Genomic DNA, 226,618 nt, shown 5'->3' on the forward strand with positions numbered 1-226,618 from the left:
CATTTGTATAAATTAAGTAGTCATAAAAAGGTGATCGTCTACTTTAGTTTCAATGATTACGAGTATATTACGTTACCAAAATTGGTTACGTTTTTACCACATTCGTAATAAAACATGTTCATACGTTTCGAAAACATTTACGTTCTCTTTACGATCACTATCATTCATACACAATTTCGATTGTGAGTAATATTTCAAATAAAATGTTCATACAATTTAAGAGCATCTAAATTACATTGAGAATGGCATCGTAAATAATATAAACGTATCTTACAGTTGTAAAACTTACGCGTTTAGAATTGAAATTGGAATGTTAATATTCTTGCCTGTGAATGGCCGCTTGCTCATTTGCCACTTTAAAATATATTAAAAAAAAACATTGGCACATGGATTTAGAAATTGTATGTTTGCACACTACAATTGACAACGCTATATGCATAAAATTTTTCCCTGAAAACTATCAAACTTGTTGGTCTTTCCCGAATTATTTAAAACCATGGTATCTTTTGTTATAACGTTTAATTATTACCAATTGTATATAAATTATTAACTTGATAAATGATGGAAACATTTTAAATCTATATTAACTAAAAGCTATCTCTTTACCTTTAAAGTTTTGTTACCGATTTAATTTCAATCATTGACAGAGATTCAATTCCAGGATTATAATCGTGTAACTAACTCCGAATTGAAATGTTCCCAGACAAGTTACTTAGCTAATTAATAACGTATTCAAAGTATATGTTCATAAACAACATACAAACTAGATAAATTTAACCCTTTTTGAATAGACAATTTTTTTTTTAATTTTCTTATATAAAAATTAAAAAGGTATTCCAGACAGATTTATTTAATAATATTCAATCATAATATAACATAGTTTTATTAGTCTTGAGAAAGAATATATGGAGCGTTTCATTTGGGGAAGATGTACTTGTTTGGTTGCAAGATCCCTCCTTAAGTTTTAATGCCATGCTCGACTAAATACAAAAATCCCCGCTTCACCACTCCTACTATTAAGATGGTGGAGCAAATTTATACAGTTGACATGCCTGTAATGACCGAATAGAAGACTCGCATCGACGATTCAACGTAGCGCTACACGAGTCTCACGACGTAACCGTACGATATTAGTTTCCACGATTTACGTTGCCTAGTGTACGAAGGGTTTTATTAGATCTAAGAGATGTAACTCTTTTGCTCGGATGAGCCGACTTCTGCACAGCAAACCGTGCGAACTTAAGAGTTGTTTTAAAGTTTGGATGGCACTGTACTTCAGAAGAGTTGCATATATAAACAATCGTATAATTAAATAAGTTATATCGATTATTCATATCTGTGGGGATTATTTAAAATATTCCATAATAATATCAACGTTATCTGACGTCAGTTTTAATATCGAACTGCACGTGCAATTAATCATTTTAATAACTACTTGAAAATGTAATAATCTAGGTTAATTAATTCTACTAGGTACCTTTTATATCGATTCAATTAAGACAAAATAAAATCGATTCTTAAAAAAATGAAATTAATAAATTTGAAAATGAAATCTGAGCAATGAAATTGGTTAATCAGCATTTTTTTTATATTTAGAACAGCAAGTTGTATTGTAACCGAAGTATTAATTAATGTTTAAAAATTTAAACCTAAGTTCGAGCTTACAAATCACTTAAAATGGATGTTTTTAAACTGTTAAAAGATCTTGAAAATTTTTGAATGTTGCAAAAAAGAACCTCTTGAGTTGTATTAATGAAGGAAAATTAAAATTTCCTATAAAACCCCTTTAATAATTTTTCGTTCATTATCCCGCAAGTGCTCAAAAGGATCGGTTTATTTTCTTGTTTTTTAATAGAAACTTTGTTTCATTAAAGATGAGAAAAAGCAAGAGAACTGTTTAGTAAAATTTGTTAAATAACGAATAATAAACTGGTTGTCTATTAATGAAGTAAACCTAAGCCGAAAGACTGGAATAAAAACGTAATTATATAAATTACCAATGGAAACCAACACTACCATTATCATCATCAGCTCACTATCCCCACCAAAGGGCTTTAAGCCTACCCTAAGTTAAGGGTGACTAGGCCATAGTCAACCACGATGGCCTAGTGCACGTTGGTTGCATCACGATGTTTTCCTTCACTGTAAGAACGTCGGATAAATGTACATATGTAAATTGATACTCGAAAAACACATCGGTACATAGAGAGATTCGAACCCAGGACCTGCAGATTGCAAGTCAAGTGCTTAACATCTGAGCCACCAACGCTCTTATTCAACACTACCATTTATAATATATAGTCTAGGTTCGTTTATATTTAGCGAATACAATACAAATTCGATTGAAACGGCAATCACAAACATTGCAATGAAACCGCATTGAAATTGTAAACGTATTTGAATCTGTTTGTTGATATTATCGAAACGTGATTGTGATAATTAAGCTTTGTCATACGTAAATCTAATTTAGATCCAAATAAAATTATTTCATATTGATAAATCAGAGATACCATGTAACTACAATAAGGACAACTATTTGAATTTTCTAAACCGGTCTAGCCATTTTAAATTATCGCAAGATAGGGGAAAACCATTTGATTTTTTTTTTACATATCCAATAAGTTAATAAAATCCGGACGCAATTTCATGTTGTCTTCTAGTTAAAAATTTTTATGTTTAACAATTTCGATAAATTTGACGCTTATCCTGTGACATGAGAGTTTGTTTCTAGGTTGTGTGAGCACAAGTGATGAAAGCTTTTGAAATCGTTTGAGTTATTAATGTCTACCTCCAGCTATCTTACTAATATTATAAACTAGCTTTTACCCGCGACTCCGTCCGCGCGGAATAAAAAATAGAAAATGGGGTAAAAATTATCCTATTTCCGTTTCCTGGTTCTAAGCTACCTGCCCACCAATTTTCAGTCAAATCGATTCAGCCGTTCTTGAGTTATAAATAGTGTAACTAACACGACTTTCTTTTATATATATACTAGCTTTTACCCGCGACTCCGTCCGCGCGGAATAAAAAATAGAAAACGGGGTAAAAATTATCCTATGTCCTTTTCCTGGTTCTAAGCTACCTGCCCACCAATTTTCAGTCAAATCGATTCAGCCGTTCTTGAGTTATAAATAGTGTAACTAACACGACTTTCTTTTATATATATAGATAGATATCTGATATTTTATCGAATTGTAAAATACCTAAGTAGGTTAACCGTTTTCACTACCGAAAAATTCGTACAGAAAATAATCATCTATTTTTTTTTACTTTTATAAGGCATATATATAAAGTAATTTATGACTCCTTAAACGCAGAAAAAATAATGTTTTGTACGTCTTTGCAAAGAGAATGATAGAGATTACAATATCTTATTGTACCAGTGTATTAACAAAGAGATTCTAATAGTTAGATGGATGGATATTTGACACCGGTTCTTGATGAAAATTTACACCGATATACAACATATCCCGGAAGAACAAATAGGCTACTAATTACGTTTTTTTTAATTCCGTGCGGGCGTGGTCGCGGGCGACAGCTAGTAATAGATAAAATTCTGCGTTGAAATTATTTTACTGTTCATAGAATTATTAAACGGTTTTCCCAACGCATTTTGATTTATATAATTTTTAATTTATCTGACTGATAATTTATTTAATCTTTATAATTGTAACAAAGTATTTATGTAATATCGAAAAAACATTTCCTACATATGATGTAGTACATACGTATTTACTTTGCTGGTAACGAAACAATAATTTTTAAAAGTTTTGTCTGTACTTTTTACGAGTTATCTTCGGAACGGCTGGGCCGATATTGACGGGACTTTGTCTGGAAATTAGCTGCCACCTGGTGCACGCGGGCATAATTCTGCTAATAAAATTCCGCGTGGACAAGGTCGTAGGCAATTGCTAGTTATTAATAAATAAGAAGATTCATTTCAATTTATAGTTATCTAAAAAATGGAGTGGATAAGAATTTTGCTTAATTGCTCAACATAATTATAACCATATTTTAGTATTAACTTCTATATTTATACGATCCAGATAGTATGACAGTGTTTATATATCTATATATATAAAACAAAGTCGTGTTAGTTACCCTACTCATAACTCAAGAACGGCTGAATCGATTTGACTGAAAATTGGTGGGCAGGTAGCTTAGAACCACGAAAAGGACATAGGATAATTCTTACCCCGTTTTCTATTTTTTATTCCGCGCGGACGGAGTCGCGGGTAAAAGCTAGTTTTATAAATAAAGCAAACTAAATCAATCCAATCGTACCACGAATCTATCAGTTTTATCATCAGTCAAATCCATAATTTAAAATGATCGATTTTTCCGGCTTTATCGACGCAGAATTATCAACACTGACCATTGCTCTTTACTGATTCTATTTTTGTAGTTTTCTTCAAGGTGACGTCGAAATGTACATATTGTGTCATTATAGTCGGTTTTTTTATTCATTCCATTTGCCTGCCTATTTTTATCTTAAAGTGTTTGTCTTTTAAATTTGTTTATGGCATTTGTAGTAATTTAATTGAGAGTTGTAATTCGAACGTAATAACGTAAGAGCTGGCTTCCATTGGCGCTACACATATACAAGAATATTGCAGTCATATATGTATTTGTATATTCTGGTAAAAAATGGGTTCCGAGTTGTTAGTTCCTAGCTTGACTTAGTTTTTTCTGACTTATGAGACTTTTTCTTTATCGCCCTATATATTCACTAACTTTCTTGGCAGAGGATAATCTTTGTTCTTTATGATCAAAGAAAACAGTAAAACGTTTTGTCCATTGTTTCTTTATATTTATTATGAAAGAAAGAAGGTTCGTTTTTTTGTGCCGAAAATTTTCTTTTCGTATCACAAACAGAATACGTAAAAAGTTTAGTTACAGTATGTTACAGCTTAATCGAACTCAATCAAATGAAATAAATATTAAATCGACTTTCATACTATTTTATTGCTCCACTCATATGGGAGTGATGTTTTTTGTGACAATTTACGTCTGTCAGTTCCATTGTGACACGAATACTTAACGGTTTTAGTAATTTTGAATACGCATGTGACATGAAGTGTCTTTAGGTAATTTAGGTGCAGTCATTGTCGATAATTGTTTGGATTGATTTATTTTTCTTAAATAAGGAAACCATTTGAATATGTTATAGTATTTATGTTTCGACAGTAGGAATATACAGTATGATTTTTTCTTTAGCAATAAAATCAATCTACATTTTAAGTACATAAAATTTTTCTTAGCTGCAAGCGGTTTAAAAATAAAGTAAAGATTCGAAAAAAATCATTTTAAAATCACACAGAGTAAAGAGAACTTTATTAAGAATCGTGCAGCGTTTTCCAATATTTAACCAGACGGAGTTTATCCCTCGGGCTCTCTCAGTTTAAACAACAGGAATCCTAAGTCCACAATTGGTGTACAACTGCATAAGAGATGCTCGTATTTCTTTAATAACGTACGTGTTTTGAAAATTCATATCTTGAAGCAAGATTAGATTAAGCGTTATTAAAAATATTTTTTATATTATTAATAAAGTAAAAAAAACTATCTTGTTTAATTTTTCTTATTTGTATTCTTTCCTCGTATCCTTGCACTGTTTTTTTGTCACTTTTTTTTGCATTAATAGGTTATTCGTGTTGTTGTATTATAAGTCTTTGCGCTTCACTATACGCGACGATTGTGGGTCTACGAATAACATGTATCGTAGCGAAATATCGTAAACATGTACATGTATAGTGAACATTCAAAAAGTGCTGTGGTTCAATCAGCGAAATTAAATTGGAAACCAAAGAGAAACTTGTCCGTTGCTAGTTGATGTACATTTCTAAGACTTCTCTATTACATTAGAGTAATTTAATTAACTAATGTGTAGAGTTGTATTGCATTTGTATGGGGACCGTTTTTTTTAATTCATTATTCTCGATGTTTTAAATTTTGACGAACCACCACCGTTTTAAGACCGTATTTCCAATATTTAGTTATCTAAATAAAAAATATGCTAATTTTACTTTTTTAAATTCTTTTACTAACAATTTTAATTTGAAACTTTGTTGTTTTTAGTTACCTTTTAAAGTCATCCTATAAAGTACTTAATACTTTCATGTAAGTTGTCAAAAATAATACTATTTACAAAGTAATTAAAACTTTTCAAAGAGTCACTTAATAAAACAGACATTAAAAAAATTGATAAACAGAAAACAAACAAATTAAATAATAACATAACGTTTGTTTTTACTTTTTGTTTCCTACATTTCGTTTCTAATGAAAAGCGTCTAGAAAAGTTAGTTTGTTATAAATTTAATTGGTGTTGCACTTTCTGTTCCAACATTGTTACGTGCATTCTATAAAAATAACCTACAGATCGTTAAAAATATTATCTAAAACTTATTTAAAATGTAAACAAAGAATTTAAGTTAGTTTTTCTTATAATTCACAAAAAGATTCTGAATAAATCTATGGTGCCAAAGTCGACAATCTCTCTGTTTTACCCGAACAAAATTTTTGTGTTAAGCTTCACAAACAATTTTTACTTTATTTACTCAAATTATTTTCTTTGTTCCAGGTTCTAGTGAAATATAAAAGCGCGCGTGAGTGTTGTGAATTAAATATTGTGTTAAAAATGAGGTAATTTAGTGTTGTAGCAATTTAACAAATAGTGTTGTGCTAATATCGATGAAATGAAGTGTCGATAAAATGGGTGTTCTGTTGATTATATTCGTGCTAGTGTGTTCGGGTTACGCGCAAAATTGTCGCGAGGAAGAACCACGGGAGAGGAAATGTGAAAACGTTTGTAGCGATGATGGAATTTGTAAGATAAGGGCGGCTTTGTTGTTGCCAAAGAATACAACGTTCGATGCGTCGTTACCAGTTGTAAGTATTTGTGTTTTATCTATTGTTATAGAGGTATATTTTAGATGTTGTTTTGTCTATGCCAACTGATTAATGTGGTCTCAATTTTCGTAAATAAGATAAAGCTAGGATTTTCAAAATAATAAATTGCTATTTTCCGTTTTGTCTTGTCTTTTGTATTTCTGGCAGAGTATGTTAATATTATTCAATTATGATAATACACTTGTGGTATATTTTATTTATGTTTTGATGATATTGACTACAAGCAACTTATAGAAAAAAATAGTAAATACTTTTTCTACTTTTTCTTTTGTTATTTAGGTGGAGCCAGTATTCGAGCTGGCGATGCAGCATGATGTAGTCCGCAACGCGTTCCCACCCTGGGTGCAGTTTGAGTGGCGGCGCTATGACGTCAGCGACTGCGACGCCGCATACGCCGTCATCACCGCCATTGATGCATACAACGACTGCTCACATGTCTTCTTTGGACCCTCCTGTGATTTCGCTTTAGGTAAGTTTAAAAGATCACAATATATACAATAGCTAAACTCACGTACAGATAAGACAATTACAATTACAATTTTATTGGTAATATATAAATTACAGGTCATACAAGTCAAAGCTATAATATCTATTTTATAAAACAAAATCTCACTACTCAAATATTTTGAATAACGATGAGCACACAATTAATATATAGGTTTTAGGTTCCATCAATATAACCCGCTGCATACCTTCAGTTTCACGAAGCGTGACGCGACCACGAAACCAGCCCAATAACCATCCTGAAAAAAACCCAATTTGTCTAAAAGTGAAACCAATCGTATAATATTTATTGCCCATATTGTTGCTCTATTTTATACCCGTAAAAAACATTACCCTCCTGTGAGCTAGTTCAAAATATCCTTTTACTAAAGTAGACTTAAGTATAAACAAATAGACTTAAGAACAAGTTAAGACTTGTATGTTAAGTGCACAACATAACTTGATATTTTTCACGAAATCAACACACACTTGCGTCTGAACATTCTGAACGTTTACTAAAACTGAAAAAGTGCAGGATAAATAATGTTTGTAATGTTTCCGTCGTTGTCGCTACTCGAATCAATTTATTGTGGGTAGGGTAAGCAGCTGTAGTTTTTCTTATAAATTACTCCGAATTTTTTAATTTGCTTTAGTTAATTTCTAATATAATTAATTAAAATATGTGAAGTTGTTTTCAAGTATTCAATTTTATATGAAACAACAACTGCAGAAGTAAAATAACAAAGTCCAGTGAAATAAAAAAGTAATATGACATTCAACAGTTTTTCAACTGTTTTGAAGAGAGTTTTCGTATATTAATAACTAAATATAAATAACTAGTTATATTATAACTAGCGACCCGCCCCGGCTTCGCACGGGTGCAATGCAAAAATGGTTATGCTGGGTTATCCCTAAGAGATAGACATATACCATCGCGGACTTTTTTGTTGAACTTTTTAAGGTGAACAATACTGTAGTACATTATTTTGGTCTATCTCGTAGGGTTCAGCCAGCGTTTGCAATATAAGCGCAAAAAAACGTGCTTATTTACGACATCACATTAGAAACCTTTAAATTTATCAGTGTTTCTCTACTATATTATGCATTTATTATACATACAAACCTTCCTTAAGAATCACTCTATCTATTAAAAAAAACCGCGTCAAAATCCGTTGCGTAGTTTTAAAGATCTAAGCATATATACGGACATACAGCGAAAGCGACTTTGTTTTATACTATGTATTGATAATTTATATATTAATAACTAGCTGTCGCCCGCGACTCCATCCTGTGCCGAATTACATCAAGATCCGTTGACCAGTTCCCGAGATACCTTCAAACAAACATTCATCCATCTATCCATCCATCTAAACATTCGCATTTATAATATTACTAAGATATACCTGTTACTTCGTTTAGTTTAATTGATATTACATGAAATAGCTGCCGTTACGAATAAAAAATAAATATTGAACATATTATTAATATGAAGAATATTTAATTTTTCGTCGGACGATTCAAAGCACATATCGTCTTAGAAAATAACATCAAAGGTATCCCTCAGGGACCATCAAAGACATTCCTATGATAATCTATACATAGATTCATATTTATACAGACTGTTAGAAAAATGACGGGAATAAATAGATGATTTTATTAATGGGTATCTAATTATGAAACGACGGCCCTTATGTATATATTCATAACTCAAAAAAAAACAATTTTAAAATGGCAGTTTTAATCTACATAAATGACAGAAGTTCCCTATTTTAAGACTGATTCCTTATAGTACTAGTTAAATTTGGTGGTATATAAATATTTTTAAAGTACAAACAGTTATTATTTACACGTCACAATTTTCTATTATTGAAGCTCAAATCTTCGAAATTTCGTTAGCTTACGGAAAATTAATTTTGCGATATATTTAATATACTTAAAATTAAGAATGAAATATGCTTAACATATTAAACAGTATGTTTTATTTTTTGTATTCGTTTCACAGATATTTTCCAATATACAAAGTAATATAACGCAACGTGCTGTTCTTATAAACTCTGTGGGAGTAATAAAGTTTTATCGTCATAAGCTTTTTTCTTGTAATAAAGTTGTAGCGTAGCCTTTTGCTTCCTGCACCGTGTAATATAAAAGAAAATTTCAGACGGATTAACTCGAAGGACCTTAATAAAAGTAATTGTGATATAGGAGCGGATGCGGAAATCAAAGCTTGTTACCGATCGAAGGTATGTGCTTTGTTTTCCCCCTGACGTAACAATATGAAACATATTACATTCTTTCTGAAAAAAACTGAAATAAAACCGTATTCTTATTTCAGTTTTTTCAGATAAAATGTAACTATTCTAACTACTTAATTTATGTAAATAATGTCACCTTTTAACTATTTTATTTTCTTTTCCTATATATATTACATTTTTTTATATTATTTTAGTGGAAAATATAATATGCATATTTATTTAAATTATTACGTCTTTTCGACATGCGTTTTCTTTAGTTAATATCTTTTCGAGCGACGCCTGCAGCAAACTATTAGCAACATAATATTACAGGAGCCAAGTTGTTAATTAATTTTCCGTGCAAAAGAAAATGAATAATTTTGTACCCCAATATAAAGGTTGTAGAGACAGGTCTTATAGTAAGAATGTTACTGTTGTTTTGAATTATGAATATGGTATATACAGCGAAGAACACTCACCGTAACAAACTTTGAACTTAAAACAGGTCCCTTGAGATATACGCAACACAAACAGTAGATTAGCTAAGTACTAACCTCTTTTATAATAAAACTAAATATAATATAACTAATTAACAGTACGTGTCTAATTTATACGTCCTATTAAAACAGTTGAAGTTAAAGTAGAGAGTTACATTATAGTATGTTTTAAAGATGAACAGAGAACGAAATTTTTAACTTTGAGTAAAAATGTGTTCTTATCTGTCTTGTTGAAAATTGCGGTAAATTTTATCTGGACAGCGAATCGAATTTTCTCGAGAGCAAACGATGTCCCGATGCTATTTTTACTGAACTAAAAATGCAACTATTGAGTAAAACATTTTTGTAAAATTTGAGTGAGGTTAATAAAATAAATTATCAACTTAATTGAAATATATTATTAACTAGCTTTTACCCGCGACTCCGTCCGCGCGGAATAAAAAAAATGCACACAAGATAAAAAAGTTCCTATGTCCGTCTCCTACTTCTAAGCTACCTCCCCATCAATTTTCAGCTAAATCAGTTCGACTGATCTTGAGTTATAAATAGTGTAACTAACACGACTTTCTTTTATATATATAAGATAGATATATGATCTGTTGAAGATATTATTAATTTTATAAAATCTGTAGCTAATATATTTTAGACAAAAAAAAGATATATATTTTGGTGCTAATATATATGCGCTCGTGTTTTAGCACAAAAATATATAAAACACCAAACATATAAACAAAACACCCAACACTACTGCCCTTCTAATTTCCTGCCTTACCAACCGTCGTCCATTTGGAATCGTATCAAGTGACAGCTGTATCAAAAAGAGGGAAAATATTCGAACGTACATAAACATCTTTATTTCAATAGCAATGAAAGTTAGTACTTTTTTATGTATGTCCGTTTCATTGTGTCCTTTTGTAACTTAAATCATTTGACAGATTTTGTAATATGTCATTCAGAAATCTTCTAGACTATTTTTTTTTATTAGTAGTTAAGTCAGAAGTCATCTAATGGCGGAGAGAAGCACTGCTATTGCGGTTAGTTCGTTAAAAAATGTATAAAACCTACTAAGGCATAAAATATGAAATAAAAGCACATGTCCTATACAGTACAACAAGGTTATTGTCTATCCAATAAAAATCATTTTATTAAATATGAAATCTATTACATCATTTGTTACTACTATCTTGAATTTCCACTGCAGCTGTACGAAACATCTCTTTCACTCTTTTTGGAAACAAAAGAACAACAATATATTTTGGTTCAGTGGTTTTGGCAATGGAAACTGACGGTTACTATGCGATAGACATGTTTGTATAATTAATTGCTTATAGAATATTGGCATACCTTGAGATTGTTTATACGCTTAATACGGAATTATGTATCCATTATTCCTTACTCTGTTTAACATTGAAACATACGTGGTATTGTCTAAGATTATTATAAAATAACCTTTATTTCCTGCAAATTTAAGCTTAATTTCCGTTGATTAGAATATTAATTTACTGTATTGGGCACATTATACCTCTACAATGAACGAATAAACGACCGCCGCTTTAATATCTATTATGTGTTTTAGGATAATGTAATTGTTAGTTCTCCGACAAAATGTGTATAATAAAATAAAGCAGAAATTTTACAAAACAGAACTTTAGACATTTTTATGTATTCGTATATATAACGAAATTTCGGATATTTTTCATCGAGTCAAAAACCAAAAAAAATATGGAATTATCGGTTACGATTATTTACGAAGGAGCCATCGGTATATTACATGCATGTACCAAATGTTATCGAATTTTGTGTTTACTAGTGTTGATTTTAAAACGTTAAATTTATAACAAATTTAAATACTATATTTGTAATATGTTACCTCAATTTAAGAGAACATGTGTGCGTATAATTTATATCAAAGTTATGAAGTTGTGAACTGTAGATGTGTAATTTGTTAGTCGGAGCGTCGTCACTCACGAGGCCAAATTAATAACGGCACGAGTCAAAGATGACATCCGAATCACATACAATTAAGTTGAACGTATCCTTGTTACAACTAACTTAGATTGAGTTTGTCACGCGTTTGTATAATTTAACACAACGAATAATTGGAATATCGTACAATTTATATAATGTTTTATTTTTGTATATAATAATACGTATAACATTTATGAAAATAAGTTGTAAAACATGTTACTGGTAAAACTTTTGCCCGATCGCTTAATGTCCTAGAATTGTGAGTAAACATAAAGATATACAGGTATATACAAAATAATGACAATTTATTTATTTTATATAATTTACATTTTATTTTACATATTTTTATATTTTACAAACTTTATTCTACCTAATACTTTATCCGTGGCTCTAGAAATATTGTAACTAGTATGTTAAATGATGTGAAGAGAGAAATGCAAGAGTCCCAAGTCAAGCACTGGGTCGAAGAGGTGCGAGCCCTAGGAGAATAAAGAGTTTTATTGTTGAAGACCAAAGCCTGCTTTGTGTCGTTTCGCTACGTTAATTAAAAAAATCATCAAAAAAAAAAGTAAATTCTTGATATATTTTGTTTGAATATAAGTTTCAAACGATATCATATTTATAACGTTATAAATAGTCACGAATCAAATAATCTTTTATGTGCCAACATCATGATTGTAATAAAAGTACAATATTGAAGTGAGGGTTTCGCATATAAAAAGTTAAGTAGGAATAAACGTGTTGATAAGTGTTAATAATCATATTATAAGGAAATGTTATGTTTGTTTTGGTTTCTATCTTTTTTACATAGAAGTTTGAAATTTTTATATCTATCTAGTGTGCCAGTGCCTTTAGTGTATTGAAGACTATTTAAATAGTGTATGTACTTTTTGTAGTGTCTGGTAAAATGTTCGACGCCGCTTATTTTTCATTATAAGGAATAACTATTGCATAAGTACAACTATCCGTGAGTTTTACTGCCGAAATACACAAATATAAAGGTGATTAAAATATTTTATCAAGTTAGTCACAATACTTTTTTAAATACTGATGTTAAGGAATAATAGAATATGTTTTGTTTTTACAAAGCTTAGAAATAGCAAAGATATTTCTACTAGGGGCTAACTAAAACATTATTAGCTACTTACAGTCAGCTGCGTAAAAAATGTGAACATTTACAAAGCTTCAAAGCTCGTGTACTTAGAATTTAAAATTTTATAAGCACGGATGGTTCCGACATACATGTTATTCACTGAATATATGTTTTCGTATTTTGATAACTGCATGTCTATAGAAGTATCTAAAGCCTTATAAATGTATACTTATGCAGCTGAATGTACATGTTACCCAATGACGTAATAGCTTTAACATAATTGTAACGGCCGGACAACTAATTTGGATAATTAACATCGTTAGTGCTAATTAAGCTAAGTGAGTGATTAAATGTTTACAATTTCTTCACATAAAATGTGCGAACAATAAATTAAGTGACTAAAGTCACGAAACTGATGTAGTAAGCTTGTTCACTGTTTTTTTTTAGGACAAACTTCTCTGGCGTCTTCAGAACATCCTCCCATAGTTTGATCAAATTCTGTTCTGTGGAATGCGTACGTGGTTTTAGGAATTAATTTATGTTTAATTACGTTATTTATACTTAAGGTTAATAAAACAGCTAGGGTTATTAAAACATTGTATATTCGATGTTAGCAGGTTTGTTTGCATAGTATAATATGTATGTAAATCAATGTATCGTATTATTTCTACTTCACTACATTTTCTGCTTGAATGAAGATTACCTTTTCTGAAGTTGGAATATACGTACGGAATTGGAATACATTTTTTTAGTAAAACAGAGTACATGATAAAAGTTTAAGTTTAAATGAAACATTCTTTCAAATAAAAAAGAAGAAAAATAAAGAACATTCGAGACTGAATTATCTTAAACTGATACGTAAAATAATAATTTAAAATTCTTCACCTTTTGAAGGCGCCTCTTCATCGTTTAAGGTTGGCCAGAAACTGCCAATTTTGTATATTAAAATTTAGTCGGTTTTATTAATTAATGTGTTACATTTGCTAGAGAAATTAACGCAGCATGTTCCGTGCGGTTAATATACGAAGCTATAAATTTAATATCTAGTAATAAAACGTTTTTTGCTTGAAGTTTAGATGAAAATTACATTATATTATTCTTTAAAAGTCCTAGCCTTCAAGAGGTGAGAGTACGGCCTCAAATGCCGGTAACGCATCTGCAGTTCCTCTAATATTGCTGATTATAATCACCTCGGTGTTCTGTCGCTCGTATGCCCCTTTCTCTTTAAAAATACTGATTGTTTATTAGATATCTGTCTGGTACGTTTAAATATTACATGGTTAAAAAATTATCCCTAATTTGCATATTGATACGTTTTTCTGCTTATTATATACCAAGTGTTAAGTGCTTCATCGCTTCTTGAGGCCGTAAAAACTAATAATTTTGTAAAATATTTCATTTAAAACATACAAACACTTTTAAATCGACGAAGAAGCAACAAAATTTTGTTCGACAAAGCTTTTAGTCTTGAAAAAAAAAATATATTCAGCGAACTATTTCAAAGTAGATGTGCTGGGAAAGACTCGTATTAAAAGTTTGCTGCTCTTTATACAAAATATTAAGTTTAATTTAATAATATATTTATTCGCTTCGTTGGTTAATTTTGAAAGAATATTCCTTTACTTAACGTCTATTTGTTTATTCATGCAAAATAAATAGATGTTTAATTAAATCAGATAAAATGTTGTGAAATAATTGTAATTCAGTTGCTAGAATGCCACCATTGAAGTAGTTGAAGCGTTATAGCGTTATGCTTAGTTCCACTTTCATAGCTGCCCCATTAGCTCAAGTTAGCTAAGTACACATAATTAAACATAAAAAATCATAAAAAGGCATGACGAAATAAAAATGTAATAAACGACATTTTAACATGACTTTACTGATATCACCGTGGATAAACGCTGAGTGCGCAAACCGCCTGACGCAGGATAACGAGCAGCTCCACTCCCCGTCTTATACAACTAACGAATAATACATAAAACCATTTAGAACATCGTATGTAGATTATCGGCTGAAAAGTTTTAAGATAAGCTATATTAAAATAAGTTACAGATTTGGCTAAGACTTATTGCTTAGGGTCACCTAAAATGTCATGTCAATAAGAAGAAATAGTTCTCTTGTAAATACGTTACTTTAACCGCTACGACTTAGGGTCCTTCAAGAAGCGAGCGTATCACTATCTCAAAGGCCGGCAACGCATCTGCGATTCCTCTGGTATTGCAGATGTCCATGGGCGTCGATGAACACCTTGGTGTTCCCGCTGCTCGTTTGCACCCTTCTCTTATAAAAAAAACATTGTTTCTGCTTAAGATCTTTGCAAGGTTTTTTTGATGATGAGTGAAAAAAAAAATAGATTGATTTGAAGATTTTTTTTGTGTTTGTAACCATTTTATAATCTTTGAGGAAATTTGCTTTAATATTTTACGTATTTTGATACTCCTGTTGATGTTTTTTTTCTATCTTAATGAAATGTTCAAGAAGCTCAGACATTTAAAAGTCTAATTTTTCAAAAGATTTTCTCTCATAGCTATGAATAATGCACGAACGTAAACATGTTTTCGTAGCCGTGAAGAAAACATTTACTTTTACTTAAGAAGACAAAGTATTATGTAAACATTGTTATATTGATCTTGAATTAATGTAATTTATTAATATTTGTGATAAATATAAAAATAAAAAATTGAATAACTTCGATACCATGAAATTATACCATTTTTATAATCAAAGTTTGTATTATTAACAATTTCAATTAATGAAGATTATTAAAGGTGTATGTTACTTCTTATTATCTTACTAATATTATAAATGCGAAAGTTTTATGTAAGGATGAATGTTTGTTAGAAGGTATCTTCAGAATGGCTTAACGGATCTGGATAAAATTAGGCATAGATGTAGACATAACACACGTATGATGCCTGAAATGAGTACGGTTCACGGCGGATACAATTGATTCTCATATTTACTCGATAAGTCTACAACGGTCAACAAATCTCATTGATATTTGACACATATAGAACATAGTCTCTATGATACTTTTCATTTATGCTTTTTTTTTTCAATTATGCGTAGACGAAGTCGCAGGTAAAAGCTATAATAGCATAAAGGTAAAATTTTCATAAATTAGTTACCAACTAGTGTAGTACTTTTAAAGTATAAATGTGACTTTAATGTCTCAAAGCTTTTATGCTCGTAAATAAAAGCTTGGACTATATTTCAAATCAAAATTATCCAGATTTAATTCCATATGCTGAGTTAAGTTTACTCTTTTTGCACTTGAAGTGTTTTAATATGCATATTGCTGAGTAAGTTAGGCAATAAACGTTATACCGACATTTCATAAAGCTTTCAACGAGCTTTGCAATTAAATTAAATGCTGAATTATATATATTTTAAAGTTTTCTTAGGTGGTAAATGAGCACCTGATTTCGTTTAAATAGCAAAGCGATCGTTGTCCATTGACTTCAGCTATATATTCATGGCTTCAGCCATATATTTCAGCAATTGTCGATGTGTCCCCTATCTTAAATGGACAGTGGAGGGGACGGATGCATACAAAAGGATATTTCTTTTACCTATACGCCCTATCCCCCACCAAGACTAATTCCTTTACCGACCTTTTCGTTATAGAAAAGGGTAAGGAAGGGAAGAATACTCGAATGTGACTTCGGAAAAACATATTGTTATCTGTTTCTTTTACATGAAAGTACGTCATTTTATTTTATTCTATGGTATAAATAAAATAATCTACGTTAAATTACACACAGTGTAAGACAAAAAAAAACATTAAGGGTAAAAAAATGTACTAACATTTACGAATACGATCAGTCCTTGGATTTTAGAAGCTTTTCTGAGTTATTTATCAACTGTTGCCGATATCTGCCGAGATTTGATTTACGTTTCCTTTTAAGATAACATGTTTCCGGATCAAATTATTTATGTGAATTATTACATTATGGTTGACAACTATAACCCGATAATCCACATAAATAATTTGATAAAAAAGTTGGAATATGAGTAACATATTAGCTGTCGCCCGCGACTTAATTAAATAAATAAAAAACAAATTAAGAAGTAGTCTATGTGTTCTTCCAGACTATCAAATTTCATCAAGATCCGTTGAGCCGTTCCGGAGATACCTTTTAACAAACAAACATCCATCCACCCATCCGTCCACCCATCTATACTTATGTATTTATAATATTAGTGTTATATAGGTATACATTTATGTTATTTAACTTATACACACTTTGTAGTTAAAAATCTATTTTTAATAGATTGTTACGTAAAAAGCTTTGCTACGTTTCTTGTTACAAACAAACAGTTTGTCTTCTAAAACTGCTGGTATCAAAATGTAGAAAATAGTTAGCAGGAAATTCGAAAAAAGAGTACAGAGATAAACAAAAGTGTTTTTAACTCAATGTGAAAATTATTGATTATACAAAAGATTGGTAACATACATTTTTACTAAATAAATCCATCATTAAAAATGTTGTTTTAAATACTCTTTTACTCTTACGAGTGGTTCACTTCTTGCAATATTATCCACGTCTGTTCTCTGCGGCGATGACAAGCGAACTAATCCTTTTATATTTCTAGATCGATCGAGTGTTTTCTTGTAGGAAGTAAATATTATTTCCGTGTTCATTCTCTAAGAATCTATCGATTTTCCACTTTCCTAGTTTCATTATGGAGCAAAAGTTGCTCACTCGTCCGAAAAAAAAAAAATCTAGCAAACAATTCCGTTATTTATATGTCTTCATTTTGTGACATTAAATTTCGATAAGATATCTTTCCACCTTTATTTAGGTGATGGTAAATATATGAAAACTTTAAAAAGTTAAATAAATAAATTAATATAAAACTATAAGTTAATAATAGTTTTTGGTGTTTCGTAAATGGGAACTCAACGTAAATTTCATCAGACGTACTGTTTGCTGATTCTGTTGACATTAGATCGTACTTACTTACCCTAAATCACACATTTACCCTTCTACGTGAGTAGTAATTTTAGGGATATAAGCATTTTCGCTTTTAAGTGAAAATTCCAAACACAGCGTGTCAATATTCATTTATATTTATACCTTTGCTTAAAAGGATGAGAAGAAAAGGGAAAGTGAATTTGACAGAGTATGAGAATGCATACGAAGAGGTAATATCCTGTTTCTGTGTATGCTCCGTCGATTAAAGGTAGGCAACGCATCGTGGTGGGTGACGGTTCCTTTGCTGTTTCGGCGAATTCTGGTAACGGCTCTCTCATTGCCACCTTATACTCTCTACTCTATACTCTCAACAGGGAATAACATTGATTTATATTTTAGTGAAGCTAAATTGTTTTATACAGATTTAATTTTTCGTATTTATTGATTTATATACTTTTTGTTTTCGACATCTTTAAGACCTTTGAATACATAATTAATTTAGTTCGTAAATTTTTAATACGAAATCTATTTGTATTTTCAAGATATTTCTATTTCAAAGAAAAGTAGAGGGTTTTTCAAAGATATAGAATTACTATTATAATCATGTAATTTAAAATCTTTAAGAAAATCTGATGCTTTAGATTAAAAATTGTTTTTGGAGTTTATTTTTAAGTCTTCTATAAGCTATTAATTATAAAGTTCAGCAAAAACTGATAATTATGTAAGATTATGTCTCACTCAGAGTCCTACATAGTAAAACACTATTAATCTTAGTGAGTGAACAACTTTGTGTGGGGTAGTAATAATAGAAAATAAATAGTAATAATTCTAGTAACTTTAAGCGGAGTAGTAATTCTAGGAAGTGGTGTAATTTATATAAAAAAAATTCTTACTCTTATGAATAAACAAATTTTCATTTATTTACAGTAATGTTGGATTGTACAATAATGTTCAATTATTCAAATGTATTCGACGCGCTTACAAAGTACAATCGTAAAATTATGGCGCCTGAATATAAATAAAATTGAATGAAGAACAAATCACGTGTGCAAAGTACAGGAAATGTTTTTTCTTTCAGTACAAAAAATAGCTTACATTAAAACGTTTATTTATTTAAAAAAAATCATTTAATTCAGACCATTATAAGTCCATACATTGTTAGTAAAATAATACTTATAACTATGTTAGTATAGTTAAGATTAAAAATTAAATTAAATTAAAAGTGAAAATTAACAAAATTATTAAATCATTAAAAATTAAAATTAACAAACTTAATAAAACATCTAATTCATAAATCAATTATGAAATAATTGAATTATTTCATAATTCAATTTAACTTTACGATGCCAAGGCAGAAACAACGTAATCTATGCGCGGTTCCTTCTGGTATTTTAAATATTTGCAATAAAATACTAAAATCGAAACACAATAAAATATTTAAAAGAAGTTTTATGTGAAATTTTTGACTTTTTTTATATCAAAACAAAATACCGACTATTTTAGTCCACTCAACTCTTACACCTTCCTACCGAGGAGTGAGGTTTAAGTTAGGGGTGACTAAGCCTTACTCAACCAAGCTAACCCATAGCGGATTGATTTTCATGCACATGTTTTAACTTCTTCGCAGATATGTGCCATTTCCATCACGATGTTGTCTTTAACTGTATGAACATACGAAGTTGTAAAATTAAAAAAAAGATTTTTTATATTAAAAATAACCAGTTCATTTATTTCACAGCATCCGTGGCTCGGATTACGAAGTTCCTGGGCAACACTGGTATACCTCTTGTGACGACTGGCGGTCTCACGTTCGATTTCGTCCAGCCGAAACAGAACTGCCACCACGAGTACTACATGATGGTGCGCTCCGGACCCCTCGGCTTCAAGGACATGGCGTACTTTATCATTGACATCATGAGACAGTTAGTATCTAAATATATTTTGTTGAATAATCACCTTTATAAATGTAAGTACAGGTCAGATTTTTTAAAACATTGGCAGTATATTTTGGTTACATGTATAAAAAGTAAGTATTTTTATTTAATAGTTTAATACATTGGTTTTTGGACGACTATAGACTAAGTATCATCAAAAACAATAGGTGAGTAAGAAAAACTATAAATCATTTAACGTTTTAAGAAAGTTTATATTTATGATTTAACATTTTTTGGTTCATCTTAATAATTCAAATTAAATAATTATGTTCAGAAAATTCAAAATATAGCTATTTAAAATTTAAATATAACAAAGTAATAAATTTCCGAATTTTATTTTGCTAAATTTTTAGTTCTAACCGTCCTATGATTTGTGAAGCAATACTTAGGTTAGAATAATCACGTCTTATTGGTACTCTCTAAAATACATTTACCAAACAACATCTGTACTAAAGCATCAACATCAACAAAAGTTATCGCAATAGTCTGTACCAACAATCAGGCATTATCAATTAAAATATTATTTATCAAGTTTAATGATAACCTTAATTTTCAATTCAAGAGTTTCGGATTTAATTGACCTTACTTACGCCTCACATTATTAATCACGTTGTTTCGTTCATTTATTATTCAGTATTACTAAACGTAAACTTGGGTCCAATATGAGCTTTAAAAATTATGTTATAATTAAAATTCATTATATGAACTCCAAACTGAAGAAAACAAAATGTTTTTTTATTTTATAAATATGAACAATAAAGTAAAAATCCCTTCAATTTAGAATTGAAATATCTGCGTATCAATTCTGAAACATATTGACAGGAAATGAAGTCTTTCATTTTAATTAAATCTCGCTTTCAATTAAGCTTCGGAATAGAACAAATGAACTTGAAGTTACCACGATACACCATTTCCTGATTCACTTAACCATCAACATGGTAATGTGAAAGACTTAGTTTAATTATAAAATTTTAATGCTTCTCTTAGATATTGCTGAATTTTTTTTGCAATATACATAACATCTATATATATAAAAGAAAGTCGTGTTAGTTACACTATTTGTAACTCAAGATCAGTCGAACTGATTTAGCTAAAAATTGATGGGGAGGTAGCTTAGAACTAGGAGACGGACATAGGAACTTTTTTATCTTGTGTGCTTTTTTTTATTCCGCGCGGACGAAGTCGCGGGTAAAAGCTAGTTCTATATAAATTCATGTACACTACGACACATTGGTTGTACATTGTATGTTAAAAAAGCTTATATTTGCAAAAATGTGAAACTTATTTCACTAATTTTATGCATATTACTTTGGCTTTGAAATGCTTTCGTAGAAATTTTGCATTATGTTGATTCTGTTGACACGACTACGGAAATATAGCGTACTTTTTTATTTAGTTCGTTACTGATGTTAGTGTGACCAGATAAACGATGATAAAAATGGACACAAATAAAATTTAATCAAGTTAACGCTCCAATATCCAATATAATCAATTCTATTTCAAGTGAACTGGAGGTGAATAAAAAAGTATTTGTTGAAACAGATGAAGAGGCTTTCGACGTTATCTGTATTTGTTTAGCGGAGTGGATGTGACGTATAGGAGATAGTGCATTTGGTGTACGCAAATAGAAGGGCCCCGAAATTGAATTGGTACCTGTCCAAAAGTGTTTACGTTAAGTGGTTTTGATGACAGTGACATTTATAATATGAAAATTAATAGATTATGAAATTGTATAAGAATTATATAATCGATGTCTGGACTTATAAAAAGTTGTAATTGAGATATAAGCAGCTAGTCCATTTTTAAACATACTAGGATTTTAATGATTTATTAGCATACATGTTAGTACGAGTATTAGAAATGGCTCTGTATTAATACTCATTAGATATTTTAATGCTGGGAATTTAGTTAGTTTTGTACTTACGAATAGTCAGTTGGTACCGGTTTTATGAAAAAAAAAATAGATTCATCTTGCTATCAAAACTTTTGGTTTTCGAATATAATTAATAACTGAATATTTATAATGTGAAAACAGGAATTATAATATAAATTTAAATTAAATGTGTGAATATGCACGATTCTAGCACAGAGTGATTTTGCACTAACACGCTTCTTGTTTCTGCGCCATCTAGTTACGACTGGAGACAACTACTGCTCATCAACGAACCGGAGGCACAAGTACACGTCGCAGGAAAATCGACTTGCCTGCTCATGATGAAAACGTTTGCGAATTATTTAAAGAAAGAAGACATCATTTACACACCGTGGGATACCACGTCGGATGGCGGCCTCAATTACACAGAAAATCTCAAGTTCTACCTCGGCTACAAGTACACGAGTGAGTACATTTATGTTTTAGTTTATAATGTACACTGCGATGTTAAGGTAAGTCAATTGTGTGCAACGATTTGTTATACAGTAAATAAGGATTAAGTTACTAGTAACTAAAGCACGTTTTAGGTACCTTTTCCCATTTGTGTTACTTGTGTTCATGTTAACTTTCAGATTGGAATCGTAGTGAACGTTATTTTCCATAGATGGCAGGTTTTCCATTTCTTTTGTTGACTATGCTAGATAAATAAAGTGTTTTTTAATATTACATTAAACAAATAATTTAAATGTATATTTAATTAAAAATTAATATTTTAGTATTTACCTTATGAATTTTCAACAAATACATAGATGGCTCTTTTACATATTGAAGATTTTTAATTTACAACACCGTTCATAGATGGCGCTATAAATAGCATAAAAAGTTATTTGAATATTTCTACAGATTTGGCTGGCGCCGAGCAATTATCCTATACGAAACACCCGCGTACAAATCAATTGTCGGGGCTAGTGGTGGTTTCCTAATGGCTAGTACTATTCACGAGTACATGCTGTTTGAAGGAATCTCGGTATTCGGAAGGGAAATGCAACCTCAACAAACTTATGAGGACTTGTTACTCCAAAATGTCGGAAATAATTTCGCCAGTGAGTCAATTCACTTTTTACACGAGTGTCGTTCACACGTTTGGTTTTTCTAAAATAATTTTCACTAAATTGGAATTTTTTTGGAGTTGTTTTGGAGTTTTTGCATATTTTCAATCGAATAACAAGGGCTGCTAACTTTTTGTCGATTTTATTTTGAATTCATTCTTTTTTATTGAACCGTGACATATATTCTATTTATTAAAACTACTGTATTAAAACTTATCTTTAATTATATGGTATTTTTAAATTACAATAGTTAAATAATTACAGTCATGTATAAATATTTAATATTTCATGCTATTACATAAAAATGAGAACTTTTTTTTAATATGTAATTAAAAATAAATATAAAGGTTTACAAAGCTAGCATCCCTGCGATTTTATCTCAACATGTATGAGATTTTTATAGCCTATATAGTTTTATCACGAAAATTTATGCACGTTTGGATTTTATGAGTAGCACCAGCACAGTTTGATAGTTTTATAATTACATTAAGATTGTTTCAAGGATCAAGCTGAGGGCTTAGTGCTATCGACTCTAAAAAAGGGGATTAAAGAGCATTGCTGTGTATACTAGTGATTGTTTCGAATGCTTTCATTGTCTTATTCGATAGGGCAGAATAACGTTCGAGATTTAGTTGTAGGTTTATTGTAAAAACATTCGCTTTATAAATAGAGAAACTGTTACAAGCAACTTGTTCCATTCCTTTATTTCTGATAGTAAATGAAGTTTCTTATTAAGATTCTTTCGAGAACGAGATTAATTTATAAAAGGTTGGAGCTAATTTTTATATCTGTCAAATGTATTTATAAACGTCCTTTTCTATTAATCCATTTACTTATTTTCTGTCAAAATTCAGCATATTATTTCTTCTACTTAAATTATCTGAACAATTGATTTTTTGAACGGTTATTTATGTGTTTTTTATTTTGTGAAAGCTAGTAAGTTGAGTAACAGGCTATTCACTCTTCGCTTGAGCTACCCATCGTAATTGGACGGTAATATTACTAGCAAGTTTACGTATCCAATGACCGGAGGTTGAGATCGTAGACGTAACGATCTTGTTACACCATTTACTCGCTCAATAGTCTTGTGTTTAACCATTGGTTAACGGTAATTAGTTTGTGGTTGAACCTTAATTGCGGCTTAGATTTTGGTCATCCATTAATTTGAATTCAAACGGGCTGTAATCTTGAACGATATGTGGTTATGAGTTTGTTTACTCAAAAGGTATTTAGGTTCAGATCTACTTGTAAACCTTATATATATATATATATATATTATACAATCATAAAAGACATACAAACATAACTGTCTATAAATACGTATTTATTCTAGGTAGTTGATACTGCGCACTATAAAATCCATTGTATTAGTTGTTTATAACTTTTTAGCTGGTAATAGCTTAGGCGATTGAGGTATGTCAGGACCGCGCTAACCTTCTGGGTTACGGGAGTGAGCTGTGTCGTTGTTGAAAGATAATAGCATTTTATTTATTTTTAATAATGACATGTAGTAAGATGCAAACTTGAAAAAAAATCTAAAAGCTGTAATAAAAACCTGTCTATAACTGTGATCCTTCAGAGGCTTTGCGACGCATTACAAGCGCGAATGCTCCGGAGGTCGTTGGCTGTAACGTCGCGGCTAAAGACCGGGGATCTTTGATAGCTTTCAGTTCGTTCCAAGAATAATATTGTAAGGAATAAAGTCGACGGCATTTTCATTCCATTTTGTAAATTTCACAAACTCTTCTCATAAACGTACCAGGAATCCATTGAGCTTTATATTTCCTATTTCCGTAAGTTTTCTTTGCTAAAATACTGGTAAAGAACAGATAGTCGTCTCTGTCATTCATTGCTCTGTTCTTATCATACTCACAAGGGGTCGATGAACAAGGTTTTATAAACTTTATTGTTTTGGCTTAACTTCTACGGCCGGTCGCCTGCCTTTTGGCCTCTACATGGGAGAAAAATTTAAATTAAATCTTTAAAAAAAACTTTGCAATTATTTATATTAAAATATTCGTCTCTTTTATTGTATCTGAAAAAAAAAATAGCAAAAAGTGCAGTGGGCCAGCAGGTATATAATTGTGACAATCTCCATTGTATTGTTATTGACAAAATATGATATAATATAAAATTTACCCTTTCCCCTTTCCCCTATTTCAACAAAAATCACGTACTAATTTCGACAAAATTGACTATGATGATAACGGTATGAAGGCGATTCTCAAAACTATTTGTACTCGGCCCACAAGTGTCTGGTGTTGGTGGAATTTAACGTTTGATTCTGTTAATAATATAGTTTATTTTACTAAAATAACTATTATATTGTACGAGTATGTACTGATTCCAGAAATAAAAACATTCGAAATTCATTAAGTCGTTTATATCGACGGATCCTAAGTATAAGGGCCAAAATAACAAATTAATAATTTTAGCTTAGTTTAGTTAACAACAGTAATAAACAAAATACTCATTTACAAGTGTGAATATTATTTTTTGCTGAAGTAAAAGTGCCTAAGCGGCTATATTTACCGATATGGTTGAAACTTTGAGAATCTCTCCTGCAAAGTTATCAATTTTCACATTGGCCCTTATTCGTAGAAGCCATCGATATAAAAACTAACTTGGACCAACGCCAAACTCGTGTCCTGTTACCAAAAAACATAACATTCTGGTTGAGATTTGATTGTCCTTAAGATTAGGTTGTTGATATCTTCAGTTAATCGCCTATTGAGATTTAATCTCCAACCTAAATTATATTTACTCACCGTGGGTTTCTCAGACTAAAATCTCCCTAAATATGTTTATAACTTGATTTTAAATAACAGATAAACAACTGAAGGAATTGGAATATTATTTTCGTAATCATTTCTATTTAAAACTCTCTTATAAATTCAGTGAAATCCGAAAGCATAGTTAGTCAAAAACTGAAATGTTGATCGTTCCACGTAAATAAAACTGGTTTTCAATTATATTTTTTGTTAACCTTTTAGGAATTTGACATTTTCACTTAAGTATTCATAAGTCGATATATTAATTCTCTTTTAGAAGACTGGGAGAATTTCCAGCGAGCTTTTAACCAATAAATGACATAAGTAATTAAATTTCCACCCTCTCTATAAAATAATTAACACAGGTGCTTGAATATTGATGTAAAAATTATGAATTTTCTGTATACGAGTTGCATTTTATATAACCAAACACTGGATAGTTCAATTATTTTCTTACTCAGTTAAAACAAAAAAAAAAAACAGATTTTTTAAAATTTTCTTACATAAATATGTGAAAAAACCATATGAACACAAAATGTTTGCATATTGTTCACGATAGACAGCGTGACTATGACTAAGCATATTTAGCTGAATGAATGGATCTCGCTGAAGTTTGGCATAGATGTAGAACGTAATCTGGGAGAATATAGTTAAAGTTTTTTTTAATTTCGTGCAGACGGAGACGTGGGCAAAAGATGGTATCTAATAAGGCGTTAGTTCTACCATTAGGCTATAATAAACATAACAGTAAATTTATTTACACGGAATAAAATTTTTATGAAACAACACGTAAGAATAGAAATTGTACGGTAATAAAATTTTGCTTTGTGTATTGTATATTTCGTGGCTGCCAGAATACATCATATAAATTCGGTTAACATCGCTAGGCGAATAACAGCAGCAACACTACGTAAATTTTTCGCATCATAAACGCCTCACGCTTGTCCTCCCTTAGTTGTTGATTTAAAATCATTTTATAATAAAAACACAAAGATGGTTGTAGAAAAACAATTAACGGCAGAATGGATTTAAATTTAATATAAGAATCAACGTACAAATTAAAAATTCAAAGAACTCTTTCTAATTTTGAAAGTGGTTAAATCTTTCCAAGCTTAATACCTTTTCTTCCATATACAAAGAAGTCGAACCGTACAAAATTATATTTTCAATTTGTTTGTATATAATATTGTAGTTTTTCGAAGTTGCATATTCGATGCATTTCATACAGTTCTTTGAGCACGAGTCTTTTGAATTGCAGATTTATTGCTTCTTTCAAATATCATGCATATTGAGAATATTGCTTCTTCCGATATGGGACAATAAAAAGAATTTCTGAAGAAGATGTTGCTTTCTTCTCCTATTTTGTTATTTGTTGATTAAAGAGATATAAAATAGTCTAAATAATGAAAGTGTCAATAAGAGATAAGTTGGTTACTGAATTATGACAGCTTTTGGGAATCGCTTTTTTATTTAGTTACTAACTGTCGCCAGCGACTCTGTCCGCGAAAAATTGAAAAAAATAACATTATAAGTAGCCTATGTGTTCTTCCAGACTATTTTCTACATCAGTGCCAAATTTCATCAAGATTCGTTGAGCCGTTCCGGAGATACCTTCAAATAATCAACCATCCATTCATCTAAACATTCGCATTTATAATATTAGTAAGAAGTAAGATTTTGTTTGCACTAAATTCCTTATTGCTCACTCATAATAATCATTATCGACATTTAGCTGTCGTGTCGTGTTTATAGGTAGCGGATAATCCCTGAAGGGATGATAGAATGACTTTCTTAATCTTAATGGATTTCGTATTATTGAAATACTTAAGTTCATATTTCTTTTTTGTTGAAATTTGTGCTGGAATTCATTATTGGAAACATTAATCGCAAATTAGCGTCAAAGCATCGAAGCACAAAGCGTTGGCGGCTGTAGGTTCTGGGTTCGAACCTCGCCATGTACCAAAGTTTTTTTTTTCGATTTACATATATACTTTCTTACGGTAAAGAAAAATTTTTCTACAAACGCACGCGTTAAAACTGAATGTCTGTAGCGGGCTTCATGATATTTTCTTGTCAATCATTTCTGTGTCAAGAATAATTCCGACATAAGATCGTCTAAGTCGGAAAGAAAATACAAGTATTCAAATTTCTACTTACATTTACAACTAGTTTTTTAAATTGATCTATTGGCGTTCATACAAAATACAAATACATAATATGTCACCTGCTGTTGTTAAATTATTAATGAGACAGTGTAAAATATTTGAAAAATAACCTTTCCTTAGTTCAAGTTTTTTTTTTGTATCCTAACAAGATAAAACCTACTACGATATTTGTGAGTAAATTCAGTTAAGCCAGACATCTCAGGCATCGAACTGTACTAGACTAAGCTCTTGAATTCAGGACAAAGGAATTTTTTCTAGCTTTCTTGCAAGAAAAGTTTAAAGTGATTAACTTTTCGGGAGAGCTCTCTTACTTGATTCCAATTAACATTAATGAGACCTAAAACCTAAAATCGTAAAAGTGAATGAAGATTGACCAGAAAAAAGAAAAAAGAAAAAAAAACATTGCTCTGCCGTTGGAGTTTAGATAAAAAAATGTTAGATACTCTGTTTTTTTTTTAAAGAATATTGAACTTACCAAACATTGTTGAAAATTAATATATTTATTTTTTTATAAAAAAAATTCTTACACGAAAGACACGTAGTGCTTGTCTACTTTAGCACGTGATAAAATTTATAATTCTAATGTTCTATGAACTCTGTGTTTTTTTGTACTACGAAACAGGTTATAAATATAGTTCAAGAGTTTTAGTCATTTTGAACTAATTACTGAGAGTTTAATAACTAATTTTGACGAGAATCTTCGATTTATACTTTTAATTTATTATATAAGATATAAATCTTTACACTCCTTACTTTAATGTTGTAATCCGATATCATCGGTTTTTACAATGTTTCCAAATTTTGTTTGTGCTGTTACATGTACTTAAGTCTTGTAAACTTTTATGTTGGACTCATAAATGAGATAATATCTCGATTAAAATCATCTACCTCGAATGAAATTTCTTGGCTACATGCTTTTTATTATATAAATTGTATCAAAAAATAATATGTTTTTCTTCGGTCGCAGCAGTTATTGTAGGTTTCCGATTCAAATCTCAGAAGGTGTGTTCAATGTTTGTACAATGACACAACTTGCTACTATCGGAATATTCATATCTTTTTTACCTGTTCGAAAGGAAAACTCCCACGGCAAATGTTTTGATTGGTTCATTTCAAGATTATATAAGCTAACATCACATTTACCTTTTACCTAGCTGATAGCTACGGTTTGAATGTTTCCTTCAACCGAAAATATTTAAATATGATCCCAAAAAATTTTTACGAAATTATGAAATGTCTGCTACAATATAATCACGCAGACACTGAAAACTCGAGAAATTTGTCAAAGTTTGTAACAAATTTCAGACCGCGTATATTCTTCGACACGCCAACAGATTGCCAAATTGAATGTCTCGTAAGTTTCATGGCACGCGTGATAAAATTATCTTTACGCAATACGCTTTTAAGTTTTTAAACATAATAGTAAAAAAGTCATAGATGACTCACATTTTAAATAAAACAAAAAACAGGAATACTTATCCTTAAACGGACAGAGTAGAAAATGTTAAAAAATATGTTTTTTCCCTCATAATCCAAGCTCATCAATTCCATCTCCCTTTCCTCTTTTTCCTTATAAGAAAAGGGTGGGCTAATCAACCTCCGACAACACACGCAACAAACGAAATAATAGTAACATAATAATGAGGCTCGGTTTAAACTCGGCAAAATAACCCCATTGTTGTTATCCATTAAAATAAATTGTACAAACATCTCTCTGCGACCCAATTATCGCCAAGTATAATTTTACTCTGCAAATTATTATTGGATATTGCATTTTGTACAAAGGATTTTTATTTTTTATTTTATTGTATTATTAGTTGCATTGGTTAAAGCTTTTTCAAAGAATCTAGAAAACAATTTAGCCGAAGTTGTTTTTATAATTAATCTCGTTACAATATTATGTGCTAAATAATTAAACTAAAATAAATAAATAAACTGTTCAGTCTGCAATTATTCTGGTTAAAATTAATTTAGAATTGACAAAAAAAAAAAACATAGCATTAGAAATCTTTTCTTATCTTTTTTACGAGTGTTTCTGCAGGTGATTTTTTTTTATATGTCATAAGGTGGCAAACGAGCAAACGGTCACCTGGATTCGCCGAAATAGCGAGACGAACGTTGCCCATAGACATCCGCAAATGCAGATGCGTTGCCTACCTTTAATCAACGGAGAAGAGGACGCACAGAAAGAGGATATTTCTCCTTCCTATACGTCCCCTCTTCCGCCAAATCCTCTTCCCATTCCAATCCTTTCCTAATAAGAAAAGAGTGGGAAGGGAAAGAGGACTAAAATTAGGCCTCCGGTACTACACTCATCAGACGAAACGCGGAATTGCTTCCACTTCACGCCTGTCTTCTGTGTGGTCGTGGTATTTCACCGGTCGACCCGACCAATTCTTGCACACAACAAATATTGTTGTTGCGGGATCTACCACTGTTGAAGAATGATTACTTGGAAAAATCATGACTAACAATGCACGTTTTTGTCTGATTTTACATACTGAAATGTAATTAGGTTCGTATTCGTTGGATTAACATATAAAATTAAACGATTCAGTTGGATGTTACCGAGCTTAATAAAAAATTAAGCTAGGTAACATCTGCGGATCCTTTAGCGTTGCTGATGTTCATAGACGTCGGTGACTTCTTTTTGTGTGTTGTGCCACGTCTCGTTTGAACCCTTACTATGATTGTGTGATAAATTACAATAATTATTTTGATCAACATGTTATTTATACAGATGTTAGCGTTTATAAAGAAAATCATCTTTCCCAAATTTTGCAAAACAAATTATTCTTGCTAATGTAAATGTCAATCTCATCGCCAACTTCGAGATTTATCAAAGTTGTAGGTGATAATAAATCTGTTTTGGTGGTGAATTTTCCGAACGTTGTATATCGGCTCGACTTCACAAGTAATTGCGAACTTAAATGGCGTACCAGAACTTTCACGGTCGAAGATAATAAGATTTCAAAGTAATGCAGTGAATTGAAGCGTTAAATTTACAAACGCTTGTATATTAATTTAATGACTAGCTGTTGCCCGCGAATCCATTCGCGCGGAGTTAAAAAAAAACATAATAAGTAGCCTAGCATTCTTCCAGATTATGTTCTACATCTGTGCTTAATTTCATCACGATTCGTTGAGCCGTTTCGCCGATACCTTCAAACAAACGTCCGTCCATCAATCCTTCCATCCATCCATCCATCTAAACTTTCACATTTATAATATCTGAGAAGATATTCAAAGATACTCTTATTATTTCAGTGAATAATTTTACTTCCGTATCATTACGTTAAGTTGAAGCGACCGGCCGCCTCATTAAAATGAGGGTCGAAGAAAGTTTGGCTACATTTTGATATTTCAACTAAGAGAAAAATATATCGTCTAAATGTACTGCAGTAGATAATTTTACAAAAAAATCTCCGTAGCGATTTTGTTGCATCAAATTCAGTACATTGCATTTATGTTCAATTATTAATTGTATGATTAATAATAATGTTTAAAGTGATTAAGCTTTCGTGAGACATTATTATTATTTAATAAAAAAAGCAACACTCACGTACACTTCAGTGCTCCCGACACCGGATGAAATATACATGAGTGTACCTGTTGGGATGGATGGATGTTTGTTATAAGGTATCTCCAAAACGGCTAAAGGGATCTCGCTAAAATTTGGCATAGATGTAGAACATATTCTGAAAGAATACATAGGCTAGTAAAAAGTTATTTCTTAATTCCGCGCGGACAGAGTGGTGGGCGAAAGCTAGTACATTTTAAATATGAACCAAAGTGTCAAAAAACCAAACGATCAAATAATATGACAGACGCGAAAAGTTTGCCCAAAAGTTAGATCGTTTCTAAGGCGCTTAAAAATGTGTTTATCTTTGTTTACGTTTTGAACCAGTAAACCAGCAAACAATCGGATTGTTACAAAACCATATTGTAATTTGAGGACGTCTACGACGACTTAATAAATGGTATCGTAGCATAGTCATTTCGGCAAAAAATTATTTTTAATTCATTAATTTTATAAATCATTAGTCTAGAGTACTGTTGACTGGGCTTTATTTATCACCAGTTTTCTCATACATTCGTATAAGCATATTTCGTCTTTTGTGAAATTTGTAAATGAAGCTTTTACGAATGTTTCACTTCTAAAGAGGGAACACTTAATTACACGTTCATCAACAATTTGATTAATGGTAAGAGTTTTTTTTTTATTTAATGATAGATTCTTTGGAAACTAATCTTCAAATAAGAAAATATTAATTTCCTATAAGCTATTCAATCTAATTTCATAGGTATGATATAAATCTTATCTATCTTCTATATGTATAAAAGAAAGTCGTGTTAGTTACAGTATTTATAACTCCAGATCGGTCGAACTGATTTAGCTGGAAATTGATGGGGAGGTAGAACCAGGAAACGGACATAGGAACTTTTTTTATCTTGTGTCCATTTTTTTATTCCGCGCGGACGAAGTCGCGGGTAAAAGCTAGTTAATAATAAAAATGCGAAATTTTGGATGGATGGATGTTTGTTAACACGTAACTATAGAGCAGCTGAACTGCTAACTCCCATGATAACAAACGCAACCATCCCCCGTATAAGGATAACGCAATTATTGTTCTTCGAAATCCATTCGACTGATTAGTTTGTTAGTCCCAGCGTGGTGTCAATTACAGCTTGATATGAATTGCATGCGACACCCATGGAGATTCTCTACGTGTTGTCTAAACGACGTATTCCATTCCATAATACAAATAAATCTAATGGTACCTTCATTATACATAAGAAATTAATTGCCATGGGTCCTCACTGCCAAGTGAATAATAAAATTATATAAGTAAAATTCACGGTTTTCGCATTTTTTCTTCACCTGTGCTATAAGATGTTGCTTCACCCTACCCTGTAAGCTTCGTTCCCTTGCGAGTGTCGAAAATTTGCGGCATAAAAGGCTGTATCTTTTGACAGCGTTGGATTAGAAGGTTGTGTTTTTCCTTTCGAGGTAACAATATTGCTTGTCAATGAGTGTTTCAACGAAGGAAATAAGGTAAAAGGCCATGACGTCATAGTCATGGTTGCTATCCCTATTAGATGTTACTAGCTGACATGAGTCATATTTTAAACTAAAAAAACACATTGAAATACAGAAATACAGATAGTATACAACACTCCAATATCATTAAATTAAGCGCCATAATTTTATTTACTTTAAAAGATGAGATAGAATATACTGTACCAAAAACCAATTATGATTCCCATTGTTATAAATACAAAAGTTAAGATGTTTTGTACAGACAAAAGTCCACTATATTTCAAGAGGCAATACTTGCATTTTCATTCGATCTTCGTACAAAGAAGAGTATCATTGAACCTCGAGAATAAGAACCTTTGTTCAAAATGTTAAATTATATATGTATTCGTGAAGAGACTACAAAACCTCTTTGATATTCGTTCAACTGCACGTAAGTGAAATAAGTCATGGAGTTGTAAATATTGTGCGCTTCTAGTGTGAGCATTATACCTATATATGTTTTACGTGAAGTATATGATATTTAAATATGTATAATATGTAAATATGTATGTTCCATTATTGAGTCATGATCTGAAGGATGAAAACTGGTGCACAGAACCTACGTGAGTGGGCTAAGCACAGGGAGATGGTGTACATAGAATTATAAAGCCAACAGTATAAACGGCTAGGCCGATTTTAAAGTAATCTATTTTTTCGACTTTTACTTGAATAAATTCAATAGACTTTTTTGGTTTTATTATTGGTATTTTTCGTTATAGAATACGTAGATCTCTGTCTGTGTCTTTTAATCGACGTCACTCGACCAAGTACTTGACCGACGACCCGACCCACAACTCAGCAATTTACCCGATCAACTCCTCCATCGACTTTTAGAGTTTGACAAATTAGGCGGTATTATACTAGCAAACACATTTTACAGTTATCATTTAAATTTAGAAGCCGTTGCGTAAAACTCATAAATAAACCGGTCACAAAATGTCAGACAGCTATTTTTTTTCTATATAAAATGTACGATAGTTAATATTTAACCTTATAAATTAATTTAAATTTTAAATGATACTAGTATATTTTCGGGTTAATACTTATGCAAAACATTGGAGGTTATAAAACATTCATGATTCTTCCTTTGTCAATTTTTAAGTAGGTGAAGAATGTACTTCATAGGAACTTGTCGTTTTAGTTTGACTTAGGGTTAAAAATTATAATTTAATTTTCTAGGTTAAGTTTTTTCATGCAGTAATTAATTTTTATTTAAAATTATTTTGTTTAATCAATAAAATGTATTGTAACTGTTAGTACAGTTAGGATTCGAAGTGATCACTGTTAACAATTAAGCTACTGGCGCTTAAAATTTTAATTTGATTGAAATACATTTATCATTACATTATCTCATGTATATTAAAAGTACGGTTATAAAAAATAAATCTAAAAATATCAATTTAAATAATTGTCAATTTCACAGAACGCCCATCTTGTGTAAGAAAAGCAATAAAAATTCCAATCAGGGAAATCACTTTATTGGATAGAATCGATTACATATGTATCTATGTATGTACTTACTTAATTTGTTTAATTAACTATTATCTGAATATCCGATAACGATCTGTGAAATGCTATAATTTTTATGTATTTTGTTTTTTTTTTTCAATATTACTTTACTACTCGTTATGGAAATAAATTTAAAATATTTATTTAGTATTTTTTATTTTACATTTAATGAAATTATTGTAGTCCTATCTTGTTAAAAAGCAGTAAATTTCAAAAGATACCTTAATTGTACCTGAGATTAAAAGCACATGAAATTTAATGGATTTTACAAAATGTTTTTGACCATGATATATTTGTATTTGATAATATGCTCGTAATTTTGGATGACGATAACCACAACTTTAAAAAAAACCCTTTACAACTTGTAAAATGTTATGTTAAAAAACATATCAGATAAAAGCGAATGAAATTAATTTTATTAAAAACTTAAACTAACGATCGAAAACAATTTGCATATCATTTTAGAATATTACAACTACTCACACGGGCGCTGATTCATGCGCATCGTAACACCCATCCTTTCGCTGAACACGAAGTATGCCTCATAATTAATGCGATGACGCCTTTGATAGTAAAAGACAGGAGTTTTAATGTAGGGGCAAATCTTTTTGAATTGAAATTATGTAGCTACGTTAAAGCAAAGACGCACTCACAAGATCGCCCTGTTGTCCACAGAAATTATAATTGCTGCGGCGCACGTAGTATTTTATATGGTCTGAGTGCTGGTATTTAATTAGTTAGTCCCAATTTTATGTGCCTGTTTGGGTACTCCGTTGCGAAAGAAATCGTCGAAGTAACCCGTCTGTTAAAGTAAGGTAATCAACAAAGACAGTAACGCGTCGATACTGCCTTGGGGTTATTGCCCTCTCATTTTAAGTACGGAGGCTTGTGCCAAGAATTGCAGCTGAAAATCATGAGTTTTGAATCAATATAAATAGATATGGGTGCTGATTAATCCGTCTTGTTTCTTTTAATTATGTTAAAAATTAATCTGATATATTCGTATTAAGGAACTGTGTTATAACAAAAAAAACATAATTTGCATAATCAAAATGTTTTAATCCCATTCTATAGGGTCGGATCATTCTAAAATGCAATGCGTTAGATGGATTTAAAAGAAGTTTTCATTCCTTGGTGTTTTATTAAACGCTAAAATTTTTAAATCCGCCATTCGTGACGCTTTTACATTAAATCTTTTAAGTGCTCTCCGAGAATCGAGGAGTTCCTTAAAACAACAACTTATAACAATTCTCTTTGTTGAATTATAAAAGGAACATAAATCCCTTTGTTCGATTAACGTAAAGACGTTTTTCGTAAAAAAATTGAATAATGGTCCAATAACTGAAAAAGAAATTGTTATTTTCGAAGTCCATTCATTGGAAATCTACATCGTTAACTAAAATATCGTAATATTATATGTGGACATCGTCATAGAACCTTTATCGGTCAACTGTTCCATGTGCAAATATAACCGTTGTTTACTACTACCAAAACAAACAAATAAACTAATATAGACATTGAGACATTGAGTTTTTGTACATAAATTTCGACAACCTACGCTTAATTCGATTGTAATTTTTATTGTAGCGATTGGTGTCATTTAAATCGTTGTACTTAATATAACTGAATGTTGCGGAGACTGAATAATTATGCACAGTGAATTATATTATGAACTAGCTTTTACCCGCGACTCCGTCCGCGCGGAATAAAAAATAGAAAACGGGGTAAAAACTATCCTATGTCCTTTTCCTGGTTCTAAGCTACCTGCCCACCAATTTTCAGTCAAATCGATTCAGCCGTTCTTGAGTTATAAATAGTGTAACTAACACGACTTTCTTTTATATATATAGACTAGCTTTTACCCGCGACTCCGTCCGCGCGGAATAAAAAAAATAGAAAACGGGGTAAAAATTATCCTATGTCCGTTTCCTGGTTCTAAGCTGCCTGCCCACCAATTTTCAGTCAAATCGATTCAGCCGTTCTTGAGTTATAAATGGTGTAACTAACACGACTTTGTTTTATATATATAGATAAGATATAATATAAAAAATAAAGATAAAAATGTGAATAAAATGATGTAAAAACAAAACGTCAAAAACTGAACGATGACAAAAAGAAAAATATTTTATAAATATGTCCAAAAAAGCTGAAGGAAAAGGGCTGGATGCAACCCCGAGGCCACAACACACTCCCTGGGGTTGAAAGAATCTTCAACAATTGATGATGATGGAGTTGGGAGGTGGAACACGGCCTCGCAGGCGCCCAATGTCGACGCCAATGCCGAGGCCAGGTCCACTGATGATTTTGGACACGGGTCTCGCAGGCGCCTTATGCCGACGTCAATGCCGATCCCCGTGCCCGTGAAGACAGCTGATGCGAATCAGGCTCGAAGGACCAATGAATGTTGCTAAGACTGAATAATTATGCACAGTGAATTTTACTATAAATATAATATAAAAAGACACAAGATAAAAATGTGATTAAAATGATATAAAACAAAACGTCAAAAACTGAATGATGTCAAAAAGAAAAATATTTTATGAATATGTCCAAAAAAGCTGAAGGAAAAAGGCTGATGCAACCCTAAGGCCGCAACAATTACAATTACTGCTTTCATTATTAATTAGCCAGATTTAAATCTAAATTTATTCAAAATAATAAATAAAATTATTTCTTTGAAAAATGTAAATACTTCCGCTTTATTTTTTTTTTATTTCTTAAGTATATAAGTTTATCAAGATCGACAGCTGTTAAACCTGCGTTGATTCGGTGCCAAAAAGCTTATAGTTGCCTGACCACTGTCATTAAATGAAACAAGAAACCCAATTACTGGTAATAAGACATTTAACGTAGATCTGAGATCTTATCTACCAGTTATGTTTATATGCATTTAAAACGGAGGTCCCTTTTTAAACAAACAGTGGTATTATAAGTTGTAAAAATACTCAAGTAAAATAAAAATAATATTAACTATATTATATTAATATAAGAAGCAAAAACTTTGTACTCCATCATTATCAGCTCTCTATACATTACCACAGAGGGGATCAGAGCCTACCGTAAGTTAGAGGTTAATAGGCCATAGTCAACCACGATAGACCAGTAAGGGGTGGTTGACTTCACACATATCTTTTTTTAATTTTTTAATTTCTTCGCAGAAATGGGCAGGTTTCATCACAATGTTTTCCTTCACAGTAAGATTTGTTTTCCAATTATCGGGGTATTTAGCAAAATAATTTTTAGAGTTCACATATGTATAATGTTCCGAACATACTTACCAATTTTCAGCACAATGCGAATGATTGTAGATTCACTAGCTTAATATTGTTTATTTTTGACTTATCAGCAAAAATAGAATGCAGCAAAAATGTATATATATCAAATCAAAGTATAACAAAACAACGCAAATTTCTATACACATTTTGACGCTATCTCAATACAATTTTCTTTGTCTATATCTTAAACACCGCAAATGGAGTCGAAACTGATAGTGCAAGCAATAAATGCCGAGAAGAAAATGTAGCGAACAACAAAGCCGTGACGAAAGAAAACTACTTTAACAAACAATAAACGCGAGACTATTGATATATGATGTTCGTGGAAACCATTTCTAAAGGACAGTGAATAGATGCTGGAACATTGCCAGATGTACGGCACATCATTTACAATAATATCGAACCCCTAGAACAGAGGTTTCATTATTACATCGATTTCTATGATAATTCATAGAATATTCAGATCAGTGTTTGTCAAATATTTCATGACACGACCCCGTTATTATTACTTAGATTAGATCCAATACAAAGACTGGGACCCCTCTGGGGGCTGCAATCCACAGGTTGAAAACAACTGATGTATGTACTTAAATGTATAATATCTGAGTAACTAGATTTTTCACAGATATTGTAGCATAACTCTATAAAATATTTCTTAATATTAGGCACTGTACAGCTTCGGAAAAGGTTTTTTAAATCACAAATAAGAGAAGGCATTTTATTACTATAAACAATAAATTGTATAAGTTTTTTTTTTAATTATTTTGTGTTGTGTTTTGTCTATTTTTTTCTATGTTTAATTAACAATAGATTTGATAAATGTTTGCAAGAGGTGTTCTCTTTACAATGGAATTCCAATACAGTTTATGACTTATCATTGTTTCAAATATATTTATAGATATTATAACTTCTCTGATCACAATTGTTATTTTATCAGCTAAAATGAACAATACAGTAATAACAATGACAATCCAATTACGACTAACCTTGTTAACGAGCTTAATATTTCTGCGAAACAAAATTAAAACATATTCCATTGAATTAGAGTTCATTATCTAATAAAGTGTTTAAATGCTAACGGTGGTAGTATTTCGGGGTTAGTTAGTAATATATGTACACTTTCTTAGTTATAGGGACGTTATTAGCGAATTACGATTTCAAATGGGCCAACTATATATTCCGACCCACCAGCTCTTAGTGACCGTACTTATTTTTAAGGTAACCATTGAAGCTAATCGATTTATTTTTTTCATTGATAAAATTGTGTGTCGAATTTAATCATCTGATTCGGATAAAAGTACGTAAATTTTACCAGTAGGCAATTTTTTTAAGTAGTAAGTGATTTAATTTTTTTAATACAAAATCTTCTCCTTCCCATTCCTTTCTATAAGGAAAGAATGGGAAGCGGAGGTGGATTTGGTAGAGCAGGGGAAGCACGGATGGGAAATATCCTTTTTCAATGCGCACCCTCCTCTGTCGATTAACCATCGGTATAAAATGTAAGGTATACAACGCATCTGCAAATGCGGATGTATAGGAGCAATTGCTATTTTAGTGAATTCAGGTTGCCGCTTGCTCATTTGTCACCTTATACTATAAATAATAATAATAATAATAAGACTGATTCTTACTTAAATCATTTGATAAAATCAAGATTTCTTGAAAACAAAATAAGTTTTAATTATTGAATGCAGCAGTTATTTGGACAAATTAAAACCAATTAAACCAAGCCGTCGAAGTTATGACAGATGTGACAGGTGCATCGCAAAAAATACACACTTAATTAAATCCGTACCACGCCATAAAACCAGCTACAGTAGATATTTCATAATTATTCATATTTTTTAATTATTCGTGTGATAATTAATAACAAGATATGACTTTGAACTTGCAAAAGTAAATGAAATATGATCACTCACATCCTCCTTGAAATATCAGAAGCATCGATATGTATCATACAAGTATCACGTCGTAATCCACAGCAAAACATAACAGTTGTCAAACAAAATTATATTCAAACAAGGATATCAAGAATAGCGTCGCTCTATGTTGGTTCTGTTGGTTCTCAATTTGTATAAAACCTACTTAGTCTTAGAAAACGACATGACAGCTACAGTACAAAGACTCAGATTAAGAATACAAAGAGGATCTTGTGACATTTTTAGAAGTTGACAGAGGGGAGCTAGTGAGTTGGCATAGATTAGTTTGACTTATGCCCACAGGGTCAGATATCATTGTCGGTCTATACATTAGAAATCTATGATTGTATTTTTGTATCCTTTACATTGCAAAATGACTAGACACATTTCCATGAAATTTTGTAATTAATATAAATTTATCTCGAGTGAAAACTTTCGGGTTCACGACTCAATATTTGAATTTGAGTAATTTCAATCTCTCAAACTGTTATGTCCGTTGTTATGCGGGTTTGCCGGACTAAAATATACTAAAATACTCAACTTCTAAAAATATAGTGAATTATACAATTTAATTCTTACTTTTTCTTCAAAATCAGCAGATTATAAGAAAATAAGTAACTAAAATTTGACATTTATTTAATGGTCATAAAATATGTGTCCATTTTATGTAAGTTCTAGGCTTGTGTAGGATATGTCACAATTATATACCAATGGCGGAATTCGAAACCTTGACCACGTGGCCGATAGTCTATAACTTTAACCATTACTGTGGATTTAGTAATAAAAATAAACACTATATTGGCCATCCACACTTGAGAAATACTTAGATTAATTCGTTATTAAATGAATCTTATGCTTACTGCATTAAGTCGATAATCCAAACAAAAGCTGTTTTAACTTTGAAGTCGAGACATATTAGAAATAATGTCGAAATTTCATCACAATCAGATGTTTTTCCTACTGCCAAAAAAAAAAAGAAAACAAATAAAAAAAAACTTTTCTTTGTTGACTTAAGTAGGAATTGATTTATTTTTTATGCTTGTATTCCGAGATGATTGTTAAGCTTTTTGGTATAAATTAAGATAAACGAGGACAAAGAAGGCCTGTTATTTCATTAGTCGGCGCCACTACGTCCAGAACGACTATTATTTATTTAACTAACTATTTGAACAACGGGCAAAATTATTTTATGTCATTTGCAATTTAAGGACCTTACCATAAAAAACTTAGGCAGTGTTTCAAATACTTTTCAGTTTAAACCATACGTCAACCTTTTTACACCTTAATTCTCGCGCCCGACGGGGCATGGACTTTTGACAAATCATAACCATTGAAACATTATTATGCGTAGGTTTGCGAAATGCGATCTTTACAAATAAATAATGAAGTACTTATACCGAAAGCATTGTGGTATACATATTTATGGTGAAACATATCACCACATTGACGTTAATAATATCAATCAGCAGCATTCAAAGGGTTAGAAATACATGTTCACTAAACGGTATCTAACGGTATTTTTTGGAATAATACAGTAAGTATCTATCTAACAAATTGAAACATGAAATAAGCTTTATTTTAATATTTTACTGCATTTTGATATAAAAATAATATTCAGTTTGAAATGTTTTGTTTTCGTAACTAGCGATGGGTTGATTTAAAAAAAAATATGCATAAGGGAAACAATGTTTTTTGTGTTGCGAAAGATTTTAGTCATGTAAATTTTTCGTTGTTATTGTTGTTTAAAATAATTGGAAAAAATGTATAACATCTCTAATGGAATGATCAATAGGAGTTTCTTTTGTCAATGAAACCCTGATACAAACTGAAGTGATTCGCTTTTAAGATCGTTAAAAAATTACCAAAATAATAGTAAATTTAATTTTTATTTTAAAGAATATTAACAAATTTTTTTTTTCATAATATTGCCTGGCTACTTCACATTTCTGTTTAACGTCTAATATTAACAACTAGCTTTGGTTCATATGAATCTTTCGTTGGAAGTGTGTTATTAAATTTAACATTAATTCTACTCGACTTTAGTTTTGAAATTGTTTTCGAATTACGATGAGCTAAATTAACGTAAGTTATGAGAGTGTCAATATATTTGCTAACAGGTAATTTAATTTCATATATTAGGTAGAAATATAACGTATAAAGTTTATGCTAAAGTGTGAAATCAGAAAATGTCATAGCAATATGATGGGAGCAAGGGTTAATATGTACGTGTGATACAAAGGAAGCCATTTAATCAACTAAAAGCGTGGGACGAAACACGACTAGTTACATATTGTTATTTGGTACTCATAGTTAGAACATTTTAATTTTAATTATTAAACTCTGCGTGGTTTTACGATTTCGCTGAACATACCGCATTTCGTTACGGCGGATTTATTTTATTTTAATTTTACTATTGTATACAAATCCATATAGACAGCAACATAAAATAAAAAAAGTATAAAACCCGCAACGCAACGGTGAACAGCAAACAATAAACATTAATGTGTGGATTGGTGTTTGCCTGTTTTTGTTTAGTGTTTGCTTGTTTTGTTTGGTGTTCGCTGTGTGTGCCAGTGATCAGCGACTCCGCAGTTTTTGTATACAAATCAAACGATGTTCGACAAACGTGGACGTTTGACAAAAAAGATGTCTGTTTGTGTTTGGTGTATGGCACGTGTTGAAAATGAAACTGCGTGTGTGGAATTTCAACTTTTAATTTTCGAAGTGCGCTGGGAAGAAGAGAGCGATTCGCACAGTCATCGCCTTATATACCCCGTCATCGAAGCACAGGATTGGCCTGCCAATCGTACTGCAATTGGTGGTCAATGTATGACGATTGATTGACAGACCAATCGTTGCATCGATGACGAGGTGCTGATGTTCGGTTCAACGTCACGCGCTGAAAGCAGGTTTCTAGGGCTGCGACAGATGTCATGGCCGCAACATGCCCCCGGCCTTGGAAGCACCTGCTTCCAAAGAAGACGTAGTGAGGTCATCTAGCAGTGGGCAGATTTTGGAGAAGGCACGTCGCGTCACTCCCGAAGCCGTCCGGATGTCTGCCACCCTGGAGACGCCGTCCTTCCCTGGATAGGTCGCTTCGATGCGACCCAAGGCCCATCTGAGTGGAGGAGTGTTGTCGTCCTTTATTACGACTAGTGTGTTGGGTTGAAGTGAACTCTGGTTGTGCCTCCATTTGTTCCTGGTTTGTAGTTCCGAAATATATTCTTTCGCCCATCGCGTCCAAAATTGTTGTCGGATCTGCTCGAGTCGTTGATATCTGTTAAGTTTTAGCGCAGGCGTGTCGTTGAAGTCCTCGCTGGCGGGCGCTGTGAGAGGTCGACCAACTAGGAAATGAGCGGGACTTAAGGGGAGGTAGTCAGTTGGGTCTGTGGACAGAGGACTTAAAGGGCGGGAATTCAGGATGGCTTCGATTTGCGCTAGTACTGTGCTGAATTCCTCAAAGGTAAGATGCGCCTTGCCGAGTGACCGCACCAGATGATGTTTACAAGATTTTACTCCAGCCTCCCAAAGGCCACCAAAGTGGGGTGAATATGGCGGAATGAATTTAAATTTAATGTTATTGGAAGTTGCGTAATCTATTATGTGCGAAGAACAATTATTTATAAATTTACTGAATTCGGTCATTAGTCCTACGAAATTCCTACCGTTGTCTGAAAGGATCTCGGCAGGTTTGCCGCGACGTGCGATAAATCTTTTCAGTGCTAGGAGATACGCATCTGTGGAGAGGTCGCCGACTAGTTCTAGATGAACAGCTCTGGTAACAAAACAAACAAACAAACAAATGTAACATTTTACAAGTTTAGAGCCCCTGCCTTTACGGTTTAGAATGAGAAACGGTCCGGCGTAATCAACTCCGCATCGATAAAAAGGAAAAGCTAGCGTTATTCGTTCCTCAGGCAAGTCGCCCATAATGGGCGTAATAGTTTTGCCTCTAAACCGCCTACAGGTGACGCAACTATGAACAATTTGTCTTGCCAGGCTTCTACCCCCGAGCGGCCAGTACGTCTCACGCACGGTGTAAAGGAGTGCTTGTGGGCCAGCGTGTCTTAACTGCTTGTGCTCGTGCCTAAACAATAACAATGAGAACAAATGTTTACTTGAAATTAATATCGGATGTTTTTTGTCAAAGGAAAATTCACGTGAATTAGTTAAACGCCCACCAACTCGTAGGACTCCTTGATTATCAATAAATAAATTTAATTTAGCCAAATTATGTTTACCCTTTAATTGTTTGTCGTTGCTGATTATATTGTATTCCGAAGGAAAGGATTCTAATTGCGAAAAGCGTACTAACATTGTATCTGCCCGCCTTAATTCGTCGACAGATACGTTGCCTGTCATACGGCTGCGCTTATGGCGCGTATTGTGAATAAAACGCAATACATACGCAGCGGCGCGTCTCATGCGGTTGTGTAAAGAAAATCTATGAAAAGGAAATAGCGAATTAGGAAAACTCGTCTCGACTATCAAAGAATGTGCGGGTTTCGGTCTTAACTCAGGTAAACCTTCCGTTAGAATTTGAGGCTCTGACGTGCCGTCTACCGTGGTGCTATCGAATTCTACATCACGAAGAAATGTTGGTCCGTGCCACCAATTTGTGCAGGAGGGCAGATCCTCCAACCTAACTCCTCGCGAAACCATGTCGGCTGGGTTTTCCTTACTCCGTACGTGTCGCCATAATGATTCCTTCGTTAAGTCATGGATTTCGGCTACCCTATTTTGGACAAACGGTTTTAAGGCGTTAGGCGCCATGCGTAACCAGCCTAGCACTATAGTAGAATCGCACCAGAATATGACCTTGCTTATATGGCAACGAAGCGAGTCACGTACCTTTTCGCACAGTCTAGCCCCTAGTAAGGCACCGCATAACTCTAGTCTCGGAATGCTCACGGATTTGAGAGGCGCCACCTTGCTTTTGGAGCACAGCAAGTTACAAGCGACCGTGGAGTCGGCGTTGACCGTCCGCACGAACACGCAAGCGCCGTACGCCGACTCTGACGCATCTGAAAACACATGTAATTCCACATAAATAGGGTTGTCACCAATAGCATGCCGTGGTATACGTAACGTCCGCAGTGTAGGCAGCGCGCTTACGAAAGCCTGCCATGTGTGCCTGATGTCGCTGGGCACCTCGTCGTCCCAGTCGATTTGCAGCAACCACAGGCGCTGCAGTAACACCTTGACGGTTATGGTCACGCAGCTTAATAATCCTAATGGATCAAAAATTTGAGATATAATAGACATGATGTAACGTTTTGTTATTTTTTGTGACGTGTTATTAAATTGTGTATCGAAATAAAATGTATCGCGAATATTGCACCATCCGAGACCTAACGTCTTTGCGTTGACGTTTTCTTCTAAATGAAATGGTTTTGAAGTTAAGTGTGAAGTCTTTGAATCTAAAAATTCCGCATTATTACAATCAAAATTAAATAACCATTTACGTAATGGAAAACATCCCGAGTGAAGTACTTCCGTTATATGTTCGCAAATTTGTAATAACTGAAATTTGTCGTCGTGACCCGTTATCATGTCATCCACGTAAAAATCCTCCATAATAATACGCTTTACATCGGGGTCTGCACTGTCAATTAAATTCCTGATTAAACTAGACGATTCGTTACAAACAGCTTTCAAATTAAATAAAGATTTTACGTGATTAAATATTAATAACTTATGATTATCGTAACGATTTAAAAGCAGATCCCACGCGACTTCATAATTGTTACTAGAAAATTCTAAAGAATCAATAACTATTTCGGCACTACCCTTTAGGGACGATTTTAAATAATGAAATTTCTGAATATTACTTATATCGCGTGAGTTATGTACTAGTGATAAAAACGTGTCACGGAACTCCAACCACTGGTCATATTGGCCGTTAAAGGTGGGCATGACGATCGTCGGTAGCTTAATGTTGGAGTTGTGGACTTTGGACGCATTCTCATTTTTGACCGCATCGTTTCGAATAAAACTTTGGGCTTGCGCGAGCGTTTTGTAATAAATGTTTTCGAACATTTCGCGTTGTTCGAGCTGCCCGTCTAGATCTACGTCAGTAGCCGACTCCTCTATCTGCGTCTGAACTATATTGAAATCGGCAAATAAATTATTAGCACTTTGAATGCGTAAATTCAAGTCAATTAATTGAACGTCCGTTAAATCGTTTGCACATAACGATTGAATGAGATTAGCGAATTTAGTTAATCTACCTTTCAAGACACCACGTTTTCGCACGAGTTGATTTAATGTGAGATCTTCCGTGCTTTTGTAAGGGGATCTATCTCGAGATAAGGAAGCTAATTCCGCATTCAATTCGACACCCGCTTTGATAGCCATTGTGTGGAGTACTCACGATGTTGCTGGTGCGGTACTGATGCGGTGCTGGCTGCGGCACGCTGTACTGTTGGCTGCGGCACGCTGTACTGTTGGCTGCGGTCTCGACGACGACTCGCATGAACCATAAATTGCGCTTCTTCTTCTTTCTTCAGTATTGACTGTAGCTCTCCGGTTCGAATGGACCAATGTTGAAAATGAAACTGCGTGTGTGGAATTTCAACTTTTAATTTTCGAAGTGCGCTGGGAAGAAGAGAGCGATTCGCACAGTCATCGCCTTATATACCCCGTCATCGAAGCACAGGATTGGCCTGCCAATCGTACTGCAATTGGTGGTCAATGTATGACGATTGATTGACAGACCAATCGTTGCATCGATGACGAGGTGCTGATGTTCGGTTCAACGTCACGCGCTGAAAGCAGGTTTCTAGGGCTGCGACAGATGTCATGGCCGCAACAGCACGTGTTTGATGATTGTGACTATTTGTAGGAAACGCTAAGCGTCTGGAGCAGCCATAATATGTAACATATACATAATTGTGTGTAAATATACAATGAAGTAAGTATATGAATTAATCTAGATTTATGAAAAAAATATCAGCAAAAACAAAATAAGTACATTACCCTCTAGCGTGAAATGAGTTTGACGCTTCATTTATGCAGTGAAATGTTCATGATGTTGAATATTTTTTAATCAACATGTGAATAAATAAATAAAATATGTTTACGAACTAAACGAGATATGAACTATAAATAAACATTAAGACGATTGAAGTAGTTGCTATTAAATAATTAAAACTGACAAAAAAAAATCGTCAACGCTAAAGTAAGAGCGTAAAGAATTGTCTACCTCGTCTTCTTTTTTCTCGCACAATTCGATATCACTTAAATACATGGATTCGGTCAGACACTCGGTCTTTTTACGGGACATACAATTGCCTAGTGTCGGTTTTCAGATGTAGAATTCAGTTTTAGAATATTTTAGTATTACATTCGAGACTCTAGTTATATGTTATCCATTTTCTTTTGTTGCCAAATGACGCTGTATATTATACTGCGATTTTTATTATTCTAAGATGTAGCAACGCACGCCTTACTCGATTGATAAATATTGAATTCTATAGAAGCCTTCTCCATATTAAGTTGTTACAGTCATTATCACTATTTGTTTATTACAAATTCAGACTCTCACAAGTTAATTAATATATTTTTAAATTAAAATCTGACATGAGCATGTCAATTAAATAGGTACATAACACACAAATTAATTTAATTGTTCTTAATTTGACCAAGTTTTGTTCCGTGTATTCAATATAAAAATTACATCTCAAAGCAATATCTTTTCATCCTGTTCGAATAAATCTTTACAGTGTTACCTACTTCATTGGTAGAGTAATACCTCAATAGCATTTACTTCCGCAAATTGTCTTACGGTGATGTAACTGCAAAAACATTTTTACTTAGAATTCACGTTGCACTTAAAATTGGTTAAAATATCGAGAAATTAACGAACACATTTGAATGTCCTTAAAACGGCAGTACAGTTGGACAAAAAAAATATTTTAAATATAAAGAACACGCTTGCTTTTTATTTTTAGTTAATTTAAACACAAAACTAATGTTGACCTGTTAACATTACTCGCTGTATTTATTCCTCAAGTCGTAACGGAAATACTATTAATCTCATATAATATTCAATACTGTTACTTTTTTATTTTTAAACGTGGCTATATTCTGTTGGCAATTAAAGAAAAGGCAACGAAAGAAATATATAGGGATGTACAATATAAGACAACAAACGATTGACCGAAAACATAATGATTTATCATATAAAAAAAGTATTTTCAGCCAAGAAATCTATAGTCTTGTTTCTTTTTCGGACATCTTGTTTATATCTGATTTATATTTTATAATTAGAGAATATAATGATAAATATGACACGCCTATCCGGAGAAGTAAATATGCGAAAAGAATGACAAAAAACTATTCAAAATCAAATAAAAATCTCGTATATTTGTCTTTCATCTTTTCTTTATGGTAATATATTCAAAATGCCGTATTTATGTATTTTCTGAATTGTTCTTGTATTTAAAATACAGTCAAACGTGAAATTTATAAAGCTTAAAAATAAATGCGGTACAAAGGAGATTAGGAGATATTTGAGATTGAAGTGCTTGATAGGAGGCAGAAGGGAATGTTACAATTAAAGGAATTTTATTTGAAAATAAAACTTTTACAATGTAACTTGATCCTTTCATGAAATACTCTATTTTATTACCTTGAAATTAATTTTTTTTCGAGCTTCTTGTTAATTGATTAAAGTTAATTTAAGAGTCGTCAACTAATTTTATGTATTAGCCCTTCACACAAAGTAACATTGTATGGTTGCGACGCGAGAATCGCGTTGCGCGCGCTCCGTGCACACAACGTTGAATCACCTACGCGAGTCGTCTATTCGGTCAGTACAGGCTTATGCCTGTCGACTAAATTTCAATTGTCTCCGCTCTCTGTATCGTATCTGTATTTGCTCCGCCATGTTGAAAATTGCAGCAACTTATCTCTCGACGATCTTGACAAACGGGTTGCGAGCGACTGTCTGTAGCGATGACAGATAGAATTGCCGGCGACGCGCGCTGTGTACGAACCTCTATGAGATTGCATTGCGTATGTCATTTAGTGACTCAAATCGCGGGTATTCGAAGATTTACGTTGCTTTGTGTACGAAGAGCCTAACTTCTCGAAACCTGGCGATTTTAGTCGCTTAGCTACTTATGCAATACAATGTCATTCGTTTTCCATGGTTGCAGACCAAATTTATACAGTTTTTTTTAATTCTTGTTAACCGTGTAGTCGCTATGATTCTACGGACCGAATAGACGACTCTCGTCGACGATTCAGCGTTATGCGTACGGATCGCTTCGAAGATTTATTTTTCCTTGTGTACGAAGACCCTTAAAAGATGTTGCAGAAACAGTGGTAGACGCCAGCAACAAAAGATATTGTCACCTTTCTCAACTTAAAAAAAAAGAAAACAAAATATTTCGGTTACATTTACTTTTAATTAAAACTTTCAATATTTCAGTTATTTCATTACATGTTTTTAAATACATAAATGGACTTTCTAAAATGTTTTACTATAAGATTAACCTTTTTTATGAAAAACAATTTGATATTACTGTTATTGTTTTTTTACAATGATACTTCATTATGTAAGACAGAGAAAATGAAACAAAAACTTTGTCTTTGATAATGAGAAATTCTGAAGCTGCCAGTTGTTTGACTTTGTCATGAATTTCATAATTAATTAACGTAGATTTAAAAGTGTTGAATATTTAATAGAAGTTAAAGTATACAAAGAAGCAAGTAAGAAAGTCGTATGGGAGAAGTGTGATGGCAAGACTAGATATGATAGTTTAAGAAAATCTAATTATTTCAAATAATTTTTGATTTTTTATTATCAAGTCAACTATACTCAACGTCAGATTTAACTTGTAGGTAGTTATATAAAGTAATATTTAACAAATTTCCTTCCTTCTCATATTTTTTTCATTATATTTGTTAAAGAATAAGTCGCTAAGGGATGGCTATTATGTTACGGGGTCTTACCTAATTCTGGAATCACTTTGACCTAATTATTGTACGTAGTTAACACTATGGTTGTTGTTGTTACTTCTTTATCACAATAGATAGTCCTTTTTTTCATTGTGAGATGCTGTATGCATACTCCGCGCCCCGGGGGGGGGAGGCGGTAGTGATGTGGGATTCTCTTCCGGATGGAAAGCATACCCACTAAACCCCTCTGTTATTCCTACGCATGGTGGGGAGGCCACGGGCATGCTTGCGCTTTCGTCCGTGATTCCGCCTGAACAATAGATAATCCCTTGATAGTAAATTTCAATTATTATGGCTACTGCTTTAATGAAAATGATGGCTTTGTGTAATTACCAAGGGATTATGATAGACGCTAACTTACATAATCTGATTAGATTTCACATAAGATCTCACAGAAACTGCGTATAGCTGCCATTAATTAGTATTTTTTTATGTTTTCACACCACAAGTACTCGTATATCTCTAAAAACATTAATGGTACATGTGTATAAAACATGTGTTCTGATCTTTTATGGCGGATACGACAATAGGCTGAAATCTAATTAAGTGCGTTAGAGAATGTCTAGAAATAGTAACAAGGCAAATGTTTGCCTGTGCCTGTGTCTCGTACGATGTAAACAAGTAAATAAAAATATATTTCAATTTGTTGCGATTGGGCTCTGTTTTAGTGAATTATTTATTAGGGACGTTTTAATTTTGTCCAACACGAAAAACAAAAGCCACACATACATAATAACTCAATAAGATAACCCGAGCTAAAGTAACAATGGAGTTCTTGGGTTCAGATTGTGATAGAAATCTACATTCACATATTCTTTTCATATTTTTTTTTATTTTTCATATTAGGGTAACAAAGGTATAATATAAATAATTAAATTATTTCACGCCGAATAATTATCGTCGGCAACGTTAAACGTGATTCGTATTTTAATATTTGCTATTAAATAATGTAAGTACTTCCAATTAAGATGTAAAATTATATAGAATAATAATAATAATAATTGTTAACGTTGTAATGCTGTCTATTTCGTGTATATCAGATTTTGTAATGGAAGATGAACGGAAAATAATACACTGGTCCACAGTGGGTTTGTTGCTTCATATATGAAAATGAACCCAAAATCATTTATGCACACAATTCATGAAACTATCAATGATTTTGTTAGATTTGCTCTGTTTTTTTTTAAATCTTAATTTTCATTTTGCATTACAAAAATCAAAAAACGAGAAATAAAATAACAGATATTTTTTTTTTTATATGAAAAGGTGGCAAACGAGCAAACGGTCACCTGAATTCAATAAAATATATTTATAATGTCAGAAGTATTTTGAGAAATTAGGATACATCGTAGTAAATAAAGAGGAAAACGTCAAAAAATTTAATATTTCCATGAAACGCCTTTTATGAGCTTTTCTTTTATAATTTTTCAGGGGACAATCTCTTATCAAAGACCAGCAGTAATCTGCCATCATGTGACAATCCCATCGACCCTGATATCTTTCCTCCATCACTTTTAGATCTTGGTGAAACCGCTCTCCCTGTTCCTCACTATAATTTCCTAAATTATCCGGAAATTCATATATATTTTTTTAAAGTTGCGCAGAAGTCTAATAATGACTGGAAAATTAAATTTTCTTTTTAATAAACCGATAATTGTTCAAAATATAAGATATGCAAAAATCATGAAAATACGAGCTCATTGAGAACTTTCATGAATATTTTCTTAATCTGGGCACTTAAAAACGTAAAAATGTGCGATGATATCCAGGACAACAAAAAAACTTTTTTTTTTGTAGAGCTGTGATATGTATCCATAGTAGTGAACACTTCAATAAACATTTGGCTTAAACATCAAGTTTGCCAACGATCATTTTTCGAACAGAATATTTGCTATTAAAAATTAAGGTACATAAATGAATACTAATGTAATGAGGCGCTATTATTAGCGTGATTTTCATGCAAATCGACTAAATTATTTAAAGCATTAGAGTATCTGGTTTTGAAGATGCTTTTGTTCGATCTGGTCGTCGGTTGACATTTAATAATACACTAGCGTACCTTCCTGGTTCAGCTCTCGCGTACTAAAATAGGTACTTTTTTTGTTAAAATGTTAATTCAACATAAGGTGTAATGATCATTACCATATTATTACAATTTACATAATACCTTAAGGTATTAATGTTCATTTAATCTTTCTTATCGACCCTGCCTGATAAAAATCGTTGTTTTATATTTGTCGGATATAGACGGACATAATTTTTATGGTTAACATATTTTTTGTGTTACATGTATAAAAATGTCACTAGTGGTCTCGATATCTTTAATTGAATTTTTATTTCATTTAAATATCGGAATCGCGTTTATAAAAGAGAAATTTAAATACAAAATTACATTCCATGAACAAATTTTTTCCTTGAACCTAGCGTATGGACTCATTTTCTTTGATAACAATTTTAACGTAACCGTTTCGATAATTTCGTACTTAATTAGTTTCGAGTTATTTGTACATCAATAACCTTGGATAAAATAGGGATTTTATTCATTCAAGTTAATTTACTTGGTCAAATGTAATACAAGTAAACGCAGTGTGATAAAAATTAGAACATTGCAATTTTGTATTCGATACTAAGACATACTTCTTACTAATGTTATGAGAAAGCTAAAATTTGCTATTACGTAACTCCAGAACGATTAAACGAATTAGGACGAAATTTGTATTAGAGATAGATTATAGTCTGGTATAGCACCTACGAACCCGCACTTGGCCAGCGTGGTTGACTATGGCCTAGTCACCCCTAACTTGGGGTAAGCTCCGAGCACCTCGGTGGGGACGTATAGTGAGCTGATGATGATGATGATGATAGCACCTACACCTGACTACAAATTGTTTTTTTTAATACGTCGTTTAAAACTTCTACCCGTTAGGGATACCCAGTCTTCGAATCGGATAACAAATGATATTGTTTTAAAATCCTACATCAAGACCTTTCTGTGCAATGTTCAAAGCATGACTTATTTTAATCGGCTTTAGTTGCTTTGCTTGACCTTTTAAACTATTCGCGGAAACATTACGTCTAGAGTGTCGGCTTACGTTTATTGTAATAGCAAATAAATCTTAACCTATTGACATTTACTTGATTATTGATATTTATTTGTATTATCGCATCTTTGAGATTATAAATATATGAACGAGAATATTCTATACTAATCTATTAAATAAGGCAAAATGATTAAATCACTTACTGTGGGTTTCTAATACCAAAATCTCTGTATTAAACAAATTGTCATGTCTGTCATAAACTTTGACAAAAAAATGTTTTGTAAGAGGAGGAGATGCCGAGGAAGGGACAGTATCCACTTTCAATGCGTCCCCTTCTCTATTGATTAAAGTTCGGCAACATCCGCGAACGCGGATGTTTTTGGGCAGCGGTCACTTCGCTATTTTGGCGGATTTTGGTGGTTTTTTTCACGTTTGCCACTATTAAAATATAGTCTGTATCGTTCGCTAGTTAAATCTGTTTTCTTTTAAATATATTAACGTACTATTGCAATATTGTTGTTCATTGTGTTGAAAATTTACATTTAAATGATTTAAAATAATACAACCTTGAAACGCTGAAAATTTGCTTGCTTTTAGGTGTTTTCGTTGAAAACCGAATATGGGCAAAAGTTAAAAGGTATTGTTAACCTGTTTTTCTAGTTGTTGCATTCAGATTTGTGTTTTCGGTCTTTGATTGTTCCTATTGTTAGATGGACATTGTGATTTATTTTAATATTTATTCTGATTTCTAAAATGTCTTTTTGCTATTTAGGTTCTAAATACAAGTAGACAAGAAAAAATAATTTAAGATATTATAATCCATAAGGATTATAATATCTTAAATTATTCTTTATATAAATTAATGTCCATGATTTAAACCAGATAAACTAATGAATTCCAAATCTAAGAGGAAATCTAAGATCAAGTTCTCAGATGACATATTCAATATTAACATAAATAAAAGAAGCCGGTATATAATTCTGAGCACAACAGAAATGCCACATGCGTTTTAATGTGCGCGCAGTCATTTATATAATCTAACCAACAGTGTAAGGCCCTTTGTACACAAGGCAACATAATTCTTCCAAACTAATTTACGGTTGTGTTGCAAGAACCGCGTTGCTCGCATTTTGTACACATAACGTTGAATCTTCGACGCGAGTCGTCTATTTGGTGAGTACAGGCATAGAGATCACATGTCAACTGTAAAGATTTGCACCGCCATCTTGAAAATTGCAGCGACTTTTCTCACAACGATCTTGACATCGCGCGCTGTGTACGAAACTCTATGACTCTGTATTGCGTAAGTCGCTTGGCGACTTAACTAGTCGGATTTCGAAGATTTACGTTGCTTCGCATACGAGGGGCCTTGTGCCTTGTGTAAATACACAATTAAAAAAAAAGGTGTACATAGTTTTCGCTTCGGGTATTAGTGTAATGATAATAGCTAAGAAAATAAACACAGACTGAAGACAATTTACAGAAATTTTAATATATAAACTGTCTTTAGAAAGTTTATGTTAAAGGTAACTTATTCAGACTTTGCATGATGGTTTTGACCTTATACAAATCACAAGCAAACCATAGCGAATGTGTGACAAAACTGTTTATTTATATCGATACTATGAAACTCGGTTTAAAAATAAAACAAAACAATTCGGTCTCGTTATGAAACAAATTCTAACATGAGTGGCCTGAATTACAGTGAGCCCAAACGAAGTTTAGTAACAATCATTGAATAGCTGAAGTTTGAAACGAGCCAGCCTACTCGAGTCAAAACTATCATATCAAAGTAACTCTTTACATTAAACAAAAGTCTATTGACTACGAAGAGAAGCGGATTTTGAGATAAATTTTACTTTCATCAGGTCCCTATAGAACCGTTCGTAAAACTTATCAATTTGAAAAACACTTTAGTCTTAACAAAAGGGTCCTATTTACATACCCGAGGTCAACTATTGGATTTATTGTTTTGGGATATCTGAGAGTTACTCCTATGTACTGTGAAATAGTTTAATATTATATTTAATTAGTTATTTAGATTTCTAAATATAAAGTTGATTGATTTGTATTAAAAAGTAGAAAAAGAAAACCGAATTATTTATGTGTTAGTATCAGATATTTATTGTAAAAAAATAATAATATCGTGACTTTCTGCTGACGAAATACATGTACAAAAAGAATATGCCAATTCTCATACGTTTAAAAAAAAGAGCAGGCTAGATAGGTACATTTATTTTTGATACTTGTCTTATTAAAAAAAGGATTTTATTTTCTTAAAACTAATTAAAACTCTAATATAGGTTGATTTCCAAGTTATAAAACCAGTTTTAAATTCCCAATGATTTTACAATATATTTCTAAACAGGCCGGTGTTATTTTTGGAGAATTTTTATTTTGAGATACCATTAAAACCGGTTACCTAAAGGTTATATTACATTAAATTAAATTTCGTTCTTTTCGCGAAAAACGAATGAGTCGTGTTACATTACTTTTAGCAAGGCTCAGTCGAGATCTGGCCGGGTACAAGTGTGCTCGCGTCGCACGCTCGTTTGCGCGGGAAATAACGCACACTCCGCGAATTGTGAATATTACCTTTATAAAAATTTATTAAAGTATGGTTAGATTATTTTAAAAATACCACTGTGCTGTGTGTGTATAAAGTTGTTCCACGCGCTTGTGTATTTTTTTATTATGTTTGTATTAATTAAAATTTCAAGCGAACACAATTTTTTGTGACGTTTTGAAATATTATAATTAATTCTAAGGTTATAAGAGCGATGATCGTTGTTTCTTTTTAATTTTTGTTGTAAAGTTAAGGAGAATAACTTACGCTGTTTAAGCAGGAAATTATCCTTGTACATAATTATCGAGTATTTTTTGAGTTTTTAGAATTCTGGCTTGTATTTGACTTGCAAAACCACGCTACAGGTAAAATCTTGTCATATTATTATTATGGTTTTTGATTGGATAACAGAAAAAAATCCCAACTTCCTGGTGCCGTAAACGTCGTAGATCTATTATTAGATTCCCCAGACACTAAATCATTACAACATCGGGATATGCATCTTTTAAGATTTTGGCATTAGATATAGAAGATTGAAATAGGTATCTCGTAAAGAATAAAATACGTCGGAAGCAATATAATTTCAAGAATTCTCGACAAAAACAGGGGGACCAACATTGATCAATCGTCTTAATCAAATATACTATGTTAAGCCAGTGTCTCCGTCTGCGCGAAATTAAAATAAATATAAATAGTCTATGTGTTCTTCCAGATTATGTTCTACATCTGCGCCGAATTTTATCAGGATCCGTTCAGTCGTTCCAGAGGTACCTTCAAACAAACATACATCCAAACATTCGCATTTATAATATTAGTAAGATGAATGAATAAAAGATGAATTTATGAAAAGCCGAAAATTAATCTTCAAGTAATGTGGTAGATCCCGCGACAAAAATATTTGATGTGTGCACGAATAGGCCGGCTTTCTTGGTGAAATACCACGACCACACAGAAAACAGGCGTCAAGTGGAAGCAATTCCGCGTTTCGTCTGATGAATGTGGTGCCGGATGCCTAATTTTAGTCCTCTTTCCCTTCACACCCTTTTCGTACAAGAAAGGGGAAGTGGATTTGGCAAAAGAGGGGACGAATAGGAAGGGGAAATATCCACTTTCTTTGTTTTTGTGTGTAGGCAACGCATCTGCATTTGCGGATGTCTATTGGCAACGTTCGCCTCGCTATTTTGGCAAATTTAGGTGGCCGTTTGCTCTTTTGCCACCTTAAAATATAAAAAAAAAGTTGTTCTGAAAGTAAAATATTCCTTTTTTGAAATATTGTTTGATATATAACAGACTTGGAAATAAAACTCTAGATACATAGAAATGGTATTATTATACAACTATCAATTTTATTTAGTAGTTTCTGTTCCAATAAAATAAGAATAAATTAAATTTTTCGAAATCTCCATAATATTTAACGACGCAAATTTTTGATTCTCAAATAGTTTACCGTTTTAAAACGATTTAAAATAATGAATAGGTTAACATGTTTGAGAAATAAACATATATTACTAACCGTGTATTTCTAAAACCAAAATCTCCGTTTAAAAATATTGTTATCCAGTTTTATCAAAGGTAATGACAAGGATGACAGTATTTTTATACAGAGATCTTGGACTCGGAAACCCACGGATAATCATGAAAGTTAATTAACAATGTTGCGAGAAAAATAAGTCATGTCGTCCAAGTTGCATATAATCGACTTGATAATATAATGTTGGCTATTTCAATTTTTTTTTTCAAAAAGTTATTATTGGTTTAGTTTTGAAATAGCTTTATTGTATTATTGTAGATTTTGTTCGCAAATACTTCCACGATGTAATAAATAAAAATTCTTAGTAAGTATGCTCTATTTTAGCTAGTAATCTAAGTCTGTGCTAAAATTTTTTCAGTGCCATTTTTTTATAAGAAAAGGTGGCAAACGGGCAGCGAGAACTCCGAGGTGATCATCATACCTTGAGAGAAACTTTGACAGTGGTAGATCCCGCAACAACAATATTTGTTGGGTGCACGAATGGGCCGGATCGACGGGTGAAATACCACGACCACACAGAAGACAGGCGTGAAATGGAAGCAATTTCGCCTTTCGTTTGATGCGTGTGGTGCCGGAGACCTAATTTTAGTCCATGTTCCCAGGAGAGGACGCATAGGAAGAAGATATATCCTCTATGAAATGGAAGATATATCTCTAAGATATGTCGATTAAAGGTAGGCAACGCATCTGCGATTGCGGATGTCTATGGGCAGCGGTCGCTTCGCTATTTAGGCGTATTCTGGTAACCGTTTTCTCGTTTGCCAACTTATGATGTTTTGACAGCCTTTGAAAAGGTTATACACCCGCTTCTTGGAGAACCCTTAGTCGTACCGGTTATACGGAACATTCCACAAGGCGGTTGTTTAACAGTTTTGTAGTAAACGAACCAAAAACATCTATCCATCTAAACTTTCGCATTTATAATATTAGTAAGATTTTTACTCACAGATTATTTTACTTAACGAGTTAAATAATAATAGATGGTTTAAAATATAACCTCTCTGTACTTGGCATACGTTCTTCTTCAAAATAATTCTGCTTTTGAATTTAGAAACTTTTGTTCTGGGTTCATTTAAAAGAAACTAGTCTATTTTTAAATTAAATTTATTACATACTTCAAGATAGTTAACAATAAAATATAGCTACTTTCCATTGATTCCATATCATGTATATATTCGTGACTATTATCATATTCTGAAGGTTGTTACTTAAGATTCAAACATACAATGTGTAAAGTAACTTGTACTTCTATTGTTTAAAAAAATTGAATTAGCTAACGTTAACGATAATAATAGTTCAGTTGAGTTATAGCATAATTTAATTTTGAATCTAGTTTTGATTTTTTTGTCATTACATTCATGTCACTGGCCTTTACCCGCATGTCGTCCGCGTGGGATTAAAAAATTATAGTTATAAATATGGCCCATGTTACTCCGTGTTAATATTGCTTTCTAATGGAAAAAGAATTTTCAAATCGATCAAGTAGTTTTTGAGTTTTTAATCTTTCTTCTATAATACTAATATAAACTTTAGATTAGTATGTTTCTTATAAGAATGTGCACTAACCCACGTCATATTATGACGACATAAGTTTTAAACTTACGTAGGAAAATAGGTAGCGTCAGTAAAACAGATTAAAATAATATTTTATTAAAATCACTTTATGTCTTTTTTCTTAAAAATCTTTAATTTTCCTTTTTGAAACGTCTAGTATCACACGTAAATACGTGTTATTTGAAATAGTAGAGCCTACTATCATTGTTGCAAGATAAAATAAAGAACAAAAAATATATTCGCATATATTAATACGTGAAACGAAATCTTTGTACCCCTTTTTTTAAGTAAATTGCGCGAATAATGACCGCAAAATTGCTGAAAGCTATTTATTTATTTGTGATTGAATTTCGAGCATTGGGCGAATACTAATTTCACTGTGTTCAATTATCAGTCATATTATATTGCATATAGTAGGCATCATATTTCATATTATTTATGAACGGTACCCGACTTAAATGTGAGCAGCCTTGTACGTGACTATCGTTGGTAATATTTTGATTACTGTCCAGAGTTATGTTATTGTTCCAAATTCAAATATGGTAATTTTAAATAATGAGATTTTAAAACTTTCTCATAAGAAATATGACTTATAAATAGGCTTGAAAATTGATTGGTTTACGATGAAACTTTAATAGGGAAATGCAAAATTATATTATTTATATTTTTTACTTTACGTGATATTAATACGCTTTAGCTTTCATATTGTATACAGGAGCCTTTATAAAAGTTACTCTATTTATGAGTAGTTGATATTGTTTTTTTTTGAACTCTTTACTATTATTTAGAAGAGGTCTGAGGCTGAATGGATGGATGAATCCATAATTAACATTCTTGCTTAAATTTTAATACTATGTGATAGACTTAATTCAACTCGAATAAATTAAGTTCGAGATTATTCATTTTATCGTAACAAGCCAAATCATTAATATGCTACCGCAATTAATTTGGTGAAATAAATAATATTTAAATCACTGAAGAGCTTTGATTCTATTAGCGAATTTTCGGCAATGTTTAGAAGTTTAAAATGTGTTTGTAATCCACCAATCACGGCGGTCCGTGTAGATGAATTTAATTAACAATTTTAAGGGTATTTATGTAGCGAGGAATTCTTTGATGTTTTTTGTTGATAAATGGATGCATATTACCATTAAATTAAAAATTATAAACGTTTTATTACAGATTATTTGTCTTTTTAAATATACTTTTACATACTTTTTGATAAAGTAGTAAAAAATAGTGAAAAAATAATAAAAACTTGAGAGGTTTCAAGGGACACCCGGATGGAACGAAGTTCCTTTCAATTAATTAGTGAAGGAACCAATGTTTATTCTATGCATAAAAAACTTAAGTCTTCACAAGAAGTACATTTTATTTCTATGAATTTTCGTTATATATTGTCACGTCGTTGCCATGGTGATATAGCAAAAAGTGTCGTGACAACTTTTCGTATGAATTTTTTCCGTCTAGCCCCCTTTCACAACGCGCGATAAGAAACTTCGTTCCAATTCGTTCCGAAATCAGTTTAGTTCCTAAATTTATCTGTAATTTATCTATATCTTTATCATTTAATTAAATGCTCGCTGATCTCTTGCGTCGTAGACCAAGGCCCGTTTTGGGTCGCTGAGCCAGCGAAGTAAGCTCGGGATTAAAAAAATATTTAATTAGTAGCCTATGTCGCTTTCCAGACTATGTTCTATATTCAAATCAAATATCAGCGTGATTTGTTCAGCCTTTCTGGAGATACCTTCTAGCAAACCATCTAAACTTTCTCATTTGTTAGTAAGATTAACTGAAGATGATCCTTTTTTATATATTCGTGTATTCGATGTCATGCAATCGAAGCATCACATTTACCCTAGATACATATTTTGCATTCTAAACAAAATAAAAAAAATGATACGTCAAACGTTAAAAGGAAATTGAAATATAAGACATGAATGTTAGCATTTACATCTGAATAGTTGTAAGTATTTACATAATCGTGTATTATTTGCTAACGTAACTATTTTAGCATCGTTGTATTCATATAATTAAAATACACAATAACACATTTAGCATTTCATACATGTTTACTGTGTTTCGTGTCACGAACTAAATAATTTCGGATATGTTGAGGATGGTTAGTGTGTCCGTTTCATTAGTTTATTTGTGTAATGGCTCAGATCAATTTATTCATCTTCGTTTCAAACATACATTTATGCGACTATTTGCTTCGTGTAAAAAAGTTTTAAAAGATACCGGTATAATTAGTTTATTTAATTCAAAAAGAACTATTTAACGGTAAGTAGGTACTGATTTGAGCGCTATTTTACACATTATTTATAGCGCATATTCAAACACGTGTGATTCATTTGTAGATAATGTCACTAAACATAACTGCGTAGTTCGCAATGCACTTAATAGAACATGATTTAATTATCATAAATTTAAATGCTAAATCTAAGCATAGTTAATTAGCTAAATTTAAAATAAATTTGAATGCAAATCTGTCTTTCAAAAAGAAAAACAACTTTTAATATAATTCTTAAATAAAAACAATTCTTATTAATCAAATTGTTATTTATTCTTTTTTTCAAACGAGTAGCCCAGTTTTAATAAAATACCACTCTGAAGTGAGACAAAATCTTTTCACATGAAAACATTTGCCTTCTTTCCTGATTAATATCACGTCATGTTCAATCCGACCCAAAAATTTCGTAGTTACGAGGCCGTGATAAAGGGATGCCGTACTGCGACTATACGGCTTCCTACACGAGCTTAAATTAAAATGTTCATGCACCTTTTTTTAAGGAAAGGACCCAATTTTTTGTATGGGATTTAGAACAGTGAATAAAAATACATGGATGTATTCCTTACAATTTCTATATTACACAGATGATATAAGCAATTTAATGTTTTTAAAGAGAGTAAATTTGTCTATTTCTCATTATATTTCTTTTAAAACAAAAGACATATTATCATCAACAGCCTTTATTTGCCCACTGCTGGGCATAGGCCTTTCCCAATGCTTTCCGCAGTACGTGGTTCTCCACCTTCCACATCCAACAATTTCCCGCCGTGCGAACTATGTCGTCGGTCCACCTGCAATGAGGACGCCACACGCTCCTGGTTCCTACCGTGGCCTCGAAATAAAAAATAGACAAAATTATCATTCATTCTGAGATTATTATTATCATATCTTAAATGTATAGGAATTCAAAAAATAGTCTATTAATTAAAAAAACAGCAGACGAGCATATATCTTACTAATATTAAAAATGCAAAAGTTTAGATAAATTGATGGATGGATGGATGTTTTCTTGAAGGTATCTGCACAAAGGCTTAACGGATCTTGATGAAATTTGGCACAGATGTAGAACGTAGTCTGGAAGAACATATTGATTACATTTTAGGCGACAGCTAGTAGAAACGGCTACAATCGATGGCGAATGTTAAAATGGCTTTAACAGTGGTAGACGCCAGAAACAACAACATCAGTTGCACGAATTGGCCGGCTCGCCCGGTGTAATACCACGACCACACAGAAGACAGGCGTGAAGTGGAAGTAATTTCGCGTTTCGTCTGATGAGTGTGGTGCCGGAAGCCTAACTTTAGTCCTCTTTCCCTTCCCACCCTTCTCTTATAACGAAAGGATGGGAAGGGGATGTGGATTTGATAAAGTAGATGCATAGGAATTTTAAATATTCTCTTTTTGTGCGTTCCCTCCTTCGTTGATCTGCAATTGCGAATGTCTATGGGCAGCGGTCGCTTCGCCATTTCGGCGAATTCATGTGGCCGCTTGTTCGTTTGCCACTTTGTAATATAAAAAAATGGAAATACGTTATTAAACAAAAATACTGTTTTTCTTGAAAGAAAACATTTTGGTGTATGCGAGGAAATAAAAAGTATTGATGTAATTAAACCATAGAAAATATTAATTGTCTTTATCCGTGACCTAGGAGTCATGTGATTTTAATTGTGATTATAATTTTATACCGTGCGAGAACCCATTAGAATTATTCTTCACCTTGAAAATTATGGTCTTTTTCAGCCGACTTCAAAATCAGTTTAGTGCTATGTTCACATTTTTTTAAAAACAAAACACTACCGAGTTATTTTCAGACATTTTTATTATTATTGCAATGCGTATTCTTGTTGTCCAACATATATCGTAAATATCTTTTATAGTCTGTGCTAATGCAGTAAATGCAACATTTTCCGATCTTGGCAAGCTTTTCGGCACCAGTATTATTCGAATAATAATATACACTACATTAAAAAGTTTTTATCAACGGTCTAAAATATAAAACATAACGCAAATAACTAAAAGTATTCAAATCGAAGCGCAGTGGTGTTAATTACAATGGTGTTTTATGGTTTTTTATAGGTACAGAAATCTATATATATAAAAGAAAGTCGTGTTAGTTACACCATTTATAACTCAAGAACGGCTGAATCGATTTAGCTGAAAATTGGTGGGCAGGTAGCTTAGAACCAGGAAAAGGATATAGGATAATTTTTACCCCGTTTTCTTTTCTTTTTTTTTTTATTCCGCGCGGACGGAGACGCGGGTAAAAGCTAGTTATATATAAAAATATGAACCTTAACATCAATCTGTCCATTTCCTTAAGTAGTACTCTTCCACATACTTCTATCAGCCGGTCATACATGAATTCAATCCTTTCTTACGTATATACTTCCACACAATCCATCCATACTTTCTTCAGTCTGTCTCTACCGTTGTAGCCTGTAATACGGAAGAGTTTTTGATGGACGTAGTTAAACATTTGAGTAACAATAATTTCATTCCTACAATTTTATTGACTTTTAACCAGATATTATTCTTCAAATTAATATTTATTTTATATTGTACAAGATATCGTGGGTCATTAGACCTCTACTACGTTAACGTAGGAAAAGGGTAAGGAAATTATACTAGTATCATATACTCCTTAGTGAAAGCTGATTTCTTTAAAAGTAGTCGAAATTCGAGTAACCTTGTCCTCTGGGATTCATCCTTTCTGTAGATTTCTATAGTACAGTAGCATAAAAGTATAGTGTTCTCCATTTTATTCCCTTTAAATAAACAGGGATGACAAAATATTTCAATAAAAACCGACGATGGAAATTCACGGTAAGGAAAATGTAATCTTACTAATATTATAATTGAGAATGTTTAGATGGATGGAAGGATGTTTGTTAAGAGGTATCTCCAGAACGCCTCAACGGATCTCGCTGAAATTTGGCATTGTTATTAAACATATTCTGAAACAACACATAGGCTATTTAATAAGTTTTATTTCTATTCCGTGCGGACGGTGTGGCGGACGACAGCTAGTATGTAATATTTCAAATAAACTTCAGTGTAATGTTTATTGGATTCGAAGGTATTTTTTTTCTATTTGTTGCGAAATACCAATATTGTCTATTGGCTTCATTTAATTATGTTTTTCATTACTTATAATAAAATACGTATTAGCTTGTTAATTGTTCTTTGTTATGTGTTAACTATCGATAAATTTACAAATAAAACATCGTTGATGTTAAAAAATATTTATAAATTTAAAAAATTTTTACCATTTTCATATGAAATTCAATGTTTTATAGTTATTCAAGTTAGAAATATATAATGTATATGAATATGTTTAAAAAATGCATACTTTACTCAGATTTATTTTTTATTCAACTGTCAAAGAGTCGGATAAAAAATAAATCTTAGAAAAGTTTTAACATTTAGTCTTAGTTTTTCAATGGTTTTTAAAAAAGTCTTTCAGGTATCTCTTACTGAATCTTTACTAAGGTACGTTCTTAGAGACCGTCCAATTATTGTAATTACGTTTGTTTACCACATAAAATAGATACCAAATAAAATTAGGGCTTTGATAAAAGAAATGAAACGCTAATTATAAGAAAGACGGCAATATCTTATAACTTAAACAAGTATCAAGATTTGTTAGTGTAAAGAAGTAGCGTTTGTAAGTAAATAGGAAAACAAATTAACGATATCTTCTAACTTATTGTCAGGTAAAAGAAAAGCTTCCTACAAAATCTAATAACTGACAATATTTAAAATTAATCAAATTAAATGTAACAATGTTGTTTTCACATTTTAATCGGTTTATTTTTACATTTTCATACAATTATTCCTTAATTATCTTAATTAATTGCTTTTCTTGCAAAACAATTTTAACGAAGTCAATTCCTTGCAAAATAAACGTGATAAATTTCATGTTTCTTTTTTTTTGTAATAAGACATGACATTGACAACTTTTTCTATTATATAAAGTTATATGGTTGCCAACTGGTAGCCACCCGTCAAAATAATATTATAATTAGAAGTGTTTCACCATAATTTTTTGTAACCATAATTTCAAAAAAATTGTAGCATGTCGAAACCGGTCTATTCTGAATTTTTAAAAATGTAATTCATGCAATCCGCGGACAGGTTTCTTTTGACCAGAGCGTTCCGTTACATTTTAAAATTGTTCAAAAGTTGTTGTAGCGAAAGGTTTCGCCACATTCTGCTCGATATCGGTACTTGATTGGGCGTGTGGATAAAATTCCTTTCTCTCATTAATTGCTTCGTACGAGAAAAACTTGCGTCAATTTGATAGTAATTAAAATGCCTGTGCTAAATATCGATGGGATAGTTTTTGTTCAAAATATGTATCGGATATTGGACTAAAAAATTAATAATTTTGTTTGTAATGAATATGAAAGTAACATATGTATTTACTGTAGAGAAAATAAGAGATTTCTTTTAATGATGGTTTGATGGATGCATGAATATGGAATAAACGCATATTAGTATCGAAAATAAATATAGTAAAAAAATATCGCTTAACGAAAACCAAAATAAGAATCAATATTTTTCATAAGCTGATTGGTTAATAGATTTTCTACATTAGAGAAGACATAAAATAAAATATTTTAAAATAAAAGCTATTCTATTTCAATAACGAAGAATAGTCGGTCATTGTCAGGGCACTTAGGTCAGACAGTCGACACGAGAGACACAAGTGACTATAAAGACAAGATTTCTTTTACGATATAAGTGAATAAGCCGAGTTAGAATGTCGTACTGAATTAGGGTCCACGTAATTCCTGTGTCATAAACCCCAGCTATTATTCCCATTTCGTCATCGTTATATATTTAACAATATTATTTTAAGCTGACTCAAAATAATACTATATTTTTAGTATAACAATCCAAATCTTTTAACAAAGAGATTTCGGAAATACTTTTTAAACAGGGACAAGCTGGTAGCCGCGAGGTAACCATGAAGTATTTTTTTTTTTGTGTAGAAGGTGGCAAACTAACATATAGCTATGTGATTTCGCTAAAATAGGGAAGTGACCGTTACCCGTAGACATCTGTAACGAGTTAAAAGGAAACGATTATTGGTAGTAGATAATGCACCTTGAGATCGTATCTACGTGATCAGCCGAAATTGGAAACGCGACTAGCGTCTGGCCTTTTCCCATAATACTAAAATTTCATTGTTTTACTTAGATTGTTGTTTTTTTCAAAATAATAGCGTATTTAAATAGGTAAATTTTAACACTTTTCATTTAATATGCAAAAGATAATGCAATGTTTTGTGCATAAAATTACTCTTTAAGTTTGTTTATCCGCTGTTTGCAAAATTGAGCGTCCAATAACGGCCGTTACATAAGATATTACTATCGTATTATATAATATAAAGGTTTGTTACGTAATATATTACAATTTAATAACCTCTAGGAACTATCACTATTCTTACTAATATTATAAATTCGAAACTCAGAAAGATCGATTTAAGAATGTTGTTACAATGTGAGTCCAAAACGGCTGAAAGCATATATATGAAATTTATTAGAGATATACATTACAGTCTGCAATAGCATATGGGCAACTAACTCATAGTATAAAGGTAATTTTCTTGTAGTATAAAGGTGGTAAACTAGTAAATTCGCCAAAATAGCGAAGTGATTCTGTCCATAGACATTCTCATGAATGAATGAAATCGCCGGCAACAGCTATTAACTAATAATAAAAGAAATAGTTACTATCATTTATAGTTTTTGGTATGAGCCATTAAAACTGGATCGAAGTTACAGTTAGCTTGCATGAGTTAATTGTGTTTTTAACGATCTACATATTCTGAATGATAACCACATTATAATTTATAGCTTAGGTTTTGAAACGTTCATTCAGATAATTAAGTGTGCATGAGTCCCATAAAATTTTATTATCGAGTTGCGATTTGAAAGTTTGAGTATGTCAGCCGCTAATGAAATTATAGAAATTTTATGTTTCAAATACCAAATTACACACAGCCGAAGCAATTTTGAAAACATATTATTATCTATTATATTTAAAAAAAAGCGAGGGAAGAAGTATTTATGTACAGTCGCTACTTGCTTAGAAGGACATGGATACTTCGAATTTATTCATTTTCTGGGATATTGCACTTTATGCTGTAATGTTTTCTGATCATTCTACTGTCGTATTATATTTCAAAGTACTCTTTACAAGTTGATGTTTCTTGTATACATGTAATGCCTGGTAGGACAGTAGAGTTCAAATAACTAAGAATAAGAATAATAATAATAACTGCTGGTATACAACTAACATAATGTAAACACTAACTGGCACCAGTTCGCTCATACAGTTCATGTGAAGCGATGAACGTGTCCTACTGGCATAAAGTTAACCAGGAATAACGTAAATTTATTTAGGACAAAACTTTACATTTTATGACAATCATAATAGAAATAGTTCTTTAGAATAGTTGCTGTTAGTTTTCTGTTAAAATTGGCTCAACAGTTTTACAATTTATTGTAATTGTGGGAAAAGTAACTAATTTTATTTTCTCCTAATATACATCATCATCAGCTCACTATATGTCCCCACTAAGGGGCTCTGAGCCTACCCCAAGTAAGGGGTATCTAGGCCATAGTCAACCACGCTGGCCAAGTGCGGGTTGGTTGACTTCACACATATAATTGAATTTCTTCTCAGATATGTGCAAGTTGCATCACGATGTTTTCCTTCACCGTAAGAACGTCGGATAAATGTACATATGTAAATCGAAAATCGAAAAACACATTGGTACATGGCGGGATTCGAACCCAGGACCTTAATGCAATTCAAGTGCTTAACCCCTGAGCCACCGACGCTCTATAATATACCTATACAAACATGAGTACAATGCTCACGTACACTAAGTAACGTTTAAGATACAAATTATTATAATTTTATATATATATTTTTTAATTTAATATGTGATCGACATTCAAAGGAGTTCATTTTATCTCTAATGAATGTTTTTAAGGTATTTATAAAAATAATTCGCTGTAAGGAAACTTTATCCATATGCAAATAATGCACGAACCTGTCGCATGAGCTAAGTGACTTTATTTTTAAGATCATTAAAGTGCGGGTTCATTATTTTTAGGCACCCCAAAGTACTAAACAGTTAAAGGAATTCATATTTAATCGACTAAAAAATTGTTTACATATTTGTCTTTAATAATTAAATAAGTAAAAAAAATAATCAGTCGAATTGATAACCTCCTTCTTTTTGAAGTCGACTAAAAAAGGATAAATATTTCTCTGTACTGAAAATTAAAGAAAGGGTCTTTGTGCTCGCCTATATAATAAAAGAAAACTGTGTAAACTTAAAAGTCTGGATAGTCCCACTAATATTATAAATGCGAATGTTCAGATGGATGGATGGATGGATATTTGTTTGAAAGTATCTCTAGAAGCGCTTAACGGATTTCGACAAAATTTTATATAAATATAGCACATTGTCTAGAAGAACACATAGGCTACTTATTTTTTTTAATTCTGCGCGGACCTAGTTGCGGGGGACAAGTTATTCTTTTACATTTTACCTTTGGTTTCTGAGACCAATCTCTTTATAAAACATATCTTCATCCCTGTCACTATCTTGGACAAAATAGAGATAACAATTTTTTTTAACGGCGATTTTGGTCTTAGAAACCCTTTTTTATTAGCACTTCTCATCCCGGCATGCGGTTTATAGCGTGGCGATTACGATTGGCTGTAGAATAAAGTTTCTCTAAGCTTTAACTAATGTATCATTAAACGAAGACGTTTTGCCTATAAGATAAATGTTTCTGATTAACCAGTTAAGAGTTAAATTGTTTGAAACTTAACGAGTATTTGGAGTACTTTTTAATTGCTTCATGAAGACTGTAATATATTTTGTTTCTTACTGCCGCACGTACCTAGTTATGACTACATAAAATCTGCTAAGATTTCTTAAACAAAATCTACACTTATTTAATTATTGTTATAATTTGTCATATTCTTTATTTTTGCTTATTCATTAACTAAGTATTGCCCGCGACTCCGGTTAAGCTTAGTTAATAAAAGGCTGAATGTATATGACTATGTTCTATATACATGCATACAATACTATGTTCTATATCTATGCCAAATTTTAATAAAATATGTTGATCCGTTGCGGAGTTATTGGGTTAATATATGAACTAAATGTACATATATCACGAGGACCACACACATTTCTGGGATCAAGCCTATTTGTTCTTCCAGACTATACTCTACATCTCTGCTAAATTTCATCGAAGGATCTGCTGTTGAATCATTCTGGAGATATACCTATATCATATTCATCTAAAAGTTTTTTAATCTTTAAGGAAAACAATTAAAAGATTCATTCCTGTGACAATCCGTAGAAGATAAATCAATAGAAGCCGAATTCGATTTGTGTGACAAAATGTTATCTCTAAAACCAACATCAATTAGACATAATAATCAATTAGACATAATATTTATAATCTAGACAAGCGCACACTATTTGTTTTAAAAAAAACCGACTGACAGTACTCCTATGACCGCCAAGAGACCGCCACAAAGGATCATATACATACAAATACAAATAAAAATAATAAATAAATACATAAATAAATAAATAAATATATAAATATACATATATTATATGTAAGTTGTGTAAAAAATAACCCTCGTATCAATTAAAAACATATAATTTTTTTTAATGAATTTTTTAATGTGTTCCAAATGTGAACCCGTTTTCTAAAAAATATCTATTCCAAAAAATAAATTGCTTTCTTAATTAATGTGATATGGATGTCTCACAAACAAATTATGACCATAAACATGACGATTAACTACTTTTGAAGTATTTTTATGTGGCTTTTAATGTCTTAGTTAAAAATGTGTATATATTTACATAAAATTGCATATTTATTTAAGATTCCAAAAATACAGTAAAGAAAAAAATGCCTTTGTATGGACACATGAATTATTATATTATTTCGTAACAAATAATGTATATTATATATAATTGTTATACATTATATATTTTATATATAATATATATTATTATTTTTATATATACTAGCTTTTACCCGCGACTCCGTCCGCGCGGAATAAAAAAAATGCACACAAGATAAAAAAGTTCCTATGTCCGTCTCCTAGTTCTAAGCTACCTCCCCATCAATTTTCAACTAAATCAGTTCGACCGATCTTGAGTTATAAATAGTGTAACTAACAAGACTTTCTTTTATATATTCTTTTATATACATATTATAAATATAATAAGTAATGATGGCAAATGAGCAAGCGGCCACCTGAACTTACCGAAATAGCGAAATGACCGCTGCCCATTGACATCCGCGCTTGCAGATGAGAACTTTAATCGATGGAGGAGACTTGCACAGAAAGAGAAGCCCCCCGGACGTATACTCATCATACAAAATGTGCAATTACTTCCACTTGACAACTGTCTTCTGTGTAATCGTATTGCACCGGGCGTGTCAGTCAGCCAGTCAGCGTGTAAAAGATGTTGCTGGCGTCAACTATTGTTAAATGTAGGATTTTATGTTTTGTAGCAAATGAATGAATGTCGAGTTATATCACACATTAGCTATGATGTAAAAAATCATATTTGACTATGGATGAAACAGCAACAAAATACAAACCAGTAACCTAGATGGGTAGGCGCAGAGGACGGACTTCCAAATTCATACAGGAGAAAGACATACTTTACTTGAGTCGGTTAAGTACTGAGCTAACAAAAAGCAAAAGATAATATATTTCCACGCTCACTTTCAAGGCAGTATTTACCGAGAAAGTTATGATTCTCTCTGTCTACATCGATTTGGCCAGTTTTACAAGTCTCATTATTCTCAGGTCATTGAGTCGCTTCGTTAACAATGTTTTTATAGTGTTTGAAAACAAAATGTAGAACAATATTCTGCTCAAATATTATGAATAAACTTCATAGAAATAAAAAGGGTAGTTTAATATAAGTTGCCCATATACCAAAGTTTAAAAAACAATTTTAATTAACACTCCAAAAAAAATGTGTTATTGTCACTGTCATAATATATATAATAGGTATAAAGCGATGAAATTATGTGACCCGGTGGGCAGAAGTTACACTAAATTACAATACCACATTAGCACCTTTCTGTCAATGTTAAAAAATTGTCACAAGTTCGTCGTCGTATTGTAACATCTTGTTTTTATTTCATTTATGTTTAATTTCTCCAGATTAAGCAGTTTTAATATATTTTCTGACAGAACAAACCGCGATAGCAGCGCTCCTCTTACTGGGTAATATACGTTTGTCGGACTATAATATCTTTAAAGTGTCATTAGCTAGCTTTTGAAAAATCAAAACAGGTTTGGTTAATTGCTTTTGTGTAATTACAAAAGATCGTTGATTAAGACTTTAAATTTTTTGGCATAAGTTCTTACACAATTTTATTCAAACTGGGCCGCACATACGTATGAAACCTATTTTTTTTTCTATTAATCATTTAATAAAGATTTCATAAAATCGGTGTCAAAAATTGTGATACTTATCTTATATGTACTTCGAGAAATTTTGAGAACATGCCATGTTGTATTTAATATATTTGGTACATATATATTGTGCTTGGAGAAGGTGTCACAATGTCTTCTTTGTCATCGTCATCAAGCAAACACCGCCATCTAGTTTCAAATGTTCAATTCAAGTTTCAATTCATTGACGTGCTTATTCATTTTTTTTTTGGGGTAAAAAATCGAAATTAAAAATGGTGTTTTCAAAACAACTTTTGATTTAAACACGGGTTCTTATAACAAAGGAATGCGAGTACCTTACTAGTTTATCATTCCAAATATATTTTTTTCACAGTGATTTCTTTTGAAATATTCTTACACAAAGCGCCTTTTAATAAATCATAAACGAACCTTTTTTGTAGAGATCTTACTTGAGTGGTTTATCGTGTCGAAAAAACGCGAGCAGTTACAAATTTAGAAAATCGGCCTTTTGTTCAATTTAGCATTTTTACGGTAGCATTTAATATTTATTGTTCAATATGTAAAGAATTCAAATAAAGAAGCCGAGGAAAAAAGGAGAGGAAAACAAATTCTCGTTTTACGGTCCCCATATTTATGTACTAGCTGTCGCCCGTGACTACGTCCGCGCGGAATAAAAAAATACACAATAAATAGCCTATGTGTTCTTCCAGACTATGTTCTACATCTGTGCCGAATTTTATCAAAATCCTTTGAACCGTTCTGGAGATACCTTCAAACAAACATCCGTCTAACTAAACATTCGCATTTATAATATTAGCAAATTTTTTTTTAATTTGATGAAAATTAAGCTCTTCTTAATATCCTTTTAGAGAAAAGCATACACCTTTATTTATAAATTAAATGTCTACGGATAAGAGTTAACAGTAATGTAAAAACAAAACTCTATTTCCAATAGCGATTTATAGAGCTTCTATGAACGACTCTCCTATCTGACGTTCCATTACCTGAAATTGTTAATTGAAAATTGCACTTCCCTGTAGAACTGAGATTGCTTTCTTTATTTGTATTCCAACAATGCGATATCTTAATCGAGGCTCTGTTACCTTCTAATAATTTGACGATAGCAAAAAAAAAGTATTTGTATTTTTTTATTTACACTAATAAAAAATAGCATATTAGAACTTATTTAAAATATATTAGAATACTTAAATCTAATTTTAAATTATAATAAAAAACGTATTAAACTAAAAGGTGCTATATAGTTGATATTTTCGATAAACAAATCATTTCTTGCAATATTATTCTATATTCACAATATTTAACCATTTGACTCACAGTGAAAATAATTAATTCACTTGAGAACGATACAAAAATCATTTTTAATAATTTTTTTTCATATAAAAACAAAAATTTATTCAAGCACGTCTTTGGAGTGCTATTGTAATCTACATATCGGTTTAAATTTAGTTTATGTGAACTGAAATGTATTCAAAATGTTAATTAAATTTTTGTTATGTATAATTTGAGCATAAGCAAAAATAAATCGATATCAAATTCCCGTTATGGTCGTAAGGAGGTCTAACAGGTATTATTTTAATTTATAAATCACACTTGATAAACTATATAGAATATAATCTTACTAATATTACAAAAGCGAATGTTTAGATGAATGGATGGATGTTTGTTTAAAAGTATCTCCGGAACGGTTCAACGGATCGTGATGAAATTTGGTACAGAGTATAAAAAAGTCTGGAAGAACTCATAGGCTACTTACCAAGTTTTTTTTTCCGCGCGGACGGAGTTGCGGCGAGAGCTAGTATTAATATAAATTCAAAATTTACAACTATAATATTAGAATTTCTAATTCAGTTTTGACGTCAATATGTAAAAACACATAAGAAAAAATTTAAATACTAGAACTACATACATTACTAAACAATGCAGTTTACATATATAATCTATGCAAAAAAAAATAAATTCCTTGCCAATCTCATTAAATATTTTACGTGGGAGCGGGTTAAGTTTTTTTGCGCTGCGCTGTTAGGAATCTATAATATTCCGTTTGCTGCTAAAGAATTCGTTAAACGAAATTGTTACAAACATAAATGTTATTCACTTCAAAATTATCTTAATGAAAACAGCAATTTAACAAACAATGATTTAAATCTTATATTAATACTAGCTGTCGCCCACGACTCTGTCAGTGTGGAATTAAAAAAAAACATAATAAGGAGTCTACGTGTTCTTCCATACTATGATCTACGTCAATGCCAAATTACATAGAGATCTATTGAGCTGTTCTGGAGATATCTTCAAACAAACATCCATATACATCCACCTATCCATCCATCTAAACATTCGCATTTATAATATTATATTAGTAAGACAAAAAGACGCCTATGTGGTTTTAATATTTTTTTATTAGAGCCCCTTGCATAACCAAATCTCAACAATTAACTTATTAAATTCGAATACATCAAACAATACTGGCCTCTTCGTTATAAATTAGAGACTAGGAAAATACAAATTTTCATTTGCATTGCATTTGAATAAAATAGTAAAGATTCCCGTAAACCGTTCAAAACCGTTCATCTTAAATTCCGCGCAAGTTTGCGAAGTTTCATCGAGAACAAATAATGCATCGTTCTGGACCGGATATTCTGTATGAATACGGAACGTAAGTGAAGTAGTATATTTTAAAGAGTCAATATACTAGTTTCCAGGGAAAATTTACTTTCGGACCGACTTCTATCGAGATGAAATTACATGAGCTTAACTTCGTGAATGAAGCCATGTACTAAAGGTATAATGTAAATGTTTCAATTTTCAATGAGAAGCCAAGATGTTCATTATTTTTATTTCAATTACAAGCGGTCGCCAGCGACTCCGTAAGTGCAGAATTTATAGAAGTATTATATATATCTATCTATATACATAAAAGAAAGTCGTGTTAGTTACACTATTTATAACTCAAGAACGGCTGAATCGATTTGACTGAAAATTGGTGGGCAGGTTTACTTGCTAAAGATTAGATTTCCAACATAATTTAAACAACTCGTATATAATATAACAATATTTGGATATTTAATTTTAACTTTTCTAACGACGGACGGAAAAAAATATAGAAAGATTGAATGAAAAGTGATTATTATGTGTAATACTTGGTGATAGAATCTTTAAATCGGTGTATACGAGCTACTAGCAATCGCCCGCGATTTCGTCAGCGCGCAATAAAAAAAGTGGCGCATAATATGCCCACGTGCATCAGCTACCTTCCCGGCAAAGTCCCTTCAAAATCGGTCCATCCGTTCCGGAAATTACCCAAAATAAACGCGGCCTTGCGGACAGACATACAGAGAAGACAGATAAAAAAAATGATTCGTTAACGGCAAAGCAAATAAATAATGTGTACGAAGTATGTTTTTTTATTACATATAGACACACCAATTGTTTTAATGTACATATGTATATATAAGCAAATAACAATAAAGAAAAACCTAAATTATTTCTCTCGATGTTATTAGCGTAGGATATTGTTTTCAATGACTCGCTTCATCGATACTCATTGGCAATGTGGGCGACACTTGCTCGTAATCATGGCTTAAAAATAGACAAGTCATTATGTATGACTTCGTACATGCTATAAAAAGAATGAACGCCGCTTTAGGCACGTTACGTGAGTGTACTTTGTATGGAACATTGACTGTTTTAGAGTACAGAAACACAACTGGAATATAAATGGTATAAGATGATTTAATACTGTATTTAGTTATATAATGTCGTGTATTTTCGTTGAATTACATATAGAAATATCAAATAAAATCATTTAATCTAAGTACAGAAAACATTTAAAATAATAATATGCATGAAACCTTGATATTGTGACGCAAAGCAATCAAATCGATAGTTCAGAAAAAAATATTATTTAAAAAAGTTGTTGATATAATCTGTATTTTTCTAGCGACATTTGACAGATCAAAGACATTGAAGTGAACATTCTTATTAGAAATTTAAGTTTCAACAAGAAAAGGGACATAATTATAATGATATCAAACCTTAATATAAAGAAGAACGTGAATCTGTCTTTATAAATTTTATATAAAGCTTTACATACTTCAGTAATAACAAATACAAAAAAAAAAACATTCAAAGAATTTTTGTCTGAATTTATTTTTTACTTGGCTATGTTATTTATAACCGGACCCTTTTAAGGAAACGTTATGGAGGAAATTCCCATACATCGTCCAGCTATCGTCCACCTGCGCTATACTTGAGGCAGGTCGTAAAAATTTGTCCCTTCAGGTATATCGACCTATCTGACGAAAAGAGTTGCAACGTTTTATCAGTCTCAAAATGTATGTAACTGATTTCTTAGGGTAGGTCTTTATAACTGATACTTACTCGTATTTATCTTACGGCGGGTTGCGAACTGTTAATCGCGTGTATTTCCAATAGCTGGCTGGTTTACCTTAGCACAAGTTTCTTTGGTCACTGTCTACCTTCTCTTAGTGGCTATTTATAAATAAAAAAGTTATGAAATCTCATTTAAATATGGAATACTTAATAAAAATATTGCAATCGAGTTTATAATTGGAAACATAAACGAAATAAAAACAAGTTGTCACGAACGTATCAAGAATATTGAAAGGTTGAGTGGAATCGTTTGAATTTACTTTTCATAATTTTATTCGAAACAAAGTAACTCATGGGACAAATATCGATGCGGCTGTTGAACGTCTGTGCCCAATAATCAACGTCTAGCCATTTTGATTATGTTATCTATAATGCATGTATTTAAATCACTAAATATCTTTAACATGTTGTATATTTTAATGAAATGAATATAATTATAATCTTGAATGACGTTTGACATTTTCAAAAAAGCACTTAAAAGAAATGTGTCCTAAATTTTGAAAATAATATCTTTATTAGACCGTTGCTCAGATTATAATTTCGAAAATTATAAATTTAAAACACTTTTTTTGAGACATAAAAGTATGGAATAAAACATTTAATTCAATTTATTATCATAAGTGCTTTAATAAATTTTAAAGTTTTACATATTTATTAACTTTTATTCCATTTGTATTAATAAAAAGAAGTGATTTGTGTAGAGGAGTGATAATAACATACTTTGTTGACAGTTAACAAAAAAAAGTAGCATTTGACACCGACTTCTTGTGGTAGTCGAAGTATAAGAGGTATCTCATTCGAGACTATCTTCTATATCCGTGACAAATTTCAATAAGATGTGTTGAACCGTTGCGCAGTTATCCAGTAAATATGTCATTTAAACGTACACCACGAAAGCCTTCTAACAGTGGTAGATCCCGCAACAACAATATTTGTTGGGTACACGAATGGGCCGAGTCGACCGGTACAATACCACGACCACACTGAAAACAGACGTGAAGTGGAAGCAATTCTGCGTTTCGTCTGATGAGCGTGCGTGGCGGAGACCTAATTTTAGTCCACGCTTTCCCTCCACATTTCCCTCCACATCCTTTTCTTATAAGGAAAGAATGGGAAGGGGAAGTGGATTTGTTGCAGGAGGTTGGAGGTGCGTCTCCTCCTCTGTTGGTTAAAGGTAGGCAACGCATCTGTAGTTACGGATGTCTATGGGCAGGTGGTCGCTTTTTAAGCGAATTCCGATGACCGATTGCTCGTTTGCCACCTTATGATAAAAAAAAAACATATATATGTACATTTACGAGACATTATAACATCACAACTGTGCCAAATTCCATCCGTTAAGCCGTTCTGGATATATGTACTTTTTAACAAACATCCATCCATACATTCATGTCAACCAGAGGTCGCCAAAGTTGTCGATATAAAAAGAACCACGGTGGGCTATGCGACAAAAGCAGGGATCGATCTGTCCTAGCGGCTAGAATAAGGTTCGAATAAGTTATTGAGATTGTTTAATTATTATTAAGTTTAATAATTAACTTCAAAACCATATGGAAATATGTTTATAAAAAAAAAAAACGGAGAAAGTCATTAGTCGTAAAGTACCGTGAATCTAACTTTTATAAATATTTAAAATCATAAAATAAATGTACAAACACAGTATCTAATATATTTATTTTAATAGTAACAAACATTTTTTTTAAAACTAACTTTAAGGAGATCGATGGAGATTTCGATAAATTGTAAATAAGGGGGTCGATGATCAAAAAAGATTGGCGACCCCTGATATAAACATTCGAATTCATGTATCCTAGAAAGAAAGATAAGTGAGATGTAAAGTTAAACGATTTTACCAAATATAATCATCATCTTATTGACCTTGTCCCACTTACGTAGGGTCGGTGCACCAGGTTTCCGTCCTCCAAATTAATCTGTCTGCCGTCATCTCCATTGTCACCCCTTTCTTGATCATGTGATCTTTCACGCAATTCATCCACCTCTTCCTAGGCCTACATCTACCGGTGAACAGGGGTACTCCGTGTGGAGGGTCCACACTCATACTTATCATTCTCTTTGCCACATGTGGTTCTTTCCTCCTCATAACATACCCATACCACGCTAACCTTTTACTTCTCAATTTTCGTAATATCGGTGCGACTTTCATACTTCCTCTCTTATATTCATTTCGTGTCCTATCCACTCTTGTTACACCATACATCCATATTATTCACTACCAATTGTAGTCTTAATGACTGTTCCATAAAAAATGGTCTTGACAGACAGACGGCTGGACAACAAAGTGATCCTATAAGGGTTCCGTTTTTCCCAAAAACATTCTTCGTTGTACGCAATTTTTCTTACTTTCTTCTTAACATTTTTTTGTCACTTGAGTTCTCTTATATGCAATAATTTTCAATAATATGTATAATACCAACATTGTACAATATTCAAATATTGTTTTTATCAATACAGTATATAACAGCAACATATGTAAAAAAATCTTCATTATTTGTTTCACAGGTTATATGCTTATTTATTTTTGTGGATTTCCAACAGTAGAAACAGTTGTATAAAAATATTTATATGTACTCACTTAACGCGGAAATATTGCCACTTCATGCCGGTCATGGTGTTGCACCAAACGATGCATTAATGCAGCGGGTGAGGACTAAGATTCTACCACTGACAATGTTACACAAGCGTAGTTTTGTTGGCTAACACTGTGGATGCAAGCGTTGTTCCGTAACTACACACACAAACACACACACAACTCACGCCTGTAACCCAGAGGGGTAGGCAGAGATCACGGACCTTCATTTGGTGTGGCCAAACGAACCTCCGCAATCCACTTTTCGCCATTTCGTAAGACAGAACGTGACGGGTGGACAGCCGCGTCGCCGTCTTTTTCTCCCGGGAATACACACATATATTTGAAATTTCTTTTCGCTGATATTGCTGGTAGCATCACGATATTTCCTTCATCGTAAAATCGTCGGAAAAATGTACATATGTAAATCCAAAAATACATTGCTAAATAGGAACCTGTTCAAATTCTTCAAAAAATTTAATTGCTACATATATGCATAAGTCGTCTCGGTATTAAAAAATTAATTAAAGAAGTCTGTGAATTAGTATTCCTTCTTCATATTATTTCTTAATTAATTTTTTAATATCTATTCTACATATATAATCACATTTTTACAAAACGGTTCAATTTTATTCTCCTCATGTAAAAATATCGTCACAAATAGGATAACTTTAGAACTCCACTACACCGACACTAGTATTAATACATAATGTAACCCTTAACAATTCTTTTAACAATAGAATACTACGTTCATTTTCTTAGAGTAGGTTACCTAATTTTTTTAATAATTAAAATTAGAAGAGTATACGCTAAAAAAATCAAAATGAAATCTGAAAAACAACGATTGTTGAAAATTACATAAAATAGTCAACTTTGCCGGCCGATAACACGCTGCTAGGCCGCGAAGTGGGAACAGGCACTAAGGATCTGCAAATACAGATTAAGAAAAGAAAAACAAAACAAATGAAATGTACTCATTACAAGATTGAGTTGTGAAATATCCACATAATTTTGACATTTTCGAATACCTTCCAATTACGTAACGGACATTTTGTCGAGTTCATTTCCTCGCATATACAACCCTTAAAGGACGGTCTGATTACAAGAGTTGATTTAATCAACCCTCATTTATTTAGATAGAAAGAATCTGATGACGTTTCAGATGGTATGTATCACTTTTGCACTATTTTTTTCTTTTAATTACTTCTTCATCTCCTTTGTGGCATACATTTTAATATATTTTATATAATATTTATCATATTTTATAAGTTGTTTATTCTGTTCTATTTTTAAACTTAACAACAATTTCTTTCATATCATGATAAAAAAAATGTTAACTAGAAGCGAAGTTCTGGGGTAACTGCCGTGTAGCAAAACATTCCAAGGAATTCAGAACCTTTGCGTTTTTGTAGTTGGTAAAAACACTATTAATCTACTTGAATTTTCATTGCATTGTGTTAAGTATTATGATACTTAAACGGTCAAATATAATACATCAAACTCACAATCACAAGGAAGCCTCGTGTTTATTTGTTAACAGTTTCTGCGTCGCATGATAACAGTTCACACGACTCGAGCCAACTGTTCAACTGTAAACAGTATTATCGCGTTGAAACGATCACAAGTCGGTCTTGTTCGGCCAGAAATAATTTTTCAAATAATAGATTTATACGTGACGTTAAGACCTTTGTACATTAGAAATAAAATCTCGGCGATTTATTAACTAAAGAATATTAATATTGTTCATTTAAATTAAATGCTTGGACGTTTTTTTTTTAAGTTTTTAGTTTGGAGTGATGATTGAAACGTATTCAATATTCATTTGTTTTTATAAAATACGAAGAAACTAATTATTTCAAGCAATAATATATGAACTTAGGAATTTATAGGTTTAATGAACAATAATTTATTCAATTATGTAAAGTGTACTTATTTTATGAAAAGATAGAAGATCCTTGGAATTTATATGTATTGCTCCAGATAGTTGTAATTATTTGTACTAATTATCCAAAACGTGGCACGTGGCCTTGGACCACGACTAAAGCTAAATATTTCTTATTTTTATCAATGACACTAACTTCCCACTGGGCGTTTCCTTCATCCAGTGTACATACGCCTTGCCGTGACCTTCCCATAACCCCACCTCTTTAGTTCTGTATGACTATAATGTTAAAAATAGCGTGCAGCTGAATAAATCAGCAATTGTTTTACATCTTTCAACATTATCGTATCGTAATTTATGTGCATACGTCAGAGACAATTTGAATTCTTGGGCCATGCTTTAGAGTTAATGAGGTAGGTCCTCGTGTATTTTTTTATATTAACATGAGTATATTTCATCAAAAATTGAAGGACTAATAAAGTAGAGGGCAACATCTTTTGGTTTTCTGTAAGGTCGTAATAGTTAATTTGAAATTTAACAAATTACACACAACAAAATATTACATTAGTATTAACAAATACGTCAAAGGCAACGAAATCTTGTTTAGTTGTTTAATGTCAATGTTTAAATGGATGGATGGATTGATGGATGTTTGTTTGAAGGTATCTCCGAAACCGCTCAACGGATTTTGGTGAAACTTGGCACAGATGTAGAACATAGTCTGGAAGAACACATAGGCTGCTTATTACTTTTTTAACACCGCACGGTCGGAGTCGCAGGCGACAGCTAGTATTTTTATAAACTAACAAACAAATGATAATCAAAATCAACTTATTTACTTTTTTTGAAAACCTAAGTTAAAATTAATTTTACTTTTCTCCAAATAAATTAAGATAGACTTAAAAGAAAATATATCCGCCATTGATAAAGGTTTACATGGAAGAGAATGCACGCACGAACAAAGCTTTATCAGCAAACAACATTATGGGACTATTTAAGTTGGAGCTTGGTATCGGATTAAATTGTTGACGTGAGGCAACAAAGACAAAGTACCTTGAGACTTAGGAACAGTGTCATGCTTTAATGTATTGGAATATAAAGCACAAAACACACGTTGTATTCAACAGATTAGCTTCATTTTGAATATTGTGCTGCGATTGCTCACACAATTTGCAGCGACTGAGCGTGATATTTTAATCCCGAGCAAATTTTCATGTAGAGGCATTTGCAACCATAATTTTTTATCGTGCTTTGAAATATGTTAACGGTAATGGTCTTTATAATTGATTACAATATTGTTTTAGCTATATTTGAAATAAAATATAGAAATAAAAGTTTTTATGTTAGATAGGTATTGCGAGATAAATTATACATAATATTAAATTAAAGCAAATTTATTTAAATTAAATAAGTGTTAGGATATCATTATATTAATAGTAATGGGGTGGCTGGGGTGTGGGTTTCTCTTTATTTCTTTATTTTAAAAACGTGAAACTTTATATACAATAAATCTTATAGCTAATTATTCTAGGTTAAAAACTGTTTAAAACTCCACTATGTACAGTTTGTTAAAAACTCATAAATAGTAATCAAAGGTTAAAAAAAACAATATGTCATATTAAAGGCTAAACTGTTAAAAAACTTTTAAAACTATAAATTGAGGTTAGAACCTATAAATTTAATAATAAAAACTTGAGAGGTGTCAAGGGACACCCGGATGGAACGAAGTTCCTTTCTATTAATTAGTGAAGGAACCAAAGTTTATTCTATGAATAAAAAACTTAAGTCTTCACAAGAAGTACATTTTATTTCTATGAATTTTCGTTATATATTCTCACGTCGTTGCCATGGTGAAGTAGACGTTAAAAGTGTCGTGACAACTTTTCGTAAGAACTTTTTCCGTCTAGCCCCCTTTCACAACGCGCGATAAGGAACTTCGTTCCAATAAAGGTTAAAAAATAATTAAATAAAATTAATAAAAAGCTAAAATAGTTAAAACAATAAATTAAATAAATAAACTAAACCAGCACCTTATACCTATTAATGGTCGCGAGGGACTGTGGACGAGGGAGAATGGACTCTTTGCAAAATTCAATAAATATTTCTCTCTTGTCTTTATTTTTGATTAAAAAGCACAGTTAAAGTTACGACGACTAGTTGCACTAATTAAAGAAACTCAGACAGAATGCGAATTTATTAAAATGGATTTTCACTGTCGAAACTACTTCCTTATAAAAGTGTAGTAGTCACTCTTATTTTCATTATGTATATATTAATTTACAAACCTGTAACTCGAGTTTTTGTGTTGTGCGTATTTTTTGTTTAGTTAATTATGAAACGTTGGGTAGAATTAAAAATACGTAAATTATTTATTTTTCATTTATTTTTCATTTGATAAATTATATGAATATTATTAGTTTAAACTCAACACTAACATTTTTAACTATAAACCCTAACTTAAGTTTGGTCTTACTTCATACTAATGTTATAAATGCGAAACTTTAGATAAATAGATGGATGGATTGATGAACAAATAAATAGGTAATTTACGACTCAACGATATAACTATGCGAGCTGATAACCGCGAGCCAGTTGACGAGTGACCGAGCGACCAGCGAACCGTTAAAAAAGACCGCGCTTAACATCTCATACTGTCCCATGACTCACTGCTCGGAACGCATATCATGGTAGGTTAAAATTAAGCTGAGCTGCGAGTCAGTTTACTGATCTGCTTCACACATGAGAACCGTTAGCTGATCTTTAGTTTATCAATGTCAATTGAGTTACCCATGACTAATACATAAGTTACAATAAGAGTTTTATAACAAACAAGTGTTTAGAAAGCAAAAATTTTGTAGAGTCGTTAGAAGCAAATTATTCTTATAAATGTGTATAAAATTTTGATGGTTAATCATTTTTTAAATTTCCTTAGTAGTTTTTGTGTTACATACAAACAATCAATCAAATCAATCTAGGAATAATTAATTAAAATATGAATGCAAAAACAACATATTCATGTACGCTCAAAGCTAAAAAGTTTCTTATTAAAAATAGACTCTCTTGAAAATACTTCTACTAATACTTCAAATACTATACATTGATCTTGCTATAGTAAAATGTATAAATTATCCTTCTTTGTTATGTCACATTAATAAAAAATGCCATTAAAACGACAACTAACAACGCAGTAGGACTTGAACAATGATTACGTGATCACCAATTATTGTGTTATTTTAGGAACTCAGGCATGTTTATTAGAAGATAAACCGGTTCAACTTTACTCACTACTATTTTATTGATAATATAAAGAGAAAAGATTTGATTGTTTGCTTGCAGTGAATGGGCTCCGAAACTACTGAACCGATTTGAGAAATTCTTCCACTGTTAGGAAGCTATGCTATCGCCGGCTGACATAGGCAATATTTATTGTTATCTTTTATTTTAATTATTTTTAAGAAATGAGTAATGATAATATATATATACATTTTACTTTCTTTCGATATCAATTATTGTTAGTGGGTTTATTTTGGAAAGTTGGAGTAAACTCTCCAACTGATGGTACAAATATCGTCCCTTTGTTTACAACACAGCTCAAGTCGAAAATTGTCAGTGATAATAACTTATACATAATCGTTGCCACGAAGTACGAAAAAAAGTTGATTTTCTGAGACCAAAATCTTTCAAACCTTATTGTTATTTTGTGTCAAAGATAATCATAGTGATGACGATATGTTTTATACATACATTTTGGTCTCAGAAACCCATGGTAAGTTAATTAAGTTAAATTAAACTTATTCTAAATAAATAAAATATATTTATATGTATTTAATGCTTGTTGTGTTAACCTTGAAAATTAAAAAAAAAACGGATGAAATTTTGAAATTTACTTTGATACAATTATTTGAATATAAATTTGTATCATAAAAACCATTATGAACATTCTGATTTCGATTCAACTGAAATGAGTATTCTGAAAATTATTATCTTTCATATTCAAAGTAAATCCTCCAAAGTCGATTGTATTTCCCTAGACGCGACAATTCCAATCAAATTTTCTCGTAATGAACGAAGTTTATTGTTTTTCGCCGCGCAATATTGAAAATTAATCTTATATTTGCATGACATTTTGCTATGACAATGGTATTGCTTTTATAATAAACTTTTATATACTTAGAAAAAAAAATAGACGGGTAGACGGCTGGCTGTAAACATTTAGGCCAAAAATTTAAGGTTTATAAAATCATGTGCACCGATCCCACGTACGTGGTTTAAGGCCAGGAAGATGATATTTTGAACAAAGTAGCTCAGAACTACTACGGTAAAATTCGATATATTTCAGTAACTTTAACTTAAGGTATGTCATCAGTTCATAAACGTTTCCACCGAGGAGCTTGTCACTAGACTATATGTTGGGTAGGGCATGACTTCACACATATTTCGCAATTTCTTTGCAGACATGTGCAGGTTGCGTCACAATGTTTTTTCTTTAACGTAAGAACAATTTTCAAATTATTATTTTATTGTTTTTCCAAAACTTACCTTTTGGTTATACGCGCATGTAATATGCATGTAGCATATTATATGCGCGTATTAGCAGCTTAAAATTACAAGTGTTACAATTAATGGTGTGAATAGTTCGTTTTTTTAATGACTAAAGTAGCACTTGTTCACCAATTGGAAACACATTAGTATTATTCTAGATAACATTCCAGATGAGAGAAAATGCATAACACAAAACAACAAATGGTGAGAATTTAAAAAGAAAGTCGTGTTAGTTACACTATTTATAACTCAAGAACGGCTGAATCGATTTGACTGAAAATTGGTGGGCAGGTAGCTTAGAACCAGGAAACGGACATAGGTTAGTTTTTACCCCGTTTTCTATTTTTTATTCCGCGCGGACGGAGTCGCGGGTAAAAACTAGTATTTTATATTTTAAGTTCTTATTAATTTGAACGTGGGAACTGATGCGATATTTTTTATGTTTAAGGTTGCCAGACCGTGGAAAATTTCTATATTATCATTTTGTGACGTAGGTTATTCGACTTTAGGCTATTATTGAATTGTAAAAAAAATATTATGGTTACTTTTTAAGAAGTCATTTGTATTAGACTAAAGATATTTCGAAATACGCTTGTATAAATATAACTACATATTTTATTTGTATTTGTACAATTACGAGTCGTGGAATTTTATTGACCCTTGCATTGTTTTGTAGTTTTTATTTATTTTTATTGGGATAAATATAAATTTTATTAGTCTTTTTTGCTAGAATTCTATCTGATAATTTAAAAATCAGCCTCAAGTCTTAGATGTGATCGATTCCTAGCATTTGGCTGACTATTTTTTGTCTAATAACTTCATTTAGTAAATACGGTTATATTAAATATAATTAGTTGCGTATAAGTTTTTCAAAACGTCAACATTTTTGTTCTACGCAACTATCCTTATGACCCGAGTTGACTACTGAGCTTTTTTATTTCCATACCCGAACAATTCGGGTGTAAAGCCACAGTGTAAAAAACTCAGTACCGCAATATTTTTTGCGAACGTTACAAGTTTGTTGATCTTTACAGCTCATTTGTTATGTTACGTGGGAGTGCATGACTCGTTGTCTATTTTAAGATTTACTGTGGACATAGAGTTGCTTAAAGTAAAAGTTACTTTGTTATTCTGCGGTGGTTTATCTACTATGTTTATTGATATTATTATTGTTAATAGAATAAAGTAAATTAAAGATTGAACGTCAACAACTGATAGGAATTGTAATTAGTTAGAAGACATCCGAGTCTCCTATCTGAGATGCCAAGTTCGTGCGAAACTGGCGACATCTGTCCGAACTGATGAGTTGACAAACTTTGCGCAACATTGATATTGTCCGACAAGAAAATTGCTCGGAAATTCTGCTAACAAGAAATACCTATATAAAATTAAAAAGATTCATTCATACCACTTATGAAATTTAAAAGATTTTATAACGTAAATGTGAGCGATTGAGTTGGTATAGGTAATCCTAGACGTATTACTTATACTATCCAAATTCTTAGAGATTCAGAGATAGATTCAGATATTATGAAAAGATGGCAGTAAGAGCACCTAAAACCGACGAGCAGGTATGGAAGTTGATGAGGCGAGAAAGGATGTGTGAGGATCAAACGAGATCCGTAATCTCTTTCTACCTCTTTGGTAAGATTTATGTTGATGTTTACGTTAAGAAAATTGTATTCGATTTTGTTTTTGAATAGGCTATGGACAAACGTTTTTGCACTATAGTCAAAGATAGATCAGGATGGATTAGAAACGTATTTATAAAATGTTAAAATAAATAACATTTTTAAATGGAACTGTGGCATATAACGTTTGAGATTAACATTTATTACTTTATAATTAGCATTCTGCTGACGTTACAAACTAGACTCTAAATGTCACGTTATGAAATTGTGATAAGTTAATTAATTACTTTATATTTCATTTGCATTTAAATTTTAAATCAGCAAATAAAACAAAAAAACAACCCAAGTATTTTTTTACTTTATTGATTCGGTGTTATCGTTTTTTTAATTTTTTTTTTTAAGAATTTTAAGGCGTGAGTCCCTCGATTCGTATTTCTTCCCTTTGTGTCATGCATTCAGCCGGTGTATTTTTTTTACAATAGACAGACAAGGAAATCTGATTCCGTGGACGTGTAGAGCAAAATTATTATCACTAGCGCCCTTTCTATGCCCACGTAGGTTATACATATTTTCTGATATAACTAACTGCGACTAACGTTTTTGACTATATCATTGTTGTTTTATTTTTTAGTATATAACCATATTTGGAGAAGATGTAACAAAATTTCAAATAGCCTAAACGTACCATGCCATAAATAAAATGATACATGCAACATTGGTAGACGCCAGTAATAACAACATCTGTTTCACGAATTGGCCGGCTCGCCCGGTGAAATACCACGACCAAAAGGAAAACAGACCTGAAGTGGAAGCAATTCCGCATTTTGTCAAATGAGTGTGGTGCGGAGGTCTAATTTTACTCCTCTTTCCTTATACGCAAAGGATAGGAAGTGGAAGTGGATTTGACGGAATAGGAGATGCATAGGAGAGGGGAATATTCTGATGGCTTTTACCGTTCCTAATAAACTTAGTCTAAAAATAAACTCTGCACTTTCACAAATATTTATTAACTAACTTTCACCCTCGACTCCGTTCCCGCGGATTCAAAAAAAAAATTTTAATTAGCCTATGTGTTTCTACAGATTACGTTCTATATCCGTACCAAATTTCATCCAGATCCGTTCAGAAAAAAAAGGCGATAATTACATTTGGAATAGGTTAATGAATACCGTTATGTAACAAATTTTAATAGTTATAAAGTTATTTAAAACCGAATTCTATAAAATACTAGATTACTTAAATATCAAGGTTGTATTGAAACAAAAATATGTTTATGGAAATATATATAATATTTTATTAATTAATGAATTATGCAAATATTAGTTTTAAAACAACAAAACACGTATCACGGTTTGAACAGTAAAAGTATAAATGTTATGTAATATATATATATTTATAAAATTTTAGTGTTTATAAGTAATAAAGAAAAAAAAAGAAAAAATAGTATATTTTCGTGAACACTTTGTATTTGAGTCACTTATAAAATAAAAATAATTTTTGAAATTTCTGGCTATCTGTGCGCAAGTCCGTTTTTGTTTTGGGTAATCACCGAAATGGCTGAGCTGATTCTGTTGGGATTATGGCGGAAAAAAGTTTATGGATGGGTAAATAATACTAATGTATGTCCATGGGAGTCAATGATCACCTCAGTGTTCTCGCAGCGCGTTTGCCCCATGCTCTTATAAAAAAAAAAAACTTGAGAGAGAACGAAGTTCCTTTCAATTAATTAGTGAAGGAACCAATGTTTATTCTATGAATAAAACACTTAAGTCTTCACAAGAAGTACATTTTATTTCTATGAATTTTCGTTATATATTGTCATGTCGTTGCCATGGTGAAGTACCGCTCATTCGTCTATACCAAAAAGTGTCGTGACAACTTTTCGTAAGAATTTTTTCCGTTTAGCCCCCTTTCACAACGCGCGATAAGGAACTTCGTTCCAAAATGATATGCTGTTTTTTTTCATTCTGCACTGACGAAGTCGTAATTTGATTTCAAACACATCAAAGAATCTTGTAGCAAATCGCATAATCAGTATGCAATTTCGGATAATCTGTTACGACGATAAAAACTTGTTACTAAAAATATAAAGTCACGAGCTATTTATAGATCAGGTGTGTTCACGCGTCCAATTCATGGCCGCAGCAAACAAATCGACATTCGACATAGAAATAAAATTATGATCGTACACTTCCACATGCGAAAAATCCGAAAAAGAACAAAGTGCTGTCTCTTGTAGTTCAAAGAACATGAAAGGGATAAAAACATTATTTTTATATGGTTACATGGAGCTTGTAAACGTTTTTATATTAACCTATTGTTTCGTGTTTTTTTTGTACTGTTATTAGAAGTTACATATCGATAGACATAAAATGTTATTGATACTAAACTTATCTACAACTAACAGTGGTCCGCGACTCCGTTCTCCGATTGAAAAAAAAAATCTATTAATAAAGATAGCCTATGTTACCCTAGGTGTGTAGTTCCGTGACAGTAAAAGAATTTTTCAAATATGTTCCGTAATTTTGGTGTCTATTCAATGCAAACATGTAAACAATTAAATCTTTCCTCTTGATATTAGTAGTGCCGTGTTAATGTTACTAATCTTACTTCTTAGTAATTAATTTAGAACAGATGTAGAATATAGTTTGAAAGAACAGACTTCTTACTAAATTTTTTTTAATGCTGCACGAACAGAGTCACAGGCGACAGTTAGTGTATTATAACGTCGAGTTTCAACTGCAAAACTAATATAAAACAATACCCTAGTATTATTATTGTTACATTATTATTATATTCTGCATACATATTTCATTTATCTAATTACATATGCAGGACTTGAGCAGGTTAAAATATTACAAACTTCTTAAATTGTAAATTAAAACAGAACGTACAAGGTCAATTCAAGATCAGTGTCTTGTTTTTTCTTATCTTTAATATAACGATCCGCCGATCTAAGGATTACAATAACATTCGCAAAACCTGATCATTCTTCTTGACGACAGACAAATCATTTTTGTACATCCGTAACAATTTTCGTATCGATTATTGGGTTCGGCCATCCGTTTACTTGCTTGCGCGGTAATACTTCAATACAAACACGGTCGAATAGACATTACTTTAAATAATAATACTAATCCTATTGTTATTGCCACGTATATAATCAGATTAATTCATGCATTCAACGTTAACATCGTCGGAGTTACATTGCAAGGCCACAAACAATAATGTACATAATATACATGTACATTAATATATACTATATATCATAGTTACGCTATACTTGAATAGTAATGTTTAATAGTTATAATGGAATGCAGGATGTTGTATAATTTATATACATGTTTATTTATAAAACAATCACGCGTTACGAGAATGTTATGAAATACTTTTCGATATAAATGCAACAATAGCGTACTTTGATACAGACTCAAATATACGCATAAAATTATGTTACAGTATTACTACAAAATAAAATCTACCTACCTTTTTTATTTTATTATCCAAAAGGTGGCAACTGGCCACGAGAATTCGTCAAAATAACGAAGTGACCGTTGCCCTTAGGCATCTGCATTTGCAAACGCGTTGTATACTTTGAATCGACAACTAAGGTGATGTAAAAAGAGGACATTACCCCTTCCTGTGCTTCCTCTCGTCTGTGAAATAAATATCCCTCTCCTGTCCCTTCCTATAAGAAAAGTATAGAAAAGGGAAGAAAGGTAAAATTAGGCATCCGGCACGCACTCATCAGACGTAACGAGGAATTACTTCCACTTCACGACTGACTTCTGTTTGGTCGGGGTAATGCAAGGGGCGAACCGACCTATTTAGCAAAAGATGTTAACACTGTTTGTTTATTTTTAAACACTTAGCAGTAGTAGAATCTGCAGCAGCATAAGCTACTGCTCGAATCGCATGTCGCCCGGTGTCACGACAACAGAAAACGGGCATGCAGTGAAACTATTGCCGCATTTCTTCTATTGAGTGTGCGTTGCGAAAAAAAAATTTTTGTCCTCTTATTCTATCCTTTTCTTATCAGGAAAGGATGAGAAGTGGAAATAGATTTAGTGGGGTAGTGTACGCATAGGAAGGGGAAATATTTTTAATGTTTTAAAAACTTAAGTGGAATTTCTCTTCCGATCCAAGGTAGGCAACTCATCAAGTGGCAGCCTGCTTGTTTGCTATCTATACTAATGTTACTATTGAGGCAGAGTGGTTTGGACATGTTATGCAGAGGTATGATTGTTCATACAAACAAAAATGTAATGAGATTGAATGTTAATGGCTATAAAGGTAGAGGAAGACCAAAGAAAGTATGGATGGATTATGTGAAAGAAGGGGGTAAATTCAGTTATGAAGGCTGATAGAGATGTATGGAGGAGTAGTACATACTGTGCCAACCCTTCAAAGGAATAAGAGCAGGATGATGATTACAAAGAGAAAAGATTTGATTGTTTGTTTCTTTGTATTGAATAGGCTCTGAAACTACTGATTCAATTTGAAAAATTATTTCACTGTTGGGAAGCTACACTCACTATACCCGGGTGACATATTCTTTTTTAAATTCCGTGCGGATCTGGCCACTGGAAACTGCTAGTCGTATATGAAATTAAAACAAATGTATTTTCAGAAGATTGTTTTTGGACTTCAATTTGTAATTAATTTTATGTTTAACTTTCTACCAAAACCTTTAATTTTTTTTTTACTAAAATGTTTGCCCAGACTTGGTGTCTTAAGGCGACTACATTTAAGTAATGTACCAACTCAATTTAATTTTATTTGTAAGTATAAGAAAATGCTTTTATGATAATTAATTTTATCTTCAAGGGCAAAAGTCGTTATACCAAATGTCGTTTATTAATGGCTACTATTTTAATTTTAATGATGACATTATACCTCTATCTACTTTTTCTAATTTAATTTTGAAGCTGCTATCAGGTTACACATTAATCAATTTCGAATTGATGACTTTTTTTTCAAATTAATTAATTTAACGGTATAAGAATTTTTTAAACCTTAATTAAAATTTTGGAATACGTTTTTGGAATTTGTGATTCAATTAATTTTTTAATTATACGAAATAAATTAGCATTTTTAATTATGTTCGAACCAGGATATCAAGTTATTGGGATGTATATACATTTTTTAATTTTATTAAATTAAGAAAAATAGTACATACTGTGTCGACCCTCCACAGGATAAAGGACAAGGAGACGATGATGATGTATGTTCCTTGGAAATATTATATTTTTCACTTCCTGAGAAATTTATTAGTAGAAATGTATATAATAAGCAAAATGAATTATGTAAACACGCTCATTACTTCCAAGGTCAATTATTATAATGATAACACATTCAACGGCTCAATTGATGCAACTATTTATCAAGAGCAAGCATAAAAAAGACATGAAAATTAAAATTAAACATTGTGTCAATCGCATAAAGCACAATTTTATTTGCCGTAAAAATATTCTCTATTCCTAGCCCCGGTCTGTATGAACGGACCCTAACAGGAACGTGTTACACTAATTGTGGGTTTCGACTGCAGTGACACTTGTATTGACACATATTGTTGTTTCAATTTTTTCAATGCATATGACAGGGATGATGATATGTTTTTGTATAATTGTTTCAGCAGTGGAAATTCATGGCTAAACATAAACATTGCTGTAATTCAACACTATGTAAATAACGGAGATAGGAAACAAAGAGCATTCATGTTCAAATATTGTATGTTAGTATCTAGGAAACATATTTAATACATACATAGGATAAATACACTGCAACTACGACTTAACGAAGTAATCGACCTCTAGAAATATATACAACGGAGATCCATAGTATATTTTTAATTATTTTCTATGGAAGAAATGACATATCAAAACAGATCGATCCCTCTTAAAATGACAGATGAGGCTTTTTGATTGCTATTGCCATTTTTTATACAGCAGGTTAGGCAGAGATCACGGACCTGATACACCTCTCTCGCTTCTTCTACATTCATAAATTAAAATTTATGAAACTAAAAATGATTGGAGATTGATTATTAGGTTAGAAACCTTAGTCCAGTGTCTTAGAACCGTCGCTAATGATTGCTTTCTTTCATAAAAATAAAGTGTTTTTTATAGGTAAATACTTCGTTGAGTTATCATATTCAGAAAATGCTACATGCTAAATGGGCAAAGAAGTATTCAAAAGTTATCAGTGAACAAATAAAAACAAAATGTTATCACCACTTTTAAACCTGATCGCACACAATGGCATCGTTCTGACACTGTTCGTCAAAATTCCTTATCCTTGTATCCTGGAAAGAATTAAGTTTGAGATAATTTCTTTTTAATTCACCTTGACGTGCGCACGTCATATAACTACTTAAAATGATACTTAATACTCGAGAGTTGCCTGCAGCGATGTATAAATCTGATTACGTAAGATATTGAGAAAAACTTCCAACGATTATTGTCTTTTTTTTCTTCCATTCTGACGCCATAGAAACTAAAGGACTGAACCAATTTTGAAGTGTCATTCGTTTCGTATTTTTCCATGGTATGTCAGGGTCTACAGTAAGTCGGGTTTATTGGTTTTTTCAAAATTTAGAACCAGTTATTTTAATTGGTTCGTTTCGCAGATACTCGTTTTATGGTCTTAGAACCTCATAGTTTATACCTACTTAATTGGTTTTTGGATCCGAAAAAGTCCAATTTTAGTAGTTGCATTATTTATTTAACGTCTTATAAATCAAATGTTCTCGGTTCATAAAAATCACTTAATTGATTATAAAATCAAATAATATAAATTTAACTATAATAAAATGATCGTAAAATATTTCTAATTTTTAAAACATCACCGGTATGGAGATTTTTTTGGAAATAAAAAAGTGTTTGCGGTCTACAAGCGACTTGGTGTATTGATTTGTATGTATGCAATGTTCTGCTCATGGTATAAAATTTAATTACTTCCTTTACTAGCATTCTATTTTAGTTGGACCATTAATGCGGCTGTTGTTGAAATATGGTAATCTCAATTCTAATTATGTTGTCCGTGAATTATTTATAGCTCTATCGGGTTTTGACCAGATAAATTTTTAAGTTTTTTTTAAACTTTGAGATATAAGCAATTGAGACAGTTCAAGGTCAGTTGTTAGGTTTTATTAATAAGTTTTCAAAGTAGTTACTTTTGTAACTGTCTTCGTTTTTATTTTTTGTTTCTTGGCTATAATATATATACATATTATAAAAATCTCTAAATACAGAAAACAACGATCATCGCATTTATTAACTTATGTGTTAAATTTTTGGAACGTGTAGTTACTAAAAAGACTTGACGTGATTTAATAAAATGAGATAAGCCGCAGCAGTAAAATGTTAAAGAAGATCGTGGAAGCGATACTTCTTAAAAATACTTGTAGAATATTCAGAACAAGGAAGTTAGCAAGGAAGATATACGCAAGTCGTTCCAATTTCAAAAGAAGACGAAATGATGAAGATTCAATTAAAAAAGATGTTAATAGTGAGACGAAGCACAGTCAATATTTGGACAATACTCAAGCACACGAGGTTAAAAATCAAAAGAATAATTTTATAAAGAATGTGAAAATACCCAGGTTGCTATTCCTCTCAATTGTCTACATATGTCTTTTTAATGTTCTGACTTCGTGTGATGTTAATGTAAATACTGTAAATATAAAAGAAAACACAGACATTCGTATGTCGCCTATGAGTAATACATTTAACACTGAAAAATCAAAAATAAATCTTGGCCAATCGACGTCAAAAATCCATGAAAAGAATTTAAGAAAGGGCCGTGCTTCTTTGCAAGAAGAATCAGTAGAAGAGAAATCTGAAAAGTATGCCAATAGTGATGCACAAGATCTCGATAAATATTACAATTATTATAAAAATAAGGAAGAGTTTACAAATTCCTCAGAATATCCTAAAAATTTCTTATTATTTAATAATATTTATGACAACGTTCGTGCTATTGGTTATCCTCATGACTTAGCAAGTAGTCCGTATTTTGTAAAGAGGACAAATTTTAATTTAAGACCCGAAAGGCATCAATTTGATGAAAAGATAGTGAAACTCGGAGTACTGTTATCAGCAGACCCTACTCAAGTATTCTCGCTAGCTAAAGTTCTTCCAATAGTAGAAATGGCGGCAGTGGCAGTAACTAAAGAGGATGGACCATTACCAGGATGGAAAATTTTAGTAGATTATAGAGATACAAGATGTTCTTCTGTTGATGGACCTTTGGCAGCTTTTGAGTTTTACGTTAATGGTTCTGCTGGTAAGTAAAGCTCTTCATTAATTTTAGATTTTATTACTCTTATTTTCAATACCGAATTTCTGGTTTTAAAATGACGTATCTTTTTAGATGCATTTATTGGACCAGGGTGTGAATATGTGATAGCCCCAGTCGCTAGATACGCTGGTCCGTGGCGGATTCCAGTCCTAACTGCTGGCGGACAGGCCGAAGCATTTGGATACAAACAACCGAGCTACCAAACCCTCACAAGAATGATGGGCAGCTATACACAAGCGGGAGTAGCAATTAGAAAAGTTTTTGAGGTAATTAGAAAACGAATCCTAAAAATTTTGTTTACTAAATGTTGTATTGTGTTATTGGTGATTTATTTTTTGGTTAAAAATAAGTTTTTTTTACGTGTGTTGTGTTTTATTTTTATGAACGTTCTGGATTTTGGCTTGCTTATGGTTTCTTCACAAATTTATCGTAAAATTACTCGCCATTTTCATTTTATTTGAATTTTAAACAAAGACACCTATAATTCGTAAGCAAAGCATGGAAAACATGATATGCACAAAGTCTACTTACTGTATACATCTACATTTTTGTAACCATTATTTTTATAGTTTTTACAGTATTTTAAATTTTTTATTTTATTTTCAACCAGTTTGTATATTTTTAAACATAATATAATAAATTTAAATACATTTTCATACTTAGTTCAGTATTAAAATATTAAGATATCTTTGAACACCAAAAGAATCCTTATTTTATAATAATTTGAGTTTTTGTTTTGAAGTGTTGTATTTTTTTGTTCACCACTGCTTCTAGTCAGTATTCTATTTTGAATTCTATATAAAACTACTGCTTATAAAACTCGTTCTCTCATTTTGGAACTGATGGTTTTGATTCAATTTAGTACCTTTAAACTATTTTGGAAAACGATTATTTTTGGGATCTGGAATGAGGATGTCTCCAATAAACTATTCTTTAGTTACGACGCCCTTCTTGTCCGCTTATTTGCCATTGAAATTGTATAATTCAAGTTTCGTATCACTAGAAATTAATTCAATAGCAATAGTATTACTTTTTCGGTAATACGATTCTTTTAGTTACAATAGTAGCTGATATATAGTCAAATAAGTATAAGTGAACCGGTGAGAGATTCGCTGCTATCGCAGTTGCTTCTGTCAGAATGTATATAAAACTTACATACATCATATATAATACCGTTTGAGATAAGCTTGTTGGTGTATAGTATACATATCCTATTTACTGTTGGTTCCTAAAATAAAATTTTTATATAACACATCGTCATCCGAACAATATGTTTATAATGATTAGGCCTCAGAAACCCACGGTCAATCCAACATTATTTTAAGACGTCTTTTAATGATTTAAGCGAATAACATGTACACGAATGACCTCTGCCAGACAATGATAAAAAATTAGCAGTTATTTATGTATTTTAAATTATAAATTGTGATTTTTTCTATTGATTTTTTCTTTGTTTTCTAGAATTATATATGGACAAATAGAAAATTCTTTATTTCTTATTGTTGCAGGAATTTAACTGGCGTAAGCTGGGCATGCTCTATCACAACAATGACCCTGCATCAGGAAAGGGGAACAGTCCATGCTATCTGACTCTTAGCGCCGTGTTCTCCGTCCTGTTAAAGAAGAATTCCGGATCATCTATACCAAACATACCGTTCGATGAAACGGTGACAAATACGACAATCATAAAGGAATTGCTTACGAATCTCTCGTTAATGACGAGAAGTGAGTATGTGAGAAACATCTCAAACAAAAATACCTGTTTCATTTTTAACCTTTTTCTTTACAGATGATATCTCCATTTTTCTTTAACCAGTTAATCGTTTTTTTTTAAATTGTTGCCTTTTCGAAGAATTATAGCAACTTCTACAAGAACTTTTGAACTTGTTCGTAAATTAGTCCCTCTTTACATTCCAGCGAATTTTTCGTTACTGCAAAAATGTGTATCTACGAGTTCACTTTTACGCAATTAAAATTCTTTTGCAAAGTGGTTTTGTGAGAACAAATATTTATTTACATTTACAATGTTAATGTCGGAAAAAACATTTTTGGGACAGTGATACACTGTTCAGCGAAAACTTTTTCACAGCCACACTAAAAGACGTTAATTGGCTACTAGGAAGAGTCCCTGCGCTCTGTGTAGATTTCTCCTAATAAATATAAATAAGGTGGATCGTTTTAAGACTTGGGTGATCTTATTCTACTACTTACTCTACGATTAAAGACAATAAATAAAAAAATGCCATTTTTCAGTTGCTATACTGTACATCGGGGCCGTCGAAATGTCAAAGAACTCTATAATTTTTTTTTGAAAATTTTCTGGCGAGCCTTTTAGATTTTGATAACTTAGAAAATTTATTCAAATTTATGTATATTGATTATTTATGATCGTGAACAGTTAACATTAGTGATACTATTTTTTTTGAAATGACTCACATCTGTTTCGATATTATGTCTTGTAACTAACGTGCGCTATATAATGTCGCGTCAAATTCTAAACTCCGTGATTTCAATAGTGCTTTCTTCAATGGCGATCGTGTGATTTTGTGGACTACATAAATTTCAACATTTACAATAAACGCCATTTCTCCTCGGGATTTATAATTTCTAGTCGTTCATGTATCTACTGGTTTATTGCGTCTTTGGTATTATCTGTGGATTTCTAAATGAATTTCCTAATATTAGGTAATGGGTCTAATCTTACTAATTCTTTTAAACTTATAACAATCAATATTAAAAATAAGACAATCGCATCATTACGTTTCTTAAAATCTCTTGAAAAACACTATCTATCAAATATATCTTTGGATTAGCAACTTCATAATTTGTTGATTTATTGTCCTTCGTGGGTTCCAAGATGTTTTTGGTGTTAGCACGGCACATATGGTTATTTGAATTCCCAAAAAGCTTGTATTGAAATATATTGTCGTCACTTTTTTTCACAAAGAGTATGACATAGACGGCAATATATCGAGCTTGTGTTGTTATATAATTAAATCAATATTTTAACTTTTGTTGCAGTTGTTGTGGTCTGCGCAAACCCGAGCACAGTGAGAGAGATAATGCTAGCCGCCGATGAACTGAACATGGTGTCATCAGGAGAATACGTATTCTTCAACATAGAACTTTTTTCCAAGTAAATAATCATTTTATTTATTACATTAAAATAGACACATTAGCACTGGATTTCGCTAAAATAGCGAAGTGACTCTGCCCATAGACATTAGACATGTACAAGAGATGCATAGGACAGGACGTACATGAAGAGGATATTTCTTTTTTTTAAACCTCCCCGCTACCCCCAAATTCAATTCCCCTTCCATTGCATGTAATAGAGTATGGAAAGGGGAAGAGGATATATTTATAATTAAACATGATACTGATACTATAAGTGTTAATTATATAAATATCTTTCCTGTGTCTATCCATGAATTCCTGTTTTTTTTTTTTTTTCTATAATAACTAATTACAACTTTTATTAATTGAATCAATTTGTCAGCAGTCAAATTTAAATCTATTTTATTTCGAGTGAAAGTCAGACAGTAAATGAAACCTTGACATTTTGAATTTTTGAAAATTTTGAGGTCACATCAGTTTTTTCGCCAAAGCAAATCTTAATTTACATTAGTAAGATCAACATTTAAATTTATGTATATCACAAGTTGGGTTAGGTATGTATTTTTAAAAAGAAATGTTGTGATTTTTTTATAAGTTTACCTACTTAGTTAAAGCGTAACATTTAAATTTAAATACGAAATGCTTTAAAATAATTGAGTTTCTATTTCTATTGAAAACAAAATGACCCGTTTTATGTACCAACATTAAACTAATGCATACTTTTATACAGCTTAGCATCCGCATCATCAAAAGAACCATGGAAGATAGAAGGCGACACAGAAGAAAGGAACGAGCGAGCTCGACGGGCATACAGCGCGGTGTTGACGGTCACCAGCCCCGCGCCAGAGAAAAAAGAATACCTCGAGTTCTCTGATAAGGTCAGATAACCTACAAATAATCCGTTAGTGAGAAGTCACAAGGATGGCGCCACACGGCCGCGCCGTTACGACTTGATCAGACTTCCCAATTCAAATTCCTAAACGACAATTCCAAGGCTACGAAGTTTACTCGTTTTAACTATTCGCCAATCATTTGGCGTGGTGGCTATCTATGTGGCATCTTATTAACACAGAGGATAGTTATTACGGATTTCCATGTTGCGCAGTTTTTAAAAATGTCACATACAATTTAGGAGTAAGCGAATGCCAGTTGCCGCTGGTTAAACACGTGTCATATTATTATCCCTTATTTATTTGAGATTAAAGAAGCACAGCACAAATTTTATGATTTTGTAGACTAGTTTCAGCAGTTTGAAGACTAAGGATAGGATATCGAAGTGACACTGAAGTACCAGGAACGAACATAACAGAAATCCGTAATATTCATCACTCTGAAGCACAGTGTGGATGCATTTTTAGTTGTTTTATTTTCTTTTCTGTCATGTGTCGTATGTAAATAAACAATTTGTTTTATAGGTAAAGGATCTAGCGGCTACAAAGTATAATTACACATTTGGCAAAGGGGAGATGGTGTCTACATTCGTTGCAGCTTTCTACGACGCCGTGTTGCTCTACGCTCTTGCTCTCAACGATACTTTGAGCCAGTCCGCCGACCCGAGAGGTCAGCTAGATGGGTCGGCTGTTATTCGCAACATGTGGAATAGAACCTTTCAAGGTAAATATCGTTGGAACATTTAAAACATATTTATCCTAAGTCAAAGGTGAAATGAAAAGAAAGAGTTACTGGAGCCACTAAAAGAATGAAAAGAGAGTTTAAACATCAATAGGATATGAAGTTAGTCCAAATGCGTAGAGTCTATAATAGTATTTTAATATTACATTGAATAGAAAAATACTACTTGTTTTTGAAGAAACGTGTAAATTTATTTCTTTTTTCATCAAATATCTATCCTACAAAAAGATAGACGTGAAGGCCACGTGTTACGAAATGGTTCCTGTGGCGGAGGCCGAGCTAGAAAATACGCAATTTATGCACATATTTTTGTATAGTGTATTCAAAGTCTCTTATGCAAAACATGCTCTTGAATAAATGCATTCGTTGCACATCCTTTGAAGTTATTATACTATTTTTATTTTCTATGTACAAAAACATCACCTTATCTGAATGACTATTTGTAAGTTAATCGAGTATTTTGGTCAATATTATTTTATCCTCCAATAAGAGTCATCGTAGATTTAAAAAGAGCATCTAGCTCACAATATAAATCCTTGCAATTTACTCTTAAAGTCTTTAGCCATATCGTCTACTGTAACTGACACACAATTACCACAACTCTAACTCAAAAACTACTTAATACAGTCATAGAAGCGATCGATAAGTAGTTTTTGAGTTTTAGAGTTGTGGTAATAGTGTGTCAATTACAGAAATTAACTGTTTTTTGATTTTATGTTTCTTACAGTTCTTTTCTATTCTCTCTTTCTAATTTAATTATTTTCTAACTTTAGCCGTGTAAACGGAAATTCTAACTACCCAGGTAATTTTATAACGATGGAAGAAGTCATATAGTTTTTTTGAAAGATAATTAGATGTGTAGACATTAAAAGTATTAACGGCTGTTATATTTTATCAAAATGGACAGTTGCACACAAACTAGCCGTTGCGAAGTTATGTGCTACAAGAATTTCCGGATGTATTTCCAATCTGTGTATAAAAGAGGTGTCTTTCTGAAGGAAAACAGAGGATGAATATCATACCTATCATAACGAATGGTATTTTTGAGTTACGTTAACGTAGCGAAAAGTTATTCTTGCCAACTCTTGTAATGTTAATTTTACGTCTTATTTAGGTAGACGTAATAAAGTAATGTTAAAGTAATAAGTAAAATAGTAATTATTATCTCTTAAAGTAATTTTGTTTTAGGTATAACTGGGGAGGTTATAATTGATGCAAATGGCGATCGTGTGGCTTCATATTCACTACTGGACATGAACCCAAATACCAGTAAGTTTGAGGTAAGTGTACACTATTTTATTAATAGTTAAATTGCTACTTAGGAAAGAATCATGATATAAACGACACCACTATACCGTCCCAGTGATGAGCTCGGAGCCTACCCTAAGTTAGGGGTAGGTAGCTGGCCCAGTGCGGATTGACTTCACACCTATCTTTGAATTTCCTCTCAGTCATGTGCAGGTTGCATAAATTGTGCAGGTTGAATAAATGTCAAAAAATGGTGTGCGAATTTTATTATAATCGGTTAAGTGGTTTAGGAGTCCATTGAGGACAAACATTGTGACACGAGATTTATATATATTAAGATTTGTACCTTAACTTGGTAACAAGGGTATTACCCTTAGTAGGTATTACCCTTATTACCTATTAGTCCCTAAGCGACTGCACTTGCTCTGATTTATCTTTTGAAAGCAATATTAGGTTTTTGTACCATCTCCATCCAACCGTACATAATCCATCGAAAACGTAGACAAGCTCTTAGTAATTATGACGCTCTATTTTTTGTATATAAAAATAGAAAAAAGTATCTTAGTATAAAATCTGATCTCAAAATCTGATCTTACGTTTCATGAGATGACCGAAATAGATGAACGAAAAGAACTCGCTTTGTATGGTTTGTGACAGATCATTAATTGAATAAAATTATAGTTAATTACAAAATTACTTTGTATGTACTACGTGATATGCTTACATTCTCATTTGGTAATTATAACTATGTCCCGTTATACAGAATTCCTACCGCGGGCTTCCACTGGTTGAAAGCCTATACAAAACATACTGTAAATATATGCTGTCAACAAATGTATCATTTGTAAATGTGTATACATATACATTTTATATAAAATTGTAGGTATAGCTGGAACGTCTAGACCGATTTTGACCGGAAATTGACGGGAAGGTTTCACGTGGGAATATTAAAGTCTACTTTTTAATTCTGCTCGGACGATGTCGCTGCGACCTTAGTATAAACCAAGTAACAGTGGGAGATCCAGCTACAACAATATTTGTTGGGTGCACAAATGGGCTCCACCAGTGAAATACCACGACCACACAGAAGACAGGCGTGAAGTGGAAGCAATTCCGCGTTTAGTCTAATGAGTGGTGTCGTTGGCATAATTTTAGTCCTCTTTCCCTTCCCACCCTTTTATTACTATGAAAGGACGGGGGGGGGGGGGGGCGCATAGGAAGGGGAAATAGCGCCTTGCTGTGCGTCCCCTTCTCCATTGATTAAAGGTAGCCAACGCATCTGCATTTCGGTGAATTCAGGTGGCAGTTTGCTCGTTTGCCACTTTATGATATTAAACAAAAATACAGGTACCTAATATGTATATTTTTTACATAACAATAAGTATTTTATACAGACCTTTCGGCAGTGGAAACCCATGGTTGTAACTTCTTGTAACATAATATCTTAGTTGCAAGTTAAATCCATTCTTGTAAACAAGTGGGCATTTACCTCGACGGCCACTTTTACACTCGTGACACAGATTTCGAAACGGGTGAATGTTAGTCGTCATGTTCATTGAAACTGTTGCATAATTTTGTATAACTTCCAGTACTTCTTACGTTGCTAAAACCAGTGTACTAAAGTTACTACACTAAAAATAAAACTTGAATTAAATGACACTGATTCATTGACCTGATTGACAAAATTAATTAAAAAAATGCTTTATAAGGGGAATGATTTAAGTTGCATTTGAGATGTTTTTCTAAGTACATGCAGTACAAAATAAATTTAGAAGTAAAGTAAACATGTGCGTGCATAATTGTGTGTATTTCACACTATCGTAGCACTGACAAGTACATACATAACGAAAAATAATTCCAGTCTAGGTCGGTTTAAAAAACGGTGTCGCCAGCGACATCCAGTAGTTAAGATATAGGTACATAAATAAGCCGACATAATAAATCTAATTATAATATAATGTTAGTGTAACTTTGGATAAAATTTACTGCAATTTATTTAACATCTGCATGTGACGCGCGTAGAAATTTTATATCATATAGAACGACAAACTTATTTGACCCGGTGGGTATTAATGACAATACTTTAAATCATTAGCGCCACCCTGTTAATATTAAAAGGGTCATAATACTTGTAGTATTGTAGCAGTTTTGTTATGTTTTGTATTTTATGTCATTTTCTGTGTCTACGTAGTTTTTACATATTTACATATATTTACATAGAGAATTTTCTTTAATTTCCCATCCTTTCCTTATAAGGAAGGAAGGAAACTTGGATTTGACGGAGGAGGGGACGCATAGGAAGGGAAAATATTATCTTTCTGTGCGTCTCCTCCTACGTCAATTAAAGATAGGCAACGCGTCGGCGCTTGCGGTTTTCTTTGGGCAGCGGTCGCTACGCCATTTGGGCGAATTAAGGTGACCGCTTGCTCGTTTGCCACCTTATTAAAAATATACAAGACTTTCATAAAAAGAAAAAAAAAGTTTAAAAACGAAATGTTTAAGTTTAAAAACCTTTGGTTAGAAGAAAAATAATAAAGATTGGGCTCTACATATGCAGAGGTAGAAAAAGAATTTTAATTCTAAACTTTTTGAATTTTTTTGAGAAAGCAAAAGATCTCAAATACTTTTCCAGTAAAACTTACTCATGCACGTACGCCTTCCCAATAAACCAGTGTTCCACAAGTTAGCGTTGAATGTTATCTTTTAAATAATAGTTTTATTTATTGTATAATATAGCACTTACAATTTCATAATTAAAAAACAAGAGATGTAGGTCAGGATCGTGCAAAATGATCAGTATTTTTGTCATTATATAAATTTTAAATTTGTTCCAAAGTTAAATTGAATTAAAGGTATCTCAATGTCTCATGGTCAGTAGACCTTTCATTTTTTGCATTATTTTAAGGAACTTTGTTGTTTTCTGTAATAAGTATAATCAATATTGTTTTTTAATTAAAATTAATATTTTTTATTTATTATTCTGACACATTATTGAGTTTCTTTTAGTTCCTTATTATTTTATAAGTTTACAAGTTGTTGTTCACGATTTTTCGTGTATTTTTTCCTCTTCCTTCTATAATCTTGTTTTCTCTTATGACAACTAGAATTCATAGGTACCAATATGAGTTTCTATTATTGTTTTATCGCTGAAAGATTTCATATTTACATAACTTTTCTTTTAAAAAAGAATGCGCGGGATGACATTATTTTTTTACCTAAATATTTCTATAATACAGACCGATAATTATTGCATGTGAAATTAACATTTGTATAAGTAATGGTATAAGAACTTAAAAAACATAATCAAGGTCAATTCGGTGAAACGCTATGTAATGTATTTTTATTTTACAGAAAAAATATCATATCTTATTATGATTTATTTAAATAAAATATTGTCTACCTGTGTATGACAAATTGTATAGTTATTAAAAATCTGTTTAACAAGCAAAACAAGTGATTATTGGAGTGAAGTGAGTATAATTTTTCAAATAGGACCACCAACTGTGCTCTAGAAAGACAAATTAAATTCAACCCTTCCCTTACTTTATATCACATACGCAAGACAGTCTTAATAAAATTAATATAGTCTATCTGTTTTAAATCCCAAGAATATTATAGAAAATAAAATAAGAAATGAACTATGTAAAGTATCAATGGTAGAGGCCACAGTAACATATGTACAGGAAGGGGGAATATTCTCTTTCTGCGCGTCCTCTCCACTGTCGAAAAAAGGTAGGCATCAGTCAATGTCGATTTCTATGGCCAACATTTACTTGCCTATTTTGGATAAATACAAGTGGCAACGTTTTCGTTTTCCACATTTTACTGTAAAAAATATTGTGTTGATACTTTGGAAAGGTATCCTGAGGAAACCGAAAAAAATAATTGAAAAATAATCAAAAATATTTTTCTAATTTCATAAATTTAAATCGCATAGTGCTGGCAGAAATTATTTTAAAAAAGTGTTTGACTATGTGACGATTATTTAGAAACTTTGAAATTATTTTGACTTTGGTATTGCAAATCGAGTTGGGTTCTACTGCTTATTAATAGAACAAAAATTATAAATGTAAAACAATTTATTGTCTGTTAATAACATAAAATGCAAAATTATACACATATTTGCAACTGTAACAACTGTTAATTTAAAACCGTTTTACTAAATCGTGCTGTATTTGTATTTGCGAATATTTGGAATCCCGTAGGGGAATATTAGTCTAAAATTGAATTTGAACTCAATCACATATTGCGGTATTGGTTCCGACCAGTGTTGTGCTTTAGGCTAACATTGTAACACGTTTAGTAAAGGTAGATAGAGTACACGATAAAATTAAAGCTTCAAATGAAATATTACATCAATATTATTGAGATCACATTTCACGAATCGACAAAAAAAGAACACGAAAATTTTAGGTTTAAAAAAATATCAGTTTAGAAAACGTTTGTAAATCTTGAATTAATATTTGAGAGGAGAGACAAATTATCGCAACTTGTCTTTTTTTCCCAACAATTTCGCTTCTCTGTTAATTTCTTAAAGACAATGGATAGAATACTGAAAGTATATACCTACATACATGTTTTAAACACACAACTTACTAGTTGATGGTAGAGCCATGTCACTCCTCTTTTGACTTAATAATTTTAGTGATATATTATGTTATTATTCTTAAAATGTTATCTCTGCAGGTAGACATTTAACATATCAATAGACATTACGTTACGAAGCACATTCGTTCGAAAAGATGCATAACCGGTAAAGTTTAGTGTGGTGACATTTAGAAAGCAAAGGAAAGAAATATATCCGTTCTGTAACAAGTATTATATTTGAGTCACTTTGTTTGCAGGTCGTCGCAACTTACATAGCGGCAAATTCGTCTCTACAATTCATCGCAAACCGTCCGATTCACTGGGCCGGGGGCCGCACCACCCCACCGCCAGACACTCCCGAGTGTGGTTTTGACGGCTCCCTTTGCCCCGACAACTGTAAGTGGAATTATCACTTATTATATTAACCAGCAGAAGAGTACGACATATTTTAACCGTCATTTTAATGAAGGTTCAAAACGATCCTTGAATATTTTGTCTGAGTAATTTGAAGGAAATGTTTTTATTTGGTATTATTATTATTAAGTTAAAAGTAAAAGGATATTTTGTAAGTACAGTAGTTTTCAAATATCTTGACGGCTCTTAACTTCGCGCGAATCGCTGTGCAGAACACAATTTTAGGTGATGCTGAGGAGGGCTCTGCACAGCGCGCCGATATCCCTGGGCCGCCAAGATATTTGGAAAGAACTATTCCTGTGTGATCGTTGCATTCTGACCACCTGAAGCTGTAACGAGAGACCAATTTTCAAGGATGAGATATTATTCGATTTCTTAATAATGGCCTCTCCGTGTTTGTTACAAACAGCCACAGTTTGTCGAACATTCTCTCATTTGTGTAAAAAAAACTGCAGAGATTCCGATCACTGGCACAAATAGCGGCGAACACCAATCAAAACAGGCAAACACTAATTCACATGTTCATGTTTGTTGTGTGGTGATTGCTGTTCGCCGTTGTTTGGTAGACTCCGTAGCGGGCTTAAAGTGTAATGTAAACTTAGTCGGGCTTCTTCTTTTTTTAATTAAATTTAAATTAACTAATCATTACTTGGATTTAGATTCCATCTGCGTTGTCATCTACAAAAAAAAAAAACACTTAAATACAATATTCAGTGTTAAATAACGCAATTTGGCGAGTTGTTGCCAATCATATAATTGTATGTCCAAAAAATTAATATAACAAGTGTAAATTATTCATTGAATTACACGTTAATAATTAAAACAATTATTAACTTGTAAATACAAATAACCTACATAAATATAAATTGATCAAAGTAAAAAAAATACAAAGTCAAAAAATCGTGAGCTCTTTTGATTCAATTTTAATAACCATTAAAAAAATTAAGATGTGGTTTGGTGCAGGCAATTAATTAAATAAAATGTTACTTTTAAGAAAAAAAAATGCAAGTCCTTCGAAAAGCGCAATACTTTGATCCACTTACTTATTACAAAAAAATAAACTATTCAACAAAAGAATCATCGGTAAAATTGTCAAAACTTTTGATTCTCAATAATTTTAAAATAGCTTTCATGTCCTTCAATCTAATTTAATAAATCTGACTTGTACATTACTCAAAATGAAATACATATACAGTGAAAATATAGTACATCAAATATCTATTTTACAATATTAAAGTTACGATCTCAAAACAAGCTTATTTCAAACACGATGATTGCGATAAAACACGAACAACAACCCTTTGAAGTTTCTTGCTGTTGAATACTAAGATTATCTCACGCGAAATTACTATTAACATGTCTTCCCTTTATATATAAAGGGATTAAATGAAAACTTCAATAGGAATGCTATCCTATTTACTATTTCGTTTAAAATGTTTGTTTGGAATTTCCATAAAAGATGTATTAATTAAAGATATTAAATGGTAGAATAGTTTCACAGTAAATTTAATTCGGAAAATTACTAAAACCACAAACTTTTGTGACACATATTTATTTTTTATATTTTATTAGCTTTTACCCGCGACTCCGTCCGCGCGGGATAAAAAATAGAAAACGGGGTAAAAATTATCCTATGTCCGTTTCCTGGTTCTAAGCTACCTGCCCACCAATTTTCAGTCAAATCGATTCAGCCGTTCTTGAGTTATAAATAGTGTAACTAACACGACTTTCTTTTATATATATAGATAACCACTGAAATAAATTTTAAGAATTTTAAAAATGATATTAATTTGTCTGTACACTCTCCAAAGGTATTCCGATTCTGTATACCCAGTCATATTAAACTGAATGAAATTTGAAATGAAAGATTATAATCTCGTTCCTTTTATACTTGGAATGCTTTATTTTGGTTTCTAATTAAATGTGGTGACATTAAAACCGTTAAAGTGACAAGTGATAAATTTTAATCAAGATATCCTAAAGGTCTCTTTATAATTACTTTGCTTTTGGATTATCTTATAACATTAAGTATTTAGTAAGTAATTGGCTTTATTTTGCTTATGTTTATAACCAATTATTATAAAAATAGAAGACGATTTTAAATTTTGTTGTAAAAATCTTGATGGAAAATTTATCAACTATTTAAGGAAAGTGTGTCTTCTAAGTGATAATGACAAAGTCTTCATAAATTTTTTGACCATCGAAAATTAACCTTAACCATCCTAAATCGAATTACAAAAAAAAAAAAAAAAAACAACTAAAAGGAAACAACTTTATCATTATAAATTATTATTTATTAGAAGCATTTCATCTAAAATTGCATTACCAAAAAAATTTACGATTGAAAATAAAAATGTACTTTTTGACAACGTGTGTACATGCTAAACGAAAATACAACTTATTAAAGAGGCAAACCAACGCGTCAGCGTTTTTGTGAACCATATTACTACAGGCGCTTAATAAGTTGAAATTAAAAAACACGCACTGACTAGAGTATAGTTTCTTTTTTATCTACTAAGACAACGCAAAAAATTTAACCGCCCCAATACTACAATAACCTCTAGAAATATTTTCTTCCATCGTAGAAATCTCAAAATGGACTTAGGTCTAGCGGGCTTGGGACTCATACTACAAAGGGCTAATAAATATGTAGTAGTACGGCATTATCTGGGGAGTCTCTCAAAGGGAAACTAGATAAAATACTATACGTTGTATGTCACAGGCAAATCTTGTACTCCGCCCGTTTGTAATTTGCCAATCGTAAAGACTCAGCAAATTGCGTACCAAAAGAGGAGTTTATTTGTAAATTAACTTATAATTTCTGCAGCTAAGAAATATTTACATCGAATCGTGGGCACTGATGGCATTGGATTACCAATGTATTTACAAATTTTCAATTTGCTGGGGCAAATTGTTAATCGTGTGTGTTTATTTACAATATAAATTTCTTACATTATTTTTTGTTCCAGCTCTACCGGTATACGCAATTTTGAGTATAGTACTCAGTTCTGTTGTGGTGATCTTAGCAATTTTATCAGTATTTATTTATAGGTAAGTGTTGTAAAAACATAATCACTTTACAGATAAAAAGTATTTCAAATCTAATAACGAACTTTAAGTTACCAATTGTAGCTCTTTTATATGTACAATAAGAAAGTATCACGGTAGCGAAGTTATCATAAAACAGCGGAACTTTCATGCATTACCGGTGTTTAGAGCGTGAGATTGCCTAAGTTGTATCGGAAGAAAATATCGCTCGTAACAGATCATTTCACCAAGCAGTTTATCCAATCTACAGAATGATAATGATGATAGAATTTGTATTTTATATTACTTCTAAAGATTTTTGTACGAAATAAAACTACCTAATCACATCACTAGCTATAACTAATAGTAATGTGATTGAAATATAATATGCAAGAGCTACGCATTCACTAATTCACTTTAATTAACCAAAAAAAAAAATTATTAGTAGCCTATGCGTTCTTCCAGACTATTTTCCGTATCCATAGTAAATTTCATCCAGATCAGTTGAGCCGTTCTGGAGATACCTTCTAACAAACATCCAAACATTCGCATTTATAATATTAGTAAGACTAGAGAGAGAGAGAGAGAGAGAGAGAGAAAAAACGGAGTGCTTTAATCTTGATTTAATGCTTCTATTGTATGTTAGGCATTACAAGCTGGAAGCGGAGATAGCGATGATGACGTGGCGGGTGAGCTGGAGTGACGTGCTGCTGCCGGGCGGCAAGCTACGCGGCAGCATGCATTCGCTCGCACGAAGATACAGCTCGGGGGTGAGTTCATCTTACTTCACTATGAGCTAGCACATAGCTAGGGCCGTCATTTTTGGGGTCCGAGTGTGGCTGCCACCCCTAAAAGTAGTACGTCCATTAGCTGGTGCTACCCAGTGCCCGTGCCATCTGGGCGATCCCAGGTTAAAACGGCCCTGCACGTGACTTTGCAAGCATTTCTTGAAAGTTAAACAAGGCCAAATTCTAGTCTTCCCTCTCGTACTACCCTCGGATTTTGGATGATAGGATAAGGAAATGTCCTTTTAAGATTTATCGTCTCATCTGTTAAATAAAAGTACAAAGGTAATGCAACGCTACGGTAGATGGTACAAATTTTTTTTTAATTAATTTTAGATATTATAATTTTATTCCATGAATTAAAATAAATCAATTCGTTCAAGTTTAGATTATTTAATCTACTTAATTTATTAATTTATTTTATTTTATACGCTACTTATTAACGGTAACGCTTAGTTAGTTAGAAATTATGAGAATTTAACCGATGAATTAATTCATCAAAATCAAAGCGTTACAAATGCAATTTAAAACGCAAAAAAGTACTTAATTAAGTTATAAATTAAAGATTGACATCCTGCAAAGTTACTTTATGAAATACGTACTTTTTTCCTTTACATGTTTTTATAATAAACATGTTTTCATATGTTCCAATTCACAAAACAAAAATCGAATGTCAACACCGCGCCAAATGTATGTCAGTGGTCTCTGCCTACCCCTCTGTTGTTGGAGGAATATATGTTTCGTACATTGTTACCACAATAAAACCACAAGGTAACTTTTAGAAAGGTAAAGATGAAAATAAATAAACAACAAGCCAATTTGTTACGATTCCTCAATAACATCGATCTTTCGTACAAGTAGAGAAAAGAAGCATACGAAACGATCCCATGGGAATTATTTTAAATCTTACAAACACAAGTGACACTAGTAAACAGTATGTAGTACTGTACTTTAACATTGACTTTAAGACCACGCATACACGATAAGAGAAATGGAATCGATTTAATTATCAGTCTAAATATTATTCTTCATGATTTACATTCCCTAATACTTATATAATTTTGCTAGAAATGGATTAAAATCGCCGCCTTTTTTATGATGAAATATTTTAGTTGATATAAAATATATCTAGAAATAAATAAAATCAACACAATTGCAAATCATTACAATACGAGGTCTGCAGATTAGACCAAGATTTATTTTGAAATTTTAAAGTTTTGGTACTAAATATAATAAGCGTTTATATTTAAATTAGCTATCGCCCGAGGGTACGTCGGCTTGTAATTAATAAAAAAAAAACTTATTTAGCCTATGTGTTCTTCCAGACTATATTCTACATCTATGTTAAATTTCATCAAGATCCGTTGAGTCGTTCTGGAGATACCTTGTAACAAACATCCATCCATCCAAACATGCGCATTTATAATACTCGTATTAGTAAGATTTCAATTATTTCAGGAATTTAATTACGTTCCAATTCCAAGTAACTTTAAACTAATTAATTCATTGTTTCAGACGGCGTATTCCGACGAGGCTACGTCACTGGCCGGTGATAGACAAGTTTACGCCCCTTGCGGCTTCTATAAAGGGTGCAGGGTCGCAATAAAGAACGTCGATAAACAACGAATCGATCTCACAAGACCATTATTACTTGAACTCAAAAAGATGAAAGATCTGGAACACGACCACTTAGCGAGGTTCTACGGCGCCTGCGTGGATCCACCACATTGTTGCCTGCTCACCGAGTACTGTCCGAAGGGATCGTTGCAGGATATTTTGGAAAACGACACAATAAAACTTGATTGGATGTTCAAAGTCAGCTTAATGCACGATATTGTTCGGGTGCGTACAACGATGTTTACGATAGACTGACAGCCGTTTTATCGCGGATTTACCCTGTAAAAACATTCATTAGACGACATAGTAGGAACCCTTTCGTTATCTGTAAAACTTTTTTTGACAGTGGTGTAAGTTGCAATTAAAATCTTGTCAAAAAAAAAGTTAATGACGTCATTTTCTCTATATATGTACAGTATAGACGACGTATAATACTCACTTTTTTATCTATTCTTTTATTTGCAGGGAATGCACTATCTCCATGGCACTGATATAAGATCTCACGGCGCTTTGAAATCGAGCAATTGCGTTGTTGACTCTAGATTCGTTTTGAAAATAACTGATTTCGGTCTACACGCTCTGAGGACCGCCGAGAAAGATTTTAAGGCACACAGTTATTGGACCCGTAAGTAGATTTTATCTCATGTATATTAAAATTATTTTAATTATTTATTCTTTACATACTGTAGTCCTTAATTTTTTATTATCAAATAAAAAGTAGTTGGAACAAAAAATTTAAAATGGTGCCAAAAAGAAGCTACTTTTCTTTTAAATTCTCATCATTATGGATATCCACTATTGAAAAATTGGTACACATTATATACTGCTATTTTTTAAACAAAATCAAAGGGGTAAAAATAAATATACTTACAATATATGTTTTGGCAGTAGAAACGTACTGTTAAGAGTATCTTTTTTCCAACAGTAGAAGACCAATTGCCGATAATATTGATTCGGAATAATAATATCCATTTTTTTATGATTTATAAGGTTTACTATGGACCGCTCCGGAATTGTTGAGGATGTCGGAACCTCCTCCAGAGGGGACGCAAAAAGGCGACGTGTATTCCTTTGGCATTATTATGCATGAGATAGTTAACAGACAGGGGGCGTTCTGGCTAGGACCGGGCATTGACATGGCCCCTAAAGGTGAGATTATGAATTCACATGCCATTATTATGCCAAAACTAAATTAGCTTCTCTAACGTTGTGTTGTCGTTAGTATATGCTATTTTTGAAATATTTGGAGTAAATTTTTTGGTTTGTTTTTTAAGTCATTTTAATCAGACGCCATATTAAGTCGTACGAAAAATTTGAAAATAGATAATATTTATTATTGTCAATATCTTATACGTACTTGTAGCTGAACTTTGAACTAATACACAGCAGTAGATAAATACGTAATTTATCTACTGCTGTGTGCTATCTATCGTTAACACAACGATATTGTGTGACATAACCAGTAACTGTGTAACTTTAGATGAAAATGCGTGCCGGCTGGTAATTTGTGGTTTTGGGACGATTTGGTTTAGTAAATCCTGTAAATTAGCCACGCGCTACAAGCAGGATTGTTATCGAGCCTGGGATGAGGCATCAGCAGATAGGGATGTAAATACCAGCCAGTTAAAAACGAAGTATGAGTCTGCCTCCAGGTCCTTGTAGAGTGATTGTAGAGTCAACGTTCGGAAAGAGATTCGAATCGTCAACGACCGAGCTCTTACTGATCAGCTCGACACTCTGGCCTTGCGGGAGGGACGTTAACTCTCTCTGCATTTTCTACCGCATCTACCACGTAGAGTGCTTAAAAGAAATGTTTAGAACTATTCCTGTCGCTAAGTTTCATCACCGGAAAACACGACAGACCGCCAGATCCCATCCACACACTCTCTATGGCTGGCAATCCACAACCGTGCAGACTTCGCGAAGTTTTCTACCTCGCACAGCCGTTTTTTGGAATGGTTTGTTCTCGGCGGTATTTCCATACCGCTACGACTTAGGGTCCTTCAAGAAACGAGCGTATCACCATCTCAAAGTCTGGCAACGCATCTGCGGTTCTTCTGGTATTGCAGATGTTCGTCGGCGTCGATGAAAACCTTGGTGTTAGCGCTGCTCGTTTGCTCTTTATCATATAAAAATCGCAATTTTTTAAGTCGAATAACTGCCGCAATGTGTATGTATCTTATGGTATTTTTATGGTCACTAATTGTGACCTTTAATGAGGAATTAGAAAGAGAAATCAAATACGGGATCACTACACATAGAAGTGTTGACTCCGCACTACAAGTTAACTGCATTGGGGTACTTACTGTGAATTTTAATGGAATATACATTGTATTCACAGAGATCATAGAAACTGTGGTTGCCAGTGGTATTCGTCCAAACACGACCCATCATCGTTCATTCGAAGCGGACGAGGCAACGGAACTGATGCGACGATGTTGGGCGGAGGACCCCACAGAAAGGCCCGACTTTGGGCACTTGAAGGGGGCGATTCGACGGCTCAATAAGTAATATTTATGTACATACCACAGACTAACCTCCTTCAACTCCATTTCTAACATATTAAACTAAAATGCATGTTTATTAGACAACGATAAAGCCTATCAGTTATCTGTTTAGTTTCGAATTGCTGAAAATAAGCCACTTAATGTTTTTAATTTAAGACCAAAACAACTTTCATTGCTGGAAAAGTGCCTTATGGCTTAAAGGTTTTGCGATCCTTGTATGATACGACCCTTTCATTCAGCGATCAGATTATTTGTAAATTTTCTTACAGCTATTTTAAACATTATTCTATGTTTAACACTTCGGAACATGATTTTAATTTTCGATATTCTTTTACAGGTCTCAAGAAAGTAGTAATATATTAGATAATTTGTTATCACGTATGGAGCAATATGCCAATAATTTAGAAGCATTAGTTAGTGAAAGAACTCAAGATTATTTAGAAGAGAAGAAGAAATGCGAGGAACTTCTTTATCAATTATTACCTAAGTAAATAATTCCTATTTCCATATCTAATTCTCCTAATAGTTTACTATACTGTTGTCTCAAATACGATTTAGTTATAATCAATTTTAATGTGTGATTATTAATGATTGACTGAATTTTTGACGACATTCAGTTTTAATCTTTTATACTTTTTCATTGGGCCTTTATTAAATATTTCTTACAATGAAAAGATGCTCCAAAAACTAATATTCTCAAGGGGAATATAAAAAACCGTATTATCATATAAGGATATTACGAAGAACGTGAGTTTGTGGAATCCCTTTTTTATGAGTGAGCATTATTTCTAGGTCAGTGGCTTCGCAGCTCATAAATGGGCAATCAGTAGTCGCCGAGACGTTCGAGAGCGTTACCATATACTTTTCGGACATAGTCGGCTTCACCGCGTTATCTGCCTCCTCCACGCCTATGCAAGTTGTCGATCTCCTCAACGATCTCTATACGTGCTTCGATTCAATCGTTGAAAATTACGATGTCTATAAGGTAAATTTGATTTTCGTCAAATGTAAGTTTAACAAACAATTATCTTTTGATATATTATTATTATTATTCTACGTTACATTTATATAATAGTAGCTGTCAACTGAATCTTGGTCCACTAAGAACTACTACAAAAATGAGTTAGTTGAATATGTTGTGTTATTTATTCATCCAGATTCATTCAGTCGTTCTAGAGCTAGGTGGTAACATTCATACATCCCAACATTATGATTCTCATATGAGTCTGAAATAAGATGATTAAAAAGCTGAACCCAAACATGAGTTACCAAATTTAAATATGAATGAATAGTAACAAACTTCTGTCATCTTCAGAACTTTTAAAGAACTCCAATAAAAGAAAATTTGTGCATGAAATCAGAATATCTTAGTAAAAACAATGGTGAGACACCTTAAAATACCTCAAAGTTGTATTTGGTTGTACGAAATGTTAGATAGATTTAACCATCAACCACTTCACGTAATGAATTCAACAAGAGTACAGTATTCAACGACAAACAGAAAACGTTAAACAGGACAGTGACAATGCGACCTAGAACTAACTAATATTGATGAATGACAAAGGGTATGTTCCGAGAATATTAACATCACTTGGAGCTTTGTGAGTCAGTATTGCTGTCGCAACAAATGTCTCATATTAATTTAAGAAAAAGCGATAAACAAGTAACATGAAATTAAATACGGAACCCCAAAATCATTTATCGTAAATCGTAACAAGTTTTGGATTTCTTTGTTTGAAAGATAACGAAAACTCCGGTTCAATGTTTTTAAAAATATAGGGAGCGCAAAATGTTCTGAGTTCTTATTATTTTTACTCTTGTAAAAAAGAAAATTTTGATAATGGCCGAGTTTCGAAAACTGAGAGATCAATAGTACAATTAACTATTTCTTTAAAGGTGGAAACAATAGGTGATGCGTACATGGTGGTGTCCGGTCTTCCGGAACGTAACGGTACACGGCACGCCCGCGAGGTGGCGCGTATGGCCCTTGCATTGCTTGACGCCGTCAGACGCTTCCGGATAAGACACCGACCGCACGATCAGCTCAAACTTAGAATCGGTTTGCATTCTGGTAAGCATACTATTGCAATTTTCAATACGATTTACGTTCAACGAAATCTTATGGAACTATTTTAAATCCCGATGGCTCAAATTAAAAACCACGTAGTTGTAGCTTACATCCAAGTAAAATACAACTGGGTTTGCAATTACAAGTTATTAGAGATTTATAATTCTAAATCATTAAGTTCATACTAAAAAGTTTTGCATACAGGCATATCTGCTGGCAAAGAGGTCACATAGCATTGCCTTAAAAATTCTGAAATCTGATACCATAATTATAAAAAAAATTACCGTCATGTTTTTATTACCGACGTGTTCACATAACAGGTCCTTGCGTCGCCGGGGTAGTTGGTTTGAAAATGCCGCGGTACTGCTTGTTCGGTGACACAGTAAACACGGCGTCACGAATGGAGTCAAACGGAGAAGCTCTCAAGATACACGTGTCGCCGACTACGAAGGCTCTGTTGGACAGCTTCGGTACATTCCGTCTAGAGTGTAGAGGAGAAGTTGCTATGAAGGTATTAATTTCATTATTAATTTAAAATTTCAGGTTTACTATTATTTTCTGACTATTTAGGTAAACAGATAGGTATCTGCAACAGCATTCTATTGTAACATAATATTAAAAACTCTAATTTTTAGTTTTCTTTTTAGTTTATAATTTCTAGATTAGTCTACTGATAAACATTGACCATCAACAACGATTTTCTTCTTTACAGGGTAAAGGAGTTCTAGTCACGTATTGGTTGTTAGGCGAAATAATCGATCCGAATGCTCCTAAAGAAAAACCTCAAATAGCAAAGTTACAGCTGCAATCGAATGTTAGCGGATCATTGTCACATCTGACACCGTTCAAGCAACGATTAGACCACGGGTCGAGATCATCGAGTAGACGCGGCTCTGGCATATTTCAGCAGCAAAAAACGAATGATGTACATAAATTAGAAAAAGAAATTCAACCGTTCCTACAAGTTATTAAAATGCAAAGACAGCTGTCGGAGCCCACGGAAGCTGTAACAAATGGAGTCGAAGATCACTCTACAGAGACTGACAAGTTAAACCCTCCTAATTCAATAGCACTCAACGTCAGCACTCTCAATCACAATTCAGTCAATCAAAGTGGCCAACCCAAAGTGAAACTCAAGGAATGTCAAATTAATTCTATTGGGAATCACAAATCGAATAAGATAGGAAATAATAATTGGCTACCAAAAATATCTACAGCTAGTTCCTTTGATAGCGCTTCTAAAAAGAGTACGGAATGTTTGAAAGATTACAGCGGAGTACCGTTGTTGTCCAAGGCTGAAACTCCCAATGATTCAATCGTCTAGAAATTACTATAAGTATATTAATTTAAAAAGTAGTTTAATTAAAATCACTGTGTTGTGCTTAATTGATAATCAATGAGAGAATTGTTGTAATTTGTTGATGAGAATACCTTGACTTCTGGAACTTTCCTCTTCGGTTACAACGGACGGCCGTCCGCTGTAAGAACTTTTGGGCGAGTGACCCCGACACCCCGCACAGTGTGCAGGCGCATCCTCCCCGCACTTCAGACCCCTTCGCCGCATTAGTCGCATAATAATATAATCCTACCAGATTAAATTGGCGGCTCGGAGTATGGCGCGTTTGCAACTACTATTATTACTATTACTACTATTTAATATTAACATTAACATACTCCCCCCCATTGAAAGTTTAACTTTCAATAGTTTCTTGGGTTAATAATGGGCATATTTTCATTATAGCCCGTCGTAGAATTCCTTTTGTTGTTTGGACATCTACAACTCTGCAGACACCGTCAGCTCCGGGATGCAGTTGCTTAATGCGACCGACGATCCATTTCATAGGTGGCATGTTGTCTTCCTTGATAACGACGAGATCACCGACCTTATATTGTTTGTTGTGAGTTTGCCATTTGACTCTTCTTTGCAGCTCAGATAAGTATTCAGTACTCCAACGTTTCCAAAAATGTTGTCGCAATTGTTCTAGAAGCTGGTAGCGATTAAGAGTGATCCTCTCCGTCACAGGTGAGGGAAGCGACGTTAGCGATCGTCCAATCAGGAAGTGGCCTGGCGTAAGTGGATTTAGATCCGATGGATCAGCTGACAAAGGGGTCAAAGGACGCGAGTTTAAAATTGCCTCTATTTGGGAAAATAACGTAGATAATTCTTCAAATGTTAAATTGGTATTACCAGCAATTCTTTGTAAATGGAATTTTGCTGCTTTTACACCTGCCTCCCAAATACCACCAAAGTTCGGGGCATAAGGCGGGATGAACTTAAAGGTGATGCCTTCTTCCCGCGCAAATTCGCTAACTGACTGGTTACAGGCTTGGGTCATTCTGTTCAGTTCACCTTTTGCGCCTACAAAATTTTTGCCATTGTCGCAACAAATCAATTTGGGTTTTCCACGGCGTGAAATAAACCGACGGAGACAAAGTATAAAAGCATTGGTTGTTAAGTCACTAACGACCTCTAGGTGTATTGCCTTCGTTGAAAGACAAACGAATAAACATAAATAACATTTAGATGATTTAGCACCGCGACCTTTGCGATTTATGATTGAAAAGGGCCCTGCAAAGTCAGTACCACAGTTCTCAAATGGAGCAGCAGGAGTCACTCTAAATTGATGTAAGTTACCCATTATTTGTTGCAATGGTTTTGCTTTTAATTTTGTACAAGTTATACATTTGTTTACAGTAGTTTTAGCTAATACACGGCCACCTGTGGGCCAAAATTGTTCACGCACTGAACTTAATAATTGTTGGGGACCACAATGAAGTAGTCGGTTATGTTCATGCATGAAAAGAAGTTTGGTAAAATGATGATTGGAATTGATCAATATTGGATGAATCTGACTGTATGGACAATGAGATGCATTTTTAATACGTCCTCCGACACGGAGAACTCCTTCCTTATCTAAAAAAGGGTTAAGTGACACTATATTTGACTTACGATTTAATGAATTTGTATTTTTTAAAGTATGAATGTCGTTTGGAAAAGATTCTCTTTGGGACAATTTTGCTAAAATTATTAACGAATTTTGTACTTCATCGGTTGTAAGTTCACCAGTCTGACGTGCTGAAGGAATAACTTTACAATTTTTTATAAAACGAAACACATATGCAGTTACTCTTTGTAATTTAGACAATTTGGAATAATGTTGAAATGGTATTACACTTTGTTGAATTTGTACACTACATGCAACCTTTGTTTCAGGTAAATTTAATTCAAATTTAGTTGGAGGCCAATCAACTTCATCTTTGGATAGAAACTTGGGACCGTTCCACCAAAGTTCACTATTGCTGAGTACTTGAGTGCTAACTCCCCGAGATGATAAATCTGCAGGGTTCTCAGTAGTAGGGACGTGTCTCCAAGAGCAATCATTTTTTGTTAACTCACGTATTTCTTGAATTCGATTACAAACAAATAATTTTAACGTTTTAGGTTTAGTTTGTATCCACCCTAACACTATTGTTGAATCAGTCCAAAATACTGATTTATTTATTTTGACTCTAAGTGAATTATTGACTTTATTGTACAATCTAGCACCTAATAAAGCGCCCATCAATTCTAAACGAGGAATAGTTAGTTCTGGTTTTAAAGGAGCTACTCTAGCCTTTGCACAGAGTAAGTTTACTGAACAATTTCCGAATTTGTCTATGGATTTTAAATAAATACAGGCACTATATGCAACTTGAGATGCATCTGTAAAACAATGAACTTCTATAGAAATTGGAGATGGACATAAAACATGCCTTGGTATTTCAATATTAGCAATATTTCCAATATGTGATTCAAAATCAGTCCAAGCTTTGTTTATATCTACTGGAATCACTTCATCCCAGTCTAATTTTAGTTGCCAAAGGTTTTGAAGAATAATTTTGGGAATTATAGTGCAAGCTGAAAGTAAACCTAAAGGATCAAAGATTTTACAAGATTTGGATAAGATGTTTCTTTTAGTTATTTTTGTATTTACATCTTTACTTGTAGAAAATTGTAATATATCTTTGTCCGGAGACCAATTAAGACCTAATACGGTTGCCTGTTTAGAAAAATCTTTGGTTTCATATGTAATATTTAAATTATCAAAAATGTCTGGTGCATTTGTACGAAATTTTCGGAGAGGAAAACAAGCCTTATTTAATGTTTGGATAACACCTGTTATAATATGTTCTAATTGTACCTTTGAATCGGACCCAGTGTTCAAATCATCAACGTAGAAGTCATGCTTTAAAACTTCTGCTACTGCCAAATCAGAACACTCTTCACCGAGTTGCACTAAGCATCGGGTACTTAAGAAGGGTGCCGAAGCTGTCCCATAGGTCACTGTGTTTAGTTGTAATGTTTTTAAAGGCTGATTTTCCTCATCTCTCCAGAGAATAAGTTGAAGATGGCGCTGAGACTCATCAACAAGAATTTGGCGGTACATCTTTTCAATGTCTCCTGTAACAACGTAAGTATTTTGGCGAAAACGTAAAAGAATCGAAAGCAAATCATCTTGCACTACTGGTCCAACTAATTGTATATCATTAAATGATTTGCCGGATGTGGTTTTACAGGAGGCATCGAAGACCACTCTTAATTTTGTGCTTTCACTCTGTTCACGTATAACAGCGTGATGTGGTAAATAGTAACCGAATTTTGGACTTTGAATTTCTGTTAAATGACCTAACCTTTCATACTCATGAATAAAATCAGCATAGTCTTTTTTAACATCAGACAATTTGGTCAATTTTCTTTCTAAATTTATAAAACGCCTTTTAGCAATGGCATATGAATCACCTAAAGCATCTTCAGGTTTTTCAGATAAAGGAATTGTTACAGAGAATCTACCATTTGGTAATCTTCTAGTAGTTTGTATAAAATGAGATTCACATAATTCCTCATCTTTGGATAAAACATTAGAGTGGGAGGATATTTCTTCCATTTCCCAAAATTTGGCAAGAGATTGTCTAATCTCTTGAGAAAAGTTACACTTAACAGTAGCTGATAGTTGTGTTGAGCCGGTTGGACCAGCAACGAGCCAGCCCAACTTTGAACTTTGGAGAGTGGGTTTGTTTCGCCCCGTTTTAATTAGATTGGACTCAACGATATCCCAAAACACATCTGCACCTAACAGAATATGTATTTCAGAAGGACGGAAAAAGTTTGGATCAGCTAAAGTAATATTGGACGGTAAGTTAATTTTAGTTGTATCTACTTCTACACTAGGAAGAACACTAGTAATTTGTGGTATAATAAAACATGAAACATCTATAGTAAATGGGCTAGATCTAGACTTTATTGTGATATTACATGATTCAGAAACTTTGCTTACAGTATCATTAATACCAGAAATTAATATTTGGTTTTTATTAGAACATGATAAATTCATTTTATTTTTGGCACTTTCAGTGAGAAAAGATGATTGACTACCACTGTCAAGAAGAGCCTTGCCAAGGTAAGTTTTATTTGTTTTAGAATCAATGATTTCTACTTCAGCGGTACAAAGTAACACTTGATTTGATATCCTGGTAGATAATGAAACTGGAGTTGAAACAGAACTAGAAGTATTAGGATACTCATTGGATGAATTTGAAGGTAAGTTACTATTATTAATATTCGGTAAATTATTTTTTGTATTCTTACTATTTGGATTATTATTTGGATTATATCTATGTAACAATGAATTATGTTTTTTCTTACAAATTCTGCAAGGCCCCAATTTACATTGAGAATGATGATGACCTTGACGGAAACAATTTATACATAATTTAAACTTAGTAACTTCTTTAAATCTATCTTCTAGGGTCATCCCTTTGAATTTATCACATTCATAGAGAAGATGACTTTGTTTGCATAAAATACATGATTTATTATAAGCAACGCCAGAAGATGAACTTACAAACGACTTAGTATATTTATTTTCCTTTGGAATTTGTCTTTCAAGTTTGGTGACATCACCCTTAAATTGTACAGTTTCCAGAAAGTCTGCACGGTTCCTCAAGAATTGGAAAAAATCTTTGAGCGTGGGAGAAGTAGTTGACTCACCCCTACTTTCCTCCCATTTGCGAGCTGTGACACTATCTAATTTTGAAGTCATGATATAAATTACTAAAGTGTCCCAAGACTCAGTAGGCTCCTTTAAATTATTTAACGACTTTAAATTTTTTGAATATGTATCAATCATAAATCTTATAGCTTTGTAGGATTCTTTTGGTAAAGGTTCAAATTGAAATAAGGCCTTTAAATGATTGTTTACTAAAATTCTTTGGTTGTTGTACCGATCACAAAGAAGATCCCATGCTAACTTATAATTGTCTCCGGAAAACTCAATTGACTGTATTACAACAGCAGCGGCTCCCTTTAGAGAATTACGCAAGTAATGGAATTTATTTATTTGGGGAATCATATCTACTTGGTTAATAAGAGAATCAAAAGTGTCTCTAAATTCTAACCATTGTAAATAGTTTCCATCAAACACTGGTAAATTAATAGTCGGCAGTTTAATATTTAAATTGTTATGAACACAAGAACTCTGAACTGAGCCTTCATGGCTGCATGAACGATTAGCATTGGATGTACTATCTATAATCAACTGTGTTGTTGCAATTAGACTACAAAAGGAATTTTCTATTTTTTCTCTTTCTTTAATTTGAATTTCTAAATTATCATCGCTAAGTGTTTCTATTTTATTTTGAACATCATCAAACAAATCAAATAAATTTCTAAATCTTTCTAATCTTAATTGCAATTCCGAACACATAACCGCAGTAATTTTTTTTGGTTCTATGAGTTTCATTGGTTCCAAATAATTTTGATAAATAGTTATTCTTGCTCTTATTTTTGACCGACTTGAAATTAACGTTCTTAAATCTTCTGCCATTGTAATTTAAATATTTTGGAAACAATAATAAAAAAAGATAAAAGGTGAACAGAACGGAAATAAATAAAATTCCCAAACCGTGCTGGCCGCGCGTATATGTTACGCAGCGGCTCGACCTGCAACCAGCAGCAGCTCTGCAGCAGCTGCACCAGCGCAGCCCGAACTCCGGTGATTTTCAAAAGGCGGTGCGCAGGCAGCGAAGCCTGGAATTGTCCGTCAAATAAAATTTAAATTGAGTTGACCTTTGTGGACTTTAAAGGAATAGAGATCGACTAGCAAAAAAAATAGTTTGGTTACGCTTTACGACGAAATAAACAGCAATACAAAGTGCAATTAGTACGAATTATTTAGTATTCAAATAAGTAATATAAACTTTTAAATGGACTAATTGTTATTTGCTTTTGGAAAATGTGACATTTCGGAAATCAACTTACGAATTTGGAAATTAATTAATCGATTCGGCAATTTATGCACTTTAATTTATAAAAAAAAGGAAGGTAGAAAAATGCGTCGTAACAATGGAAAGTCTAGAAACTTCTTCTAAAATATTTTTTAATACGACGGTAGGAAAAAAATTACGTCTGATTAGAATATTCCAATACTACGATGTTACGATATTTTTTGCCTAAAGCAAGAAAATAAATTATCTGCTCAAATAAAACATTTGTTAAAACGCGTGTTAAAATTAAGAAAAAAGACCACTTCCCTTTATGGCTCGCGTCGTCGATGTTCCTTTGGCTGTTTGAATCGTCGTTACCGTTTCGTCCCTTCGCGATGTAAATTGATTTACTTTTGTTTGTCCATTGCGACGAAGGGGTCACTTTCTGCCGTCGATCACGTCGGGGTCACCATAAATGTTGATGAGAATACCTTGACTTCTGGAACTTTCCTCTTCGGTTACAACGGACGGCCGTCCGCTGTAAGAACTTTTGGGCGAGTGACCCCGACACCCCGCACAGTGTGCAGGCGCATCCTCCCCGCACTTCAGACCCCTTCGCCGCATTAGTCGCATAATAATATAATCCTACCAGATTAAATTGGCGGCTCGGAGTATGGCGCGTTTGCAACTACTATTATTACTATTACTACTATTTAATATTAACATTAACAAATTATAAAAATTGTTTCACCTATTTCGATGTTTCTTATGTATAAGGGCCAAAGTAACAAATTGATTATTTTTACTTTTTATGTTAAAAGCTACCTCTTAGTTTAGTGAACAACATGCACTAAACACAAATACACATTTACAGGTATAAACATATAGTTTTGTTTAAGTGAAGGGGCCTAAGTGGCATCTTTTCCTACAAGGTTGAAACTTTGAGAGCTTCTCCTGTAAAGTTGTCAATGTGCACGTTGGCCCTCGTTCATGGGAGCCGTCGATTTGTAAGGTGATAAATTGAGATGTATGAAATATTGGAGTCATTCCTTATAATTCTTTAGTATTTAGTATCTTGGTGTTGTCATGAAATGTTTGTTGTATTTTTATTTCGTCAAAAACTGAACATATATTTAATATTGTATTTATTAATTTAGAACTCGATGAGACTAGGATGTAAATATTAGAGAATTAAGCATTTATTTATTGTAAATATCGTATTAGATGTAATTTTATTGTGATCTTAGATGGTATGAAATGAGTTTTTAATTTAAACTATAAATGTTTCAGAAACGTTTTAGAAAATATAAAAGAATGAAATTATTACGTTTTTTTTATTTTTCCTTCAGTATGTGTTTGATATAAACCAATATATAATGACCCAGCAATTTGAGTCGTGCATTACGAGTATAACTATCGAGAAGTCAGTCTGAATATTTGGATGGATGTTTATTATAGGATAACTTCAGAATGGCAAAACGGATCTCAATTAAAATTTAGTACAGAGTTACATAACATGATCGCTTCCTTCTCTCAGCAATGAAACAAATGTTATTTTTAATTCTACGCGGGCAAAGACGTCCGTAACTGCTAATCGAATTTATAATAAACTAGCTGTCGCCTGCGACTCCGTCCGCACGATATTAAAAAAAAACTAAAAAGTAGCCTATGTGTTCTTCCAGACTAGCGTTGCCAGGCGTTCGGATAAAGCCGGACATAGGTAGGCTTTTTGATTGCGTGTCCGGCCAAAATAAACGGTTTTCCGACTTTTGTTAGGCTTTTTACATTTCCCAAACTAGAGTGTACCTATTAATACTGAGACAAAATCCTAATTAATATAGGGTGTCCGACTTTTCTATCCAAATGTACGGCCAAACTGGCTGGTCTGTCCGGCTGGTAGGTTTGGCGACCTGGCAACCCTATTCCAGACAATGTTCTTCATCTGTGCCAAATTTCATCAAGATCCGTTAAGCCGGTCCGGAGATACCTTCAAATAAATATCCATCCATCAAAACATTCGCATTTATAATATGTCGCAGTAAAAGGAATGTCAGTACAGAGATTTATTAAAGTGGAAATTTTTCTTTTTTTCTTAATAACTAACGATAATAATAACTTAATAAATAAGTTAATAATTCTTAATAAATAACTCGACCGGTTCAAGCAGGCTATCGAGCAAAATAAAACCGGTGATGTATAAAGTCTAGATTTTACACGCTATAAAACTGCTAAGATAGATATATCTTTGGGAAATTAAATAAATGGACATTATTGTATATATAAAAGTTATAAATTAGTAATTAAATTTTTATTCAATTGACGAATTCTTACATATAAAAATTAGCAATATCTAATACAGTCCTTGACTAAATTATTATTATTTTTGGGAATTGTTTTCATATGGAATTTAAATCTATCAATGTTTTCTTTTTTGTTTTTTATTTACATATTTGACTAGTAAACAATTTTATTCAATAAAAAAAAATTTGACCTTTACTTATAATAAGTTATGTGACATTGATTAATTTAAATGATTATTAAATCCTATATTAGGATAAAGGATTAATCCTAATATTAGGTACAGAAGAAATAGTATTCACTATTTTTCTGTACTTAATACTCGTAAATTTTTGCATGTTAATATTATATTAACAAATAGGCCGATGTTACACATCATAATAACTGCACCCTATTTTATGGCAAATAAATGAATTTTGAATTTTGAATCAAATCCATCTGTCATGTGACACTTGAAAATGCTCCTTACAGATTATTTGGTGACTTGACAAATCACAGTAGTCTAAACTATTACAACTTCCTTCGAGGTTTTATGGAACGCTTGTAAATATAGTCAAAATGAAATTGTTTGAAACTTTAGTCTTGTTGTTCTTTGTCTTGTATTATGATAGTCCATTGATAGCGCAGCACAGAATAATTTTAACATTTCACATACTTCCGTGAGTAAAATTTATTTTTGCATATCTCATAGCATACTGTGTGTTACAAATATTATGAGTGTGTGTCAACTGTGATGTGTCTTCTTCTCATTTATAGTCACGGGCTCGTCCGCTGTGGTTTATTAATTAGTTATTTTAAATGAGTTGCTTTTCATTTTAACAATTTTAGAAAATGAATTTAAGGTTTAATAAATTTGGACATTGTTTAACATTTCTTATTTTTGGTAAGTAATGTAATGTAATGACTTGTTTATAAACTTATTTCTGTGAAAATTAATAAATAGTAATAAATTGGGTTTTGGAAATTGTGTTCCTAAGAAATTATGTCACTAAGTTGGTCAATATCTTACTATCACAAACTTTTACTAATATAAATGCGAATGTTTAGATAGATGTTTGTTGTAAGGTGTTTTCAGTTTGGCTAAACAGATATCTAGATCTAGATGAAATTTCGGATAGCAGAGATATAGAACATCATCAGAAGACATTGGCTACTAATTAAGTGTAATGTAGTTAATAATAAGAACGTAAATAAATACATCATCGTACATCAGCGCACATATTTATGTTTTTGTAATAATTTACTATATTTATAGTTTCTAGCAGTAACGGTGAGGATGTCTCAAAGAATAAAACATCTCATAACACGCAGGTAAGTTTGTCTTCTAATGAAAAAATATCTTGTATAAACTATATACTCGTTTCTATTCTTACCACTTTTTTTAAATAGACAGAATATTAGTAGGGGAGGCGAAGCGGGAATTTTTGGATTTACTCGAGCGTGGTAGTTAAACATAGTAGGGGAATCTTGTACACAATCGAGTACTCTTATTAAAAATGAAACGCTTCATATAGAAACGCCGGTTGAAATATACATTATTGACGGTCGAGTTGGCGATTGTAGCTTTTATGGCGAACACAATTATATCTAAGGACTTACTATCCAAAGTTAAAAGTTGCGGAGACTGGTAGTTTTTAATAAATAAAATCGTACTTAGGTTAGTTATTTTCACTACTTTTGACGTAACTTTGACAGTTTTATTTTATAAGTGGTCAAAGATTTGTATTTTATACAGCCATAAGTCATGTACGCTACTAAAATAAATTAAAAAAATATAACAAAAAAAAAAAACTTATGAAATAGGCAGAATTTGATTCCCTAACAAAAGAAATTTGCAACGTCTCCGGCGCTATGGGATGAGCAGCCCCTCCGCCCTAGCGTAACAAGGCACGCGGGGGCTGCTCCCCCTCCGCGCCTCCGGCTTTTCATAAACACTCTAGGGGTAGGGCAGAAAGTACCACGTGGTGTCGGGGTTGACTGATTCGGTTCTGTGACTCATATCCAACCTTACAATACAAATTTACAAAGAATTTAATACCACAATGACGCCACGCAACTGAAAAACCGTTAATAGATAATGCCAAAGAGTATGTAAACATTTCGCTAGTATACTATGAAATGGTTACATACTCTTTGCTACTTCGTAGTTTTGCGTTCCGTGTCTTCAAAATTATGAAATAATTAAACAATATAAATGTCAGATTTTTATTATTTTTAATCAATTTAAGATACATTTCGCAATAAAAATTAAAATAAATAATACGTTTGGTTTAAAAAACTTTAATCGAATTAAATAGAGTATTTTTTTTAATTTATTTTGGTAGCATACATGACTTACGGCTGTATAAAATAAAAACCTTTGACTATTTATAAAATAAAACTGTCAAAGTTACATCAAAAGTAGTGAAAATAATTAACCTAAGTACGATTTTATTTAATAAAAACTCCTCTCTCCGCAACTTTAAACTTTGGATAGTAAGTCCTTAGATATAATTGTGTTCGCCATAAAAGCTACAATCGCCAACTCGACCGTCAATAACGTATATTTTAGCCGAAACGCCCTTTTAGGGTAGCCCATCAGGATTCAAATTAAAAAAATCTATTGTTAAAAATGGCCTAGCGCGTCAGTTGGAGATAGGGTATTTTAATTATATGCGGAAAACTCCACATTTCAAATATCTGTCAATTTGCATGGTACATAAGGAAATAGCAGAGTCCCAAAGTTTCAAGAGAAAAACGTCACCTTGATGACATTGTCGTGCGAGTTAAAATTTGAAATTTCACTAAATGTAATTAACTCACCTTGCCTCAATCTGACGCGCTTCAGTATTTTTGAAAACCATTTTTTTACTTAGTAATCTGATCGAAAGCGCTACTCTATATGGAGGGTACTCATAAGTACTAGGAGTACTCGATTGGATGCACGGTTCCCCCTTTATCTTTAACTACCACGATCGAATAAATCCAAAAATCCTTGCCTCGTCTCCCCTTCTATATGTTTTATTGTATATAAAATAAAATAATTTAAAAACAAGAAGATATCATTCTTGTCATCATCATCATTATCATCATTATTATTTCAATTAAGCTGAAAATAATCAAGAGAGTCCTGATCTAGAAGTGAACACAGATTAATTTAAATAAAATAGTAAGATTTCCTTTCCAATACTATAAATTTTAATGTTTAGATGGTTACGATTAAATTTGGTATAGATGTAGAACCGAACCGGATACGTTTGTTTCACATATTTACACTATTTAACTCTTCAACGGTTTAACATATTTTATTGAAATTTGACAAAGACATATAGTTCATAGTCTCGAGTCACAGATGAAACATATAACCCTTTTTTTAATTAACTAATGGTAATATCTTTCGTTTTATTTCTTACTTGGTTATTTCACTTTTTATAAATTCATATAAATGCACGTTTGGCAGTTGTTTAAAAATTATTGCTAAATTGTAATGTTGCAGTTTATTGATCCGCTAATAGAAGAACAAAGTGTTAAGTTATGGAATGCAACAACTGAAGAATTGGATAAGTTACAAGAAAAAAACAATGATTACTGCAAACCTATGTACTATTATACACCTGACTTCAGAGCAGAGGGACGTCGGGTTAGTGAAGTTAGTAAGTATCGATGGATATGCATTGATCAAATTATGATCTCTATCCCATTAATTGTATCTGATATTTTTAGAATGCTTGGAACATATTTGGAGAATACGATACGACATTGAAAAACGGTTAAGAGAATTCGTGTCATGTAAGTTGTTAATATAAGTACATTCGAGGGAAGGATGAAGATATTAAAATATTTTGTGCAATTTTTTTCGGGTAAATTAACCAGAGATGATGTACAAGGTCCTGATCGGGACATGGTCGGGCCCGTTGTCGTGGGAGGTGATGATGCCGAAGTTGGAGAGATTCCTCATATGGTAAGATTTAGTTAAATTTTATTAATACGAACACATTACAAACATACTACCCTGAGACAAGCTATAATCGATTTGGAGGCGGCTTAAGCTTTAAAACATTCAAGATTCACTTAGAGGCCTTCAAAGTTGTTTACTGGCGAAAATGGAACCTATAAAAATGTCTTTTTATTAATTACAGCAAAACAAAATAGAGCAATAGGAAATAAGTTAAATAAATGTTAAATAACATGTGAATTCAGTACTAGAGTTCCCGAAATCCTGCATACTACATCGGGTAATTCGCTTCGTCATTTAATGTTTTAGGGGGCTATTGGTTGGCTTGGCACTGGATATGTGATGTGGGTATTCAAATGTGGTGGAGTTCTTATCAGTGAAAAGTTTGTGCTTACCGCTGCCCATTGCTCGAGAGTGACTTCGCGTGATACCACTGTCACTAACATAACTCCTCAAGTAGTTCGATTTGGTACTGTCAATATTTTTGGCGTCGTAAGTATTGTTGGTATTTAAGCAAATATTTTGGTGAAAGGAGAATATGGACCTCTCGATGTTAAATGCGGATAAAATATATCAAAAATAGAATAGTCTGCCTTTCGGTATAAAAGAGATCCTTTCTTTCCATTAATCCAACTTTCCTAATATTCGTTAATTAAAAAAAAACTTTTTATAGAATGCTGTGTATTATATAACCATTTCAGGATAAAAATGGCGTTCCACCGCAAGATGTGCGTATTTCAAGATTTATCGTTCATGATAAATATCATGCTCCGAAAAGATACTATGATATCGCTCTGATAGAATTAATAAAAAATGTAGAGTTCACTAGAAATATCCATCCTGCATGTTTATGGACTAAGGAAAATGAAATTTCAGGCAAAGGTATAGTCGCAGGCTGGGGCGTAGTCGATACTGGTAAGCTCATAGAAATAAAGATATTTCTCTAATATTAATGAAAATAGAAGATTTGTAATTGCGCATTACTGGTTAAAACATTCTTTCAACATTAAAATAGTACTTTATCCCTAAACATCATAGGGTGTAGTCTAAAATTGTTTCAAACTTTAAATATCCACCCATGTATAGATGAAACAGATCGCTTGTATAATTTAAAATTTCTATTGATTGCGGACAAGACAATTTGTTAAGGAATACAGAAGTCATGCGTGAATTGTTCGCGACATGCGTGACAGGTCCGCGTTTCGTCTAATAAGTCAGCTTGGCTGAGGACTAATTACGTATTTAGTCCTCTTTCTCTTCCTACTCTTTGTTATAAAGGGATTTGAATTGGGAAGAGGAGGAGACTCGTAGGGAGGAGAAATATTCTTTCTTTAGGTCTCCTCCCTTGTCTATATAAAGGTAGGCAACGTGTCTGCAAATGCTGATGTTTTTTGGCAACGGTCACTGTAGCCGTTTGCTCTTTTGCCACCTTTTGCTATGAAAAAAATCTTTTTGCAGCGAGTCGTCGTACGTCATCCAAATTACAAGTAGCCGCAGTGGATATGGTGCCATCAGAGGAATGTAATAATACATTGAAAAGGAGACGCAACAGGAATTGGAGCCATGGCCTTGCTTCCCACCAGATATGTGCCGGCCACATGTCAGGTGGAATTGATGCTTGTCAGGTTTGTGGAGATTCCGCATATTCGCCTGTTAATTAGTTTATTATCAATATTTATTAATCACCGGAATATTATACCTTGTTTATTCTGTGTCTATTGTAGATCTTAGCAGAACTTTAGTCATTTGATTTTTGTATAGTGTTGTTAATTATTTCTTAAATAGATGTTCTTTGGTCGAGTGACCCCATGTAAAAAATGATAAAATAATAAAATACTCTTTGCAGGGAGATTCTGGAGGTCCATTGCACATTAAGCTTCAAATGCCAATAGATATACAATTTGAATGGGGTATGCATTACGTAGTTGGCGTGACGTCATTTGGTCATGGTTGCGCATTGGCCAACACTCCAAGCGTTTTTTCAAAAGTATCCCATTTTATTGATTGGATTGAAAATATTGTTTGGGAAAAAGAAGTTAATGTTACATTGAAAGAAAATGTCAAAAGTAAATGAAGAAATAGGAGCAGCAATAAGTCTATTACCAACCTATTTTAGGTTTTATTTGACACTTGTAAAAGGAAATTTATTCAGGTTTTATAATTTGTCTAGATTGTTCACTCCGCACTCTTTGAAGGTTCAAGTTTTTAATATCAATTTAAGTCTTTAATGTTAAAAATTTACTTTTTTGGTCCCAGTATATGCAGTATATCTATGAAAAATGATGCCTTTTTACCGCGAAGAAGAACACAATGAAGCAAAAAGAACACATTACTATGAAGCAAAGTGCTGTTAAAACATTTCAACAAAGCATCCGATCAGACCCATGTCACTCTTTCTCATAGGATTTGATTTACTAAAACGCTTTCTTTGCGGATATGATTAAAAATTCTGAGAAAGATTTTTAGAATGTCATGTCTTATATCACAATATATAAATTTTGATCTTAATAGTGTTTAACTTTCATTTTTGAAATACAGTTAAAGTTTTAGAGAAGAGCAGGAGCTTTATCTCATCACGTCGCGTTACGTTGAACGCCATTTTATCCTGCCTAGATTCCAAAAAATAAAATTTATTATATATTATATATTAAAAGTTATTTAACTGTATCAAAATGAAAATAACAATAATTATACAAAAATGAATTAACTTATATAGGACGGCTAAACCACTCATGTACGTATGTCCGGTGTCGGCACCGACTAGTTTCGAGCCCATCGGAGGCCCTTCATCAGGATGAGTGGGACTGGTATTGTTTGAGCTCAGTGAGCGACGAGCCGCGTCCGCGAAATAATACCAGTCCCACTCACGCTGATGAAGGGCCCCCGATGGGGTCGAAACTAGTCGGTGCCGACACCGGACTTATGTACGTGAGTGTTTTAGCCGTACTATATAAGTTAATGATAATGTATCACGAAAGTTTGAATAATTTAACAAATGAATTGTATTAAATTGGAATCGAGTGTAAGTAAAGTTTTGGACAAAGTTTCGACTTTCATTGTTAGAAGCAACTCTTGTAATCCAATTAATTGTTCCAAAGGAATATTTTATAAAGTAATATTAAATCAAATATTTTCGTCTTGAAACATTTTCAGCTTTCTTTTGCTACTAGAAACAATCCAAAAACATGTTTTCAATTAATGTATACACAAGCACTTCTCCATCAAAGGATTTTATTACTATGTTTATTAAAACATGAGTGACATTATAAATATAACAAAACCTTTTTTAACTTTACTAATAACAAAAAGAGGAAATATTAGTATATTGTATTTGCAATGAATAAGCTCAAAATATACTGGACTGATTTCAAATAATCTTTTACGATTAGAAAGTTACATTTTCACTAAGTAATATATTTATCGTTATTATTTTTTTTACTCCGCGCGGACGAATAACGAATAAAGAACTTCAATATTAAAATATCGTCGATTCATTTTACTTTGCCTTAAAATTTTCAGATACGTTTGTAATTTTAGAGCTGTTCCGTTCGTCGAAATTCATATTACGAAAGATAACCAGCCGAATAATGAAATTCGAATTGTGAAGCATTTAATTTCAATTTTGTGGTAATGTTCTTTTTTTGTTTTCAATGAAATTGTTTTCTTGAAATGTAATTTTCAAATATTATTACGTTAAATTGAAAATTCCATTTGGTCGAATGGAAAATTTCAATTCTTGATATTTTTTTAGCAATAAACAAAGGAAATTATCAAACATTTTAAGAAATATATATTTTTTTTTAAAGTAATTAAATTCAGATTACGTTGTGTACCACGTAAAGTAACAAAACATCCTATTTTTCTTTAAAGATAGTTGCATCAAAATCTATCTGGTTTATGAAAAAAAAAAAAAACGTACGTCTTATTGGCTTCTGAGACTTTATAAAACATATTGTTATCAAAGCTTTGTCATACAGGGATTTCGGTCTCAGAAACCAACGATTCCAAAAGAGTTAAAAATAATGAATTAAAATTTAATTCATCGCTTTCAAAGATATTAATGAATCGGAAGGAAGTAATTTAAGGACTGATTGGAATTCTAATTAATATTGTAAGAACGAGTGCTATTCACGAAAACCTAGAACTTATTTGAAAATTGACAATTTAACGGAATTATTCAGAAATGGGTCTGATGTTTTCAATTAATTTTAAGTCTATTAAATTTTAATTAAAATTCAATACTTGGTAGCTTATAGATGGTCCAATTTAATAAACCTTATTTATAAAGCTTTATAAAAACATCGATTAAAGTGATTGAATCGATTCGAACATCAATCATATGTTGATCATATTCAGTTATGAAGTTGCCACGTTTTTCGTATGATTTTTTTTTGTAACATCCTTAATATTTAAAAATAAAAAGAGTTCACTGACGCAACATTGTATCGACGTGCGACATTGACATGATTAAAATAAATATTTTATCTTCTAACTTCAGTTTTAACTTCGATAAAAAAAAATTAAGTTTTATTCCCGACGTTACAAGGTTACGTTGTTAGATTTTGATGAAGTGTCAAGTGTGATCTAGCAAAATGGCAAAATTAACAGGTATTATATTTCAATGAATTAACCTTCAAATTGCCAAAAAAGTCAATTTGTTTCGTAAAGGATAGTGTACTCTAGCATCACTTTGCACACCGGGTCAGATGCGTTTTACTTTGACGTAAAGACGATGTAACGAAATTTTCTTTAAAATATTAAATAGACAGACAACTAGGCAAAGGCTTTGCGTATCGTTAAAAGATTTTATATTAAAAGTTATTTAAATTTAAAAAGATTAAAGTCCTAAAATAAAAAATAAAAAACTTAAACATTGTTTCAATTGCATTTTAGCTTAATCACATAACAACTTTGTATCGCAAGTTGATATTATACATTACCAAAAACCATGATTATTGAAATATGATTATGCGTAGTACTTTTAAGCAGTTTTTTAGCCGACTTCAAAAAGAAGGAGGTTATCAATTCGACTGTATTTTATTTTTTTTATTTTTTTTATGTGTGTTACCGCGATACTCCGCCCCTGGTGGTCCGATTTTGATGAAAAATATTTTAATCGAAAGGAAGTGCTTGCAGGTGGGTCCCATTTTTTTGTTTTTTTTTTTTTTAAATAACTAGAAGACTAGTAGATTTTGAATATAGCTTCAAAATTTGTTGCGAAAATTAGGGACATTTTTGCTTTCAGCGCTTACGTAGGCTAAACTATAGGACCTACATAAAAATGATGTATGGCGAATTGTAGCTCTTTAAATGTGCTAAATAAAAGTCAGCGATAGCATATATCTATCTTTTATAGTTTTTTCACAATAACCATTTTTTTTGTGATATATAATCAAGATATCACCTGCGGTCAAAGGGTTTAATCACGTGTATAATTAAACAGTGTCTAGTTGTATTTTTTTTTGCTAATACAATAAATGTCCTTTAATTGTGGTCTCGATTTCAGTATTTGATATTTATTGACAATATCTACTGTTATAATATATTAACTTGTATGTAGAATGCGAAAAATATTATTTAATTTATCCGAGGTAAACATTTTTTATTGTAGTTTTGTGATTCTTACTCATCATTTTATGCGATGTTTTCGCAGTCGGAACTGAAGCATTTTATGTTTCTTACTTATGAGAAATTCTCCAAAAAATTAAAGAACATAAAACTGTTTTTGTTATTTGTAAGGAAATACCGCAAACGTAAGTAATAAAACGGGGAAAACTAGTTATAGTTATAGTTTTTTAGATACAGTAGCTATTAAATTTAGTTATTAATTTGAAATCTAGTAAAGAAACTATTGATGCCAGTATGAAATTTAATTTAATGTAAAAGTTATTTTTCGCCGTCTTTTCACAGTTGCTTGTTATGTATTAAGTTTATAAGTTGTTTGTTAAACTTAGATTAGATTCTCTAAGTTTATTTATTGAGAACTGATTCTTGAAATTAAATATCATCTATTTGGAAGTCAATCAACTGTTAAAAAAACGGTAACAGATTGATATGTGTAGTGAACACGGACTGATGTACGTCCCCGCTGCGCACATGTAAATTATCAAATATTTTATAACAATTTGAAATATAGCAATTATTTCTCAGTGATAGTGTAGCCTTCTAATAAAAAAAAAATATATTTTCAAATCAGATCAAAGTTTTAGAGTTTATTAGTCACATGCGAAAATACAATATTAAACGCAACCTGCACCCATTATCTTTTTCAAACCAGTACTTTATAATTTTATGAAGTTCATGAAATTATAGGTTAAGGAAAATTAATTTCTCGGCTTGTGTGGCAATTTTATAGACCAATGATTTCAACAAAACGAGGCAATTTGTAGAGCATTTACTGATTTAAATCGCATTATCCATAAAGTAAAACGAAAATACCATCTATAAAGATCCTCTTTTTGCTTTCGTAACCAATCTTACTAAAATTATAAATGCGAAAGTTTGGATAGATGGATGGATGAATGTTTGCTTGAATGTATCTCCAGAACGGCTCAACGGATCTTGATGAAATTTGACATATATGTAGAGCATAGTCTGGAAGAACACATAGGCTACTCGTAGTTTATTTAAATTCCACGCGGACGGAGTCGCGGGCGACAGCTAGGTTGAAAATAATTTTCTAAAGTTAGTATGAATTTAATAGCCTCTTCTCAAGATGGATGATCTGGTCAATGGTTACTTTAAATTATAAGAATAGCTAGATTTTTTTAAATTGAAAATAAAATAAATCTAAAATATTGTAATTCATTTATAATTGAAACGAGAATTATATCAATAGCGATTAAAACTTAAAAACTTAACAGTGCATGCATAATATCGTTCTAATTTAATCGTTTATTAACCAAACACCTATATAGACTTTTTCCACAATAATTCCTGCAGTATTAGTTCCACGTTCTATTCAATCACTTAGCATTGGGTATTTTGTATTGGAACAAAAATGATTTACAATCATATTTTAAAAGGTCTCAAAAAATTTGAAGATCCCAATCACCCGTTTTTGGGACCTAACATTTATGGTCTTAAAACATTTGGATTATTACACCATACTAATAAATATGCAAGAATGTTTTACAAAGCTTTACATTTATGTTCTTTCATATTCGTTATAACTCAAATTGTAGATATTTACTTCATGAGAAACGACTTCAACAAAGTACTGTTAAATATATCTATAACAGCTTTAAGTTTAATTGCTATATGCAAAACTATATCTTGCCTTTTTTTACAATCACGTCTACTTAAAGTAATCAATGCAATTAACGAAGAAGAAGCGGCACTTTCTTCATATGATACATTTGAAGAAAAACATATGAAGAATGATATAAATTATGCACGACTTATCACATATTTATATTGGTTAGTTATCTTGATAACTAGTGTTGTAACAATTATCGCTCCATTTTTAAAATATGCAACGACTTCATCGTATAGAGAGGAAATAAATAACGGTAATGAACCATATCCACAGATTTTGAGTTCATGGTTTCCTTTCGATAATAATAAGATGCCGGGATATTTTGTCGCAACACTAATTCATACGATCATGACAATACAAGGAGCTGGAGTTGTCGCGGTTTACGATGCGAACGCGGTTTCAATAATGATTTTTCTAAAAGGACATTTTATAATCTTACAAGAAAAATGTCGTCGAATTTTTGAAGCTAAGGATGGAAATTTAACAAAATCAGAAATTTTCATTAGGATTAAAGAGTGCCACAGACGTCATAATTATCTGCTGAGGTAAGTGTTTTATCTTTATAAGGATAGTTTGTAGAACTTAATAATGTTCCAATGCATGAAAATTAAAAGTTGCCGTGTAATGAAAAACAAGAATCAAGTTTTATTTCTATATTTTGCAAATTCACCGACAGTGAGGATAATTAGTCTTAGCTTAAATACATTTTTTTTATTACATTTTTTTACATTATAAGGTGGCAAACGAGCAAGCGGCCCCATGAATTCGCCGAAATGGTGAAGCGACTGCTACCCATAGACATTAGCAATTGCAGATGCGTTGCCTACCCTCAATCGACAAAGGAGGAGACGCACAAAAAGAGAATATTCAACCTTCCTATGCATCTCCTCCTCCATCAAATTCACCTCCCCTTCCCATCCTTTCCTTATAAGAAAAGGGTGGGAAGGGAAAGAGGACTAAAATTAGGCCCCCGGCACCAAACTAATGAACGTAACCAAATTAATAACTGCACATAAATAACTGCACTGAATGTTAAGTGGTGATTTAGTCAACACTGCAGGTAAGGATTAATTACTAAGAGCCTTCGTAATTTTTGAACGAAAATAGTTACAACTTATGCAACGCTTTGCTGCATTTTATTTGATATAGATCAAGCTACGGTTTCAAAAAAGTATATAGAGAACTTCGCAGTAACCATGATTGTTGTTCACGTTACATCTATTTGACTAAACTGGCTTCCTTTTGCCACACTTTTATATCAAGTCTAGCTATGGCCGCAACTCCGCCAAAGCGGAATTAAAAACAAACTTAGTAGCATATGTCTTCTTCCAGACTGTGTTTTACATCTACATCAAATTTCATCGAGATCAATGCAGTCATTCTGGAGATACCTTGTAACAAACATCCATCCATCCATTTATCAAACATTCGCATTTATAATATTAGTAATTTTGAACTTTGTATATGGTTTTTGTGTGGTAATCAATGTTTTTTCGTTCTTTCTTATGTTTTGTATTCTTTGTACAGATTGTATTCGACATTTAATTCAATGATATCGCCGGTTATGCAGTTATATGTTCTTGTGTGTTCTATAAACATTTGCTGCAGCGTGATACAGTTAAATCTGGTACGACATTTTGTTATTTCACGATTGAAATTTTTATCTCTGCTTATTTCTCTTCTCTTTTGTATTCATACCGTTAGTAATCGTAATTCGTTCATTAATATAGATAGTATTTACTTTTAGCAAACTTTTCATTGTTTCTTATGTTCCAGGAGAATGTGGCAACATCACAAAAAATATGGGTATTTGAATATGTTTCTGCTCTGGCAATACAACTCTTTTTATTGTGTTGGCATAGTAATGAAATAAAGGTGGAGGTAAATTTCTCATGAATCATACACTAAAAATATAATATTTCAATGAGCTTGTGAGTTAATGATGTAGAAAATAAAAATACACGACCTTTATGTGTATGAGTTGGTATTATTGGCTACAGTTCAGAAAATTGTTAAAAAATATCAAGTCAATAAGAAGACTACTTTTCTTTATACATCGAAGAATGTATGTTAGACGAGACTCTGAATAACAAAAGGCAAAAACACACAAAAAATCTATTTGGTTGTTTTACAAATACCATCAAAATATTTTGCGCGATGTATGCATACACCAAATAACTTCTATAACACAGATTCACATAAAGGAAAAGTTTACCTTTTCCGCATAAGAAGGTTTATCATAATCGTCAATCTTGGAACTTTGCTAACGATTGTCCCATGTTATGATAACAGCTTATTTGTGATCGTGGTATATGGCACTTTATTTAATCTGTCAATCTCTTAATCTTTCTTTTCTTTTCTTAATTTTTCTTTTTCTAATTAACTTAATTTCATATTTGAAAAAAGGAACGGGAAAGAACAGAGGCTCAAGCAGGAATCATTTTGAAGGGAATTTCGCTGAATTATAAATTTGTATGAGATTTGTGCAGCGCAATAAAAGGTCTTATTGGTTGTAAAAAATCACCGTACGTCGAATAGAAGTTTGTTCTCTTAAAATTCAGCGAGATATACACATATTATTATAAAATATATTATGTATAATATCAACAGCATTAGCGACTGATGAATCAAATAGTCAGTGCTCAGGACTATGAGAATGGAACCTCATGATTGCTTTATATGCAAGCAGTCTCCAAAATCATTCGAGATATATTAATTATTATTCTCATGGTTATGATTGCTTTATAGAGTGACCGAGCAGACCGTGGTGTGTATGAAAGCAACTGGTGGAAGGCTGACCCGAGTGAGCGCAAGCAACTCCTACTGTTGGCAGGGAAATTGGCCCCGACGTACATAATGAAAGCCGGCCCGTTCACTGAGCTCTCCATTTCAACATTCATCGATGTTAGTATCTCGTATTATATCAATAGGTGCATTAGAATATATTAAATTTGAGGATTTACGGTGAGTTTCTGAGACCGAAGTCTCCGTTTAAAACGTATGTTTATCTCTGTTTCGCCAAAGATAATGACAGGGATGACGATAGATTTTATATAGAGACTAGCTGTTGCCCGCGACTCCGTCCGCGCGCAGTTAAAAAAAACTTAATAGGGGTATGAAAAATAGATGTTGGCCGATTCTCAGACCTACTCAATATGCTCACAAAATTTCATGAGAATCGGTCAAGCCGTTTCGGAGGAGTACGGGAACGAACATTGTGACACGAGAATTTTATATATAAGATGTTGGTATCAGAAACCCACGGTTAGCGACCATATATTAGTTACAAGACATACATTACATACATTACACGATCGATGTTTAAAGATAATAATATCATTACATCATCACATTAGCTGTATTTAGAGTTGAAATTTATACCTTTAACTGAATAATAATCCAAGGAATCCTGACGAAGTTACGGAAGTATACGAATAGAATTACACCCTACTTCATACTATACTCCCGCTTGTAGGACAAAAAGTAAAACTTATTTTTAGTATGTATTTACTACAGTAATGTAATGTAATAAGAAATGTTTCCTTTTCAGATAATGAAGGGGACATACAGTTTTTACACCTTGTTTGCACATATCCAAGAAAAACGAGAGTAATGTAAAAATTACGCAAAATTTAACACAATTACAGAGACGTAGCTCACACTTTTATATATAATAATGTTTATTTTTCGTGTTTTTTTTTTTGGATCCTGTATACCTTTATTAGCGAAAGTCATTGTCCCGACGGATGACCTACATAAGCTTGAAACTCGAATAAGAGGAAAATTACCTATGAGCAAGAAGCATATTATCTCGATTCCTTGGACTCTTATGCATATTCAACTGCAATTTTTAATTTAAAATTTAGTAAAACACTTTTATTTTGACACAATAAAAGCAGCAAAACTTATTTCGTTTCTTTTGTGCATTGTTTCATTTATGTAACCAATGCCTCCGAGAAATAATAACATTACTTTCTTCAAGGATATTACCTAAAAGTGATTGATCTTCTGGATGAATGATCACTAACCGTAGGGATTACATCGAATATCCATTTCATCATTTGCCTACGACATAATGCCATACTGATTGTTAAATAGAACATTACGATGAATAAGAACCTCGCTTCAAATGTGAATTCAAAAATAAATCAATAGCATATCACATATTTATTTTAAAATCTGAAAGTGCTATAGTGATTAGTGCTTTATATAATTAGTTAGTCTAATTAATGATTACATGAAATAAATAAATTAATTAATTAGTTAACTAATTAATAATCTAATAATTAGTAGTTAGTCTCTACACAAACAATAAAACAAATGTAAACAAATCTACAAGCAGCTCAGATCATATTTAACAACGTGAATAAATAAAGTCATTCTATGTCTTAATAACACTAAATTATAATTATTACCTACATTAAATAAATACGTTAAAATTCAGCAATTTATATTTAGTTGTTTCTTTACCTGTTAATACCTTTATTAAAAGGGAGGCATAAAGTTTATTTAATTTATCGCTGGTAATAAATTGAGTTCCTAAGAATAACTTTACGAACAGCAATAATTTAGAGTAACATCTGTACGGTATTCTTACATAATTTATATTTATTGTGGTGAATTACCTACTTATGTCTTTTCTTCTAACTCATAATATTACGTACTTATTTCTATTACAAATTGAGGAGCGTCGAAACAAAAACAAACAACACACACCTTGTTTTTTTTTTTTTTTGTGGACAATTGTAAGAATATGTCAAGTTCATTGTTCACAACCAATTGGTATCTTAAAGTAAATTTTCAAAATGAAATTTATCGGTTTTTGTTCTTACACTCCTCAATTGTACCTAATCGTATTTTTAGGTTGAAAATTGATAAAAGTTATGAATTTTGTTACAACGCTAATGAATGTAAGATACTGTCAAAATGTCATCAAAAAACAAAAAAAAAACAACGAAATTTTTATATAGATTTTTACGCAGTGGAAACCAAAGGATTATAAATGCTCAATTGAAATCTACAATTATGTATCTGAAAATTGATTATAGTTTTAACATTTAGGATCTAAACACTAAAAAACTAAGACTGTGATATAATTAATTATTTTAGCTTAAACATTATTTTAACCCTTTTATGGTACGCTAAAGACATTACAAAAACTCTGGCGCCAAGTGGGAATTTTCGAAACATCGTGATTATTGAAACGATACGAAAATACGAAATGCGATATTAACAAATACCGGAACATACACGTATAAAAGAACATATCTTTATAACGTTTTCTTAATATCAATCAGCGGCATTTCTAATTTCTAACTCCATTTTTCGATTACAGTTAATTTTCTTTCTTGCTTAATAGAGTGTAATAGCTGTATGATCCTTTTAAAACCTGAAAACGAAAAAGTAAATTAACTTCATATATTATTAACAATAATTTCGTAATAAATCACAATTGTCTTCAATGGTTAATTTCATAAAATAAAAAAAACAACTGAATTGCACATTCATTTCTCACATGAATAAAAATCTATAAAGTAATATACTTACAGCAATAAAAGTAGGTACAGACAGAGAAGTGAAGGGGCCAGCAGTAAAAATTATATTCCTCCGAACTTTGCCCATGAGAAGTAAGACGTTGCGTTTTACGCGAGTATTTTGACACCACCAAGCGCTGGCGTACACACCTTCATCGACACTTAGACTCTAGAAAATGTATGAGAAAAAAAATATCTAGCCTATATTAGAACAAAATGACAGAGTAAACTAGAATGAAATTACCATTTTCTGAACATGAGATAAATAGTGGTCGGTGAATTCAATACAAAATAGCTAAACATTAATAAGGGAAGGTATAAAAGAAAGAATCACTAACATCACACGAGTCATCATCATTATAGTCAAGTTGGGAAAAGACTAAAGAAAGATGAACTTATTGCATGAAAGGTACATAGGTAATTGATTTGAGAGGGCGATGCTTTGATTACAAAAGACCCAGCACGAATATTTGCGACACACACCCTCGTGACGTTAACGATAAAATACGTGAACATATGTTGGTGTAATACAATTTAAATTTTATCGATGAAGTGCGAATATGTTCTCACGAATATTTGAGCTAGGTCCCCAGATTGGTCACGGAAGTAAGCTAACGCGTTTCCCGTGGCCCCGCCGTAACGCGTCAGAGGGCAGTCTGGTTTTAGTGGGTATTCCGGTCGCCTTCTGCGGCCGGCGAGTCCCACACTCCCTACGCCATTGCACAGCCCGGCGTAGGGGTGCGTAAATGCATTTCCAGACTATAAAAAAAAAAAAAAAGGTCCCCAGATTTACGACTTTCTGATACCTGCTACTTTGATACATTAATTGTCTAGTACAATAACAAAAGCTAGTTACCATGAGAGATACTTCATTACTGTGCCAACAGTAGATAAATAGTTGAGCAATTAAGGCTAACAAATACTCTGTTATACGAATTTGTTGCATGCTTGATGTACCACTCTGAAAAAATACTATTTTTGAATTTAACATTGTCTAGTTTTTAGAATCAGAAAAAATTAGACTACTTACCGCCCTAATTCTTGGGAAACAATGATCACTTCTTGTTACAATTAGTTAAAAAAGATTACATGTAAATTTATCAAAGGACATCACCCACGGTCCGAATTTGAATGTCTTTGAACGGATTAAATGTCTTATTATTATTATTATTATTTATATTCATTTATTCACTTATTATCTATATAATACATTTTATAAAAAAAATTAACAAAAAGTATTATATAAAAAATAGTATACCACCGGCTGCGGAATCCCATTACTCAAACAAGTGAGGGCTACAGAGACAGGAACCTCCTAACTATAATTTCAAATCGGCAACCTAATAAAATAACTACGATATTTTTGTAGAACTTAGTCACCTAAACATTTTTTATTTTGATACCAGTTTCAGCAAACTAGGGGGTGGTGTAAAAAATTGACAAGGGCGTGTTATCTGGAAGTTTCTATTGAAGATTAGTGCTTTGTTTATGATACCAAATGACCTAAATGTGTGCGATTTGAACTCGAATAAAACCGAAGGCAAAGGTCCCACACAGTTTTGGTGCTATAATAATGTTTTTGTAGAACAGGTCCTAAAAGGATATTGTCCTTACTTTTTTGGACGCCATTTAAAATATGGACTAAAAATGGGTAATTTTCATTTATTAAGTAAGAACTTACCGTAGTTAATTGAACCGCACTGGCACAAATCATTAGTGAACAGATGATCACATACAAAAACATTACGGGTGACAATAAGGAATTAAGGATCTTGGAATACCTAAAATAATACAGATAATTGTACATTTTAATTTTATTTTATGGATGGTTTTCATCTTACGTGGCTTATCTAATTTATGTTTGATGTCCAATTAAGTTAGAAATGTTAAAAAAATATTGAAAATAGATCTGGTTTAAAAGAAAATGATAATCAAATATTACATACACATAGAAAACGAACTATTTTTATAAACTCTACACTTTTCAACATCCAAACAAAAATGCTAAAATCTATTATGATGCATAATATCTATGAAATAATTAAAGAAAAATTTCCACTTACTTTACTAGATTTGAATGGTGTTCATGACATTTACGAATTTCATTAATATATTCATGTGAATCAACTCCACTACTCTCTTCAAATGCTCTCTCACAGTTTAACTTCAATAACTTAAGTTGACCAAAGAAAAAAGACATAAGAACAACAGCATTTGAATCGTAATTAGCAACAATACCACCTCCATAAAAACAAATAAGTGTTTGTTCCAAAATCATTGCTAAATACCCAATTCCACGTGTTTTATCAAACGGTACCCAAGAACTCATTATTTCAGGGTAACCTTTGGAACAATTATTATTCATTTGTTCACCATTAGTTGACGATATAAAACTGGCTACCGGAGCTATGATAACACCAAACACAGTAGCCGTTACCAAACACCAATAAACATATGTAACTTTTCTGGAGTATGCAATGTACTCTTTTATTGTTTTACAAGTGACTGTCTCATTTTTATTTATTTCATTATTTTCTAAAGACGAAACATAATCGAAGATATATTTCCAATGCTTCTGCCAAAGAACGAAAGTGCCAGCTTTGACAACGCAAACGGAACTAAGCATGGTTATTGATAAATTTCTTAACGCCGCTTCCAAATCAGATCTTATAATCCACAATTCAACGTACTGGCTAAATACAAATATAATTGCAGAAATATGAACTAGATTATAAATGAAACTAATAAAACCTCTTTTCGGTTGCCACATACCCCAAAGTTTTAAACCATAAAGTGTAGGCCCAAGAGAAGGATGATCCTTATCTTCTAGATTTTTCAAAATCTTGTTACCCATATTGATATGTATGTAAGTATTTATCGTCCGTCTTAGATGAAATTTCACTCAAAAAAGAAACATCAATTGAATTTCCTTCCGACAAAAACACGGAACTAATAAAATGACCCGGTTTTCATTTCCTTTTATTTCAATAAAGTTTTAAATTGTCAGAAAAGACAAAAATATATTTTAATATTATAATAATACTTTCTACTTGCAAGAGTAATTAAGACGTGGCTAAATAGTTGCTTTATATGTTCATCACCACAATGTATTAACATCACTTAGAATCACAATAAACAAAAACAAGGTCCTGTGGGAACTAAAATTTAAATAATTTAGTAAAACATGAATAGAGTAAAAATTTAACTATATACAACAATCTTGTGACAGACGGAAATGTAACCAAATATAGTTAACTTCAACGACACATAAACATAGGTGTGACATGGGCGGACAGTTGCCTGAATTGTATTGTGTAATAACATACAATATGAGGCGTTTTGCTTTATTTTGAAACTGAAATTGTTCGTACAAAATTGCAGGTTTCATTGACAACATCTTGATGGATACCGAGGAATTATTTTTCTTTACATTTTACTTTTATACTGTGACTTCATCAACTTGATATTAGAAAAAGTAAAAAAAATAAAATCACTCATTTAGTGTATTAATATTTAAAATTCCGTATTAAATTCAAACTAGATTCATTAAAAAACGCCCAAAGTTTTAAATAAGTTTTTTGCCCAGGTAATTTAATCAACTTTTATTTGTTTAGATTTTGAAATATTAATGTACACGGTATAGCAATAAAAATAATATTAACATTGATGCCATCTAAGAATTGATTGAAAACATCCTCACAACAAGTTTTTCAAGAAACTTCGTTTGTATGTTCAGTGAGCAAGTGTCACGTAAGTCACCCATCAGGTGTCGCTTAATAAAACAAATGTAGATAGATAGATGGCGTTGTACATGTAATACTTACGAGGGTATTATAAATTCTGAATCTTACTAATATAGTAAATGTGAATGTTTAGATGGATGGATGTTTGTTTGAAGGTATCTCCGGAACGCCTCAACGGATATTGCTGAAACTTGGCATAGATGTAGAACATAGTCTGGAAGAACACATAGGCTTACAGGCTATTGGAAAGTCGCGGGGTACAACTAGTTTTACAAAAAACGATATATAAATTAATGTGTGTTCATTCAATACATTGTGGTCTTCTGCAGTCTAGGACTTTTCCAAACATTAGGGTATGATTCTCTACGTATTCTCCAGATCAGCCCGCGGCTCCGTCAAATTTCATCGAGATCCGTTGAGCCGTTCTTGAGATACCTTGAAACAAACATCCAACGCGAATGTTAAGATGGATCATCCATAACATTAGTAAGATGTATATGTTTTGTATTCGTTATGCGTAAATAATAAAAAATAATCACATCTTTGTTGAAAACATACCTTTACAAGTTTTGACGCTGCACGATATTAAGCAGTATTTAACATCCCAGTTTCAATGCGTTCCATTGAACAAGTTTATCAGATTTAAAGTTAAATTTATTGCATTTGGAAAACCAACACAAAGTGGCTTTCATTTTGGTAGCTGTCGACAAAAGAACAAAGAGATTTAATAAATGTTGGAAATAAATTTTAAGTTTATTTTTTATAAGTATCAATTAAATCCGACTGGCCTTTTTTTTATTAATAACTCTTAACAATTGCTCGTCTTAAATAATTTTAACGTGAGGAATTTTCGTAGAGTACGAACCATGTTAACCATGTTAATTAGACAACCATATAAAGTTTCAGCGGAAATTTTCAAGGATTTAATTGCCAAAAATCATAGCTCACTGCCAATAAAATGATGTATATTAAATTCAACGGCCTTGTATTCCTAAACATATTTATTGTTGTCAGATCCAGGCATTGGTGACGAAATGATTCACTATTACTAAAATAAATGTATAGACCGGCACCGCATCTGCGATTCCTCTGGTATTGCAGATGTCGATGGGCGTCGATGAACACCTTGGTGTTCCCGCTGCTCGTTTGCCCCCTTCTCTTATAAAAAAAATGTGAATATTTTGTGTCAAACATTCATATAATAATGTCTCATCATCATTGTAGATAACAATATCTTAGTTTCTTCGAAGAGAGATGTTATGTAAGAATGATTCTGTATTAAAAAGCCGAGATTAGAGTACACACAATGTACATAGATCATGACCTCAATAATTACATAAAAATAGTTACTGCTTTTACAGAAAATATTCTTTTATCTTGACGTTAAATAAAAAGGTAACTTCCCACTTTGTAGGTCTTTTGAATCATTCAGAATATAATGTGTTAGCTTAAGATTATCCACTTAGTCGACAAAGGCTTGTATGTAGCAGGCAATTACGTCGCTTGACGTATATTGATGATAATGTATGCATGGATGCCAGGAATACAAAAAATATATAGAAGGCATTTAAAATAATAAACTTCATTGTAACATTATAATATACGGCTAGAGTCCGGACACAAGGCAAATTCATTAGAGCAAACAGTAACACCACGAATAAAAGGAATAAAAAAATGCACACAAGATAATAAAGTTCCTATGTCCGTCTCCTAGTTCTAAGCTATCTGCCCACCAATTTTCAGTCAAATCGATTCAGCCGTTCTTGAGTTATAAATGGTGTAACTAACACGACTTTCTTTTATATATATAGATATATATATATATATATATATATACATATATATGTATATATATATATATATATATATATATATATATATATATATATATATATATATATATATATATATATATATATATATATAATATATATATAGTATATATAATAGCTGTCGCCCGCGACTCCGTCCGCGCGCAGTTAAAAAAAAAAATAGAAATTAAAAATAGATGTTGGCCGATTCTCAGACCTACTGAATATGCTCACAAAATTTAATGAGAATCGGTCAAGCCGTTTCGGAGGAGTACGGTGACGAAAACTGTGACACGAGAATTTTATATATTAGATATATATAGATAGTATATAATTGTTATAGTTTAGTGGCTAATAAATCTTATCTCAAAAATTATTCGTGATAAAATAGAATAAAATATTTGTACGCACAATAAGTGAAAAACAAAATCAAATAGAACATCCTCAATTTATTTTCAACAACCAAAGGATGATTAGTCGAAAAAATTATGATAAAAAATGTGATTGCAATTTAATCGCGTATTTTACGTCATTACGTCTATCAATTAAATAAATTGATGAAAAGTATGACTATATAAATTATTATCCATTCATACCTGATAATTTTTGTTATGAAGTAAAACAATAATAAAAATTGCCATATCTATGAAACGGAGATTTTTTCCTACGCTTAGAACTGAAAATAATCAAACGCTACGGAGGAAGGAACACCGGAAATGGGCACATGCTTCACTAACCTGATACAAGCCGCTGGTGCATGCACTGACTCGACATACGACTACGTCATTGTTATACAACTATTCAAGTACGTAACAATTTATGTATAACTTACTAACTAGCATAGCAAAACGATATAAATTAAGAAAAAGAAACATTTTTTTGTAAGACAGAAATCCTATGGCGTTCTCAGATCTCACCAAAGTCAGCCAGTATCGGTATTCTCGGCGTTGACATATCGAGTGACGTTCAGTTTCGCGGTCACTTGGAAGACAAGGCCAAGCTGGCCTCCAAAAAGCTGGGTGTGCTCAGTAGGGCGAAGCAGTATTTCCAGCCGGGCCACCGCCTACAACTGTACAATGCGCAAGTTCGGCCCCACATGGAATACTTTTCGCACCTCTGGGCGGGAGCACCCCAATACCAGCTTCTTACAACGGAGAGCGACTCGAATCGTCAACGACCGAGCTCTTACCGATCGGCTTGATACTCTGGCCTTGCGGAGGGACGTCAGTTCCCTCTGCATTTTTTATCGTTTATACCACGGGGAGTGTTCCGAAGAACTGTTTGGAATGATTCCTGCCGCCGAGTTTCGTCATCGGACGACCCGACAGACCGCCAGGTACCATCCATACCATCTGGATGGCTGGCATTCCACAACAGTGCGGTTCTCGAGAAATTTCTTGCCGCGCACAGCCGCGTTGTGGAATGGTCTGTCCTCGGCGGTATTTCCAAACCACTGCGACTTAGGGTCCTTCAAGAAGCGAGCATATATCTTTCTTAAAGGCCGGCAACGCATCTGCAATTCTCCTAGTGTTGCGGATGTCCATGGGCGTCGATGATCACTTCGGTGTTCGCGCCGCTCGTTTGTCCCCTTCTCATATAAAAAAAAAACAAAGTTTCATGAAAATCCGATAAATTGTATAAGAATGCATAGATGATAAAGATAACATTACCATTCATATTTTTTAGTGAATGTAAATTCCATAATTACTTTTGCGCCCGAAAAAGACGATGCACAAATCTCAAACAAACTCTTCTATACGTAATTCAGTGAAATTCTCGTCAAAATGTTTCCTGTTCGAGCTATTGATTTATCGATAACTGATATTAAGTGTTTGCAGTCGGTACTATTGAAAACTTAACTATGGTGCTGACACTGTACAAACTCGATGCCAGTCCACCAGTCCGCTCCGTTCTGATGGTAATCGACGCTGCGAAAATAACTGATGTACAATATGTAAATGTCAACGTTCTTAAAGGCGAGCATCTGACTGACGAATACTTAAAGGTAATACTGTGGCAGAAACCGCCAACAACTATAGTTATTCAAAAGTTTAATGGAGTTGAAAAGTTTGTTGAATTACAAAACATACAGCAGATGTAGAATTTCACCAATGAAACGGAGAGACAGATTTTAAGATAACGAAAAGGGGCCATTGATAACAGACGAGTTTGACCTGTTTAATTTTTTTTTGCAGATGAATCCACAGCACTCTATACCAATGTTAAAAGATGGTGATTTTACTGTATGGGACAGGTTTGTTACGACTACTGATGTAATTTCTAAAAATTGTATTGTTTATTTTCATTTGTTGCATTGATCATAAAAAAACTCAATAATTGTCCAAATTGGTGTTATAATTTTTATACAAAAGTGTTCTTTCATATGGTACTCGTAATCTTTCATATTCTTTCAGTCACGCAATTTCTGTGTACTTATTGACAAAGTACACTGATGACGATATTCTTTATCCAATTGATCATAAAAAGAGAGCGTTGATTGATCAAAGGCTACATTTTGATAGTGGAGTACTTTTTGTAGCTTTGCGTGCCGCAGTCGTAAGTATTTACGTTACATTGTTTTCAACACACCTTTGCTTGGTTTTACAAAAAAAAAATACGGTATACCTCAGTGACGATTTTATTGTGAATAAGTCAAAGATTCAAATAAATCAAGTATTGTGGAAACAGCGCACATACGTAACATTTCCCCCCACGAACAATTTTAATGATAGCCGTGATTAACAAATAAATGCAATTCAAATTTGTGCATGCCAAAATTACTTAGTCTTGATTATATTTTGCTTAATGTTTTCACAAGAACAACATAATAAAGTCAACCCGGCACCCAACAGGAAAGGCAAGATTCAATAAACAAGTGATGCCATATATACCTATATAACACAACAACTGCTGAACTCAGCGATGTATAATAGAGTATTTTATAATTACACTTAATCTGACCTTAGGAAGAAGTTCCATACTTCGCATACCAAGATTTAAAGAAACTGAGAAAGAAAATTTATATTTCTTTTGTCGATTATTTTTGTCTTCCAGGACCCAGTGGTATATCAGGGAGAGAATTTTTACAGGAATAGCGCTTTGTTGAAGATAAAGACTGCTTATGACTTTGCTGATAAGTTTTTAACTAGCAAATGGCTTGTGGGCGACGAGATTACTTTGGCAGATATCTGTTGTGTTGCCAACATTAGTTCGCTTAATGAAATATTGCCTATTGATGCAGAATTGTAAGATTTATATTAACTTTTATGTTTTTCATCATAACGTATTTATTTTTCATAGTAAAAAATAGATTTTATTCTAAGGTATTCTTAAGACTGTTTTTGTCTAGCTTATTCGTCAAATTAATCTTACAGGTATCCGAATTTAGCTCAATGGTTGGAAAATTGTAAAGAGCAAGAATTCTATAAGAAAGGGAATAAACCAGGACTGGAAGAATTTAGTGCGTTGCTACACTCACGTCTCGTTTAGAAATGAACCATTGTTATTAGCTGAAAGTTGCGCTTTCTCAGATTATGAAATACCGAGATAAAACTTGTAGATGCATGTTTAAAAATAAACTCTTGCTGCGCTTTTTGATTTGTTTTAATCAAAACTTTTAAGTTATTTTAAAAACATTTTAGCCGTCAAAAAGAAGTGTATTTTTAATTCATTATAAAGTTTTACCAATGCAAACATAATAAGAGATTATAATGTTCGTAAGAAACGGGATTCTTACCACGATTAGGCTGTTTGAGCTCCCGATATTATATCCCGACACAGTGAGTGTAGTTTGTCGACAAACAAAAATAACATCGAGTGCGGACTTAATGTGCAGTGAGAACGCGGACAGTGGTAGTGGTCGCCGAATCAGGAAGAAGGTAGACCGATACGGCTATCTTTAACATTTTTTACACTACCGCACAACACCAGTCAACCCGTGAACATGGCGCATGCAACTGTGCCGAAATATCGGGAGCTCAAACAGCCTAATCGTGGTAAGAATCCCGTTTCTTACGAACATTATATTAGTAAAAACCACGAAAGTTTGAAGTTATATAATAAGAGATTTACTATTTATAATTAAAAAACATAATACTTTTCGTTTTAATACATCTGTTTGAGACAAAAGGCTCTTTTAATCCATGAATGTAATGAATCTATGCTTTCAGGATGTAGAATTACGTTCAAAGGAAAGAGGTCAGTGTTATAAAAGAGATCACGTCCGATGCAATTATGCAATTTGTGAAGATTGCCAAAAAGCTTTTAGAAATTCTTTTGCAGTATTCAATAAAGAGTTGTCTAGAAAATTCTCTTTAATTTCGAAGTAACAAAAGTGTTGTAAAGCATGGCACTATTGTGTTACTGTGACATTTAAGATTTAATTTTAAAGTAAGATAAGGTTAAATTATTTTAGTTATAGTGCAAGCCAACGATTTTCTTCCAAACTATTCCTTATTTACTTCTTTTTTCATCATCATCAGCTCACTATACGTCCCCACTGAGGAGCTCGGAGCCTATCCCAAGTTAGGGGTGACGCTGGCCATGTGCGGGTTGGTTAACTTCAAACATATCATTGAATTTCTTCTTAGATATGCGCAAATTGCATCACGATGTTTTCCTTCACCGTAAGAACGTCGTATAAATTGTACATATTATGTAAATCGAAAATCGAAAAACACATTGGTACATGACGGGATTCGAACCCAGGACCTGCAGATTGCAAGTCAAGTGCTTAACCCCTGAGCCACCGACGCCAACTTCTTTTTTACCCGACTGAAATTGGTATTGTTTTTCGTGAGTATATAAGTTAGTTTTATACAAAACCACATCCTGAACGACTTAACTGATTTTGCCTTGTGAGGTGTTATTTGATTCGTCTTCTTCCCCGATGTGTCGTATTGTATTATCATCGAAACAAAACACATAAAGTAGACGAAAAAGTTTAAATTAGTGAAAAACTAGTTCGAATCTCACTAACGGTAAAATTTTTACATTGCTAAATGATTTTTTGGATGTTTACGAGCATATTCTAAAATAAGAAAGTGTTACATAACTACTACATTACAGTTTATTTGGTTTGAATTAATCTATAAAATACAAGATAAATTTTAAAATCTTTGATAGAAAATGCTGATAACAGATGGCGTTACATCATGCTTTAGAGCCTATCAGTTGCTGTTTTTTTTTTTGTTGTTTTATTTTAAATTAAGCTTAGGTTATTTTAAGCGCATAAACCTTCTAAGACGTTATTAAGAACACTCTACCAAATTTTCTTCACAATCTTATTACTAATTTAAAAACACAACATAATTTTTTATTTTTAATTTAGTTACCATTGGATAATAATTTATTAGTTATTAGGCCTATTATTAGGTAATATTTTTATACTATTGTGAGAAATATTTAAATGTACCTAAACTTGGCACATGTTTATGCCGCATCTATACAGCTAATAAATCTTCATTCATAAAAAATGTCGTGGGACCGGTTTTATAGAGCAGCACTCAACGTACAGTGTCACATCTACAGCGGCATTACGCGCAATCGACTGTGTCCGTTCTACTAAACAATTTAAAAGGTATGTGTTCAAATTAAAGTTTAAAACATTATAATAATAATAACTGTGACTGTAACTGTGTAACGGAAAATAATATAAACACAGTAATAACTGTGTTTATATTATTTTCCAAACGTATTAATATTAGGTTTGTGTGATTAATAAATATTAAATTAAATTATATTAAAAGTATATGTAAAATTATAAAAATAGAATAGCTGTTCAGAATATACACCGATAATAATGTTCAATGTAGGTATTAGTGTAAATATGCGATTCAGTGTTCAATTCAAAAGTTTCAAATAACAGAATTTTATTAAATTTCAATTACATAATTTTTAAACAATTAGAAAATGAGTATTTTTATTGTTTGTTTCTGGTACACAAAAATAATTTTTTAATAAGTTCCCATAATGAAATTATATGTAGCAATATAATAACGGTATCTTTTAAGACACAAAAGATAGTTATATAATACCAAAATAATTACGGTATCTTTTAAGACACAAAAGATAGTTATATAATACCAAATGTATAATGTATCGAAATATATGAACGTTAATTTGTACTGTTGATTCTGAATAATCTATCTATCGATACGTTTCTGTGTGCGTTTATATAGAGATTTTAATGTGTGTGTTGTGATAATTATTATCTTTGTAAACGTAATTGATACCGTATCAAAGCAAAATATTTGAAAATTGACACACGTTTGTATTTTGGTGTATTATCGACATATTCAATATGAATAATAAAATGTACTTCTTCATAGTCTAGATCGAAAAGCAAGTAATTACCTTAAGTATTAAACTTATAATAGATTTTGTTTTATGTTTTCAGGAATTAAAATCATGGTTCTAAAGCTATACAAAATTGATGCAAGCCCGCCAGCAAGGGCCGCTATGATGACCATTGAAGCTGCAAATATTCCTAATGTAGAATTTGTCGACATTGATTTCTTTGGGAAAGAACATTTGAAAGACGAATACTTGCAGGTGAGTTTAGCAAAGGCACAAATAAAGTTTTATTGTCTATACGTGATATTAAAATAAAATTGTAATATTTCGTGCACGTGTATTTGCGTTAGTAAAAATAAACAAAATGTTGTCTGTCTGTCCGCAAGTCCGCGTTTGTTCCAGACAATCTCAGAAACGTAAGCAGGAGTAACAGGCTAATCATACTTCTTACTTATTATTATAAATACTAATGATTGGATGGATGTTTGTCCGATCTGGATGAAATATGGTATAGATATAAATGAAATTCTGGAAAACACATAAGCTACCTAAGAACCCGGTATTGTGTGCGGTTACCACGGGATCCGTATGGTTTATATATTAACTTCATATATCCGCAACGGTTCAACAAATTTTATTGCAATTATGCACAGATTTACAACATACTAAGCAGTAGCACATGATATACTTTTTACCCCATTTTTATTTTTTGATTCTGTGCGCGGCCAAAAACTAGTTTATTTATTATTTTACGCTGACGAAGTTGCGGGCAATAGCTAATCTATATATATCTATATATATATATAAAAGAAAGTCGTGTTAGTTACACTATTTATAACTCAAGATCGGCCGAACTGATTTAGCTGAAAATTTATGGGGAGGTAGTTTAGAACTAGGAAACGGACATAGGATAATTTTTACCCCGTTTTCTCTTTTTTATTCCGCGCGGACGGAGTCGCGGGTAAAAGCTAGTTTAAACTAAAACTGATGTACACTAAGTATGTTGGTATTATTGTGGGGTTTTGTGTTTAAATACTACAATAAAGTGATAACTCGGATGTTCGTTGACGGTCTAAAACACAAGGCGATATCTGTTAGTTCTAATACGGAATCTCGACGACGTCACTGAATTTATAAAAAAATATGACTAGCAATTTCAATATCGGTTATAAAGTTTTTTACATTAATGTCGGACATTTGTTTAGATTCTTTACATATATGTATGTAGATATGTAGACATTATATGTGCCGATTACGTAATTCAAGGTTAAAGTAGCGAACATACATACTCTAGCTATTGACTCTACAATTACCATAGCGTGTTGGTAACAATAAATTTAACACAATTCAAGTCTAGTCATGTTGTAGTCTTGTAAGACAATAATATTACATTTTCGCATTTCCGGGGCTAAGTTCCGCAATAATTTTTTTTTACCTGCGAATTGTGAAACCGCGATAAACAAAATCGCGAATACGAAGAGTTGACTGTACTATAAAATTATTCGGAACAAACTGCGACGTCATCCGCTTGGGCTTAAATGTTAAATCTCTCTTTTATACCCACGTTAACGTTCTTAGTCAGCAGAAAGACGTGTTGAACAAAATCATGTCATGTCATATTCTCAGGATCATTTCTGTTTGTGATTTTAACAGTATTACTCCATTGTTACTCCAAATAACTTAATTCCAAAAATATGATAAGATATAGTATACCATTATGCAAGCTGTAACAAGAACAACAATATCAGCAAGCAGTCGAAATGCTTTGTACATAATTGCTTATTGAAACTATCTATTTCGTTTCAGAAAAACCCACAACATACTGTGCCGACTTTGCAAGACGATGATTTTTATATTTGGGACAGGTAAAATATTTGTAGATCGACTTAAAATATATACTAGGAAAAAGTTGACAGAGAAACTACGCATTGAATTAAGAAGAAATAAATTACATTACATTTATTTAAACAAATATATTTAGAATGTGAAAAACAAATTAAGAGTTCAAGATACTGTGAAAATGAAGAGCTATATTAACTGATATTAAAATTTGATTTCAGTCACGCAATAGCTGTATATTTACTAACAAAATACAGCAAAAACACAACTCTTTACCCATCAGATCCTAAACAGCGCGCAATCATAGATCAGAGACTACATTTTGACAGCGGAATACTCTTCCCAAGCTTACGTGGAGCTATCGTGAGTAGAATATATATGCTAAGTCTTAAACAACTTAACCACACAATATTGTAGAAATCGTGAAATATTCTGAAAGAGCAATGGACTCTACATATAAGAAACACGAAATGCTTATCTGGCTGATTATTATTGCTGTCAGGTAGTTTTGTGGGTTAGTAAACTGGAATTGTAATTTAGTTTTGCTATCGTGATTATTATTTGAATGTACTTTAATTTGATTCTTACAGGGACCGGTAATTTACCAAGGTGAAAAAGCGATTAAACCAGAAGCATTCGAGAAAATCAAATCTGGTTACGATTTCTCAGAAAAGTTTCTGACCAAACGTTGGGTCGCTGGTGACGAGTTAACTTTAGCCGACATTTTCTTCATGGCTTCAATCAGCTCCTTAAACGAGATACTACCGATCGACGCTGCAACGTAAGTTTTCTTTGAATCTTCGAACTCTGATGCTAGGATAATTTTTTATTTTAATAAAGACACAATATTATAGGCATTTTCTATAATTAACGTATGTCATGTCAGTTATAATAAATTATCTAATACTTGAATACAATTCCCATTGTCTTTACCTGATATGGTCAACATTTGTACGCAATATAAACTGACAACGACCTTTTTCTTAGACACTAACAACACTTACAGAAGATCCCAACAATATAACAGTGGTAGACGCCAGCAACAACAATATCTGTTGCACGAATGGGCCGGATCGATCGAATGAAATACCACGACCACACAGAAGACAGTGGTGAAGGCAATTCCGCGTTTCGTCTGATGAGTGTGCGTGACAGAAGCCTAATTTTAGTCCACGTTCCCTTCCCCCTTTTCTTGTAAGAAAATGCTGGGATCGGGAATTGGATTTGGCGGAAGAGGTAACGCATAGAAAGGAAATATCCCCTTTGTGTGCGTCTACTCCTCTGTTGATTAAACGTAGACAACCCATCTACAATTGTGGATTTCCATGGGCAGTTGTTTCGCCATTTTGGCGAATTAAGGTGGCCGCTTGCTCGTTTGTTACCTTATAATATAAAAAAGGAGATTCTATTATACATACTAAGATCTACTTATTTTAAATCATAATTTCTTATTGTGACATAAAAGGAAAAATAAAACGTAACACATATAACATAATTTCGTAGAACGTAGTGTATTTTAATAGTTTCAGAGTTTATAATTAAAGTCTTTTTCCAGGTTCCCCAAACTCACTGCTTGGTTGAATCGCTGCAAAGAGCTGGACTATTACAAGAAAATGAATGAGCCGGGAACAGTACAACTAGGAGCTTTAGTTAAGAGTAAACTGGCTTGAATCACTGACATGTCTCTGGTTAATGGCCATAACCTCTTTAAAATATCTCCACTTCAATGCTATTAAATGATTTTCAATACATGTGTATGTTTTTTTGACATAGTTTTTTTTTTTTTTTTTTTATAAGAGAAGGGGGCAAACGAGCAGCGGGAACACCAAGGTGTTCATCGACGCCCATGGACAGTATTACTTAATCAAAGATAATTTATATTTCAAATAGAATGAACTCGGCTGCAATTAAATTAAGTAGATTTATTAATTAAATTAATTAATTAGATTATTCTCATTCTAAATTAATAGAATCAATCATTAATCAACCAAGAAAATAGAAAATAATGGGTTAAATAATAATTTATTTTTCACTTTTATCATTTAGAGAAAATTAATTACGACGACTGCAATTAGCGCGGCACTAAGGAATCAGTCTAAAGAATGAAGAAAAATTCCTCAACTACTTCCAAAGTAATTTAAGTCTTATTAAATTTCAAACTGTATTTCAGCTCTTATTATCACAAAAGAATAGAGAAGAAGTACAAATGCTATCCATTTTAGATATTTATTGTTTACTGTTGGGAAACATATGTACTATCAAAGTCGCTCGAGGTATGTATTGTACTCGTATACGATAATAATGTAGATTCGAAAATAACACTACAATCAAGACAACTGAGTCTATTTAAATATTTCTATATAATTATATAGAATCTATAAATATATATTATATTTCTAATAAATAAATTATAGTGGGAACAGTGCACATTCGAAACATAACCCTCCCACTACAAACAATTTTAATGATAGGCATCAGTAGCAAATGCACGACACATTCTGGAATGGTAAATTACGTAGTGGTTAACAAGTCTTGAATACATTTTGTTTCACATGTACAAATGGGAAAAGCAAGATTAAATATTAAAAACGGAAAAAAAGAATTAACACGCTTTTAATACAGCAATCCAAGTATCTAAAACTTTGCTAGTAATAAAATTATAACTACGTGTCGTACTCGTGGATGTGTATTGGTTTGTTAGAAAGACTAGACTATACTAAATTATTAGACATATTTAGACATTTCTAATCTGCCCAGATAAGGTTTAATGTTAGATTAGCTGTTACATAAAAAAAAAACATTTTTGTACATGTGATGCCTCAATTCTACATATCAGAGGTTTAGCACATAAAGAATTACTAAAATGAAATTGAAATTTCATAAGATTTTTATTTGTAACTAGCTTTTGCCCACAACTTCGTCCCCGCGAAATAAAAAAAAAAACTTATGAAGAACATGCGTTCTTCTAGACAGTGTTCTGCATCTGCACCAAATTTCGTCCAGATCCATGAAGCCATATTGGATATATACTGTAACAAAGAACTATCGAACATAACCCTTCACATTTATGAAATTACTAAGAAGTAAGAAAATAAAATTTTCGATATTTTATGTCCATACTTACAATTTATATGTTCAATTCTTTTTTCCATTATCTGCCTATCATGTAAGTCAATTAATAATTTGACTATCTGTATTGATACTAGAAGGAGTTTGTATGACTCACAAGGTAATGTGATACTCCACAGCGATGAGGTTTTACTTCAACTTCTTAGCACGTATAGCCGCGTTGTAAAATATTATGCCTCAGTGGTCATTTCAAACAGACTTAGGGACATTTATGAAAATAGCAGACATCCTTTAAACTCTGGAATTTCTCCGGCGTTGCTGATGTTCATAGGCGTCGGATCAATTAATATTAGACAATACACTGCTCGTTAGTCTTTTCTTATATTAAAGATTACATTAAGGAAAGTCATAGAACCGTTTACTACTGATGTTTAAAATATACTAGCTTTTGCCTACTATTTTGTCGGCACGGAATAAAAAAATACATACCGATATGTTCTTCCAGACTATGTTCTAAATTTTTGCCAAACTGCATCAAGATCTGTAAGCCGTTTATGAGATACGTAATAATAAAAATTCATCCATAATTTTTGCATTTATAATATGAGTAAGAAGTAAGATAAGACAACTTTATACGATAATAATCTGAATAACAGACTGTCATCGCATGATTTTAGTGATAATGTTCCTATGTGATTTAATAAGGCGTATCTAATGATTTTGCATGTTGAAATACGAATTATCATTCCAAAGATATAGGTAGTTACAAAATATTTCAAAAAGTTAGGCCCCTCGTACACAACGCAACGTAGAATCGTCGACCCTAGTCGTCTATTCAGTCAGTACGACAAAATGCCATCTGTTTAGATTTGTTCCGCCATCTTGAAAGTTGCAGCGACTTCTGTCATTTGGTTCGAGACAAACAGGTTGCGAGCGACTGGCAAGGCAATGACAGCTAAATGAGAGGACGACCCAAAGCCCGATGGTCAGGCGACATAATAAAAGTAGCGGGAAAATCCTGCTGGAAAACGGCCACAGATAGGAAAAATGGAGAAAAATTGAAGAGCCCTATACCCAATAGGGGTCATGACTGTTTCTTTTAATAAACTATATTGTTAACTTTAATTTAAGCAATTAATGCATCAAACTTCATGAAAATAAAGGCTAATTAATCAATCAAAATCGATTTACGCGATACAATGTCATAGAGGTTTGTAAACAGCGCCCGTCGCCGACATTTCTAGCTGTCATTACCAAAGAGTGGTAGTATATTGCAGTTATTTCATTGTTCCTTCTCTTAGTTTGACCTCATTTTGAAGCAGAAGATTAGTATAGTATGAGAAAGCTATGAGGAGAGAATTTAGAGAATACGACTAGGAGAAGAGATGGATGAGTATGAAAGGTGACATAAATTAAGACGGAAGTAACAATTGAAATGATGTAAGATAGATCGGTCTGGAAAACAAAGACCCGCTGTCTGCACGAGTATAACTCCTATTGCCACATTTTTTTTATTAAGCTTGTGCCTTGTACTTGTCATTGCTGGCGGGTTGGATTATTGGTGCAACGGTAGACGGTGAGTATATTATAATATTTATTTTGGTCTTATTGGGATTAATTTTGAGATTAAATTGCTGACACAACTAGGTCTAGAAGTTTTGTACTCCGTACATAGCGTCCCCCTGCGCCACAAAGATATGTCACTGTTTTCATTTGTCTGTCTGACGTGAATTTTCGTCAAGTCATGATTTTTACAATAATCTCATCGAAATACATATCTAGATAACGTACGATTGTTTTTTTCTATAAAAATCCGTGATCGGACAATTAACGTTCAATGATATATTGAAGGTGACATTACGTGCAATCACCTGTGTCCGTGCGAGTTAGCTATTTAAAGGTATGTTACTAGACATATTAAATTTATTGTATTACACCAAAAAATATAGTCGTAACGTCTTTATCGTTAATGACTATTTGAACGCCACTGAATGATGGTATGAACGTCAACGCCAACGTCAAAAATTTTTCTCATCACGTTGCTTCTGTTATAATTACTTTATCATTTATTATCCAAGATCGCATTTCGCAACCCTACGCATTATAATGATCGAATAGCCACAATTCGTTCACAATCCACGCTTGCGTCACGGTCACAGTACGTAGGATGGGACGGGCAAGGGGATTTGACGGTGGAGGGGATACATAGGAAGGGGAAATTCTGTCCTTCCCCTCCACTTTTGAAGAAAGACAGGCAATGCATCAGCAATTGCAGAAGTCCATGGGCAGCGCTCGCATCTATATCGGCGTATTTAGGTGGCCGCTTGCTCGTGTGCCAACTTATAATATAAACAAGTAAATATGAATAAACATTTATTTCTGAAGCCCTTAAAATTTGCCTTTCTTGGCACATGTAGGCCAAACCGTAAGAATGACATAAAATAGCGGTCGCTCATGACTCCGAATGCACAGAATTTTAATAAAAATAAAAAGTAGCCTATAATATTATGCCTGCGTGCATCACCTACGGCCTTGCGGACACAGGACACAGACAAAAAAATTGTTTTTAGTTATGAGCAACGCAATTACAAATACATTGTTTTTTTCTCTTGATATTACATATAGACACTCCAATTTTATTAATATATATTGATAATGCGAAAAGATTTGTATCTTTCACGGTTTTTTCACAATGATAAATTCCTCTTTTTGCTTTAGGAAAAGCAATTAAAATGGCATGTTATTTGCGGCGATATTTTTTTTGGTTTTAATATTAATCTTTATTCAAAATAATGTATCCGTTGTCAGTAGAATTTTACCTTGACTAAATTTGCTTCTTACTATATAAAATAAATCTAAAAAATAGTTTAGAATACGAGACAACATAACTAACAATGAACGTAAGCAAGCTCCCAAGCCGGGTACGTCCGATATTACAATGTTTTTAGATTTTCGTATATTCCCCTTCTAAACTATTAAGGTATATATTGTGAGATAGAGAATAAAAGGTACACATCCATAAAATGTGTTTCTTTACATTTTCTTTGCATCACTGTTCACCGGTGGCCTTAAATACCATTAAAAATAATTTTTATATATTGTTTTCTTAGTGCAAAGTTTCAAGTCTCTACGCTCTATTTAGAGCTGTCGGTGATACAATTTTGAGATCTATATTATTTAGATGTAGAACCCTTAAACCTCGGCAAACATATACCTAGACTGGTTTTAATAAGGCAACCTTATACGATTGGGTTTGGGATATTATTATCTACATTTTGATCATAACATCATCAGGAAACTCAATGAGGGTTTTTGGCTCGAAAAATTGACTTCAAAGATCAATTAAACTAGCTAACTATAGTTATGCCACGAGTACATACAGTTTGGCAATCATGTTACAATATGTACAAAAAACATGTGCAATATTAGGTTTTATGAGGAAACTCGATGAGCATAGGTCCTGAGCTTGATAAATTATGCAATTAGGAAAGCAGTGGAATTATATCTGAAATAATTTAATTATTTTAAATATTCTTTTGGAAAGTTTGTTCAAGATTAGACAACCTACATATCTTGTTTTCAGAATTTTAAATCATGGTTTTAAAACTATACAAATCAGACGCGAGCCCGCCAGTCCGTGCTGTCTTGATGACCATTGAAGCTGCCAACATTCCTAATGTAGAAATGATCGATGTTAATGTACTAGAAGGAGATCATCTAAAAGAAGAGTACTTAAAGGTATGTTATTACATTAATTAACATAATTTCTTTAGCATCATATTTTATCCATTTGGTTAAGATTAATAACCTAAAATTCGAGTTAAACATTCGAGTACTTCGTAAGTAATTCCTCGTTAAAACAATCGCTTCATTTTCAGATGAATCCGCAACACACTATACCGACTTTACAGGACGATGATTTTTACATTTGGGACAGGTATCAGCTTTACTAACCTATTCAAAAGTGTTTTAAAACACATAACATAATATAAATACTACTAGATTCAAAGAGAGAAACAAATTGAAAGAAGATCAAAGCTAGCATTTCATGTTCTATTAAGAAAAAATAAGTTTATGACGCATAACCTTTGCGAAGCAAAGATTGCAAGAGCCAAAAGCAAATGAAGCGAGAGGTACTGATAAATTTTAAATCAATACTTTATTTCAGCCATGCAATAGCTGTATATTTACTAACAAAATACAGTAATAACACAACACTTTATCCTTCGGACCCGAAACAGCGTGCGATTATAAACCAGAGACTACACTTTGATAGTGGAATTCTCTTCCCGAACCTACGAGCAGTTATCGTGAGTATAATCGCAGTTTCAATATTGAATAACATCAACTGTTTTACATCTCCAAGACCGAAATCAAATAAAACACTGAAGGCCTTAACAAAAAAAGCTTAAATATAGTTTTACCGTGGACTCTAGCACTCTTTTTTGTCAAACTTTAATTATTCAAACATTATAATGTAAATACGGACAAGACTAAAAAAATAAGTACAATGTAGCTAAGAATAAGCTTGGATTTGGAGATGATTTTTTGATATGTAATTAAAAAGAGAACCCGTAAAATCAAATCTAAACAAAAATAAAAGCAAGTTAATTATTATTAAACTAAATGGGCAGAAGTAATTATACCGTGGTAGATCGAGACCGATTACACCGAGATTTGTTGGGTACACAAGTGGGTCTGGTCGACCGGTGAAATACCACGTGAAGTAGAAGCAATTTGGCGTTTCGTCTGATGAGTGTGCGTGCCGGAGGATTGATTTTAGTTCAAGTTCCCTTCTCACCCTTTTCTGATAATTAAATGATGTAAAAGGAAAGTTCATTTGGCGGAGGAGGGGTCGTATATTAAGAGAAATATCCTCTTTTTGTACGTCCCCTCCTCCGTCGATTAAAGGTAGGCAACGCATCAGCAATTGCGGATTTCTATGGGTAGCGTTTGCTTTGCTACTTCACCGAATTCAGGTGATCAGACGCGTACGCGACGTGACGATATATATATAATCCGTTGTTTTTTATAGGAACCATTATTTTACAAAGGTGAAAAATCATTTAAACAAGAGTCATTAGATAAAATCAAATCTGGTTACGAATTCTCTGAAAAATTCCTGACAAAACGTTGGATCGCAGGAGATGAATTTACGTTAGCCGACATTTTCTTCTTGGCCTCTATTAGATCATCGATCGAGGTACAACCTATCGACTCCGAAGAGTAAGTTTTCTTTCTTTCCGTTTGTACAATAACAAACGTACACAATTGCTGGGTGAGAGGGGCGTAGTTTCATCCGAGGGAGTATTTAGTCTTAATGAATAATAGTATCTTTGTTCAATACATTTATTAATTACATAATCTCCAGATAAAAAAGCAATTAAAATAGTCAAAAAATTATTAACGTTGATGACTTTACAAGATTGCGCGGTGTAATTTAGTACTTTCAGGTTTATTAACAACAGTCTGTTTTCAGGTTTCCTAAACTCACTGATTGGTTGAATCGCTGCAAAGAGCTGGATTGTCACAAGAAAGTAAATGAGCCAGGATCAATTATTTTTAGGAATAGCATTCGGAGGTTGCTTGGTTAAATCATTGTATGTTTTAATTCCTTTCGACATTCAATCAGTTCGGAGATACTTATGATATTGAATAATGGTGTCAAGTTATTTTACTAAAAATTAAACTAACATCAAAAGTATTCTGGTAACATAAGTCAGAAAAAACGCATCAGAATAATGCTAAAAGTTAAGTAAGGTAAAAAATAATTACAAAAAGGTTTAGGTTTATTAGTATTACCTATTCTTTTTTATTTAGATTCGATTGTTTGTTTACATTGAATAAAACTACTGAACTGACTTGAAATATTCTTTCATTATTGGAAACCTACATTATCCCCGAATGTACGTACATATTTATTATTTATTTATACAGCGCGGACTAATAATTTAATAACGCGCCCTTTTCTAAATATCGGTTTTTTTAGTGTTTGTAATTACGTAGCAATAGTTTTGCTATTTTGGAAAATATGAATTCATAAGAGTACTGCTTAATTTGACGACAGTTATACTAAGTATATCAATTGATTTCGCTGTATTTTCAATTTCTTCATCAAGAGAAAAATAATTATACTGCGACTGCAATAAGCATAACAATTAGGTATCTGTCTTAAGAATGAATAACAAATTCTGAACCACTTTCTAAGTAAGTTAGTTTTCATTATAAATATATCTCTGTTTCACGTTTATCATTGCAAAAATTTGCGAGAAATTATTTGTAACGTACAGTATACCAAAACTCTTACTGTTGATGACGTTGCGAATATGTTCTCGCAACTAATAGACAAAACCCCTTTTAGACGTTACCATCCATGTCCGTTAACGATTCCGCCTTGTACCAATGCGTCTTTCGATTTACATTTATTCAACGAGCTTACTTAGTTAACCAACCCGCACTGGGCCAGCGCGGTTGACTATGGCGTAATAACCCCTAATTTAGGGTAGGCTCCGACCTCCTCAGTGGGGATGTATGACACAGGAAATTTAATTTTTCACACCTTTCATTTAAACATAATGAATGAGCTATGAAAAAGATAATAAAGATGGCATTTAATTGCAAATCCTGTTGAGCCCAAATTTCCATTCGACGTCATTAAGCTTACGATTAAAACCTTAAAAGCGACGAAAAATTTGCAGTTAAACGCTGAATTTGAATACGTCTGAATATAAGGTCGTTAGTGTGCCCGAGTATAACGGCTTCAAACCAAAAACCGTTTCACGTGATTCATGCCTCTTCCTGAAGCCTTAATTAAATATAGGATGTAGAAACCCTTTACGATCTCTTTATATTAATTTACTTACGGCATTCATTTTAAAATTATGCTCCCATAAAAGGAATATTTTTTTCACGTTAACACATATATCGCTTAACTGTGTGTTTAATTTAAAGCAGATAATAACTGTCATATTCACACTCGTTAAATAATAATTATAATTTTTTTCAGAATTCGAAAACCCTTGTCGGGGTAAAAATCTCCAAAAAGTTATAGTCAGATATGCTTTACAAAAATACAGCCAACGACATCGTTTCAACAATTTCGTTTATGTTATTTAAATATTAATTATTTCTATCAAAGCGGCGTCTTTTCTTGTGTTGACAGTAATTTAAAATGTAAATGACTACTCTGTACACTATTTACTATACTCGTTTCCAACATCAAAGTCTATGCTGTCTCTAGTCGCTTTGCAAACTGTGCTTTTGCGTTATTCGTTTGTTTAATCTGAAGTCTGTTAAAACAAATGAACATTGAACACATTCATTTACGCTAAAGATAAAAATATATAAATAAATTGGTCACGTGTCAACAATGTGCGGTCTACATTAGAAACACCAAATTACGGATTAATGAGTCTGCAAACAAAATTGAAATTAACAATATTAATTACAATTATCCAATACAACGTTATTCATAATGTAATTTTCCATGGTTCGCGAATGTAATAAAGAAGAAGCAATGCCAAGATATTTAATGCAACTTTTTTCTGACATGAATAAATTAAAAATGAATTACAAACACTACAAATTTAATCAACTCTACGACAAACGTCAAAGAATACTTTTAATATTGAATCATCACAATTTTTTCACCAAATGCGATAAAGTTATTTCTAAATTTAATTACAATGTGTTCGACGTATGTGCTTTTCTATCCAACAAACTCATACAGAAGTAAAACACAAAACCAAAGTTCTGATAATACTTTAAATTAACAAAGCGCACTGGGAAAATGGAATGTAAATCATAAAAGTAGTTCGCGCATAAATTCTCATCATTTTCTCAACAGATACCCATCTCAGACTGTTATTGTTTTTCTTTTAAACTAATAAAATGGAAGAACATTAATTTTCTCCTGCCAGTTTCCGGTCTTGTAATTTACTGCTTTCTTTCAGCGTAGGAAGAATTAAAATTTTTGATAAGAGGAGAACAACATTACCTATGATTAAGTTATTCGATGTTAATTTTATGTATGAAGAGTGAAACATTTTTAATACCTTTGTGTTCTAATTTTAATTAATAACTTTAGTAATATTACAACTATAACTATCTAATGTTGTGTAAAGCTAATAAAGCTAAAATAAAATCAAACGAATTTTCCTTTTATTTCATATAGTTAATTATAAAAATAAAATAATCTAAATAAACTATTAAAACAAAGTCTGATAAAAACACACGAATCTCGTATGATTGAAACAACTGAGATAACAAACTTAATATTAATGAGTCTGTTGCAGAATGTTTACAATTATTCCCGCCAGCGGCGCTGCGGTACTGCTCACAGAGAACAAGGGTTTGCCACACATTATTATAACTCACTTCGTTCTTCATACTGTGAGTTTTCAACGCCAAAATATTTATAATAATAATATATTGCACATAAATAAATTTACATTTACAAAGCTCCAGAATTTTGTACACACCTTTGATAAAAGAAATTGTATACTCCAATCCAGCAATAACATGTATTCAAGGTGGGAAGGTCATAAGTCAAGGCTTATAAAATTGGAGCTTTATAAATTTATGCAGATGACTCTATACAGGATGTGTCAGTGGTGGAAAAACTTTTACAGCTATATACATAAATTGTATTGGATTATACAAATTAAGGAAGAAACAATAACACGAATACAAAGTATTATAATTGGAAAACAAATTAGAAAAACGAATTCGTTCAGAAATGTACGAATATATATGTATAAAGTTTTACAAGTTGCGAAATTGTATGGCATTAATAATTCAAGCTTTTATATTATGACCGTGGTAAGTTATTACGCGAAAGGACTCGCTAAACTTTTTTTTTATAAACGAAAGACTTTTTAGTTGAAGGCCCTGAAAAATATCTATTCAAATCGACTGCGCAATTTTTCCAAACAAAACTCAAAACATTGTATAATTTTAATTTATTTATGAAGTTTTTCTTTTGTTTGGACTTCTGGGTTTTGTTTTTCCACTGGATATATAATTAAACTTTTAGCAAAATTTTACAACTTTTGTTAAATTATCAAGAGCCCTAATAATAATATTTAATTTAAATTAGAGCATTATTCATGGTATGCTTAATTTGTCACATTTCATTAATTTACAATTTCATTAATTAGTTTTGAAATTACCAAGAAGAGCTAAATTAGATTGGGTAAACTATAGGTTCATTTAATCTCTGAATTCATTAATTTTGTCCATTCCTTCCAAAAGTAGAGAGTTTTTGTTTATATAGACACAATAGAATATAAAAATACCTATTTTTAAATTTCACTACGCTTTTAAATTGCACTTGCAATCTGCAGGTCCAGGGTTCGAATCCCGCCATGTACCAATGTGTTTTTCGATTTTCGATTTACATATGTACATTTGTCCGACGTTCTTACGGTGAAGGAAAACATCGTGATGCAACCTGCACATATCTGAGAAGAAATTCAATGATATGTGTGAAGTCAACCAACCCGCACTGGGCCAGCGTGGTTGACTATGGCCTAGTCACCCCTAACTTGGGGTAGGCTCCGAGCCCCTCGGTGGGGACGTATAGTGAGCTGAGGATGATACGAGATCTGATAAATTGTGAATTTATTGCGCAATAACCATGTACTGGAAGGTAGTATTTGTTTTTTTTTCTAAACTCACTTTTTAAAATTCATTTCATTTAGTTGCTGAAAGTCATTGCTTATTTTAAAACAACAAAATTTAGAGAGAGCAGGTTTGTTTACAATTTGACTTGGTTCCAAAAACAAATTTAATTGGAGAGAGAGACTCATGTATTTTAGCAACGTGCAAGCCGCAAAACTAATCTGGTTTACAACTGGGAGGTAAGTGTTCCTTATGAATTTTTAAGCCGACAGCATTTTAGCGCTCACGCTTATAAAATATTAATTTATTCATCTTTTTTATTATTACTGATGCATCCCATTACATTTTATTGACAGTGGAATTATTTTTGTAACGACTGAAAATTATTTTTATCGGACTAAATTCGCCTTTTATTCTTTAAGTTTTATATAATGCTATATTTTTTTCATATAAAAAAATGGCTTTATTGCTTACCACCACTCTAGTTCCAGTATTACAGTTAAATTTTTTACTATTTAATTGAACATCTATCACCTTAATCCAATGGAAACTTGTCACCTTGTTTAATAAAATTGTCCTTTTTTTACTATCAGAATATCACATTAATTAATAACGTCTTTACTCACGAATGATCGTCCGGTGACGGCACCGACTAGTTTCGGAACCGTCGGAGGTCCATCTTTAGGCTGAGTATTTATTTTGGGTGGTTGGGAACCCCCGACGAGACCGAAACTAGTCAGTGCCGTCACCGGACGATCACACGTGAGTTAAGACGTTCTTAATTAATTTATTATTATGTCTCACAAAAAAAAATAACAAAAATATTATTTTTAAATTATTTTATTATAGCGTTTACTTTGTGTTATAAACAACAAACTAAAGCTTAACTTTATCTGAATAATGCCGTATAATAGTTGAAGTAATACGTGAAACTTAGTGTAATATGAGAGGTGCGCGCAGCGTAATGAGATAACTTGCACCTGTTGTTAATTTGATAACTTGTTCGGCAAATGTGGCTACGGTGCAGTTAGTTACGTGGCATGCTGCTTTTTGGTTAAGATTTTCAATTACGTGACAATTTATTAACTACTGTTGTATATAAATTTTAATATTATTTTCGTTCTAATGTCGGATAGTTTTTATTTATTGTTCGGGAAAATATCACCAACAATACGCAATCAAAGTTCTTTCTCAAGATTTTTCTCTTATTATTCCTTTATTAAATTGTGAATCATATATTTAGATAAATTGAGATTACTATAATAATAAAAAACATGAAACTTATGTCGTTATCAAGTAATCACGTTTAAAACTTCATTCGCAGTAATCAAAGAGGCTATGAATGCCCTAAAAACGACGAAAAACTTCGCAGTTAAAGGTCTTAATTTGAATGCGTTTCGCTTGAATGTAAAACTCGTTAGCGCAGTCTCGGACCAAAACAGTCTTTAATTGATCCATACTAGTACGTCCTTTAAGCTAAATTAAACCGAAAGAGTAAAAGCTTTGCTTGACACGTACTCGTAGTTAAATTTTTAAAGACATTCCACATTTACTTTAAATTCATGATGGAACCATTTTTTTGTGCTCAAATACACATAATATATTTGGATAGTGGTAGGGGGTACGTCTTTCGTAACTTTACGACTGGCGCATATTTTGCATGGATGGTATATGGATTTACGATTTATGTCACTATTTCCCTTTTATATTGCAATCAAAGCCGGTTTCAAATTAAGATCTTTAAACCTAATCGGATTAACAAGTAGGTAATCACATAAGCTGTGTAGAGGTGAATTCTATGAAGTCAATTCCCGCAAGTTGAGCACGAACTTGCGCTACAGTAACTAGGGCAAAACTTGTCGGCGCGCGTTGTAGCCTGCGACACCTCGAATCTTGTAATTCCACTAGTTATATTTACAGTCCAGAACGTTTATTTCCTACCCATTTCGGAGAAATACAATTTACCAAGGTATTATAGATGTGTCTGGTAAGTGGGAAGTTCATCCTTGTCCTTTGATCAAATATTATCAACTTACCTCACTATATCTGCGGAGAAATTCAAATACGTGTAAGAAGTCAACCAATCCGCAACAAGCCAGCGTGGTAGACAAAGTCCTAGTCAGTCCTAAATTAGGGTAAGTTCGAGTAACACAGTAGGGATTTATATTAATTTACGAAAATACTAACCAAATACCTACATGAATATAACCTTATAATATATCCGTATCTTAATAAAGTTTTGTGTGAATCCATAAACATAAAACGATGTTCCCTTAATGAGATAAGGAAGCTTTACTTATTGCTGATTAGAAGGTTCTTGGGCCAATCATTAAGAGTCAGCTTAACTGATATAATGAACTTGATTCCCGAAGTTGAGCTTGATTAAAAGCTGTATTAATTATACACGACTAAGCATGTTTGTTCCGGAACTCCGCTAGGCGTTAAGCTTAAGGCTTGCAGTCAAGTAGCTAATCAATACTAGGATACTGAACGAAACAACGCAATAAAAATATAGCAAAATACCGAGAATTTTATCATATTCTCTTATGGTTCTATTACTCTTATTTAACTAGCGACACTAGATAGAAAATAACCTTAATTGGATTGGTTTCCAAAATCGATTCAGTAATTTTTTGAGTTTATCTAGAACAATCAAATATTTTCACATTATATACTTTTATAGCTATTGTCCGCGACTCTATCGATGCGGAATTAAAAAAAAAACTTAATAAGTAGCCAATGTTCTTAGACTATATTCTACATCTTCTCCGGAGATACTTTCAAAAAACATCCATCTAAACTTTCGCATGTATATAATAAAAGTAAGATTTAATAAATAAGTTAAATTCGTACTATCATCAGCATAAGATCCCTTTTTTAAATATTATAAAATCACAAAATAAATGCTGTTTCCACTACTTATCTCTAAAATGAATGTTTTAAAAAATAATTTGATCATAAAATTATATTTTTACGCCAATTTAGAAACACATTAGGACACAACAATGCCAGCATCGTGACACGGCAAATTGAAATAATTTGTTAATTGTGTTTGTTTTACACAAAAGCAGACTTACACAAAGTGAAGTTAATTTATTAAGGAAGGCCTTTAGATAACAAATTTACACGTCGGAGAGACTGCGGGGCTCTGGAATAATTCGTCGACAAGTCGTGCAGTGTAAAGTTAACTAAATGTCATTTTCTTTGAGTCTTTACCATAACCTTGAGTATTCTGTTACTTGTATCACGTAATGTAGCCACTTTACAACTAAATTGGAATACCAAAAAAGCTTTTTTACTAATGACAAAGTTAACAAGACATCTTTTAAGTGCTACATATTTTCTCGTAAGTATTCGTCGTAAGTAAAAAATTATGCAGGACGCTTGTATTGGCCATCTAATAATTCTAGTATGGAAATAAGTTTATGTACAAAATATAGAAAGAAAGCCAAGAACTCTTCTTTTATTTGTAACTAGCTTTTACCCGCGACTCCGTCCGCGCGGAATAAAAAATAGAAAACGGGGTAAAAATTATCCTATGTCTGTTTTCTGCTTCTAAGCTACCTGCCCACCAATTTTCAGTCAAATCGATTCAGCCGTTCTTGAGTTATAAATAGTGTAACTAACACGACTTTCTTTTATATATACAGATTGCCTCTTTCTTCTATGTATATAATAATTTTATCCTTAAAAAATCTCTTTTGAATCCATTCAACGAATTGTTAACTATCATTTACTCATTCATTCTATTTGTACAAATGGCGACATGATTGCTAATGAAAAGTTTTATGAATTGATTTTAATTACCCCATTTGGTTTGCGCGGTCGTGATAGCTTATCTTTCATTACATATTTCGTTCATTGCTTCAAGTAAAACAAGATAAAATATCGGTACATAAGACTATAGAAGAATAAAGCTTCAGGCGTCTGATTCTATTTACTCAAGGAAAAGGGCAAATAGCAAAATCAAACATTTGATCAACATTTCAAATAATAATGGATTATAACAGATAGACAAACATTTTCGTTCTTTATACAATGAAATACTTATATATTTCTTATTTTTCTTGACAATTTTTTTTTCTACTCAAAGTGAAATCTTAGTTGGAATTTTCCCGTCCTAAAAAACTAATCTGTATGTTCAGAAATAGACGCCGATATGTGTCAATAACTGTTCATTCCACTTCGCTATAGAAATATGTTTTCATCTCTCTCACTTTTCTAGATAAAATAGGGATAGCAATATATTATTTTACGGGCGATTAATATTTTATTCGACGGTAAATATACCCATTTGAATTTGTTGTATCTGGTTATAATTAGATCGAACGTCCTCTATCCAGCGGCAAAACATTACAGTAATGAGATCCGATGTAATCACGTTATTGCTACATTGACAAATATAGGTGCTATTTCATACCACACACCATTTATTTAGGTTGTCATAAGTCAATGCTTTAAATGCTTTTATTAAAATTTAACATTTTACTTTTGTACATCGTTATGGTTGGTTTTGTATTTAACACTAATAGAATTATGTAGCGGCAAGTAAATATTAAATATTTGCGCCATGTTTTTTAAATATAAATATATGATAAATATCTAGATCAATCTAATAACAAACTATTCAGCGGACGGTAATTTCTCTAAAAAAAAAATGAAGCCGTGAAACTTTGATATATTTTGCAAATAAATAAAATTATTCCATTATATTGTATCACGGTTTACTTTATAAAAACTAAACCCATTAAAGTATTCTAAAAGATAATTTTGTTACAAATTAAAGTGAATACAAATCCCTGGTGTTACTTAAATATTCTTATCAAATAACGTTAACTTAGAAGTTGCTTATAACTTTAAAATATCCTGTTTCTCTGCATTTAATTAAAAGCTAACTTAATTAAAGTTGCTTCTTCTTAATTAAACATATGAAAACTTTAAACCCTATGGCAATTTTAGTTATCCAACCAAAGCTAATATTCATCCTGAATCCTACATAATATATAGAATGTCATCAAAATCATGCCGTTAAAGACGACTGCAATGCAACATGTTCGGAGAAAGAAATTGAAAGCTATAAATAACGGAAACATTTTTAAAGAAATCAATTAATTTCTAAATGAAGTTCACCGCAGCGTAGTGTTTGCTGCCAGAAGTAACGAGAGCAGTAAATCCGAACGACGTGAGATATTGCACGGATACGAACGATGCGTGATTGCTTATTGATGCAGAAATCGCACGTACTATTTACTCAGAGAGCGTATTTTTATAATTCAATTATCGGATTATAGTTTGATTGAAGTACATCATTGGTTCAACTATGTCTTGATTTTTAATTAAAAATTAACAATTGAGTTGCTAAATTATTTAATTAACAATCGACACATATCAATTTTAAAATTCTTGTCTATGCAAGTTGGCGTTTGTTGCGGGTCTCCGAAACGGCTGGATTGATTTTGACAGGACTTTAACGGGAAGGCAGTTTTTTAATTCTGCGCTAACAAAGTAGCGGATTAACGCTTGTCTAATATATAACTGACAATGATTTAGCGGTTAATATAGTACCTATGTTTTAAATAGTCTCGGAGGAGAATAAAAAGATCCCAATCACAGATAATAAGAAACACGAAGGATGACATACCGCATATTGCTTATATTCTTGCCTTCTAAATTGACCATAGAGTTTCTCTATTTGTTTCAAAAATGGAATGATGAATATAGACCAATTACACAGTACAGTATACACGGTAAAATATTTAAAGCTGATAAAATAGTCCTTTTCCATTAACTTAATACGGTTTTATAATTAACATTCTGCTCCGAACAATACAGCTATCAGCAAGTTAATTGTATTTAAATTGAAAACAAATGACATCACCAATGATTCACTATGGAAATTACTTTATAGAATTTTAAATGAGCGGGATGCGCTCCCGCGCTTTTATAAATTATGGCCTTCGATACTCCAGTTAGGTTTTACATTATGCAGGTATTACATGACTTGATTAATTGGGACCAAATAAAGTACAATTAATTTTTTATTTAAAATCACATCTCTTGTTTTTATTTTAAAGTAATTACTTAATTAAACTGTCCTTAAAAATCGTTTAGAGAATCAGTCGACTTTAGCCCCAAATAAGATTTATACAACTTAAATTGGAAATTATGTTCACCGGCGGCACGTGCTGCACAGACGCTGCAAATATTATACTGCGAATATGTATGACAGTGATGGTATAAATCATGGGACCATGGGAGACAAAAAGAGTTTAAGTTACCGATGAGTAGATGTATGTATAGTGAGGGTTTTTCAGGACAGTGCCAAATAAGTAATCAAAATATGTCTCTTCTACTTTGTACCTGTAATCTTTCAATCACTCTGGCACACAGCAATTTTATTATTCATAGAAATTATATAATCATTTTATGTATAGTTTTTCTCAGAATATCAATATAAATGTAGATTTTATTTTTTCTACATTTATATGAATTGTTTTACGTCAGAGAATGTTATTAGATCCATCTCATCGGATACGATATCCGCAAGTAGCACGAGACAGCTGTTGAGTCGTTTTGAGCCGAGTTGGATTCCCACAAGGGACATATGTTCCGGCTGTAGCGTCTGACACGCTTCGTAACAGCTTGCTTCATACAGCTTTACACAACTCTCATCTACGTGTAACTAAACTAAATATTTATTCTTGGAAAATCAATGTTTTCTCGTTATTGTAACAACTAAACTTGTAACAAAAATATTCGAAATATGGAAATTATATTGTTATGTGTATTTCTTTATCTGTTACTTTTGAATGTTTTCCTTTGAATTTCCATATATGGGCATTCCATATGATGTACGAATATCGGAGAAACCTAAAGTAAACGAGAAAACCTACTTTGTGACAGTTTTTAACAAATCTATAATATAAAGAAAATGACTTTGTTATTTGTTGTTGATTTTTTTATTATAAATCTCGGCTTTATTGTTAATCTGTGAACGTTGCAAAATATCAAAGCTTTAGTAGGACAAAACTCTGCTTAGAAAAAAGAAAGAAAGAAATTCAGTACTGGCGTATATTGTGGAGAAGTAAAACAGCACCATAATCTAGTGTTTTCTCTTCGTATTATTTAACTAACAAGCTAAATATATTTTTGACACGAACCATCATTTACATTTACTGGTATTTGTAAGAAAGTTAACGTAAATTTGTTTATTGATTATAGGGATCCTTTCTGTCGTTATTGGGACGCTAAATCGAGGGAATTGTGCGGCCCGTCTATTTATGCAAAGCAGGGTAGGACACCTTTTTGACCCCTTGTTCCGAGGTGGACCGTAAATTCTCGTTATATTGTGACTATCTTTAATGATATAAGCTACTTTGTTACGGGACACTGGATAAGTATACGTTAGACGTCTTTGAATCGGTTAACCTTATTAAATACGAGTACATGTCCTTTCTATTGTTCTTAGTGGACTTTTACATTGACATATTTTCGGAATCTTTAAAAAATAATTATATACGAGAAGATTGCGACATTTATTCATTTATAGCGGCCGTACGCGACTTCGTCAGAGCAGAAGAAAAATTACAATATGGCTACATGCATCACCTACCTTTCTGTCAAAATCCCGTCAAAATCGGTCCAACTGTTCCGGAGAAAACTCGAACTTGACTAGAACCTGCGGACAGAGAGACGAAACAATTAAAACTGTTTATTTGCAGTAAGTTTGCATTTTGTTCGATATTACATAGAGGCTCAGATCTTATTTTTGTGTAGATACTACCATGTTTTATAAAAAGCCAAGTTAAATTGTTTAGACTATTCTTAAGACATTATAATAAATTAATTAACAACGGCTTAACTCGCGTATGATCTTCTATCCGTTAACAATCACACCATAGACGTACATATGTTGCTCGTAAAGGTACTACAAAATGTTCTAGACGTTATATTGTAATCTCAATTCGACAGAGAGGAGTTCAGTTACATTGCCGACATTCCCGTTCACCAATACTTCCCGGTCACTGCACTGTAACGACTTGATTTACTACCGCACTCGAATAGTACGCATATTTCATTGACAACTACTATCTATATAATATATAACTGGTACATTAGAAATTCCATGAAATTACTTCGACTCACAAGAAAAAAAAAATCTCGTTGTTTGAAATCAGAATTAGTCTCTAATGCCAACAGTGATCGCCGGAACCTAAAAATTGTCAACTTTCAAAAAGCGAAACCAACGAAAATAAGTGCATATTGAATGAAGGAGAAATTGATAGACGGATACGAGCGATGTAAATTCATAATTTAAATTTAAATTTAAATTTAAATAATTTCTTAAATTTGTATTTATATTAATTAAAATTTAGTTTAATAAATGAACAGAGTAGTTTGTATTTACTGATTTCGGAGGTTCGTGGAAAAGTAAATTCCGTTAGACAAACTATATGCAGCTGATAATTTCCCTAAGGATTGAGAAGGTGTGTCGTCTCCCAACAATAATAATTGTTTGTCAACGAACAAATGTACACACTCTTTTGACCCGTAAAATATAGTTGTTTAATTAAGGATGAGGAGTAAAAATGCTTATGCTAAATATACTGCTGGATATTTTCTAAGACATCAATTACATTGACAAATAACTCGGTCCGAAAAATAACTCGTTGTTTTTCTTTAAATGGAAAGGGGGTCAACAATTGGCCTTTGAATCTAAGTAGTCACCATCATTTGTCTGGCTTTATCCCACTCTCGAAGGTCCGGCGCACAAGGTTTTATAAACCTGAATATTTTGAGTGGCGACAAGCATTTATGTAATAGGAGCCTAATTTAAGTAGTCACCTCCGCTTATTAATATAATATAGATGCACTGGCAAGGAAGGAATAAGCCCTTTGCGTAAGTCATATTGTCTTGGAAATACAAGTAGACAAGAGAATTCACAATTCGTCTGCAAGATAAATTTACGTGAAAAATTCGCGCTACTAGAATACCAAACATAAATATAGGGTGTGAAAAGAATTTGTAGCTCTATCGTATTGTCCGACAATGAAAGACAACGGCATGTATTGTTCTAAAAAATTCTTCGGAACACTTACCTTTGCAATAGCACTATAATATTTACTATACCTTTTTGTTAACAGGATTAAATTGCTATGTAACTAAAACTCATATTAAACAAGAGTTATTGTTTACGTGTAAGAGAATATTCCATATTTCCACTCTCTAATGGAATATCAAATGCACTGTAACACGTTACGGTATACAATTCACCTTATATATATCTCGTATATCGTTGAGCGCTAGAACATATCGTCTAGGTTTGATTGTTGAAGTACATAACAGTTAAAACAGATTTAAGTTAGAGAACGATACATCGACGATTTCAAATCTAACCCTTTATCACAAAAAATTAAGTTTTTAAATTTAAGCATTAATGGCTCCTAAGATAGAAGCACATAGCTGAACGAACGATTAAACTGCACTCGATTTCAAATTTTAATCTAACCTAATGTAAATGAAACTACTCCAACATAGGTACACCTCTAAAATATTTAATACAAAGGAAGCACTCACTGTCTAACGTTGCTTCAGTTAAGTCAGTTGAAGTCGCTTGGTTCACATACTTGCACATATGAAGTGACGTCTTAGTTCACATTCATTCACTTACACTTTACTACACTTGTGTCATATTGTACGATTATATAAACGTTTGTGAGCACTACGGTGACACGCACAATGCTCTCGCATAACTTAACACATCTTGGATATATTGAACTTTGATTAACATACTGGTTTAGTAATAAACTTGACCTCAGGAATTATCCATTCAAAACACTTAAGTTTTCTTATATGTAGTAAAAGTAGATTGACGGCAATCCCACCGGTTAACGGTCACAATAAACTACGTTCGGCGTTCAGAATAAACACAATGTTATACGACTTTTATATACTTTCACGTTTATCTATAGTGTCCGAAATACGATATAATACTGAAATGTCGAAGCCGAAGTACGATATCGTCACAAATGTTTCTAATTCAGTATTTAACCTACCACTTGTTCACGCATACTGTCTATGTATTAATGTTAAATCATTGTCCGACACTGTCACCTTTTTTATTGCTAAAGAGTAAAGTTTATATCCAAAAAAAATATGATCCAGCAGAATTATACAACAAAAAAATTTGTAGCTTTTTAATTATAATAAAACTAAGTTGATTACATTTATTCACGATATATTATTTCTCTCAAGTGAAATCGAATTACCTATCCCTTGCTCCTAAAGTATGGGTGTAGGTTTGGAAACATTCTAACAAACGGTCAATGTATAGCGCGCATAACGAAATTGTCTACAATTTTACCGTCTTGTAAAAGATGAATGCGATACAAGGTAGTCTTCAGTATAGCTTCAGCTTTCAGGCTGAGCGGTTGTCGGTTGAAGAAGAGCGATTTTTACCATTTAACTTTCAAATCTTTAACACGCGAAATTAAAACCTAATTAAAATAAGTTGTGTTAAAATGTGTTTTTATTGAAAAATTATGATTTATAAATATGAAGGTTCTATTTTACAGAATGTGTAATTTAGTGATGTTTTTAAACTTTTAAATAAATCATATTAAAAACCGTTTAAATGTTTAGTTTGGGAATTTTTTAAATCAGTGCTGGGTAAAGTAAGGTAAAGTAAATTATTTTAACTATTACCATAGTTATAATTTTTTTTTCTGTATAAAAAAGGAATAAAATTGTTTTTTATTTACTTTGACACGCCTTTGTATCTTATCTAGGGATACAATCTTAATGTAAAAAATTTCGCTATAATTTACAAAACTTTACAAAAATAAGTTCAGGTAAGCTTTAGTAAGGTTTTTGAATGGCACAAAACTATGAACTATACAGAGCATAATTTTTCATTGGTCTGATTATTATTATTATTAACAATATCTCAGTTCTCGCAAAAATGATGTCTTTAATTTAAAGTAATCTTACTTATATTATAAATGCGAATGTCAACGGATCTTGATGAAATTTAGCACATATGTAGAACATATTCTGAAAGAACACATACGTAGTTTTTTATTCTGCGTGGACGGAGTCGCGGCAAAAGCTAGTAATAAATGAGAATAATACTAATAATTTGGTTGTCGTAATAAAAATAAAATATACAAGGAAAAAACCATGAAAATCTTATACTTCATAACGAACATTAAAATCATGTTAGATATTAATGCTTGAAGTACTTGACGGAGTCCTACTTCGAAATAAAAAATATTCCTTCCTTTCCAGTCTCCAAATTAAATTAATAGAACGAAATTTTATATTTGAAGGAAATGAAATGTGTACATTTTGTACCCGGATTCTTTTATTAAATTCGGATTAAATCACCATTTTTGTGAATTGAATTTCAAAAAGTCGTCCGTATTTTTTATTGCATTTCTTTCTCTTTATCGCGTGTGTTTATTAAAAAATTATTTACTAAAAACCAGAGTTTTCACAAAATCGTAGAATTTGTGTATTGATTTTTTAAATTGAGAAATGAAGTCGTATAACAAATTGCGACTGTTTAGATGGATGGATGTTTTTTTGAAGGTATCTCCGGAACGGCTCAATGGATCTTGATTTGGCACAGATGTAGAACATAGATTAGAAGAACACATAGGCTACTTATTCCTTTTTTTAATTCCGCGCAACGGAGACGCGGGCGACAGCTAGTTTTGAATATTTGATATTTATGCTCTTTTTATTCTCAAATAAATCTATTGTAAATATACTTTCTTCCTTGACGTGTGCTAGCTATTTTAGTTTCGACGTATTATTTACTTTCATTTTCATTCTTTTCAAAATTGACTTAAATTATTGCTTTTGCCTTTTCTTTCCTTTACAATTAGAGCGATATATCCCTGAAGAAAATAAAACGTTGCTACACGAGCAAAACTTGATTGGTCGCTAATTCATATTAGAGTAATTAGAGTATATTCTTTTTACCTTTTCAAGGATTAGAATTTATTTAATTCATTCCCTGCCTAACCTATTAAACTACAACACTACTAATATCAATTTTCTTTTCCATTGAATAAAAAAAAAAAAAAATTCTTTGCGAACTACATAAATTATTACTTTCATAGTCCCATGGGTGACATATTTTAATTTGAACAATTCAATTTATTTACACCAAAAATTTTCTACTCCTGTTCTCGAAAACTCATGGTGAATATTATTTTCTCCTAGCTTGTAACATAACACGTACCACCACAGTCATCGATTAATAGTAATTAAAAAATTCACGTGGTGTAGATTCTTCACATATTAATTATGCTTTAGATGTCTCTCTATTCACCAATTAGAACTCTGACTGTAGAAGATATTGTTCCAGGTTGCAATGAAATCCATTAAATTGTTAACCTGGGTGTCCATCCCGACGTGTATGTCAATTAATCTTACTCACTGTCAAAGCTTGCAAAGGCATATGATTATTTGTCGGCTGTAGCGTTCTATGTTGCCGTCAAATAACTTCGTGTCTCTATTAACTTTACATACCTATATATAATATCAATGTATGTATATATGTCATCTAATATTTTGATGAGACATTGTTAGCTCTCTGCAGATATGCACAAAGGCTCCTCAAATGAAAAACTACAATTAAAGATCAAATTTTCGTTCTTAATGAATGCGTCATTGCAACACACGTCGGGTTTAAAAGCATAATTAAATAAAAATAATATAAAACGTTTGCCCTGTCTTAACTTTAGATAAGTGGTCGTTTATCTAAATCGGTTCAAATTTGCAACTCGGACGTCACTTAGCAACAAAGTTTGTGAAATCCCAGAAGTGTACGGTCTCGCGTTAAAGCCTTTGATAAAGTTACCACGCCGTTGTTCAAGATATCCCGAGGATATTATTCAATCTACCATCTGCATTTTTCTAAAAGGATGTAATAAAGATTTTTTTAAGAAAAAAGGCTTTACTGATCTAAACTGAAAATGTCCTCTCTGGTATAGGTCGGATAAAAATCTTTAACTTAAATTTGTTACCAATCCTCACATTTATAGATCGTTACTACTTGTTTAGTTGTTACATTAATTATAAACCCCAAATATTAATTGGATTTCAGCGCAATTTCACGTTTGGTAATAATCAAAATCAACGGTCTAACAACGTTTGTGAAGTAGGGAAATGCTTGTTAACAAACCGCTAAAGTGGTCGCAAATATAGCTCTTAATTTAAGAGAAACTTTGAAATTACTCTCAGGATTAATCAATCACTAATGCTTTCGTGTATAGATTTTGTAGCAAGAAACAAGACAGAATAGAAAAATATAGTCTTGTAATAATTTAATCTTTCATTAAAATTAAAAAAAGAAGTTATCATGAGTTCGACAAAGCAAATTTACATTATCTGTTATTTATCTTTATTATTTAACGCAGAAAATTGTCTATAAAGCTTTATTACATAAGATGTTTTCTGTTTTCTGAGCAAACACAAGTATTATATTGTACATTTTCTTTCATATGTCTTTATATATATATTTATTTCTTTCATCGATAATTATGATACATTGTTATCGTCCGGGCTACATTGACGATTATATCTGTTGGCGATGCGTGAAGATGTAGCAAAGCAGTTAAGGAATGTTATTTCAAATATTTTGATTGTTGGCCAGATACTTTCTTCCTTTCAAAATGGTCTCAACTATAATATCTTTCTGCGGCTTTTACCACTTTATTTTAACAACTTTGAAAACAAAAGCGTAATCATTTGACCATCATTCCCTTATATCTCCTAGGGTGAAAATAAAACACGAAATAGGAATATATACAGAGTAAATTGTGACAAACAAAATTTATATCATAAAACACACGCCATTCACCTTTCAAAGTCAAAGGACGTCGTAGCTGCTGTGAACATTTAAGATAGATTGACTCGTCCTCTGAAAGACTGAAAGTCAACGTCATACTGTTTAATCTTTCCACAAAATTGAAAAAGCGAGCGCAGCTGCAATAAAGTTTTCAGAGGACGAAAACGATATTTTTATAAACTTTTCATTAAATTTCCACATTTCACAAACAAAAGAAATTAATTTTGTTAGAAGGTATCTCCAAAATGGATCAACGGATCACGGACGTAGAGCATAGTCTGAAAGAAGTTATATGCTACATGTCAAGTTTTTTATTCTAATTGTGCAGATAGATTCGCGGGCGACAGCCTATTACAATACTAATAAAAGACCACAATAAACACACCATTCTTTTGGAGATGTTTTGCATTTCATTGATTAAACGTCATTTATCATTTTGATACAAGACTTTCTGGTATGTCCTTAATCGAGCTTAACGACGCTCCTGGGACAAGATGACATAGTGGATTTGCGCCTTCAACACAGCGAACAAGTCGAAAATTTCCTCTGTAATAAATCTTTAATGACCCAAAGGAATTCTACTAATTCCTGATTAAACATTTTTTTTCAGCATTCTAATAAAAATAATGCGTTACAGTGGAGGAAAATAACTGTATACGTTACAATCAAATATTTCAATATCTAAAGTGATATATTTTACGTTGTTTGGACGTACATATCGTTTTTTAGTCGACTTCAAAAAGAAGGAGGTTATCAATTCGACTTTTTTTATGTGTGTTACCCCGAAACTCCGCCCCTGGTGGTCCGATTTTGATGAAAAATATTTTAATCGAAAGGAAGTGCTTGCAGATGGGTCCCATTTTTTTTGACCTATAATTTTGAGTTTTGACATTTTAGTTTTTTTTTTTGTATAAATGTGATATTTTTAAAAACTTATAGGCATACAGACACAATTCATTTTAACTTAGATACATCGTGTCTTAATGCCTGTAAGTATTTACATTATATGACAACTTAATGATACAATAAAGATTATAAAATAAAAATATTTCACAATTTTTAAAAAATTTCTTACAATAAAACAACCTTAAACGTTGCCAAACAACATTAGTAGCTGTAGCGACAGCAGAATCGATCGATAATAGTCTCGAATTCTGAATTCTAATTATAATAAAGATAATATTCGTTAAAGTTGGTCGAGTCTTTGCTTTCTGGGAAAACATTTATCAAATTACAATCAAATTTTCATCAATTCATCTAATTAGAAATATAGAGTATCAAATTTTAAAGTCTACAAGTTACTTGTGGACAAGTCAATTAACTTTAGAAATAAAAATGAAAATGTCTAGTTTTCAGTCTTGACTATGATTATATTTTCTTGCCCTAACATTAATTTATATTGTTTTAGTTTGTTGGACTCAGATTAACGTTTTATCGACTTTATCTTTTTATTTATATTGAATAAGGTAGCGCTTGACCACGATCCCACCCGATGAAGTGATGATGTAGTCTAAAGATAATACGCGCTAGCTTTGTAATGCATATTCACTCTATTCTTGAAGGCCCCCACATCGTACTTGGACGGAAAAACTGACGCCGGCAACTTATTCCAATCCTTAGCAGTACGCACAGGGAACGATGATTCAAACATTTTCGTTCGAAGTCTCGGCACGTCTACGTATGTCTGAACGTCCGATGGTAGAATGGTGATGGTGAAATTATATCATGTAATTCCTGCGAACACTCCCCAAAATGCAGCCTGTAAAACAGTTACTATTATTTCCGTTAATTTGAAATTATAAAGTCTTAAAACTCTTTGTAACTACTGCAATTAAATTTAATCTCTCATTACATTACTGAATTTCAATGAAAAAAAAAGATTTAGTGCTTTTTAGGTAACATTGGCTTACGTTGAAAAATTTTGTAGTTTTTTCAAAAAGCAAAGATTGAGTTGAGTGTTGTTAGTTTAAATATCTGTGGTGAATTTAGTGAGAGGGTGGATTGAATTTCGACGACAGCCGTGGAATTGAATTGTTTCCGCATCTCTAAGCGACACTCTAGATACGCCGGATAACGAGATCCACGCCGTCGTCGCTTCTCTTTCAGAAAAAGCTGTTTGGTTTATATAAAATAGTATGAATTCGTTAAAAACTTGTTCAACTTTCATGTATTTCAAATTTTTCAGTATAACCCACTTTTTCTACTGTGTCGTTTATACGAAATATTTTATAAATTATATTTAAAAGTCGGTCACATATGGTACCTCTTTGAAATACTTATGTTGAGGACATCTACCTTAAATTGCGTAGTTCTGAATTCGACTTTTTCCCTTCTAAAGCGAAAATCCTTGAATATTTTTCGTGTATTCTTGAAATAAATGACGTCCAATTATTATCAGTTTTTATGTATAAAAAAATGTATAAATATACTTTCCCCAGCATTTTTATCATTTCGCACGTCAACATATTTATTATTAAGTTCATCTATTTTCATACACTTTAATAGGTTATGAAAAGTAAAATAAAGTATAAAATTTAAAATACATTTCAACTCTCTTATAAGAAGGAATTAAAGTGAAAATACTAACTGTTTTTCCGTGTTTCTTTGCGGCAGCGCCGATACCGATGGGAGAAAAAGTTATAAAAGTATTACGTAAAGTTCAGGTAAAATAAAAGTATAGAGATATTGCAGAATGAAATAAGTAGGTATGAAATATATTTTACTTCGTTCTTACCATTATAATGTTTTGAAGTCTCTACTTGAATGGTATATGTTTTTCTTTATTTGTACAAATGAAATAAAACAACACATAAACGTCGTAATGGACATGTTACATCTTCGTGTGACTTAGGCGATAAACGATAAACGATTTTATGCCCGAAACAAAAGAATTCTATTTACGTTTCGGACATAAAATCTTAAATCTCTTCAACAAAATATATATAAACATTTATATGAACAACTCACTTTAACCACTTTACCCATTAAAGCTTTATATTTCGTATTTAATAAACCGAGCATCCATTATATAACTAGTCTGTATTCTTCATTACAAGAATAAATTAAAAAATATTAAATATCCCAGAAGAGAGACTGTACTAAATCCTCAGCTAGCAATAAAATAGAGTCCATATATTTTTAGATGCAAACCATCATTGTAGTGAATTAACGGCGTCGGAACTTTTACGGTTACAATGAGCTCAATTTAATACTTTGCGCTGTATAATAAAAGCCAAATTCCTAGACCGAGGTCAGACGGGACGCGTAGCTCGTATCACAGCGGGCCATGCCTCGTCAAACGAATATTACAAAAGCTATCCTTTGACAATGAACATCGCTTTCGAATATGAAGTTTGATAATTCTACGGACAACTGTTCCGCATTGCAGAAACATTCGTATACAAACTTGTCTATTTCTCTCGCTAAAAAAAATGAATTACAACATTTTTTATAAAGTTACAGCAGCGGAGACTGTAAAATAAGGCACTGTAATAAAATAGCAGGTTAAGTATGCACTGTAAAATCTTATGAGAAAAATCCAAAAATAATTTCCCGTTTTTGTTTTTATGAAAATTGCAATTTAGTTTATATACGACCAAATACTTTCAGCATGTATATGCATAATTAAGCATGATAAAGCATGATTAAAGCATGATTTTATTTGTACAAAACGAGAAAATCATTTAAGACACAGTCATAAAACAAAAGAATACTACATAATCTTAAATACACAATGAAACCTTATTGAGGGACAAAAAATATTTGAGCCATTTATTATCTAAGAGTTAAGGAGTACCAATACTGAGTTACTTTCAGGAAAATTGAATTTCGATTGGATGGGCAGCGTTCGTATCGCTAATAGAAAAAAAAATCATGAAAAGGGCAAATAAAACTAACATTGGAAATGAATGATGACGAGAAGTGGATTCCAAAGATTGTTTTTATTAAGTATTTCAAAGATATCAAAAGAGGAAAAAAACTTCATTCTCAAACACTCAATATTTTTTTGCACAACTTAAGTTGGAATGTTTTTTGAAGATTTTAATGTAGCGTTTAATAAAGTATTCTTATTAAAAGACTGACAAGAGGATAATATTTTTTGCTCGTGTGTTACTTTCTTTTTATATCTGTGGGTTTGTATACACGTAGAACCAAAACGACTGAACGGATTTTGACGAGTGAGGTGTCATTGGAAGTCATCCCCTGAGTGTCATAGAGTATAATTTCATCGGCACAAAACACATATAGTGAACGTTTTAAATAAAATTATAAATCAGTGATAAAGTTCTAATCTCACTCGCCATAACTTTCTGTAGTTAAATTAGATCCTCAGTCAGTCGGTTTTTAAATTAGGTTATAACAATTGGTGAACGAGCAACAAACAAAAGCAAATCTGACTCTACTAAAAATAGTAATCTGCTGATAAACCGAAACAGCGCCCTAATGTCTCAGTTTTATTTAAGGATAATGAAAGGCAAAATATATTGTTTAACATACTCTGTATGCACATATTTTCCAGCTGTAGAAACTCACAGTACAGATGTAAATAATGTTCGAACAAGTTGTGACTACTATCAAAGGCAGATGTCACCTTCCGGTCGTTAGTTGAAAAGGGTCGTCTTGACTGTTATCGTTCTGAAGTTATTGTATTTGTTTGTCAATTGTCATTTTTATAAACACACATTTAACGAACGTTTCATATTATTTTATACATGTTTTGTTTACTATTTTTTATTATAAGAGAAGATATCAAACGAGCGTTGAGTTGTTGCATTTACATCTGAAAATAAAATTGGTTTAAAATTATTCTACAAGTTACTTAAGAATTTTAATTTAATTCCGAGGAATTCTTGATCTGTGCTAGAATTTGCCTTTTTACGAAGACTAATACCCAGTTAATCTATGTAACAAAATAGAAACTCATGTTGTTATATTGTTCGAAAACATATGATACTAGCTGTCTACCGCAACTCCGTCTGCTCCGAGGAAAAAAAATCATTAGTAGCCAATTATATTCTACATCTATATCATAAATTTCACCAAGACCTAGTCAGCCTTCTAACAAACATCCATCCATCTAAACTTTCGCATTTATAATATGAGTAGGATTGTTTAGAAACAAAACAGTAAACATCACACAAAATATATAGCTGTATGAATAAGTTAATTTATTACAACCGCGTAAAGCTTACGGGGAATTTCGAAGCAAGGATAACTTGGTAAGCCACTACATAAAGTTGAATTGCTTTGAAATAATTACTATTAATCATTTTTGTTTGAAAACTATCATGTTAAGGTAATATTACCCGTTTCGTAAATTATCTCTTAATAACTAACGTTGAAAATAAACGAGAGTCTAAGGGTCTGCGAATTTTTTCTCGCGGTTTCTTTAAACCGAATTTCTCGTTTGTGATCCGTCGGGAACGGACTATTACTCTCGCTTATAGAGGTTTCTCACTGATTCAGGTCTCACTTATCGAGGTTCGACTGTATTTAAATTTTCTGATAATAAAGGTAAATAATTAAAATGAGGATAATAAATAGGATATGGTAAATATCAAACAATGTAATTCACCCTTATTTAATGTACGTCACATGTACTTTTTCGCAAATCAAATGGAATTTCCTCAGTCCCTAAATTCATTACGCATAATGACGGAAGTCACAATATTCTGTAGTACCTAACGAAGTATTACTAGAAGAGAGTCGTATTTTGCCGCAATGAGGGTAAAAGGAAAACGGCAACGGAATCCAAACATTCCTTTACAAAACGTAAAGAATGGTTTGTCATGCAAAGCGAAGACCCCCCAAAGGGACCAATGTTCCATTTCTGATAAATAAACTCAAAAGGGTCGGGTTATTCTCTTGGGAAGTTAACTTGGTCATAGACGCTTGATGGAGCATAGACCTTTCCGCTAATGAAATACCATTGAAATTAAAATTGACTTTAAACCATCTGATAGCAAGTCTTAGGAGTGATAAGTGTTTATTGTTGGATATTTAGAGGGACAAGTAAACAACGCAAGTTAGGCATTTGAGGAAGCAAATGCAAATGCCATTAGGACTATGTTGGTCGGAAGGATAACTATCTAGATATTATAATTTACATAATTATATAATTTACATTTTATGTACTTACGCGAAATGAACTTTAAGATTCACTATGTATATGTGTATTAATTATACGCAGTTTTCATTATACCATAATTCTCTTCTTTCTTTTATTATTTAAGAAAGTGTTTGCTTCTCTTCATGATAGGTGAATATGTTGCTATTTAAAATTTCTCTTCTTTATGACCTCGTGTTTTTATTCTAGTCAATAAAGTTACTTTCTCTAGAGACTTCCCAAAATGACAACCTCAAAGTTTTCGACTTAATTTTCCTGCACGATAATTATACGAGGGATATAACATCCTCTTCAGTTCCGAGAACATGAATTTCAATATCACGCCACACAACTTTAATTATAGGTATCAAACAACTTTAATCAACAAAATCGTTGCTTCTAATTAATTTCTATTTAATCTAATTAAACAAAAAAATACATTAGGGTAATTGGTTTCGGTATTTGCCACGCCCGTGTTTCGCACATTTCGTGACCACGTTACGATGAATTCACGATGTCAATTAGAATGGTGCGTAATTAATTCTGACATGAAGTCTAATAGTCAACGAAAGAATAAAAATTAAGGTCATTCAGTAATGAGATGACAGGATAATTAATACTGTAACGTGTTAATCAGTCTTAATTTGAATAATTAATACTAAACAATTTGCTTGACATAAAAGACGCACAGAAAAAATCTCTCAAACAAGTTTAGAAATATTTCAATATTTTATACAAAAAACATGGTAAACTTGTAAAGTTATAATCGATATTAAACTTATTCGAGATTACGTGAATTGTATCGAAGTTATTGGGTATTTTTATTCAATTCGCTTAACGAACACCAATGTTAATAGAGTAACAAATATCTCGTTTTATAATTCAAAATATACTCAAAATTTGGTACAATATTCACGAGGTATTCCGTTCCATTTCTGTCCTAGTAGAAAATCAGATTTTAGACTCGCTGAAACTGTATGTAGATAATATTTGTCTTGTTAGATAGACATTCATTTAATTAACAAAAGCTTTTGTAATTCATTTATATCAAGCGTATGAGTGTATTTAAAATTTTGCTAATTTTACTTGAACATTTTATTAATAAAGACAGTGTATTTCAATTTTATTTAATGCCAGTGCCACGCCTGGCTTAACTCTAATATGCGAGAACAATGAAAAAAAAAAAATCTACCATAACGTTTCTAGACTATTACGCTATTTTCATTTACTAAAAAAAGACCTTAGTGAACTACATACATATTTATTTTTCGAATCATCACTCTTTAAAAAAAATTGTAAATTCGTTCAGCCTATTTCGAGTTTGTCGCGATTACAGACGCAGTAAGGTTTTTTTGTACGTAACGATGTCTAAGTATATAAAAATTAAATCTTGTACGTGTTTCAAAGATGGTTGAAATTAAACTATTCTCCTTTGTACGGTCTTGCTCTACTCATCGAACTATAGGCTAAGCTTGAAGTTTGTGTACGTGACTCAATCTACAAATCTATCAAACTTAACTTAAGGTAACTGATGTAGATTTGTTATGCGAAGACAGCTTTATTATATATGTCTAAATTTTAGATTAATGGGTTGTTGTAATCTTAAAAAGAAAAAAGAGCAACGTAAATAATAGCTTATGTCTCAAAATCCATTGGAACTGAAAACAAAAATCTAATACGAGATGACATATGTAATCTACATTAAAATAAAAAGACGATAGATTTGATTGTTTATTCGCATTGAATAGGCTTTAAAATTATTTAACCTTTTTGAGAAATTCGTTCACTGTTTGAAATATAAACAATCCACGGGTAATATTACTAATTTAGAACTACATTTCAAAAACTGCTATAGTCCAGTCATTTAAGCTTAAATTAGGTAAGAATCTCGGAATTCGAGATACCCAGCTGTAAGTCTGTAAATACTTGTATATTGACACCCTAAAATTTGTCTCAAAACCTACATATGGTAGGGTGTAAGCAACCATTAAATTTCAAGGTCAAAGGTCACAAAAATCGGTTTTTCGCGCTATTTTTGGAAATATCTCATTTCCTATGGGTTTTTTGCTATTTGTATTTCTTATCAATATTGTAGAATACAAAATTCTCTACAAATTTTGTTGAAGAATTTTTTTTATACGGTGAACCGTTTTCGAGATAGAGGGCGGAGAGCGCGCGGTCACAGCATCACTTCAGCCTCCGGTCGAAAACGCGCCATATAGTTGATGAACTATAAATAAATCAATTATTATAAATATTTGTCAATTTTTTATTAACTGTTATATTCTATTATTCTACTTTATCATTTTTTCCTAACTTATCCACTTTTTATTCAGTATTAATTTATTTAACAACACTTACCTGCCCATGTAATTGCAGAATTGTTAATGAAAATATAGGAATTATATGTCGGTCATATATGGTAGAGCATTGAGACAAGCTTGCCCATTACATTGGCCACAAGTTAAGAGCATTGCAAGCCCGCTTTCCTGCATCGGTATCGCGAACCACAGCCACTCTTGCAGTTGCAGAAAATTGTATTTAGCAAATCTTCTGGAGCAGATGGCAAAATTGTCATGATAGGCTCCAGAAAATCGTTTCGCATTGCCCAACCCCATACCTGGGGTTCGAAATCATGTCCTAACCAAGTTTGAACTTGATAATATACACGGTTGAAATGTTGATGAGCAGCTGCACTTGTTGGTGGAATATTTGAAAGCTGCACAGGTTTATTAAGTTTTGTAGACTTGACGTAATGCATGTAACGAAGATGATCGAGACTTTTCACAGATTTCGGAGCATTATAGACTGCCAATAAGGGTTGAGTTCCACTCTCTAATAATTTCTGGGCCGAACAATTTTCTTCCTCAAATGCTGCAGCTAGTTCATCCAAATTTGTCAGTAATTAATTAATTTGACAAATATTTATAATAATTGATTTATTTATAGTTCATCAACTATATGGCGCGTTTTCGACCGGAGGCTGAAGTGATGCTGTGACCGCGCGCTCTCCGCCCTCTATCTCGAAAACGGTTCACCGTATAAAAAAAATTCTTCAACAAAATTTGTAGAGAATTTTGTATTCTACAATATTGATAAGAAATACAAATAGCAAAAAACCCATAGGAAATGAGATATTTCCAAAAATAGCGCGAAAAACCGATTTTTGTGACCTTTGACCTTGAAATTTAATGGTTGCTTACACCCTACCATATGTAGGTTTTGAGACAACTTTTAGGGTGTCAATATCCAAATATTTACAGACTTACAGCTGGGTATCTCGAATTCCGAGGTGAACTTACTAAAATGACTGGACTACTAGTAAAATTATTGACATTTGAAAGATTTTCCTTTCTTTATCTTATCATCGGAGTGAATGAAATATTGAAGAGAAAATAAAATGATAAAACACAAAAAGAACTGTAAAACAAAGTGAAATATTTAATTTTATACAGGTTGTTACAAATTATCTGACATAGCATGTCTAGTGGTAGTATAGATAAGAGATAGTGATACTTAGTTATATTTGTTTCCCGCAGAGCCTGCTGCGCGGGTAGGATGCGGCGGTATGAACCGCGCTGTGGTACTAATGGCGGTGTTCACCACCACCATCGCCCCACAAATCAACATTACAGGTAAAAATCAAACTTAATCCACATGTAACATAGTCTAAAATTAATTGAAATATAAAAAAAATATATTTATGTACAAAGGATATGCATAATAAGGGAGTGAATACAGATATGACGTCTGATAGAGATTTATGGAAGATGCATGCGTAAAAGAACATTCTAAAATACCTACAATTTTAATAAATTTTATTATAGAAACATTTTAATTAACATGTTTTTGAATGAATTATATGAATTTAATATTATACCTTTGAAACAAAGAAGGCTCGAACTAAATAACGCCAGCAGTTTTGTAATAAACTTAATAAAATTGCAGTAAAAATAACTTATTTATTTAATCTATATGACTAATGATTGCAGCTACATAAGTTATCAGCTACGCGGCTACTACGTAGCTGCTACACCACGTAGCAATGTGATTAATAAGTTGCGGCACGTAGGTTTTAAAGAAATTCTGTAGTTAGTAGAATTCTATATTATTCTTTATAATTAATAATTTAACTTTGGTTTATTAGCGTTAATCTGTTGAAGATAACTTTAAATCGAACGACTGTTTAATTTATGAATTCGTGCTATAATGAATTTAAACAAGTTCACTAAAATAAAGAGCTCAGCTGTAATCTTAATTCAAAACTACTATGTCTGATATCTAGAGAAAGAATAAACTAGGAAAGAAATAGACTTGTTTAAAATACAATTTGTAGAAAATGTTGCAAATGTCACTTAAGTTTATATAGACTTTGTTTAAATTGTATTATAGAAGTTCCAGGTGTTGAGTTGTCAAGCGCTATCAAGAAAACTACAATGATTGTTCCGACGTCAGCGCACGTAATAAAGTCTATGGCAAACAAGACAAGACGACTGCCAACACGGAAGGGGAAAGGGGACTCGCCGATGTTGAATTACATCTTCGACTCCTACGCGACCAGTAACAAGCATTTCCATGACAAGTAAGAAATTGGTATTTCTACGTAACTCGTTGTTTTAGGTGACGAACAAATGACGCTCAAATACTATATGTGACATCTTGTTGCAAGTAATCGAGCTACGTCACGTAGTATTCCGTCGTTCAAATAAGACATATATTTGTTGATATCACACTTTTAAAATTTTGCAATTTATTACAATGTATCTTCTGTTTAGAGATAGACTTATTTTATGATCCCTCATATTCTCTCTGATAAAACAGTGATAAACATATGTCCGTTTAAAAGTTATTCAGCGTTGGGATACATACAGTGTTAATATTAAGCAGCAAATTTCAGTAGAATTTCCTTTTGTATTTTCAAGCAACGTTTAATGTAATTAATTTAATCCTTACGAAAAGTTGCCTGTTAACATAATTACAAAATAATCATACAAAATCTTGATTAGTCATTTGAATAAATTAAACTATCACACGTAATCACTTCGCAATAATGTTAACTTTTGATTCAAATCTTTTTTATAATTTTTTGATATAATTACATCGCGTTCTAAGGGAAATCAACCTTAGTGTAATTAACAACATTTCTCCCAACAGAATAGTCATCAAACCTTTCAAGATCGCTATCTTATTAACATAATATATAAAAATCTAATAGGTAATAAAGGATCTCTTTTATATTTTTTTTTATTAATTGTCGTCGTTTTAATAAAAAATTGAAGATATTTTATGACGGGAATAGAATGGATGGAAAGACGAACGAAGCTAAAATGTGGTAGGAAATAAGTAAAAAATAAAGAAAATCAACAACATTAAAACGAAGTTTTTAATACAAGCCGACCTCTACATAAATATAGTCTATATTACTCATTGCTAATGTAGCTTTCTAATAGGTAAATAATTTTCGAAATCTAGTAGTTTTTGAGTTTATTCGTTACACACAAAAATACATATCTTTTGCCTTTATAATATTGGTAAAGACAAACATACTAAAATAAAAAAAAGATTAAAAGATAAATGTTGTTCACTTCAATCTTTCCAAGCGTATTTCTATGACAGTGTCTGAATGCAACGAAATAAGGCGAATTTGTATTGTAACGAGTATCATTCAAGCATATTGCGCCGGATGTACGAATGCGCAAAAAGAAATAACACGAAAGTACATTTAAGAACTGGGGCAACAATTTATTTTCAACACTTGATCATCATTTAATTGTCTAAAGTTGTTATATAAAGCTTTTTGTTTTAAAAACTTACACAAGCAATATATAAATTGTAAGTTTTTTTTATAACGAATGACATAAGTAGCATAATGTTTTGAGTAGCTATTATTCATATGTGCTTTTTGTAATAACTATAGCTTAAAGTGCTTAACTTATTTTCATTTTCACATTCTGTACTTTTCGTGTGATGAACGGTTTATTATAATGATCTATTACTTTTACCGCGCGAAATTATAAAAAAAAAATTAATAGCCTATGTGTTGTTCCAGGCTATGTTCTTTATCTATGCCAAATTTTATCGAGATCCATGAAGCCGTTATGGAGATACCTTCAAACAACATCCATCCATCCATCTAAACATTCGTATTTATTATATTAGTAAGATGTAAAAAAAACACATAAAAGTATTGACATAACATGCACGGTAAGTATATACGCAACGGTCTATTTCTTGAGTTAAACAGTTAGTTAGATACAAATAGTATCTTTCGTGTGGGAGGCTCGTAAATTGTACAAACAGGTGTCATAAAATAACACCAGTACAAATGTACGACTTCCTATTTTAACAGTTCTTTCTCGTTGATATTACAAAAAGTATTATGGTTTTCAAATGTAAGTTTGACGAGGTATCTATACTTACTATTGTACTTCATAATACTTAAACATGAAACATTTGATTGTATGTTTGCATTGTTAAAGTTCAAAAACTACTGATTTAATTTGTTTTTTTTTTTTATTATTTAAGTTGAGAAGCTACATTATCACAGGGAAGGGCTGTATTTATTTCTAGATTTTTTTATTCCTTGCAGATAAAGTCACGGGTAACTGCTAGTAAATAAATGAAAAGAAAGTTACAAACCAATTTAAAAGTAACTAAAACACTCGACTAACTGCAATATTATTACTGTCATTACTTTATCGTGGTACACTATATCATTCTAGCAAAGAAAAACAAAATTAAATAATACTTAAGTGCTAGGTCTTTTTAATTTAAGAATTTCGCTTTGTCGCCAATGAAAAAGAAGAGAAAAAAAAAAAAACAAAATAAGAGCTATGAATCAAATTTAAAAGAGCTCTATTCCGAGACTACCAAGAAGAACAAAAAGAATTTTTAAAGCTGATAGGACGTTACACAGTCTTTGTAATACTGTGGCGAACCATTTATGCCTAGTATTCACAAAATAAGACGAAGAAGTGGCACATTATCTCTCTAACAAGAATATAAAAGCTAAAACTACTCCAGTAGTGGATATATCGTTACAAAGTGGGGTTACAAAGCACAATATTGGCACGATAATAGCGTCGAAGAGCCATAAACGGTTTAGAAACTTCTTACGACTTAAAGTTTCGAGTTCGTACTGCAAAGAAGTGTCAATTGCAAACTAACATAAGTGACAAAGAGACTTTGCTGTAAAGAAAATAAAATAAAGAAAACGGCAGCTAGCTGCCGCTGAAAACATAGCAATTTGCCACAATATATTCAAATTTGCATGTTATTCTCGTACGAATGTAAATTACATACGTATCAAAAATTACATCTCTCCCTATTTCTGTTTCGTTGTAGAAATTGTTGATTTTTTCTTATGTTCAGTTTATTTAAGTTTTAGTTACTTGAGATTAATTTTAAATATTTTATAATATTTTATGTTATATTTATATAAATACATAAAATATTATAACACTCCATGTTACATTAATTTTAAAATTTCTAGTTATTCATTTTGTACATTACATCGGTTCGGTTGCCTTTATCTCTTTTTAATTGAATTTTTATGCAATTTCATTACTTCCCTTTTAAATATTCGAAATATTTTTATGAATAAAACCAAAACTTATATAACCAAATATTTTTGTTGTTGATGTTCAATAGAATTATCCAATGAATATTTATAAATTCCGTAACTGATTCAACATGATTTTGGACCAAAAGCTTAAAACTTGATACATTTAAATTTTAAAAGTTTACGCGATTTTTAACATCGCATATCATAGTAGCATATTTTACATATGTCATGAAACTGGTATTAAAATATGGAAAATGGTAGACCAATGGTCTTGCATTTTGACATTACATTGATACAACACAAAACCTAAATATACGAATTCCAAAATACTCTATAAAAAGTTATCACCCTTTAAATTCTCTTAAAAAGAGTCAACAAATTGTTATCAAGAGTATAGACTTGATAGTCAGACTAAATCGAGTGTATATGATAGGAAGAGTTAAAAGTTTTGTTCTATTTAATATGTTTCACTAATCATGTTTATTGTTATTGATTATTGGTGTATTTTTGAAAGTTATTTCAAGTATGGCAACAATTAGTATTGTTTTTTTATAAGAGAAGGGGGCAAATGAACGGCCGAAACACCGAGGTGATCAACGACAATTTAATTTATAATTACATTTTTTTTAATAATTTAACTTTAATTACTTCTAATTAAGCAAAATCATTAAGGTTTACAAAACCTGGTACAGCGTCCCACATGAATGGAGAAGGAGATGATGAACATATTTTTTTTGTAAAGGTGTTTCGTCAGTGTTAACCAACAATAAGAACTGATTTATGTTTAACAGGTTCCGGGCGCCATCATTTGAAGGTGACGTAAGCTCTGAAGACACACTACTCGAAGCAGACACGGGTGCAACAGTTCTGTTTGATTGTCAAGTGTTATCTTTGAGAGATAAAACGGTAAGTATTAAACAAATATTAGTGTTTGACAAATATTAATTTGAATAAATCAACTATTGAAATAATAATGGACTTTTTACTTTCAATATCTTCATTTGTTAATAAAAAATTTCATCCAAAGTATCAGGTCCATCAAAATTTATTCCAATTCAATCAGTATTAAGTCATTCAATCGTTAAAAATCCAACTCATAGGTACCTTATATGTAACATAGTATATACATGTATACATAATCTAATATATAAAATTCTGGTGTCACAGTTTTCGTTCCTGTACTCCTCCGAAACGGCTTGACCGATTCTCATGAAATTTTGGGAGCATATTCAGTAGGTCTGAGAATCGGCCAACATCTATTTTTCATTTTTTTTTTTATCTGCGCGCGGACGTAGTCGCGGGCGACTGCTATTAAACAATAACTTTAAACTTAGATGTGCTAATACAATTATTTTTTTCAGGTATCCTGGATTAAAGTTTCCGAGAATGAAAATCTAGAATTACTTACATTAAATCTAGACACATACACAGCTGACAACAGGTATTCTTCATTTAAATACGTATATTGTAATTTTTATTGCACCTTTATGTAATAAATATGATATTAAGGGAATATTGCCTTGATATTGGAATTCCTGAGAGCATCGCCTGAAGCGAGACGGGAGGTGTAAATTAATATGAAGGTATTGTGTATACCGCTATGCGGTCCCGCTGATACGATTGTGGGGACAAAAGACTTGCTCGTGACTGTTAGATGAATGTGAACACAGTCTATAACATGGTAATTTAATTACAAAGCAAATTGTAAAGTTGTACGTCAATTGACAACTTTTTATTAATTACTTTTATTATAATTAAATATGTTAACCAATCTCTATATAACATGTTTAACACTAGAAAGACGGGGAAAAGGCCCAACTCACAAAGACCACAAAGGGTCATTTGACCCAGCATAGTTATATAGGGTCTTGATATGCAAATATTTGTAGTGAAATAAAAAAATTGTCGATGGAAAGTTTATTCTTTGTTCCAAATCTGATAATGTGTAATTTATATTAAAAATGAAATATTTATACATTAATAATATATGACAATTTTTGGTTGATTGCAACTGCTTCATTACCCTTTTCAAGATTTACACGACTCTTTAAGCTCACGGTAACGCTAATAACTCATATATCTTTTTGTTGAAAAGGTACCGCGTGGACGTTGCCGGTGAAACTTGGAGGCTATACCTATCAAACGCAAAAGAGCAGGATTCTGGTATCTACTGCTGTCACGTGTCAACGCATCCACCCATGTTAAAAAGATTCAAGTTGATTGTTCACAGTAAGTTTGAGTTTAAAATACACTCGCACATAACTTCTTATATCATTTTCCAAAAAGAATGATAGTGATAACAGTATGTTTTGTATAGATGTTTCGCCAATGAACACTCACGGTTAATGATACAATTTATAATGTGCATTGTTCCACAATTTTAACATTTTTATGGTACACTTGGTTCGAAACACTTGACACACTTGGTTCGAAAATTATAAAACCAATAATATTCCATATTTTTTAACATGTACTTTAAAATATTTTTTTTTCTACCTACTAGCTTGAAAGCACTTCTTTTTGCTAGTTAACCAACTTAACTGCAATACAAGTTTTGCAAGGATTAAGTTGATAATGATTTCAGCATTGTAATTTCTATGTGGTCATTTTGAATTATTATCCGAAAATACTCAAAATTTCACCATTTCTAATTTTATAGTATTACCGATGTAAATATAAACTACGAAATTATATTCATTAAAACACCAAAAGATTTATTATCCACAAATCATACTTATAAATATGACCTAGCCTAGTCGTTTCAGGTGAGGTTCTGAAGTTAAGAAAATTACTACCAATTCTAGTAACACTTTATTCAAATTAAGAGTTATAAATTTCGTCACTTTACATGGCTTATTAATTTCTTCTAGGAAGGACAAAACCATTTTATACTTTTACAACGCACATTTAGGCGGAAACATAAAAACTTTGTAATTATAGTGCCTCCCTGTAATTAAGACCTTCGTAACAACTCCTTAGTACTAATAACGTAGTAAACAGTCTTTAAGTCCTTGGTAGTAATAAGTCTTCAAAACCTTGATACAATTTACACTGCTACTGATGACACGTGAGGTCGGCACACGAGGTTTTATAAACCTTAAAATTTTGGCTTAATTTTTTTACGACCGGCCGCCTGCCTGTAACCAATCCTACTTGGGAATATCTTAAAATTAAATAGGTTCTTCTCTATATTCCTGACTCACTTCACTCCAATAGATGAGGTCGATCTGGACATTTGAAGGGTCGTTATATTTGCATTATGAAATGTTAGATTTTTAAAATTCTATACTTTATTCTTCACTCGAATACGCACTTAATTGAATTTCAATGTTTGATGTATACTCATATTTATTAGAAGCTTTCTAATGGATTATGAATTAATAAACCGTTTTGTAGTTTTTACATTTCTAGTAACTTTTTCATACTTTTCTCAGTTATTTCCACTCATACGGTAAGCCGCTATTAACTTTCATATCGATCGACGTCCGTGTAAAGCTTATTTCAATTAAGTTTTTGATACGAGCGTTTCAATGAACCCAAGAATAAATTAGCCGCAAAGGAAATTAGCGTTGTCGTATCATCGGATGTGACTTTGATTTTTTTTGTCATTTGCCATTTTATAAATTTAATTATAATATTGATTGCATGAAATTTTGCCAAAGCTTATAGTTCCAGGTATTTTGAGTAATGTACGTCTTACTAATCTTACTTATATTATAAATGCGAATGTTTGGATGGATGGACGGATGTTTGTTACAAGGTATCTCCTGAATGGCTCCATGGATCTCGATTAAATTTGGTATAGATATAGAACACAGTCTGGAAAAATAAATAGGCTTCTTCTTCTTCTTATTCGTACTCTTCATTACTGAAGGTCGTGCTCATCTTGAAGTGCCTTCACTGATGTGTCGACGAGCTGCTTCCACACCGCTCTGTCCGCAGCTTGTCTCATGGCGGTCGGAATGTTGAGCCCCAAAATTGTCTGGACTTGGTCAGACCAACGGATAGGCGATCGTCCCCTTGCTCTTTTACCCTCGACTTTCCCTACCACAACCAGTTTGTCCAGATTGTCTGGTTGTCTCCGGGCAATATGACCAAAGTAACTGAGGACTCGCCGGTAGCAGGTAGTGGATAGGCGAGTGCTAATCTTTAGTTGACGGAGAATGGATTTGTTGGTTCTTTTTGCTGTCCATGGTATGCGCAACATTCTCCGCCAACACCACATTTCAAAAGCATCGATTTTCTTTCGGTCGGCTGCTCGAATTGACCATGATTCTGATCCGTACAAAAATATAGAGAAGACTAAAGCACGCACTAGCCTGGTTTTAGTGGCGTTTGACACATTTCTGTTTTGCCATATCCGGGTCAGCTTGCTCATTGCTGCTTTAGCCATCTGTGTACGTCTTCGAATTTCCCCATCGCATCCGCCCTTGTTACTTATCAAAGACCCTAGGTACACGAATTCGTTTACGAACTCCAGACCTGAGAGTTCTCCTGTTCGTACAACCAGACCAGCTCTATCAACCACCATAATTTTCGTCTTGGACCTATTTATGGAAAGACCAACCATTTCGCTTGCGCGCTCCACTCTATGGATGAGTTCAGCCATCTCCCGTTCTGAAGAGGCAAAAAGCGTGGTGTCATCTGCGTATCTTAGGTTACTGATCTTATTACCTCCAACAGAAATACCTCCATTCCACTCTTCCAGCGCAGTCCTCATGATGTATTCGCCGTAGATGTTGAAAAGTAGAGGGGATAGGATACATCCCTGTCGGACACCTTTCCGTGGTTTAAAAGGTTCAGACACCACGTCATTGACCCTGACCATTGACTCCCCATTCTCATAGAGGGCTGCAATCAAAGCTGTCAAGTGCTCAGGGACACCCATTTCTTGGAGGATTCGCCATAGACAGTCCCATCTCACGCAGTCAAACGCCTTGGAGTAATCAATGAAGCACATAATCATTGGGACATTGAATTCACGGGTCTTCTCGATGAGCTGTCTGATGTTTACGATCTGCTCTCGAGTCCCCCGACCTTTGACAAAGCCCGCCTGCTCATGTGGTATTTGGCGCTGAAGATAAGATTGTAAACGTCCGTTAATTACGTGGAGCATAATTTTACTACCGTGAGATACGAGGGCCACTGTGCGGTAATTTCCGCATCTCTTTGTGGACCCTTTTTTGTGCAGTGGTATCAAAAGAGACTCCGTCCAGTCTTTGGGCCATTTTCCCGATCTCCAGATCTGATTACAGAGGTTTTCTAAGATCTTCACCCCTGTGTCCCCAAGGTTTTTTAACTCTTCAGCGAATATACTGTCTCTGCCGGCTGATTTGTTAGTTTTTATTCTCTTAAGAGCGTCTCTTATTTCAGATTCCAGTATATCGGGTTCCAGGTCTTCTTTCGGAGTTAGTATCTCAGACGATGCCCTCTCGTCTGTGTAGAGACTTTGGCAATATGATCGCCATCTTTCTACAACCTGGTCAATCTGCGTCAATAGCGTTCCCTTATCATCTTCGATCGCCCAGGTTTTAGGTCTAAACTCCCTTGTAATGCTTTTTACCCGTAGGAACAAATCTTTGGTATGCAGCGCTTGGGCATGATTCTCAATATCTTCGCAGATGGAGTTTAGATATTTGTTGTAGTCTCTACGACATAGGCGTTGAACCTTCGCGGACATGATCTTGTATTGCTCTTTGTCATGCACTTTTTTCATTAGTAGACCCTTTCTTTCTTCAATTGCCTTCCAAGTTTCTTCCGATATCCACTCTTTTTTCGGTTTACAGCGATCTTGGTTTTGTAGGTCTTTCCGTGTCATAAGAATTATTTCTTTGAAACTATTCCAATTCATGTCTGGGTCTCTGTTGTTATCGATCCTTATATTTGCGGCTCTGTTGTTAAAGGCTTCTACGAATGACTTTAGTATCTGGGGGGAAGGACGGCTGTAGTGTTTGGTTATTGTTCTCGGACACTTCTTCAGCTTGATGTGCATCTCCGCCACCAATAACTTATGATCGCTTCCGCAGTCAGCTCCTGGGTATGTCTTCACATTGCTTATACTGGACCTCCAGCGCTTAGCGATTGCGACATAATCTATTTGGTTTCTAGCTCGATCACCAGGCATGACCCAAGTATACAGACGCCTTGGATGATTTTGGAAACACGTGTTCATGATGGACAGGGAGTTCTCTGCACAAAATTGCAGCCACATCTCACCTCTGTCATTTCTGTCTCCAAGACCATATCTCCCAACAATTTCTCTTAGGTGCTCATCCCGTATTGTAGATCCAACCTTTGCATTTAGATCGCCCATCAAAAGTGTTATCTCTCTTCTGGGGAGGCTTCCAAGAGTGTCCTCCAGTATTCTGTAGAACTCTTGTATCTCAAGCTCCGACGAGCTGGCCGTTGGCGCATATACAACAACAATGTTAAGCCGACTAGGCCTTGTATTAACTTTCATGGTGATTATCCGATCACTGACTGGATTGTATCCTAAGACGGATCTCTTAATGTAAGGCGACACACAGATACCGACTCCATTCCTGCTTGCATCTTCGGGTCCCGAGAAATATAAAGTGTGGCCTGTTGGAGTGTCGTAGAAGCCAGATCCCCTTTTGTGTGTTTCCGTTATGCCGAGGACTTCTAATCGGTAATGTAGTTGTTCTTTACCTATAACATCCACTTTCCCTGGTTCCAGTATGCCTCTGACATTCCATGTCCCAACCCTAATCTTCTTGCGAAGCTGTAGGTTCTTGGTTTCTGATGATGTTAAGTATGAAGGTGCGGTGTTGTCACCAGTAGTATTCTGTACACACTGAGCCTGATGAGTCGCTCCAGTGGACCCAGTAGCATATTTCACACCATGTGACCTGGACTCAGCATGGCGCCGGGTGGTAGCCGGGTCGCATGCCGTCGCTCTCTCAGTATCCGACAAGTTCATGATGAGTATCGTGGGAAAATAGTGCAGTGGTTTCCCCTTGCCTTCTGCACCGCAGTGATGTTATTTTTAAAGCAGAAGCGCCCTGCTGCCAACGCTTTGCATCCGGATTGACGATATATTGGATCCGGACCCCCTGTCTCCCATCTGCTTGTCGACCTGTGGTCGACGTAACAGGGTTCGCCGCGAGTAGGCTGGGAGTGGAGTTGGCGGAGATAGGCTAAGTGACGCTTCTTGAATATAGGTCATGTATTGCGCATCATCCACCCTTGAACCCCAAACACCCCAATAGGCTACTAAGTTTTTTTTTTCAATTCCGCGTGGATGGATTTGCGGGCGACAGCTAGTTTTATAATAAAGCTAAAGAGTTTGGTTGATACAAGAACTATTGTTAAATTTTTTTTTTCTACTTGACATACTAATTATGTCGGTATGTTTGTTTAACTACTATTGAAGAAGACAACATTAGATGACGTCATATTATAACGTTCAAATGAGAACGTCAAATCTGCAATGTTATCTGTTTCAACTTTTTTATCACATCACAAGTATATATTTATTTTTCTATTAGCGTCTACGGTAGTATTTTTCAAACAGATTTGTTTTTCAGGACCAGAAATAAGAATGAGCAAAGAAGCTTTCTTAGAGAGCGGGGAAACATTATCTCTGAAGTGCACGGTTGTGCATCTGACGTCAGGGGAGGCGCCACCCGTCTTGCATTGGTACAGGGGCAATGTCACAGCACCCCTCGATGAGATACGAGGAGGCGTGCTTATTGAAACCGATCATCTCACTATGACTTCGCACTTACAGGTACTGTCGCGTTACTTATTATATGATTTGAATAAATAACGACCAAAAAAAAATAAAAAAATAAAAAAATGGGTTGCCCGTGGGTCCGAACCTGCTTCCTTTTTTTCGGCACGTTGGTAGTGGGTCGTAGGTTGCGCTGCAGATTCTTCCTAAACTCCACGCGGTGACGCGTCATTTGATTCCACCGCCATTTTATTATTGTTAATTATTAATTTCCCCTTTTTTTATATATACATGTATATTTTTATTTAAGTTGATCTCGGCCGAGATATTGACTCTTCGAGCCATTCAGGCAGTTTAAAACATTCCTGTATAAATTATGTAAACTTCCGAACTTGCACTGAAGTTTCAAAATTCTTGAGTCGTCCTTTCTATCCAGTGTAAAACGGATTATATCAAATTCTTCAATTACAACATACATATATGTTATGCTAACCACTATTTACTGGTTCAATTAGACAACAATTAATTATTAAACTGCAAATAAGTTGGTAGTTACAAAATTGTTGCCGCGCGTGCCGCGTGTTCACGCGAGCGAAAAAAAATGACATCTGACGGAAGTCTGTGTCACAGACTAAACCATCCAGAATGCACAGACAAACAATAAAAGTTTCCATAGATTGACTTGTTTACTTAAAATTAATTTTGAAACGATTAAATTAAAAAAAACATTTAAGTTAAAAATAAATAAATAAGTAACACATTACAATACCCCGCTCGCCACTCAAGGATTTTTCCCTTTTCAAGGAGAAAAATCCGAAAAAACATTGCATATAATGTGTCATTTAGATAATTTGAAATCTTTGATATGCCATGGCCCCAAAGGTTTTCCGTGCATATTCTCCAATTCATAAACTAAAGGCGATCTCTTTTTAGTAATACGGCATTTAAGAAATTTTGGAGCTAACTTTTTATTAAAATATTTATCTTTATCGCTCAAGTAGTAAGTGCGCTTAAACACTATGTCGCCTTCATTAAACTCGGTAAACCTTCTTCTCAAATTATAACGTTTAGAGTTTTGTTGATAATGATGCCATAGGGAAGCTTGAACTTTATCAAATATGTTAGCTAAATAACCAATATTTTCCGCATATATATCGCGAGGTAAGAACACAATTTCATTGCCGAGGTCATTGTCAATGTAGTGAGAACCACATGACACTAGTTCACGTCCATAAACAAGAAAGGAGGGAGTGTAACCAGTGACTTCGTTGACTGAGTTGTTCATTGCGTGCAAAACTTTAGGCAAGTGAACATCCCAAGAGCGCTGGTCTTCTTCTACAAAAGTTGACAAACAAGTAATAATTGTCTTATTGTAACGCTCTACTAAATTTACCTGAGGAGTATATTTAGGCGTTAGAAAAATGTTAGGAACATTGTACTTATTAAGAAAGTCATTCATTTCCCTACTAATAAATTGACTACCGTTATCCATATAAATAGTTTGTGGAACGCCGTGTATTAAAAATACTGAATCTTCTAAATGTTGAATTACTATTGCGGCGGTTGCTCTTTTAACTGGAAATGCTAGGCAATATTTAGAAAAACAACAGGTCACTACTAAAATATAAGAGTTTTGTTTCCTACTAACTGGCAAGGGTCCTATGAAATCAATTGATAAGACTTGAAAGGGTCTACTGCACTGTTTGGGGCGTCCCATTTCACCTAGAACGTTGTGATTTGGTGTTTTATAAGATAAGCATATGTCGCATTTGGAAATAAACCTAACAACGTCGCTATGCATACCAGGCCAAAAATATTGCAACGCTAATCTGTAATATGTTTTATGAATGCCTAAGTGGCCAGCAGTAGGTGCTGCATGATTTTCTTTAATAATGCTCTCTCGAAGTTCTTGTGGAACTACTTCCTTCCACGAAAACTCTGTTGTTAAAGGACATTTATTTTTAGAGCAACGAAATAGCTTATCATTTTTAACAAGAAAATTCTTAAATTTGCTAGGGTTACTAGTACATCCATTGTAAATATCTAGATACCAATTATCTTTAGATGTTAAATAAGATTTTGATGTTGAAATAGCTGATACGGGAAGAGCTCTGGACAATGCATCTGGTATAACATTGTCAGTGCCACGCCTATGTTTAACAATGAAATTAAAAGAAGATAATCTGACACCCCATCTTGCAAGCCTACCGGTAGGGTTAGTCAGGGACAAGAACCATTTCAATGCAGAGTGATCCGTATATACTATAAAAGGTTGGCCGTTTTCGAGATAACAACGCCAATGTTCCAAGGCCACTATGACAGCTAAGGTCTCGCGTTCTGTAATGCTATAATTCTTTTCCGGGGCATTAAGAGTTTTACTCATATAGGCTACAGGATGCTCTTTTCCGTCTACGGTTTGAGTTAACATTGCACCTATTCCGCAATTACTGGCATCAGTGTGAACTTGAAAGGGAAGATCATAATTAGGGCAACGCAAGACAGGTGCTGATACTAAACACTTCTTTAGTGTATTAAAAGATTTGTCTGCCTCTGAAGACCAATAAAATTTCGGAGCACCTTTGCGGTTGGATGTTAATTTATTGAGAGGCGTAGCAATTGTACTAAAATTTTGTACAAAACGTCTATACCACGTCGCTGTTCCTAAAAAGCGTTTAACATCTTTTTTTGAAGATGGAGTTGGATACTCCAGAATAGCCTTCACTTTTTCAGGATCTGTCCTGAGTCCTTGAGCATCTATTACATATCCTAAATATTTAAGACGACTTCTAAAAAATTGACTTTTCTCAAAGTTTATAGTTAAATTTGCCTCTTTTAATTTTTCTAGTACGCGTGATAGTAAGCAAACATGCTCATTGAACGTATTAGAAATGACAATAATGTCATCGAGGTATGCAAATACCTTAAGTTCAAAGGAGCCAAATAATAAATCCACTAGCCTCTGTTGCGTAGCTGGTGCATTTGTAAGACCAAATGCCATTCTTTTAAAACAGAATGTTCCTCGACCTGGAACATAGAACGCCGTTTTGTCACGATCGCGTTCGGATATCAAAATTTGCCAAAATGCTTTGGAAAGGTCAATACTAGTTATAAATTTAGCATCGCGCAAATTATCGAGAATTTCAGAAACATATGGCAAGGAGTAAGCGTCGCGTTTAGTTACTGAATTTAATTTACGGCTGTCTAAACAAATACGTGGTTGACCATTCTTTTTATTGACGATCAAAACGGGTGAAGACCACGAACTCTCGCAAGGCTGAATCACATCTAACGCGAGCATCTCGTCAACCTGTTCACATAAAATCTTTTGCTTAACGGGAGACATGCGGTAATAACGTTGGCGTATAGGTCGAGTTTCGCCTGTATCTATGTTATGACATACTAAAGATGTGCAACCTAACCCTTTACGTTCTGAAGAAATGTCTTTAAATTGTTCGATTAAATGATCAGTAATTAACCGTTGTGATTCATTCAGGTTCGAATAAGAATGTATGTGAGTTTGTTCAATGGTGGTATCTGTCCTATTTGCATTAATATTATCATGTTTTGTTTTATATTCAATCGCATTTATATATTTCGGACATATGTTAAATCGTTTCCAAAAATCGATGCCTAATATAAGAGAAGTTTCGACTTCAGGGACGACAAATGTTTTTAAATTAAATTCATTGCCTTCAAAATGAAATGGAATGTTAATATATCCTAAACAATTAAGTTTTTGTCCACCAGCCGCAGTTATTGTAATTTTTTCATCGGAACACATAGCAAATCCTTGATTAATTAATGTGTGATGTGCATTGTTTCCTAATAAAGTAACAGCTGAACCGGAATCTAGTAATCCCCAGATTTTAAAGTTTCCTATGAAGACAGGCAAATAAGGTCGCAAATCGTTATTTGGCTTATTATGCAGAATTGTAGCAACTGTATAACTATTAAAGAAGTTATTAATGAACTGTAACCAGTCCCTCCACTCTGTACTAAGTGAATAATTGATGGGCTTACTACAATTCTGCTTTATTAGTTTTTTGATGTAGACGGGTTTCCATTACAATCGGGACAAGTATAAAATGTATAGTTATCACGACCACATTTAAAACAAAATATTTTTCGTTCCCCAGTGCACTGTCTAATGTTGTGTGAATCAGATCGACAACGAGGGCAAAATTTAGGTTTCGTGTCTTTTTGTTGAATGGCATAAATGTGTTTATTATTTGTGGATGTGTTGTTTGGATTAAAAAAAATTCTTTTACTGTAGTTACTAGTATTATGTTTATAATTACCGTTAGTTTTAGTATAATTTTGAAATTTACCATTTGCAGAATTATGAAATTTGTTATTTTCTGTTGAAATATCATTGGGTTTGAAAGCAAATTCGGGGGCTAATGTCGATGAGGTTAGTTTAGGAGGGACATGATAATTCGCAAGACGTGACTTTATATTCTCATAATTTTTACATGCCGAATGCAAGGTCTCAATCGATTTAAGATTCGGTATTGCAATTAAAGCACTAGCATAACATGGCTTTATATTATGCATAATTATTTCTAACTTTTCTTCTTCTGAAAGCTTTTTGAACAGTCTGGAGAACATAGCGGCCATTATCGACAAATAAATAGTAATATTTTCTGTTTCGCCCTGTGTACGCGCCTTTATCTCATCCAGTAAACGATAATCATAATCCGGTATAACAAATACATCTTTTAATAAGTCGCGCAATACTTCCCAAGATGGCGCATTAGCTTTGACGCTTCGAAACCAGTGTAACGCGTCGCCGGTAAAAATTTCTGTACCGAAATCTAATATTTTAGAAGAAGGTATACCGCGAGCCGTTATAAATTCGTCCATGCGTTGGATAAACGACAGAACACATGATTTGCCATCAAATTTAATATTAGTTAAATCAGATAATTGAGATCGGTCACATGTAACAAGGAGGGGCGGAGCGGGCGGCGGGGCGTTTGTAACGCTCTCACTAAACTCTGACGTGCATTCGGTGACAGGCTTAAGTTGCTCTAAAGTTTTAAAACTTGTATTTAGTTTAAGCTTCAAACATTCTAAAATATCTGTAGATTTTTTATCTGTAGGGTCTAAACGTTGAATTCTGTGATATAAGTGACTAAGTAGATTTTTTGTGCGTTTGTATAAGTTTTTATCAAATTTACTTGACAAGGATTTTATATTCAAATCAACTTTTACAAAAGTTTCTTTTACGCCCTCCACATCCACATAAAATTCAAAACCAGATTCAATAATATCCTCCGAAGGCATTACGTTAACTAATTTTACTATTTGTCTGCGCAATTCTTGGACATTATCGCCCGGTGTACCACCTCTAATAGCCACCTCATAGCTTAATTCGCTTTTTTGTAAACACAAAAACTGAATATCATTATTCATGTTGTAAAAAGAAAAAAAAAAATTACCAATAAGTATCAATTAGAGTTAATATCCGGGGTGTATAATTAAAAATCAAACAAAACTAAACAAAATGTTGCAACTAAACATTAATAAAATTACTTATAAACTATAAAATATTTATCTACTATTTAAGCTACAAAATTACAACTAGAAGTGCTATAAATGTATATGTTACCAGGAGTGTATGAAGGCTAGTAGTTATATAAAATGACGGATTGCATACACTACCAACATGTTTTATATGAAATGAAATACAGACAGGAAAGCAATTATTATAAATTACAAAAAGCGGACATAAGAAATAAAATTATTGTATGATACTATGATTGTTATATAGTCTAATAATGATTTATAATGATTAGCAAATATTTTAAAAACAAGCTAGCAGGTACTAAAGCATATTTTATTTTATCTTATGTGATAATGAGATGAAAGGTAACTAAATGAAATACATGAATATAAATGCAGATAGAAAGAGAAAAAAAAAAAAAACTAAAATTATACAATAAGCAAACCAAAAAAATAAAAAAATAAAAATTTACAATACCTTATTTAGAAGAACCACGTTGGGCGCCAATGTCGCGTTACTTATTATATGATTTGAATAAATAACGACCAAAAAAAAATAAAAAAATAAAAAAATGGGTTGCCCGTGGGTCCGAACCTGCTTCCTTTTTTTCGGCACGTTGGTAGTGGGTCGTAGGTTGCGCTGCAGATTCTTCCTAAACTCCACGCGGTGACGCGTCATTTGATTCCACCGCCATTTTATTATTGTTAATTATTAATTTCCCCTTTTTTTATATATACATGTATATTTTTATTTAAGTTGATCTCGGCCGAGATATTGACTCTTCGAGCCATTCAGGCAGTTTAAAACATTCCTGTATAAATTATGTAAACTTCCGAACTTGCACTGAAGTTTCAAAATTCTTGAGTCGTCCTTTCTATCCAGTGTAAAACGGATTATATCAAATTCTTCAATTACAACATACATATATGTTATGCTAACCACTATTTACTGGTTCAATTAGACAACAATTAATTATTAAACTGCAAATAAGTTGGTAGTTACAAAATTGTTGCCGCGCGTGCCGCGTGTTCACGCGAGCGAAAAAAAATGACATCTGACGGAAGTCTGTGTCACAGACTAAACCATCCAGAATGCACAGACAAACAATAAAAGTTTCCATAGATTGACTTGTTTACTTAAAATTAATTTTGAAACGATTAAATTAAAAAAAACATTTAAGTTAAAAATAAATAAATAAGTAACACATTACAGTACACATGTGTCTAGTACACAATACTTATGATTTCATTATTTGCAATGTTAAATGCTTTTTTGATAATTTTACGCGATAAATTCCTTAAATAAATAAGCACGTTTTATCATCCATCCTATTCTATTTTAAATAGAGAATATTAAGGAATGTGTCAGTTAATTTGTTGTATGAAAGTCAATGTCAATGACAAATTTGACGTGCAGACGGTTCGAATATTTTACTCAAGTAAAAATCGAACAAGTCGCGAATAAAAGTTAAAAATAAATCACCATAACTTCCATAGTACACTATTATGTACGTAAATCCTAATATGAAAGCTTTTTAACTGGAAATCTGAGTGTACACGCTATATTTTCCAGCCAGTCACCAGAATGGTTATTTAATGAAGAATAACATGTAATAAAACCAGTGGAATTACATGCGTAAACAATGTTCTATCTCATTGAGCCGGAGGGTTACATCCCTTTACCTTTTTAAGCTGTTTTACCTTGTCATTTAATTTTTTTTCGCAATCATTCTCACAAAAATATTTTGTGTATTATTACATTAAAAAAGTTACTTTGGACTAAATGATTGGTCTATAGTTACTATTAAGCTAAAAATATGAACTTCAAAATAACGTCTTCGTCTTTAATATGGACTTTAAAGTCATATTGACATGTTTATTACCAAAGTTCGAATACTTATGTGACATACATATAATCTTACCCATATGTGGCGTAAGAATTAGTAATTTAGTACTTTACGAGGTCGACAAGTAAGCAGACCCATATCGTAAAATTCAACTGTCTAACACTTATGATAAAACCTATTTATTACTGTCTCTATTTCTTTCAAATAGAATAAGCGTGACGAAAACTTTTTATACAAGTGTTTCAACAGTGAAAACACACAGATACGTAAATATTAAGCCCCTTCACAAAACACTGGCGTATACAAATTACACGTGAAGTAATTGCGTTATTTTTGACGTCGCTTTTACTGTTTCATATTACACCGCCACACCCATACGTCTAAATTATTAACGTTCACAGTTGACTCTTTTAACCTACTTTCCAATTTATAATGTTAAAATGATACGTTAGGGCAAGGATATTACATTTTCCTGTATTTGTATAATTAAATTGATGTTGAACAAAATCATCGATAATTTTATGTTTACGGAAATTATAAACGTTTAGCTTATTATAGAGCCAGACTATTTTAAAAGTGGATTAAATACAAATTTGTATAAATAACGACCAAATCAAATAGAACAATTGTAATCAAATACCAAAATTGATCAATCGAAATAATTTTTGTTGTCACCAAAAAACATCAATAAAAACAAAAATATTGGAGTATCTTATATGTGACTTAAATATACAGAAATCGTTCTACATGCATTCATTATGATGTACAATAAAGTACAAATCTTAATTGATATTAAATTTAAAAATACTATACTCCCGCTATCAGTGGCACCCCACATCGACCTTTGCCGTCTAGGCACTATAATGTTACCTTCGTTCTCTCTAAATTACCGCAATATATTAGGTCCTTACATATGAAATTGGCGTTTTTCGTACTGGCCACTTTAATCACGAATTTCTCCTCTTTGGTAAGGAATTCCAAATTCAAATTTGTACAGCTATAGACTCATGTATCTGTGGTTCGATGACCGTCATTTGTTTGTTTTTTTTCTTCTGTTTTTTTCTGTTTGCGTCACTCATTTTACAAAATGGAAAACTAAAAATATCGCATTATTTACGAGTACGAGTTCCACGGTGGCACTAGTGCTGCGGAAACGACTCGAAGGGTGAATGATGTGTATGGCGGTCGTGTTGCAAAAGAAAACACAGTTCGTTTTTGGTTCAACGTTTTCGTTCTGGAAATTTCGATCTGCAAAACAAGCCCCGTGGACGGCCTGAGACTCAAGTTGATAATGAAGAGTTGAAGGCTATTTTGGAAGCGGATCCATCGCAAACCACGTCCGAGTTAGCTGCAGGCTGCGATGTTAGTGATAAAACTGTTTTAATTCACTTGAAGCAAATTGGGAAGATTAAAAAGCTTGAAAGGTGGGTACCTCACGAATTGACTGAAGCAAACCGGCAAACGCGAGTCGACTGTTGCGTTACATTACTAAACCGGCACAATAATGAAGGTATTTTAAACCGAATCATTACCTGTGATGAAAAATGGGTTCTTTACGATAATCGGAAGCGCTCAGCGCAATGGTTGGATCCTGGCCAGCCAGCCAAATCCTGCCCCAAGCGAAAATAAACCCCAAAAAAGTTACTTGTAAGCGTTTGGTGGACTAGTGCCGGTATTGTTCATTACAGTTTTCTCAAATCTGGCCAGACTATTACGGCTGATGTCTATTGTCAGCAATTGCAAACCATGATGGAAAAGCTAGCGGCTAAACAACCTAGGCTGGTCAATCGCTCCACGCCACTGCTGCTTCACGACAACGCTAGACCACACACTGCGTAACAGACGGCTACTAAATTAGAAGAGCTTCAATTGGAAAGTCTAAGACATCCTCCGTACTCCCCGGACCTTGCTCCAACAGATTACCATTTTTTTCGAAATTTGGATAACTTCTTGCAAGGGAAAAAATTCAACTCCGATGGGGCAGTCCAAATCGTCTTCAAAGATTTTATTGATTCCCGTCCGACTGGTTTTTTTAGTAAAGGGATCAATGAACTACCTATGAGATGGCAAAAGTGCATAGAAAATAATGGTTCATACTTTGATTAATTAAATATATTATATTAAAAAATATTCGAATTTTTTTCCTCCCATACAAAACGCCAATTTCATATGTAAGGACCTAATATTTGCGGAGTAAAGTGTAAGTGGGGACTTAAATATTTTCTCCTACTGTTAAGGTAGTATTATATAAGAGTACAGTAATTTATGAAGACAAGGATAGCTATTTAATGGAGAGAACTTACTCGGGTGTTCGCATTTTGGTATATAAGTCGCTATATTTTTTATACGCCTAAACCAGGGATACCGAACATTTACGTATGAACTTGTCATCAAATTATTTTGACTTTGTGATTACTGGAACCATTCCGTAGCGTTGGGATCACTCTCTTTCCTTCTCATATAATATCCAATTCTATAGTGAATATTATCATGACAGTAACATGTCCAAACTATTGTGTCGCGTGTCATTAGTGGCACGCGTGCCATTGGTTTCCAATACCTGGCCTATACGATTTCAGTGGAACACTTATACAGTTATTACCACAATTATTTCTTCTCTGTGCCATTATTTTATCTATATTTAAAAAATGTATGGTGAATTTCTAATTTGTTTTCAAAAACTAAATTATAAAATATAAATATCTTATATAATCTGTAGATGTCTAATTTTAGCAGCATGAATGTATCTTATTCTTCTTTTTAAATATTTTTTATAACTTTAATATACGCACACATATAAAAGATAAATATATAATTTAAAAAAATGTCGCAGGTCGCCCGCCTCAAAGTGGAAGATGCGGGTAACTACACCTGCGCCTTAGAAGCCCCTTTAATTATGAAAACCGTTGCAAGGGTTCACGTCTTACAAGGTTAGTAAACATTTTATGTGTCATCCTATCCAAAATTAATTTAACAAGACAAAGTAAAACACACTAGAAAATTAAATATAACAGAAAATAGCTAATTAAGTTTTTTTCTTAATATATAAAGAATTTTTACTTAAGTTTGATAAAGATAGAAATCCAGATTTCTGAAGTCATGAAAAATTTTTAAACTCTTTTTTTTAATACAGGTTCTAGTCTTGCAGAACTACAAAGTGGAGTGAAATCTGCATCCAGCTACCTTAGTCTGCTTGTCACATCAATATTCTTTAATTTAATTATTTGTGGTGACGTAAGGTGACCTATTTAGGTAACTAGTTTATGACATAGGTACGGTATATGGCGAATGAAAGGCTGGATAACGCAAGAATTTCAAACATGGGGAACAAGTTATTCGTAAAATTAAACAATTGCAAACATACGCAAAATAATAAATAATTTAACATGTTTATTCCTAACGCTACGTTTGCATATAAAAATAGGGATACATTTGAATTTCAATGTAAATGCTCCTATAAAAAACCTACATATGTAATAAAGAACATATAAAAGGAAGAACTGCCGTTTTTTAAATAATACACAAACAAGGAATATAAAACTAGTTATTGAAATTAAAAACAAAAAAAAAATGTCTGTAATGTTTCAGAATACAAATTATGCATTTGAATAGAGATGAAATGAAGGCAAATTAACTTTGAAAAAGTTTACGGTATTCACTGATTCCGAATAGAAAGTCACTTGAATAACGGTCTAATAAAATCTGGAATACAATTCCATCCTAATATAACTCGTATTGAATTCAACTATCAATGCTTCAATGACGAACTGAATACATTAAGTTGTGATAATTGTGAAAACATCTATTAACAAAATTAAAATTTTTCTAAATATCACTGTCAATAGAAAAATGCTCGTTAATTTGCAAATGTTCGCAACGAAAAACATATTTCCTGTCATAAAGAAAATATAGCAGGAGCAATTTACAATATTTCGTTCTCTTTATGCCATCAGATCAAAAGTGGTCATATTTTCCGTGATAGTAATCATGTGATTCGTAGAAAACCTTTTCGATGATTGATATATTGACCATTGGATCTTTATTTATCGACGCTACTTCCCCTGTGTAGGATACCGTCCAAGGATCCCCCTAATTTATGAGGACTGTCAAAGAAATTGGAATTGTAAATAGTACGTATAGATGACTATGAAAATTACTATAATGCATTCTTCGTCTTGTAGTGTCTATAAGAAAATATGTTCAGTTACAACTCTTGTTGATACCGCTTTATTACATTCAAAAATATTTGGATTTTTCGTTGAATTTTTTTTTTTGGATTTTGTAAAAGTTTCTTTTTTTAAATATTTCTTGTTACCTATTCTATTCACTTCAATGTAGATATTATGTTGCACTTAATGTTGTCTTTACAATAATTATATTGTACATATCACGTGAAAACTATAAATATCTTGATGTCATATCTAATCTATGTATTTGCACTACTTTGTAGAATATTTCATACGACTTACATATACTTATATAAGGTTGAAATTCAAAATATAATTTGAATTATATGCATTATTTCTGTAATTATTTATATATAAAGTGGTATAATTTAAATAAATTGATTCATATATGTAATTACCACTTGAATTTTCAAGACCTATTAGTATTTAAGTATTTAAGTAAAGAATAAGACCAATATTATGATCATCATAAAGTAAAGAAATTTATATATAAATAAATTAAATTGAATTCAATGAGATTTCGACAAATTCGAATATAAAAACAGCAGATGTAAATAATTATAGACATTTGTAAAGAGTTACGCATATCAATAAATACACATCAATAAGTCGTTTAAATTTACATTTATAATTTTCTTATACGGAATGTTTTAACATTAGCCAGTATGCTAAATAGTAACTATTAATTCAACAAACAATACGCCATTAAGAATAAAAAAATTCATTCACCGGCCCTCTTTCCTACGGAGGATTGGCACATTAGGTGTAGCGAGGGGAGTGCACTGCTTAACGCGCCGAGGACCTTGAGCTGCCAAGATATTTGAAAAGAACAATAGCTGAAAACCAGGTGCGCCCTCTGTTGGTGAACTTCAGCGACTCGCACGAAATTAAGAGCCGACAAAATATCTGAAAATGTATAATACGTGGATTGCGCTCGCAGCCAACCACGAGCCTCCGTTAGGTTTGAATATTGTAATACATATGTACTTTCTGTTTGGTGCCTTAGTATAATCATTAATTTATAAATGTGCATGAAAATAATTATTTATCTTTAATGCGTTATTGTACATGTTTATTTGTAATAATTAATATCAGAAAATCACACTTAGAATATCGGTGCTTAAGTTGACTGTGGTTTAATTGATGTAAATTATTATACATATTATAATATGTAACATATTTAGTATGTTAATAAAATTTTATAATAAATAATATACAAAAATAGAAACGTATTTTATTCAACACTATATCCTACTTATCATATCTTAATCTAAAATTAGTATCAGTGATAGAGAAATTAAGAAGTAAAAGGTGATCGCATGTGACAAGGTGAACTTTATAAGTGTGGTGGGGTACACATATAAAGTTTGTTCTCGGAAGAGAGGGATGGATTGCATGAAAGGTCCCATTATATAGAAGGGAGTAAAGGCTGAAACGACAGAAGATAGATCACCAGACATAAACCTGGTACGCCGATACAACTCGAGTAGGATAAGTATAGGGAGATGATCCTACTTATCATGGTAAGAGTCACAGATGTAGAACCAAGAAGGGCAACAAATGTGAGCTTAATTCAGACACTGAATACAAAACGAATTGGTACTAAGTTTTTAATATTTCCATTGGTATAACAAGAAGTTGTAAGTTGTTTTTTGCTAACACATACAAATTGATTTATTACTTGTTCCCATAGGTGGGCACAGTTAATCAAAAAGTTAACTTCGTTAATCGTTAATTCGTTAAATAAAAATTTAACTTCGTTAATCGTTAAAGCGTTTAATTTACGAAAATTTAACGCAAGTTAAAGTTAACAGTTAAAGTTAATTTACGAGTATAAGGCCCAAGCGGGAAATGATCATATGAATAATCTCCGAATCGTATAGGCCGATTTTGTCGAGACTTTCAATAGAACTGAGGCTATTTTTTTACTGCGCTTACAAAATCTCGGGCGATCGCTAATCCTATCTATAGTTTAGTTATATAATATACTAAAATATAATTTAGACAATAGGAGCGATGTAATGCCTGTACCATAATAATGACATAGCATGCACTAGTTACACACACTTATATACTACACTGACAATGATGGACAATTGACTTTTTTTTATTTTTTTATCGACAATCCGACGTCACGGAATTAGATAGCTAACTAAATTAAGACAACACATATTTTCAATTAAACAGTGAGACATGTGAAAATATTCAAAAGAAAACAATCAAAACTTTTGTGCAGTATTTACATTTATCTGTTACTATTTGCACCCGGATATTCATTTGCTCATACTCCAATAACTGAACATTTAATTTTCTGTATAAATTGGTAATATTTTTTTTATTTTAACCCACGAACAGACTTATCATTTTTTACTTATTTTTATTTATTCATATAGATTTATTAATAAAACTTCTAACATCAAAGGAAACTTATTATAGCATTGATAAATAAACTATATAACCAATCCAGTGATACATCTCAACGCGTCAACTATACAACTGAGATACCGATTACTTCTATCATCTAATGATCTATCGTCCGATTTATGGTTATATGTTAAATCAAGTTAAATTACTCTCAGTGTATAGAGCATACGTTACACGACAACGAAAACAACCGATCGCGGGTGATGTCTTCTATCTTTCTTATCGCCCATAAAATCGTTATAGTCAATTAGTAATAATATGTTTTGAATTATTTTCAACGACATTCGACATTCGATATCGAAAGTTTATGATAAATTTAATTTAATAATTAATAAAATTAATTTAATACGTAAAAAATCGATGTCTTTTTGTAAAGACCACTTGTTGCGACATTTCACATATTAATTTTAGTATAACACAATTTAACATTGTTTCATTAACATAATTATTTTATCTTTTTCCTCATTCTTTCTCGTTTTGTCGTATAGTTTTTTTTGTAAACAAACAAATTATCTTCGCTATTGTCTTTGCGCAGCTCACGTGCATCCCCGACCATTAGAAGGGTTGGGGCCATAAATCCATCGAGTTCGTTATCGCATTCTCTATGCGGCTGTCCATTTGATCCTTTGTTCATATTTTTAAAATTAAAAATTATTTTTCGTTTCGTTTCGACTATGAAGAAGCCCCAAAAAAACAAACGACGGTAATAAACACATAAATCCCTTTTGTTTTTGAGGAACGTTTATTGCGTGCACATTTCGTCTTTCCAATTTTTAAATTTATTTTTCATTGTTTCTTATCTACGCAATGACAAAAAAATCCTATTTGTACGCTTTTTCACATGAACCATAAACATGTTTTTTTTTTTTAATATTTTTTGTTGTCTTTAAACTCCAACATTAAAATAAACATTTTGTCTGCAACAAAGTTTAGTTGTATTTTAGGTATGACGTTGAAGAGTAATGCACGCTCTATTATTTTGATTGCAATTCAACGCAGAGTTTATCTTTTTCAATAGATTTTTCGTCTCATGTATAACACAAGGTGTATAATTATTGTATTAAGAGTAAACATTTTATTACAAAGTCTTGTTTTTAAAAAAAAGTGATGTTAAATAAATGCAAACCAGTTTTAATGTGAATAAAATGTAATATACTTTTCGAGATATTTGTGTAAATGTGAAATAATTAATAAACTTTGAAGGTGTCTAGCGCCTAAATTTCGCAATATTTGATAGAGGTAAGTTTGGTTAAATCGTCACTATTTTCTAACAAGGATTCTGCGGTACTCTTTTGATCACGTCTATCCCGGCCGCTCGGTATATTGTATGACATGCGTCACACTCGCTCGTTCTCTCTCGTTCTCGGTCACCATTCGACTCGCCGACGGTCCCCGAACATAGCCGAACTTACGAATGTAGTCTGATGCATAATTTAAATAAAATGAGAACACGTCAATAAGTGTCTATTGTAACAATTAACGGACCAAATTAACGGAAGTAGAATTTAACGGAAGTTAACAAGAGCGTTAACACTTTTTGAATTTAACTTAAAAGTTAATCCGTTAAGGAAAATGTTAACTTCGTTAATTAACGATTAACGGATTAACGAGTTAATGCCCACCTTTGCTTGTTCCCAATATGAAATTAAGAAAACAAAAACATGTGTATTTATAGATAAAATTGTACGCAATTTAAGCTTCAGGGTAAACAATAAACCAAACGATACGCCACAAACTTGTCAAGCAAGTGAACATGTTTTGCCATCGGCTTTAGGGGATTTTGTGTTTTCCCGTTGCTGCGTGTCTCCTTTAGACCTTGTATTCTATTTTTATTATTATTTCTGTAATACTTTTATATTTAAATTTATTTCTCCATATATCATTATTAATTCTATCATCCTACCTTGAAATTTAGTCTTACTAATAATGCGAAAGTTTAGATGGACGAATGGACGAATGTTTTCTTAAACGTATCTCCAGAACTGCTCAACGGATCTAGATGAAATTTGGCACAGATGTAGAATATAGTCTTGAAGAACACATACGCTATTTTGTTAAGTTTTTTAATTAAGCGCGGACGGAGTCGCGAAAGAACAAAAACTCACTTAAACCTAATTAATTTAAACTGTACGCAAATAATTATATTATATCACTATATTTTATTGTTTCGGTTCTGGAATACATGTTAAAATAAAACAATACAAACTACAAAAGCTACTTAGAATAGATGTAGAAGGCGAGGCAGGCATTTAAATAAATTACAGACTTATTTGAGCGCTATTCGCATAGATACAATAGAGTGGATTGTTGAACAGATTACCGTATTGAAATGTCAGAGCGATGGAATCACATGCACTTTGAAGTAGGCACTTAATTGTAACAAGCAAACTCAAGATAGATCCATAGTCAATATAGTACTTCGATTTGTTTTAACTAAATATATTTCTACACATCTTAATAGTTTATTCAATTTTGTGACTAAATGCGATAGGATTTTAACTCTCTATTTTGTTAAATGTAAAACATCTTCTAGTAACAAGATCTTTATATACTAGTCTACTACCAGTTTTCTATTTTAGTCGTCAACTTTACACGATATACTATACATGATAGAGTGTTATTGTCAAGTTTTGGATTATAGGTACCAGAAAGGTTATTTTATCGGGGAAATATTTTTAAACAACTTTACATTTTATGCAACACATTTTAAAGTTGCTCGAACTGTCCCGTCTTCAAGTGAACGTGAAATTTATACCGGAAACTGTTTCGATACTTGAGAAAACAACTCAAAGAATAAGTTTCTTACTTTATGGAGATACGAGTTGTAGAACGTACTTGTTTGTAGAATGCATGCATCCCAAGAACTTTGTTAGCCTTTGTAACAACACGTTGTCTTTATTTTATTGTTGAATTCCTTTTAAACGACTCTTATGTGTGATAAATGCTCTGTAGACAACGATGTTTTTAGAAGTAAAAGAAAAGCAATGTAACAGTAGTCAAAGTATTATTTTTATTCGCTTCCTTCGACGAAGTCTGTTAATATGAAAACTGTAATAACCTTGTGTAGAGATGTTGTAATTTTATACTTAAAATTTTGGCTATTGTGCCTAAACTTCAATAACTTTAATAAATAATACACTACCAGTATTAGAAATTATTTGATATCAAATTACACATCAACAACATCTACAAATCCGCACTGGGCCAAGTCAACCCTAACTTATGGTAGGCTCCGAGCCCCTCAGTGGGGACGTGTAGTGAGCTGATGAGGATGAAATTGCACGAAGTGAGATGAAACTGGATAAGCGAGAACTGGATAAACAAGAAACCTTTATAAGCGAGAAAAATAACGCGGTTCCTTGAAATTTACCTTATCTATCTTCGACTGTATAATAATTATAAGAGAAACATTAATGGTCATAATTATTACATTTACACTCAATACGTAACTCTCAATAAAATGAGATATATTACTGGGACCGTTTTCATTGTAAATTATCATTATCATAATCGACTTTCTGAAGTGCATGAATCATGAAAATTTTGTCATATATTGCACCTGGAAATTTTATTGTCGACTACACTGAAATATGTTACCGCATTGCACCAAGTTACAAAAACACATAGTACATGTTATATTGAAGATGGGCTTGATTTATCTTATATTTAATTCAGACTAGGTGGACAGAAAAAAAATAGATTGCCTAGAAAAGGTTTCTATTGGTGAATGAATTGTTAAAGGCAGTTTAGTAGTATTTAGTTAATCTTGAACAAACCGAACTTTCTAGATCAGTCTAAGCTGTTCATTTTCAATACTACTATGATATTGTGTTGGTACAACGACAATAAAAGAAGTAGAACAAACATTAAGCTATCACAAGAAGTATAAAGTAGGAAGGATGTTTAAATCCTTTTTGTAACATAAGGTTTTAAGCTCACTCGCATCAACAAAACCTATAGTTTAATTCTATAGAAATGTGAAATTATAACAAACTCATCTAAACACTTTTACCTTCACAAGGCTGTTATCACTGCCTTATAAAACAGATATGTTTGTATCATCAATTTAAACGCAGAAACTTTTCAAAATAAATTCATCTTACTAAATTTATAAATGCGAATGTTTGGATGGATGGATGGGTGGATGTTTATTTGAATGTATCTCCAGAGCGGCTCAACGGATCTTGTTGAAATTTAACATAGATGTAGATCATAGTCTGGAAGAACACATAAGTTAGCTGTTATGTTTTTATTTTAATTCCGCGCGGACGGAGTCGCGAGCGACAGCTAATAGACCGTAAATGACATTGTTAGTCAATGAAATGTGAACATATGATTTCTTATTTCGATTGAATTCGACTATACATAATAATAGAATAATCATTTTGTATATAATTTCATTATTTAATTATCATTTATCAAAAATTGCCTATCATACAAATTTTATACAGTATTTTTAGGGTCGTTTCAAGATTTATCCTTTTTGTTGTCCATCAAGTAAATAGTATAACGCTACATAGTCTTGATAAAGCGATTCCGTTGAAGAGAGTTAACCGACCAAAATACGCGTAAACGCGCTGAGACGTGAAATCAAGCGGTTTTACGATCTTGTTTTTGCAATAGATCTGTTGTGTTCATATTTACCCCAAAAATTTACGATACATATATTTTATATTCTACTTACAGGCAGTTAGTATGTTTTAGTATGTACATAGTGTACGTTAAACGTTCAGTCTTTCCTTTAAAACTTTAGGACTTATGCGATTTTGTTTAGCATTGGCCGTATTTAAATTTCATAAAAAAAATCATGCTTAACTTGGGCGCATTAACTCGTTCAGGTCAGCAGTAGACTATCAAATTTGATTTTGCATTTTAGCAAAAAATAGTTCTGACTTGACGACAAAAAATATCCGTGTTAAGTTATCACTTTTTCATATTTTGTTATGTCTACAGTTAAGTACTTTGTATTAGTTATGTTTATTATAATTTTAAGGAATTTCATATCCTGACAGGATAAATTTACTTTTATTTATACAAAATTCCATTCAATTTAATTCCTTTTACGAACCCAAATAAAGCGTGCTTCAAAAATAAACAGCACTTCCATTTCCAGGGATTAAATTATTTTATCTTCGTCGGATTAAGTTTCTTTGAGAGATGCTGTTGTCAATGTAATTAATTGTTTCCAGTTGTTTTAGGAAAAGAAATTAATTATAAAAAAGATTTTTATTTTTTTATTAACAATCTTCACTCCCTACCCTTAACACTATACATAGCTCAATGCAATAAATACAAATTAATAGATGTTCATCTATTTTCGAGACACGAATGCGTTATATATTTTCCTCAAGACTCTTAATGAGCGGTTTGATTTCACACTTGATCGCATTTGTTCGTATTTAGATAATCACGCCTCAATAAATTCCTTTACTTCATCAAGACCAAGGTATCGGGAATTCCAGTTAAAGATGAATTTAGTAAGGAGACAAATTAGAGATGTAATTTAATAAGTAGTGACGTTTAATTGAAATTTATATTATGGGTCCAACGAAAAATGTCGTAACTTATTTTTTGATCAAAAATATTTTTTTTTTGTGTTTTTAAAACGCTACTGTCCACAGTTCACAAAGTGCGAAAGTTTAGACGTTGGAAAGGATGGATGTTTGTTAGAAGGTAGAAGGTATGTTTGTAGTAAGGAAGAACGGTACAATGTAGGTAAGGACACAGGCTACTAATTACGTTTTTTTTAATTGCGCACGGAGGAAATCGCGGCCGACAGCTAGTTCAAAATACAACATTCTTACCTTACAGCACTAACCGTGGATTTCTGAGACTTAGGTCTCCGTTTGAAATATATTGCTATCTTCGTTTTGTTAAAGACAGCGACAGGGATGATAATATATTTTATACAAAGATATTGAGCTCAGAAACCGACAGGTAATCAAGGTTAGGATTATCTTCGAACCAGCTTTTAGACGCGACTCCATCCGCGCAAAATTAAAAAACAAACTTAAGAAGTAGCTTATGTATTCTTATAGACGATGATCTACATATGTGCCAAATTTAATCACGATCTGTTCAGCCGTTCCGGAGATAATTTCAAACAAACATCCATCCATCCATCTATCTAAGCATTCGCATTAATATTAATAAGAAGATAGTAAAATTGTCGAGTCTCGAGTTCTAAAACAAATGAAACAGCAAAACTCTATTTAAACTTTTCATCGAATCGGATTTAAATAACAGAATCTATTACTATATTATTTACTACCGAAGACTAAAGACACTTGAAACGATCTCCTAAGAATTAAAATCAACCAGATTCTAATTTAGTTATGATGACCATGAATTCCACTTCAATCAGGACATTTACTAAACAAAATAATCGTAATACGTTATTAAAAAAAACACAACATAATTGGATAATAACAATAAGTGACTATAAAGTTATTTTATCGGTTATAAAATGTAGATGAAAGTGTAACCTTTTGATTATATGCTTCAGTGATTTTATGTTCCCTTATAGGCTATTTATAAGAAAAACAAGCCTTCTGAGTAGAGGGGCTAAGATAAGAAGCAAATGCGGTGCTTTAAGAGCCCCGCGAGTATTTCTACCTGGTCATCATTTGTAAAATTTAGTAATTAAAAAAATACATATGTCAAATACATATACATTAATATATCTTATTATATATTTTCCATTCATACAATTTTCTTAGTTTGGAATAGTATTTTTACGACAAATACATATCATATCTAAAAATATTTTGACATTACTGTGCCGAATCCCAGTTTTGCAAGAGTAATATTTTCTCATTGAACTATAATTAAACATTGTGGTATTGTTTAAATCCCACTTCGGGTGTTTTATCCTTAAAGTTTCCTTATTCTACACCTTACTGTAAAGTATCTATGCATATTTAATACTGTATTATAGTTTGAATGACATCGATTGCAAAAATAACCTGCACAGAAGAATACCTTTAAGTATTCCAATTACATTGTAAAGAATACTTTAGAATACATATTTATTCGTCTTCAAAATCAATCTTTCATCCAAAATTTCAATCAGCATTTCTTTCTAGATATGAAAAGAAAAAAAAAAACAAACAAAAAAACATTTGAAATACAACGTCGATTATTTATGCCTTGTTTTATTATAAATTAGGCATATTTCTTATTTAGAGAGTTTTGAAGGCACTTGAGAAAGTTCTTGATTAAAATAATAATTGGAGTTATCGATTGGCGAAGCCCAATTTACTCTCCATGCTAACGCAATAAATATTTTACAGTTCGCTTTTAAAAATAATCTCTTTCTTTTTACGTTGAATGAATTGACGACGCGAAATTAGATGACTTTTTAACTTTACGTTAATTTTCGATATATATTAATACTAGCTATCGCCCGCAACTCCGTTCGCGCGCATTTAAAAAAAAATGCTTAATAGCGGTATGAAAAATAGATAGTAGTCGATTCTCAGACCTACTGAATATGAATATAAAATTTCATAACAATCGGTCAAGCCGTTTCTTAGGGGTACGGCTAACATTGTGACATGGAAATTGTATATACATATATGATACAGTTCAATTTTTAATTTTTTATTATTCAATTTTAATTATCCATCTATTAATTTCAAGACCTTCTAATAATTAGTTGTCATGTTTTTTTATTAATTTGTGTTTATATCAATCAATATTACAATTTTATAGAACAACTAGCTGTCGCCCGCGACTCCGTCCCCGTGCAGTTAAAAAAAATACTAAATGGGGGAGGGAGTTATGAAAAATAGATATTGGCCGATTCTCAGACCTACTGAATATGCTCACAAAATTTCATGAGAATCGGTCAAGCTGTTTCGGAGGAGTTCAAGTTCGAACCCGTTCGAAACACGAGAATTTTATATAATAGATTTATGTGGCAAAATCTTAATTGAATATAAAATAGTCCAGTACTGAATGGATCTATACATATTCAACATCGAGAAATCGGACAGAAACGGCCGGCACGTGACCTGTCCTCTCACCTTCACAAGAGTGCGTAATGGATTTTGGGCGGGTTTGACCGCCAACAAAAGGCCATTGTGCAATAGCTCGCTTTCCTATGTCTTAATTTTCTTTGTTGGCTTTCGTAACACATTCCTAGAGTACGGTTAACTGTATCGTTCATGCTTAATCTATATCGTTTGCTATTTTATTTAAGTTTCATTGGAAGCGCTTACCTTTGAATCTATTTATGCATCACTAACTGTCACTCCCGAATCCATCCACGCTGAATTAAAAAAAAAAACTTAGTTAATAGCATATGTATTATTCCAGACTATGTTCTACATCTGTGAAAAATTTAATCAAGATCCGATTAGCTGTACCGGAGATCCATCCATCCATTTAAACATTCGCGTTTTGTATTGTAGTTTGAATCAAACATCACAACTACGTAAACTATCACGAATTATGTTAAAATTCATAAGAAATTGACTTATGTACATAATAATAATCGTAGATCCTTTTTCGAGAAAAAATTTAACATTTCTTAATAGTTATAATTCAGTTGCCCGGAACTTCGTTCGCGCGGAATTAAAAAACATCTAGTAATAATTACAGCCTATGTCACCCGTGGAACAGTACTTCCCAACAGTACAAGAATTTTTCAAATCGGTTAAGTAGTTCCGGAGCCTAATTCAATTCAAAGAAGCAATTAAATCTTTCCTCTTTATAATCTTTCTAATATTATAAATATCCTTAGATCCTTAGAAACTTAGAATGCCTGGATCTCAATTGACATGTGGCACAGATGATAGAACATAGTCTGGAAGAATACATGGACTACTAATATTTTTTTTTAATTCCGCGCGACAGCCAGTATTAGTACAGATGTAAAAACTCACTAACATCGTGAAAAAGAAAAGACACTTAAATTTTTAATACTTTCAACATTTAACTTTTGACTAAATGTAAAAGCAAAAAACAAACAAAACTCAACTTCAACGGGTTGGAACAAATATTGTATGCGCAAAAAAATAACGAGTGGTAAACATCGGTTTGAAACGTTGTGGCGCGGGATTTGTAAATCAATGAACAGTGTTCGGTTTTATCGACTAGGAAAAAATATTAGATGTTTTATTCAACAATGGAGACTATAGACTAAAACAGTCAGTCACAAGTCAAAAGTCAGGACATTTACAAGATTAAAAGTTAGACCAATACTAAATGAAACGATATATCTATTATCTATCTATATATATAAAAGAA

General features: G+C 32.4%; 9 protein-coding genes across 14 annotated transcripts; 6 read left to right on the forward strand and 3 right to left on the reverse strand.

Moving 5' to 3' along the window:
- The first annotated feature begins 6,593 nt into the window (after window positions 1-6,593).
- Window positions 6,594-116,936, forward strand: LOC106721157 (atrial natriuretic peptide receptor 1). 4 transcript variants are annotated; one of them, XM_014516046.2, is made up of 20 exons: window positions 6,594-6,888; window positions 7,189-7,378; window positions 19,839-20,022; window positions 22,167-22,372; window positions 97,558-97,672; window positions 98,384-98,531; window positions 99,069-99,267; window positions 100,474-100,565; window positions 105,378-105,516; window positions 108,504-108,585; window positions 109,208-109,331; window positions 110,862-111,188; window positions 111,429-111,588; window positions 111,954-112,112; window positions 113,305-113,470; window positions 113,808-113,957; window positions 114,263-114,455; window positions 115,367-115,541; window positions 115,859-116,049; window positions 116,251-116,936. In XM_014516046.2, exons 1-20 carry the CDS (start codon window positions 6,712-6,714, stop codon window positions 116,860-116,862), a joined length of 3,789 nt encoding a protein of 1,262 aa, XP_014371532.2. In that variant the 5' UTR covers window positions 6,594-6,711; the 3' UTR covers window positions 116,863-116,936. The 4 variants fall into 4 exon arrangements, with proteins under 4 accessions (XP_014371532.2, XP_014371534.2, XP_045538205.1 ...); XM_045682249.1 differs by lacking the exons at window positions 6,594-6,888; window positions 7,189-7,378; window positions 19,839-20,022; window positions 22,167-22,372 and adding exons at window positions 55,264-55,438; window positions 93,543-94,521; window positions 94,609-94,802; window positions 96,045-96,261; XM_045682250.1 differs by lacking the exons at window positions 6,594-6,888; window positions 7,189-7,378; window positions 19,839-20,022; window positions 22,167-22,372 and adding exons at window positions 55,264-55,423; window positions 93,543-94,521; window positions 94,609-94,802; window positions 96,045-96,261.
- Window positions 43,321-45,298, reverse strand: LOC123721937. Its single transcript, XM_045682251.1, has 2 exons — window positions 44,587-45,298; window positions 43,321-43,510 (listed from the first exon to the last, which is right to left on the reverse strand). Exons 1-2 carry the CDS (start codon window positions 45,286-45,288, stop codon window positions 43,397-43,399), a joined length of 816 nt encoding a protein of 271 aa, XP_045538207.1. The 5' UTR covers window positions 45,289-45,298; the 3' UTR covers window positions 43,321-43,396.
- A 293-nt stretch (window positions 116,937-117,229) lies between the features above and the next one.
- On the reverse strand, window positions 117,230-123,404 carry LOC106709196. Its single transcript, XM_045682318.1, has 4 exons — window positions 123,272-123,404; window positions 122,518-122,604; window positions 121,425-122,202; window positions 117,230-120,743 (listed from the first exon to the last, which is right to left on the reverse strand). The coding sequence occupies exons 1-4, from the start codon at window positions 123,402-123,404 to the stop codon at window positions 117,230-117,232; spliced, it is 4,512 nt and encodes a 1,503-aa protein (XP_045538274.1).
- Window positions 123,405-126,115: 2,711 nt separating this feature from the next.
- LOC106721108 (serine protease snake) lies at window positions 126,116-131,114 on the forward strand. The gene is made up of 8 exons (XM_045682186.1): window positions 126,116-126,389; window positions 128,554-128,710; window positions 128,781-128,846; window positions 128,945-129,018; window positions 129,322-129,504; window positions 129,714-129,927; window positions 130,471-130,637; window positions 130,859-131,114. Exons 2-8 carry the CDS (start codon window positions 128,656-128,658, stop codon window positions 131,084-131,086), a joined length of 987 nt encoding a protein of 328 aa, XP_045538142.1. The 5' UTR covers window positions 126,116-126,389; window positions 128,554-128,655; the 3' UTR covers window positions 131,087-131,114.
- Window positions 131,115-136,012: 4,898 nt separating this feature from the next.
- Window positions 136,013-139,921, forward strand: LOC106721140 (odorant receptor 46a). The gene is made up of 5 exons (XM_014516013.2): window positions 136,013-136,815; window positions 137,798-137,897; window positions 138,047-138,151; window positions 139,019-139,174; window positions 139,821-139,921. The coding sequence occupies exons 1-5, from the start codon at window positions 136,013-136,015 to the stop codon at window positions 139,881-139,883; spliced, it is 1,227 nt and encodes a 408-aa protein (XP_014371499.2). The 3' UTR covers window positions 139,884-139,921.
- Window positions 139,922-141,574: 1,653 nt separating this feature from the next.
- LOC106721141 lies at window positions 141,575-144,658 on the reverse strand. Its single transcript, XM_014516014.2, has 5 exons — window positions 143,868-144,658; window positions 143,486-143,585; window positions 142,661-142,765; window positions 141,818-141,973; window positions 141,575-141,659 (listed from the first exon to the last, which is right to left on the reverse strand). The coding sequence occupies exons 1-5, from the start codon at window positions 144,656-144,658 to the stop codon at window positions 141,606-141,608; spliced, it is 1,206 nt and encodes a 401-aa protein (XP_014371500.2). The 3' UTR covers window positions 141,575-141,605.
- A 3,416-nt stretch (window positions 144,659-148,074) lies between these two features.
- LOC106713259 lies at window positions 148,075-157,236 on the forward strand. Its single transcript, XM_045682319.1, has 12 exons — window positions 148,075-148,163; window positions 149,197-149,363; window positions 149,554-149,612; window positions 149,773-149,914; window positions 150,413-150,603; window positions 150,733-150,841; window positions 152,855-152,936; window positions 153,756-153,910; window positions 155,459-155,517; window positions 155,713-155,854; window positions 156,082-156,272; window positions 157,047-157,236. Exons 2-12 carry the CDS (start codon window positions 149,220-149,222, stop codon window positions 157,159-157,161), a joined length of 1,389 nt encoding a protein of 462 aa, XP_045538275.1. The 5' UTR covers window positions 148,075-148,163; window positions 149,197-149,219; the 3' UTR covers window positions 157,162-157,236.
- A 2,814-nt stretch (window positions 157,237-160,050) lies between these two features.
- Window positions 160,051-164,154, forward strand: LOC106713134 (glutathione S-transferase 1). Of its 3 annotated transcripts, none has more exons than XM_045682165.1 (6): window positions 160,051-160,136; window positions 162,144-162,298; window positions 162,439-162,497; window positions 162,729-162,870; window positions 163,596-163,786; window positions 164,040-164,154. In XM_045682165.1, exons 2-6 carry the CDS (start codon window positions 162,155-162,157, stop codon window positions 164,152-164,154), a joined length of 651 nt encoding a protein of 216 aa, XP_045538121.1. In that variant the 5' UTR covers window positions 160,051-160,136; window positions 162,144-162,154. The 3 variants fall into 3 exon arrangements, with proteins under 3 accessions (XP_045538121.1, XP_045538122.1, XP_045538123.1); XM_045682166.1 differs by lacking the exon at window positions 160,051-160,136 and adding an exon at window positions 160,417-160,460; XM_045682167.1 differs by lacking the exon at window positions 160,051-160,136 and adding an exon at window positions 161,445-161,481.
- Window positions 164,155-178,823: 14,669 nt separating this feature from the next.
- LOC106713205 lies at window positions 178,824-214,116 on the forward strand. The gene is made up of 9 exons (XM_045682209.1): window positions 178,824-178,860; window positions 191,686-191,781; window positions 192,539-192,728; window positions 196,502-196,616; window positions 197,072-197,151; window positions 197,806-197,939; window positions 203,258-203,460; window positions 213,589-213,685; window positions 213,889-214,116. The coding sequence occupies exons 2-9, from the start codon at window positions 191,715-191,717 to the stop codon at window positions 213,996-213,998; spliced, it is 996 nt and encodes a 331-aa protein (XP_045538165.1). The 5' UTR covers window positions 178,824-178,860; window positions 191,686-191,714; the 3' UTR covers window positions 213,999-214,116.
- Window positions 214,117-226,618: the final 12,502 nt, after the last annotated feature.

Source organism: Papilio machaon, chromosome 18 (genome assembly GCF_912999745.1).
Source record: "Papilio machaon chromosome 18, ilPapMach1.1, whole genome shotgun sequence".
Taxonomy (NCBI): Eukaryota; Metazoa; Arthropoda; class Insecta; order Lepidoptera; family Papilionidae; genus Papilio; species Papilio machaon.

Bases quoted from the DNA above. Each gene is read 5' to 3' on its own strand.
- LOC123721937 (XM_045682251.1), bottom strand. From the start codon at position 45,288: ATGATAACGGGTCACGACGACAAATTTCAGTTATTACAAATTTGCGAA. The intron at 43,511-44,586 runs GTACGTGACTCG...TTTTGTTACCAG, and splicing joins GGGCTAGACTGTGCGAAAAG to AGCTGTTCATCTAGAACTAG.
- LOC106721157 (XM_045682249.1), top strand. From the start codon at position 93,597: ATGTTAAAGAAGATCGTGGAAGCGATACTTCTTAAAAATACTTGTAGA. The intron at 100,566-105,377 runs GTAAGTGTACAC...CTTTGTTTGCAG, and splicing joins CAAATACCAGTAAGTTTGAG to GTCGTCGCAACTTACATAGC. The intron at 114,456-115,366 runs GTAAATTTGATT...ATTTCTTTAAAG, and splicing joins AAAATTACGATGTCTATAAG to GTGGAAACAATAGGTGATGC.
- LOC106709196 (XM_045682318.1), bottom strand. From the start codon at position 123,404: ATGCGGCGAAGGGGTCTGAAGTGCGGGGAGGATGCGCCTGCACACTGT. The intron at 122,605-123,271 runs GTATTCTCATCA...GGACAATTCCAG, and splicing joins GGAAAGTTCCAGAAGTCAAG to GCTTCGCTGCCTGCGCACCG. The intron at 120,744-121,424 runs GTTTGTAAGTTC...TGTTCTTCCTAG, and splicing joins GAAAATAAATATACTAAGTC to TGTAGAAGTAGATACAACTA.
- LOC106721108 (XM_045682186.1), top strand. From the start codon at position 128,656: ATGTACTATTATACACCTGACTTCAGAGCAGAGGGACGTCGGGTTAGT. The intron at 129,019-129,321 runs GTAAGATTTAGT...TTAATGTTTTAG, and splicing joins TTGGAGAGATTCCTCATATG to GGGGCTATTGGTTGGCTTGG. The intron at 130,638-130,858 runs GTTTGTGGAGAT...TACTCTTTGCAG, and splicing joins GTGGAATTGATGCTTGTCAG to GGAGATTCTGGAGGTCCATT.
- LOC106721140 (XM_014516013.2), top strand. From the start codon at position 136,013: ATGATTTACAATCATATTTTAAAAGGTCTCAAAAAATTTGAAGATCCC. The intron at 136,816-137,797 runs GTAAGTGTTTTA...TTCTTTGTACAG, and splicing joins CGTCATAATTATCTGCTGAG to ATTGTATTCGACATTTAATT. The intron at 138,152-139,018 runs GTAAATTTCTCA...ATTGCTTTATAG, and splicing joins GTAATGAAATAAAGGTGGAG to AGTGACCGAGCAGACCGTGG.
- LOC106721141 (XM_014516014.2), bottom strand. From the start codon at position 144,658: ATGGGTAACAAGATTTTGAAAAATCTAGAAGATAAGGATCATCCTTCT. The intron at 143,586-143,867 runs GTAAGTGGAAAT...GTATTATTTTAG, and splicing joins CACCATTCAAATCTAGTAAA to GTATTCCAAGATCCTTAATT. The intron at 142,766-143,485 runs GTAAGTTCTTAC...GTATTTTTTCAG, and splicing joins GTGCGGTTCAATTAACTACG to AGTGGTACATCAAGCATGCA.
- LOC106713259 (XM_045682319.1), top strand. From the start codon at position 149,220: ATGGTGCTGACACTGTACAAACTCGATGCCAGTCCACCAGTCCGCTCC. The intron at 150,604-150,732 runs GTAAGATTTATA...TTAATCTTACAG, and splicing joins TTGCCTATTGATGCAGAATT to GTATCCGAATTTAGCTCAAT. The intron at 153,911-155,458 runs GTGAGTTTAGCA...ATTTCGTTTCAG, and splicing joins TGAAAGACGAATACTTGCAG to AAAAACCCACAACATACTGT.
- LOC106713134 (XM_045682165.1), top strand. From the start codon at position 162,155: ATGGTTTTAAAACTATACAAATCAGACGCGAGCCCGCCAGTCCGTGCT. The intron at 162,871-163,595 runs GTGAGTATAATC...TGTTTTTTATAG, and splicing joins CGAACCTACGAGCAGTTATC to GAACCATTATTTTACAAAGG. The intron at 163,787-164,039 runs GTAAGTTTTCTT...GTCTGTTTTCAG, and splicing joins CAACCTATCGACTCCGAAGA to GTTTCCTAAACTCACTGATT.
- LOC106713205 (XM_045682209.1), top strand. From the start codon at position 191,715: ATGAACCGCGCTGTGGTACTAATGGCGGTGTTCACCACCACCATCGCC. The intron at 203,461-213,588 runs GTACTGTCGCGT...AAAATGTCGCAG, and splicing joins CTATGACTTCGCACTTACAG to GTCGCCCGCCTCAAAGTGGA. The intron at 213,686-213,888 runs GTTAGTAAACAT...TTTTTAATACAG, and splicing joins AAGGGTTCACGTCTTACAAG to GTTCTAGTCTTGCAGAACTA.